Here is a 288,358-nt window from a genome sequence, read left to right on the forward strand (position 1 = left end):
CTGTCTGTAAATACAAGAGCACTAGTATGTAAGCAGGTAAAGCCCATGAAGCATTCTCCAGCTCAAAACACACTCCATGTTATCACTGATTAATTTTGTGGAGGAATTGTAGTCACCCTCTCGTATCATTTCTAGTGCAGATGGATTTCCACCTGATCCCAAAGACAGAAATATGTGCTGGCTGTGGGACTGCACTGTCTCCACCCAATATAGCATTTTGGAGTCACTGGAGTTCTCCCTTAATGCTAAGAGTTATACAGGGAAAAACTTCATTCAAAGACATTCTTGAATGTCTTTGAATGCATAGGAAATATTTGCTGGTTTACATGGTAAGGTTATGTGATTTTCTGTGATTACACAGAGACTCAACCTGTCAATCAGAGGACAATCTACACTTTGAAGAATCAGACTTGTGGTAAATCACACTCATCTAGAAAATTTCTTCCCTCATTTCAAGGAGGGCAGCAGGGAATGAGAGGGAGGAGTGGGAAATCTGAAAAGAATGCAAGCATAGTTTTATTTTTGCCTTGATATTATAGAAAACATACTTTTTCAGATATTTATACAGAATTCATTCTTGTAAATTGCTCCTTCATATGGTTTATGAGTTTTGTGATGTGGCTTATAAATAACTGATGAAGTAGTTCAAGGAAAACAGCAAAAATTATTTAAAAGGATGCTGTCAAAATGTATGTTACCTTTAAATTTTTTCCTGTCCCTGAAAGTTTGATGAGTTCATTTTCTCTGTTTCTTGCTTGAAAAAACAGCTCCACCAAGCAGCTGAACTATTGATCTTTTAAAAAATAATCCACTTCATTTGAATCTTAGTGAGTGTATGTGTCTAAGGATTTACAAAATAACAGGAAAAAATACTTTCTTGTATTTTTATCAGGTACTATTAAACAAAACCCACCACACTTTGAATAGTGGAACTATTCAAACCAACCTTGAAGATAGTTTGTCTGTGGTTTGAATGAGTCTTCCAGATTCTAGAGGACTGGAGACAAAGGACTGAAAACTGGATATGTGAGGAGTATAATTTATTGAACTTCAGAAGAATGCACATTTTCACTGATATCATTTATCATTTGGTGAATTATAGGTTCAGAACTCTCCATGTCTTCCTAGAGGAGGAGGAATGAGCAATGAGCAATGATAAGATGCATCTGATATGATATCTACCTAAGTAAAAAGAATACGCCAGTCAGCATTTTGGAGAACAGGTCACGAAATTACATGAAAACATTTCCTTGCTTCCAGTCATAAACCTCTTTCAATTGGTACTCAGTAAAGACTTCACTTATCTTCATTCCACATGGAGATGTCCCTTTTATCTCCTCTCTTCTTTTTCTATTGCTTTGGGTAAACATTCAAAAAATCTGCAGACCAGCCAGCACAGTCGTTTATGCATTTATATGCCATTAGTAGGCTGCTAAGATTTTAAGACAAAGTATAGCAGTGATACTTCTTCCTGCTTTACAAAGCTGTGGCATAAAGGATGTTCACTAGGTGATAGGATACAGAGATCCAAAGAAACAATATGGATTAGTATTCACAATCTATATCTTCTTCTGTAACAGCCTGTTTCCTTGCAATTGCTGGATTTACTTTGATACTGGAATAATGACAACTTCCTCAAAGCACCTGATGTGATGTGTATAGAATGTGGAAGTTTTGTTACTCTACTAAAATGCGAAGTGAGTGGATTTTCCCACCTTAGGAAGCAAATCTGTATAAGTAAGATAAAGGAAAAAATTGTACTGTGGAAATATTGAATCCATGTTAATTTAAAGATATAAAGATAAGAGTAATTACTTTCTACTCAAAGGTCTAGCATCTTTCAAAGATTTATGGCTATATGACTTTCCTCAAAGGTATTTTGAAAAGTTGTTTTATGTACTAATTATCATTGTACAACACAGCAATCAAGAAAAGTAAAAAATAGGATAAAAATTACAGAGAATAATGTAATTGCAGTTTCATGCAGTGCTTTGAAAAGAGAGAGGTACACACTCTCCATAGATGAGTCTTTATTAGGTCTATGAGTTTCTGTGTTGTCATGATTCACTATCTTGGCTAGATAGCAGATCTTTAATGACAACTGAGGAGTAATCGAAACATAATAGCAAACTTCACATTTAGATCTCTTTCCAAAAATTTGTTCGCATTATGAATTTGTCAGCAGTGTTAGGGAATATTCTTAATGATCTAGTTCTGAGATATGCCTGAGCTGGTTGGTGACTGGAAGGCAATTGAAAGATTTAAGATTTCCCATAAAGGTATAATCAAGCAACTTCCTTAGATGATGTGCCAGGCTCTACAGCAGATCAGGAAAATGTGAATAGTCTAGGACAAGAAAAGTCTTAGGATCCTTACCACCATACTTTATCACATCAAAATAACATCTCTGGAAAAATCATACAGCTTTGAGTTTTTCAGTTGCTTTGCACTGAAACAATCCAAGCTGTGGTCCAAAATCCATTGAGGTCAAAGTAAAAATTCCCACTCATTTTCAACAGCTTTTGAATCAGGCCCTAAAGCTGGTGTTTTGACATCAGAATATTCTTAGGCAGACTATGAAATGTAATTATGCATTTCCCAGAAGAACTGGAGAACACCAAAACTGTGTTTTTTTTTTTCCCTTTAGCTATATCAAGTATTATGCTTGATTGGCAACACTTTCCGGAATGTTTACTCTTCAAATTAATTTGATGGTCCTGCTCAGCACAGGGCAAACACAGCCTTGAAATGTTCTGCAGTACGTTGGTTGTCAACAACATTTCTCTTCTCTTTGTTTACCTTTTTGATAAATCGTTCTTGTGAACAAGTCCTCTAGCTGGAAGGGATTGCTGAAACAGCAAATGTTAAATTGGTTGCTCTCTACAGTCTATTAGTGTTGAAGTTCATACATGTTATAGTCAAAAGTGCAGATGCATTTTATGTAATCATGCACAAGCTTGTTTCTTGCTACTAACTCTGCTGTGTGTTTACACAGCATGCAGTGTAACCACTTTAGATTTAACAGTCACTGTAATCAGCAAAAATAAGGCTGAAATAGCTTTGTCTGTTGGAGTGAAAGCCCTGTGTGTCTCCCACTATTGGCACAAAATGGGAAAATGCATTTCTTTTGAAATCTACAAGATACAGAGAATTTAAGGGCTTTTACACCTACCATGAACTTGGTTGGTTGTTTCAGAAATTGGAGCAGATCAAAATCAAGATATCAAGCATGTTGCTGGAATGGGTTTCATTTATGCTGTAGTGTCGCAGTTCATAGTGTAACTGTTATAACCAATAGTGAAGAGACACTTAGTGTTCCCGGGATTAAGACATTCCTAGAATCCAATGGAAGAGCTGCCATCTCAGAGGATTGTTAGCAGCCTCTGTATGAACTTATGGTTGTTGATATTTGTGATTTGCAATTGTTCTTGATTGGAAAGAAGCTATTCTGGTAAATCAGTTCTGGAACACTATCTAGAGAGGTAAGAAATTAAAGTGGTCCTATTGCACCACACACAATTTCATCTTCACATCAGCCACTGTGAAGGATGTGATTCTGCATGATTCTAACACCTAGAATAACAAACAAGTCAGGAAGCAGGGGACAGGTGAAGGTATTAACTGTCCGCATATCCAACATGACTCATCTACACAATGGCAAATTGTATATAAGCATTAGGTATACTTAAATATTCAGTTCATTGAATTCTAAAAGATTTCAACAATCTTTGAGACAAGACAGTATGGTTTTAAAAATGGTAAATCAAATGAATTTGACAAAAATTCATCAGCCCTTCCAAGGGTGCATAGGAAGTGTCAGCCTGGATCCATGCAGATTCCAAGTTACCTGTGAATTTAGTTCATGACAATACTGTAGGCAGAACTGTTGTCTTAGCACAGCACTGTGTGTTAGCTAGTTCTAGTAGCTCTCCATCCCCAGCAGGATGCTGCTCCTGGAATACATGCTAGTCTGGCTTCTCCACGATACTGCTGGGTAGATGTGCTCCTGTTGCTTATTTAGGCACATCCTTTAATGCTACCTTTCCAGTCAGAGCATAGGGTAAAGCAGGATACCGTGAGTAAAACTGTGGATAACAATTCTGAAATTGTATAATGAATGTTTTCCAATCTTCTGTAAGAGGCAAAGAGAGAAATCACTTATTCTGGAGTCAAGCAATCCTCTGTGAGGAGTTTACAATCAGAACAGAGGCCAGATTTTATATAGTCAGATAGTAATAGGACAAGGGGCAAAGTTTTTCAACTAAAGGAGTGGTAATTTAGGCTAGATATAAGGAAGGAAATTTTTCTCTCAGAGGGCAGTGAGACATGGCACAGGCTGCCCAGAGAGACCGTGGGTGCCCCATCCCTGGAGGTTTTGAATGCCAGGTTGGGTAGGGCCACTGTCAGCCAGATCTGGTAAGGAGCAAGCCTGCCCATGTCAGCGGGGTTGGAACTAGATAATCTTGAAGGTTCCTTCCAACATGAGCCGTTCTGTGAGTCTATTAGTCTCTGACAAAATGGCACCTGATGTGGAAGCATGAATAAACTAAAGGTGTGCCACTGAGTTCTTCCATATGGAAAAAATGGCACCAATTTACATTCACTGATGCTGAATGTTTATGAAGATCAACAGTGGATGTAAGAACAGCATGGTGGACAGCGGTGCATTTCAGCAGCCGTGAGAGTGGCAGTGAGGCAACTTCACTAGAGTACTTTGTTGTAAGTGTGGCATGCTGTCTCTTGTTCTCTGCTGGTGAATAACTAATAGTGATGACTCTGTTGAAAAGTAGTGTTTCGTAGCTGAGAATTTGCTCTTACCGAGCATGTTATTGTGCTCTTTGTATCTGTTGCAATTTCCATCCAAATACATAGCAGGCATTGCTATCTGAGTGGCCTACACTCATTGTATCTTCATAGAATAATGCATTATGCACAATATGTTCACAACAACTTTTTTCAGTCTTGCTAAATAAACTGCCCACAAGCACTACTACCACCAGAAGTGAAAAAGTACACTGGTGGTCCTGATCAAATTCTTACAAGATATATTTTGACTTGCATCTTTGTAGCTTTCCATCTGCTTTAATTCCTGCTGTAAATTTATTTAAAAGGACATTTGAAAGCTTAGAAATGAACATTCTGATCTTTATACATGGAATAAAAAAAAAAATCTCATGTCTGTGTAACCCACAAAGTTCAGGGCATTCTTCTGTTTAGTGACCAATTTAAAACATTTTACATATGCTATTCATGATGCTCAATCTGTTCTTCCCTGTACAAAGTTTTTTCAGTGTTGTATGGGCTGATTGTTCAGTAAAGAACAGTTGCATCTTGCTCTGAGATGCCCAAGTCCGAGTAAGAGTTCATGTGCCAGCAGAGCTCAGCACGTTCCCAGGAGATGCCTACAGCAAATAATGCCTCTTGCAATAAGGCTCATGTCTTAATGCTGTAGTCAAGTGTTTCATAAAGTGGACAGAGAGAGCATAGGGAAAGGTCAGCCCTGTGACTTTCCATAACATCTTTCTCTATTGTTGCTGGCGGAAACGTCACCAGTGCTGAACCCCAGTGCCCTCACCTTTCCCACGTGCCCCAGGCTCAAAGCTGCAGGAGCCCCTCCTCCGTCAAGTGCCTGCCTGCATTCCCAGTGTGAGAACACCTCTATTACCAGTAGTCCCAAAAAGCATTTCTGTGGAGCAGGGCAGACCACCCCTGCTCTTCAGTAGAGCTAATGAGGCAGCAAATTCTTCAATACTCTACCACATACCTTCCTAGCTTGGACAGGTGGACAGGTGGCTTGGTGAGGGTTTAACTGTGCTCCCAACTAAGCTAACCACTGGGTCTGCAGAGGTGCATTTGCTATACAGGAGGCTGCAGCAGTCAGAGCACATCCAAACCGCACATCCAAACTGTATTAAAAGAACACCCTGCTTTCATGAACTTACAAGAGACAGCTCTTAAATGAACAGAAGGATGTGCGCCACAATACTGGGGGAATAGAAACAGGTCTTATGTAGCAGAAAAGCTTCAAAAAATGTATGGTTTCATTAGGAAAATTAAATATATCTCAAGTTTCTAGGGGAAGCAATATTTCATTTCAGCCTTATAGCTCTATCCTGTGTTGCTTTAATGGCGCAGCCATATTAACACATACTAATTAAAAGCTATGTCCAAGAAGAAAATAGGAATCTTCCATGTATTTCTCACTTCATCTGCTTGGGAGCACAGTGAGCAGTGCTGAGCAAAGCCAGATGAAATCTAGCACATCTGCTGCTCTCCTCTTCCCTGGGCCAGGGGAAGCAGAAAGGAACCCATTATTTGAATACATGCAGTTCTTTGCTTTTATGCAAAAACAACTATCTCCCTTGTTTCTGAACAAGGAGGGCAGGACGAACCAGGTAATCCAGCAAGTAATGTTTCAGAGTGAGTAGCACAGCTCTGCAGGATACTGTCAATGAGGAAGAGAAACTTCTTGCTTCCATCACTCCTCTGGCATGCTATACAAACCCTGTCTGGAATTGATTTGATTCCTGGCTCTACTTATCTCTTGTATTATCATCCCCAGAGACCAAGAAATACTTCTAAAAAAATGTTCAGGCCGGTGGTTCTGGCTGCTTGCATTGGAACAATTTTCTCAAAGCAGTGATGAGGCTTGCTATGGGCCTCTGGGTTTCCAGAGTCAACAGTCTGATGCTGACCACACACTGAATGTAGCACAGCCCATAGAGCCCCCCAGAGCTGCTTATAAGTCTCCCCAGTACTTATTGCTGTGCATGATCACAAACTCTGATGTGCTGCACAGGGCAGGATCTGAAAGACACAGAGCAGCCAAACACCTTTATCTTTCAACAACTGTATTTTTGACATGGTAACTGCCTGCTGTAACTCCTTAAGAAAAAAAACCCAACAGAATTGTCCTTCCTTCTTTTCTTTCCTGAAGATGTAGGAGTTAGTATAGAGCAACAGCAAGCTGTTAAACTCTCTGTAGTCACAACAATTTAGTTTTTGATAGATACTGGGCAGCATTATGTGACATTTGCTATTCAGAAGAGTTTCCTTTCACAAAGGTCTAGCCTTGTAATCCAGCCATCCCTCAAGGCTCTGTTGTGCTTTGATTATCTCTGTGGCCTCACTTGGGTGTGGGTGTAGAGGCGGTAGCGCCTCTGGCTTTCATCCTCACTCAGAAGTACCAGCTTGATGAGAGGAGCATGGGAAGAGTTTTAGTGATTTTGGCTCCTAAAATCTTTTATCCTATACTAGTTTCTGAGTAGAAGTGTGGGGGTGATGAGACTTCCAGAGTAAAAAAGCAATTTTGGGGTTAGGCTCTAAAAGACAACAGTAACCTAAAGGTAATCTACAATCAGTTTTTTTTTGTTTATTTTGTTTTTTCTGCTGTTGAACCACGATGAAGCAAATAAGCATTGGTGATACACAGGCACACTTATCCAGAAACAACTTTAAATCCCACAAATATGAAGTCTAATCACTGGTGCTGATACAGACTGGCAGTCTGGACCCTGCCAGCCCCTTGCTACAGACTGATACCACAACACCTGATTGTGCTGATCGTGAGAAGTGGAAGGCTCAGGGCAAGGCACCACATGGTTCAACTGGAGCATACGAAGATAGGAATATGAAGAGGGGACACCCAAATACAAAGTTGAGGCAGCAAACATCATTTTCCTTTTTACAGCCAGCATGTAATTTGCCTGTATGCACAACTCCGAAGATACAGCTGACAACCAGCAAAAAGTCAGTGAATTTAGGATGAGAGTGCTGATGTCTAAGGTAGAAGGGAGAGCTCCTTCATGGGACTGGAGGTACTGCTGCTGTTGCCTAAGAAAATACTGAAACTTTGCAGGGAAAAAAAAAAAAAAAGCAATAAGCAAAGCTCCAGTGAGAACTCTGTTCTCACTGTTCTCACAGCTATAGCCACAGCACCATGACCGGGGTACAGCCTGCCATATAAGAGCTCCTTTTTGTATTCATTGAAGTAGAACGATTCCATCGTTTCACCTTTTCGCACAACGTGGCTTACAGACTGTGAGAGGTCATCCATGAAAGGACATTGCCAGTGCTCTGATGCAGCTGTAATGTGTATCTCACTCATCATGAGCATCATGAGACCCCACCCAGGGAAGTGCCAGATATAGATGACCACAGAGTGCTGTCCGGGGTGTGCCAGACCAGATGGGAGAGAGTTTTCCCTTTGGCCATTGCTGTCTGCACTTTATGTATTGTTTAAACCCTGATACAGCTTTTGCAAGTAAGAAGGTGTTAATGTGGCTTTGAAATACCTGTGCAAAGTGATAGGAAGAGGTAGTAAAAACAGCAAGAGAAGAAGTTAGGCATTTCTCTATTTGTCTTCAGTGCACAGCAACACGGGTGCCAACGGTACTGACACAGAGATCATTCTTTCGGTGCCTCATGCTGTATAGCTGCAAACTTAAGGGCCAATTTTGTTTTACAATCATTCAGATGTCTTCATGGTGTAGTTCATAAAATAATCTTAAACTGCCGTCTTGATATTTCTTATCGCATATCCTCTGGGAGACATTGTAATGGAAGACCCATTCCAGGACTGCATGGCTGCTCTAATCACATAAACCAAATTTTAAATATTCAGATAATGTCAGTATTGGCATTTATTTTCTTTCTTTAGACTTTATTCTTGCTTTCTGAGGCTATCTACAGCAGTGGTAAAAAATCCAGGCTAACTTCTCTTTATACAGAACCACAGATAGGAAGTGTGATTGATGTCTGCAGTAGGATTTCATTTAGGATTTAGGTATTGAAATTCAAAATATTTTCCTTCCATAAAGATTAAAACAGAGACGTGTATTACCAACTATAGACAACTAATCAAAACAGCATGGACTCAGTTTGCAAGTTTGAGAGCAATGTTTTTATATCAAGACAAGTTTTTCAGCCATTGGTAATACGCAGTAAAGTATTCTACCTCCTGCATGTGTGCCATAGGCATTCTTGCTATTAGCTACTTGTTGATTTTTACACTGTGATCTTTATATTCCTCTATTATTTTTGCATTCCTTAGTGCTATGAGGTGAGATAGATGTTTGCTACTATGTATGGTGTACAACATAACTATTTCTCCTATGTGCCAACATGGCAAGTTTTCTACAAGGTTAGAAAGGAAATTTCTACAATTTCTGGCATAGTCTATGGAAGCAGAAATGCCTTAACCTCTTTGTGCATAGGTACCTGTCCAGTAGAATATAACCCAACTATTAAAAAAAGGGATTAAGGAGGAAGCTTCCCCACCAGGCAGCTTACTCTGTAATTACCAATTAACAGGGCTTCAGCACTTTCCTTTGAAGCACCTACAACTGGACACAGCCAAGAAAAGGATGCTGTGATCCTAATCTGCTTATTTATAAGTATGGGAAAGATCAATTTACTTTTGTTAGTTTTCATTCAGGTTTGATATCTGACTGTCTACTCTATAGTTAGTTCTGCAGGGCTCACCTGTAAAAAAAATTAATGTAGGAATTTGAGTCATTTCAAATTTGAAAGTATTTAATATTTTTTCTTAATTTTCTGATTTTTATATGCAATTGGAAAGGAAAATGCACACTTCCTCTCTTCTTTAATTATTCTTCCCATTTTATTGTTAAATTCATACAAATACAATGAACATGTTTCTATTGCTCTACTCCTTTGCTCTGCAGTCTCTGGTTTTCTTATCACCTTTTCATCCTTTGGGAAGGAGATGAAATTGCAAGTTTGAAGGTTTCCCATAAGCACATAGATACCTGAAGAGGCTTCTCACAAAACTACTCTCCAGCCACTTGGAGTTAAGGCAGAGGGGAATGCAAAATCCTTTCCATACAAGCCACAGACCTTGAGTACTGTAATCCTAGCAATGACAGAGTTAAGCAAGATTAAGGAAGAAGGATTTTCTTAGCCCAGGATATGTTTGCAGCTTGAAAGCACACTGTGGCTTTGAGGACAGTTTTTCATTATTGGACAGGATCCAGCATCTCACCATCTATGTTACACTTTGCTCAAAGGCAGGCAGATTATGAAGAAATAGCAGCCACATCTGTGTCAGCTACATTTATCCCATCTGCTTTTTTATTTTATCAACTGTGAAAGTAAAATCCTACTCATCGTACAAGACTTTTAAAAAGATTAGTGCAAATAATTTGGCACTGACAAATGTACACATAAATGTTTTTCCTTATGGATGAGACATTTTAAAATTATGTTTCCACTGGCTTTAATTACAGTAAAAAGCTTTCACTATTTACCCCAAATCATTATAGTGCTTGAAGTCCTCATTCACGTCATTCTGTGCTTCCCATGACAAGTTGTTCGTAGGGCAGGATGTTAAAAAACATGACCATACAGTGGCCTTTAATACAGCATAGGCCTGGATGCCTCCATTTTACTTTTGTTCACATCGGTGCCATTGCTGACACTGGATGAAGGCAAGAGGCTAGTTTGGATGTGGGGGGTGACAAGCAGCGAGTTGCAGGGGCAAGAGGACAGAAAATACAATACTACCATCCACTTTCCTTAATCGCTGGGACCTGTTTCTGAAATCACTGGTAGCCATATCATACATCACTTGTCATCTAGTTATACTGTGAGTCAGAGCTTCACCTCTCCAAAAGAAAAAAGACTTTTAGAATGGCAATACTTCTGAAGGCATTTTTCATTTGTCCCCAGGCAAACACCAGTTAATTGACTTCTCTTCATTTTTGTTCACATATCCTCCTTCTTTTCTGAGTATTTCTCAAGAGGAGTAATAACCTTTATCAAAATAAGGTCTTGTTATATAGCCAAGCTAAAGCCATTTGTGTTCCCTCTTTTTTATGACAGACCTTCCAAATAATTTTTGTTACACCTCTCCTATGTCTTTTCAGTTTAGTTAGATCTTTTCTAAGAATGGGAAATGAGAAACACAGTGTGCTGGGGAGATCTTGCCAATGCTTTATACAATGACATTAGTTCTTATCTCTACTGGAATTGATTCATGCGTCAGAGACTTTTTGATCTCCTCAGGCAATGAAAACTGCATCTTTGGCACCAAATCACAGCTTGTTCAGCTCTTACTCACTGACTTCTATATACGTTACTTCTGAAAGCCCTTTCAAAAGCTTGCTAGCATCACTGTCCCCATTTTACAAAGGCAGTTCAGGTGACAAAAACTTGCCAAAGCCACACAGCAGGATTATAGTAAAAATGAGTAAAGATTATGTGTGCCTTCACCAGTTTTGTATATTAGGCCACAGGTTGCAAAGAGAGAGAGATCAGGCAGGCCTTTTAAATCTCAGGGCTAGAAAATAAAAGGTGAAATATTATACTTGAGAGGAATGGAAGGTAAATCAGAAAGTGATGCTGGTATGAAATTCTGTTGACGTCATACATGTAACGCTTCTGAAACAGCAGAAAACATAGCAGAATGCAGCATCACTTTGCACTCACAAGGAGTGTGAGATGTATGCTAGCCTTAACAGGTCAGAAATACCAGCTTGCATGCTGATAGGCCAAGCAATACTACATGGCTCAAGCTCTGCAAGGATTGTGTTTTTAACTTTATCCATTGTAATTAGCAGCAGGTGCTCAGAAGGATTATCATTAATCCTCAAATGAGTCCTTGGAAATCATTGGCAGCAGGAAACGAAGAAAATTCTGAGTTCAGGACACCTGCTCATGTGCACTGTCCTGGTAGAGACCAGATTTCTTAAAATGTTGCTGTTGCCTTCCTTTTCTGGGTAAAGCTTACAGGGAAGTATCTGTAATAGCATCATAGAATCATAGTTATTTACTCTTAAGTTGAAAATGTCATGAACTTCACATCTATTGATGGGGGGAAAAAAAAAAAGAGACAGAATTCTACTTAATTCTAACTGGCTGGTGTCAACTTAAAAAAAAAAACAAAAAAAATCACAACATATTTTGTTTTTGCTTGCTGTTCCAAACAGTATTCTATTAGCTTGGAGGCACAGCTGAGAACCAGAGTGACTTATTCCTTACATGAAATAGGCACAGATGCCAGTTCTTCCACTCCATCAAACTGCAGAATGGCAGTTGGGTTTGTCAGCAAGTTATTTACTTTAGAAGACAATATATGTTCAGCTGGACTGTGAATTAGAGAAGAACATAAGGAACAGAAAAGATTCCAGCTTTGCATTTCTAAAAGCTGTTTACTGAATACATTTGTGAAATTGTACCCAACAAGCATTGACGTAAAATTTTTATTTTTACTGTACTAATTTTACTACATTTGGTTCATTATTTTTATTAATTTTATTTGCTTTTTGTAATAGTAACTCTGCTATGTTTTTCACAGTGCAATTTTGAAAGATTATTATACAGATGAAATCATTCTTGCCCCACTCCTTCATCTTTAAGTTACATTAATAGCTGAAGAGTCTTGCTGTTTTTTTTGTTTCATTCTCTTTCTCTCTCTTTTAATTAATTAATTTATTTTTAAATGTAGTAGGCAGCTCTTCAGACAGTGTAACAGTTTTGAGAACAAACCAGGTTTGGGGAATTCTGAATACACCTGTATTAACAATCAAGGTTGTCTGGATTATAGGACTGGGCTTTCCCTTTATTTCAGGGAGTACAGAAGAATCATACAGAATAGAGCATCATTAGCTCTGCTATCTTGACTTCCTGGAAGGAAGTAATCTTTTTGGAACCTGGAGTGAGGAAGAGGAAAAATGAATGGAAGTGCAGACAAGGCAAGACAGGAGTGCCACATCCTGCAGCCTTCAACATATCAACTCTAACAATGCTGGTGCTGTACGCCTAAAGGGTGGTCTTGATGTCATTAAATGCACTAAGCTCCATAATAGGAGGAACAACTGCTTGGGAAACAGTTTTAGACAATGCCATCTTGATAAAATCTTTCAATTCTCTTGACTGATACCCCCTGAATTGCAAAACACAATTCAGCTTTTGCTGTTCAGTAAGTCTTCAAGATGTACTTTGTTTTCCACTTTTTTAATCAAATTTCGCAATTGATTTATTCCTTGGATATATTGTCATCTCCAACCATAAAGCATAAGCAATCCTGGAACTATTCCTTTTGGAGAGAGTATATGTCCCATTGCTAATTGGGACTGGAACTGTATAAATCATAAAATAATAGAATGACCAAGGTTAGAAAAGACATCCAAGATCATCCAGCTCAACTGTCCACATACCACCAGTATTTCTCCTTTAAGCCATATCCCTCAGTACAACATCTGAACATTACTTAAGCATCTCCAAGGATTATGACTCCACCACCCCTCTGGACAGCCCATTGCAGCAGCAGATCACTCTTGCAGAAAAGAAATTTTTCCTAATATCCAGCAGTAGTATAGAATCTACTAAACATGCATGCTAAAAGAGCTCAAAGTCTAAACTGTTCTGCAAGTGAGCTTCTTATTACAGAAAAATCAGTTTTAATTTCCATTTTCACATACCCAGCTGAAGCTAGCAGATTCAAAACTGTAGCAAGGCATATACACTGATACACCTGTTAGGTTTGTGTGGTGACAATGCAAAGTTTTTCAGCAACAGTTCTACTAATAAATTGTTTGATTAATCAGTTAAAAATCTAGAAAGGATATGGTTACTTGTTTATTTAGATAGACATTGTAGTGTTTCCATGTAGGAGAAAGTAAGAGAAAAGCAATGAAAATGAATAGATAGAAGATAAGTGTGATATCTATGCTAATTCCTTACCATCCAAGGGTCCTATGGAAATAAAACAAAATGACACTATTCCTGGAAAAACCTGGGACTGCAAGGGGTGACTTGTTTATCTGTGTTAACTGGCTGCCTGCCATTATATCCAAGCTGTATCTGACAGCTGTAAGAAATGTTTTGGAAGTTGGTTGTACAGGAAGAATCTCAAAGAGTTTCACTCACCATGTTCTGAAATGGATCTATTCTCTCCTTGCTTATTGTGCTTTCGGTCAGCTCTTCAGATTGCAGTAGAGATAGGAAAGGTGCACTAAAGGTGCACTAAAGTGTAAAACTTTTTACTAAAGTGTAAAATTATTTATTTTCTGGTCTTCTGGGAATTAAAACTAGCTGCAGTTTAACAGCCAAGAATCATTGGTATTCCTTGGAGCTGTCAAGGAGCTGGCTGTGTAAAAGATCAAATCTATATTATCTTTGTCTACAGAACCAAGTTATCCATAACAGTGCCACCAGAGTCCCTCATGACTTGGTTACAGAGAACGGTAGATTTATCTTTGATTCAGAGCAGAGGAGAAGTTGATTTGAAAATTAATACAAGTTTTTAACATGTTGAAGTACTTCCAGGTTGATTCAGGCTTACATTTCTCCCCTGACATTCTGATTTCTGTAGTGATGAACACCACTGAAAACTCCCTGGCAACTGAAGTCACTACTCTAAATTCTGTCAAATACACTAACAGGAGTTCTGTCCCCCAGGTCTCCCAGGTGGTACCTCCTCCATAGCAACAAGATTCAATGTCATGATGCACGACAGTGTTTTCAACAAAATACATTTTCTATCTGTCTCTGGGAGCTACATAACTTACATGCCCCTCTACAAGAACCCCTACCTACTGACATTTAATATGGTCTTAGATTGTATTTGTTTCTGCAGGAAAAACAGCAAGCACTCCTGAATATCTGGTAACTGGTGGTGATGGCTGAGCAAACAGATGAGAATATCTTTGCATCGGTAAAAACTGGTATCAGGCAATTTGTTACATAGAATTTGCCTCTCTGAGAACAAGAATAAATGTGTTCAAAATGACATTTATAGCCTAATAGCTTAAGGTTTTTAAAAACAAGAAGTCCTAACACAGGCACTCAGCTGTGTGCCTGGAGAGGCATCCTATTTCTCTATAAAAGTCAAACAGAAATACTTTAGGAGTAAGAGCACTGAACATATTTGCAGTAGTAAAAAATCCCAGCATAGCAGCATCTCATTTAAAGAGCGGGCAGAATTGCTTAAGAACAGGCAAAAAACTAACAGATAAACATGAATGTGGTATCAGTTTACAATGAATATAGGAAAAATCAGGAAAAAGAAAATGTACAGGCATTATTTTGCAGACATGGGTCATAGAATAGCTTAGATTGGAAGGGACCATAAAGACCGTCTAGTTTCAAACCCCATGCTATGAACAGGGTTGCTAACCTCCATATTTGTTTGCCAAGGACCCATCCAACCAGGCCCCCCGAGATCCTCTCTGGGCAACCTGTTCCATTACCTCACCTCTCTGAGTAAAAAATCTGTTTCTAACACCTAACCTCAATCTCCCCTCTTTTAGGCAAAAGCCACTCCCCCTTATTCTATCATTATCATTACCTGGTTCTAAGTTCCCTTCAGATACTGGAAAGCCACTGGAGCCTTCTATTCTCCAGGTTAAACAAGCCCAAGTCCTTCAACCTTCAACCTGAAGAGGTGCTCCAGCCCTTTGGTCTACTTTACATCCTCCTATGGACCCACTCCAACAGCCCCACATCTTTTCTGTACTAGGGGCCTCAGACCTGGATGCAGTACTCCAGATGAAGCCTCATAGGGACAGACAATCACGTCCCTCTCCCTGATGGCCACCTCTCTTTTGATGCAGGCCAGGATACTGTTGATCTTCTTGGATGCAAGTGCACACTGCTGGCTCGTGTTCAGTTTTTTGGCAATTAGAACTAACAAGCCCTTCTTGGCAGGGCTGCTCTCAATGAGCTCTTCCAATGTGTACTCGTATCTGGTATTGCTTTGACCCAAGTACAGCTCATTGTACTTGGCCTTATTGGACTTCATTAGATTCTCATACAGCCACTTTTTGAGCATGTCCAGGTCCCTTTGGATGGTGTCCCTCCCTTTTATTGTTTCAACTAGCCACTCAGCTTAATGCCATCAGCAGACTTAATCAGGGTACACTCAATCTTACTGTCTATGTCATTGATACAAAGACAGACCCCTGAGGAACAAGGGGCTATACTTTTTCTTTTTTTCCCTCAGGCTGACCAGTAACCATTTGCTGCCTCATCTGCGTATTTCCTTATTCTGGGGAATGGAGAGCTCTTGCACCCTCAGAAAGGTGTTCTCAGAGTGCTGACTCTTCTGTTCTGTTCATTTGTTTGTAAATACAGTTTCCCAGGAGATCTCATCCAACAATTCCTTAAACAGCCTGAAGTTTGATCTCCTTAAGTTTAGGATCCTGACTCCACTCTTTGCCAGCCCACATTCCTCAAGATCAAAGACTTGAGCGGGACATGGTCACTGCATCCAGGCTGTCTCTGATCTTAATCTCTTTTGCAATCTCTTTCACACTGGTGAGCACCAGGTCCAGCAACACTTCACCGTTGATAGGTCTGTCCAAAGCCAGAATCAGAAAGTTGTTTTCAATGGACTCCTGGTGTCTCCTGGACTGCTTGTAGTTCGCTATGTTGTTCTTTCAGAGGATATCTTGGTGGTTGAAATCTCCAATCAGGATGAGAGCCTGAGAGTGTGTTGCTCTTGTAGTTGAAGCAAGAAGTCCACGTCAACAGGTAACCTGTAGCAGACCCTGACCACCAGATGCTGTTTATTTGTCTGGTCCCTAATTTTAACCCACAAACTCAACCTGTTTGTGACAGTTTCTCAGAAGCAGCTCTTTGCAGTCTATACACTTCTTAATATAGAGCACAACTTCCCCACCCCACTAATTCTCCTGTCCCTTCTAAATAGCTCACAGCCTTCAGTCATGGTATTTCAGTCATGTGAGTCATCCCCCCTGTTTCTGTGATAGCAATGAGATTGTAGTTTTCCAATTGTACTGCAGTTTCCAGTTTTTCTCACTTATTTCCTTTTATGGATGCATTGGTATAGAGGCATTCAGATGCATTAGCTTCTTGGAAAAGACCTTCTACAAACCTCTGGGACAAGTCTTTTTCCCCACTGCTTCCTAACACAACAGTGTTCCCTGTTTCCCAAGCTCTCCACTGTTCTTCAGTAGCAAGTATCCTTGCCCTTAACTGTAGTTTAAAGCCTTGGTGATGGGCCTCACCAGTTTGCTGCCTAGTATATTTTTGTTCCTACTGGACAGTTGTGTCCTATTCCACATCAGTCTTCCTGGTTTATCAAAGATGCATCCTAAATCATAGAAGCAAACTGCTTAAGAGAAATTTCATCAAACAGAAGATGAAAAATAAGGATTAATGTAAGCCAATGATTATATATAATTATCTGTTCATTAGAAGGTGCTTACTGCTCAGTTCTTTACTGAAGAGCAGAACAAGTGGGGAGACAGAAAATAAGCTAAAACACTAAACAGTTTTGTAGATAAAAGTATGCTCTTCAAATTAAGTTCTGTTACTACTTGAAAGTTATTTGCTCAGACCACAGAGGAAAAAAAACTAATCTATGGTAGCTCCACAATATGAAGAAATAGAACAGAGTGTCTTTCAGGCTAGTGTTAATGAAAAAACCATGCAGAAAAGGTCATACTAGAGTGCCTTGAATTACACATTGTAACACTGGGATTCAGTGGACAGTGAGGTACATCAAGTAATTAGCATCAACTAAGTTCATCAACTCAATTTTAAAAGAAAAATCATCATTAAGAGAAGCAAAAAAGTGCAAGTTTTTCTTTAGATTAACTAACATATATGAAGGGAGCAAGGCATATGTGTTACTTCCAAATTATTCTTTATCTGGAAAGTCCTTAAAGAGAAATCCTTGTTTATTCACAGTAGAAATTTTGAGAGACAATCTGATAAAGATAATATATGGCCTCCAATGTTCTACTTACTATAGCCTGACATTATGGGACTGCATACTTGCTTATTAGATAGATACCTGGAATTTTTGTAAGTAAGAATAGAAATGTTTCCCAGGAATGTTGGCAAAACTCCTGTGATAGCATATTCTATACACTGGAGGTTGTCTTAAAGATGACTTTGATTCAGTAGTGCAGATGTCCTGGGTTATTTCCCTTTTCTATTAGATGCTCATATTTCAATTGAATTTGTTTCTTGAGGTGATTAGAAAGTTACTGCATTCAGACTATGCTATCAATAGCTTGCAGAATGAATTGCTGTTCAGTAACAAATTTATGCAAGGCTATACTCTACCCTTTTCCTTCCCACTTGTGCCTGAAATGTATTTAATCAACAGCTCTGTACTGATCAGAGCATACTCCCCTAGCTGTGCTGAGCTGCAGCCTGTCCTTCCTGAACAGTACATACATAGTTCGCCTCTTTGTGGTGCTGATTTGTGGAATGCTGTTTACAGTTATAAGAACAGGAAGAAAAATATAGACTATTGAAATAAACTTTCCACATCTGTAGTGTATATGTATCTGCAATTGGATTAGTGTTAGCAGCACTGGAAGATTTTTCATATGGATATATCCAGGTCAAATTTTTCCACAAAAGAATCCCTGAAGTAATTTTGGCAATGTAATAAGAGGATTATCTACCCAGCAACACACTTTTTGCTTTTTATGTAGAAATCAGAGGCCCTGGATGTTTTTCTTGGCCCTCCTTACTACTTTGAAATATAATACTAACTTGCAGAGTTATTTAACATTTCAAAGCTACTTAAACCCAACTGAATTTAATCTTTATCCATAACTATACCTTAAATTATTTCAGTTTTGTTCCACATGAATGCCCAGCCTTGAAATTTTAGGTAAAGTTGTATTCTTCTTTACAATTAAATGCATGTAGTTTGATTTTCTCCTCAGTGAGAAAACCCTGACAGTAACACAATAGACTAGCATGGAAAAGCATGTTCTGATGAAATTCATATATAGAAAAAACAGAAATTCTACTCTTGAAAAGGACATTTTGATGGTCTTCAGCATTGCTAGTCATACATATATTTCAGGAGCTTGATTCCCACTTATGAGAAGTCTTTAGGTCTCCAGAGAGAATGTATAACTTCCAAACATAGCCAGGATCTTATTCACATTACTGAAAGATAGATCTCCTCAGAAGGCCTTCTTATAAATACTCTGAGTGGTAAACCATTCTAACCACTTACCATTCGGGTATACCATAGAATCAGCCACAAGTAATCCAGGTACAGAAAATTGCTTTATACATATATATATGGGCAACTTACAACTGATGAATTCAGTGGGAACTGTGGGAATTAAGTATTTCAAACTGGATAAATTTTAAGCAGCTACCTTGAGCCAATGACAGCCAAAAATGTATTTCTATGCTGTGTCCAAGGAGGTGCAGAACAGCGCCTTTCTAAACTGTTAAATTCCATTGCCATCACGTTCAGAGAAGCAAAACAACAGGAACCAGAAGGGTCAGTCCTCTTACAGGGTAGAAGGACCTTTTTCATCATATCTTCCCCTCCAAAGGCACTTTGGCTGCACGCACAGACCTTGACAGGTCCAGATCTTACAGCAGCCACTGCAGCAAACTGACTTTTCAGCTAAGATTCCTGCAACTTCAGTGAGCTAGAGCAAATTGCAGTCACATGTTTAAGTGAAATGCTCATGCTTATTTCACTGGCGTAGACATTGTTTGGTATCAACTGCATGATTTCTGACAAAGAGAAAACATGATACGTAGGCCTTCTTTGTGCCTGAGTCCTAAATATTTGACTTTGTAGCGTACATGAGATTTCTTTTGAATGTCACTCTCTGCTAAAGGTAGAGTCATTCCTTAATTGTTATAGTTTCCAGCTCTAGAGGTCAAGTTCAGCTGCTCTGCTACAACTTCATTAACTGCAGTACACGTCTTCCATAGCCTCTAACCCTTCTCAAAAAATACTGTGGTGTGGACATCAAGTGAAGTCAGATATACAGTATGTTCCTTCATCAAACACTTAATGACTGCAGCCATAGATAAGAGTACTAATTTATTTTATCAGTATTTTTTGGTAACCACAAGCAGCAGTGACAGTCTTGGCTATGTCCCGTCAGTCCTTCCTGTGAGAAAGCAGAATAATCTTCCATGTTAATGTTCATCATTAAAATAAACAATCTAGCCCTCTCCTGAGGCAAGTAGATGAAAAAATCAGCAGACTATTAGCCTTGGAAGAAGTATAATTCCTTCTAGATTAATTTTAGCAGATTTTCTGCACAGGAGGCAGAATTTTCTTTGCCACAAAAGCTGAGCTGTTTCATTGTATTTCCAGCCAGAGATGTGTGAGGCAGAACAAACAAACAAACAAACAAAAAACACAAACCCAGCAAACAAAAAATACAAATTATTACAGGATCCACTTGGGATTTATAACCCAACAATAAGTAAATACTTGAGTTATAACGAAGACTTAATTCTACAGAGGAGAAGAGAAATCATAAGAGACTGGTTAAGGAATTCAAATTGCTTCATCCATTGATTTGCATGCGATGTCCCAGAGAATTCTGCAAAGTTTTAGTCAACAACCATTAAAAGAAACTGACAGAAGTTTTCCTTGCTCAATAATTAACATGCTTTAGTCAAAGCTCTTTAGTTCAAATAGGTAACCAAGGAAGTAATGCAAAAGAAGGACTACATTGAGTAGCCATGGGACTTGGTTACAGGACCATCAAGTCCTCTTCCCTTAATCTCACATAGGTGCACAGGAAATCTCCTGAGGGACACAGTGCATCAGACTGCAGCTCAAGTAGGTGCCTAATTTAATTCTTTGTCTATTGTGTAACTTTTCACAATCAGAAAGAAGAGAAAAAAAGAGCAAGGAAATAGGCAAAGGTCTGATTTCAGTAAGACGGGTTTCTCCAAGAAGGGAATGCAGAGCAAAGAGCAGTTTTAAGTGTTGCACTTTGGAAGATCATCAGCAGAGTGCTGCCTCCTATGATGCTGCCCAGTCACAAGGCAGCACAGCTATGAGCTCCAGTGGGTCCAGTGGCTCCAGTGGGTCTCAGAAGCTCACACCTGTCCCAGAGATTTTGCACTAAAGTTTCAAGTATGAAGGCTTTGGCCAGAAAATTCTTTATTTCAGGGAGAGAAACAAAAGGAAGAAAAAAGTATGAGAGACAGAGTTCATCAGAGGTTATGGGGCCTGCACTTCAATTTCTTGTTGACATCCCAGTGAAAAGGAGATTTTTTTTGTTTTGTTTTGTTTTTTTTTAACAAGAGATGATGCACTGGACCAGGTTGCCCAAGAAGGCTTTGGATGCCCCATCCCTGGAGGCATTCAAGGCCAGGCTGGATGTGGCTCTGGGCAGCCTGGTCTGGTGGTTGGCGACCCTGCACACAGCAGGGGGTTGAAACCAGGTGATCACTGTGGTCCTTTTCAACCCAGCCCATTCTATGATCCCATGAAAATGCAGACCTCTGTTAACTTCTATCATCAAGGAGCAGTATTTATAAGACACATAATGTAAACAGATTTCTTGCTATTTTTGTGCTTGTAGGAAGTTATATTTTATTCTTGTTCTCCCCTGAATGTAGTCTAAACTGGCTGAAGCCCTAAATCAGTCTGTGTGCATGTTTCATTTTTTCAGGTGAACTGAGATAGTTCTCAGTTTCTTAATGAATTTGACAGCTAGATTTCTTTAATGAAAGTTAACTGAGTTGCCCTTTGGTAGCATTGCTGATTCAGTCATTATTTCCATCCATTTGACAAAATTCTCAAGCTGAATGTGTTTCATTTGTACTTTCCACTGTTTCAGAAGTTACCAAAAAAAAAAAAAAAACAAAACCACAAAAAACCCACCTCAATTTCCATACAATCCACACTTCTCCTGGTGGAGGGAGACTGTTTGGCAAGCTTCACACATTGACTTTTCATGAGCATAGACTTCGAAAGAGAAGTAGTTGCAACCCTAAGAGATATAGCAGGAAGAAGGATGCAGCTCTAAGCCAATCAGTTATCCCAGTATTACGGTTGTTAAATTCATTTTTATCCTGGGATAAACTAAGGCAGTGAAGTAGAGACCCAACCCTTCCATTCCCCTGGTTCCAAATTTTTTCACTTCTGTAATGACGCTCATATGAAGGCGTCGGCGGGCTGAGGTAGAAGAGGACCATTGCCCCTGTGATCTTTGAGAAATACTGGCAACTGCATGTTTTTCTATCCCCTTCTATCCCACATGGAACATGAATGTAATGATCTGCCTCTAAGCAGGTGATAAAATGTATTTAAAACTCTTGTAAGATTTCAGCATAAAGAACACGAAAGCTATTAAGTGTACCAATGTCTTCAACATTTCATTTATAATAAGGAACAGAAAGCAACTGGAGAGGGAGATCAGCAAAACAATGGAAGATTTTGGCTTCTAGCAAGAATTTCATGTTTAATTTCCAAGCATCTGTCAAGTACATTGAGAAAAACAAATTACTCCTTTTCTTTCCTTCTCACATGACTGGCCCTTTGTTAGTGCTTTTTCAATCTTTATGAAATCTTTTTGTTATTAGTGCACATTACTGTGTTAGTGTGACATTTTCAACAGAACATCGCAGTCATCCAAGATCTAAATAGCTTCCTGGGAATTCAGGCTCTTTGTTAATATACAAGATGTTTTTATTATCTACATCATCATCAGGAGATGAGATTCAATGCAAGCCCCTTCCACATGAGAAAAATGAATAAAACACAAATCTGCAAATAGAAGAAGCAATATTTGAATGACTGCTGGCATCAATGATCTGGAGAGGCTTTTTTTTTGTCTGTTAGTGTGTAGCAACGCTTTTTTTTCCTTTGAACCCTAGATACTAGCACATGTGCCACGTACTTTAACCTCACACACCATGCTCAAATACATAAAGTTTATAAAACTGATCAAAGTGAGGAAAAGAAGTTCCAAGAATAAATGAAATCTTCTTGATTTTTCTACAGCCATTCTTCCACAAAGCTTGAGGTTTTAGGAGGCAATGTAATATTCCTCTCCTCTGTTGGAAGCATAGTGCAGGATAGGCAGAACACATCCAACGAAAACTGAGCTGCCTTTTCCCTCCTCTGCATAACATCCTGGAAGTGCAAGCTGTGTGCACACTGAAGATATGTCTAGTGTATTTTCAGGAAGGTATTCACTTCAGGAAAAATGTGTAGACTTTGCCAGATAGATTTTTTCAAAGCTGTTTCTCTGAGCTGACCATTGCCTTCAAATATTTAGCAAAACACAAGTTTACTGATGGTGTGTTTTTGTTAGCTGAAGTCACAGCTGAACTAGAAAATCAGGGTGAAATAGTCTTCACATCTTCTGCCCAACGCACAAGAATGAGCCAACTGCAATGGGAACCATTCTTGGAGCAGGCTGATTGCATGGAGTTAAGTGGATTTCCTCTTTTCTCAGGGTGAATCAGTTCTGATCTGTCAGTTAGCCTCCTTGGCAAGCTGTGGCCTTACCTTCACACTGGATTTGTCCATCTTCTGAAGACTGAACAGTTATCATTCATTTCTTCTGCCAGGAGATAAAGAAATGCTAAGTGTATCCATCATTAGCAGTCTGTGCCAAGAGCTGGAGAATCCTTAGATATCTCATTCATCTGTACAAAGGCAAATCAGATTCCTGTACAACACAGCTGCATCAAACTGTCAGGCCATGTTTCCCTATCCTCCTCTACTTACAATGCAAAGACTTGTTTTCAAGTTATCAGACTTAGGCCAAGTAAGACACGCACAAAAAACTGCACATGGTCACTAACTTGAAGCCAACCCACAAAAACAACCAGGGAAGGTCAGGCTTCCCTTTGTATAACCAGGCAGAAGCCAAACTGTACACCAAACTGGCAGCACACTGAAACCACTGAGTGTGCCAAAATCATCTTGTGTCAGTGATGTACTTGGTGCTGAAGTCTGCATGGACATTTACACAGTCTAACCCAGAGCTTCAGTTTTGCTATACAGAAAATACATCAGAAAGGTGTACATTAGAAATGTATGTCAGAAAAGCACATACACACTTCATCTTGCTTGAAGCAGCTATTAAAGTGCATCACAAAACCTCTCGCTTTCCTACAGATTGTTAGAGCCCCAGGAGCAGCAAGGGAGGCTCATCACAACATAGTTACTTGGACAGGCTGCTTTTTCCAAACAAATCCCAAATTTTAGACTCTTCAGTTCACAGGACCAAAATTCCTCACAGGACTGAAGCAAATGAAGTTTGGCTTGAGAAGCCAAGCTCTATGTAGAAGTGGGAGGCAATAGGGTCCTTCCTTCTCCCCATGGGGGCCTCTAACCACATACCATTTCAAAGCTCTGTTTGTAGGTAAGATACTTTTCAGAAACTGGTGTCTGTTTACGTAACACTTTGCAACAACACACTTTGGCAAAACACAGCCCAAGCCCACCCCAAAGGCATTTCATCTGATGCTGCTGCAACACCCATGCACTGCCAAAATCCCATTCTGGTGCAGCTGTTCATCCAGAGGCGAAGCAATTAGCTCACAAGGCAGCCTGTCCCACTCTCCCTTGTCTCCGGCAGGGACAAAACTCCCTTTTTACAGGTTCTCTTTGTGAACAGGCAGTTCATCCCAGGCAGTGGCACCACATCTCTCCCTCCAGGCATGCTGCTAGTTTTACGCCTTTCTGCTGCAACATTTGTACTTCATGAATAGTAATAAAGCAGAACCAAGTGCAGGTTTCTGAAAGGGATTCGGCCATTGGAAATAAATAAATTAATAAATAAAAAATATTAAGAAACCTAATACTTAGAGGGAAAATGATAAACACACATTCAGTTCTCTCTGTGCAATAATACAGTAGAGTGGATTCACTGCACAGCAGACCAGCAGACTTGCTGTTTATTTTCTTCTCAGCATGTGGGGTTTTAAGTTAAACAGTTTTATTCATACGCAAATTCACTAGTGTATGCCAGATTGGCTTCTCGCCAACTCCTCTGACATTTTGGATTTCTAACGTCTTAATCTTAAGGTGCTCGCGTTGAATCGCATCTCCTGATGATGATGTAGATAACAAATCTCATTACAGAGATTGGAAAGGAGCCTGAATGTACCCTTTTCCTGGAGAAGTGCCTTTGGGATTTTAATGGCCAAACGGCATCCATATTAATTAAAGGCCAACTTGGGAAGGCAATATGGATGCAAGTGCTAACCTTGTTCATGCAATCCATTAAGAAAACATGGGAGTATTGTTGTTTGCATTTAACCAAAGAGCAAATGTTAGCCCAACTAACTGATCCATTTCTGGATCAGTTGCCAAAAAGTATTCATGGTACATCACTGTCCTCTAAACTGGGTTCATCTTCTAGACCTCAGTGAGACAAAGAAGATTTATAGGAAGTGCTGTTCTGTAGATGAGTCAAGTTCTCACAAGAAGTTCTGGCAAATTAAAGTAGAAGGAACCGTGTCTTTGATGCTTTAAGAAAAATCCAAGAACAAAGGCTTTCATTTCCTGAGTTTCCAATTTCTTGACTTTAAGATTATGTATATTTTGGCGTGGAAATACACACATGAACACATACAGTATGGTTAAGTGAAAATTTGTTATAGAATGGAGAAGCCTTGTGAGATAATTCCTGACCTCAGTGAACTTGCTCCAACAGAGATGACAGAGCTGTTTGCGCAGAGTGACAATAATTTCCATATCTTCCACGTCTCTCTAGCTTCACACAGACCTACAGATGAACATTAGTTATTTGACTCACTTCTCCTTTTGTTTCAAGCCAAGATGAAGCAACTCGAGGAATTCTATATCTTCCTAACAAAGCCTCCTATCATTTCAAATTTTCATCTGAACATCTAACAGTCATTTGGCCAGTTCAGAAAACCCTTGGAGAACGGCAGATAACCACGTTGCTAAGCTGCCAAAGGGGCTATCCAGCCAGCTATGGCTGCAGACAGAAAGCAGAGGACATGTACACAATAAAAGGCAGAGGTAAGATAGAAACTCACTCACTGATTTCTGTCTAAAACAAAAATTTTGACAGAGTGGCGGAAAGGGGCACATCTCCAGTATTGACTCTAGAACTTCATTCCATACAGTTACAGTATTTTTTTTACCTGGAAAGAGTAAAGACAGCTGAAAAGCAAAAAAGTTACAGGAAGAAAACTTGTTATTTGAGTGGAGAAGGAAGGAGTAGCAACAGGACCAGACTTTAATTTTGTCTCAGCTTTCTCAGGATGATATTATCTCAATTTACATCTGGTCTCTATGCCTCACAGCTCTGGCATTTCAGGTTGTGGCTTCTGTTCTGGAATAAACCATGTCAAATAGAGAAAACAGTAAAAGACCTTATAAAACCAAGCATGCTGTCTCTAATTCTGATGAAGTATTAACCAAATAAAATCCCCAAGAGAGCACAAAAGGACAAATTTCTTCTAGCTTGTAGATCAGTGAAATGCTAAAGAAAGAGCAAAAGAAAGAATGGAATTGCTGTAGAGATGGAAACAGTAAGACAGCTATGGCCTTTCAGAAATTCAGACATGAAAGTCAGCGGCTCTGAGAGAGATGCAAGCAGTATTATTTGTGTTTTAAATATGTCCTTTTTCCCCATCGTCACTGCCTGACCTCCAGCTGTACCCGCCATGGATTCCTTCAGTGCCACTGGACAAAAAGCTGGATGGAGGCCAAGGCTGGATGGAGGACACATTTCTTGTTTTGTTATGGAGAATAAATGCCAGCTTAAGTGCTCTGAAAGCCAAGAGGAGACCAGCTGCCTATGGAAGGGCAAACAAGAGGAGATTGTCTGGACCTTGAGCTCTGCTTTGTACCACTAAGCAGCAGCCCACAGGACAGGGAAGCGAGGCACTGATGTGTGCTTCCCAGGAGGCACCCAGAGGGCAGCACTTTCTTAGGAGCCTTTCTTTGCATGCTTAGCACAAAGGGCATGTCTGAGAAGAAGGGAATCCGCCAGCAGACCTTTTCACCTAGCTTCTGCCACCCACAGCTGCCTGGCTCAGATAAATAGACCAGGCAGCCTCAGGAAAAGCACTGCCACTCACATACCGCCTACATTCAATAGGCAACGGAGATGAGTAGCATCAGTTTCTACCTTCACCTCCTCTGCTGTTGACCACTAAAGCCCTGAACAAACTTTGAATCGAACTTCAGCATCATCCCAACCTCTCTGAAAAAGGGCTCACCCTGACTCCTGCCCCTTTCTTTCTGCAATAGTAGAGGACAGGGCATCAGCCTTCCAAATCAGAGTGTCACTCTCCTGCCTGGGAGAATCTGGAGATTTCTAATGTGCTCTGCACAGCTGCAAAAACAGTAGAAGGCCTTGGATACCTCCAGCCAACATGTTTTAGACACTGTCTCTGCCCTGTCCTCTCTCAGATGCCAGAAGCTCCTAATCCCCACATAGATACATCCTGTTGATCCTGCCAACACTCCCCAACAGCATCTGGGCCCTCTAGCCTTTTACAGCTGCTTTTTCACTTCACAGTAATTAATTCAATACCTGTAGGCACAGCCAAGTTCTCCTTCAGAGGTCCGTATCCCCCCACATCTGCATAGGCAGCTGGAATAGCACAGCAGAGATGTGGATTTGCTTCTTCCCTTGTGACTGCTGTCTTCCTGAGACTTCTGGCCCCAGAATCACGCCAACAGAGTAGGAAGGAAAATTTTTAAAAGCCCATCTGCCAGAAAAAGCAACAGCATCTGTCTAAAATACCAGTGAAAGAGTGAATCTTGATGATAGGTTAGAATGTCACCTTATGGGGCAAAATGAGCAGGTAAGTTTTGGAGGTCTGACATGATGTCATCTTGTCAAGTCAAGACAACAGGTTTCCATGCCTCTACAGCAGTGCTCAGAGCCTGGATCACAGAAGCAAGTTGAGCTTTGCATGAGGCATGACATACAGCTGAAATTTGGCTGAACAAAACTGCAGCTCAGAAAAAAAAAGATTAAAAATTCATCTAATTGTTGTGGAGATTTATGATTTTATTAATATGACATACCCATGTGAATTAACATTTATTGACTAGAAACTGGGGAATTTATCCTCTGTTATATGATGCAGATAAAACAGATAAAACAGATAAAACAGATAAACTTTTCTATTTCCTTTTACCTTGTTTTTACATGTAATCTGATTTGGTCCACAATGCTTCTTTTTGATGTAGGAAGCAGGGACTGGAAACACACATCCCTATTTATCACATCAGAAAATGTTTATTAGCACAAGGCAGTTTCAAGACATCTTGCCAGCTGTCCCCATCAAGAGGAGAATGATGCATGTAATAGTATGAGTAGACCCCACTGGTATCTCAAGCTCTTCAATTTTCCTTTGAGTACTACATAGGTAAGTTCAAAAAACCACCTTCCCACATCCCCACGTGAACCCTGTGTACAAAATTTAATATTCAAAGCCATCACTAGAGCAGGAGAAAAGGGGCTAGAGAGACACAAGTCATCTTAACATCATCACTATCAAAACCCCATAGCCTGAAAGGTGCAAGTGACAGCACAATAAAATCCTCCTGAAGTTAAGCTCAGGATGTTCTTATCTGGAGATATCTGATTCTGTTCTTCATTTAGAAAAAGACTATGTGGACTAGCTAGTGGAAAGACTATGTGCAAACTAGTGGAAAGGAAAAAAGTGCATTTTTCTCTGTAGCTTGCACGGGAATGGACAAAAAGAATCCTGTTTCTTGTCTGTAACCTGTGGGATATGTACTCTGCTATTTTTGTTGTGAAACTGTGGGGGATGTTTGTTCTAATCCCATAACTGACGTACTGAGGTTTGCTTGGAGTAACAGTAAAGACCGAACAGCTGTAGACTGTAGAAGAAAACAGTGATTAGATGAAGGCTGGGGAGAGATAAGACTGAAAATCTTGGAAGTGTGCATATACACACATGTATCTGTGCAAAATTTAGTTATTTGTGTGTATGTATGCATATATTTTTGCTATTATATACAGACATACACCCTGCTCTTCTGAGCACACCTTTTGCTGGGCCATAGGAGCCTTATAAGTGAAGAGGTATGATTTACTGAGTGGTGGAAAACTGAGACAAATCTTAACTGTAGACAAAAAAAAAAAACAAAAAACAAAAAAAACAGTAGGAATTTCATCTTGGGCATTGTGAGAACATGGGAAACCATCCACTCTGCTGGTATAGCAGAGGGATTACAATCCCTAATACTGACTCCCTGTAGACTCATTAAGGAAATCAAACTTGTTTATTTTAGAGTTTGGAAGGGAAATTTTGTGCTGATACAGCTATTTCCTTACACACAGATCAGAGTAATCTGTCAGTTTATCAAATGGACAGGCTAAGATTGTGCTTTTCTCTTTTTCTTAGGATTGTAAATGATGTGAACGCTGTAAATACAGTTTTTCAGTTAAAGTGCAGATATCTATACAAAGCAATATTCCCCATCAAAAATCATCTGGGGGAATATGACAGGTTAAAACTCATTCGTCTCATTCACTCAGCAAATTCAGATTTCACTCAGCAAATTCTTCATTGAGAATGAAGATAAGACAGATCAGGAGGCATTTTTTTGAAGAAATTAAGATAAGTCAGCATCTAAACTCCCACAGGAGCAGTCCCTCTGACAAAGGAATCACTGAGAAATAATTGTTAGCACTTTCCAACCACATAAGCTTCATTGTGGGAACATATTGTTATTTCAGAGCTGGGAAAATCAGAGCTCAGAGAAGTCAACACAAATCCTCCAAGGACAGATAATGAGCCAGAGGCGGACCTACTCAGAGTGTTGTTGTCCAGATTACTGGACCAGGGTCGCAGCTACGGGATGCACCTGCTCCCATACTAGTATCAGAGGATGAACATTTTCAATTATTTACATTCTGCAGAATTTCTATCTAAATAAAAGACCCAGAGCCAGGCTTAGGCACCTGGTAGAGTTAAGCTTTAATGACTGACAGCTGTTTATACTGAGGCAGCAGCACTCACATGCAGAAACAGAACTGCATGCATTCAAGCAATTTCATGGCAAAGCTGCTGTGCCATGGAGGTACCACACACATGAGGCGAGTTTGGTAAACTACACTTTGCTATGTGAACATGGTTCTGTACGTGTGTATAAATGTGAGTGAAAGGCAGGAGTCATGCACATTTCTCTGTGAATTCATGCTAGGTAGAAAATTCATAATTTTAAATAGAGGACTGATTAGTATGATCTGTTAATTAATTTACCCAGTCAGTTCAAAGGTGAGGGATGCTTCTCTCTGATCTCTGTAGTGCCTGACTGAAATCTGAGGATGTAAAGCTTGCTGGTGTTTTGGTGGGATGTGAAAGGACACAGAGATGGGTTTTGAACATAAGTTTGTCATTGTGCATTTGATGGTCAGTAGCACATATGTCACTACTGAGGATTTCTGGAGAAGTAACAGTATACACCTTAGTGTAGGGCCATATACCTTAGTGAAGGAAAGAAATATCTCTCTCTCATGCTTGAGCTCCAGAGGAGAAACCTGTAAAATGAAGCTTTGGACAATTTTTCCCTGACACAATCGTGAATAAATTTTCCTATTTTGGTGCTATTTTCTGTTTGCTTATCCACTTGCCAGTCTGGCTGACTGTCACTTCCCTCAGGTGAAAACATAGCTGCATCCCAACTTTGCTGTGGGGGGGTTGGGTTCCCCCACAGGTGGGAAGAGGGGCCAGAAAAGAGCCTCCCTGGGCAGGCCACAGGCTTGTAACCTGGGGATTCACTTTGTTTGTTTTCAGACTAACTGCAGACTTTTCACATCCTATTCTTATCAACGTTATTGAGGCTTAAACAGCAAGCTGGATACCTGCGGGGATGGAAGGATTGTGCTTATAGGCAAGGAGGGTGGCTCCATGAGGGGAAGTAGCATCCCCGCCGCTGGCACTAGTTGTGAAGGATTTTCAGGGAGTGACCTTGGAGAGTCTGCCTCTCAGAAACCATGGCAACCAGCATTTGTTCTTGTAAAATAATTTCTTGTCTTGCAGTGAGTGATTACATGCCTCCTCTGAACTCTGAAGTGGAATCTCTCCATAAAGAGGAAAAAAATATATTGGAACGAAAGCCCAGCTTGATCGTGTTGAATCCTCATATCCTAGATAATTCAGTTCTACATGGTTAGCTGCTGAACAACCAGCCAAGGAGCAGCTGCTGCGAGACTGTCCATCCCTATTTCTAGGTTAGCATAATAAAGTCTGAAATAAATACAGATATCTTCGGTGGCTGCCCATTTGCCTTCCCATTAGCATCTGACAGCTGTGGGGAACAAACATTTGAAGATTATACTGAGGCTTTTGTTGTGCAGCTTGGGAATTGCTCGTACTGCCTCTTCCCAGTTCTTAAGCATATTTTAAGGGGGAAAAGGCCATCTGCAAGTTATCTTTTCCTCAGATAATCACCTTGTGCAATTCTGGCTGTAGTACATCCTGTATCTTGTGCTTTGTCCATGTAAAAATTCCCATCACCGAGGCAGGTGAGGGAAATGTCTCTCATATACCCACGCAGCTCAAAAGAAACTGCAGCAAAAGGAGGGCGTAAAGAAAATAAAGCTGTGTGGTAGCACTCAAGCTTGTCCTTGCACCACAGCATGTGTCATTTGTGGCCCCTTGGTGGTGAAAATATGTGCAAAATACGCAGGGAAAGCCACTGTGCTGCTGCAGGGTCACTTCTGGTGCTTCACTACACAGAGAAACAGAGTGCTGAGGCAGTCAGCTGTGCTTTACCCATCACGACTTTGTAGCTGTTTCCTTTTATTTGTGGGAAAAAAAGAAAAGAAAAGAAAAGAAAAAAAAATGCAGATGCTGAAAACTGCACATTTAAGGCTGGTTCCTGAGGGGACGGGTACTGCGGGGGATCCAGCTGCTCCTGCTTTGAGCAGCCTCTTCCTGCAGCACTGCTCAGCTTTCAGCAGAGATCACACACCTCCAGAGGCACAAATGCTGGGCACTGGAGACAAGGGCAGAGCTGCCCTTTTACCTGCTGTGCCCCCGAGCCCCGTGCATCCCAGTGCATCACTGCCATGCTCCTCAGGACCTTGCCTCCTTCTAGCCCTGCACACCACTGCAAGTGCAGGATGGTAGTGTCATATCCTTGCAGGAACTACCATTCGTTGCTTTCTTTCATCAGAGGTAAACCTTTCCACAGCAGGTGTAATTATCATTCACAGCATTGTTAGTGACAACTGAATGTCGTACACTGGGAGCAGACAGCATAAATTCCCATTACATTGCAAGACTGCCCTCCTGCTTCTCTGCTGCTAACAGCGGCTTTCCCCTGCAGCATCAAATCACTATTGCAGGGCACGCTGTGCAGAGGAGACTCAGCTCTCCGCCTGACAGCAGCACTCCCTGCTGGCCCATGAGCAACCTCAAAGGTGATCACAGCCACGGTTTGCCCCTCTAAGGAGCAGAGAGAAGTGAGGGTCTGGGGCCAGCTTGCTCTTGAGCTGAGGTAGGAGCAGCAACTAAGAGAACAGGTGCTCACTTGGTAGAGGGCTGCAATGATGCTGCAAGCAAACCTTCAGGAGCCCGGCGTCTCTTAGGTCCCAGCATTCCTGGGCCACCAGGAGAAGAAAACACTCAGCAGAACACATCGGCTTCTAGCTCAGCACTGTGTCCCCCCACAGCTGGATCATAAGAAGCATGCTGAGATCTGAGGGCACTGCATGGGATCAGCCATGCACCTGCCACTAAAATCAATCCTTTGCACCACTCTGAAAATCTGTTTGCAGATCTCTGCCTCTGGGACACAAGGAAAGAAAGGGAGAGAATGAACCCAGGAGTTCCTCGGATTTGCTTTCATTTCTCCATGACCTTTATCAATCTTATCCTAAGAGGTTCACCTTATTCTTCCCGTCAAGATCCTCAGATTACTTTAGGTCAGTTTCACTGCAAAATGTTTAAACACAGAAAAGGATATTATGGTAATTGAGGAAGAAACATTGGTGAGTTGTTGAGGTACAACATTGGTGGACCCAAAAACAGGTCCCAGCTCCTTGCCAAAATGTTTTATTTTGCTGCCTGTGTAAGAAAAGCAGAGGAAGCAACACCATAGGATGAACATAGCAGTGGGAAGCAAGGCCTCTCATCTTTTTCACCACTTAGCACATTCTTGCAGGAGTGAGGCACCCATGTTCAGCACCACCTTGCACTTGCAGATGATTTTTGCTTTTGAGGTTCTTCCAGAGATGATGGAGCTTTATTTTATCTGAAGTGTCTCCCTGCTCCAGCCAATTCCTCAATGCTTTTTTCCCCAGTATTTCTGCAGCCGTTTCCTGAAGCACAGAATTGCTGCACCTCAGCCTCACACACCCCTAATAAAAGAGCTGCTCTATTGGTGATGTGCCTGCTGTCTGCCATCCCACATACAGCCCCTTCATGCAAACAGCTATGGGATGTGCAAAAATGCATTATTTAATGAAGAAGCCATTTGCTCAAATCCCAGAGCTTGGGAGGGACTTTCTCAACATGATTAACAGCTGTAGCAGCAGACAATGAAAAGGCTATGAAACTAAAGGGGAGGGGACATTGCTTTGTGTTTCTGAGCTTTTTGAAAGAAGTCATGTGGAAAAAAAGCAGCAAACTACAGAATATGAGGGAGGAGGGCAGCCTCAAACCTGAGTGTATTCTAAAGAAGAAGCTGAGAGAGCACAAATGCTGCGATAAGAGCTGCTTGCAAGAGCTCTGTGGGCATGGAGAGCCAGTTTTGTCTGCACATTATATTACAAACCACTTGTGACCAGCAGAGCTTTGAGATGCAGAAATGCCTGGAATAATTAGGTCAGTCATAGCTTGATGCAGAAACAGCTAGGTCAGGTTCTGCCGTGCTGCAACTTCCATCGGGAAACCACGGCCAGCACAGTGCCAGCCTGGGAAAGGAATTAGGAAAGCAATCTGAATTTGAACATGCACCAGTAAGCCACATCCACCTGCAGGCAGCTGGCACCTCAAGTCTCTGGCTGCAGCGGCCAGCACAGGTATGCCAGGGAGATAAAATGTCCAATCATGTTTAAACACGGACTGAACCACCTATATAGAGGAACACATTAAGCCTATGGTGCATAACGTGTTATAATGCTCATCATGCTGAAGGATTTCTGTGGGCAGGGAAGAACTGAATTTAAAGCATTTTCATTATACCTGTAGAAATACCACCTTCCACAGAAAATGGAATCATCCTGTCCAATAGTCCACCTACCACCAGTATTTTCCCACTAACCCATGTCCCTTAGTACACATCTACACGTTTCTTGAACACCACCTCCAGAGACAGTAACTCTTCCTGGGCAGCCTGTCACAGCACTTGACCACTCTCTCAGAGAAGGAATCTTTCCTAATATCCAGCCTGAACCTTCCCTGGTACAACCTGAGGCCGTTCCCTGTAGTCCTATCACCAGTGACAAGAGAAGAGCCAACCTCCACTTCGCTATGTCCTCCTGTCAAGCAGTTGTACAGAGTGATACAGTCTCCCCGGAGCCTCCTCCAGGCTGAATAATCTGTTCCCTCAGCTGCTTCTCATAAGACTTGTGCTCCAGACCCCTCACCAGCTTCACTGCCCTTCTATGGAGATTCTCCAGGGCCTTGATGTCTTTTTTATAGTGAGGGGCTCCAAACTGAACACAGTACAGAGTGCAGCCTATGGGGCTCATGGAGTGAGAGAGCAGAGAATTTCTGTTGGCAGAGCACTGGGCCCAGCTGACCCCATCCTCCATCCACAAAGATCCACTGAAGCAATGCTGTTTCCTCCTTCAGCGTGCATTAGAGGCCAAAGCATTTATTTTTCATTTGATTTAAAGAGAAAGAAAGAAAGATGAGCTGATCTGCAGCGGTATGAGAGTACAGTACAAGCAGAATGCAGGTGATGTTCAATTAGTAAAAAAGAACTTTTTTCCACATTGGCATTAAGGGATTTTTGTACCTACCTTCAGGAATTCTTCTCGCCTTTGATGTAAATTATTCTGAAGAAAATTTAGTGTGTTTATTGTAACAGAATTATGAATACACCCAAATTAATTAGATTTTGCCTTCTGTTGCTAGTCTTCAGCATTTTCTAAATTCTCTATAGTTTGGTGTAATTTCTTGCCTATCACAAAAATACCAATGAAAAACTCAGAGACAAATACAGGGTCTTAAGCAGCAAATGGAAGTAGGTCAATAAAGTTGCATAGAAAGTATCTCAGGAAACAGCAGATATCAAAATAATATTAGCCACTTACCTCATCAACATTTTAAATTCAGTCTCTTCCTATCACGTAATTTAAGAATAAAGCAATATGCTTTATTACATACAATGCTTACTGTAAGCTCCAAGGATTTATAACATCGTAAGGCCTCCTGATCACTTCTGACTGAGGTGTCAAAACACTTTGCTGTGCTAAAGTAATTTTATTAAACACCAGCTCTGGGTAGTGGGTAGTAATAGTATCAGTGAGAAGGTTATGGAATGTGTGTCCTAACATAAAACAAAGCACCACCACCTCAGAAAACAAACAAGCAAGCGAGTAAGCAAGCTAGCTAGCAAGCTAAAAAAAAGAATAAGACAAGCAACCATCCAACTAACCCATGTGGACGGCAGGTGACAGAAATATACCTTATTTCTGGGCAAGGACTGAAGAGAAATTTCAGAGAACATTCTGCAATTGCCAGCACCAAAAAGATGGCAAATGGACTGTCCAGTGATGAAAACAAGCAGCTGAAAGCAGAATGGGCCTTCACTCTTACCTAAAGCATAGCAAGTACATTCCTGTAAGTCTCCTGCCCCGATATTGCTTCAGGGAAATACTTCCTCCATTTGTTCCTACTACACTAGGTGTTCTCTGGTGCAAGCCCTGGAGCTCTCCCTGCCAGTTGCAGGCTTGCCTTGTATCAGCAGCTTGTGCTTCCAGGCTTTGGCAGCATTTTCTGTCCACCCATATCAGGCAGGGGCTGAACCAGCACACTGGGTGCCCCACAGGATGACATGCTGAACAGCATTACCAGGGCTCTATTGCCATCTGTACCCCTGGCTTCTGTGGACTTTTCCTTCCAGGCAGTCCAATTGTGTATTTAAATCTCTCAAATTAATTAACTGAACACTCATGCCTATAAAGGGGCCTCTGAGAGCTTAAATAGCAACTGGAGAGGTTGTTTGCCAAGGGGAGGGGGGCTGCCAAGCATGCATCACTTCAGCATTTACAGACAATCCAGTCTAATGGAACCGACAGCAGAGAATGAGGCTGTGAAAGAAATCCTAGGAATACTTCACACCACTTGGCCTTGATTCTCTGTGCTGGCGGAACTCTGGCACAATGTGTCTGATCCAGGTGTCTGATGAAGCTATGGGGTCAGCGTTAGGAATCTGCATGTCATCTGTAGACTTCTGGATAATCTGGAAAGGACAGTGGCTATGAAAGACTATTGCCTCTGCTCCTAAAAGGACCTCTGAAAACGGTGTCTTGTCTTCAGGCGAATACGTCATTCCTTAGATGGAAGGCAGGAGAGGAATCTTGAGCAGTGCATCTTTATCATAGCAACAGCTATCACAATAATAAAAGTTTGGCTTTAATATGAATATTGTTAGTTGCAGGAAAGCACTTGACATCTTAAACATAACTGCCATAAGAAAAGCAAGAAATTGGGTCTTTTCTGCTGATTTTTGGCTTACAATACGGTGGACAAAACTTCACAAAAGACAGTAGCAGTTCAGAATTCACCTGTGGAAGAATACTGTAAATTGGACTTTTTACTCAGATTGCAGTGTTGAAACATCTGCACATAAGATGTTTGAAGTTATAGCCCAGAGGCTATTTAATGTTCCTCTAATTTAATTATTTTGTCAGTACAGTAAGTACTAAGACGGGCTTGCCAGGAAACACAAAACAACAAAGGCATCACACATCATCTGCACAGTAACATTTCAGTGAAGCAAACACTCGTAAGGGAGGCTTCTTATCTGTATTTGTAAACATCTGAAAGGCGAGTGCAAAGCCATCTGGACATGGTCCTGGGCAAGCAGCTCCTCTGAGCAGGGGTGGGTTCAAATGACCTCCAGGGGTCCTTTCCAACCTCACCCATTCTGTGATACCATGACAAGACCTTCTGTCTCCAACAGAATCAATCCTATTTGAGAAAGCATACGTCTTGTTTCTTGTACAATACATCACACCCCACAGTGTGGGCTATCTTCACCTGAGGAGTAGGGCACTCTGCAAATCATATGTTTTATGCCCATTACATAAGCAGAGGATGTGGCCCATTAGTTTTTTTAGTGTTATAATGTGTATGCGTGAAATGAAATCAGAAAGTGGATCTGTATCACTTACTCTCCATAGTGACAAACATACTATACCCTACCTTCTGCACATGCATGCACTGCACCTACTGGTAGGACAGATGAAGACTTTCTTACATTCATCAGCATTCTATGTCTTAGATGCGTTGCACAAAAATCCAGCACTGCTTACTTTTTAATCAGTGTTTAAATTCTGATTAAGCCTAGGGAGAGCAGGACTGGCCTGCCTGCCTTAATTTTAGAACAAACTCTGATGCTAAACAGCATGAAAAGAAGCCAAAACAATGTTCAGCCCTTTTCTGGGTTCAGCATGTTGTTCTGAGATTCTGTGGACATAATCAGGGAGAATGTTAACATAACGGGTTGTTATCACAGCACAATGGCTCCTTGTTAGTATTAGGGTAGAAGAAAAAGTATAATGTTTATCTTCAAAGTACAAGATGTGGGGACTGTAATAATGCTGTCTTTTGTTCAACCTTGTTTCCACATAATTGTTTTTTGCAGATGTTATCGTTTTTCTGAGGAACGTTATAGCTGTCCCCTTTTCTTATCCTCCTTCCTTCTAAGCATTAGAACAGAAGGACCTAAGTTTTCAACCACTGAGGTTGTATCAGCTATTAAGCAGGCCATTTTTGTAAAGGCAAAATCCCTAGATATTTACACTGGATATGTGGACTAAAACCCCCTGAAAAGGTGATTTAATCAACAAGGTTATGTTTCAGAAACAGAGTACATTACAGTCAGATTGGCAGGGCAACAGCTAAGGACTACTGCACAGCTATGTCAAACAAACTGGATTAGCGTGTATTAAAGCCTTATATATGGCTTGCTCTGACTTGAGATGAGGCAGCATGGTATTTGTGAGGCTTTCACATCACTATGATTGCTCAGCTGGGTTGAGCAGAGCTGTACTCAAAGGCATGGGCTCCTGTTCACTTCATTGCCTGGTTTAAGAAGATAAATTGAATGTAACCAGCACAAAGGTTAACTACCAGAATCAGTTGTTAAGGAATGCTGTTTTCTTTATTTCTTGCTCTTTACGCATGTATTCGACTCAACACAGAGTAGTTGGCAAAAGTCTATGGTGTGCCTCAAGCCAAAATTCATTAAAATAGACCTAGTAACACCTGCTGAGCTTTAGATCTGTTAAATTCAGGTAAGCAAAACAACTGTGTCACACATTATCTCTAAATTAAAAAATAAAAAACAAACAAAAGCTAAGAAAACCACATCCATTTTAAATACTGCTTTGTGATATTTGATGATCAGTAAAACAGAAGTTCAAACATAAATACATACATGTCTTGACTGTGACTTAAAGCAGTACATCAGATAAATCACAAAGAAAGTGGTCTAGGAGACCAAACGGTAAAGAAAAATACTTATTTGGTAATGACTTGCATTTAGTTCTATTCAAGTCTTTACAACACTACTCATTTGACAGTGTTACAACTTAAGTTAACCTGATTCTTACCAGGACACTGCATGACTAAAGTGCACTGCCTGACCATTTGTGCTGTTACTGCTTTTCTGTCCCTTTCTTACACTTTCTGAGACAGTCATACAAGACTCTATCAGTGTCTCAGCTATGACACATTACTTTATAATCCTCTCCTCATTAGGATACCGTTGTCAGAGCAAGCAGAGCACCGCTCATGTCAGACAGAAAGGGGCCTATCAAGCAGAGGACGTAAAGGAGGTCCTTCCCAATAGCTTCCCTCAGCTTATTTCAGGAGAACATTGCATTCCTCATTAAAATAGCATGGGTCATAGAAAAAGTTTATCCTCTGTACTGTGCAACAATATCAGGCCCTCAGAAGTTTACCAAAATTGTCTTCGTTCATAGCCACAGTTCTCAGTCTTCCAAAAGTCTTTTCTACCACAGCAGCAGGTAAGAGGAGAAAAAGATTCACACAGAAATATCCAGGAGGATTTTCCTAGATCATCCGGTAAGTTTTATCTATGTCTGATTTAAACAGGTTATGCTAGTCAGAGCAGAAATGGCTTACTGCTGTTCAGGTAAGGTCAAGCACATCGCCACTGCTTGAACACATCTTGATAGTTAAGCAGACAATGGCTGTGGTGTCACCACAGGACCAACAGAAGAAAACAGAGTATGTTATTTTCCCTCTCCTGCTTAGGGTGCTTCAGTTTGTTATAAGATAAATAGATCGACCAGAATCTGAATTAACATATTGTATTAACTGAACTGAGACCACATGCAAAGACAAAATATTTCGTGTTAACATCATTTTGCAGTAGCATGTGTCCTTCATCCTGAAAACATAAGTGAGAGAAAAATGACTCCAGTATTCTCAGTTCTATTGGGAGTTCCATGATTTTATTCAAGGAATTTGGTATGAACTAGGATCCTGTTTCAACCATTCCACGAAGGCAACATCTTGCAAAGAAAAATAACCCTAGAGAATATTTTCTGGTGGATTGGGTTGGAGGAGTTGTGGTGGGACTTTCTGCAAAATGGGACGCCTGCAGCACTCAGGGCACAACCAAGCATTTGTGCCTTTGGCATAGCTCTCTGGAAAGCCAGAAACACCTCAGGTTATCTGGACGGCTGAAATAATGTCGCATATCTACTGAGATTTTACAGAAAATCTGGCTTACCAGGCTTTGTTTCTCACTAACTAAAAAAATCACGGAAGTGCCTCTCTGCTCCACTGGAATCACAGAATAACCTGTATAAATATATATATACATATATAAAGTTTAAACTTCAGAAACTCCCAGTAAATCAGAGGCTATAATCTGAAAATATAAGTGGTTTTATATTCCTCCTAATATGTCTAACAGTCTAGTATCTGTTTTTGCTTGCTTGTTTGTTTTTCCATAGCCACTTCTATTCAGAAGAGATAATACTATTAAACGCACTGCTGATATGGTCTGTAAAAACGTATTTTATTTTGCTCAATGGAGCTCATGACAGATATAGAAGTAACAGGGGAACAAGAAGTGTAACGGAACAATGGGACGGTTAGCAAAATTTCCTTCCAAGCAGAAACTCAATAGCAGAAGAATGGAAGGAAGAGGATATGAGCTTGTTTGACCCAGTGAAGTCAGCACAGTCATTTTCCCAAGGCACAATTTCATCAGTGATGAAAAAAAGGAATCCACATAGAGATAAAATATTAATGTTAAGCCTAAGGAAATCTCCATGTTTATTTGGCATTTGCAATGGCAGAACAGAGAAAGAAAATGAAAAAAAAAGAACAATTTCAAATCAACATCAGTAAATGATTTTATTTTACAGGTAGAAAGTCCATGTAGAACTCACCATCAAAAATTAAAAGTAAAACAGACAATTTAGGATAATTTAAATTGACAGCATAGAATCCTGAAACAGAAGACAGGAGAAAAATAATTACTATCCCAAAAACCGTTTTGCCATCACCAGGAGAATAAAGAAAGGTTTCCTCTTTGAACTGAATGACTGTTTTTCTCACATGTTGTTCTAAACACCTGAACTAACCTCTGTCAAAAACAGAGGCAGAAGCAGGACAGATTCTACTCACACAGTTATTTTGTGGCAAGTATTTTTCTTTATGTTTTAATATTTCTTTGTTAAGAAGGGACAGTGACCAAAGAGAAAAAGGAAGCTGTCATGAGTGATGAACATTTTCTCAGATCTCACTCCCATCCCTAAAACCAGTCCACTCATCACACAGATGTCAGTTCCATTAAGGTTCTTTCTAAAAATAAAGTAATTTGCTTATAGTGGTGAGTGTTTGAAGATGCTGACACTGACAAAGCAGCATCTCCTTTATCTTCTTATTTTCCTCTTGATGTCTAGGTAACACCCCAGTGTCAATTATTTAAAATAAAGACACCTTTTCCAATCAACATATTTACTCCTCCAGAAATGCTAATGGAAACTCAGCACCAGAATAAGAAAGAAATGCAAAGAGGGCAGCAGTGCTGTACTTTCATCTGTCACTGATGATCACTGCTGTCAGAACTAGTATAAAATTACCCAAAAGACAGGCATCCAAATTTATGCTAAGTAAACACTTCTTGAATCTATTACATACAGTAGAAACCTAGTTTTTATCTGGTCATTGCTCTGAGTAGTTATTTCCCAGTCTGTCTTTCCTATTGTATATACACACAGCCAGTCATTTCACTGTAGAGGACCATCAGGCTGATCAGCCATGATGACCTCATTTCTAATTCATGCTGAGTACTCCCAGTCATCTTCCTGTCCTGTGTAATATCTGGAAATGGATTCCAGGATCATTTGCTCCATCACCATCCTGGGGACTGAGTGAGGTTGACCAGTTTGCAGTCCCCTACATCTTTCTTTCCCTTTTTGGGGGAAGGAGTGACTTTTGCCTTCTTACAGTCCTCAGGGTCTCTTTTCAATCAGCACCTCCTCTCTGATGATATTTTAGAGCCGATTGTGAGTGACAGTTTCCTCAGTGCATGTGGGTTCACTCTCATCAAAGCCCATGGACACCTGTTGGTTGAGTTTATTTAGAAGTTTACTAAAGAAATAATTATCTACTGAGAATAAATTTATACTGCTCTGGACTTTCCCATTGGTACTGGGGCTTGAGATTACTCAGTACAAGTCTTGTCCGTAAGCACAGAGATGAAGAACATATTGAGGGCTAAGACATCCCTATGTCCTTTTCCACAAGGCCTCCTTTATCACAAGGCCTGTCTGGTCTTGGTCCTGCATTTTCATTGCTGTACTTCTGTTGATGCCCCTGCAGAAACTTTTATAGGAACGCCTGACACACCAGAAGGCTGTGCTGCCATGGAAAGGCTGGAGAGCTGGGCGGAGAGGAACCAGATGAGGCTTAACAAAAGCACTTGTAGAGTCTTGCACCTAGAGAGGAATAACTGCATGCACCAGCACAGGGTGGGGGATGACCTGCTGGAGAGGAGTTCTGCAAAAGAGATCTGGGGGTCCGGGTGGACTGCAGGTTGGCCATGAGTGAGCAGTGGTGGCCAAGAAGGCAAATGGGGTGCATTAAAAAGAGCATGGCCAGCAGGTCAAGGGAGATGATCCTCCCCCTCTACTCTGCCCTGATGGGGCCTCACCTGAAGTATCATTTTCCATTCTGAGATCCCCAGTACAAAAAAGACAGGGATCTCCTGGAAAGAGTCCAACAGAGGACCAGGAAGATGATAAAGTGCCTGGAGCAACTCCCCAGTGAGGAAAAACTGAGTGACCTGGGTCTGTTCAGCTTTGAGAAAAGAATACTCACTGGGGATCTGTTCAATGTCTATAATGTCTATAAATATGCAGGAGACAAAGAGATGAGCCCAGATTCTTTTCAGTGGTGTGTGGCAGTAAGACAAGAGGAAATGGCCACAAAGTGAAGCATTGGAAATTACACACAAATGTGCATAAGAAATTCTTTAAAGTGAGTGTGACAGAGCTCTGGAACAGGGTGCCCAGGGAGGTTGTGGAGTCTCCTGTAGAGACATGCAAGACATGCCTGGACACCTGCCTTTGCAGCCTGCTGTAGTGAGCCTGTTTTGGCAGGGAGAATGGACTCGATGATCTCTACAGGTCCTTTCCAGCCCCTGTAATTCTGTGAGGTGTCCCTCTTCTCTCCATGGCTCTATTCCATGACATTCTTCTGAGCAGATCTCTGAATAGGTCTAAATCCTTTCTGAAGTCCAGTGCTGTGGCCTTGCTTTTTGACTTATTCCCTCCTCTCAGGATAATCCTATGGTCACTGCATCCAAGACTGTTCCCTGACAAGTTGGTACAAGTATATTTCAGGTCCCTCTGAGCACTTGTGCTCTTTGGTTCCTTGATCAGGATGCCATTGGAATTGTGCATTGGAAATTTCTTGAACAGCAAACTTTTCATAGAATCATAGAATCAAAGAATCATTTGTGTTGGGAGGGATCTTTAAGATCACCTAGTTCTAACTTCCCTGTCATAGGCAGGCACACCACCCTGTAGACCAAGTTGCTCAGAGCCACATCCAGCCTGGCCTTGAATGCTCCCAGGGAGGGGGGATCCACAACCTCATTGGGCAACTTGTTCCAGTGTCTCTCCACCCTCATGGTGAAGAATTTCTTCCTAATATCCAGCCTAAATCTACCTTCTTCCAGTTTAAAACCATTTCCCTTTGTCCTATCACTACATGCCCTTATAAAAAGTCCCAGCAAACCAGGATACGGTTGGCCTTTTGGGCTGCAATCACACATTGCCGGCTCATGTTGGACATTTTATCAACCAACACCCCCAAATCTTTGTCCTCAAGGGTGCTCTCAACCCATTCTCCATCCAACCTATATATGCTCTTGGGATTGCCCACACTCAGATGTAGAAGCTTGCACTTGGCCTTGTTGAACGTCACAAGGTTGGCATCGGTCCTCCAAGCAATTTGCTGCATTTGTTGTCTCCCTTTGTTAACTGCCCTCGTTACAATCTAAGTTGTCTGTCAGCCACAAAATACATAAATAAATAAATCAATAAAAGGCTAAAAATAAAGAAAAAAAAAGGTTAAAAAAAAAGAAAGAAAGAAAGAAAGAAGAACTGTTTTAGCAAGTGATCAGCAAAGCTGAAATCTTGGAACAGCTTAAAAAAAAAAGAGAGAATTTTGTCAGTGTATCTCAGGGCAACAAGTGAAGGCACAAAATTCCAGAAGACAATGTCAGAAACAGTGGAAAGGATAACCATTAGTATACACCAGTAGTCAAAGGGTGCCTACCAACACGTAACCGGTTCAGTTTGACACTCACCAAAGGCTATGTATTATTTTTACTTATTTCACATGACCATAAGTGATATATAATGTAGAAATTGTATTTCTTGAACAGGTAGCTTGCATACATTCATCAGGGAAGAAAGCTGCTGTTTTACCACAAAAAGCATTACTGGATATAGAGTGGATGAAGCCAGAAACCCAGCAGGATGTGGGAGGTTACTGAACCATCACATACAATTCCAGTGGGAATTAAATTCTTTATTAAATGGTATTAAATAGGTAAGGAAAAGAAGGGTGAAGTGCCAGGAAGGAAATGTGGGCTGGACACTCCTGCTGTTTCATTCTTTAACTGCTAAAAAGCACTCGTTCAGGCACTGCCAATTTCCCTATAAGCAAAGAAAGAAAATTTTGAGATCTGTGCTACAAATGAAAATGCCTGAACACAGAGGTACGGCAGAAGCAAGGCTGTCTCAGAGTTTGCAGCACTAAAGGTCTAATTCCCTGTTGTAGGACCAACAGGGGGCCGGTACACAACAGTGCCTTTCAATGTGTCACAGTCTAGTAGCGATGCTTAGTGTATGCTGGAGAGACTTAGCACTAAGCCTGCTTGGCTCCAGACTGTGATGGTGACCAAAGATGCCAAACTAAATGATTCAATTCCTAAAGCCACTTCGTGGGGAAGTTGGAGGAGAAGTCAGAGAAGGAGAGATGGTGGCCTAAAAGAAATGGGGGAAAAAAGAGGTGAAGACAGCTGCTTGTAACACCTGATTGAACAAATGAGCTGTTTCGAAAAAAGAAAACCAAACTTGCTAACCACACTTTGCGTAGAAACACATGATAAATTCAAGGCTACTATGGCTCCTTACAGATACGGGCTTCATTTCTCAATTAGTTTATATGCACAACAGTAGATGCAAATATTCAAGAAAGTTGACATTATACATGAAAAAAAATCGGGCCTCCCAGAAAAGCTTCAGTTGGAACTAAGGCACAGAAACACTGCCACAACAACAACAACAACAACAAAAACAACAGTACTTTATTTCAGTGACTTGCTGCAGCCAGGAAAGAAAAGGAAAACAGCAAATCTTCTTTCTAGTCTCAAAGTCAATTAGACAGGAAGGAAATTCTTTCAGCTTGAGCAGACTCTTCCAAGATCCAAATGTTAGCTAACATTATTATGCCAACTGATTAAGACACACACGAAATGAAGCTTTCCTCAAGAAGAGAGAGCAAAGCACAGAATCCAACACAGTGCACCAAGTGAGGATCCAGGGCTGGTGGTGCCCCTCATCCACCTGCAGCCTGTGGGATTTTACATTCTTCAGAGTAGCAAGATGAAAAAGGTCCCCTTTTCACTTTCTCTTTTAAGATATCAGATTTCTGAACAGTTAAAGATTTTCAAAAGATCCACAGGTTATGATGGTCAGCTTTGCTGTTCTAGTTCTCAAACAGCAACCATTTGCAGTTCTGTAGAGAAAAGCAGTTTCAGCTTGTGTTGACTTGGAAATACGGAAAAAATGACATTTTATTTCTTTGGGTTGACATAGTGAAATGTCTTTGAAAATAAAGTTTACGTTCTATACTCTATGAATCGAGAGCTAAAATTGTGCTTCATTGCAAAGCTGCAGAACTTTAGTATCTTGTTTAAGAGTGAAATGTGATTCCATGGCTGTTTTTGCATACTTCTTGGACGGATGGATACTTCGCACATAAAGATAATAATTGAACAGCAATTCCATTTGCCTACAGAGATGAAAAACTGCTGTAAGACTACAGCAATCAGTCTGGTTTTCCACACATGTGCTAACCACAGAAGACTGTGCTTCAGAGAAGTTGCACTCATTTGGCTGTTAAGGATATTGTGCTTCCTCAAAGTGTGATCAGACAGTGTGGACTTGTGCAGAAAATGTATGACAGTGTCTCACTTCAGTGCTTCACATTTACATATGATTATTAACGTATAATGTTCAGTGTATGAGTTCAGAGGAAAGAGATCTTCAGAAACTCACATTATCTCTTCCAACTTCAATAATAAGTGTAATTCGTTAGACTCAGGTGTTTTCCATTACTTTAGAATTCTGATTATGATAAGCAGACCACTACGGTGCTGTGGCAGAGAGAGTTGCATAGAACAGACTATGCAAGGTTTTATACAAGCAAAGCCTTCTGGCAGTGAAAAAGCCTTGAAGGCGAAGGCAGGGAAGACAACCTCAAACATAAGATGGGTGCTGTTGATCTGATTTCTCCATTCCACTGCATGGCCCCTGGAAAGAGGAAGGGGAAGCAGAAGGAGAAAGGCAAGGGAAATGGAAAGGATCTACAAAGACCATCTAGTCTGTCTGGCCACCTCAGTGCTAACTCAGTTACAGCATATTATTGAGATCATTGCCCAAATGCCTCTTGAGTGCTAACAGGCACAGGATGTCAGGCATCTCACTAGGAAGCTTGTTCTGGTGGCAGACCACCCTCATGGCACAGAGATGTTTCCCAGTGCCCAGCCTGACTCTCCCCTGGCATTCCCGTTCTGCCGTCGGTTCCCAGGAGGAGAGTCTGGCACCACTGCTGCTTCTCCTCCTCAGGGAGTTGCAGGGAGCACTGAGGTCCTCTCAGCCTCCTCTTCCCCAGGCTGGGCGACACAAGTGTCCTCAGCCTCCTTACAGGATGTGCCTTCCTGCCCTGTTGCAAGCTGCCTTGCCCTTCTGGATGTTTTCAAGGACCTTTTCATGCTGTGGACTCCAGAACTGCACATGATAATCAAGATGAGGCCACACCAATGCCAGACCCAATGAGAGCATCCCCTTTGACTGGTTGTTCTATGTTTCGTACATCCCACAACCTGGTTTGCCCCTTGGCTGCCAGGGCACTGCTGGCTCACATTAAGCTTACTGTTGACCAGCACCCCCAGATCCCTTCCTGCTGAGCTGCTTTCCAGCCACTTCTCTCAGTCTGTGACTTTGTCTGGCATTGCTCTGTCAGCATTTTCCTTTGTTGGACTTATAGCCATTGCTGATTGTTGATTGTTCCAGTCCCTCTTCAAGGCTTCTCATCAACAGAACCTTGCAACTTAATTTGTAGCAAACTTGCTAAGGATGGATTCATTGTCTGCATCCGACTGTGATCACCGATAAAAATGCTGAATGTACTGGCCCTGGAATGGAGCTGTAGGGAGCACCAGTAGTGACTGGCCACCAGCCAGATGTAGCCCCATTCAGCATGATTCTTTGACTTCTACCGTTCAGCCAGCTCACCACTCAGCACAGTGTGAACCTGCTCATCTCACAATTGGACAATCTGTGCAGAAGGAATTGTGAAGGATGATATCAAATGCTTACCAAAATCCAGAAAGATTACACCTACTGCCATCCACTAAGTGTGTGGATTGATACTAAAATCAGAACAAACACATTTTTCAGCTGCTTTTTAAAATATTCATGGATTTACAGAAAGGTTTGGGTCAGAAGGAACCTTAAAGATCTAGTTCCAACCCTCTGCTATAGGGGTTTAAAGAAGTGTTTCAAATCTAAAAGGCAAGATCTCTTGGTTTGTGTGATTATTGTCTTCATGTTTCTGGAAGTTCTGCCATAAAATTTAAAAAGTTATTGTTTCTTTTTCAGTGAAGAACACAACAGTCTATTGTTAGACCCTCAGTGACAGATCATCTTGATTCTGGAGCTGGAGCAGGAAGAGATTCCTCATCTTATAGGAAAGTCCAACATATTGACCCAGGTCCGTTCTATAACTGCCGTATGATGCTCTGGGAGAAAAGTGGATCAATAAGGAGGATCAGTCAAGATTTTGAGGTCTGTGAAAGTTCACAGGAGCCTGAGAAAGGCAATTAAATCCCATCTCTCATAGTGAAACATGTCAGCAGAGAAAAGAAAAGGGTATAAATCTAATATCCAAGGTTCTGTATTGGAGTTCATGGATTTTTAAGTATAGTACCATTTCCAATTGGGGCAACATTCATTTTTAATGTAATTTTGTAGGAATTTAAAGAGATTGCCTTTTCTAGTATCTTTTAAATGGTCTCTTTCCCACCTTCCCCTCAGTAAAAACAAACAAATTTCTTTCCATTTCCCTTCTGCCTTTGACAAACTCATTTTTAGACCTTGGGACACACTTTGGGCAGCATATTTAGGATCCCATGGAACTCTGCTGCAAAATCAGCACCAGCCAGACACAGTGCAAGCCTGTCTTGGTACACCACGTCTGTTCTGCACCCAAACCATCAGAAAAGACAGTCGCCTTTCAAAGCTACTGTATGTGTCCACAAGTGACAGTGAGTGAAGAAAAGCACTTTATGGTATACTTAGTACAAGCTGCTTTTCAAAGTAGCTGTAATTCACTGCTTGTTTTCAAAGGTTTCGGCTCCTGCCAGACTGAGGAACAGCTTTGCTGGGGAGTTTGTCCATGAAGCCTCACCTACAGATAGGTTTAAGAGAAACTTGCAAGTCAGAGATAGATACAAATGCAGAATGAGTAGATGAAAACCAATATTTTTGTTACACATTGTACTATGTATTCTTTATTATGGCAGTCTATTATAGTGGGCTTTATATAAGATGAAATTGAGAAGAAATCTTAGTGTGACTCACCTTTCATCGTTCTGAAGCATTAAAAACTTTCTGCTTTCCACTCACCATACTGTTAACAGACCTACCAGATCCTATCAGTGCTGTTACTCCCAAAATACGTCCCGTTACGATGTTGAAACCCAAACTCTGATAACACCACATTGCCATTGACGTAGAAGCAAAAGCAGCTGTGTAGATATGAATTGGAAGAAAATACCATTCACCAAAAATAAGAACAGGCTACTGCATAGCTCCAAGGATCAGTAGTTTGCCCCAAAACTTGGCAGCTCCATGAACTTCAGTTCATGTTGGGGGGAACAGAGATGTAGTTTAAGTCTGTTCAGACAAAATCTGTTACTGTTTTTCATCTGCTTGATGGCAGCATAACTCAAATTTTTATTGGTCAGGTATTCTCATTACAAACCTGGTAGTGACTGAGTTGCACTGAAATGATCCATGATTAAAGGGCATGAAAAAAAAGATGTTACTTTAACCTATGACCACGGCTTTTTCCTTTCAGCCTTTTATTATAACCTGATCATATAGAAGAAAATGGCTTAAATTTAGCTGTGCATTTCCTACAATAATGCTCAAGTACTAACATAAATGGATCAGGTATTCTGTTTAGTATTATTAATTCTAGCCTTCGTTCAGCATTAGGAAAGTCAAATTATCCTTGCTATCAAAAATCTTAAAGGCAAAGAACAATCTGCTGTAAAAATGGACGGCTTAGTATGCAGCTGATGGGTAACTGTTCTTCACATGGCCAAAGCCTGCATTAAGTGTAAAGGTCATCAGAAGACCACTGATAGATTTATGTGCGGCAGATTATTTTTTGGCAAAACTAGAGGTCAACAGCCCTCTCCACTGAACATGCAAAAGGGGAACACATATGTGACCCTTCTGAATATGTTTACATCTGCAAGTACTTCTAGACTTCATAGAAGTATATATCCATAGTTTTCTGTATTGCTAAAGTGAAATAATAGATACACAAATTTCATGTTTCTCTTTCCAGTGTTTTCCAGATCTAAAAGTTCTGATCCAATCAGCGACGTCACACGACGTACTGTAAAGTCCTATGCTCACTGTAGATCATATTTCCTGCACACGGTCTAACTCTGAGCAACTAAATAAAGGTGGTCCATACTCAAACAGCACGATCATTTCAGGTCCTAGTTCTTATTCTTGAAGTATATGGTAAGACTGACAAAGAGGATAGCAGCTGAAAAGGATGACATGATTAGGAGCTCATAATGCATTGAAGACAGCCTTCTGGCAACTTCTCATGGGAAGCTGCTCCCCTTCAGAAGAGCAGAGTGTAGAGTTCTTTCATACAGTGAATCCCTCTTTTGAGAAGAAATGTCACTCTGCAAATTATGTCAGTGAATTCTGGAGTTTAAACTGATGGCATTCCATGAAGCTTTCTCGATCCGGCACTACACTTTTTCATCCTGTGCCTGGACAGAAACAATTCTGGGTTAAGTGAGAAAACATTTACTTGTGCAAACTTGTTTAGTTTTAAAATAACAAGAGATCACTTTTTCTCAGTGACTGCAAATAGCGAATGAGCTTCAATAGGCCTCATGCAGGTGGCTGGTATTTTGTTGGATTAGTGTCTGTAATTTAATTTACCTAACTAATGTTACTCTGGTTGATCCACTCAGGTTAAATTACAGCATAGGTGACTCCAGGATGAATGCTAAGAACACTCAGAAATTGGTGAGAAAGTCAAGATAGGTAACAGGATTGTTCCCTAAGGCCATACGTCTCTCATCAGACAGATGTTAAGCTGTTAAAAACAAGGAGTCTTAAGGAACCAAGCAGTGCTTCCTGGTTAGAGGAACTGTGATGAACATGGCCAGACTGCTGATGAGCGTAGCAGGGATGTCACAGGCTGAGGTGAGATTGGGCAGGGTTGTTCTCCCCTGAGCTCCCAGAGAGGGGAAAACTGCTCACTCACACAGCTGGGCCAACCGAAAGTGTACTCCTTTATGAATGTCCGTCTGTGCACCATCCAGACAAACACGTTCACTTGGAAGGGCTGATTTGAACCACTTACTATGACTCCAGAGACCAGAACAGTCATGTATATTGTGCTAATTTGCATTTGGATCTGGCACAGTTTGAAATCCATCCCCAGATGTACTCGCAATGACAGAATTACTGCATGTCACCTGCTGAGAAAAAACGTGTCACTTGCATTAAGCAATGAAGAATAAACTAGAGCTTCTCCATTTAACTTACTGCTTGATGACTGGGTCTCAATTGGGCTAATTGAACCTGGTAATTATGTTCTTGGAAAGAAGAAAAAGATAGCGATATCCTTTCCAACCCTGCCATCCACCAGTACCCCCAAAGCCTTCTGAACAGGGCTGTGGTCCATCCTTACATCCCTCAGCTTATACTAACAGTGGGGGCTTACCAGGACCCACGTGCAAGACCTTGCACTTGGCTTTGCTGGAACTCAGAATGTTCTGCTGGGCCCACTTCTCGAGTATGTGTAGGTCTCTCTGGATGGCATCCCATCCCCTGGACATGCCAGCCACACCACAAAGCTTGGTGTTATCCACAAACTTGCTGAGGGTTTATTCAATCCTACTATCAATGTCATTGATGAAGATGTTAAAGAGCACCAGTTCCAGTACTGACCCCTGAAGGACACCACTTTTCACCCATCTCCATCTAAACTCTGAGCCACTGACTACCCCTCTCTGAGTACAATATTGCAACCAGTTCCTCATCTATCAAGCAATTCACCCATCAAATTCATATCTTTCCAATTTGGAGAGAAAGACATTATGGGAAAACCGTGTGAAAGGCCTTCCTGAATTCTGGATAGATTACATCAGTGCCACCTCCGTTGTCCACTGACACAGTCACACCAACATAAAAAGCAATAAGGTTGGTCAGGCAGGACCTGTTCTTGGAGAAGCCATGCTGGTTCTCAGGTATCAGTATCCTCTCTTTCCTGTGCCTTAGCATAACTTCCAGGAGGATCAGTTCTATGATCTTCCTGGCTCTGAGGGGAAGCTAACAGGTCAGTGGTTCCTGAGGTCATCCTTTCTACTTTTCTTAAAAATGGGCACAACACTGCCTTTTTTCCACACACCAGGGACTTCACCTGGCCGCCATGTCTTTTCAAGTACCATGAATAGTGGCTTGGTGATTACATCAGCCAATTCCCTAAAGACTCTGGGATGCATCTCATTGGGACCCACAGACTTATGGATTTTCAGGTTCCTCAAGCAGTTACAAAGATGATCTTCATTTATGGTAGGAGAGGTATCACTTCCCTAGTTCCTGCCTTTCAAGCCATCCACTTGAGGACTGTATGTAGAGCAGTCACTATCTAAGACTGAGGCAAAAAATTGTTGAATACCTCAGCCTTCTCCTTGTCTGTTTCTAACAGCCTGCCTGTGTTGTTCGCTAAGGAGGATGTGCTCTCCTAGACCTCCTTTTCTGGTCAATGTACCTATAGAAGACTCTTATCCTTCACTGAGCCCCTTGCCAAGTCCAGTTCCACTTAATGAATTGTGAAATTTGAATACCTATATTAACTACTAATTCCAAGTGCTTAAGTGCATTGACAGCAACAGGTTATAGCATATCAGCCATGCTCAGCTTCACTACTTCATTCTTTGACCTTAAGAACTGCTTAGAGAAACTTCAGGGACTGAAGGAACACTGATGTGTCCCTTCTGTTGTACTTGCAGGCAACAGCACCGATACCAACATATTGTCCTCATCTCAGTGAGAATCTCAAAATGAATGGTCTGAGAATGACCTTCTCCTTCTTCTTCCATCTCTCATTTCATGCTAAAAGGACAAAAGAGATGGGAAGTAATGCCTCACAATTAAGCAGCAATTGCTTTTAGTCTGTAAGGCATCTATGTGCATATAAGATTGATTCAAATGAAAGGCAACAGAAGAGCAATGAAGCTTAAACCCAGAAGGGAGAATGCATATACTAAATATACTATAATAAAATGGGATAAGAAACAACACAAGTGGATATAAACTCACCTCCCCCAGAAACTGTGGAAACAGAGGAAGAAAATAAGGTCTGGAACGCAGATAGTTCTCTTTTATTTATCGTTTACTTCTATCTCAGTATGACAGTCTTTTCAGTCTGCATTTATTTTTACCTGCATCTCCTCGTGTAAGAACAGGCTGTGCAACCATTGTATTCACAGGTAGTAATGATGCAACACAGCAAGACTGCTGGCTCAGTCAGAGTATGGTGTACGTAATGAAGCAATACGAGTTAATTTCACCACAGCAATGAACTGCAAATGACAAGAAGACACTGAACATCAAGCAAAATCTCAGAAAACAGCTGCCTTATCTGGAAAAACTCAGGTATCATTCCCAACATGTCTTCTGGTCACTTAGAAATCATAGGAACTTCATGATGCAATATTGTCATTCAGACTTCAACTGCAACTTGGCATATATGGAGAATAAACACAAGCTGTTATTCTCCAACTAGAGATTAATTTTGTCTTCACTATGTCTTTTGTGGACATGAAAATGGATTAAGTAATAATACCACAGGGCTTGAAACACAATGTCCATTTAGTAGAGGCAGGGGAATAAAAATATTTAACCTCACAGAAGTGAGAAGTCAGATCGAGGCAGAGATTTCAGCATGTTCTTCAGCACACCTATTTCTTCATGTGACAGTAGTGTGAAAAGTATGATAAATATTGCCACATTCCCAGCCCTAACAGGTACACAAGATGTAAGCAAGACCTATAAATGTCTGAAGAGAAGGAGTGAAAAATGCATGAAAGAGGTCAATATGCAAGATCTTTTTGCCTCATCTGAAGAGAGAGTGTTAAGGAGAAATACAAATGGTACAGCAACTTCCAATTAACTTTCATGTTGAGTTTAAATAATGGTTGAATACAACCTTTTTAACTTTCGTCACAAAGAATGGGCAAACTGCATCTGGATATTCATTCAAGGCATTTTTGGTCTTTATTTTAATTAACAAAGTTGCCCCAAACACAAACTTAAGTGTTTAAGCATTTAAAATGCAGGTCTATACAGTCTCAAAGTACGATGCTCTGCCCCTTCCAAAGGGAATATCCACCTTCAATAAAGCAGAAGTAGGTAGATATTGTAAAGTGTCTCATATTATCTGATAATTTTCTTAACTGCTTTCTGTATCTTGCTCATTGCATCAAAATTATAGAAGGACTCCTTTTAAAATAAAATATACTGCAAACGAGTCAAAATTACGCATCGTTTATCTCTTTGGCTGCTCTTAACCAATCTTCCCTTTATCGCTATTGTCAAAACACACGTGTGCTACTTCTGCTCACCCCTTTCCTGAACCTATTGAAACTTAATTTGCATTCATGTCTCAGCTTACAGGTCACATGCAAGCCCCTATATAACAGAACATTGATCTGCTCTGTTGTTGTTTTTTGGTTTTTGGGTTTTTTTTGCATAGATTTTAAGAGATTTTAAGAGAATGAGCAGAGAGAGACCATTCCAAAAATCCCTTTGTAACAACATCGTTTTAACATGTTGTGAACTGCACTGTAGACTAGATCATGTGTTCAGTAAATCTTAGTCTCCAAATGAGGAAGTGAAAATGGACTGTGAATTACTAATAAAGCTATTAATGTACTTTTTTGTGTTGTCAACAGTATTAAGCATGTACCAATAGCTTACTAATTGCAGGCTACCTTGAGGCTTATTATTACAGCAGCTTTGCTTTAACTTTTAGTGCACACAAGCTGTGTGCACTGTATGTATTTGCCATTTATTTGCCCTTTCCTCATCTCACTGCTTCAACAACCAGTGAACTACCAGCTTTATTTGAGAGCTGCATGACTGCAGAGTACACCTCCAGAGCCAGAGAAGCAACAAAGAAAGAACAGCCTGGTTTCTTTCTTTTTTTTTTTCCTTTTTTTTTTTTCTTCTTTTTTTTCTGAAAGCAATTAACATGACAAGGAAAACAAAAATACACAGAGGTCTTAAAAATACGGCACTGCAATACTTAATAATGAGGACTAGCCACATTTAAGCAAGAAGCCATTTACACTGAAGTAATTTTGAATTTTTATTATCTCAGAAGGTGTGCAAGGAGAAGAAAGAATGAATATTAATAGCATTTGAAATAAAGCTGTTAAACGTTATTCAGCTGTCCCACTTAACGCTGCTGCCTACTTCCCAGGAGAACCAGAAGCAACAAGCAAATCTCCCTCTACTTACTTTATGTTGCCTATGTTCCCCAGAGCACAACCTACACTGTAACCAATTTTACTAGACAGCTTTAGGATGGTTGTTGAAATTAAGGTAGCAAATGAGTTATTTCCCCTTAATTTGGACATGAGCATTGTCCTTTTACATCCCAAAGTATTCCAAGACGTTGTCTTCATTTTTTATCTGAAAAGGAATTCTGTAAAAGAGAATATGTGTATGTAACTTTATACTTAAAAAAAAGTAATTCCTCCCCTATTTTTTTGAAACAATTTAGAGTGCTGTGTATGAAAACAACTTAGCCCAAGCACCTTTCTCCACACAGTAACGTGCTGTAACTACTAGCAAAAAGCTTATCTTGAAAAGTACAGTAAATCTGCACAGAAACAAGATAATGATTAAAAATTAATCTGTTTAGCAACGTAATTCATAAGCAAAATAACCAGATCAACAGTAGGTGGTATAATAACGGAATTAAATAAAGTTACTTCTTTTTTAACAAAATGTTGTGCTTGCTTGCTTCAGTTTTATTCTCCAGCTGACCATCCACCTGAAAATAATTCTTAAAAATAAATCAATCTGGGTCACTACAAACTCATCAGGCTCTTTGCAGATGGGTAATGTGATACTACACCTGTTGTATCTCAGTTGCTTGTTAAAATACAGTTTAAGTCACCAGCAACCAAAGTCTACAGCCAGCTGTTTCTTGTTAAGTATAGTGGGTTGGTAAAATTAGTTCATTTTACAGTGAAAAAGTAATACATATATATGTATTATTTTGGTAAGCTATCACTGAATATGGAATGGTCTCTGCATATCAAACCATCTCAGAATCACAGAAAGTTTGAACCTGGAAGCATCTCTGGATGACACCCTGCCCAATCCCTTAACCACAGCCACGCACAGTCATTTGTTCACATCCAGGTGGCTTTTGAAGATTTCCACAACCCCTCTCTGCAGTCTATGCCAGTGCTCTGTCACTTGCACAGTAAAAAGTGTTTTTTGATGTTCAGACAGAAACGTTTGCGTTACGGTTTGCACCCACTGCCTCTTGTCCTCACACTGAGCCCCACTGAAAAGAGCTCGGATCCATCCTCATTGCAGTCTTCCTTCAGGTACTGATTCACACTGATAAGGCCATCCCGAGCCTTTTCCTTCTACTTCTGAGCCTTACTTCTCAGCTCTCTCAGCCTCCTCCTTTCCACATCAGATACTCCAGTCCCTTAGCCATCTTATTTGTGTTTTTCTGGATTGGCTCCAACATGTCCAGGTTTCTCCAGAACTAAAGAGAACAGAACTGGACCTATGTCTGTCATCTGTGGTCTCACCAGAGCAGAGCAAAAGAAAGATAGCCTCCCTTGACCTGCTGGCAACATTTCTATTGCATCCAAGGACACTGTTAAACTTCTTTGCCACAAGGGCACACTGCTGACTAGAAATGTTCAACTTAGCATCCTTCAAGAATCCCAGGACCTTTTCTTCAAGCTGCTCCAGCTACTTGTACACACGGATGGAATCAACATGTCTCTCTGAGATCAACGTACTTCTCTGTGAAAGACAGTATCTCCCACTGAGATAGGGCATATGCAGAGTGTCTTTGGCAAACAGCTATTTTGGAAAAGATTCCTTTTTCAGTGTGACCAAGCTCTGTTAACTAACAGTTGCCTTATATTAAGACACTGCATAGAAAGCTCTAGGTTCACAGGTCATGAAAGTGTATGCCTAAGTAAATGCTCCACAAAACTTCAAATCTTGTTTGCAAGTACACATAATGTAAATTACAGTACCTATCTCTGCAGTGAAAGAAAAGTAAGCATGAGAGAAAGCTTTCATTTCTATTGTTATTGCTCAAGGTGGATTTATGACCAGCAAAAGAATCTTGAAATTGCTAAGGCTCTTTGGAGGTAACAAATTCTCTCACTGTGGGGCTAATAGACACAAACGAGTACCAGGCAAAAATCACTGTTCAACTAAGCTAGAGGAAAACAGTGGAAGTAGTCAATATATAGCAGAGCAGAATAAAGATATGTAATGTAGACACTCGCTGAAAAACTGTTCAGGCAACAAAGAAAGTTTCTGTTTGCACATGAAATTGTAGGCTTGCATATTTTTTATTGAATGTATGTCAAATTCAAGAAGTTTTGATTTCCACACAGAGTAGATAATTAACTGTAGATACTATGTAGTTCAAGCACTTTCACTACCACATCTTAGTACATCACAACCTTTATACCCCAGGGGAATACTTAAATAAACTGATTTATAGATGGGCTGACTGCATAAATGTCTGCCTCTGTAACTGATTGTTTTCACGCCCACTGACGCCTGTGGGCAAACACTTTCTGAAATAAAAAGAAAACATTTAATTTATTGCTTAATTGCTTGAATTGTAATTAGGAAATGAATTACAATTCAAATTAACATTTCACTACTTTAGCTTTATTTTTATTTTGGTATGCATCAAATGCTTTGTCTCTGTGGACAATTCCATAGTATCAGAATGAGTTTTCAATTTAACATGTTCAGGAGAGGCCACATTGGACCTCTCTACAGGCAACCCTCCTGCACTCTCATCCCTACTACAGGAAGGCTTTTGTGGAACTCATTAGCACACGACAAGATTATCTCTTTATTAAGAAAGCACCAACACCATGGTCTTCAAAATTACTGGAATTTTATTTGCCTCAGGCTTATGACTTGCAACCAAAGACATTGTGCAAAGAAAGCAAAGATTAAGTACACTTTAGGGAAAAGGTGATAATCCACATTGGTAACATAGAAGATCAGTCTGATGAAAGAAGCCATCCATTACACTATATAGATTGCAATATTCAATAGCATTTTTCAACCCAACTTTTTTAATCAAGGAGAAAAAAGTTAAGCAAAGTTTACAGTAGACATAAATTTGATACAATTCAAAAAGCATTTTTCTGAAGATCATCAAGCATAAGTGGAAAAACATAAATGGGATGAAATGGATGAAGGCTAACTACTGTACAAATATAAGCTATTAAACAAAGTTGCATATATGTACCACAGTGTAAAAAAAAAAAAAAAAAAGAAACACAATACAGAAGAAATAAAAACCTCAAAAACTGCCTGATGAACAATAAAATAACCAGTGACTTTTAACGGCTTCTCCTGGTTATCAATGCTACAAAAGACTTTTTTTTTGTCTTTCTGATGCCACTTAAAAACTTCTTATCAAACGATAAAACCAGGCAAAACCAAACCTTTAACAAGCTAAACCCAGCCCATAGAAATATACTACTAACCCACATTTTCCATCAAAAGCTTTTTTTTGTTGGTTTTTTTTTTTCTTTTTTTTTTTGTTTTTGTTTTGTTTTTTAAATCTTTGAGGCCCATTTGGTCACAACATTTTTTTTTTTTTTTTTTTTTTTTTTTTTTACACCATGATATCATATGTTTGTCTGGCACTATCCTAAAGCTAATTTATAGAGAAGAGAATACAGAAACAACCCAATGTCTATTTGACAAAATGAATTCACTGGGCATAAAATAGGAGAAGGGAGAAGAGAAGGGGAAGGGGTCAGTTCTGCCAAGAAAATAAACCCTATGGATCACTCATCATCACTTCCGCTTGCTTCCGACTGGTCCTAGAGGTAAGAGACACAAGACAAGTCAGAAATTCTTTGCCAGCTATTCTGTGGAATTTGTTAAAGAAGAAAAAAAGAAAGAAAAGGGAAGAAAGATGACAAATAAATTGACACATCAAAGTAGACTTAAGAAATACAGTTATCTAATATTTCTCTTTCAAGACAGTTGCTGCAGACTTCCTTAGAGAGGAAAAGACACCAAGTAAGGAAAGATCAAGTACTTCCATCTATCCAGATGTTTAATAACAACTGGGAAGAGTTCGTTTTTCATTTGTTGTATTTATAGAAGCAACTCTAGTACCAAAAAAAATCAAGCTAAGAATTTTTCATTTGGGGATGAAAGCAAACAATCCACAAGGTTTAAAGGTTCTAAGAAGGTAGGAACAGCTCCAAGAAATAAGCTCCAGACTTCTTGTCTTTCAGCACTGGGACCAGATCTCCTAAACACACCCAGACACAGTTAATACCCTTGCCAAATCCTCTTAAGATGATGAATACAGATTAAATATGTGCTTAAGCATGAATAAGTGAGAATTCTGACAGCAAGCAGGACAGGGTAGAGACGCAATCACTGTAACCACTTCCACAGTCTCAGTGAACAAAACTTACATTTTCATCTTGATCCTCATCACTATCATCATCACTCACAACAGGTTTGGCTTTTGCTCGGCTTTGCCTCTTCTTGCCCTTTCCTTTCTCCCGACTTTTTTCATCCTTTTTAGTCAGCTTGATTTTGACTTTCACAGATTTTGCTGCAGAAAATGTAACGTGTACATGAGTGTGAATAAAACAAACTACTGAAGATCACCTATCAACTTCTAAATGCTGTCTCTGTTTTTAGAAATTTTCACCTGGTGGCAGCAAAAGATACTCTCCCTGTTCTTTGTCTGGACCATGGAACCATTAACCAGAATACTTGCTTTTACTTTTCTACTTCTTGATTGTTGCAGCAATATTGTATTAAGCTATGGAGTATAACTTAACCATTATACCTCTTCTTTTTCATGTTCAACAGGTAGTACCTGGTTCTATAAGAAGATGCAAACCTAAAAACACTTTCTTACCTCTATATAGACAAGTTCATTCTTTGTACAAGCAGAAAATTGTGTCATTTTAAAACTACAGGAATGCTAAATGGAGCTAACTGGCAAACCTGGAACAAACACCTTTCAGAAGAATATATGAAATGCTTGATTTCCAAATGAACTTCTGAAACAGTATGTTCTACAGAGCTACTTGTTTTTCTAAGAACAGTTCATGGCAAACTTCTAATGTTTCTGTAACCATACAGAAGGGGCAGCTGAAGAGTACAGATACTGTGTGGCACAAAGTCGAATGAACAGATGCCTCCATTTCTACTATATTACATTTCTGAATCTGCAGGAACATCAAGTATGGTGATTATGCCTCCACCAAAGAAACACAAATCAACAAGGAGAACTGAAAGGCTGTATGGAGAAAGGTCTTTTGTATGGTCAATCCTTGCTCCATTTTGGCCATCAGTATGCTAGGACGCTTGTAATACATTAGTTAATTGGTGGAACAGCATATAGGCACCAGATTAGATTTTGAAATGGAAAAGACAAATAATTTCAACCAAGGGAGAACATACTGGCAGAATGTTTCAACAGGGGTTTAGAAGTCACTCTCCTTCTTGGAATACATGCTCCGGATTTTCCTGCATCGCGCGCTGAATACCTGCTGAACTTTCTGTCCAGCTCTGTCCTATCCCATAACTTGGCTCTTAGAAGAATGGGTGTCACCTCCTGCTTCTGAAGCAATCTGAGTTTCAATTTGTCCTTGTCCCAGTGAAGAATACTTGCACTATCATTTTAACTAGGTGATGAATTTCATATTGCATCATGCCTGAAAGTCTGATCACACATGGATCAAAACTATACTTGGCCTTTCTAGTACTTTCACTTGCAAACTGTGTGAATAGGACAAAATGGGTTTATCAACAGTCATAGCCAGTCAAACCCATTCCCACATAACTCTTCTGTTGTTTGAAAGTACTAAACTCTTAGAAATAGACAGCCAGAAGAAAAATAAAAAAAAGACAAGTGGAATGCAGTAAACTTGGTAAGAAGTTATCTTCCTCCACAGAAAACTCAATCTAACAGCAGAAATCAGAACAACCCCCCACATTTTCCTTGTTTAGATAGGACTCACATTCTGACTCTGACTCCTCTTCATCATCATCATCTTCATCATCATTGCTTTCATCCTCACTTTCTTCTTCTTTGGCAATCTTCTGTCGTGCACTTTTGAACACGGACTGAAGAACAATGGAATCCTCATAGATCTACAATGTGAATACAAACCTAAGTCAGAGCTGTAAAATCAAGCAGCACGAAAGGAAATCATACTGCACCTTTATTTCTGCTGGAAACCTATGGACTATATGGTCTTTTAAAATTACAAGTAACAGTTGATGTTGCATGAATTTTACAAGAAATATCAACACTGACTTTTTATTTTCTGAATAAAAAAAAGTTGTCAATAAAGATAAATAAATTTGTCACAAAAAGAGTGTCTTAAAATATCTTGTTTTAAATTTCCAATTGTTTGTCCAATTAAATGCTTTCCTTTATTGTTTCTATTACCACAAGGGCTTTTTCACATTTTCATTACATTTTAAGTGTTGAAAACCTCCCAACATGACAACCTTCAGCAGTAAGCACCTCAATTATAAAACTGGATTAAAGTACAGTATTTACAGCAACAAATGACTAGCTTTTATGTTAGTTATCATTAGCTTCTCCAGAAGCCCAAACCAGCTGCAAAGAAATTTATTTATCCCTAGCATCCCATCCTTTTTTGCAGATCTCAAAAGGCTGGAAAATCAGTGCCTGTCCCAAACTTAACATATTTCCTTAAACACAGGCTAACTTGCTGAGCACTTCTGTCATACCAGATTTTCACCTCAACATCAAGCATCTATATACGAGAAGGCCACACCTGGCTTTTAATGCATTTCTCAGATTAACATAACAGAGATATCATAGTCTCCCTAAATAACTAGGACTTCAGAATCATCTTAACATAGGAGCTTGTCTATTTTGCTTTTCAAGAAGACAAAGCACTGGATAATTAAGAATAGTTATATATGCAATAGTAAAGGGTCACAAACTGCATTTGATTTCCTCATCCTCACTTTCTCCTTCAGCTAAACAAAATATTTTCTTGTATAAAGGAACACTGTCTATTTGTGAGAAAAATGGGAAGATTTTTGGCTGTCATTATACAAGCTGCACATTAAAACTGATAAAACCACTCTCATACTTTGCAGGTTCAGAAAGAATTAGAAAAACTTGGTTCAGAATACTTCACATGAAATACACAATCTTTTTTTTCAGTTTATTTCCAAGTACCTTTCATAAAAAGTGACTTTCAGTGCAGTTAGTACCCTGTTTCCTATTCCATAAATACTCCAGTGACTTTTGTTAGGAGATGTTAAGATGGCTTGTAAATATGGGCCAAGTGTTACCTGACACCCAAGATACATAATGATGATGATTGTTTTGTAATGGCTCTTCTTTTCCTTTTGTCTTGTGCCACTACTGGGATTTTAGATCCCAGAGTGTTTTTTTTTCCTCCAAGAGTAATCATTACCGTCACTCTCTTACACCTAAAATTTTTAAAATTTCCGGCCCCTAGAAGACTCTGAATTTCTCTTGAACATATTTCCATTTCTTTCCCATAGGCCCAGCATATTGTTCTTAGGGTTGCCTTTCAATAGCCTTGCAATCTTTTCTTAGAGAAAACACATTTCTAAGACAACAAGAATTAAAGAAGAGCACAAGATGGTATTTTGAACTCCAGCCATTACATATTTTAAGATCTCCCTGTGATCCAGACTTTTTAACAGAATGTCATAGAAAAAATAAAGGGGTTTTAAAAAAATATTATCTTTCTAAATACAGAATTCTTTGTAGATGCTCACTGGCTATTATGACTCAGGAAAGATTTAGAGCTTCATTCAGAAAATAGAAAGTTTTCTTACTTTGACAATAAAACTGATTCCAATAAGAATCATAAATGGTACAGCAATAACAGCAGAACTTCCTTCAAAATGAGAAAAACAGTGACAAAGAAACTTAAAATACTGCAAATTTTTAAGACAAATTTTTTTCTGTTTCAAAAGACATGCATTGTTTTAACTTCTTACGTGTCTGTTTTTCTTTTGACCCTTACAACGTTAAAAACTTTTGAAACTTCTGAGGTTTCACTGAGCACAAAAGCCTCAAAAAACAAGTCTGTCTGTCTCTGAAAACCTCTCCTAAGATTTTGGCTCAAATGGAACTCTTTGGCTTCAAGGAAAAGAAATATGCATTAACACTAGCAAAACAAACATGCAGAATTTCACTTGATGTTGCTGTGTACCTGAACAACTCTGTTTAAAGTAGCCTTTTTGTTTTAGGTGTGCACACAATAATCCAGTTTACTCGAGTAAACTGGTACGTCACAGCAAAGGTAGAACTAAACTATCACAACAAATATAAGGACCTTAAAAACTGGAGGACCACTGGAAAAATGCCCCACAATTCACTAGAAATAAAAAATAAGTTGCAGGAATATAGCACAGAAACTTAAACAAACAAAACAAATCAACAACAGCAACAACCGAAACTTAGACACAGATTGTTTAGGATTTATACAACAAAAAAGTAATTAATTCTGGTAATTAATATTTGTATGCTAGCATGGAGAAAAACTCTGAAGCTGGTTGAACTATTTCCAAACAGAGTAACAACATCTTGAATGCTTATACCCATTCAAGAGTGTTCCTGTCAAATCTATCACTCCACATAACAAGAGACCAGTTCCAGATTAGCAACTCATGCCATTCTCATCAGCATAATTATTTTTTTCACATAGCTACTGGTTTTTACTTTTCCCTTTTTAACTACTGTCATCCTCCCCTCCCACAATTTTAGTGGTACTTCTTGGGTAGGTTTATCTTTCTTTTTTTAATTCACAGCTAGTTTACTGCTACTTGACTAAGGAGCAAACTGGTAATTTACTTTTGGACATTTAGTAAAGGCTCTCTTCCACAATTTGAGTCATCACTATTTCTATTAAAATAATTTTAGCAGACATGTTTACAGGCTGTTTCTGTATAATTTAACATAGTGAAAATATCACACGTGTATATGACACAGAAAGCATTTTCTGTCTCTATATAAGAAAAATAAATACAAAATGACCAGTTGTATTCATCAATCCTGTATCTAATTGCATGTTTCAATGTTTCATCTCAATTTTTCACACACATTCACCTGTTTAGCAAAGGGTTATCAATAGCATATAGTTATTCAGATGATGCATTAATACTGGCCGCATGAAACCTCCAGCTAAATTTACCTAGGCTTCCTGAAAGGAATTTTTCTCTTTCAGATTATTGAACTGATTTTCAGGTCCTTTCTTCAATTTAATACTGTATTTGTAGCACACAATTTAGACTCCTCTGCAAAAATATGTATCTTATGCTACATTTCACTACATCGTGTGACAATTTTCCCATTTTGTAGTCTCTCCTTTTGCATCAGCGTCCTCTGTTCCTATTTTACAAGACTGAGCACAATTGTACCTTTATAACATTTGAGGTTAGAGATTTTGCTTTGTAAACCTCTGAGACTCAACTGGAATTAATTATTTCTAAGTTTCAAAACGGATATAGATCTTTCAAAGAAAGATCAGTCTGACGGTAAAGAGAATATAAAATCTCATACACAAACTTCACATCTGGATCTTGAATTTCTATCTTGCAGTAGCAGAGCTGGAGAGTTCACTGCTAAGTAATTCCTCTACAACTGGAATTAGCTATACAATTCTACCTGCTACTTCTGCCATCCAATCTGGCAGCACAAACCAATGTATAACTACATAAACAGGGATCCAGCAGAGATTCAAATGTTCCTACAATAGCTGGGAACTACAGGACAGATCAAAACAAGCTGATCTCAGAACTTGACTCAAAACCAAATTCTCTGCATGCTCCCACTTCAGCTGTGAACAGAGAACTTTGGGTAATTCTAACAATCTGTCATTTTCCTCCACTTAAAATAAGAATCAAAATACAGCTTTTATAGGCGTAGTATAATAATCACTTAAGAACTAAAAGTATCAGGAGGGGAAAATCTGTATGCGTAATATTAGTTTGGTCAAACCTGTGATCCCTCCAGATTGAATGTCTGAGCATTATGACACAGCAACATGACATCCTTCTCCAAATCCCCAAGACTCCGATATTTATGGTTGCGAATCCTTTCCTGTTGCATTTGTTGAGGAAAACGAGAAGTATGGAGAGGCAGTGATGCGGGAAAAAAAAACAACCAACAAACAAACAAACAAACAAAAAACAACAGTAGATATAGAATTAATCTTTGAAAAAACATTATTTTTAAAAATTCTACGTAAGCATCAAAACAGGTGCCTATTTAAAAGAAAGAAAGGAACAATAAAACGTATCATTAATGTAATACTAAAAAAATCACAATTGGGTAATAGGTATAAAAAACATGCAATGCTGTGTAGATTGGAAGGGCCAAAAGCTACAAATTTGAGTTCTTCTGGTAAAAGAAATTTCAATTTCTTCTCTTCTGCATGGACATACAATATGCTACAATATGAACAGCATTACAGTTGCATCATCTAGTGTGCAACAAGTTGCCTAAAACCCACCTGACAAACTGCTTGGATGTTAGTTTAGGGATTACTATATTCTTCTACAAGAGTTTTCAAGATAAAGATTTCTTTATATGGCTCTTTATTGGTTCTTTACAAAAACCAGACTGAGATGCCCACTGGAACAGGTTGCCCAAGGAGGTTGTGGATGCCCCATCCCTAGAGGCATTCAAGGCCAGGCTGGATGTGGCTCTGGGCAGCCTGGTCTGGTGGTTGGCGACCCTGCACACAGCAGGGGGTTTGAAGCTTGATGATCATTATGGTCCTTTTAAACCCAGGCCATTTTTTGATTCTATGGTTCTACATCATCTCTGAAAGCGTCATTCATGTAACTACTGCATTTTGATTTAACTTTGAAATTGAGGTAATATGCTGTGATACAAAAGAAATAAAATTCATAACAAGAGATGTGATAACGTTTAACATCCAAAACACAGAGGTAGATTCAATATGCATATTGTGGTCATTTATATACTGACTACATACTCACCAGTGTCTAACAAAAAGAAATATCGGAATCTCCACTTCCAAAAATGTTCTTACCTTAATTTTTTTGAAATCCACTGGTTTCCTAATCAATTCATAATATTCTGGTAGTTCTTTTCTCGATGGGAGCTGAATGAAGACTTCACTTAGCTGCCGTCCAGAGCTGTTGAAGAAAACAAACCCAAACACAAAGCCAAGAATTATTACAACTTCCTCACACATATGGGTCATACAATCAAATCATTGAAAAACAGATTAACAAACAACAGCAAAAATAAAATCCCAAACCCTCTTCTTTCAAAGAACTAGAAAGTGATCTCTTAATTATTTTAATCTCATTATTATTTTAATAAACTGATACAGATAATTGATTTACAATTTAATACAAATCTTTCTGCCCTGTCCTAAAATATCACCACCATTAGAGGATCAGAAGCGTCATGGAACTTCATGAAAGCAGGATCAGGACTTGAATAGGAACACTGTAGTGCTTTGACAAGTGCAGTATTACCCTTTTCTAACCTTTTTTTCATGATTCCTAGCATGCCCCCCTCCTGTCTCTCTAAGTTTATGTTCCTCAGTCATTTTATAGTTGCTTTCATATCTCCTGGTCACACTGTACCATTTGTTCATGTTGACTTTGGTTATACCAGATGCTGATTGCCATCAGAACAACTAGATACATTATTAACTTCCATTAATGAGTGTTAGGATCCTGGAAAGATCATTCTGACGGTACTGAAAATCTTTCTGTGATTTGTACTTCTTCAATTATCTGAAATAATGTGATAGGTTATTTACAATCATCTGTTTCTCCAGGACCATGTCATATTATTTGAAGGTGTCCGGAACTACTAAAGTTTGCAGACTTACCATTGTTAACCCTCTGGTTTGTTTATTTATTTATTTAAATTTTCCCACATGTAGCTCTTCAGCTACTTATATATGTATATATATACAATAGATGACTGTAAGATATTTGGAGATTAAAGGTATTGATGGCACTTACAAGTGTAAGGTTGTGTTTGTTTTTTTCTTTTTGAATCTCATATCAAAATAGTGGAAAAAAATCTCTGTTGAGAAGAACTGCAACTCATTGCACAGAGCATTCACATGCCATTTCCTGGCTCTGTTCACATACTTCTCTCTCTCACAGCCCTGTGAGAGGAGGAATTGGATGGTAACTTAACATGCAAAACATTCATAGGAATTGAGCAAGGAGAAGGCTGCTGCCTAGTCTCAGTCTCCATCTCAGCTTCAATCTCGCAGCCATCATCCATAACAGCATGGGATATTAACAGTCATGTTAAATTGATACTGGATCAAAGGTTAATTGAGGCAATTCTGCTACAGAAGATAAGGATGGTGTAAGTGCAGAACAGCTTTGTCCTTTGTGAAATATATGAATGCCTGCTTATCACATCATTATCACATCTAATGTCTCATCTATTACTAGAATTTTTAGAGGCACAAACTTGCTTTGGGAATCTGAGAGATCAATGAATAAGAATGAACAGAACATTTCCTAAGCAGCTGTTGCTCACCTAATCCAAGATCTCCTACTGTTCTCAGAATGCTTTTGCTCATTATATACTCTGCATTAGAAAGACAATAATATTAAAGTTCTAATCATAGCTTGCTAATCAATGTCATCCAACTGATATCCTTAGGGACAACTTGCATCTGGAATACTGTTCCATGCAATGTTAACACTGTATATGCCCCTACCTCATCATCATTTTTTCTGATTTGCAGCCGCAGAACCTGTTACCTTGTCTGCTTACAGTAACTGCCAGACTCCAGCCCCCTGGCTGTTTCTGAAAGATTATGGCACGTACAAAACCATACTTCTTGGTGCTGCAGCTGCACAGTGAGATAAGAAGGTGTACTGTGCCACTCCATCAGCAAGGTAAGAGTTAAGCCTATATACACTACACAAATACTGGTATAGACAACCTGACAGACCATTTGCACCTCACACAATACTCCAGACAGTTTACTAGCAACCTCAGCCAACAGATCACAGAACTATAGGGACTAGAATGGACTCTGGAGATCACATAATCCAACATTCCCAAATAAATCTAGTTCATTTGGGACTCTCTCTGTTACCAAAATACACAAAATGAAAAAATGACAACAAAACTGTCATCCCAGATTTTACCATCTCTCTCCTGACAGAAAATAACTGTGATGCTCTCAGGTCATTGTATCTTCATATCTCCTTCAGCAGTGAATTACAATAAAGAGTCAAATTCATTAATTTAATACTTCTCCTGCTGAAGTAGTAGTCATTTATACTACATTTGAAGTTACTGATCCTGTTAATGATGTTTGTGAGTGACAATGTCACATCAGATAACAGAATCTGTCTTCATCTCAGACTACTAAGAGCAATGTTTCAAGAACACACTACACAATTTATAAAATACATAGTTGCTTTCAAAACTTTATACAGTGCTGATTTGGATTTGGCATGCAAATACTGAGTTATCACTGCTGTATTTTGAACTTCAGCAGCTTCCTTCTAACAAAGACATCTATTTGAGAAGAAACAGAAAACCACCGAAGCAGATGTTGCTTCATTTCATTCACACATTTCAGAGTCTAACAATATTATTTAAGTATGAACAGCTACTAATAATATCCTAATTTTTATCAGATTCTGAAACAGATTATGTATATTTGCACTATTTAAACAGTTTCCTATAATTACACAGCCTTTTATTCAATAGCTCCAAAATTCTTCCCCCCCCCTTTCTTCATACTTGCACACACCCTTATATTGTATTGCTTGAAAAATATAACGGTAGTAAACTGTTACACAGCAATATTCTATTTTCAAGGTATAAATCTAGCCAACTGCAGCTTGCTCACACAGTCTATTAAACTAAGAATGCCACAGAAAACCTTCCAGCTTTTGCTTGATGTAATTAATTACTGAGAATCACTTCAGGTCATGAAAAAAAAAAAAAAAAAAAGGAACAACAAAGCACTAAGGGCATGAAATATGCAACAGACAGAAAAGAAATGCCTGATCTTGTCTACGCAGATCAATAACAGCTTATTCTGTTGTACCATTTTTATAAAATCTCCTCTCACAAGGACTGTTATCTTCTTCTCTTTGCCTATATTGAAAAATCATCTGACACTTTCTGACAGTCACGGTCTGTGTTAGTCGTACAAATGGAGCAAATTATTAATAATTAATCTTTATTAAAGCGATGTTCAGATTTCAATCCCCATCCTCACTTTTACAATTAGAAAAAAATAACAACTTGCAGAACTACTGCATGCGCAGTAAAAAAATCACTTACAGTTGCCTGGCAACTAGCAGGATACATGCTGGAGGGAAGAAGGATCAGAATAAATTATGAGAGCTGACAGTGAAACAGCCAAGGCTGACAGCTCACTGCATCAGTCCTATGTGGTTACATGCAAATACTAAATGGTAAGCAAGCTCAAACTCATTAAGAGATATTACTAATTTTTTTAAAATATTTTTGCTTAGGAAGTATTTGTGCTCAATGTTTCCAATTTTACCTTGGAATTGTTTACAATGTGAGTGTAAGTACATACTTCCACTCATTTGGTATTATTGTTAGTAGAATTAAATGCACGAACAATTAGGCTTAATTCATGCATATCTGGTTTTGTTTCCCTTTTCCCTGGCAGTATGGGGCCAGAAGCAAGTTGCAACCCATCTATCAAACCACTTTCTGTTTAGGATTCAAAAGAGAGAGAAAATTGCAAAGATGAAGATCTATGATGCCTTCATATTTCTAGCAAATCTCACACTTCTTTGTTAACACTGAAATCCAATGTAGAGTGGTTGAAACGAATGCTGACAACCAGAAACACAGTAAACAAATCACAGCTCCTGCGTGAATGAAACTCAAAATGATGTTCGCTAAACAAACAAACATTCAAAAACAAAAAACAATTGTGTCTCTAAAGAATTTAAAGAAAATAAATGAAGAATCACCTTACTATGTTCAACTTCAAAGAGTAATCCACATAGGCAGGGAGGTTATTCATTTTTGTTGGAAGTACTTAGTGATTCATCTTTTTTGAAACTGACCACAGTAATAAATGGTGGACCTGTCCCTATCATTGAAATTGAAATGAGTACAAATAGTAACTAATATTCCTGAGATATGGATATATACTCCATAGCTTTGGCTTGACTATACGTAAGAATTATTTCCTTTGCATGTTTGAATACTTGATTGAGTACCAGTTGGCATAATTAATTAACAGTTAAATCAGCAATGGCTAATTACATTACTCACATGTTACAATAGTTAAAAACTGCCAATCTGAGAAAACTGCTTGAACAAGTTTGAAAGAAAAATTCATTTAATGTAAAGAGAAAAACACTCTCTCCCAGAGCTGCGCTTTATCAAAATCAGAATACTATAGCCACCAATTCAAACATTTTATTTTTAAACAGGCAGTGATAATAACACAAGGAATCACAGAATGAAGCAGGAAACACAGGTAGGACACAACAATTCCAGCCTCCAGTTTTCTTATCAGTTTTATTAAATGTGGTCAACAGCCACTCACAACAAGGTGGAAGCTTTGTGAAGCTACTAGGCACAGCATTTAAGTCCTTACTCTAGGTAAGGCTGATGAGCAGTGAAGAGTTGGATCACAAACGTAAATCACTGCCTGTAATTGACCTGAAAAGATCACGGGTCTCTTAAATATAAAGTTTCTAAACAAAGGTAATGCAAAGCAGCAGGTAACACCAACAGGAACCTAAACTGTAAACTCTCATGCAAGGCAGCAGTGGAGTGCAGATTTGTGTGGATGCTGAAGGATTATAAGGTATGAAGTACCATTCTTTTTTTCCCACTTAACTGCAACAAGCAAGAAAGTAAGCAACCTTCACAGCTTGTCTTTCTCTACAATAATAATTAAAACAAACAAAAAACAAACAAACAAAAAAACCTCCAAAGGAAGAAAAACATGTTTTTTGGAGGTAAGCATGTGGTATGCAAATTCCTTAGTCAGAAAACAAATAAACCTCTCTCTCCAGTAAAACTGTTCTTCCCTTCAAAAGCCTAAAGAATTTCAACCGGACTACTACATTAACTCTGCTTTCCAAAAATACAGCGTGAATGTTACACGTTATTCTCTATATTATGCAATCCTGTTGGCATTCCTAATTTAGAGGGAAGAGAAGACAAATCAAAATCATCAAAACTAGAAATGAATGACAGTAATCTGGGTTGATGCACTCTCTTTTAAACAGGTGATTTATACAGCAAGATTAAAATGACGTACCGAAGGTGTAAAGGCATCCAAATACTATTGGAAGTCAAGAAGTAATTTCAACAAAATATCAAATTAAAATATACTGAAATTTATTACATACAGAGCCTGTAAAGGAAATGTGTCCATTTTACACTGGAGGATCAGAACCAATGTGCTTTCAGGTCCTTGAATCTAAGACCCTACTAATAAGCAATCATATGAATTTTTTTAATCAAGGAATAAATCCTAAATCTAGATAGCTATTTTTGCTTCTCTATTCCCTACAGAGGGATGTTACAAAACTCTTTTTAGTTACTAACTTGAATGCATTCTTGACTGTTTACATTCACGTAACCTTGTGATCACCATTTTGTATTCTACTTATTTCCACATTCTCCCAGTGTTCATGCTTTCTTTGTTCCTCTGGTGAATTTACTGAAAGCAATCATCATCTCCTCTCAGACTGTGCTGCATGAGGATAAATAAAAAACCCTGTTTCCTCTTGCAAGACTCTCTCATCCTAGTTATCACTACAGTAGCTATTTACACTAGTTAAAATAAAACTAATCTTCCTTATTCAATGAAGGTATTCCGTAAGTAACATTAACTCCATCACATATAATGATATCTGTATTTCCTTACTGGCAATACTGTTCTCTGCGCTAAATGCTGGAGTTCTTCTAATATTTCATTGCCTTGTAATTTTCCTATCTACATTCTCTCTATCCCCTTAAACTATCCCTTTGTCTTCACCACCAATATCACTATCCTTAATGAGAGCTAAATAAGCATTCATTTAGTTCTGCAGGCCACAGAGCATCTGTCCTATGAAGAAAGGATGAGGGACCTGGGAGTGTTTAGCTTGGAGAAGGCTCTGGGGAGACCATACTACATCCCTACAGTACTTGAGCCGAGTTCATAAGCAGCAGGCTGATAGTGACAGGTCAAGAGGAAATGACTTGAAACTAAAAGAGGAGGATTTAGATATTAGAGGGAAATTCTTTACTTGGACAGTGGTAAGGCATTGGACCACAGACACTGTGGATGTCCCATCCCTGGAGGTACCCAAAGCCAAGTTGGATGGGGCCCTGTGCAGCTTGATCTAGTGGGTTGGCAATGATGCCATGGCACAGGACTGGAATTGGATGGGCTTTGAGGTACCTTCCAGCCTAAGCTAGTCTATGATTCTATGATTTATTTACTGTGTCATCCTCACTGCACACTACATCTTTCCTTATTCCTTTTTTATTAATATAAATCAAGAAATATTTTCCAGAATGTTCAATACTTCCTGCTAGCTTTAACTTACTTCTGGGAATTCTCACTTCTTTTTCTCAAAAAGACAATTCTGAAACAGTTTCAGATTTCTTCACCATTTTTTTTTTCTAGAAACAGCCTTTATTCTTCTCTTTCATCTAGCTAAAGCATCAACCTTTTCCCAGAAGACTATCCTTCATTTTAATATTAACATTTCACAATACTTCCACCTTAGCAAATTCAGATCTCATTCACATTAAAACCTCAGTTAACTGAGCTGTTTTCCTTAATTTATCAAACCCTACTCTTTCCTCCATCTGTCCATTTAATTTACAATGAAGAAACCAGATTACTTAATCCAAAATTACTCTCCACAGCTGTATATTCCATCTGAGTAGATGCTGCAAAAAGTTGGAAAATTTAGAGTAAGAAAAGATAATATTTTTAAGATCAATCTTAAAAATCTTTTTTCTCTGTCATAGCCTTACTTAGAACATTCTTCCCAGACGTTAAGGGATTCTGACCATCTTTCTATGTTGTTTTTCCTCCGCTGAAGATTTATTCTCCAGTCTAAACCATTACAGATGAAATTTAGACTAACTATAAGTAGGTTTCACTTATAATAGAGAACATTGCTCTGCATCCGTAGTTCTGCTCTGCTACAGCTGGTAGCATATTTTATCCTTCGATACTCGAAGCTGAGTAATAGAGCATACGTAAAATTTAAGAATGTAACACTGATTTCAACACACATTTTTACTTCTCCACAGCACTTACTTCACAGTTTTGTAAATTCAGTTATGTCTATTTGTTTCAGCAGTACTAAGATAAATGCTTATCAACAGAAAGAAGAGCCTGAAGAACATCATCCAACAGTGTGATCCAAAGCACAGCTGCCTGAAAGATGTAGCAGCATGAATTTGACAAAGAGCTCAACAGTTCTCACTACAAAATATCCAAACAGAGCCAAAGATTGTAACAGTGCATAAGAATTCATTTTGTCTGTCTTTACCACTTGCTTTATTAAATGGGATATACCTCCATGAGGATGTGACCTCAATGCTAACTTTCATGGCTTGCATAGAGTTCTTTAAAAGGGTTTTACAACTAGTTAGATATCTACTTCTGAATTTTGTTTTCAAAAGAACCATATGCTGCATTCTCTACTCCAAATACTTGTTTTAAATGCTGCTAATTTGCGCAATCTCTCTTTGACCTTATTTTAATAACTGTGGCTCGTAGTGCTGGTTAGTAAAGCTTAGATCCCTCAAAATGGATGGGGCTTTGAGGATCGTGGTCTAGTGGGAGGTGTCCCTGCCTACAGCAGGGGGACTGGAACTAGGTGATCTTAAAGGTGCCTTCCAATCCAAACCATTCAATGATTCTATTATTATTGTTGGTATTATAGCTTTTAGCTCTCCTAGAAATTGACAACCCTTTCTATTTTGTTTCAAACTTCTAGAGTAAGCAAGGAAAACAGTATACTTCTCACCAAATGGCTATAACAGAACTCAAGGACAGGATAACAATTAAGAAACTATTTGGAGATTCCTTCTTCACCTTAACATTAACCAAAACCTCCACACACACACGCGTGTGCGCGCACACACATACACGCACACAAAATCAGTCAACTAAAACCCTATATATGTGTGAGCTCTTCTCAAATGTAGAGAAACATGCAGAGAAGCTTTTTTAAACTCTGTCAGACTACAGCTCCATATACATTTTAAAGCTGCAAACGATTCTGTCTTGCAGAATTGAAAGACAAGCTCCTAGGACAATGACTGGCATGCCTTTTCTCTACAAGCAGCACAGCTACTTGTATGGCAGAAATCAGATACAAACTTCCTGGGGAAGAAGAAACAGGCACAGTTTTTTATTTACCCACAGTTTTTTATTTACCCAGTAACTATCAGTTACTATCAGTAACCATCCCCGCTATACAGGAGGCTCGTGGAAGTAACATGCTTGCTACTTTTGAATTGAGAGGTAGAAGCTCCCATCAGAAGCAGGTTAGCTAGGAAAAAGCTCCAGGATGGGGAGCCAAACTATGAGAAATCTTTTGTTATTATTCCCTGATCACTAGTCCTGAAATTTAAACACTTTTTCAGCTTCTCTGTTAGAAAGTCACAGCAAGATCATAGACACACAGAATGGTCTGGGTTGGAAGGGACCTTTAAGATCATCTAGTTCCAGTCCCACTGCTATAGGCAGGGTCACCTCCCCCTAGACCAGGTTGCTCAACGCCCCATCCAGCCTGGCCTTGACTGCTTCCAGGGAGGGGGCATTCACAAGCTCACCTGGGCAACCTGTTTCGGTGTCTCATCAGCCTCTTCCAGTTTAAAGACATTTCCCCACATCCCTCATCCTTTTGCTGCATGCCCTTATGAAAAATCCCTCCCCAGCTTCCCTTAGGCTCCTTCTGGTACTGGAAGGCTGCTACAAGGTCCCCCCAGAGCATTCTTTTCTCCAAGCTGGTAGCCCCAACTTGCTCAGCCTATCCTCATAAGAGAGGTTCTCCAGCCCTCAGATCCTCTGGACCCCCTGCCCCCCTGCCCCCAATAGCTCCATGTCCTTGTGCTGACTGCCCCAGAACTGGACACAGTACACTCCAGATGGGGACTTATGAGAAGCCAGTCATGCTTCCCTTGATTCAACCCAGGACACAGCTGGCCTTCTGGCCTGCAAGAGCACACTGCCTGCTCATTTTGAGTCTTTCACGAGATGAGTATACTAAGGATGAATATATTAAGTTTGTCGTCAGCATCATGCTCATCCTGTTCACTGCTGTGAATCCTCTTCTGATACAACAAACTTTAACAAGTACTCTGGAAAGTCCCCAGATCACAGAATGATTCAATTCAACAATTAATGTGCCAAAGAAATCAGGCTCTGTATCATTCACCAGATACTATCTAAGTTAACTTTCTGCAGCCGTATCTAGAATAGAAGCTGCAAAAATGAAGAAGTGCAACTTCCCATCAAAAACTCAGAAAGTTTCCTTACATGCAAAAATTGTACTGTTACTTTGTGTGGGTCATCTAATGCAAACACTTCACAGTTGTCTCTGAATGCATTTTATATTAATTTAGCTAAGATCAGTCTTTATATGACACATCTAATTCAATGTATGGTTAAGAAAGGATACTTAAATGAAAAGGCTGTACTAAGATTTGGGAAATAGAAGCAGAGTTCAAAACCACAACTTCCTGAAACAAATCTGATTCAAAGGTGCTATTAACTAACAACTTCTTAATTTTCTCCTCCTGAAGCAAAGATGATTTTCAGTTTGAAAATCTGCCAAATAAAAAATCTTCAAGTCATATTTTGGTTTAGAACCACATTTCTTCCTAAGGTTAAGCGATTAATTATTTTATGATGCTGAAATGGTTTGATGACCAGGCTTCTACCTCAAATGCATACAACACATTATTCCCAGTATTTCCACATTCTTTCCTTTGGTAGATCAAGAGCTCAAAATACTGACCCTACATGTTTTGTGTAATCTAACAGGTCATGGGGAGAACTTGCCGTAACAAATCCATATTAATGGTTAATTAATTCAAATACATATTTGAAGAGATATTAATACAGGATGCACCATTCATTAAAGGAAAATCCTTCTCAAGCTGCAGATTCTGAAGTACACCTCCTAAACAGGATGACTTCATTTCTGAGTAGAACTCAATGCTTTTTTTTTTTTTTTTTTTTAAATACATATTTTTATTTCAACAAGCTCTGTCAGATGGGTCTTCAAAATTTAAACTCTCTACATTAAACTCTCAACATTCTATTTACACTGGAACAGGTTGCCCAAGGATGTTGTGGACGCCACATCCCTGGAGGCATTCAAGACAAGGCTGGATGTGGCTCTGGGCAGCCTGGTCTATTGGTTGGCCACCCTGCACATGGCAGAGTGTTGAAACTAGCTGACCTTTGAGGTCTCTTTCATCACCAGCCATTCTATGATTCTATGATGCTATATGATTCTATGATTAAGGAAGACTTCCAGGATTAAGCCCTAAGAGGAACTACTTTTCAGAAAGGCTGTGTAAGCAATTCATTCGGAAGACTGAAAATAAAACTGAAGCAGGACAGGAGGGTAGGGGCAAAAGAGAGAGAAAGTGCTCACCTGTCTTTGTAGTTTATCACTGTATCAATGATGGCATTCATTTGTTTTGTCAGTTTGGGTGGGTTAGGTGATAATTTCTCTGCAGGAGGTCTGCCTCTTCTTTTCTTTGCTTTCTCTCCGTCCTCCTTCCCAGAGTCCTTATCCACATTTCTTCGTCTCTTCCGCTTTTTAAGCCGGACTTCCTCTTCCATTTCTTCCAAATTGCCGTCTTCAATCGCCTAAAAGTCATGGATTCAAAAAGTACAATTTTAAAACAAAGTATGTATTGCAAAAAGAAATAACAAACTATATTTAAAAACATAAGTGCAGCCCCAAAGGATGCAGATAATGCAACTGTAAATACTCAGTTCACTTATCCGAAAAGTTTTCCTGTATAAAAAGAGTTCAACAAAAAACTGAGTTGCTGGCAAAGTGTGCTGACACACTGCACGCTAATTTGATCTAAAAATCCTCCAGTCCTCTAAACGAATAAATATTTATCTGAACCTTAAATTTCACACCATGTCACAGTTTCACAAAAAATGAGGGCCTGTGGTACTGTGTCAGTAAGTATACAGGAAACAGTTGTTTGTTACAACTGGTAGTTCTTGATTATTTAGCTGTACACAAAACAGAATTTTATGTTGCTTGATTTCAAATAGGACAATCTACACTACACTCTGCTCCCAAAACCAGATCACACACAGTTCTTTGTTCACACAAACAATGCACAGCTAACTTACACATTAACAATAAGAATCAGATTCTCTTCCAAATAGTTTAAGTAACTTACAAATCATCTAAACATTAAAGCCAGCTATTAAGTACATAATTTTCTTCTACAATGGTATCTTAAGAAAAGAGCCAGAAGAACTGACAATACAGTGCTCTGCAGTAAAAAGCACTCATAACATGGGATGCAAAAAAAGAAAAAAAAAAGGAAAAAAAGAAGCACCACCACACAGTAACAAACAATGAACACCGGTTTCCATTACCTGGATGTTTGCTTTTAATCAGACCCAGCAGCACCATACAGGGAGATTAAGAAAAAAAATTGCTACCAAAAACAAAACAAAACAAAAAGAAAACAAAACAAAAAACCTAGGGAAAAAAGGAATCCGTTTACACAATGACTAACAGATCCATGTGATAAACCAAAAGGCTGAACTTTTCTTCCTTTGAGAAAGGCTCCCCCCCCTTCCCACTCAAAAAAATAAAATAAAATAAAATAAAATAATAAGAAAGAAAAGAAAGAAAAAACACCTGGGTCATAAAGGAGCTGGAATTAAAAGGAAAAAAAAAAACACCAAAGAAACTTAAAACTAGTCTTTCTGATTAACGCTTTCTCAGAACGTAACTGTTGTTGATATTTGTCCCTTTTGCCTCTCAATATTGCCTGGAGTACATGCGAATGCTAATCAATCCTTTCTCGAAGCTGAAAGAGCTCTAATCATAAGGCAATTACCTTCATTTTTCCACAGCACCAAACATGGCTAATATTTATGATCATGTGAGCATAACAATCTACATGAAAAGAGTCATTACAGCCCAGACATAATTTCTTTCAATTGTGTACAATGTCTCTTGAAAAACGTTTTGTGAACAAAACCTGGTGCGCAACACAGAACAACCTGGCATGTTAAAAACACCAGTGGGATTTCAAAATCTGTTTCCTATGCATTCTCCAGTGTGCAAATCCACAGAACAAACACGAACACACAGAATCCTGAGGGACAGCCTGAAACTAGGCCTTAATAATGAAAAAACAATTTACATCATGCTTCCACAGCACTCAGATAACCATTATGAAGGAGGCTTGAGATCTGATGAGTTAGGAAGAAAAAAGAATGAAAAAAAATCTGCACACAAATTCATTAATATTCATTTGGCTAAAGCAGGACACCCACTACAAACCACTGCAGCTAACGAAGATAGAGAAATTTCTCTGCATATCTTGGAAGCTAGAAATGCTAATAATAAATACAGCATGCAAGGCTGTCAACAGTTAATGTCATTGCTCTCCTTAAGCACACAGTGGTACACAGAATTACAGAGAGCACCGACTTTTGATGTGTTAAACACCTACACATGCCTGTGATGTACTTCTACTGAATCTTCAAGACAGCAATGAAAAAGGATATTTACCTTACCACTATCAGCAGGCCAGCTATCGGAAATCACAGTTAGTGGGGATAAAATTAACAAGCCAGCAAAGCAGCGAGCTGCTAGTCTCTTCATCAGCTGATCAGGAAAAAAAAGAGAGCTGGGGAAAGGCTATGTTTTCATATACAAGTAATTTTATTTTACTGAAATTTAATACTGAAAGGATTGTGGATACTCAAATCTGCTGTTTCATTCTACCTACCACAAGGCCTGAAGCCTTCCTCCTTCAGCCTGCTTTGATATTGACAACTACTTATCGTATTTTTCCCTTCATTATTCTAGCCATCCAAATTAGATTTTTAGTTGAGCAGTTATTTATTCTTGCTAGTATTTCAACTGCAATGGCAAAATTAAACAATTTCACATACGAATCTACATCTACATTCGGTTGCATGCATTTTAAAGAGATATTTATCACAGAAAATGTATTCCTACTGCTCTGCAGCGAGCAGATCAGGTTTTGGTTGCTGAAACTGATAAAATGCTCTTATAATTGACAAGAAGGTAAAAACAAACAACTTATCATTTTGTTAACTTCGGTATAATTTGGTTGTCTTCCAGAAAATTGGCATCTGCTCAATTACAATAATCTGTGTTTTTGTCTCCTTGTTAAACGTTCTGCTCCCAAAAAATGTTACCATAGCCTCAGAGTATACAGCCTTGTTATTTTATAATTATACATATAGCTCTTGCTTACAGTATACAGTAACAGTGTAACAAAAAAAAAAAAAAATCATGACAGAAGGAAAAAATAAAGATACTCTTTTTTTTAAATGCTACACATTTGGCAATGAAATAAAACTTCAAAATAAAAATAAAACCCAAGGAAAATAACTCTCACGCTTCTATTTTTAAAATTAGTGACAAGCAAGTAGTAAACTAATGCATAGCATACCACAGGCCTGCAAATAAACACTAAAATTTTCTACTTACACCAATTGATTACTATAATCAGCTTTCAAAACTTACATGCATATATGTAAACCTGGATAGTTTTTCTGAACTAAAGGCTTAATTTACAATTTCTTTTGACAGCACTTGCAAACAAATTTTGAAACACAAGCAGCTCAAAAATGTTATTAATGCGACAACATTGGTTCCTGAGCAGTAAATCTACATTTTGGACATAAATCACAGACAAATCAAATCAAACTATCTTTGGGTCACACAGAATCACAGAATCACAGAATCACCCGGGTTGGAAGGGACCTCAAGGATCATGTAGTTCCAACCCCCCTGCCTAGCAGGGCCACCAAACGTACACATTCAGATCAGGTTGCCCAGGACCCCGTCCAACCTGGCCTTGAACACGTCCAAGGACGGGGCATCCACAACCTCCCTGGGCAGCCCGTTCCAGGGCCTAACCACTCTCCTTGTAAAGAACTTCCCCCTAACATCCAACCTAAATCTTCCCTCCTTCAACTTGGATCCATTTCCCCTAGTCCTGCTATTGTCAGCCCTTTAATTTGTAGCCCTTTAAATTGTAGTATTTAAAACAAAACTTATATTAGTTATGCTGCCCTAGATATGGCTTAAAACCCACAAAAATCTAGTAAGAGCAAAGGTGTTAACGATCTGTGTATGTGCTTACTCACATATACATATACATATGTGCATATACAGCAAAATTTCTATTAAACTAATCCATCTGATTGAACTCCTATCTATAGGATATGTATCTATATATCTGTAGGTAGTCCTAGACTACCGTTCTAGGACAGAAGTGCCACTGGAGAGCAGTGAGAGAGAGTCAAGAAAGACAGTACACAAACAAAACTTTAACAACTTCCTTCTCTTAAGGAAACAAGACAAAAGAGTACAATAGCCCGAAGCCTTCATTTTGAAAGAAAGCCATGATGCTGTGACAATTTAATAGAGTCCAATTTTGCGAAGGATTGACACCTCTTCAAAGGCAGAGAAGCAGCCACTGGAAGTGTCATGACTCATTTTAAGTCTACTACTGACAAAACTTTCCTGAATCTTATTGTTGTATTCCAGTCCACATAAACAAAACTACTTCCTTTCTCAATTGGGGCTTCAAAATTGTAAGAAAGAGTATATTGGCCATAAATTACAAAGTCAAATCTCCTTCATCTGAAATAGAAACCCACACAAACACAAAAAGTTGATTTTTTAGAAGCCAAACAGAAGTAATTGATTCTTAGTCAATATTCATATTGCTGCTTGCAATTACATTTTCTTCTTTGTAAATGAAACTATCTTAGCTATTTGGAGGTGGAAGCATTAGTAAATGTGGAGACTATGCTACAAGAGTTCCAGAGAAAAGATCAAAATGAAAACAAATTTGTACTCCCATTAAAAGAATAGGGCATTAAAGAAGCAGCTGTAGCTATGCGGTTAGATTCTTGAAAACATGACACATTATTGAACACCAGTATTGAACACATTTTCAACTTATACTTACAGATCCAAGCAAACATGAAGAGCTACAGCAGTATGGTGTTTTGTGACTACCTTCCACAAGCATCATATAGGTCTTAGATCAGTTCTGAACTCATTTTACAGGAATCAAACAACTTCATAGAGTTAATCAGTGGAGGTGTAGAGAATAGTATCAGATTTGGTATGTAAGTCCTGTCTCTAATGTTCATACTACACAACTTTGAAGACAGTTATTTTTCCTTTGATATAACTACAGTATGACTAAGCTAAAGCATACTGAAAAGGCACTGCTATTACTTACAGTCAAAGACACTAAAGACACAAAAGGAAATAAAAATGTAGTTGGGAGACATGATAAATTTACTTGATGATAAAAATGTGTTGAAAATCCTGAAAACATAAATGAACAGGAAAAGTATGCTAGCTTTTAAATTCTCTAAGCACAAATACTAGCTCAGCTATGCAAACTTTTCAGAAGTCTGAGCTTTTCCAGGGACAGTAAATAGCATGCACTTGTGGTTTAACCCAACAGCAGTTCAGCAACAAACAGCCATTTGCTCACACCACCTCAGCTCAAGGTGGGACGGGGTAAGGAATCAGAAAAAAAAAGGAAGTAGTACTCACAGGCACAGGTTAAAATAGAAACTATTTACTAAGACAGGGAAAAAAAAAAAAGGGGAGAGAGAAAGAGAACTGATTATGATGATAACAATATAAATGTGTATCTATAAAAAAAGGGACACACAATGCACCTGCTCACCTTGCACGCATCCATGCCCAGCCAGTCCCAGAGCAGCAGTTGCCACCCAATCAGTTCACTCTTCACGGTTTTATGTTTTTTTTTTTACATATGCCAAATAGTATGGAACATACCTTTGGCCCATTTAGGTCAGCTGCCCTGGTTCTGTCCCTTCCTGCTCCTTGTGGCCCACCAGCCTTTTGCTGGCAGGGCAGTATGAAGAGCTGAAAAACTGAAATGTCCTTGGCTCTGTGCAGCACTGATCAGCAACAGCTGAAACATAGGTGCGTTATCAACAGCACTTTTCTCCTAAACCCAAAACATAGCATCATATCAGATACTGTGAAAATCGTGTCCCAGCTGAAATCAGGACTGCCCTGTTTTGACAACTGACCATGAAAAACTGAACTAAAGGGCTGTTAAGGGCTTAACAACAAAAAACCTATCAGTAAAGCAAGACAATTAACAAGAGGCTACTGCTTTACAAAAAAAATGAATTTCCTGTTTAACAATTTTGAAGAGAAGAAAGAAATGAAAAAAACCCACAAAAGGCTAAGGTGTCAAAAACACTGAAGTATCACTTCTCTACTGCTACCTACCATTTTCTCTCTTCAGAATAATCTAAATCCTGCAGTGATATTCCAATACAAACCTCACTTATTTCCTTCTATGCTCCATTTGAAATCCTGTCTTAATTTTATATTTTTTCTCAGTTTGTGTCTGACAGCTGATGAAGACTTCAACTTTCAAACCTGAAATCTGTCTTCCATGAAGATCACTTCAAAATCCAGTTCTGCATAGTTTCTCAATTGCTGACATTCCTGATACCTGGCTATTCTATAGCTTCCACATATCAGAATTATTTGCTGGCTCCTCTTTCTCTGTAACTAGATTGCTCTCACTACATTACAGCATAGAAATCAGTATATTAATGATAACGATAATGAAGAATAAAAATTATACCACATTTCCGATTGGATAAAAGGGCATGGATATACATTACAATCAAATGTTCAATGACTAAATATCTGGAGTTAAAAACAGGGTTGGGAAAGTTAACTAAATTTCAGATAACACTGTACAGCAAATTTCCATTCTGACTTTGCTACGTCTAAACTAAAGCACCACATAAATTCAAATCTGCCCAAGGCAAAGAATTAGTAAATGCTTCTAGTGTTTCTTTATTTTCACTGATGACTGATTCTAATACAGACAGGGAAGATTCCACATGTTTTCAATCCATCACAAGTGAGAAATGGACAAACACTTTTTTCTTAAAAAATGCAAACAAAATGCTATTATTACAAAAACACAAACTTGCAATAAAAAGTCTTCTCAGCTATGCCGGACTTCCACAAAATATGGAACTCTAACTTTTCAGCCAATATTTATGTGTCAGAGTCTGCATGTTCACATTACTGAAAACTGCTTCTTTCTGAGAAGTGAGAGAAAGCTGTTTTCAGTTTTGCATTTAAAAATTGTAAACACTGCTTATTATTAGCACAGAAACTCCAACTGTATGCTTTCAATTGGAAATTAGGGGTAATATTAACGCAAATTGTAGAAAAAATTCCTTGCATTTGATTTTAAAGATTGCTGTGGAAAAGAAGCCTGACATTATAATTCAGGTATATACCTTTAAAAAAATTGCCTCATCCAAGATTTAGAAAAAATAGCTATCTAAAATTTTGTACATATAATGCTTTTATCCTATGTACTTTGTTTTTGGTCTGGTATAAACACTTGTATCTTACTGTATAATCATTATCTGTAATATGACAATTAGTAAATAAAGTATCACAGAGAGACAGCACTGATAAAGTTCCTCCCTGTTATAGGAAACTACATTGACACAAATGTAAGTTCCATTGTTGGGAACGAACTGAGTGATAAAAAGGAATGTTTGAATTAGTTATATTGTAATAACTGTGAATATGACTTCTTTAGGCAAACAGAGCACTGAGAATAAATGCTTTACTGCATTAAGACAGTAAATGGCAAAACAGCATCATCTCTATTCTGTGGTCTACATCTACTCAACCACAAACTCTTGTGGACTTCTGCAGGCTTTCAAAAATAAGTGAGACTTATTTCTCCCATTTAAAAACATGTATACTTTATGTCTTATTGATTTAATTTGAACAAACAGCCTGTTGTTCAAGCAAAACTCATCCAAGGAAAGAAAAAAACAAAGGAATTACTTAAAAAAGTTATAAGCCAGAAATCATTGTTAACAACCTCTTAGTCTATCACTGAAAGATACTTTGGTTTGGTTTTTTATCATTTTTTTGTTTCTTTTTTAAATCTTCTACCTGTCTTTCTGAAAATCTAAATCACCTACCAAACAACTCTAGTTCACTTTAGCACTGTGTGGAAACTCTCTAATTCAAAACTACAGGATTGGAAGCCAGTACATAACAGACTTAGAAAACACTGTACATAGGTAACTTCAAAAGTAACGCTTCCTATTTTCACAACACAACAAATACACAGAAAACACAACAAATACAAAGAACACAATAACTGAATTTGAAAGAGCAGATTCTTAGCTACACAACTCTATTTTTCAACACAGTCACCATCATTAGCTATGCATTTTCATCAGCAGTGAACAAGAGGCTGTATGCCATGCACATAATAATCTGCACCAGTGGAGGTGACCCACTGTTACCATTGCTGAAATACACCACCGCTGTCTCACTGTGCTTATATCCACTGGCTGGTCTCCATAAATGTTCAGCAAGTGTTGATGAATGTCAATGGGTCCAACCTTTTCCAGATGGAGGAATTCAACGACACACCTTTACTTAAAATGCACTTCTATTCTGACAGAGTGGCCCTCTGCTGCCATCTGTCACTCAGTAACGACACATAACAGAATACTGGTGAGAAGGTTCCATTTCTACTGCCTTGCCACCAACATCTGTCTCTCACAGTTGGCCAACATAATAAAACGAGAGTCATTTCTTTCGCAGTTGCCCTCACAAGTGAACACTGTTACATGATAAATATAATTCTGAAAGGGTTGTTAATAACAGCTGTTCTGAACTATGTCGTTGTCTGTGTATTTCGGATTGTTTAGAATCTTATAGTGTATTGATAAAGAAATCAGAAGAAAACTGTACAAACGGAACAAGATGCAAGTTTAAGAAATACACTGCAAGAATACCACCTATGAAAATACTATAGGCAAATCTATGACGAAAAAAATATTATTTACAGACTAACAGTTGTAAATAAATAAATTTAGTGTGATTGAATCTTCAAGACTGATTTAATTGAAGTGGTAACAGATACAGTTGTAATTTCAAATAGAAAAGAAAAACAAACCAGGAATTGAGTATGATCAATCACAGAATCACAGAATGACCTCGGTTGAAAATGACCAGAATGATCATCTGGTTTCAACACCCATGCTATGTGCAGGATCGCCAACTACCAGACCAGGCTGCCCAGAGCCACATTCAGGCTCACCTTGAATGCCTCCAGGGAGGGAGCATCAACAACCTCCTTGGGCAACCTGTTCCAGTGCAACACCACCCTCTGTGTGAAAAACTTCCTTTTAATATCTAACCAAAACCTCTCGTCTCAGTTCAAAACCATTCCCTCCCTTGTGCTATCATTATTAACCCTCGTAAACAGGCATTCCCCTTCCTTAAATATTCCATTACGATGAAAGGAACATAACTAGAGGGATTCTCTCTCTTCTGCTTCTCTCTTCCTTACCACTGAAGTCTCAAGCTCTTCTGTTGCATTATTGCCACATGCTGTGACACAATACAGATCAAGATGCAGTGTGTGTTTTTTTTAAGGGTAATACTGTCTTCAGATGTGTTTTATTTACTTCCACATCTCAGAGATATTACTATAAAACTATCTAGCCAGGAAAAAAATGTCATTTTTTCTAAACACAATTATTTTCTTAAATTGTCCGGAAAAAAAATGATCAGTTTCCAGATTGCATACATAAAGATAATAATCAATTGATGAAATGCCATTTTAGGCAACTCAATTGTACTTTGCACATTTATTCTTACATAAGATTTATAAATAACACTATGAAGTTGTCACACTTATTCTTCTTTAATTGAGCCAGTACTGATTCCTTGAAGTTTCCCTTGCCAAAAATAACAACGTCTAAACCCAAATTGAAGAATTTTAAGAATCACTCAACAAGCCTGATAATGAAAGGGAATGTTTCTGAAACAAAACGGATGAGCAAGAAATGCAAGAACCCTTCTGACAGCAATTTGCATAGGAAATATCTTATTTCACACTAATTACAAAAAGGTGAAAGATAGAAATAGGGTCTGACTGCAAACAAGTCTTCCTTGCTACTTGCTCCAATCTTTCCAGTTGTGTGTGATCTATTACGTACAATTTTCACCAGCAGAGAAAAACAGTTAAAGAAAAATACATGCTTCCTGCCTTCTGGATTCCCAGGTAATTCATCTTCAAGAAAAATTTAACAAGACTGAGATACATCACTTTTTCCAATTTATCTTGTACTTATGACAGAGATGCATATGTGCGTTGCACAGACAAAATGCTAGAGCGTTTCGGGACTGTTCATTTTACTGAGAAATACTGGAAAGAGAAGAGTTTTCTTCCTATTTTCAAATTGTACTGGTTATCTTCTCTCTAACTTACTTGGAATTCTGAATTTGGACAACTTATCTTTAGCAGAATAATGACAGTACATTAACAAAGGTACCATGTGACCATCACTACTATGTTTTTTGTTTTTTTTTGGGGGGGGGAGGTTGTTTTATTTTGTTTTCTAACTCTTACGTTTCATAGGAGAAGGGGCAAAGAAAGTTAACTGCATTAGAAACTTTTTTAAGTGGGTGACAAGAACAGGTGGGGGAGATTGCTTTTCTCGGTTTTCCAAAATTCTATTAAAATAACAAACACTGAAATAAATAAAGAGTATAATCTTTTGTGTCCTACAATATGGGATGTTCTGTTTTCCTTGTCATCACGGATTTTAAGAAAAATGAATAAAACAGGTCTTTATACCTTGGCTGTACTATGTATTTCACTTCCAGATCCCTTCTTCTGTAGTCTAAAATAAATCTTTTACTGGTGAAATGTATCATTTTATTCTTCCCTGACACTTTTTTTTCTTTCCTTTTCAACAATTTGTTAAAACACCTCATTGATTAGTTAAGAACTTAAGAACAAAGTTTAAGACAATTCAGTAGTATCCCTATTAATGACTATGTTCTTTTCATTGCCTGAAGACAAATCTCTGAGGAGAGCAGGCTGCAAGTTAAAAGGTCACTCAACAGTAAAAACCAGAAGATTCCCAAATAAAGGAATTAAACAGTATTCCAAGGATTTACTCTCTCCCTGTCAGACAAGACAGTTTAATCTGCAGGGGAATAGTGAACACAAAACTTAATCAGAAATACATTTTTATGATCACTAATAAATGGTTCGCCATGATGGCTTCTGTTCACAGCCCTGAGAAAAATATTTCCTGTTGCTGTTCACCCTTGTTTCTTTGCATCATAAAATGTTCATTTATTTTTCTTCTTGAATAGTAGAGTGGTTTTCATGGATATTTATACATATTATTTTCCTCTGGAAAAAGTTAGGATATCATTAATTGTAATGTTAATTGCCATGGCAGACTGGAGGTGTGGATAACTGTTAAGCTGATAGGCTTAGTATTAAAATGGAGACCTTCGATATTTTTATTCATAAAAAAATTCTAAAATTCAATCCTTCAGAATGGAAATTGCATGGTGAATTTTTAGTTTGTTTTAAATAGGTTTTCTGGGGTCAACCTCCCCTCATTTAAAGAGCATTGCCCACCTTTTCATCTGAGACCTACTAATTAAGTCAGGAAAATACCTGGTATAATGACAGAGTTTACAGCCTCTACAGACGCGTTCTTCATGTGGAAACTGTAGCCCTAGCTCTTTCAAGGACTGTGTTTGCCTCCAATGCATTTTCCTAAGATTTGGCAATGGAAGAAGTAACCAGAGGGAAGTGATCGATACCTCCCTCTCTGCTCTTCCTCATGAGAAAGTTATAGACCACAATGAGTTCATTTCCCAGCCCTCTACTCCCTAACTAAGCTACTCTCAGCCATCCCCTATACATCTTGTCCTCAAGTCCTTTAACTGTTTTTGCTCTCCTTGGGACTCATTTTAACATTTTTATATGCACTTATACACACTTTATATAGTAGAGCCTAAAACAGCACATAATACTAAGGAGAGGCTGCACCAATGCAGAGTACAATTGGACAATCATTTTTTCTGACTATATAATTATGCTGTGCACAATGAACCCCAGGATACAGTTGGCCCTTTTGGATTTTGCCTATCAGCAGGAAGTAAACAAGACAACACTCATTTTGGACTCAAACATGCTTGTCTGGCCAACAAACAAAGCTATTTCAAATCAACTGCACAATAAAAGAACAGAACTTTACTCATGTCATCTAGCCAGAAGTTACCCTGAACAAGAAGAATGCTGACGTTTGGCCTCAGAGTAAGAGAGAGTCAGAGATAACTGACAAAAAAAGCATGAGAACTAGATAATCTGTAACGGTCATGCAAGAGCTGTCTTGAAGCCTCTGCCTTAGTCAATGCTATTAGAATGAAGGTAAGTACAGAGTAAGCATTCCAGATGGCAAAGAATACGTTAAACATGAAAATACCCCTAGATCAGCAGGATAAACGCACTATTTCATGGTCTCTCAAAAAAATCCTCTGATTCTTGAAGCTGATCCTTCTGAACAAGGCCGACCTTATAGAAACACTCATGAGACTCTAGGAAATCTTCCCACAGATCCAATATTTTGCAGGCCTGATAGAAACGGCGCAATGATACAATCTCCCACAGCACTTCCACAATACACATGCCTCCTAAGACCAGGAGCAAACTCCTCCTTCCTTTTTAGGGAACGTAGTTGTCATGCCAACAGTTAAAGAAAAGCAAGCTGCAGCGACAGCTAGTGATGAAGCCTGTTTGTATTTTACAGTTTCTCTGGAAGGTTGTTACTGAATTTCAGGTACTTTAGGACAGCAGCACTGTCTCACTTGACACTGTTTATGTCCATGCTTACTGCTTCTGTTATTATCTTGCCTCTTGCTTCCAAACTCACGTACCTGACCTCTTGACAAGGACAGAGCTGACGTAGTTTGACAGTATACATGCATGCACACAGGCCTTGAGTTATTATCTTTCCTTTAGGGATCTGCTATGATGTGTATATTTATGAAGGTGGGACCTTAACTAGAATATTCAGCATACGGTGTATCAGCAGAGGGATCAGAATCTAGCAGAACTCCTCAGAAAAGAGATGAAGTAAACCTCCAGCATAAATCAAGGCAAAGAGGCAGCTGAGTACTGGATACCGATATTCTCAAACTGACTTGTTATTCAGAAATGCAAAGTTTCCTTCTGCAAAGGCCAATGAAGAGGATAGATACAAAGCTGTAATAGCAGCTACGGGAAGAGAAAAAAAATCAACTCTTAGCAGCATCTCTCACAGTGCACTCTCACGATCACTTTCATAACTCAAGTACATAAGATTTCTACCCACAAAAACTATATTCACATTGGCATCAAATTTGTGATTATTCTAAAAAAAACATCCTCTTAAGCAATGTAGACTAATTTTGTGCACAGTATTTTATTGGTATGTATTAGAAATCATAATGTTACCAAATTTGCTGGTTTTGAAAACAGTTTGTTAACCTTCTTAACATCCCTATTCCTACCATTCTAAAAAGATGTATGGATTAGAATTCATTTTACGTGCATTTTGCAGAAAATGGCAAGATTCCCCAAATGCAACAAAACCAAAGAAACTCTTCTTTAAGGTTTTGAATTCTAGTAACATCACTTAGCAAGATTTTTTTTTGCCTCAACAGAGCCAAGATTTGCAAAAGGAAGAGCATGGGGAAAGAAGAATTGTGTGGAAGTTTCCAAGTTACTAGAAAGACTAAATTAAGCTACTGATAGGTAGAGGTGCAGCTGCAAACGCTTACTACCAGCTAAAAGTAGATCTTACCTATTTCCATTGTGCAACTTCGTAGTTTTCAATGAAAAAAAAAAAGAATAAGTAAATGAACAACACACAAATAAGTGTCATCTTTAAAACAAACAAAGAGTTACCCTACCCGCAGCCACTGCTTCTCTGTGAGAGCATCACTGTAGTCCACATCCCTGCGCTGACGGGATCCTCTTCCAAATATCTTTTCCTCCTCTTCTTCACACGTGAGCCTTTCAACTTCAGCATCGTCCTTAATAATCCAGGATGGCAATTCATCCTCCTCCATCAAGCGGGGCTTGCGCTTGGGGTTTCTGGCATCTTCTCTACGACGGTCCATGTCCATACGCTGAAATGGTAGATGGGAAAGGATAAAACAGTTGTAAAGGCAACTAAAACAAACCACTGGAATTCCTGCCAGCTAAGAATACTTGAAATTTTAAACCAAGTTCTTCACAAGTATTTCCCTTCCTCTAGCCCAAGACTTGTAAAATGCAACTGTAGAAAGCAGTTACATTTTACAGTTGATTTTCTGTGAAGTTCACCACTCCATAGCTAGTTTACACTGAAGTAACTCCACAAGACCTAGGTAAGACAACGTAGATTAAGAAAGAAGGAAGCTATCCATTAAAAAGCTCTATTTTTTTTTTTTCCCACACACAGTTTTACGGTTTCTATATATTCATAAATCTTATTTGCAAATATTATTAATTCCTTTACAACATCCTCAAAAATATGTTATATAACTAAAAAGAATAATTGAAAACATACTAGTTTTGTGATTCTGAATATCAGAGAAAGTAAATTTAAAAGCAGACATTAGAAAAAAGGAATCAAGAGAGATAATTAAGAATTCAAAGAAAAGATGACTCGGTGACAGAAATCCAACCAGCTTCAACAAAATTTTTTACTTTTCCTGCATTAAGAAAAAATGAAAACACAGACAATAAAAATCAGGCAAGATTAAGTAAAATGTTAAGAATATTAAAAGGGTAATATGGTGTAAAAACTTTAAGCTGGACTTCAATTACTCACACAAATTAATTTCAACTGTGGTGACCAATTACCTCATAAAATAGATACGGATACTCAGGATACATTCTTGTGTGAATTAGGTGGTTTATAGTTCTCCCAGGAAAGCATCCATTTCTCTGCATTGACTATATGCTGATCTAAGCCCTAAGCTCCCATGAATCTCATTTAGGTTATTTAACTAGCTCAAATAAGACAATATGTACAGCCATTTCAAATACACCTTAAAATAAAACCCACTCAGTCATAAAATGTACTCAGTTTAAAAACACTGATTTATACAGTCAATTGCTGCCATAACGTCATTTTGCCAGAAAAAATAACCCTTGTTAAACCACACTATGAAGAGATGACAATGGTTGCAGAGATTACATTGAAACACTCTGAATTTTGTATACATTTTTTATTGTAAGATGAAAAACCAGAAGGCTCATCACTTGCACTGAATACAAAAGTAGGACACAATGGGGCTATGTGGAATTTTTACCTACGTATGTGGAGCCACCAAAAACCATGGGAACATAGTCTGCTTGTATGCATCCTCTCTGCATACATAGCTAAATATCCTCCGAATACTACAGGATTAATGTCAAAGAATACTTCTAATCCAAAAAGTGACAAAATAATAGATTCTTGAGAAACCTGTCAGTTTTCTCTCTCATCTATTGTTTTGGAACTTCTCATTTCAGACTAAAAAAATAAATATTTGATTTATATAAACAAAATAGATGTTTTTGTACCTTCAAGCCTAATTAAACGAACAAACCAAAACACAATTTTTCTTGGATATTACACTTTACTGAATTCCTATCACATCTGCACAGAAGAGAAAAGGCTACCTGGGCATCACTGAGGTAAGAAAAATATAAATTTAACTTCATGCTCTCTATATGACTACCTAAGACCTAAGAGATTAATAAAAAGAATAAACCTGACTACCAAACTTGGTTTTCAGAATTTCGTCTTAGAACTGAACAGCTTAATAATAAATGCAAATCTCTCTTAGAGATTAACATTTAACCTCAGTGTTTCCACCTTAAATATTTTCAAATCCCTGGTTGTCAAAGCTCTTTACCTCTGCATCTTCAAATTTCTACCACCAGCTCTTTATTGTCCCTTACAAACTCATGCAAAAATTAACTTGAAAAACACAGCATACAGTGTTAAAACCATCTCCACTCTAGGCAGGTCAACTTTTTATTTTTTATTTTTTTATTTTTTTAAGGTTTTATTGGATTGCTGTTTACTTTCAAACTTAACTAGAAGAGATAGACTTACAGAATTTCCCTGCAAAAGCCATTACTCCCATTCATGGATTAATTCTTTCCTTCTGGATCTGATGGAGGAGTACTAAGTTACTGTTTCCAGCCGCAAATCTACATTCATTGAACTCAGGTTACTTCTTTTTTGACTTGATTTCTGATACATTAGTGCTTATATTGATCACTATGCATTTAGTACACTCAGTACTCAGGACAGCTACAGTTGCAGCAAAAAGTCTAGAATACATATGCAAAACAAGCTGTGATGGAGAACACAATCGACAAGTAAAAAGCCAATAACTGGGCCGAAATTACTCCTTTCAAGTTTTGGTTTCTGTCATTCAAATCTCCTTAGTCTTTGAGAGAACGCTTAAAAAGACAAATGTCTGTAAGCACTCCCTTTCCACCCTTTGGAGATTTCAGCTCTTCTAGCTGCACCAAACTTAGCACAAAAGGACAAGACAGGTGATTCTTCAATGAGTAAAGGCACCACCATGTGGGGGATTTGGCCTTTGTTCATTTGTGCATTTGAAGAATTGTTAGTTGGATAAGAACAGCCCTTGTACACTTCTATAAGTAAGTTCTACTAATTAATATCTGGGCAGACAGCAAGAAATTAATAAAGTGTGATCCTAGAAATGTCATTTCTCCAGACAGCACTTTCTGATACAATTTCATTTGATCCCACAAGTGTATTTGTTGCTCAGTCCTGCAGAATGAAGCAACATAAGTAGAATGAGAAGAGATGATGCTTAACCCTCAGTGGTTAAATTTTTAAGTATCTTCTTTCTGTTATTTCAGTGTCTTTTAAAAGCCCATCAGCAATCCTCACCACTCCACAGATGCAAAAAATTGGAAGCTATGCCTACACTAACATACTAGTAATTATTCCATTGTTCACATTTGGATCACTGGAACTACTCTGGTAATTCTTCAACAGTTCTAGCAGCAGCAATAAGTTAACAGGGCTCTTGAAGAAATCAAGAAAAATTAGCAAACCAGCTAATTTCCAAGGAGAACTGCACTGTAAGTCTACTAGTTTACTATCTTGTACAGTTCCGTGCTTGCCTTTGTCGGTATCACAGCACAAAAGTGAAAAAAGTTCTAAAAATAAAAGCATGCTGTACAACTTGTAAGACAAACACTGACTATCAGTTTTAGACTGCCTAAATTTCTTAGGTTGTGTCTTCCAGATTGGCACTCCTCCGCTACTGACTGCAAGGATCTCTGAAGTCTTTCTGTCTTCTGAGGAACTCTGAGTTTAGGAAGTCTGCTCTCCTTTCCTCAGATAAGCAATACAAGTAAATAAAGCCATTCCTACAACAAAGTTTTACAACATTTAAATGACATATAAGGTTAAAGCCTTTGCTAAAAACACTAGAAATGATATACAGCATATGATCATATCATTCTCACCATAAAGAGATCAAATTCCTCCTCACGTCGGGCGATCATCTGATTCAGAGTCTCATCATCAGGAACTTCATCTTCCTCCTGGTCACAAAGATTGATAAAGGTACCAGAAAGAAGCTTTCATGTTCAGCATAAAGTAACAGTCTGCATCAGGCCAGCAATGCACTGAGCCTCCTTCTGTCAGTACATGTGTGAAAAATGCAAACCAAAACTAAAACTTCTAACATGATCAGCAATTCAGAAGTAACACAAAGTAGACAAAATTAGAGACAATTGGGACTTATTACCACCTCCATAAATTGAGAATGAGGAAATGAGCAAACAGGCAACCAGGAAATTTTGGTTTGTGGTTTTCCTGGGTCAGAAGCACAGCTAGGGCTTCAGCTAAAATACATGCATTTCTGTTCTGATGTTCTACAGTACTCCCTTAGAAATATAATTCAGTAGTATAAAGTCTTTTCTTATAGAAAGGAAACTGAATATGGCCCTACCTAAAGAAAAAAAAAAATTAAAGTATCACCAGCAAAAAAAACCCAACATCATGTCACTGTATCGGGAGCATTCCTCTTTCTCCGTCTTTTTAGAAACAGACAAAAACCTCTGAAAGGCCTTTGAAACAGTCCCACACATCATATTTATCTCTAAACAGAACAGACATGGGTTTGAAGGGTGGACTATCTGGGGGATAAATAATCAGCTGGAGGGTTGCAGCCAAAACATTGTGGTCAGTGACTCCATGTCCAGGTGGAGGCCAGTGACAAGAGATCCCCCTATTCTGGAACCAGTGCTCTTCAACATCTTTATCAATGACATAGACAGAGGGATTCAGTGTATCCTCAGCAAGTTCGCAGACAACATCAAGCTAAGTGATGCAGCTGACATAACAGAAGAAGGGGATGCCATCCATGGGGACCTGGCCAAGAATGGGAAGTGGGCCCACATGAACACACCTTCAGCAATGCCAAATGCAAGATGCTGCACCTGGGTCAAGGTAAACCCTGGTATGTATACAATGATGTAATGCCAGATGTAGCAGCTGTCAACCCTGTCCATGGGAAGGGAGATGGAGCTAGATCTTCATGGTCTCTTCAACCCAAGCCTTTTTACCATTCTATAATTTTCTGAGGTAGGAAAAAAACACTGCAAAATGGGACTTCTAGTGTGTGCCTTCAGTATAAGTAATACATTAACATAGTATTTTCTAAATGCAGTGCTTATCCAAATGATGATTGTTCACAGTAAAAGAATAATCTGCAGCACCAGAGAAAAGAAGGGGCTCACCATTCCACAACCACAGTTTCAAAGACTGGGACAAACTGCCAGTGATACTTCAACCTCACTGTCCACTACTGTACACAAAAGTGTGACAGCTGTCTTGTAACAACTATTTTTATTTTTTTTTTTCTGAATAGAAACTGGTAATTACAAGTCTCTTGGTACAGAACCAAGAAAAAAGTTATTTTGGCTGCCTTGCCCAAACAACATCTGAAGTCTTACCAAGAACCCAAAAGAAAAAGCAGGGTTTCAAATGATTAAATGTAAGAAGTCCTAGTTTTCTCAGTATATCTGAAAATCACACTATTTTAAAACACGAACTGGTTTTAAAGACTGCTTTATATCCTGAAAAACAAAAACAAAAACAGCCCTTTTTCAGAAAGTTTTTGGCAAAACTGAAAGAATAAAATGGATTTAATTTGCAAAAGATTTTATCATCACCAGATAACAACCTATTACTATGACCAAAAAAAAGAGATTTCTTTGACTGGATGTTAAGATAATGATTACAGTTCTAATTTTGAAGTAGTCAGTCTTTGAACTTACGGAAAAATTAAGTTCTTCCTCAAACATGCTCTTCTCAATTATTTCTAACAACGTTACCTCATTTTCTTCCTCATGCTCCAGTATAGCCTGCAGAAAAGCTCTCCTTTCATGACTTGAAGACTTCTGATCAAACATTCCAGCCTGAATAACTTTTTGATCTACATTCAACTTATACTTTGCAGCAGCAAGAATCTTCTCTTCCACACTGTTCACAGTGCATAGTCGCAAAACTCGAACTTCGTTCTGCTGACCAATTCGGTGAGCTCTATCTTGTGCCTGCAAGTCCTGTTCAGTAAAGAAGACATGGAGGGATTTATGTAAGTGTGCAACTCAAATCGCTTTCTGCTTACAGTGTTTAATAATGCTGAATTCTTTTTGTCATCAAAGGGAACTACCCAAACTACAGTCCACTACAATTCACATGGCTCACTCTCAGTTGTTTTCTTTCTTAAAATTTCATCAGATCCAGATAGGGAGAAAACAAAGAAAAAAACTTGTACAGTGTGTATACCGTAAATGCTGTAAGCTTGTGCAGTGACTGAAAAGGGCTTACGTATACATTTTTTTTTTTTCTGCACAAAGGTTCATGACATTCTAAGCCAGAATGAACCCTAAAGTGAAACATCTCTTGATTTCAGGAAAAAAAAAAAAAAAAGATTAGTAGCATAATATTAATACATGATCTTATCTAAACTAAAGGTAGTCACTAATTAATAAATGTGTGAACTATAAATTATTTGATCTGTAGAATAGGCTTTTACTTTTGAATAGTTCTGTTAAAATAGTTTAAATATGATCTTAAATTACTTTCAGAACACTGCAAATAACTACTTTTTGGTAAAACAACTGCACTTAAAGTTGATAGAAGTAAAAAAAGCAAGCTGTAGATCACTGGGAAATAATTATTTTTATTAATTCAAAATCTTACTGATCTTCGGGGGAAAAAAGAAATTAATGTACACACTATTTCAGCAAAATGCTGTCACAATTTTCTGCTATATCACAAAATAAATTTCTTGAAATAAGATAATAATAAACCAGGCAATGAGTTTACACATTTTTTGATATAATAATCTGTCCACTAGATTCTCTAGGAAACATTCTCTAATGTGAGATTTACTGCTACCCAACTGTTAAAATATACTTGCATTAAAAATGTCTGTGAAGGTGACAGAGATAACCAAGAATATAAAGAATTAAGTGCCTTCTGAGGAGGTTTTTAAGCCTTTAAATTGCTCCAGATTTCACAAGCTCTGTTTTAAACTGATTACCAGAGCATTTATGCAACTGCTGCTTTTAAAGTTCTATGTAAAATTCTTCCATGTCTTAACCTTTATTTTTGCACTTAACAACACTTAGGTGACTAGCTTACAACTTTAGCTGAAAAGCTGAAAAGACATGCATAATCACTATAATCAGGTACTTCCCACAGATACCTAACTTCTGTTGTTACAATTATAAAATGCACTAAGTGACGAAGACCAGCTTCCTCTTATTTTTTTTTTAATTTTAAACTGAAAAGAAGAAATAAGCCACCACCAGTGTCTCAGGACAAGACTAATATGGCCATTAACTTCTCGAGACAAAGCACTGATCTGCACAGCCTTTTCTAAAACACTACAAACTACTGCAGAATCAAAATGAGGAATACTTGTTAGAGCTCTGAACAATAAAGAATGAGTAAAGCTATAGTACTGGTACAAGACTAGAAGACCCCTAGCTGAGAATCCCTCGAGACAGACAAAATAATTACACAAACTCAGCATTACTTCACTGATTCAAACTGACACATTTCTTGATGGTAGTAGTTTGTCTTACTAACTGCTCCCAAACGAGAATGCTGTATCAATACCATTTACCTCAGAATATAACCTTGAACTAAAGAAGCAACCCAAAAAAACCATCACGAATTCTTTGCAATTTGCTTGCAGATAAGCAAATAATAATCACCTGATGAGGATTCCAGTCACTATCAAAGATTATAACAGTATCAGCAGCCTGGAGATTCAAGCCTAGCCCTCCAGCCCTTGTACTCAGCAAGAAGATAAAGTATTGTGACCCAGGTTCGTTGAACTTCTTCAAGAGAGCAGCTCTATCTTCTGATTTTGTTGTGCCTGAAAATTAAAAACATAACAATGATGTGAACCAAAATACTCTTATATACAGTGTAATGCCTAAATGTACAGGAGACAGTGAAATTTTAGCTCACTTGCTCCTTGTGATCTCTGCTGTATTTTCCATAATAATAAATAAAATATTGTCCATGGATGTTTCTGTCACCTGTTTTTACTACATTTGAGAGAAGGACTGCAAAATACTTGAGGGTTTATTTTTGACATTTCAAATGTAGACTTTAAAATGCCAGCTAGCATTGCTATACTTCTTATAACTCACATAAATTTCAACTGAAGTTATTATACACAAACAGAGTTGAATGTATCTAAGTATTTTTAGAAGTCATTAGTAAATTGATTAATCAAAACGTCAGAATTTATCTTAGGAGTCAGAGTAATAAGAAGAACTGAAAATTCTTAATATGTCATATCTTAAGTGTAGTTGTGTATGTGCAAGGGAAGGAGAGATGCCAAGGAATTCAACTGTGGTTAAAAAAGAGATGAAAAACAAGTATTGCACAACCTGGCAATCGCATTAACTATTACACACTTAATCGAAACTCTACGTGGACAATCTCTGGTCCACTGATATCCTGATATTTTTCACACTTCTGTCTGTATTTGAAAGCCAAAGAAAATCTATTTTCATACATATTTATATATTTATATAACACAGAAGATATCCCACTATTACTTAAGTGGGCAACCTTGGCTGGCTTCCTAAACTCCTCCTAGATGCTTTCTCAGTTCCTTTTCCTTAAAATGACAAGAAGAAAATAAGATGGAAAAGGTTCTGCACTGAAACGAAGGCAGTTTACTAAAAGCAAAAGCTATGCACAGAAGTGAAGCAAAAAGAGGAATTCACTCACTCCTTCCCATTAGCAGGCAGATGTTCAGCCACTTCCTGGAAAGTAGAAATCAGTACACATAGCAGTTGCTTGGAAAGACAAACATCATAACCACAAGTTTCCTGCATCCTCTTCCTTTCCTTCAGCTTTTATAACTATGCACAGTGGCATGCAATATACATTTCGGATCTTGCATCTGCTCCCCAGCTCTTGCTCTATGCTTACTGCTCACCCTCAACCGAATGGCCTTGGGAATGGGAGGGGGGTGCAGCTCGGAGAGAAAGCCTCAACGCTGTGAGGCACTGCTCAGCAAGAGCCAAAATACTGGTGTGTTATCAACACTTCTAGCTACAAATGCAAAACACAGCACTACATGGGCTGCTATGAGGAAAGTTAACTCTATCCCAGACATCCACTACAGTCTCACAGTCAAAATGCTGCCAGTACATGACTTGGGTAGAAAATACGAAATGTGCAAAGACATACAGCAGATAGAATTTTATGTATACATTATGTTCCATCGTGGAAGGCAATCAGAGAATAGGAGAAGTTGAAAGAAGAGTTCATCTTACTGATTTATAAATTACCTGCAAAATCTCAACAAAATATTGTATTTATCATACTGCGTATTGCCATTGACATTCTAGCATGAAAAAAGCACAAGACATCCTGTGACACAAGACAGTAAGCTTATGCCCAGTTTCATTACTTGATTTATATTTGAGAAGAACAGTGTTTGAAGTTTTTATATTCATTAACACTTGAAAAGGACTGGTATACTTCTCAATGTTAATGAACACTGCAGTACCCAAGAATAGTCAAAAGACCTTAAATGCTCATTTATTCATGCTGTTCTTCACATTTTTCTTATACCACTGCTTTTGTTGAAAAGGCATTTTGGTAAGTGCTGCTGGTCCTCTACAACAGCACCACGTGAGAGATAAATTGATTAAAAAGAAATAATATTTAAGAAGCTCGGAGATAGAGACACTCATCACAGAAGAAAACCACAATGGAAACATGGGATTTCCACATAGGATTTTGAATTTTTATTTATTTTCTTTCAATACTTCTCAATTATGTTTCCTTTTTTTTTTTTTTCATTTAAATGTAAAAAAGCTACCTATTTACATATTAAATAATTGAGGCTAGCGATCTTCCTGTAAAAATCAAAAGAAATCTATAGGTACCATTTTATTTTTCACTGAAATTCATGTAACCTGTGGAGAATGGTGATGAATCTTTAGTCACCAATCAATTAATTCCACTGGAATCTAGTCAAAATACCACCATTCACATCTATAATCAAAAGAATATTTTCAGACAACTTAAGTACTAACAAGTGGATTGTAGATCTCTACATCCTCTGCATTCCAGGAACATGAATGTTCATCAGAACAATCCCTCAGCCAAATGGTTTAGATGTTAAATGGATGAAAGATAAAGTCAAAGAGACAGGAAGACAGGTAGATCTCAGATCGACTCTACTAAAATCACCATAAGTACACCCTGCTCAGTGCCTGATATGTAAGGACAGGGAACATTCCAGTGTAGTGCACCTTATAGGTCTGTAGCTATGCTTTCATAACAAATATCCTTGCAGGCTTTTTCTTCATGGAACTGTTGAACTGTTCACACTTGTGTAGAGTCAAACCACAGCAGTGGTTTACTATGAAGAGAACTTAGGTATTTCATAATCCAGATTAACGAAGGATGCCCGTCCCTAACTTATTCATTCTGTTTTCATTCAGCTTACCATCAAGACGCAAGTAGAGGAAATTTCGAAAGGCAAAGTAGTCTTCCATAATGGTCATGAGTGATGTCATTTGACAGAAAAGAAGCACACGATGGTTTGTAGCTCGTAACTTTGGTAGGATGCGATCAAGCAGCTCAAACTTCCCTGAGGCCCGATAAAGTTCAGCTCTGTTTAAGAGAAGAAGCACAGTAAATACTAGAATAAGCCTACAAATAGAAAAGTTTTTAGTCATGGTCACATCGTAGCATAACAGAAAGATTCAGTTAAGATAAACAAGATTCATACATCTTTTTTATTTGCTTTATGTTGATTTAATAAAAAATAAACACCCATGTGAATTCCTGCTTGGAACAGATTTTTCTTCAGTGTGGACTTACAACCACAACTGCCTTTACGAAACTGAATTCTGTCTCACTGTGCATCAAAACAAACATTATTTCTCACCTAAGTAATAAGCCATTTATTTGTTAAGGCATTCGCCTGTTAATTTTGCTTTCAACAGGTGTTTATTTTTGCAGCTACAAGATGCTCTAGACAGGTGTATGTCAGAAATCTTTCCATTCAACTACAAGAAAAAACTCCCTTCCTACTATGCTCAGGCAAAAGATGAATTCCAAACTGGACAGAGATAATATACAGAGATAACAGGAGAAGCTGTATAAGAATAAAAACTTTCAACATGTACCCTTAAGCAGTCTTGCACAATGTTTAGTTGCTTTGCTTAACTGCTTCTCTTTCTCCTATGCTATGAACCACAAAACAGACTGCTAGTGCTGAAATTCAATCCATAACTAAGAAAATGAATTAAAGCAAAAAGGATGATTGAATCAACATAACAAAGATGTGTACCACAGAAATAAATTTCACTTTTTTCTAACCTTCATTATATCCTACAAATATGATTTATCATTATCAACTATATAATTAAAAAAAAGGTACATAATCTTCTCATATGCATACATACATAAACACTTAGCAAAAGACTAAACTGTTTAGGAGCCAAGAGGTCTGACTAAAAAAACCCAAGTTTTTTTTAAAAAGCAGCAAGTGTCAGGTACAAGATACACACCTTTCTTCTAAAAGCATACATTTATGGACAGTTGGATGAAGAAGTGCCAAGAAAAAAAGTTCTATTTGATTTCAAATAACTAGTGTAAGAAGTGCTACTTTAATCTAGAATAAAGGTGGTAGAGAAGTTAAAGAACTTGAAAGGAACAAGAAAGAAAATTCCTTATGACATCTTTGGAGAATCACTGCAGTAACTTTCAGGTGTCTGGTTTCTATGTAGTTTCTAGAACAGGCATGGAAAGACACCATTTTACCACCTTCTCTGTCTGTTCTCCTGTAATGAGTGGAGAGTCATAAAAGCCTCACATAAGAGGTCTAGTACTGGTTATTTTGCCTTAAATATGTGTCCTGCATCTCCTCTGCCCTCCTATAAGGGAGATAAAAAATACACCATGATAGGAATTCTCCCAAAGTTTCTTCACAAGCACAAGTCCGCGCTGCTAAGAAAACACTAAGCCATATGCATAAATCACAGGGCTACCATTTGCCTCTGATCAGTAAGTCATCTAACTATAAGGACTCTTCAGTATAACAAATGGTTGACCATTACACCTTATCACAGTGAGAGCTAGTAACAGTGAGGAGAATTCTCTTATATACAAGGTATCCTGATATCAAATAATTTCTAGTGGGAATCTAATTAAGAAAAGGAAATTTCATACTTTTGTGAAAGTCAAGAGCTAAGAACACTTGAGCTTGGAGAGACGGAATGCTGTGGAGGCAAATGTAATGAACAATTTGGAATGATACATAAACTAAGGGTTCAGTTTAGGAAGTCTGAACTTATCTAGAATGAGAAAATGGCAAATCAATCTTAAATACTGTGGAATATTTTCTGAATTTTAAAATGTACTGTATTTCCATGTGCAGGGACTAGTGGTACTCAGAACTAGTATGTGCAAGGTAGATTATAGAACACTGTGGACCTGTATAAAACAATGACAGGAACAATCCTCTAAAACCCTTATCTGCTTAGCCAGTGCTATCTTAACACAGCAATTTTCAGTCTGTGTGAGAAGGACACGTGGTTTCCAGCAGACATAGTGCTCTTTCCTTTTTCTTTGTAGAATTGCTTCTGTGCTAAAAATTTTTACACGTGTCAGACAGAGTGTATTCTGGAAAAAACTAGCATAATGAGCATGTCTTCCAGTAAGAAGGAAACAAAACATCTGTTCCATCCATCCATCTCTCAAAGACTGAGACTGTGGATTTCAAATTTCTTGTTTAGTACAATATAATGGGAATTATATGAATTAACGTTGTCTGATGAATAAACTTTGTCTTGTTTCAGAATAAACAAATGGTAAAAGTTGGCCTGTGTGAAATCTATCACAAGAGAATGTTGCACAAGTGAGTTCTCAGTCATGCAGTTAGCTGTAATCAGTTGATATATATGAAACACAGTAGTTCAGAAGTGGCAAAAATACTTTGCAAGAGTTTCAGTTTTATTGTGTGGCATGCAGTAACAACTGGACATTCATCTTTCATGTTCTATTTTGTTGGCCTGGATTAGTGTAATAATGGGAGAGTTATCCTTAGCTTTGAGGAGAGATGAGAAAAAGCAAACATAGATATATACAGAATCAGCTATTGAGACATCCAATCAAGCATGTAAGAACTTTTAGATGGATCGCCTTTGCTACATAAGGTAATATTTTAAAAAATAAAGGAACCTGCATATTACAACTTAGCTTCACAAAATAAATAAATAAATAAAAAAATTAAAAGGCCCTTGAAGCAACAGGAAATACTCTTCCCACAGAAAGAGAAATACTTTTATCACATGTATTCCAACCATGAGAATTGAAATTTCAGTGAACAGAGGGATCCTGTGAGCAAATCTCTGGTCTGACATTAAGAAAGTCTCAGAATCCATCTTCAGACTCCCATAACCATTATCTGCTTAAGGTGAATTCTTCTCTTTATGATACAATACTCCCAGATATTAGTCAGAGAAACAACTTTCTCATTCAGGAATTAGTGATGGAGCACAGACACAGCATTAGTCAGAGAGAGAATTCTCATTACCAATAAAGAACATTGAAGATGGTCAACTGCTAATTCAGGGACGAAATAATACTTCAAGTAAGAGTAGTGTCTTGGATGTGAGGGTGACTATGGAGATAGCTTGCCTTATGGTTATTAGGAGTCTTCTTAATAATATTACCCTGATTTAATTTAGAAACTGCTTATGTTTGTTAGCTTCTATCTTCTAGAAAATGGATATGATGCAGTAGTCCTAAAACAGTTTATACTAAAAGGAAGAAAAAAATGAGTTACCCGTTGATGACACCATTTGAGTAGCCTAAATGTTCAGCAAAGGATTCCTGTAGAGTTACAAGCAATAAAGAGATTATTACAAATAGGAAACCAAAATTATGCACCTTTATTTCAACTACATTAAATATATGAATGTTAAGAGTTACAGTTCTATTACGCTGATACTGTTGGTATCCACCTTGTTGCACTACTGATCTGCTTCATATTTTTCTGTACTGCTATTATTTGAAACTCAGATTGCAAATACAGTAGAGCATAATTAAATTACACTAACTACCAGAAGAACCAATTGAAAATTACTCAATTAATTAACAATCAAAAGAATGAACAGTGTAACCACAACAGTGCATCAGAGTAGGTATTTGTCTATGCACAAATGTAGTTCAATTTCAGATATTTATGATACTTCCTAGATGTACTAGCTTATTTACGTACTTTGGGTCCTTCTGAGAGATCAACAGCATATTTTTGTTGCCAAACAAGGTGGATAGAATAGGACTATATTGGATACAGTGAAAGATAAGCAGTCTGCTAGTTATAAAGACTCTCTACTGGTTGGCACTCTGGACTAACATACCCTATGTCACAAATTAGTTCTGGGTAGGGGTTAAGTTAGTCTGGAATGTCTTGAATTTTAAGAAAAAAAAAAAAAAAAACCTTTATTTTTTAGAGATGGTATCTCAACAAGACTAAATGCTTTAAAACTAGACTTTGGATTGCCAATAAATATAAAAGACTGAAATTACTGTGCTTTCCAAATTTCTCTTTTCCAACACAAATTATGCATGCAGCTGTTCCTTATGAGAGACTCAAGCTTCAACAGCAGTTTTCTACTGCTGCTAGCTATACCGAATAAAAACAACTCAAAATCAAACCTAGCAACCTTACCTCAATGTGCTGAAACATATATGGATGATTGCATATTTTTCTCAGTTGCATGATGGTGTTCATAAGAGTTTTTGCGCCACCTTTTCCCTACAGGAATAAACAATGCAAATCAAATGCTGAATTTCATTTCCAACCTAATTAAAGAAGCTTCTAAAAGACATTTTTTAAACGCAGTTAATCCAAACACCAAATTGTTATTAAAACAAAAATAAACAAAAAAAAACAACAAAAGAAAGAAAAAAAACCATAGGAAGCAAAGAAGATCATAATCTGTAATGCAATTATCTTGCTGCATAAATTCACCTATCATAACGATGCTCTATAATGTAAAACAAAGACCTGAACGTAATTTGCAAAAGGTATTCTGTCTTATCTTCAGAGTCAGAAACAGTACAACTTTTGTCCTGCTTATCATTTACAGTATGAACTACTTTGGATATGAGCCCTCCTGGCAGGAAACAGTACTAGCTGGACGCTTTTCAATTCTATGGTATCTGCTCCTCCTTTCTGGGCCAAGCAAAACACAAGACAACAGACAGCAAAAAGACTAACTAAACACAGTGCATGAGGTGTTCTAGTATTTCACAAACTATGCTTTCAAAACCTACTCTGTAGTGAACCCTTCTTAGAAGCAGGACTGAATTCAGACGATGTTCAGTTCAGCTGAGAAAAAACACTCAAGAATCACTAGGTGCTAGACTAAGCTGTACATTTACAGCACAATTATACGTAGTAGACTAATAAAGGTAAAATAAAACCAGATAATACTGCAAAAACTATGCTATCCAGTCATATTACATACTTGTAATATTCTAATCTTTACTGGAAAGTGCACTAAGAACATAACTCCATAACATCTAAAACTAAAATCATTTACAAAAGAACAGGAATTTTACATCTGGAGTGGGTACTCCATACATCTAAAACTTGTTTTTTATTCTTTTCAAAATCATCTTAAATTTTCTTGAAAAGGTATTCATATTCACACTATTTCCTGAAGCTCTGTTGCTTAATGTATTCTCTCTAGTGTGAGCTGGTCGCTGGCTGGACTTGGCAAAAAAACATGATTTTTAACTAACAGCAGTTTTTTGTTGAATGAACTTAAAACTGCTCAACAACCTTCGCCTCCCTCTGCTGGCAATGAATAGCATTGAATAAAAGCGCCTGATAAAGCAGTCATAAACAAGAAAGTGAATGAAGAGAGGGTTGGAAGACAGTGAAAACTTATACCCTTGAAGACTGGAAGTAGAGGAAGTCTTAACACAACAGAGCCAGTCCGAAGTAATTAAAGAAAAAGGAGAAGCACTTAAAGCACTGGAAAGAAGCAACTATGGAAGAATCAACAAAACATTCTGAGATAGTGTACCTGCACAAGGATGGTGAAAAGACAGTATGTGTTTGCATTATATGAGTAAAATGCACAGAGTAGAGCCAAGTAGGCACAAACAAAACTTGTATGCAAGCTGTTCTGCAGTGTTCAAGTGCTCTGTAGCAAGAACTCTCACAGTGCATTCAACGTATTTCACTTTAATCATAATGTCATAACATATACTGTATATATAATTAAGCTGATGAATGGAAATCTCCTTTTCCTGTATTAGCTGAAGACCCACAGTGTCATAATCAACATTTATTAATATGCATTCTAACATCCAATTCTACGAATCTGAATCCTACTGTTCTCTTAAGAACCTTTTCATTAATAGATTAATTAAGTATGAATGCTGTCCAAAACCAGATTTAAGCTAAGAGCTCTTGAAGAATAGCCTCTCACAGCCAGGGCTTCTGCAAGCACAATTACTCAGAAAACTTCTTAAACTCAACCAAGAGAAATACTGTTTGTTGTTTTTTTGTTTTTTTTTTTTTTAATTTTAAATATTGTCTATTTGAGAAATGTATGTACACTTACTGTTTCTTTTTGGTTTGTTTTTTTTTTTTTTCCTTGTGAATAGTGAAGAAAAGCTACAGTCAAAGATACCTGCAGGAACAGTCTACATACTAACTTTATGAAACAGAAGTCATATGTTCAACAAGTAATTTTAATGCATTGTTTCCTGTGTGTTCTAGTCTGTGTCTTGTACCTTCTTGTCTTTCTCAGAACCATCTGTAAGAAGGATTCCCTTGGCTTGCATGTGTCGGTATAGGATCTTCTGGAGAGCAGACATATCACATTTGATCACATATTCCACCTAAGTTTAAAAACAAACAAACGAACAAACACATTGATATACTAATTTTAGCAGAATCTAGCTGCAGGTTCTTGTCATCCTAAAATACTAACCAAAGAACTTACTCTTTTATCCATAACCTAACAGCACCTTTGATTTCAGCAAGCAGCAAACAAAATGCAAGCATAGCAATAGGTACATCAAAGCATTATCTGTGAGTCAGAACTACCATTAAACAGCTGGATTCTGAGTGTAATTGCAAAACTTCTGAACATTTTGTTCTCATCTTTTAATAATTAAAAAATATGTTTAAGTAATGTTTAACTTATTGCTTAACATGGAGTTTAAATAAAATAAAAACAAAACCAACAACCAAGCATGTACATTTAACAGCCTGTGGATGTTATGATGTCTGCAAAGCACAACAAAAATCATTGTTGTACATTTAGTAAACAAGCATAATTGCATGCCCTTACATGCCTATCTAGCATTATGCATACTTAAACTAGAATGCAGTCAGTTTAAGTTCTTATTCTCCTTTGAACAACTGCATTTATGAAAGCAAGTTTTGATTGTTCATTGCCTTTAAATCAATTCATATTCCATTCTAACATATTTTTTCTATCACCCAACTTCCGAATTACAGGCATTATGTTTTTAATTATGTGTAAACATAAATAAATGAATAAATAGCAGTCCCATGATAAAGCCGGATTAACCAGAAATCTCACAAAAGGACTAGAAAAAAAAGCTGTCTAGTAAGTAATATATAACCAATAAAAATTATAAAGTTATTTCCATATAAAAAGGACAGGAGGATGAAATCATAAAAAGTGAAGTAACTATCTCTTTAATGTCTTCTTTACCAAGATGTAATAAGATCAAACAGAACTGATTGGGTCAACAAGTTCAGTGCTCTTAGCTGAAGTAACTACTTTTTTTTCTGAACATGGCATGGAAACAAAAACTTCTAAAGCCTCCCTTCTCCAGTGCCTGTTAACAGATTTATCAAAAACACTGACTCTAACTGGACTTAAAGTCCACTAAATTAGGATTAAATTAGAAGTCTAAATTAGAATTTAAAAAAAAAAAATCACTAATATTTTTAAAGTTAAGTATGCTTCATTCTCAAAAAGATATTGCATAGGAGGGTGTTAATAATCTGACTGTTGAAGGAACAGAAAGCCACAGCAGTAACAGCATTCACAAGCCACAAAAATGAGAAGGACTTAAACCTTCCGTTTAAGTATGTATGTACAGAGCTATTTGTTCATTCAGTCACTGTTCTTTAACTCATGAAATGCCACACATACAAAAAAAATCATTTTTGGTACTGCTTCAACCCAGAAGACCTTAGAAGCAAATTTCTCCTTACTGTGCTTTCAAATTTACTTTAAAAAAAAAAGAAAAAAAAACAGAAAAAAAACATATCAACATATCTACTTATTTTGTGAAGAATAAAAGTGAAAGGTGATACAGGACAGCAGAGGAAGATGGAATAGGACAAAATGAGATTCATGAAGACAATATTTCAAATCAGAACATAATTTTACATTCTGATTACAGATCTACATCCTACGTTTAAACAAAACAAAATAAACTTTTGACACTCCACGTAACTCAGAACTCCTGCAATAGGAGTTACAAATTTACAATAAAATTCTGTCCACTTTATAATGTCAGTAATAATAATGATTTTCTGTGCGATGGTTAAAAGGTTCTACCCAGTATGGGGAAGATGGGATAGGACAGAATCTAATGCCCACTTACCACTTCAAATTCCAAGAGAACTAAGTTGATGGCCTTACACTTACCATGGTTGACTACAAATAGAATTAAAGCTGCAAGACTGAGGATGAAGACTGAGAATACAGAAACTTCAGGTCTTCAAGATTCCTCAGCCTTCTTTGCAAGGAGTTATGAAAAAAAAAAAAAGCTACCCACAGTTGTTAAAGAACCACTCTTCTGTAAAATAAATCTGAAAAAAACCTTATAATACTTCAAAAAAATTTATTAGACCCCTTCCACAAATTCTTTCACTGCAAACCTTTTCTGGCAGTTGAGACTCCACTTCCTTCTTCAGTCTTCTCAGCAAGAAGGGTCGGAGTACTTTGTGGAGACGACGGATGATCAGAATAGTTTCTTCTTCATTTAAGTCCACCTACAGAAGTTTATAGAAGTCACTACAAGACTACTTACTATGTCATGTCTTATCTCATATGAAAGCTAAGTATGTGCATTAATTGTATGTTACAATCAAACTGATTCAGAGTTAAAAAAAAAAAAAAAAAAATTGAAATTTTCTGGCATTAGAAAAGGTAGCTTTTAATTACATTAAATCCTTAAATACCAGAGAGAATTTAAGCGCTACTGTGCTTCTGAAAACAAAATGGAGCTCATGCCAAGTATTTTGTTTCTGACGTTCAAAAAAAAAAAAAAAAAAAAATCCTGATACAGTACCCTTTCTCCTGTCATGGCAAATGGAGCATTGAACCACTGTTCAAAGGTGCTACAGCTCTTGAAAATGGTTGGAAGAAGAAAATTGAGAAGAGCCCACAGTTCAGGCAATTTATTCTGCAATGGTGTCCCAGTCAGTAGTATTCGTCTAGGGGCCACATAGTGAGTGTTCAAGACCTGAGTCAGTTTGCAGTGATGATTCTTCATTCGATGACCTTCATCTACTATCATGTATTTCCATCGAATCTGGAAAAAGAAAAAAAAATTAAAAAAAAAAAAAAGTTGGCAAAGCTAAGCCAGACAGAAATTCTTCCCAACAGGTGTAAATCAAAAATATTTCAAATGTGAAACATCAGTAAATGAAATAAAAAATATATCGAGCATTATCGACGCATGGGTGGCCTTACAAACAGCAAAAAGAATTTGGGATGTCTGACTACTTAAGGTCAGAATATGATTTAGATGGGAAGAAAGAGACTACGATTTCCAAATAAATCTGTTTGCAACAACAACCTTGACAAAAGACAAAAGAATTTTCAATCCAAATAACTAAGCTTTCAAGGAACAGCAAACCCTCAACCTCGCTTTGATTCAACTAGTGTCATGTTTTTATTTGTAAATGAAGCAGGATAGTTAAGATCACTTCTGTTACTACACTTCAAAGTAGCTTTCTAGTTTTTAATGCGGAAGCTGAAAGTCGCAGTGGATGCTGAAATAAAGTTGCTCATACTGTCAGTTATTATCCAGCAAAATTCCATCTGGAGTACTGCATTCAAGGCTGCGGCTTCCAGTACAAGGACGTTGCGGAGCTGTTAGTGGGGATCCAGAGTTATAAAGATGTTCAGAGGGCTGGAGCACCTCTCCTATGAAGAAATGCTGAGAGAGCTGGGGTTGCTCATCATGAAGAGAAGACTCTGGGGATACCACGTTGCAGCCTTCCAGTACAGGAAGGGAGCTTATAAGCAGGAGAAGGATCAACTTTTTACATGGTCTGATAGTGACAGAGCCAAAGGGAATCGTTTTAAACTAAAAAAGCAGGGATTTAGATGCTAGGAGGAAATTTTTTTTCTCACAGGCTGGTGAAACATTGGAACAAGGCTGTCTAGAGAAGCTGCGGATGCCCCATCCACGGAGTGTCCAAAAACAGGCTGGATGTGGCTTCAGGCAGCTTGATCTAGTGGTGGCAACTCTGCCCACAGCAGGGGGTTGGAACTAGGTGATCTTTAAGGTCCCTTTCAACCCAAGTCATTCTATGATTCTATGTTTCTGGTTTGTGTACCATATGAAAGTATTTGTACATCTTGCCATTAAGAGACAATAGTCATTATTACCTTAGCAAGAATATGTTTGTCCTTTATTATGTACTCATATGTAGTCAAAAGAACATTAAATTTTCCACTTCGAAGCTGAGGAACAAGTGAGCGGCGCATTGCAGGTGTACCCTAAAAGAGAGAGGGAAATGAGTATTTTGTTATTCATTCTTCCAAGGAAGTAATCAGGTCCATCTTTTTAGGAATAAGCAGACACAGAGCAAGCACATGAATCCTATAGCATTGAAAAGAATTTATTTATATATTCCTAACTTACTCAATGTCCTTCCCCTAACTTGTTGCTAGAATACACAATCTTCTTTTTTTCTTTTTCTTTTTTTTAAATACCAGGGAATGAAAACATGCTAGTCTAGTCTTATCACTATTGTCTTCCTCATCACTACTACGGTAGTCAAAAGGCAAAGTAGTCAGCTATGTATAAAATGGGAAGTATTGCTCATTTGTATTGTTCTCATTAGAAGCTTTGCAAAATATGGTAATTAACAATTTTCTTCTGCATTTCACTGTCTGAAAGCAATTATAGTTCATTACAGTCATCTTCTCAGGATGATTAATTCTCACTGCTTGTACATGAAATATATGTGACAAATTTGGAAATGCATGCAGAAGCAAAGGAAAAACAGTCTTTATTCTCAGCCCTTCACATTTATAATCACATAAAAAGTGAATCAAACCTTGTAAGATATCTTCACCACAGAAGGAGCCCACTTGTCAAATTCGTATGTCCAGTTGGATAACGTCCTACCATAGATGAAGAAATAGTTCATTGCTTGTAATTCAGATTGTAATTCCCAGTGGATGCATAATTTTTAACACATTCCATATAATCAATCCCCATAATTAAATTAAGTAAATTAAAGAAAATAAAAATCATATACTGTAACAAAAATCTTGCATTTGAGAGAAATGGAAACAGGAAAAAAATGGGAAAAATATCTTTCAGCTCACATTCAGAAGCCTCTTCAAAATTAATTCAGATTGTATTTTATAGTAATATTGATATTCTGGAGTATATTATGGGCAGGAGAGGTAAACCAGAATAGAAAATATATTTGTGAATTATTTTACACTACTTAGGATCCACAAAGTGAGTTTGTAACTTGTAAAATACAGCCTTATGATGTTGACAGTAGAATTCATCTATTTTCCACTGTAATGACGTTAATGTCATTGAGTGCAACTATGCAGGTCCTGACATCTGCACTTTATTTCCACCACAAGGTCACAACAAACAGCTTTTTAAATGCAGCAAAAGTAGATCTTTTTTTTTCTTTCAATAACTAGACCTGCAATGGCAGAAGCAATGGCTGTTAATGTTAGAATATGGAAAAAGATGGAGAAAGAAGCCTTTTGTAAAGCCTATAAGAATTTCAGCTCTTCTCTTTCAGAAACAAAAACAGGAAAAAAGCAATAGTGAGTACTCAAATGAAATTTTACAATTTTACTGTGCCTGTAAGAAAATACATATTAATAACATCCCTTATTTTTGACTTCATTTTACTTTATAGCGTTTCTTCTTGTCATTTCTGCTCACTTGAGCATGTCACATGTCCTCATAGAATAAGGTATAGCTATGATATTTATGCTACTTAACCACTAATGCAGCACAGTGAGAAAACAGGATGCTTAAAAAGAAATCATAAAAGATGGCCATGAATAAAATATATCCCAATCCTACAGTACTTGCATGCTCTACACAATCAGTAGATGAATTATCTAACAGTAAGGACAAGGAACTTTGTATATAAATCAAGACATTTATCATGTACACACAAATATAAGAAAACAAATCCTCAAGATACTACATTCATTTTACAATACCTAATGGCTTTTCTTTAAAACTCAGCACTTCAAATCCCTGGAACTCACACCTTGTCTTTGGTGAAAGCAAAATTCATTGCAAAAAAAAAATCTATAAAGCTACTATAAAAAGTAGAATCTTGGAAAAGGAACAAGGGGCAGAGTAAGACAGATTATTACAGTCATAATACTGCACAAATGACCAAGTTGTGAATTCACACATCAAAGCTACAGCAAGGGCTAGCCATACAGTAATTAAAAGACTATCCTATCTTAATCAAGTATTACTTACTATTTGATGGGGCAACATTTGTTTAAAGAACTAAAAAACAGATTTTGAGTATCACTGTTAAAGCAGTAGGGGGATCTGCAGGTATGTAATCTGAAAGAAAATGCCATTCTCCTCTTGTGGTTAAGGAGTAAACAATGGTAAATTCACTATATGTTTTGTAAAAAGAACAAGACATGAAACCAGTGGAAACATGTTCTTTGATGAGCCATGTGGTTAACCTTCTGGTTCCAGACAATTACTTGGGAAGAAATCAAAATGAAAGCACAGATGTGCAGTGTGTCTCAGTGTGCCCCCTCATCTTGGTACAATATGAAAACAAGCATGTATTTCTAAAAAATCAACCTGTAATGCTTAGAATTATAACAGATGAATGATGTTCTCTACTTACGAAAGAGGAACAATGATGAGATAGGGGCCATTGAGCCTTTTGTGCTCCATCAAGTAAGTGATAAGTGCAATAGTCTGTATTGTCTTTCCCAGACCCATTTCATCAGCTAAAATCCCATTCAGATTGTTATTATAGAGTGAAACCATCCATTCCAGACCCTGAAGCTGAAATGAAGAATAATATTTTCTGTTATTTAAAACATGCACAAGTAATTAACATCAACAGTAAAAATCTGAAGATTCTCATGACCTGCCTAGTTAAATGCTGGGTTTCCTTCAATAACTCTAGGAGCACGAGAATCTTTGCCTATCTTAACTTCTTTTCTCTCTTTCTCCTCTAGCTGTAATCACCCACTACTCACTCCCCTCCCTACCTAAACAAAAATAAGCAGACACAAACAAGCAAAAACAAAACAAAAAAATCCCTCAGGATTGTTCCTGGTAGTAGCTATATCAAAATGTTGTCTCCTGTTCACCAGAAAAGACCAAAATGTAGTCAGATTTCATACATGGAGAAATATTTTTTATTTTTTTATTTTTTGCAGAAAGAAACGCAGGCGCTCTTTTATAAGGCTGACGAACACCTGACATTACGTGAATTTCTCCCTCAGTTTTAGCACTAATGAAATCACAGAATCACAGAATCACAGCTTCTTGCGCATTTTGAATACAATTTGTGTGCCTCATCAAAAATCTTCTAAAATCAAACCTGCTGATTCTGTGCAACACTTGTAAATCTCTTGTGTTTGGTAAGCCCTCACACTTCCCAACTTCATCACTGATGTTCTGAGCCTCTTGTAGCAGACACCAGTATCTGGCTGTCAGTATTTCCTTGTCAAAGAACACCCCGTTTATGTACCTTGTATATAAAAATCCCAGAGCTGGAAAGATTCCAGAGTACTGTAGCTAAGAGATATCTATATAACAGGAGACCTTTACATTTCAGAGAGCATTACTAGAAAGCACAGCTATAACCACAGTTTTAGGATTCACATTATTGACTTGTCATGTGGTCTTCCATGTGTGTATGTATATGATTACTTATACAATTGCAATCTAAGTTTCTGTTTCTAAGATCCAGACTTTCAGTGCGTTTCAGACATGGAGAGAAAACTAAATTATGAAGTCCAAGAAAGTTGAGAGAGAAAACAATGTATGTCTGAAGTAACCTTCCACTGTCTCTGCAAGAAAACATTCAAAATAATGTTGCTGATTTACTAGGTTTATGTATGTGCTTACTGATTTACATCTGGGTACTAAGTTCTCTGGAAACTAATTTTATTGAACTCAAGACATCAAGAACAGATCAGAATTTATTCTGCAACTGTATGTTTCACTTACAAGTAGCTTCAGAATTGAGGACAGGAACCCAGTGCTTCCTGTATCATTCAACTTTCTCTCCTGACATACATGAGTACTCTTACGTCAAGAAAAGAATCTAACCAAATTTGACAGTAAGAAATACGGAAAAGCAGAAAAAAAGCTAAGAAGGAAAAAAGGATATAAAATACAGAGGACAGGAAAGTATAGAGGTTCAAGGGGACAGCTGCAAAACACCAAAATCTCCTTCAAAAAATTTCTGCTAGAACCACGGACAAGCCTTAATGCTCTTGCCATAAGCTCTTCTGCCAAATATGTCTCTTATTTTTTGTAGCAGTAATCATCAAATAGAAAAGATATAATGAAGAACAAAATCTCCAGTTCAATTGCTAGACATCACTTAAATAGCTGAAGGATCTGTTCTAACTGGTAATTTCTGCCATTATTTGTCAAACTCCACAGACTGAATTATTTTACTCTGTGATACACAGGGAAATTGCACTGCAAAACACAGATCAACATGACTTAACAATATCTCTATGCTTCAAAAAATAATTAAAATACAGGAAGAAGAATTGTCACGCTCCTGTCCATGAGCATGTTAAGCTAATATGGCCATCAAATTTATACTGTCATACACTGACTTTATTTATTGCATCAAATTAACCTTCCCAGACAATGAATAAGGATTACACAGTAAAAAAGCCTGTGATGAATCCCTGCTTCATTTGGTGTACAGCTTGGACAACATATGACAGTGAGGCTGTAAAAATAAAGAGGACTTCAGAGCCAAGAAAGTCACATATTTATCCTAAGAGTGAATCAGATTCTATCTTGTCTTAGTAATAGTTCCTCAGTGGTGCTAGAAATGTTAACTCAGCACTTTCAAAAATCAGTTAATAAATAACAATTTTCTCTTTTTGTTGAGTACTCAATGTGAAACACTTTTGCAAAAACTTGAGAAAATAATTCAAATTCAGATGGAGTTTTGCTTTGGACCAACATAGGATCATGCAGTAATTCATTTCGGAATAGGTTTCAGGAAATCTTTAGCCCAAAACCATGATCATAACAGGCTAAGACAAGTTGCTCAGGGCTTGGTCTGCTTAGGTACTGAAAACCTTCTAGGAAGGAGATAATAAAACTGCTCTGAGGCTTTGCTCCATTGTCCTTGCAGGGAAAAAGTTGGACCATACAACCAGTCTGAATGCTTGTTTCACCTTTTGTTCATTCTCTTGTTCTCCCACCATGTAGAGGAGTTCAATTTAAAAAAAAACAACAATGAAATGCTTTCAAAAGACAAAATTAGCTTAACACTTGAATTTTAAGTAATTTAAACAAGCTACTGTAATATAGGATAGTACTGAGAACCATACAGAACAGGGACTAATTCTGACACACTGAGCTCTTAGGAAATAGTCTTCCTCCCAGTTCTCTGGAAGTGCAAAGACATACATCTTTATGGTAACTCAGAGAATAGCTTTTTTTTTTTTTTTAATTTGGATATGCAGATAATGGAGTGGTCAGATGGCATAAAGGATGCAAAGTCTATAGAGCTCCCTGGAAAACAACACAACATTCAAAGTGCCAAAAACACCTGTTAATGACATTTTCAGTGTATTCTGCTTAGGCCAGAACACAGAAACTCTTAAGTTACTAAATCCATTAAAAGTCTATAAAGAGTATGAGATGTTATCCTCCATAGTAAATGTTTTATTTCTCTCCAAACTGTAGTGCATCAGTATACTGAAACGTCAGGATTCTAACTGAAATATTAAATTCTCGACTTTTAAATATTGGGAGAAAAGATTACTATTAAACACCACAAATGAAAATTTTAAGCAAAACTGAAACCAAGATGGTTTCAGTCGCTGGTCCAAGAAGGATAGTAAAAACAAACCAATATTGAACTGTAATGAAAAATGTTACAAGTGCACAGATAAAGTTATATTATAATTCAAGCACTAAGCATTAATCATTATCTGTGATAGATAACTGATATCTTTGTTCATGTGCATCCTTATTTCTAACCTAATTGAATTCTTGTAATACTTAAAAAAACCTTGGGTTTGTCACTTGAAATACCACATTGAAATATCTAACATTATCCGAATTTTAAATATTATGATGTTTCAATTATTTCTCACCTGATAATGTTTTAGTGTGCCATTAATTAGAAGAGAAGACTGCTTTTCCACCCTTTCTGTGATAGCGTGTGCAACTGTGTAGTAGGACTGAGACCCTCTAGCACTATATTGCATACTATATTCATCATCCACATCTTGTTTGGCAGTCCTGCAAAGCAGAGAAATGATTGAAGTAAATTTCCAGAAACAAACAAATCAACAATGAAAAAAGTAAACAGTATGTTTTGACCATAGGTCACATTTATTTGTAAAGAAGTGCTAATCACAAACTCTGGCAAGTGCTCTGGATGGAGCTAGTCTTCTAGCAGTACATAAGATAGCCAACTATTACATGCTGCCTTTTGCAGATTTTCTTGTCAAAGAAGCAGCTATAACTCACTGTAAACTACAGCAAGCCATTCCTGGGGGCCACCACTATAAGAAATCACAATTCCTAACAAAAGTAAAAACAAAAGTAGCACATGCAGAACACTCACTCAATGATTTGCTTAGCATCCTTCTCAGAAACTTCTTCACTGTTAGGATCCAGGAGTATCTTCTCATCTGCCTCTAACCTGCTTGATTCCTCCTCATCATCCTACATAACACAGAAGAAACAGCTGTTAGAAAATGTAACTACTTTCTGAATGATACTTTCAGTGGGCATTCACAAACTGGTAGGTTTCACTGGTCAGTGTTTTATGACAGGAACTTGAATCCAGAAGTCCATCCTACACTTATGTTTCTATAGAACTGCACTACAGCAAAACAGAAATATAATGTTTGACATACATTCTTCAACATAAGGTCACAAATCTCTGAAATAAGAAGTATCTTCCCCTTCAATCATCTTATTTTAAGAAGTCTTACTATGTCTACTCAGTACAGGGAGAAAATTCCACAACTATGCATGCTTTTGAACTGTATTCCAGATTTGTGACAATTTAATGCAGTTTAAAAAATTGGCAAGTGTGGTCTTTCACAGGTTTTCATTTCTTATTTTTAAAAAATCACATTTTTTTTCTTTTAAAAATCATTTAATTTCCCTCTGCCTACAGCAGTAATGGATCAACAGCAACTTAAATTTTCAGAAATGAGAAAGAGGAAAGAATACTGACTTTTGTGAGTCATTTCCCCAACTCAGAACAACAGATGCTGAAGAGCCTGTACTAGAAACATAGGCACATCTCAATTGTGGCCCAAATCTGACAGACACTAGTCCCTGACTTCCCATCTTAATACATGCAGTCCTCCACAAGAATTAGTATTTCTCCACTCCTAAGCTCTTCTCTCCTTTAGAAAGTATTTGTCTGAAAAACACTGTGGAACCTCTGGCATTGATCATGCACAGTATCTAATGCTACAATCCTGAGGGAGCAGTTAGCAAGGTAACCTGACTGTAATGAGAAAAATTCTGACATAAAATGATTCTCAACACAAACAGGAGCAAATATGTCTGCCAGCCTGAAAACTCAGTCTGAAAACATCCACTCAGCCAGAGCTTTTAAAGGAAGATGCATCTGTGCAGACTGTGGGGTCTGTGGGTAGTGTCTGGACCTTTCTCCTGGAGCAGAGGTGAGTGGCAAACTTGACTGTGTTAAGATGTGCCCAGTTGGAGGACCTCCTGTGACAGCTGACTGACCTAATTCGTCTAAACTGAGGTAGACAGATAGACATGATTCCCACTGGATAACAACTACTGCAACTAAGGAAAAGCGATGGGTGATAGCAGTGGGTGATTCTCTTCCGAGGGAGGGGTACAGAGGCACCCATTTGTCATCCTGGCCTGCTACCTAAAGAGGTCTGCTGCTTGTGAGGGGCCTGCAACAAAGAGTGACAGAGAGGCTGCCAGACTTTGTACAACTTACAGACTACTACCCCCTGCTGCTGTTGCCAATAGGCACCAGTGACACAGCCGTCAGCAACCTGAAGAAACCAAGCCTGAGAACTTGGCCTTCAAACATAGGAGCTCTGCCTGGGAACTGAGGGCATTCTTCAAGTGTGGCTGAATACCAAATACCAGACGCATCCTGAAAATATCACTGACAAAAAAGAAACTAGAAACAGAACAATTTATTGCCTGAGAAAATGAGAATCAAAGCGAGAAATAAATTTTTGTTTAAAGAAAATAAAGGAAAACAAGAAACATCATCCTTGTATTTCTCAGTAGGAAAACAGAAATTAAAGCACCTAAGCAGTGGAGTCCTACGCCCTCTTATGTCTCAATATAAAAACGGCATAACTTCCATCCAAGGCAGAGCTTCTCTCTCTAAGAATCTTACCATGTTGCATATACTCCTTTTATTTGGTTTTTAATTTCTCTTCAGAAATAGGCTGAAGCTTCACTGGTAAACAGAATGAACTCTGTGACTCACCAACACTGAAAATTAAACTCTGTGATACTGCACATGCCACGACACAGATCAACTCTGAATCAAGGCTATATCCCTTATTTGGATTTCCCTTATGGGCCTACTCCTGGGAGCCGTCAGCCTCTCCTGAGATAAGTTCTAGATTCCCTTCCCCCCCCATTTTTGAAATCTATTTGATGCAATTGATATCAGTAATTTTACAAATACGTATGCACATACATAAGCTCTCAAGTATCCACTGGTAGGTATAACCGATCACAAGTCTGTTTGCTGCAATGGTAAATTTGGAATCCATGAATATTATTGTTGTCAGAGTACTGCCAAAAACTTTACTGAATCTGCAGTTCTCTTCAAAGCGTATGTGCTACTGTATTAGTGATCTTCCTACCTCAAATTGCATCTTAGTTACTAACTCTAATTACTGCTACTATTCATTGTTACTATATCCTTTCTATCTGATACATACAGTAGCTTTTTATCCAAACACACAGTTATTAACCTTACTAATCACAGTATTCTTGCTAGCAGTGGTATGTATTGACAGGAAATCTTTAAAAAAGCAAAAATGTTTAATAAAAAAAGGCTCAGTGTCCCTGCAGTAAGGAATCCTATGAGGTCATAATATTGATAACTATGCACTCGCAGATCAGCTAACCACAAATCCCCACTTTCAGACCCTGACAGGTGCTTCAGGGTCAGGATATTCACATGTATTAATCTTAAGATTCTTCCCTTTTTTAACCTTTGGAACAGCTGTATTTAAGTCACCAATGAAGTACCGAATCAAATAAACTCAATTTCAACAGTGTGAATCTAAGCCTCCAACACAATTCCCTATGTTTTCACTCTTAAAACAACTGGACATCTGGTACTGGTTTTCTTCTGACCTTACTAAAAAGACGAGAATATCATATGGGATAAGAGTTTGGTTTTTACTGGAACACTTGTCACATTATTACTGTTATTATTATTTCTTTAAAGACACATACCTCCTCCTCATATTCAGAACCACTTTCATCTTCACTGTCTGACCTGGGAGCAACTTCATAGCTACACAGAGAAGACAGCATATGAATTACAGATAATAAAAGGAGGAGGGATAAGGTTAACAAATGTCATATTCAGCTTACACGTAGTAAATTGAAAAGAGAAGGAATAAGTAAAAAAGAAAAAAGAATAATTAAGATAAATCAATTAAAGCAAATCAAAAGAAAAGCCCACACATATGCTAAGTACTTACCCAGGGTTCATTTCCAGCCAAGCATCTAGCTGACTTGCTTTTGGTGCCTCTGGACCAAGAAGAACTTTGCCTGTTTCAGTGTGAGTCACTTTGACTGGAAGGTCACTCATCTGGCTGCTCTCGTCTATGGGCTAAAAATTCAAGCAAAATTTCACACCATAAGGCAACTAAATTTCATCCTTGCCATGCAAAATGAAAAACAGTAACTTCAGAATTATAGATCTGAACAAGGAGCAAAGTCTTATTAGTAGACACAGCTTCCCACGTGGCTATGAAGCCAACTCTGAATGACAGTATTTCTGTACGTAACATATCTTTATGTGACATACACAAATATATCACAGTATTTCAATTGGATTAAAAAGAGCAACAGTGAGCAGAAGACAGTGCTGACCTTTATGAAAGAAGATATAAGGTTTGTATGCTTATGGTCAATTAATTCCAGTTGTTAATATCAATGGACATCTACAACAAGAAATATACCTTGTGGCCTTTTCTCTTACACAGAGAGTTGAGGACATAACAATTTCAAACTTTTTAAGTAAAGAAAGCCTGCAGCAGAATTGCCAGTTCACAGTCTGAACCAGTGGCTGAGCCGCCAGACATGGCTAACCCCAGGAGCTCAAGTGCAAACAAAGCACCTCAGTGACCAGAAGGAATTGATCACCCTCCTCACACTCGTTTTAAGGGTCAGCAGCCAATGGAACAGCATCTCTGGATAGAGACTGCACTCCTTTTGAGCCACCACTGGTCATTGGAAGGGGTTATCCCATTTTCTGTCTCTGCCACCTGCTATTGCTCCATAATGCATCCTTCTAGAAGGCACCATCATCACCTTCTTTTCCCATACAGACCTATTCTAAAGATTTACTGTTCCGACTGCTTCAGTTACGTTCATAAAGTACTTGCAATAAGAAGTCCTCTTACTAACTCCACTTCTGTTAAAAACTAGAAGAGCAAGATTACACTTTTCTGTTACTTCCTCCTACTTAATCACAGAATTTCTACTTTAAAAACTTTTTGCCTTCTACTATTGCCTACACTGAAGAATTCTTTCCTAATATGCACGAGTAGGAAAAAATAAATAAAACAGTTAAAAACAAATTCACTGAGTTTAAAACTTATACTCTTCACAAATTCCGAAGTTAAAGTGCTATCATGTGTATTTTCTTTGAGCAGTGTGAAACTGTATTAATGGAGTTTATGATAAATCTTTAACTATACCAGGAGAAGTCTATTTAAAGCATAAAAAAAGATGAGAACTAAAATAATACCTAAAATTATGAAGTATTTATGTGAAAATGGAACAGAAAAACAGCATTAACAGGATGTTAATGAAACAGAATATGTTCTGCTTCATTATGTTGTTATTATAAAAAAATATTAATCAAAGAAAGACTCAGAAAAAATTAATCATTTTTATCTGCCTGAGCAATCAGGAACATTCTGATACATTAAGTCATCATTCCACTATCATCCATCCTATATCTGGAAGCCTGCCCACAGTGGGGAGGAGGGTGCAACTAGATGACTTCTAAGATCTTTTCCATCCCAAGCTATTCCATGATTCTAGCAGAGGTAATTGACAGTGGCAATAATTTTTAATTTACTGAGAAGCTAGAATGTAGGTGATTACAACCACATTTTAAAAAATAAATTACATCTACTCATGGGTTGCAAGAAAATTGTTTACTTTTAAGCACATAAAAAAACTAAGAGGAATTAATCAATACACTCAGTGATTCATTCGACACATTTTTGTTTCAATCTTTTTCCATCTTTTTTTATTAGGCAGAACTTCAACATGAATGTTAATCTGGATAGCATTTTTTTCTGCTCAGAAACAACAGGTCTTCAAGCATTTGAGGGCGTGACTTTTGGTGAAGCTATCTCAGTGGCACATACCACAAGACAATCATTGGAGTTGTAAAATTGTAAAACAATACCTCTCCATCAGGACCAAGACCAGATGCCATGCCTTCTGCATTTTCTTCAGCCTTCTACAAAAAACGAAGTAAAGAGCATCATGATCAGTCACAAGAACATACTGAATACTTGATATTACATATTGAATAATTGATATTACATTTATATTACTCTGCACCACAAATAGGTCTCAATCCGTGTCTGCAGTGTCTGGAATCCATGTAGTTTAGAAAAGATGGATACAGACAGATTTGCACACACAGCCCACTTATCCCATGGTACATACAACACCTCCAGTCCTTGCAATGAATCTGAAAAATGGCTAGCCTTCTGAATTTCTCATCATGATCACAGCTCAGTGCTTACAGAGAGTGTCAACAGCAAACAATTTCCACGTGATTTACTCTTGATTTCTTCTAAACTGATTTAAACTCAGTTTCAGAGATGTCACCAAGCATCACAGATGATGTATTTCTGCATGTACTTTTAATTTGGGTATTTAAACAATTAATTTTTGGTCTGACACTAACTACCAGAGCCCTTTGGAAATTCTTTGTGCTATATCTTAAGTTCAGACCACAGTTGCTCAATTTACATATAAAAAGAAGTTTGATGGTAATAGCTGGAGTGAGTTGGATGTTTATCTTTCAAGACACTACTCTGAGAAATAAGGTGTTTCTTCACCGAAGTCTGTCCTCATTTACCCTATTTAAAAATGCAGAGATGACATGAAAAAAATGGAAGACAGATGGCTTCTGAAGTGGCACTTCCCTAAATAGTTTTGAAAACAGCTAAGGACAGATGCAGCTTCTGTCTCATAACAGTGCAGACTTTGATACACTACAGCACAGTTTTACTTGGGTTACCAGTGCAAATAGATCACATTGAGAACAAGAATAGATCTTTCAAATTGTATTTTAAACAACTAACAGGTGCTATAAATTTACATAATTCTGGTTGTTTTATTTTGCTTTGCTTTGTTTTTTTCTTTTAAAGCATAGACAAGCTGCACTTCTGAACACTGAGATGATCCTCAATATCTGTTTCCAATCAAAACGAATTCTTTGCCCTTAGAATCCATCTCCAAGGCACGAACTCCAGGTGAAAGTGCAGTAATAGAAATGGGCCAATTTCACATTTTGAAAAACTTGATTCTCATTTTACATAACCTTCATACTTCAAAACACATACCTACTAAACTTTGTTAACTACTCTTTCTCTTGTATTACAAAAAAAATAGACTAATTCAGCTAAGCCTACTTTTTGTCTAAAGCTTTTAAAATATTTATAAAATAAAATCACAGAATCATAGTACAGCCCGAGTTGGAAGGGACCTCAAGGATATATAACATTTTTTAACAGAAAATAATAACCAAAAGGAGAGGCTTATATACTTTTTCCTGGACATTACAAGTATCATTGGTCCTGCTCAATACAAAAGTAGCTGTTGCCCAGTTAAGGTCAACATCAATATGAGCTCAAAGGCTGCTTGCTTTAGCATTTCAGAGCAGCATGATCATCTACTGACAGAGAAAGGAATTGTGCCAGATCTAAAGCAGTTCATACTGAGTGGTAGGATAAGTTACAACAACACGTATCTGGCCTCAACTGCAAAGACTTCATTTACTTGAGAATATTACTTTTCCTTGGATGAACGAGGAGGTGGACAGACATCCATTATTTTGCATTTGAGACTGTCTCTAACATGTAGAGGTTGTTGCAAATTAGTTATAATCAATGCTTACAACTCAAGCACACAACTAAAGAATACGAGGTTCACTTTGACTGCATAAATTTACACCTGGCAAAAGCAACATGTATTTTTTCATGACCTATTACCTCACTGTGACTTGTAGGAGAAAATTCTTAGAACTCTTTTCATTCATTTCTCTGTATGAAACAAATAACCGTGGGTGCTCATAGATTAATTTTCACTTTATGTAGATTATGAAGCACTTATGGGCACATATGAAAAAACTAGGAAAAACAACAAAAGACTAGGAAAAAGACACAGCAGACACCAACTTCAATGCATGGCTGTAGCCATGCAATAACAAATTCACAGAATTCTAAGTCAGTAAAAGAGTAATATCTGCATGCACTCTCCTGTATTCCTAACAGATGAGCAAAAGTTTGATGGAAAGAGGATAATTAAAACCAACTATTAAGAGCTCAGATATTTTATTGCTAATCTTTCATTAGGTTTTAGGTCAAGAAAGGCCTGGACATTAATAAGCACTGTAACACACTGACATTTTACTTCAGTGAAAGAAAATCATGTCTTTATTGACACTGCTGTAAGATACTTTGTTCCTCATACATAGCTAAACTGAGCATCACGGAGACAAAGAGCTCAACACATTATCAAAGGAATTCAAACATTTTGTTATAGTAGTAAATGTACACACTAAACTGTCTCCTCAGTACAGGAGAGATGTAAACCTATTAGAGCACCAAAAAATGAGCCAAGAGATGAAACTCCTCTTCTATGAGGACAGACTGAGAGAGCTGGGGTTGGTCAGCCTAGAGAAGAGAAGGCTCCAAGGGGAGCTGTAATAAAGAAAAGGACAGACTCTGTAGCAGGATTTGCTGTGACAGGACTAGGGGAAAGTGTTTCAAAGTAAAGGAGGGGAGATTTAGACTGGATATAAGAAAAATGTTTCTTATAATAAGGGTGGTGAGGGATTGGCACTGGTTGCCCAGAGAGGTGGTGGATGCCCCATCTCTGGAGACACTCAAAGTCAGGCTACACAGGACCTCTAAGCAACCTGATCTAGCTGCAGATATCCATGTTCATTGCAAGGAAGTTGGACTAGATGACCTTGAAAGGTGCCTTTTAACTGAAATGAGTCTATGATTCTGTTGCTACAAAGTATTTTTACTGTGAATATACTAAATCAAGTCTGTTCTCACTGTACAGGTCAACAACTCCATTTAAGTTGTATCTTGACTACAGACGTAGGGGACTTTGTATACGTTACAAATATACATTCTGGAGGGTGACAGGAGAAACCACAGAGTGTATTTGGGGTAATTAATCTCCAGAACTATCATTTTTCAGTCAGTGCTATTTATCATCAGGCTAAGCACGCTGCATGTGAACAATGCAGATACAATGTTTATACTTTTATCAGTAATTAGTAGCAAGTCAGGCATGGAAATGGATTATAAAAATCCTCTAAACAATCCTGCAAGAAATAGAAGATACTCAGAGGTCACAAAATGACAAATCATTATTGAATTATCCTTTCACACACAAAATTATTTTTTCAGAAATAACACTGTTCAGTTTCCACAACCAGTCATACAAAGATAATTTTTAAAAGCTTCAATTAAATTGTAAGAATGCACAATGAACATGCTACTGGCACGAAGTTCTCCCTAGTTATTTTCAGTGTACCTATAAGATGGACTGAGCCAAGTTTAGGAAGTAAACAACTAAAATTGGATTTGAAGACAACATTGCAGAAAAAGGTCAAGTGTAATTACTTGCCTTCTTTCTTCTCCTCCTCTTCTTCTTCTCTTTGGCTGCTTGTGCCTGTTTATGTTCCCATACCAGATTAGTCAAGTTAGCAACATACTCATCTGTCTGCTGCAATAGGTAGGCCAGGCGTCTATCTTTCTTTTGGTCAATCAGCTTACGGTAGCCTTCTTCATCTTCAGCCTAGGAATATGAAACACACATTACCCAATTGATAATACCTATCTTAAAAATCATGTGCTATTTTGGTTACATCATGATTTGCGTAGGTGGACAGAGAGTCCACCAGAAAGTAGGCCCAGAGAGTCATACCACACCTGGAGGACAATTGTCTACCTAAGGCACATGTTTCAAACTTCTACCAATGACCCAGACTAAAAGATGAAGGGGACTCAAGTTTGCATGTGACATAGAACTAAGGACATTAGTCAATAACTTCAAGGGTTGCGCTGCCTTTCAGAAGGACCTGAACAGGCAAAACAATGGGACAAGAGGAACCTGACGAAGTTCAAACAACACGGACAGGCAAGCAGCTGCACAATCAAGGATATGCACGTCCATTTATACAAACATTGATTTGGCAATGTGGTGCAACAGCAGAGGTCTACAGAATTCTGGACTATATTAGCAGGAATCTTGCCCAAAATCACAGCACGTGATAATCCCCACCTGCTTCTGCTTTTCAGACAACATGCAGACAACGCTTGAAATTTCCCAACCTCAGCATGGAAGATAGTGATTGAATTTGAAACAGTGGTGGCTGATGCTGGATTTTAGAAGGCACTTTTTTCTCCAGAAACACTGTACAACAGAGGCCCAGAGAAGTTGTACCATTTCTAAGTATTAGAAGTTTACAAGACATGACTGAAAAAAGACTTGGGCAACCCAGTTTGACCTTGATGCTAAATCTATTTTGGGAAGGAGGGTGGAATACAAACATCCTAAGCTCCTGGCCAGCCTGAGTCACTCTGGGATCCAGGAATTATATGACTCTAGACATATCCAATTCTCACATAGTAATTATTGAGAAATCTACCACAGTTCTAAAAGTGAAAAGAAATTAAAATTAAAAAAAAAAAAATACACCCTGCTGACTCACATTCAACTCATTCAACTTGCTGTCAACCAGAATACTGGACATTTTTCTGTGATCTGTTCTCCAGCTTCTCATCATCCATTCTGGACGTACATTCAGAATTGTCCTGCTCCAGATGCAGAATCCAGCACTTGCTTTACTTTATGCAGTTGATGACTGCCCAGCCCTCCCATTTGTCAAGCTCTCTCCACAAGGCCTCACTACCCCTGGAGGAGTCTACAGGTTCCCCTAATTGAGTATCATCTGCAAATGCACTTAGCATTCAAGTCCTGAATCCCGATCAGGATTGGGAAAAAAAAAAAAAAAAAAAAAGCATTGAAGATAGCAGGACCTCAAATGTAGCCCCACGAAACCTCACTAGCAACTGTCCTGAAGCAACTTGGCAAGTCTCCTACAACTGTCTTTTCAAAGACAGGAATTGCATTTACCTCATGCCTAGAGAAAGAGAGAGGAATCAGCGGCTGAACTTCCATTTAGTTTTTTTTAGAGTACTGCAACATACCACAATGGGACTGAAACTGAACAGGCAAAGCAACTCAATTAACAGAACACAGTTTGCTACAGGAGAACTGAACTGAGCAGTCAGGCAAATACTTGCGAGGGCAAATCCCTAAGCTGAAAGTACTTATGAAGTCCTGTAACTAAGTTAAATGCTCAACCACAGTCTTTGGCAAAGTAGCTTTATGAGAAATAACTGGTGTTTGGAAGCACTGGCATCCTGTGTCATTTGCAGACATGTGATTCTACTTCATTTTTCTCGTAGCGGAGATCTTTTTTCTTTACCGTATTGTACATTAGACTGATTTAAGCCTAGCCTCGATACACTGAGGAATTCTTAAAGCATTACAATGCTATTTTTCAATTAGTTCTTTTTTTCCTTTACAAATCAATATTTTAATAGCTGAGTACACAGACTTCTGACAACTATCTCTAATTATAAAAATGCTCTACAGTGCAGGTTAGTATATGAACTTTAGAAATACCCTACAGTCTAAACAATTCTTCTCTTAAGAGAGTCCTTCTTTGTATTTTGCACATGTTTTCATTTTTAAGTTTTTAATATTTTTGTATTTAATAGTTTCTACATACTGTTCTGTGATTTTTAAAAGTAAACTGTACAATCCTTAACTCATGGCAGAAATAGATTTCCGATAAGAAATACATGAAATTATGTTTCCATCTGCACCCTCTTTAGATACCTGCTGTTTTTTTTCACTAGCATCATTTCAAAAACATGTCAATTCCTATTCAGTTCTGCTGGTGAAGTGCTAATAGTGTTAGAACAGAGCTAACAAATGTCTTGAAGAAATCTTTCCAGTCCTAGTTTCTAATATGCTTGCACACACGAACATTAATATGTCTACACTTTACAATCCAGAATTATTTTAACCCCAGAAATGTTGACAGCCCACTCAACAGTTCCACAGCATTCTGGCAATACAACTGCACACAAAATCATTCTACAGTATCTTAAAAAAGGATACTGATAGTATGTGTAGGTAAGAAGAAAAAATCATGAAAGAACACAAAGGGGTCCTGGAGCACTAATGGGTAGAGCTTACTGTCACTCATTCTCAAGCTACATGCATTATTTACTACTATGTTTTATGTATTTTTGCATGTGAAATCAGTTTTATATAAAAGTTGGTGGGCAATACCACAAACAAATTAATCATGTGGAATCTTCAAAACTATAAAACTAGAAATCAACTTCAATATTTATATAGAGGACCAATAACCATGCAATTCTGCAAAATGCTAGTTCATTACGTTAATGAGATTAAGCAATGCAGTGGCTGTGCTAAGTTTTCAAGCTGGTAGACAGAAGACAAAAAAAAAAGATCTGCTAAAACTGAAATGAACAGCGTCACACTGATTACCATACTTAAAAACACATAATCAAAGTATATCAGTTTCAGATTTATACTTATTAAGTCACAGAGGTTTTAGTCTGCAAAGAAAAGATATGGGTATCTGAGACCATCTATGAGATATGAAAAGGATACATATTAAAAACAAGTGATTTTCACTAAAATAATCATACCCGTCCTTCCAATCCTTACCATTAGTCTCCTCATTCTTTCTTTCTCAATTCTCTCAGTTTCTTTCTTCTGTTCACGTTCAGTGTTGGCATGCCAAGTTGCCACAGCTTTAGAAAGTTTCTGAATTTTGCCAGCCACTGACCGATGGTACTCTTTGAAGTCTTTAGCATGTTGCAATATGCTATTCAGGTATTCCTAGAAGGAGAAACAAGTAAGTGTAGGACCTGGACAATGTACAGGATTTGAAATCAAGAACACAGGAGGTCTAACCTCACCATTTTCAATTATTTAGTACATGATTTTGAGGTGCTTTGTTCTGGTTTTTGTTTCTTAAAAACTCCAAAGGTGAATAAAGTAAGTAACAGGTAAGACCAACAGAATAAAGAAAGGTAAATTTCTGTGACCAGGGAAACAGCTTGTAAGTTAAAATACCTGATGCTTCTGTCTACGCTTCCTCTCCTGTTCTATCTTCTGCTGCTTCTCCAGCTTTTCTGTCATCCGGGCCTCCCTCAAAGTCTGGCGCTTGCTTCGTTTGTAGGCTTTGGAGTTCAGTGCCGTCTCCAGCGTTGTATCACGACGCATGCAGGCTACTACCTCTTGTCTCAACTACCAGTGAGAAAAAAAGAAACACATTGAAAAAAAAAAAACAGGTTTAATACATGAAAAAAGAACAGGGGACCTCCCAGCCTCCTCCTTCTTTTATATTATAGTTCTAAAGACATCCAGCATTAGTCAGCTGCAATAGATATGTTTGTCTCTATAAAACTCATAACCCCCCCAAAGGATGACAAAAGAGTTCATCATACATCATTTCTTAACAAAATACCACAAATCACTGTTCTGTTTCAAGATAAGAGCTAGCCAAGGTTCATAAAACACAAATGTAAAACATACATAACATGCTTTTCAGAGTGTTGATGACTACAACGGGGACAGAAGAAAGAGGGAAATATCGAAGGCTTGGAACAGTACAGCCACAGTCACAGCACTGAAGCAAAGAGAGCCTGCTGCTTTTAATACGTCCTCTGGCAAAACTTCATTACAAAGGAGTGCCAGGACAGCAGCAAGGAAGACTCAGACATCAGAGGACAACCACTGTCAAAGACTTCTGCCAGGAAGTATTTTTTCCAAACTTGTCAAATTACACGCCTACTTCTGAAAACTAGTTGAAAAAAAAAAATAATGACAAGAAGTCCATAAGAGCCTACCACAGTTTATTCCTTTCTGAAATTCATTTGCTTATGTATGCTCTTAAGATCAAACTTCTCTCTTAGGTATGAAAATTAAATCAGTAAGACCAAAGCTTATGTGCGACAGCAGAACTCTCAGAACAGATCACAGTGAAAAACCACACACCACCATCACCATACAATTCTTCCCAAAAAGAAGGAACTCACGACAAGCACAAAGAATGTCCAGAAAATAGTAATCTGCTGGGATTTGTGTTGGAAATGTGTTTGCAACTTCTTCTCACCATTTCCTCTTTGTGCCACCATATGCCTCTTTATGAAAGGTACATTTCTTTGGTTACATTTTAAAATGTAAGAAAAAGCAAGAGAGAGAAAGGATACTTGCACATTTATAATAAGAAAACAAAGTCTAAGTTAAACATTTCTACTACATGCTCATAATTCAAGTTTGTTCTCACACAAAATCCCATTTTCAGGCTTAGTACTGTTACAGATTCTCTCGCCAGTTCATCCTGTATTACATGAACATGTCTGGTCATAATCTCACACAATTTTCATTAAGAAAAAGGCAATTACCTGGCGCTGGAAATTCAGTAACCTAAGTGCCTTCAACTCCACCGTCGCTTTGGTTCGCAGATCAGGGGGCAGAGAACCTGGCAAGTTTTCCAGTTCCTGGATTCTGTGAGCAATTCGTGCTTGAAGCCTAAATAAGCAGAAAATTGCATAAGTCGCCCAGAGAAATCTGTATTGTAATACATACAAACCAATACAGTAAAAATAAGCAATTTATCTCAGATAGTTATTTGGCTTCTAGAACTTGCTTCTGAACCATGAGGATTTTGCAAAAATGGAAGTGACATTTGATAAACTTAACTGCTTTGAATTACTACACACTGGATTTAATCCTAGGCCCTTCTTTAAATTTTGACTAAGAGGGTAGGTGTGGAAAGCAACCTAGAAAATGCTTCTTACCTGTATCAGATACAATTGTTTTCAGGTTTCTTTGATGGGTACAGTTTCGTGTACTCTCCCCTTACAATTTTCTTTTGCATTCATTTGCAAATTCGAAAGGGAGAACAATGGACCAGAAGTCAGAATGACCTTGTTTTACTATATTTTTCACACTGACAAGCGAGATCAGGAAGCCAATAGTTACATGGTTCTTGTGAGTTTTACCTACAAGTAAGTATCCTTTTGAACTACAAATTTTGCCAGGCACTAAAATAGCAGACCCAAAAATTCTAAGTCAACCAAAAGTTGAGTGTGGATGCAATTATGGATCATAACTTCTCAAACAGCTGCAATGTTTCTGAAATGTTCACCTACATGACAATTACAGCCCAATTCTGGTTTCACTGACTTCAACGAAATTTAGTCAGTAAAGACACAATCTTTCCAAAATCCTCTTCTTAGCTGTGGATGAAGTAAAACAACTGAATACTGAACACATTTTCAGTTTAATATTTTCATTATTTTTTGTTGGCATTGGGTGTTCCTTCTTGCTCAATAAACAAGGACAAGCACAAAAATTAATCAGGCCGCTCCCTATCATTGTTTAAGTTTAGGTAACTAAATGGATTAACCATTTTTGCAAACAAATATGAAGTGGAATGTTCAATTACTAATTCTTTAAGAATTGTTTTGTTAGGCTACCATTGGAAATAAAATAGTTTAAAGTACCTCCAAAAGTTTGCAGAGTATAAAGTAAAGCAAAAGCAAAAGCTGGCTGGAGTTTGTATTTCTATCATGTACATCGATCCTAAAAAATCCAAATGTACAACTTTCTTGAGATGTGACAAAATATAATGCAAGCTTACAGTGAGCTGCTGTGTCCTGTTATCACTCTAAGCAATCCACCTTGTATAGAAGACTTCACACAGCTAGCCATTTTCTTTCTCATTCACAAGGCTGCTTACTAATTCCAAGCTCATCTTCAAATTTCTCCAAATTACATGAAAAAGAGAGGTTTACACTAAGCTACACATAACTACACTTACTCTCTTCCATGTGTAATTACTGTCCTTTTACAATCCAGCCACAGAGAAAAAACAGGGAAAAAAAAACCCCAAAAAACAGCATTTTTAGCCACTACTCACATTTACTCACTAACACACTCACTAACTCACACAAAACCTGGTCTGTTCTTGAAATAAAGTCCTGGTCAAAAAAACCAGTACATATTAATGAAAATCTAGACCACATATAAGGAAGAGTAATGAAAAACGGGAGCCAGATGGGTTACATATTAAATAAAAAAAAGGCATTTACTTTACTTATTTCACATTCTCTCAGAAGCATTAACCGTATCATCTTGGGTACTAACAAGAATAGCATTTTCCTGAATAAGTTGGAAGGATTTTAGAAAGAATTTCATGGTAGCCACCTCACCTCAAGCGAATGTCCTAACTACTTGAACCATTTCAAAATTACAGCCACATTCAAGTCTTTAAAGAGAATGACTGCATTTTCTCGGACTGTTCCTGTCTGTATTGAAAAATACTAATGACTATAAAGTCAATGGAACCCAAGGAAAGAAGTTTTCCACATGACTTTTACTAGTGTAATCTCATCTTACTTAAATGATACATTTAATTATTCTTTGCAACTCAGCTACCTATCTTCACTGATGCAGAAACAGTTTACACATCTACAAGGAGATCCCTTTGCAATTAAACGATGTACACATATTCCTCATTAACCAAGGTCAACTACAGAGGTTATGTTTGTGCATTCTAGCCTCTCTTGCAGAAAAACAGAGACCTTGCAGGTAACAGAAAGCAGCTAGTGACATTCTACAGGACACTGTTTTTTTTTCTTTTAATTAGCACTGAGAATGTGGAAAAAGCCTTTCCACATAACAGAGTAACTCTAGAATACACTGGTTAGTAATATTAAAAAATATACTCACTAAAACGGAAAAGCAGTACTTATTTTAAAGAGAGGGCAAATAATTTTATAAGAGCACAACATGAACTTATCACTTCAGCAGGATTTCAAAGACCACAAGTTTAACAGTTCTGCACATCCCAATACTTTAAAGTTCCTGCATTAATCAGAATTTTAAATATCTGGGTTCCTCTTCATCCACCATTAGTCATACAGAGATTAACAACAGTTATCAAGTAATACCATTTTAACACATACCACAAACAGCTTTCTGGCCCAGTCACATGAATTTAACAATATTAACTCCCATTTTCCTTCCCTTTGTTAATATATGCCAGAACCCTTTTTTTAATAATTAAGATCAAGGACCTTCAGGGAGAAGAAGTAGTATGCTGATGTTACACCAGTCTTAAAGCCTTTTCAACCCATCAATATGTTACTGGGTCCATAACCACTTCTCTATCTGTGTTAGTCAATTTAACATGTGGTTAATGGATAGGTTCTCTATATCTTATTTTCAAGTGCTTACTTGATGAATTGTCAAACTACATGATTTCCCAGTAGTGAGGAAGGGAAAAAAAAAATCTCTGTCACTGAAATAAACTATCAGATGTAATTTCTTCAGTGTATTTCAGTGTATTTCACATTTACAATATTATATTGCGTGCAAGTAAGACACACTCTAATACATGAACCATATAAATGATCCATAAAAACATGGAAATGTGTATACAGTAGTTTATATCCTCTCCCAAAAGTCAGCTGTTAACCAAGTAAGAAGTATGTGCCCTGAAAACAATGGCCAAACACCATAGTAATTAACTTTTACAATGACCCTGACGAATTAGCAGTAAATTAATGTGAAACTGTGTTCCCATACGATCCAGGTCACAGAGTAAAAACAGTAGTTGTAAAGAATTCCAGTTCTGGTCAGATTCAAAGCTCGGCCTTCCGCAACAAATCAGAATACCTTTTTGGTCTGTCTTTCGAAATACAGATCACTAAAACATCTATGTTGTAATTCTGTTTGTTCATTAAAAACTCATTTCATTTTCCAGGTACTGAAGAGCATAAAGCTTTATCAGAAAAGTTAACTACTGAGAGAACTTAAGAGGCAAAAGTTTCATAAAACCGTCACTAACTTCAAAGGTTATCAGGATACAAGCTTTGTACTGGAAAGTGTGAATTGTTCATGTTTCTGCACTGAACTTCCCTATGAATGAAAAAAATTCCAGAAGTTACAAGTACTCCGGTATGCAAAGAAAACTAACTTCTAGGAACACTCAAGATTAAAAAAGCTTGGGTCACTATCTAAAAATTACTGCAAAGAGTAAAAATGAAACTGTACTTTTATAGAATTCCTATCAAACTTCCACCTCACTTCCACCGTCACAAAGATTCAGATATTTAGCACCTAATGAATATGCTGTATCTATAGTCAGTTCTAAATATTGAATATAGCACTTATTTCCTGCCAATTCCTATTTCTTCTGCTCATGCATACTAAGTCATAATAGTTTGGCATACACAGTGCAACAAAACAGGGCTAGAAAGACTAAAAAATCTGAGATAATTTATGCAAAAATGGTTGCACTGTATTGATTACATGATTCTTGGATCAGGTTAGTGCTACAGTCATTCTCTTAGAGCAACTGTGGAACTGCATAATTCTGTGTTTTACTTACTGGAAAACATTTTAGAAAACAGCAATAAAACATTGAAATAGCAATGGCCTAAGGTAAAAAAAAAAAAGAAAAGAAAAAAAGAAAAAAAAAAAGAACTACTACAATGATATGACATAAAATTACTTAAGTATTATTTTATGTAGAAATTGAAAGCTTTTCTGTGATCAAAGCCTGTATTCTGAGCATAGTACCACATACTAAACAACTTCATGGTGCTTTACCTTCACAAAGTGAAAGCCATTAAACCTGTCTTCAGATCATCATTCTTTTTGGCTACCTTTCTGTTAGAAACTCATTATTACAGTAACTGGAAAATGTTCTATCAGTTCAAACCAAGAAAACATGCTGTGTGGTCTCTTATCACCAATGGATAATGATTAGAAACAGTTCAGGTGCAGGTCTAGACCCTTCTTGCCCTGCGGATTGTCCAGGCTAACTATTGATGTCTAAAGGGTCTTGATGACAGGCAAAAACCTAGAGAAGTCTTTATCTAATTCTGAAAGAAATGTTATCCTCTATAATTTATATGAATATAAATCATCAACGAATTGAGGCACACGGGAGACAACTTTTAAGACCATGGTTTCCTGGTAACCTCTTCTTTAATCTTGCTTATGATCTCCTTACTCTTTGGAGTTCAGCCAAGTTCACGATCACACTAATAAAATTTTCTCTAGCCACTAACTTTTATTAGCCTTTTGACTTCCATTATTCCCTTTATAACTCGTTTGTAATTTTGAAAACTTCCCACACTAAATTTGTTTCTCTGTAGATTACGACGATTTAGATTTCCTAACTTTTGTCTTTTGAAGCGTCCATTAATACAGTAGCCAAGCAGAGTTCCTGAGCCTGTTTCAAACTTAGTTGGTTTGCAGTGATACTAACGCGCTTTCTAACCTGAGATGAAATTATCTTTTAGTGTGATGTTTCTACATTTCTTCGACATGGTTCCTCTCTGGAAACTGTATTTACTTGATTGTCACTACTACCTTGGATTGCAAGGACTCCCTGTCCAGAAAGTGAAAAATAACCTGCATGCATACTTGAATCATATTATTCACTTTTACCTATATTCCCGTTCTTGAAGAATTTCAACAGGGTCTAATCCTTGTGGCTTTTGAATAGGGCTGATGCGATTCTGCTTTTGCTGCAGCTGAACAATGGGGGAAGGCTGTCCAGGTGGTGGTTGTGGTACAGAAGGCCCAGGCATAGCAGCAGCAGGCTGGGCAGCAGTAGGGGCAGGAGAAGGCCTCCCACTCAGAGATGGTGCAGGAAGTTTCTGCGGTGCATTGGAGACACTCATATCTGGAGTTTGGCCTGAATCATAAAAAAAATACTTATTCCTAACATGAAATATGGAACACAGGAAGAAATTAATGACAATTTCTGCGGAAGAATGTGAGTTCAGAAAAACATTCAAAATTACCAGACAAACACACACTTATATACACTTCATTCTGTATTTAAAAAAAGATCTACCGTTACAGTTCTCTGTCCTCAGATTTACCCACGAGCAACAGCAATGTATAAGATTGCTGCTGAGGGAGGAACAAATTATTCTGGTCTGTAATACTATATCCACCTTTAAATTTCTCTTAAAAAATAAATTCAAAATATATTTTTAGTAATTTCTAATGAATTTCAATACAGTCCTCCTTCTACTTTCAAACCATAAATGAGCCTGTAAATCCAAATCTAAATATTTTTATTCCAAAAATTATTCTCACACTAAAATGTGAAAAAAAATGTTACAGTGTTCTTTAGATCTCAAAGACCACACTGCTCTTTCAAAGGAATTAAAAAAAAATAAAAAGCCTCATTCTGCTATGTATGAGTTTGAAATTTGAAAACTTGAGTTTAGAGCAACAAAGAATACAGGTGAAAGACAAGCCTCCTGCAATTAAGCATGCTGAGAATACTACTTAAGTATATATTTTATGGGTGTCCCTCAGGCAGCTTCTGTATTTCACTTTGATTTTAAAAAGGTGCTTGATGTTCAGGCCATCTAACTGCAATAACTTCATCTGGCCAGGTCATTCATAGATGAATAAATGGTTGATTCTCCTTGATATTTAAGTCCTAGGTACAGTAAAGATTGTGCTATTTTGCCTGTATTACTTTTAACTTTCCCTTTTTTTTTTTTCCCCTCTATCTTTTTCTTGGTCTCTACCTACTCTGCTTCACCTTAACTCTGTGTATGAAATAATATGAGATTTATGCTCCCCTATACCTTCATTCCACGTTTTAGGAGTAATGGAAGCTGTATGTCCAGGTATTCCTGCAGCAGGCCCTGGTCCAGCTGCAGCACCACTCATTGCATGCATCCCAATACCTAACAATTTGACAGAGGAAAGAATCATATTAAGAAACAAGCATTCAATAACTATTCTGCTCTTTAGCATGCTAGCCTTTTCAGGCAAGTAGTATTTCTGTGCATTATATAAGGTTTTATGAAAATTTTACTGTGAAAGAAAATATGTAACAAAGCTTGGTAAAATCATGTCTCCTAAAAAACAAAACCAAAAAAAGCTCTACTTGTTAGCAAAGTGATACACACCAAAATGAACTACTTAAAATCATTACTAACAAAAAAAAAAACAGCTTAGCACTCAATTTCTAACACTCACTCAATAATGGAAGTGTTCAGAAGATGTAAGAGGTACAGGGTGTTAACAAAGTTTTCTCAAGACCAAAGTATGCTTTGCTTACTGCACTGTAAGATTTATTATCATTGGAAGAGAAAGACTAATAAAGAGAATTTTACTTTCCTTTTACGTACTCAACAGTTCGTTTTACTTTCACCTGCTCCAAATTTTCTATCTGTTTTTACTGCATAATAACAGGAAACTGGAAATTACTCTAAGAAGAGTAAAATTATGATCAATAAACTATGATTAACACTCAAAAACGCCAGGTATAATTGAAGTGGACACTTCTATATCTGTGTACAATATTCTATTAATAATAGGTAGGTTCTATGCACTTCCTCAATAATAAAAGTTCAGAATGCTGACCCAAATTATAATCATGAACACCATGCTTCTGTAACATTCCACAGGTAGAACTTCAAGAATTACTTGTGCAATGACACAAAGCCTAGCTGCATTTACCAGATTGTCTGTTGAAGGCACTGGGAGGCTGTTGTTGTTGAATGCCAGGAAGGGTCCGCTTTCCCTGAACAGCAAGCTGGAGGTTTTCTGGCAAAGGCTGACCTCTAGCTAACATTTTGTATGCTAGAATCTGAGCCCGAAGTTGGTGCAGCTGTACAGGGCTGAAAGGGGAGGGACCTCTGTTGGGTTGACTCATAACTTGCGGGTCCCCAGGTATAATAGGTCCTGGCTGGCTGGGAGTCATCTGGGGTGGAGTTGGACCTCCTCCGGACATCGGACTGGATACATGCTCTGGTGCTCCTAGTGGAGACGGGTGTGGAGACATATAACCTAAAACAGATGAGATGATCACAAGTTTAGCACCCCAGCTAGTCACACCTGTATTCCATCACATTTCTTTGGCAGTACACAAGGTATAAAAACAGCTTTCTCAAGTCAGGATGGTTGTAATATTTTCTGCAAGAACAAGGTGCAACCTGAAATTAGCTACATGAGCTGTTGTTTGAGCCGTTACGCTTCTGTGATTCAAATGTTCCTAAAAAGAACAATTTTCCTCATACTTGGAGCATGACAAACTTTAACATGAAATACACAAAGAGGCATCAGAATGGCAGACTAGTTCTAGACTAGACTTAGAAGAGACATAATCCTGTTGGAGTGCATCCAGATAAGGGCCACAGAAATAATCCAAGGGATCCAGACCTCTCCTATGAGGACAGGCTGAGACGGCTGGGGCAGTCCAGCCTGGACAAGAAAAGGCTCCAATGAACCTGAGAGCAGCTTTTCAGTATCTAAAGAGGGGTTACGGGAAAGAAGGGGACAGACTCTTCAGCATGGTCTGTTGCAACATAACAAGGGGAAATTACTTCAAACTTAAAGAGAGTAGATATAGGCTGGATATAACGAAAAAATATTCTATAGTGAGGGTGGCAAGGCATTGGAACAGGTTGCACAGAGAGGTGATGGGTGACCAGTTGAGGGCTCTGAGCAACTTGATTTAGCTGTGGACATCCCTGTCTGCTGCAAGCAAATTAGACTAGATGACCTTTTGGTATTCCTTCCAACTCTAAGAATTCTATGATTCTAGTTCAATGTATATTTTGCAGATTGATGTTTTAAGGTTTGTGTTGTTTTTTTTTTTTTAATGCATATGCATCAAAGAACACCTATTCACTGACACAGACTTTCCTTGCAAAACTCTCCAAACACAAAAATAGGAAGTATTTAGTTTATATATGACTGCTTCTTAATTGACAAAGACTAAACCTTTGTATAAGACAAAGAACATTGAATGTCTCTTTCCATGGATGCCTATCATGGAACTGGAACCTCAACTGCTAACATAAAACATCCCTTAAGAAGAAGCTGCTGAAATGGCAGGACTCAAATGAAGCTCCAAGAGAACAAGCAAAATCCTGAATCAAATGGCACTTGAACCTTATTTTTTATCGCTTCAAACGATGAAATGTTTAAAAGAAATCTTGACTTTCACTAAAATTAGGACAAATGATTAAAGTATCAAAGGATCATACATGTAAAATCTTTCTGCCAAACAGAATAAGAAGTTTACATGCTTACAAAAGAAGGTAAGAGAATTTTATTTAAGATACAGAAAAAAATTATAGAAATATAGTTCAGTATGGTATTTACCTTAATGGTCATTTCAGCCATCAATTAATTTTATTTTTTTAAATACAAGAATCAAGTATAAGCTCAATAAATAACAAGAATGCATAATATTTTAGAACATACAGTGATTGTGCCAGACCAAGGCTACCATTTGTAATTTTTTTTATGATGAGAAATGAATAAGGCTTTCCCGCTGATAAAGTGGTCAGTTCTTGTGAAACTCTCAACCAAGAAAAAGACAAAGAACACCTACTCACTGACGCAGACCTTCCTTTCAAAACTCACCAAATTCAAAAATAGGAAGTTGGGTGCAAAAATCATTTAAAACCAGGGCTGGAGAAATAAACTGTTTTGAGGTCATACGCTGGCAGGCAGATGGTAAGATGACCCAACACATCTTCTTTCATCTTTAAAACTTATCGGAAAGCAAAATGCAGTTAATTTAAAAACAGTAGGGACAATGAACATGATTTGTGAAATTATAAAATCTTGATGAATTCTGTAAACTATCTTAATACAAACTTCAACAAATACCAATCAGTGATTAAAAGTATACATAGGTTAGGTCCCAGAACCTTGAATGCCTGCGGTTCTTACGCTTGCACCTACTGATAGCAATTTAAACCAGCTGAGCTATTCAAAATTGGTCTGTGTGCCACTCCCATGTTAGACTATCTGCATTTTACTTTTACTCTCAATACCAGGAAAACACAGGAAATTATCATAGAAGCCTAGAATGGCCTGGGTTAAAAATAACCAGTGATTATCTAGTTTCAACCCCCCTGCTATGTGCAGGGTCGCCAACCAGGTTGCTAGACCAGGCTGCCCTGAGCCACATTCAGCCTGGTCTTGAATGCCTCCAGGGATGAGGCATCCACAACCTCACTGGGCAATTTGTTCCAGTGTGTCACCACCCTCTGAGTGAAAAACTTCCTCCTAATATCTAATCTAAACCTCCCCTGTCTCAGTTTGAAACCATTCCTCCTTCTCCTATCTCTATCCACTGTTGTAAACAGTCATTCCCCTTCCTGTTTATACGCTCCCCTCATGCATTGGAAAACCACAACAAGGTCTCCCCAGAGCCTTTTCTGCACCAAGCTAGACAAGCCCAGTTCCCTCAACCTTTCCTCACAGAAGAGGTACTCCCAGCCCTCTGATCATCTTAGTGGCCCTCCTCTGAACCCATTCCAACAGCTCTGTGTCTTTCTGGTGCCAGAGGCCCCAGGCCTGGACGCAGTACTGCAGATATGGCCTCACAGGAGCCAGGGGACAATCACCTCCCTCTCCCTGCTGGCCACCCCTTTTTAATGCAGCCCAGATACAGTTGGCCTTCCAGGCTGCAGGCGCACATTGCTGGCTCATGTCCGGCTTCCTGTCCACCAGGACCCCCAAGTCCTTCTCCACAGGGCTGCTCTCAGGGAGATCTTCCCCCAGTTTGTATAAACACCTGGGATTGCCCCAGCCCAAGTGCAGCATCCTTCACTTGGCTTTATTGAGAGTCACTGTATCTCCAGTTTTGGTCCACATTATATAGCCTCCATCACACAAACACCAGGCTTCTTTTTGCAGATTCTTCTCATTCCTCTTACAAAATAAATCTGAACATACATTTAATTTTCTGGATAAGTCTGTTTACAATTTTAACAATTTAAAGTAAATTTTAAAACAAATTAAAGTAAATACTTCCAGTATCAATATAGACACTTCCAGCAGTGTTCATTCACATAAGCTGAAAACATTAACAGCCCAAGTTCAGTTAAATGCGGTAAGATTATTATTTAAACAGCCAACTATGAAGTCAGGGCAATGGATTTCCCTTCCTATTTAATCTATTAGCATTAAAATAAGGGTTTTAAGACTAAAACAAGGACATCATTGTGCTTGACTTCAAGAAAAGAAAACTGGATGCTGGAAATAGTCAGGAATGCTGCCCTTTCTAAAATTTGGCAGTGGAAAGCAGTAACTATTGAGGAGACAGATACCAGCAGTAACTGTTGAGGAGATATACAGGTCGCCTACAAATTGGTGTCCAACATTTATAAGCAATGGTGTTGTAGTATGACTGCAACAAAAATGTAACAAACTGTCTCAACCTGCAAGATTATTTCTGCATGACCAGCTTACCATTGAACATCAAGCAAGTAAAAAATCCAGAATCTAAATAATAAGGGTGCGTGTTTTAGTAATTATAATCAGTTTAAAAAGTAAATAAATAAATTCAAAAATCTCAGACTAGTGACTCTCATGGAAACAGAAAATAGGTGTTTATGAGCAAAATGACACATTTAATTTAGAAATGTTTTTGACTTACTCATCAAGGTAAACCTCATCACCTCAAAAAGGATCCACTTTTTGTTTCTTCACAGACTGTAATAATCATTACCTTGAAAATTCTGTCCTGACTTGCTCTAAGTTCATGGTCCTCATTTCAAGATTGTTCATTTGCAGCACATGTTCAGATTACACAGATCATATATATATATGTACAACCATATGTGCAGTTCAATTTATTTCTAATTTATAATCCATATTTATATGCACGTTTTCTAGATCCTCAAAATTGTGAGTGTACAGTGAAATTGTGGGTGTACATTTTCCAGTGAAAAGCCGATTTCAACATTTTATGTATTTATTTATGCATTTTGTGTTGTTGGTCATTTTTTTGTTTGTTTGTTTGTTTTTAAAGTGCATGCATGCTTTTGAAAGTTCTTTTTTTAAAAAAAGCTTTTAATTGGAACACTTTAGTTTAGATTAAATCTGATTTTGTGATCACTTCTAACCATACACCACATACAGAAGGGCTGTCCATGCATTTATCACAAATTCACAATCCACTTTCCTATTCACCAAGAAGCAAAACCATTGTTTCCTTCTCTAGCTTCACAGCTCTCCTCAGAATCTTGGACTCTCTTCACAGGTTCACAGATATCTGACCTATGATTATTGCAGTCTACTTTACATGAATAAGACAGAATTAAAGCCTTCACCTTCTACAACAATTCCCGCCCTTTGGGTTACAGAATTTATCAGGAAGACATGTACCACTGACTTACATTTCAAGTGACATAAAACCTACCACAAATATTTGGGTAATCCTTGTCCCAAAAGTTAATAATCTTCTTCAAATAAGAGGCAGATTTTTAATATAGTCTGAATTCATAAAACGTGAATTTGCCTGTACTTTTTTGAGTCATCCATTACATTCCACTCTAACATCTGGAAATGAGGAAATTGATCAAAAATTTAAAAAAAAATGCAGCTCACCATTCTCTAAACAAAAATGCAAGTTTTCCAAGTTTCAGAATCATTCTTTTATGTATTTTCTACTCAAGACACCATTATATGGAATCCTTAAGGCTGGAAAAGACTTTCCAAGATTATCTAGCCCAATCACCTGCTCAAGCAGGGTCAGATGCATCAAGCTGCCCAGTAACATGTCCAGAAGGGTTTGGAGATTATCTCCATGAATATGCATTAGACAATCTCCATGGCTAACAGCGTCACTGTTCAGCCACCCCTACAGTTAAAAATTGTTTTCTTACATTCCAGTGGAACTTTGTAGACTTCCATTTGTGCGTTTTGCCTCCTGTTCTGCCACTGGGCATCACAGCAAAGAATGTGGCTCTCTCTTTTTGCTCCTTTTGCTGAGTGTATGAGGTATCACTTAGCTTCTCTTCATATGACAGATGCTCCAAACATTCGATAGTACTTTAAATATTTCTCAACATTGTTGTTAACTGCAAGTATTATTATGTAATGTGATAGAACATTTCATCCAATTTATTCTTGCTCCTGGGTGCATGCACTACATTCCATTTCATAGTTTCAAGCACTGTATACAGGAACACGCATCAAATTCTGCCAGAGCAACCAGAACATTTTTCAGCATCGTTGCTTCCTATGACATAATTCTACACCTCATACACAAAAGACAGCTATCAGCACTGATTTTGTACTTATTTCCAGACCACTGACAAATAGAAGTGCTCCAAAAGTTATGCCTCCTATTTTATTATGTTGGCCCACAATGCCAGAGGTGGATGTTGATGGTACCAGCAGAAGAGATAGTCTTCTCACTAATATTCCATTACATGTTGTTGCCATGCAACAGGTGGCAGCAGAAGGGCAGTATGACATAATAGCATCTGACATGGAAGTACAGATAAAGCAAAAGTATGTCACTGAATTCCTCCATGCAGGAAAAAAAAAAAAACAAAAGGTACCCGCTGACATTCATAGACACTTGCTGAACACTTACGGGGAAACAGTGAGTGTGAGTGAGGCAGTGGGTCATATGTTTAAGCTGTGGCAAAAGGGATGTGGAAGACAAGCCACATTTCAAATGGCCACGCACAAATGTCACATCACAAAATGAAAAGCATCTGGATCAACCCATCCATTTAAATCTGGAGATTACAAACAGGACTGTGTACAGAGGTGAATATTGGCTTCAATGCACGGTAAATAACGATGGCAACATTGAAATATCACAAAGTTTGCACTAGGCCAACAAATGCTCAGACAGGAAAAGAATGAACACTGTTTGTAAGTTTGTCAGGATCTGCAGAACCAATATGAATCTGAAGGTGACAGTTTCCTGGATCACATTACTACCAGTGATGAGATGTGGTGTCACCACCATGAGCTAGAATCAAAACAGCAGCCCGTGGAGTGGAGATGTGTGAATTCCCCAACAAAGAAAAAGTTCAGGATGCAGTCCTCAGTGGGTAAAGTGGTGTTCACTGCCTTTGGGACAGGAAAGGGATGGTGCTTCCAGACTGGAACCTGGACAAACCACCAGCTCTGAACGCTGCATCACAACACTGACTAAGCTGAAAGCCCCAACTTCCAGAGTCAGGCCAGAGAAGACATCCTTTCTCTTGCAATACAGTAATGCAGGCCCTATACCAGTTTGAATATCATGGAACATACTGCCAGTTTTTACTGGGCTGTTCTACCACACCCACATCACAGTCCAGACTTGATGCCTTCTGACTTCCATCTGTTTGGGCTGATGAAATATGGACTGCACAGGCAACATTTTTCTAACAATGGAACTGTCAGAGCAGCTGTGAAACAGTGAGTCACCTCTGCTGGTACAGATTTTGATGAGCACAGCATGTGTGCGCTTGTTCACTGCTGGCAAAAATGCACAGCTAATGGTGCTGACTATACTGAAAAACAGTATTTTGTAGCTGAGAGTTTGCTCTATCAGTGTTATTATGTTCTTGTATCTGCTGTAGCAAATAAATAGAAGGCATCACTTTCAGAGCCTACAGATTTTGACAGCACTGAATCAAAAACAGACCCACAAAATGAACTAGAAATATTCCCAATAGGATGACCAACTTCTAGTAACAGGTTTTTTTTTTTTATAACCTTACATTTAACAAGTTTAATATATGTAATAGAACTTATATTGATTTTATACAGTGCTATTCATCTCTTAAACTGCTGCAAGAGAGTAGCAATCCAGGCACCTTTTGTAAGTATATTAGACCATCCAAGCTGTGCCTGTCATACTACTACTAGCTTTACCATTACATGGGCTAAGTCTGATTGTGCTACTCACTGTAAAAATACTATCCTGAATCTGTTTATAATTTAATAAATCAACCTAGTTTACAGTCTCCAGAAAAATGACTGTATATTTGTTTGACAGTACTGATTTTTCAATAAAACTGTTTCCAATGGCCTGCATCACAGACAGCCATACAAAATTAAAAGACAAACAAAACTCTTTTATTTTACCTAGAATCAATGCTAAGCTAACAATGACATGTAACCATTTTGCTTACATGTTTAAACTAATTGCAGAAGTCCAGAGTCACCCATTCCCTAGTGTTCTGAATATCTTCAGCTACTTTCCACTGAACTTTTGAAAATAACAGTAATCATCACATGTATTCACCTACTTTGATTTCAAGCCTACAAGCAATAAACCATGGAAAAGAAAAAAAAAAGAGAGAGACCTAGAACCAATAACGTATAATTTCTACTTGATTTGCATCTTGTTAAAACTACATATGGAAACTCAAGCTACTACACCAAAATCTCAAAGTGTATGTTATATCAAAAATATGGGTTTCTAATAACATACCAAGCATAACTGCAGATTCTGTCCAAATTAGAAGATTCACTACTCATCTCTCCATGTATTTGTAGAAAACTCACACTACTCCCTCTAGCGTGGGCACTCATGGGGAGAAGGGTTACTTATACTTTTTACTTCTCTCTTTTTTTAAAGTCTCTTTTACTACATATCCTATTTTCTCAGGGGTTGTGGAAATACAACTCTAATTGCCTGGTATATCAGACTGAAAGTAGGATACTACATGTTGGAGGGCTATCAAGAAGTGTGATTTTCTATCATGGAAATACACATACTAGGTCAGCACACAAGATCTTCCTATCACCTGTAAGAGCTTCTACTGCTACCAATCTCATTCATGAAAAAACAATCATATTAGAAGAAAACCAGATGGCAAACAGGCAAAGAAAGCTGAAAAGCTCCTCACTAACATGGAGTACTTTAAATATTAATGTTTTGGAGGTTTGTTTTTTTTAAAAAACTATTTCTTGAAAAAGTCTACTCAGGGGAGAACTCCAGTGTTCTTGATTCACCTTGCAACCATTGCTGACATACAACAAGGAGAGAGCAAGAACCTGAAATTTTTAAGCTGCCACAGATACTACTAATACTATGATCTGCTGCAGAACACCACAGTTGAGAAGTCTGATCTCAGCTAGCACAGAAAAGAAGACAACTTAGTTTTCTATATTTGCAGTATTCGCAATTTTTGTTGCTGTATATTTGAACCAACTATGTTTGAACTGGACCCATTGCTCACTTTCAAATGTTCTGATCATTTCAAGCAACAGTTTCATTACAAGCAAAACAAAGAATGTGAATACAAAGTCATTCAAAATTTTGCTCTCAAGTGATTCTGCTTTTATGCTACTGAAGTCAGTGAAAATGTTTTAATCAATGGATAATTTGTCCTGGTAGAAGTTATTTTTCAGTTAACTGATACGAAACAATGAAATTGGAAAACAATACTTCATGGTGTTGAAGGTCCAAGATGGAGACTCCTATGATGCATTAGCCACTAGGGTCACAGTAAACTGCAAAGCCACAAAGTAATCCAGGTAAAATCATTTTGTTAGCCTATATCTATTCTATCCTTCCAGCATTTTTCTTACTCTGTAATAAATGTGTAAACACAGCAAACAATAACATATCTTAATATATCAAATGTGTATCAAATCAGAATCTCAACTTCAGGTGGGATTCAGGTGTTACAGTAATACATTAACTCTACAATATACCAAGTCTATCTGCTGAACTAATTAATACTGCCAGATGTTACCAGATAAATCTCCAGCATATTGAGCTGCTTACAAAATGCAAGCCCTTTTATGCTGAATGACATAAAGATAAGTAGCAATATAGTAAAAGGTGTTCCTATTTTCTGACATAAAAAAATAATGGGCAAATAGTTTGATCAGGCCCTGATCAAACAACACATACACTAAAGAAGACTTCTTCAGGTTTGCTTGGATTCTTCTCTTACCATTCCTTCATCAACAGAATAAAATAGATAATATTCTATTGCACTTCAATTTAGCCACATCTGTTTAACAGACAAAAGCTAACATCTGTAAAAGACTTACTCCAATTATTTGCCCTAGCCATAGAGTTGAACCTTAAGGAAACGCCTTTCTTCTTTTTTCCAATACATGACCAATAAGAACTCCAGACAGGATGTTATTCACCTTGCTGCCTGATTTGAGCTAAGTTTTTCCAAGCAAAGATGAATGAAAATAATTAGAAAACTATTCCATGGAACTACTGACTCTCTGCAGCAGAATGCAGTCTCAAATTCATATAGCATGCATAGTATGTATGAACCTTGGCTATGCTGGTCCATTGGACTCTGAGGTGGGCCCATCCCAGGGTGAGGAGGTCGCATAGTCTTCATGGAGCCACAGTGAACGTCTTCAACCATTCCTTTCTCATGTAAGCCATCAATGGTCTGTGAAAACAAAATAAGTATTTGAACAGAAACAATACATAAGTTCACTACAAAAATCCAAAGGAATTTAACTCAAAACCTAAGTAAATACAAAATAGAGAAGTACAAACTTTTCTTAACTGTCATTCAAATGAATTCATCTGACACATTTACCCCTGCAGTCAAACATTTTGGAAAGCACAAAGCACCACTGGACTGCTCGTTTGTTCCCTGTCCGTATCTTTTCTTGACTTTTTTTTTCCCCCCTCCTTAGGATCTGTTTGGCAACGCCAGGGAGGCAAACTGCCCACATACAAGCACATGAACGGCACTGGTCTCATATTACAAAGTGGTGTAACATACACCAACTTGTTAAAGTACAGCCTGTGGCTTGGCTTGAGCTATTTTTAGCCCAAACTTTGCCCTTTCTATCTCTGCTCTGTTGGAATGCCCCAAACACTTTTTCTCTTCAAACACAAAGATATAACTGCTACAGGTTCCCTAGTTTTGCCTGCAAAGAAGAGGTTAAGGCAATCAAGGAATGGGAGACAAGGTTCTACACAAATACTTACGCTCTATACAGTTCCTGATACTTTATTCACTCAAGAACTACAGTTACCATGGTATTTGGTATGCAGAACAGGGCCAAATGTCTTCCAAAGACGGTGCAGAGAATACAGCTTGGGGTCAGAAAAACATGCTGGAGGCATGCAGTGCACTGGAAATTGTTCCTTAATAGAAACTGTCAAATTCCAAGTATGAGAATAAGGCAAAAAGTGGTATCAGAAGAAAAAGAAAACTAAAAAGGTTTACCTGAGAACAAAAAATTACACAAGGTCCCTAAAATGAAATGAGATTCTTCTTACTCACTGATAACTTCAAATAACTTCATTTGCAAGGCTTGGTATTAGGGAAAAAAGTCATTCATCTCTATACAGAAACACCAAACTGCCTCACTCTAGAACATATACACAGGTACACTAAACATTGTTACTGCAAACCGATTGCACACAGAGACCTTGCAGTTTGTTTAATATACATGCAGGCCTATTAATTGGGAACTCTTTATAACAGAGAGATAGAAAAACTTACTCCAATTGAAAATACAGGTTGCCTAAGAAGCTACATTAACTTAAAGGAAAATATAGAGAAACTTCTTCTCTTTGAGAAATTTGTTGCATAAGGACAACCCAATTTTAATTAATCCATTTTATACAGAAAATGGGAAAGAAGACAAAACTCTACACTTTATTTGTAAATTCTTCATAAAACTATTTATTTTCCATCAAAATAATTTTACTAGATTTAAAGCATCTTTAAACAAAAAGTGTTGTTGTTGTTGTTGTTTTTAATTCAGCATTTTTGAATCATTTCACCATCATTTTTTCCTTACCAGAAACTAAAGGTTAAAAAAAAAAAAAAGTTACAAAAAAAGGAGGAGCAAATAGGAATTGTGTTTCAATAGGATGTTTAATCATGCCAGAACAAAAACACTTGTGAAATAAACTTGTATCAGAAAAAAAACCCTGATACAGTATTTTTGAGTACATGAGTTTGGGATATGGAACAGAAACATAAAGGCAGACTGACATGTGAAAAATAGTTTCATTATGCTGATCAAATAAAGCTAACACCCTTTTCTGAAGTGCGAAATGCTCTTCTTGTCTCTTCTCCCCTGTTTATAAAGGCAGTTAACCCTGATGAGAATGCTTAGCTCACACCTTACCAAGCTGAATATTACACTAACAGAAATACTTGTACAACCAGAACCATTCCTATTTTGCCACAGTACGTATCTATAACTCAATCTTTAGGACCTCCAAGAGGAGAAACATACTGAGTAGGAAACCAGATCTGATTTCTTTAACAAGAAGACTATGGCTGTGCACACCTGTGGTGTGACAGCAGGGATGGGCATCACCGCATGAATGGACAGCAACCGTGCAGCCTCTCTTGAGGCTAGAAACTTCAAAGAGCTTGAGACAGTACACACATATATATCCAGGGCATCAGAAATACAAGCACAGGAGAAGGTGGACAAACAATTCAGGCACTAATGAAAAGCAATGAGGAAGAAAGCAAACACATGTCCACACTTCTCCTTTCAAAAAGAATTTAAGGCAAAACAAACAGGAATGGAAGGATAGGCACACGACCATAAATGACAGAAATGCCAGCTGGAGGAATGGTTCTGTGGGAAGAAGAGCTGACCAAAAAAACAGGGTTTTGTAAAGATCTTTTTTTTTTTTTCTCAAAAAATTGAAAGCAAAACAAAATCTGGAACAAACTCAAATGTTCCAAGTCAAACAGAAGGGAGGATAAGTTTAATAAAAATTGGGTTTGCTTCACTATGTTTGCAGAAATTATGCTGTGAAAGTCTAAAAGAGAAATTCATTAGAAGCAGACTTAAAAAGGCAGAACTGATGGATCTGTTTTTACTAAAAAAGCTAAAAGAAAGACAAAGGTGGCATAAATTTCTTCCAAGACAAAATTAGTTTCAATGATGCTAAGTTATGCAATGATTCTTGTGTTTTCAAGGATATATTTAATCTAAAAGTACCACTACAGTCCATGAGAAAATACATAAAAACAAACAGATAAAGACTACTCAACTTAAAAAATCGTTATTTCTCAAAAGCTCTTTGAAATGCTACATAGTTACAAAGTTAGCTGAGGACTTGAACCAATGTAACAGCAGCACCATTACCAAAACCTTGCTTCGCAAGCCCAGACCGTAAATTCACTGGAGGAGTAAAATCAAGGCAATCATGTAACTACACTTTCTTCTGATTTTTCCCACCTTCCCATTATTTTCAGCTCATGATAAAATCCAAGGCTGTTACACTTTACCCATTTCACAGGGCCCCAAAAGATCTCTAAGTACCTCTCCTTGAATCTGTGTTCTCTTGCACCCAAAATGCACATCAATGAAAATTGAATTGTAATGACCTTCCTGGCAATTTCACTGGTAGTCTGAACATTTCTTGAGCAAGTAACAGGAAAGATAATTAACTTGCTGTTTCTATGAAAGGTACGTTATTATGTAAATTGACTGTAAATTTTCCTGTGGAAGTTTTCTGGGGTTATTATACAGTGAATATAGAGTCTCCATCTTTCAATAGTAACTACTTTTAAGTAATCAAACTGTAGGAATCGTAACTTTTACTTAATGACTTATTTACCTACTTTTGCATATTTTCATTTTCATGCATGATGGTCTGCAAGCTAGCCAAACATCTAACAGAGATTTAAGGTACTTTGTCACCTTCTTGCTGGATTTTGAAAGTGAAAACCACAATCCCATTGCATTTGTGCAATAAACAAGTAATTGCTTAAGTGGAACAGTTTCTGCTTATTCTCTCACTTTCACTACACTTTTGCTTGTCCACTTAAAAAAAAAGATTAAAAAAAAACACAACCCAACCCAAAACACCATGTTCCATCATGACACAAAGGCCATGGACTAGCTTTAAATAAACAACTTAAAATAAAGCCAAATAGAAAAAAAAACTACCTAGTCAAACTGAAAATTACAAGTGGCTGACCAGATTTCTTTTAACTACATGGAATGTCACTCAAGCAGCAATTGCAAAACAGTCTAGAGGCACACTTTCAAAAACTTTCTTAACAGACCCTTCCCAGAACGTCTCTCTTGGTTGTTTCAATGCACTATTTCTGGAGTTGTACGTAAGAACAGTCTAGAAAATTGATCTACACTGAAAAAAAAAACCCAACAACTTTCCACCTGCATCAGTTCAACAGATTTATTTTGTAGCTTAGTCTGAGCTTCTGTGTCTCTGTCTCTCACATGCACATACTATCTCTGAAAGAAGTTTAATGATTATTTCTAATGCTGATATAACATCAGACATCTGAAGAACATCTTGAACTTTTAGGTCCCCTTCAACCCAGGCTATTCTATAATTCTATGAACATACAAGATGAAACATGATATAGCAGCTGAAGACAATATATGGGATATTGAACTGCTGAACTACGAAATTCCTGGTGTTAGACTTATCTTCTTCAGGCACAGAATCTCTTAATAAAGAAAGAACTGAGACAATTGAAGGATGTAAACCTTATCCATCTAAGATGTTTGGAGCACTCAACAGAGTAATGGCACCTTAGGTAGTCAACCACCTCACAAACAAGGAAATATCAACTGAAAATAGTAAATCTGGCCTAGCTAATTGCTAACTTACTTCAAGATCCACATGCAAGACATAGTTTTTAAGTACAAACAGGTAGTTGGATCATGGCCTTCTTCACTTCAGCTGTCATTGTGTCATTAGAAATTTTAATGATACAGTTCTTCATGCACTGTAACATGGCAGTGTTATGTCTGTATGTATATAGACATTTTAACTGCTTTAGTGACTAAAATTAATCCATATGTGAAAATTACACACAAAGTTGTCAATTCACAAGGAAAATGAAGATATGTTTACATTACTTTAAGACTATATTATTACTTTGATTTAAATTTCTTTACCAACGTGCTTACATGGCAAGGTTCAGTTGCAGCGAGCTGTAGGGATGGCCTCTAAGCACAGCACAGCAGCTGCCCCACAGTATGAAAGCCTGTTTCCAGCTGGCTCCAAAAGGGACCCACTGCTAGTCAAAGCTGAGCTATGAGCCAGTTGCACTTCTGTGATAATGGTTCTGAGAAAGGCTAAAATGCTGCACAGTAGTAGTGAGAAAGACGAATAGGAAAACGTGAGAAAAACAGCCCTGCAGATATCAATTCCACTAATCTTCCCTAAATCTAGTCTGTTTTGCCTGCAACAGCCATTGCTGAGTGATTTCCCTGTGCTTTTCTCAATCTGCTAACTTACTCACTGTATCTCCTGCACCTTCCTGCCCTGCCTTGCTAAGGAAGTTAGAGAATGGCTTAGGTGGGCATCGTCAGTCAGCCAGGGTCAAGCCACAATAGCCTATATAAGTAACACATAGCATCAACAAGTTAGCAAAATGCCTTGTGAATCTTGGTTCTGAAAGCTGCTACTTCATTCTTCTGAAAGCAGAATATCAGTGAAGTTTAAGTGATTCATTAGTTCCAAATATGTGGTTCATAGCTGCATGAAAATGACATGTTAAGAGTGTGAGTTAAGAGATTGTTCCCAAACAGAAAATTCTGCTCCTTCAAAAATCTTCTCAAAGCAGAAGACATAAAGAATAGCCCAAGTACACGTGTAACGTTAAGTGTATGACAACAGCTAATGTACAATTATTCACACATTCTACAATATGGAGTTTAAAATTCATTAATAAGGAGTCTCTGTAAAAGTATTTCAAAACACAGAAGTTTTTCATCCAACACAGAAGATTAAACAAATTTGTAGGCACAAGCCATTAAAAGTATTAAAATGAATATCAAAATTAAATCAAATCATAATTAAATCAAATTAAATTGTGCAAAACTAAAGAACTCAGAAAATTTTTACGGCAGCATGACACTCCAAAATAGATAAGGACAAAAGGTAAAAGGTGGATAGAATCGTCTACTCTAAGACTTTAATACTTACAATTCCAACATTTCTTTAGTATGGTCTAGTGTATGGAAAGTTCACAGTTCAAGAAGAATTTCAAAAATAAGAATTTCCAAACTATTAAGTTTGTAATTCAAAGTAGCGTATTAAGAGCAAAGCAGCTGTACATAATCTCATGCGTGTATCATCTTTAGCAACAAAGACAGAACTAACAGTGCTGTTGCAGTTTTGCAGGTGATACATGAGTTCTAGTAGCAGTTATGCAAGCCTAAATGCAGTAGAAGTTGGGTTCTTACTCACTGGAGAGTGAGTTTATTCTTTTTAAAGAATAAAAGATTCACTTGTAATAAATTATTACCTTATGCATTTGGTGCATGCCTTCCTGTGGATAATCAGTGGGCCCCATTGCTGGCATTTGATGCGGGACACTGGGTGGACCTGGACTTGGCCCCATCATGCTGTGAACTGAGCCAGGAGATGGCCCTGGTCCTGGGCTCGGTCCTAGAATCGGTCCAGGTGACGGTCCTGGTCCAGGGGAAGGACCAGGATGAGGCATGGCGCCAGGGTCTGTGGGCGTGGACATCTATTTTTCTGTCTCCTTTTCAGTGAGCAGAATAGCTCTAATAACAGAAAAACAAAACAAAGACATTTTCTATATGACATCAGGGCATTCAAGAAAATGTAGTAAAGAAAATCTACTGGCAATCATCACATGCGCATGCAAGCTGTCACCAGCAGAAAATGCTTAAGTGCTTCTTAATACGGAACATTTCTCTGACCACCCTTCAAAAAGCCCACCAGAAGGAGGAAGCTCCGATAGTTCAGTCAATTTCTGGATGCTTATATATTAGTATGAGAGCAACACAGCAACTAGGCTATGTGAAATAACTACTGGTGAAAACTGTCGTTCAACCGACTTGCAGTCATCAAAGCACGCAACAGGCAGTCATGTACACTACTACTACAGAATACAGAGTAGACTGTGCAACTCTGTGATATACGTGTGTTCAAAAACCCACACTCAACACACATGACAGCAATTCTTATAAAATTCATGGGGACATAGAAAAACAAGTGGTAGAAGTATTATTAATGCTATCTTCTGACTATTTTTTTTAGTTCGACACTGAAGACTTTCCTGGATGTCTCTGTATGGTAATCTCAGTATCAAATGAAACACACAGTAGAAAATACAATTACTTTGGGCTGAATACAGTTAGAACTCACTTGAGGGATTCTGTTGATGTCACAAGCCAGGAGAATGCAGCTCAAGTGGCTTATAAAACGGTAAGTGCTCAGAGAACAAATAGCAGGCTTTTACAAGCTGGAAAAACAACTACTACTATTTTCTATTTCTATGTTCTTAAGAAAACAAACTGATGCAGAGTATGGGCTTGAAGCATCCTTCATCTCTCTGAGAACTTCTATCAATGGTTACAATTGAGAACTTTTAGTCTACTACTGCCAGATTATTGTAATGCAGTGACATAACAGGCATATTTTTACAAAACTGAGAGTTGATGCCAACAAGACCAGTCATATTTCTTGGCATTCCCCTCTCCCAGAAGCCTCATTTTCTTCTGTTTGATCACAGGGTGATCTCATTATCTGAGTAACTAAGACAGCAGAAAAATAGCACCGCATAAGAAAACAAATTACAATTTTTTAGGTTACTAAAGTGACTTTCTAAAAGGACAGATGGATCCCAACATCAGCACAAAGAAGCAAGCAGGATCACCGCCTTCAACAATAGCTGAACACAGGCTTAGCTTGCTCTCTCAATTCAATCCGGACACAGTTTTTACAACATTACCAGTTCAGAATTACTTGTCTCAGAACAATAAATACAGTATGGTGAAAAATGAGTCTTTACAAACAGCATTTTAATTTGCAGTATTTCCATAGTACATCATGGGGTTCCCTGACCCATATTCTCTTCTTATACGAGTTGTTACAAAAGATTGCTCTACACCCACATCAGGATTTACATACATGCCATGGTTAGCAGTAATTACTTTCTAACTGGAGTAAGTGGTGTAACCCTGTTATGGCACTGCTTACATAAATCCACGCTGTAACACTGCAAACACCCTGGTTCACAGAAGTCAAGTTAAGAAACAGACACTGAAGACGAGCAAAGTACCCTGCTGAGATTCCTACCAAAGTAGAAAGGAGGCCCATCAGCATGATGCATCAGAAAGAAAAGCAGATTCATGTTTAATTACGGCAATTAGGGGATACAAAGTTTACAGAACTCATCTTTTTTTTTTCTTTTATGAGCAAGAATCTTTACTTACTGGGTCCAGTAGAGAAGTTAAACACTACCAAATCAAGACTATTCTCAATTATTTACCCCTAGTTATCTGCACCTTGTGTCAGGATCAAAACGGCTTGCTAGCTTTTATTCATAAATTCCCTCCTGTTGCATTCTTATTAGCTACAACTCTGCTCTGATTCAAGGCAACAAATTGGAAAAATGGCTGCTTAGCTCATTTAAAATAAACCAGCCTTGCCAGAAGTAAGCTACCTCAGGACTTTCTATACTTGCAAGGTACAACAAGGCAATACCTCTGAAGCTTCTCTCTCCAAAACAAAAGGTAACAACAAAATACTAAAGTCACCAATCAGCTCCTCACGTTCCCACAACATTGCCACAGAAGGAACTGCATCACCAAATGTTCACAGCTGCAAACACCATGCCATTGCTTCTTGTAAGATGCCTGGAACTGCCTGGAATTTGGCTGGAAAACAGATATTTCCACAAAACAAAGAGCTTTTATACAAGCCAGGTTGCATTGCGAAACATAATAGTGATCCTGACAAAGCTGAGTCTCTCTGTACGGTATTAACCAAATTCAGTACATTCAACAAAGCAGAACCTAGCATCAACTCCACTGTCCAAGCAAACGGGTACAAAACTACAACTCAATCAATTACAAGCCTACTGTCAGTTCACAGAATCCCAAAATAATCTATTCCATAAAATACTTCATTTACACCTATGTATTAAAATAAATATCAAAATATCTCCTTCTGTTTACCTTTATTGCAAACTTAACTTGTTGTTTGCCTGAAAATTAACTGGTCCTGATCTCAGCACTGCTAATTAAAAGGTTATTTACATATATACTAAGTATTTCCAGCAAGCAAATCTGACAAATGTGGAATACTTTTGAAAGAAATAGCAAGTGCCCAACCTGTGGAAAACGATGACTATGAGAGAGTAATCCTATGTTCCTTACTCCAGATTAAGACCCTTCTCCAATCCCTTTGAAAGCTGATAAAGTCATTCAGTTTTGTATCATTTTGAATATATCTAAAGAGATCTTTATAAATTAAAGAAAATACTTATGTGGAAGAAAAAAATTACTATTTATAAAATCCATATAATGGGAACATAAAATAATGTAAACTGTAACATGAATGCAAGTAATGTAAGGTGTACAAAAACAACTTCTTTTTTTAAACAACAGCTACCATAAACAGGAACACATTATACATAGCCTGCCCAATTCTACTCAGAGTAGAACTGCTAAAAAAGACATCTATGAACTAAAATATTTCAAAAATAGTTCATATTTACTAAAATTGATACTGTATTAAAATTCACAAATCAGGAACATCATTCTCATTAAAATTAGAAGTAGACTATTTAATTTTTCTAGGCCCTTATAAAAGTCTCATTAAAGTCTTGTCAAGAAAAAAAAAAAACAGAGAGAGAGAGAGAGAAAGAGAAAGAGAGAGAGGGGAAAATAGATCCAACTATGTCCAAGTTCTATCCATAAAACCTTGTTACAACTTTGGCTAATTCTGGTGCCTTTACTGAAATAAACAAAATGAAATCAACATTCTGGAAAAGCCAGAGTTAACTCATTTGTTTTGACTGCTTTTTTAATGAGTAGCTCCTGTCAGTTACAAGAAAAACAAAACAAAAATCTCATTGTCCCAAATGATATGGCTGTTAGTTCAGACTCCCTTGTGTATTACACACTAATAGTTTCTCAAGTGTCCAATCTTTAAATTTCCTAAGATTTCCAATGTAAGCAGTGTCATTCACATGACTTTCAATAAGACACAGCCATTCTAGAGCTGTAAATTCACATCACTTCTTAAATTTATTTGCATTTTACTTCACCAAATATCTTTAGAGAACGTTCCAAATACACAGGCTGCTCTGAAAGTAATACCTCCTATTTATTTGCATGGAAATCACAACGAATAGTACAATAACACTACCTGGTAGAGCAAATGCTCAGCTACAAAATTGACAGTCACCACCACCATTAGCTATGCATTTTCGCCAGTGACAAACAAGAGCCTGCATGCCACACCTGCAAATATTTGTACCAGCAGAGATGACCCACTGTCGCTGTCACCACTGCTCCACAGTCTTCAAACCTGTATGCAGACAGGTATTACCATACTGCAAGAGAAAGGTGTCCCCTTCACTAGTCTCACTCTGCAGGTTCAAGTCTTCAGCTTAGGTAGCGTTGTGACGTAGCGGTCAGAGCTGACGGTTTGTCCAGGGTCCACGAAATCCAGACAGACCATACCTTTCCTATCCCAAAAGACAGCGCACCTCACTTTACCCACTGAGAGCTACAACTTTTACTTTTTTTTTTTTTATGAGGTATTCATACACCTCTACCCTGTCTGCTGTTTTGACTCCTGCTCATAGTGGTGATACCATGTTTTGCCACCGGTAATTATGTGATCCAGGAAACTGCCACCTTCAGCTTCATACTGGTTCAGTAGGTCCAGATAAATTTGCATACAGAACTCTTTCTGAAAAAGCTGAAACAAACTACCCAATGCCTCACTGTGCTTGCGCACACAGTATGGTTCCACAAACACATTCTGCGAGTGTCAATGAATGTCAGTGGTTACCATTTTTTTCTGCATGGAGGAATTCAGTGACACACTTCATCCACACTTTCATATTAGACATTAAATTTGCCAGAGTGCCCCTCTACTTCCATCTGTCACACAGCAAAAAAATGTAATGGAATATTGCTGGGAAGGTTCACTTCACTGGGAAAGTTCACCTTCACTGCCATCCTGCCAATGCCAGTTCCTGATGCCCTGGGCCAACGTAACAAAATAGGAGGCACTACCTTCAGAGCAGCCCTTGTGAAAGGACATATCCTTTTTTCTCACATTTTCACAGCAAGGTGTAATGTCTCATTCCTCCCTTTCCCCGACATTGAAGTCTAGGCAGACTATAAACCAAAAACAAAATCCCCTGATTTCTTTAGCCCCTGTCAACAGAACAAGAGGGGTTTTAATTTCACTGTTTGTGAATCCTACTGCTCTTACTAGTCCCAGGGATTTTCTCACACCTTTTCTAGACTACCCAGAGTTCAGACAGACAAGCAAAAATCCATCACTATCAAGGTAGCATTAGAAAAATGGAAATACAACAAGAACCACAACACTAAGAACTGAAGAGAAACACTCACTCCCTTCGCTCCACTCCTTCTAGAACAAACGATCTAGGACAGTATCTGCATTATAAAGAATTTGAGTATGCCAAGAGGGAATGTTAGCTAAGCATGTACGTTTTCACACCTAGAAGGTTTTATAAATACAACTCTTTCATCGCACATTAGCTCAGTCTTTTAGAACACAGAGCATTTAAGCACATTATACACACTTTGCTATAAACCTGATACAAACCCGAAGTGAACAAAGGCATGGATTTGAAACTAAACCACAGCGGGCAGAAAACCATCAGCACTACTTAGGAATTCAAGACCAGCTGGACAACCAGAAAGATCCAGAGGTTACAGACTGCTTTGGCACAAAACAGTTACACTGCATCTAGGAACAGATGGAGCAGTAAGTATTTATAATTCTTCTAGTTGTTTCCGTTACCATACAATTCGACTTCTGCCTGCCTGTGAGTGACTCGACCGAAACTGAATTTCAGTTGTTGTATTTTCAACCAGATCCCCTGTGTTGGACAGGTAGTGATAAGCAAAGAAACTGTGCCAATTATATCCAAAAAAAGTGGAACGTGGATCCAAGCAATAGCCACACAGATGCTGCAAAGCACTCTCCCCATAACTCCACAGAAAAGCTATTATATCGACATGTACTCAGACATCTGCAAAACCAAAGACAGATTTCAAAGCTGGCTTAAAAAACATACACTGCAAAACTGAAATACGCCACATAACAACTTGTAGTTATCTTTAAAATACTATCAAGCAACATCAGAAATTATACTGCTAATGGTTCGCAGTATTTGCCTCACCGACTAACTGTAATCAAATGAAGACGTTTGAAGTTTAAGCAATGATTCATAAAGACAGTAGCTTGTTACAATTAAAATAAATAACTCATAGTCTTTAGAAACAAATCAGCCCATTACGTGTTTTACAACACCACTGGACACTATGCAGTGACATTTATGAGGACTTAACTACCGTTGTTTCATCAATGAATCAATCAGTAAACAGTAGGTGTACATGATTCAGCGTAAAATAAGTAAAGCAGAAGAGTCACATCTTCAGCTAAAATAAACCAGAATTATTCTGTTCACACAGGAGAAGCCAAACACAGTAACAGCCGAGGAATTCTGCCTTTGCATACTCAGACACATAACTTCACTGTAACTTCAAAATCTTCTGGAAGGGAACTTGTAGCTTGGACTATAAGCCAGAGAATCAGAAACACTGCAATGTAATTGCTTATCCAGATACTTCAGTGAGAGATAAAAACCCCTGGGCACTGCCTTAGCTGATTATCTAGCTGTCTACCAGAGGCCGTCTGCATCCTGTTGAAGAAATTCCTATTTCTACTGTGTAGCTGTTTCGATTTTCCATGAAGAAACTTCTCAAACTACTTAAACTCACAGACTAAATTCCCCCAAAACACTAAAACAGCACCAAGAAATGATCACCTATCAGCTGGGGCTGAATATACTAGCCAGCCCTACAGAAGTCAACCTAAGTCCGAGTTCATAGAAGTTAGGTTAAGCTACGTCACCAGACTTCAATGAAGAGGCCAAAGCACAGACGTGACCTTTTCCATTGGATTTGCTACAGAAGGCAACAGCCTTCAAGAGAAAAGGAGGGCAGGCGTTACAGTTGGAAGTTCAGAGAACTGCCTTTTAACCCCATAGCCATGGTCACCACAAACAAATCTGTCAATGCCCAAGATCAAGCCCATGTCTGCTGCACACGTAGGTTCTATTGTACATCCAGAGTGCAGCAAACTGACTCATGACAGCAATGATTGATTACGGATTAAGTTCCCATACAGTGACCTTTCCTACAAGTACTAATGACAATTAGTGAACATCACCTTCGTGTCAGACTCTGAAAAACAAAAGCCACATTAGAGGCAAGGCAGAAGGAAAGGAATTCATTACACGTCTCTACTTAGATGGGGAAGAAAAGAAGGAAGAATGCTGTTTCTTACTACGAGTTATTTAAAATAAAGTATCAACAAAGATGAGGCAAAGGCAACATTTTCATAACAAGAAGCGTTCTTAACATTTGACCCAGAGATCCTGGCTCTAAATGATTCGCCCAGGTGCTGCAACCCCACACATTAGTGTGGGGATACACACAGAGCAAAATATTTACCCACAGGAAGAGTAGACTTGAAATGTGTTAGAAAAAATAAAAAACAATTTTCAGTCTTAGACTTCTTAGCCTGTTATACCAGCAAACTACCAGAGCTGTGTGTAAATAAAGCCTTGCTTCTTTCTCTGAATCATCCTTCCTTATTTTTACAGCTTGCAAATAAGACATAAGCTGTCCTCTGCTGCCATTTTCACAAGTGATCTTTATGTCATAACACTGTTCTTCTCATTCCACTAGAAGATCAACTGAACAACTGAAAAATAAAACTGATATAAAAGAGGTGCATGTCCAAGAAACACTTTGTACAAAGAGAACACATATTTAAAAAAAAAAAAAAAAGTGTTTTAACTAGCGATCTGCAAAGCGATCTTCTAATTCATCTAAAGAACAAAATCTTTTTTGGTTAAGGATAGCTAGTTCACAGCAACACTGACAGTCCGGGCCACGAACACTGATGGAAGACGTGCAGACATGTTTAAAGTTGCTCCCATGCACACCATGACCTTAATTGCAAAGATCAACAAAAACCGAGAAAACATATCTAGAAATGTTAATTTCATATATACCTTTGTCAAGAATATATTTCATATGAGTGTTAACTGGAGCACTTTTTCCTCTTGTCAACTTCAAGCCTCAGGCGTTAGTCAAAGCGTTTTTCAAACTTCACAAGAAATGCTCACAGACCACTTCAGAAATGAACAAAAGAAAAGATCTGAGACTGCTTTGAACACAGTCCTCTAGCGCGTATGTTCTGTGAAACACCACAGAAACACCAATCCTGAAGCTGAGACATAACTCATGAGAAAAACGCTGGGTTTAATGAAGTTTTAACCTCACCTCTGTCCACGCGTTCTGCGTGATCCACCCAACTCTGGATGTATTTTACAATACTCAATACTCGATCTTTCCTTCTATCGCTGACACAACCCTACCTTCACTGTTACCACTCTACTACATCATTTTTCTCTCAGAATCACAGAGGGACAAAAGAAACAAAGTCAAAGACAGTAAAGGGGCAATTAGGCTCCCGAAGAGAAAGCGTGCCTCGCTTTGCATAACAATGCCCGGCTCACACGGCAGCGACAGCCCCACCTCGGACTGGTGCACTACCGAGGGAACTCGGCTCCAAAACGTGCGTTTGCCTGGGCCGCAGAGGCTGTGGGTAACGTTAAATGACGCGAACAAAGTGGAAACAAAACAAAAGAGATTGCAAATGGCACAATGCGGTGTCACAGGTCCTACGTCACTTTTTGCAGAAAGCGCGCACACTACTTCCAGCGGTAAAAATAAAAATCAGCTGAATGAATAAATAAATAAAAACCAATCGCGTTTTACCGTTTCCTTTCTTTGGCCATTTACTTACCCGAAGTATTCACGGAAAGACAAAAAGAGAGGTGTTCACCGAAGTTCGGCCAGGCTGCGTGTCACGAACAGCCGACGCCGAAGCGAACCGCGCGGCCACACCAACCGACACGGAACGACGCTATTTACTCAATAACGATGCGCGAATGGAGAAAGGGAAAAAAAAAAAAATCATTTAAAGGTAACTTTGGCCGCAGCCTGAAGGACCGTAACTTTCCCAGCTGTGTGCAAACATAACAAATTTTGGGGGGGAGGGAGCAGGCAGGACCCGAAGCCCGCCGTCGGCTCCGACCCCGCGCGCGGAGCTCCCACACAGCGTCCGCGGGACCGTTACGCGCCGCCCGCGCGGGGCAGGGCAGCGCCTCGGCAGCGCCGCGCGGTTTCCGGCCCGGCCGAGGAACGTAGGCCTCGGCGAGGCGGCGGGCTGCACCCCGCCGGGCCCCGCGCGCCCCTCCGGCCTTTCTGGAAAGTTTTCGCCTCCGTCCAAAGGCTCCGCAGAGCGGGGAGACGCGGCCCCGCTCCTTTCCTCCGCCCGCCCGAGCCGTACGGATCCGTACCGCGGCGGGGCTCGGCGGCGATCGCGGCGGGCGGGCTCGCCCCGGGGCGCGCCTCAGGGCAGAGCCCAGCCCGGCGTCCCGCCGGACCGCGCCCCCGCCTCCGCGTCACGGGCACCGAACGTGTCCGCGAGCGGAGGGGCCGCTTCCTGATCTTCCTCCCGCCCCGGCAAGGAGAGAACTTTTCCAGGTGCCGAGCTGTGTCGGCGCGGCAGGGCACTGAGCGGCGCCGCGTCCCGTAGCCGCAGCTGGGGCAAAGCCTGGTGCGATCCAATAACAAAAAAAAAAAAAAAAAAAATTTCCGCGCACACCGGAAATAAAACGCTTTTCGCTTGGAAAGGCGATCGCCAAACCGCGAGCGCACGTTGTGTGTGTGTGTGTGCGTCTCTGTGTGTGTGCGTCTGCGTCTCTGTGTGTGTGTGTCTGTGTCCGTGCGCCTGTGCCTCTGTGTCTGTCTGTGTGCCGCTGTGCTGGGCGGGGGCCGGGCAGGCGCGGTGCCCGCGGAGATCGGACCGGAGGCAGCGGAAGCCCCGCGCGGGGCCGCGGCCCTCCCCGCCTCCTTGCCTCCCTCCCGCGCCGTGACAGGCGCCCAGCTCGCGGCCTCCAGGTGCCAGCAGCGTCGCGGGGACAGCACAGCACCCCGCTCCGCCGCAGGACGCCCCAACTTACCCGGGCCACGCAGCAGGGGCAGGCGGCTCTGGGCGCAGCTCCCCGCTCCGACTCCGTCCCCGCTGAGGACGGAGCGAAAAACCGCGGCCGAATCGCGCGGCTCGCAGGGGTTCGCGGTCCCCTTCCCCCGACGATACGTGTGGGGTTTATTCCACCGACACCGCATCCAAACTTTCTTCTCCCCGCGCCGCGCTCGCGGTGCGTACACCGGGGTGTACCGGGCGGGGGGCGGCCGAGGCTGCGCTCCAAGAGCGAGCGGGGCGGCTGTGCGGAGCTGACGGCGCGGGGCCCCGGGGGGCGAGGCGCGTTTACCTTCCGCTCGGGCGGAGCACCGCACCGGGTGTCGCGCCGCTGCCTCTGGGCGAGCAGCGGAGCGGGGCCGGAGAGAGGCTAGGCGCCGAGCATGACTTCACCGGTGACAGCCATTCCCTCCGCTTCCCAAACTCCGGCCCCGCCCACGGCCCCCCTCCGCCACCTCCCCGCGCCGACGCCGCCGCCGCCGCGGCTCAGGAAGCGCCGTTCCCATTGGTCCGCCGGCGGGGACTGCCCGCCCCTCCGCGCTGAAGAGGCGCCCCTATTGGCCGCTGCCCCGTCGCTCATCCGGGAGACCGTGGAGCGGAGGGTGCGGAATGCGCCCTGCTCCGTCCGCGACAGCCGAGCCGCCGCCAGACTCCGCCGCGCCGCCTCCCGGCCCGCCCGCGCGGAGCGGAGCGCGGGCCTGGGGCCACCTCCGTGAGGAGGCGCCGGCGGGCGGCGCGGGGATAGGTGGAGAAGGTGCTGGAAGCGCGATGCTGCCCCACGGCCTGCCTGGGCCGGCCCGCCGCCGCGGGGCGGAGCGGGGAGGAGCCGAGCGGAGGGCGGCGGGCGGCGGGGCGTCCCGCACCTGGCGGCGTGCGCCGCGGGACACCTGCCTGCGGAAAGGGACGCACGCACAAACAAAAAAACTCGCGGAAAGGCGTTAACGAAACTTCGGGGCCGCGGCCGTGGCGCGGCGAGGAGGCGGCCGACAACATTCGGGGCGGCCGCCCCCCGTCCCGCCGCGGCGCCGCGCCCCGCCGGAGCCCCGTGCCAACGGGAGGCCGCGAGGAGCGGCTGCAGATCGGTGACGGCGCAGTGCGGGCGGGTAAATGGCGCCGTTGCGCTGCGCTCGGCACGCCGCCCGCTTCCCGGGCCGGAGGGGCTTTATCCGATCCCGGCCGCGTACCCACGGGAGGCGGCGCGTCGCCGGTGCTGTTGGCGGAAGGTACCGCTGTTTATGTAACGGCGCCGCGGGGCCGCGCTCTGAACAGGCCGTCACGGGCTGCTCAGACACGAGCACGCCGGCAGGCAGAGTGGGGCGATGCGCGCGGTCCTAACCCCGTCACGAGGAAGGAGCCTGCTGCTCTGCAGGTGGTGTGCCTGTCCTGCGGGCCGCACGCTTTGCGAGAGGTCAGTTTAAGGTGAAGGAAAGCCTGCCGCTCCCCTCACTCGCCTGCGTTTAACGTGATGCTGCGCTGTTGGAGTAAGTGACCGGGTGTAAGGACCCGGAGCACCGGCGGGTGTTGTTCTGCGGCTGCTTTGGACCTTTATTGCTGGTGGAATGTGAGCGGTAACTACCCGGTTATAACTTACCGATGCAGTGCTAAGGTCTGTTATGTGTCTTCCGACGTGTGGCCGCTCGATCCTTAGCTTCGTCTTGATTGTTGCTCGAATTCACTGCCAAAATGCCGTTAGATAACTGTCAGACAATTGGTGGTAACGCCGGGAAGCGCTGAGTGTCCAATAAAACAACTAGGGAAGGTGCTGTTCTCAGTTCATCACTCTTTTTGTGAGCGACATGGAGAAAATGAAAGAAATGGAAAAGCTTTCAAATCTGTGTATACAAGTGTCCACAATCGCTACTTAAAACTGTGATCCACCAGTGATGTGAGACTTAAGTTTAAACTCGCTTTCTAAGTTGCAGTCCAGCGTCTTGGAATCATAGCTCGCGTTCTTGGGAGTTGATTCTAACACAAATGAAAGGATTCTTCCTCTTTCCTTTCATTTTCATCTTACCGTAACTATAAACAGGTGTCTGGTGGGCAGATTCTTTGGATGTTTGTTTTTATCAATTCCCAGGGTTAATCTGCAGGCCCTGCGCTTTTTCCATGTGTCCAAAATGGAAAGCAAACACCAAACAATGGAGTGGAAGCTTCTGTGCTATGTAGCACAGTATGCCAGCTCTTTAACTTGGCAGTATTCAAACGATTACAAACCAGCTCAAGCCAGTTTTTGTGGGTTTTTGGTTTTTTTTTTTTTTGATTGGTTGTTTTTTTTGTTCTTGTTTTTTGTTTGTTTGCAAGAAAGGATACAGAAAATAAAGAAGAAATGCAAAATTAGGCTTTGAGATAAGTGTACCTATGTTTAATAAACAATTACCTTTATTTTAGGAGGGCACTGCAGCCAATTTTCTTGCCTCTGTTTGGAACAGCTAAGCTTCAGATGAGTGGGTATATTGTTAATGTCAAACTTTTTCCACTTGCTCTTTGGTAAAGTATGAATTAATCTGATTAAACCCGACTGAGAGTTTGGATTTATTTTTTTTGTCAGGATCAAAGAAAGGACATTCAACTAATCTAAAAATACTTAGTGAAATTGATAGGATCGATAACAGTTTTGTGCATGAGACTTGAGTGGGAGAAGCTTAATGAATAGCAAAATGAAAATATTAATTAGTTTCCCACTGATTAATTTGTCTTAGCAAAACTTAAAAATGTGAGGGCAAATGATAGCCATCAGGGAGCTGCAGTTACAGTTGCAGCTTGCCTACCACTACCTCAGAAAAAAGCCTTGCTGCAACAAATTGTGTTGATAGTTCTCTGCCACAAGTTACAGCCATTGCAGCAGAAATGGCAGAAATCAGGGGCTTGTTTGTTTGTTTATTTTAGTGCCTCAGTCCTCAGCAAAGTCCAGCTGCTAAGGTTAGATGGATAGTGAAAATGAGTTAAAGCTATGACATTCCATGGAGGTGGCTACATGCTCAGGTTTCTATGCAATTAACAACAATGGATTATTATTTTTTAAAATACCCAGGGAAGCCTTAAGTGAGCAAGTGAAGACTTACTTTAAGAAAATAGATGTCTGATAGTTTCTGATAATGTTGATTGCTGTTTTGGTAGAGAGTATTTACCTCAAAACGCCTAGAGGAAAGGCCTATTTACATGCTTGAACTTTAATGGAAGTTTTGAAAGGTGAAAATGGGGTAAAGATGAGATATTTCTTGCCATATGGTGAAGTCATTTAGATCATCATCATCTGGGGACCTCAGACTGGCCTCCATGGGTTTTCTGCAATAAGGGAATGTCTGATGTTACACATCAAGATAGTTCATGTGCCTGGCTTACACCAAAGAGAAGCAGCAGCCTTTTATTTTTTTTTCTTTACCTTCCACTCCCTCCCCACCCCCTTTCTCCTTTCTGCTAAGGAGTCAACGCAAACCCTGTGATGATTAAGTAAATTATTGATATAAGAAACCCTGGAAAGTGTCTCTTTTACTTGTACTTTCTGCAGAAGTCTTCTTATGTCTTGTCCATTATGTATTGGAGACAGTACTTCTTATTGCTGAAGCACGTGAAACTTAGAAGGAAGGATATTCTACCTACCCATGTATTGATCTGTGGTACATAATATGGATGAGTGTGACAGATTCCATTAAAAATGGCACATCATAGCCTGATATAATTGACAACAAAGCAATTAATTAGATATGACTAGAATTTTTCTTGCTCCTGTGGAAGAGGTAATAGTTATTTAATTTATATTTTCAATTCTAAATTAACTTTCATGAATGTGTTTGGTATGTCTGACCATTTTTCCCTTCGTCTTTGTTTTTTTTTTTTCTCCTGAAGATATAAATTTTCCTCGACTTTCCTCATAGGTTTAGAAGAGAGAGTATCTTTCAAAGTATCTTCATTTGCTTTAAACTCTCAAGGTGTGTTTATTTGTATGTGATGTCCAGAAGATAATATTCAGCTGAGATCTTCTCAAAGCTAAACAGTGGAGAACAAATAGAGGGGAATAATTATTTAGTTTGTCTAAGGAGTGTTTATGAGTGCATTCCAAAACAATTGGTTTGTCTGTGTGTGAGTGGTACTACATTTGTGTTTGTTTTATGGTCTACCCAATTCCATTGCTTCATTTTCTTTCTTACTCTACGGAAAAGCAGAGGCAAATGGAGTTGATCCTGTGCATTTCCTTGCTTCTTCTAGAAGTTAGCATTTTGCTTCCTACCCAGGTAGTCCAAGTTTTGTGTTCATGCAAGTGTTTTATTTTGTACTTGATTTTATTGAATTGACAAGCTGGTGCTTGTCTCTGAGTACAAGGTAAAGTGCTTACTGTAGTGTTCCCACTTGTAGAACTGTGCAAATCGCAGTGCAGTGGGGGAGCACATAAGGAAAATTAACACAGGAGAATATTTATCATGTAAGCAGCAAAGGCTGTGAATGTACTGTACTGGAAAAAATAAACAATGTGTGATTATGATTATTTGGGTGATTCAATTTAATTAAGATAAAAAGAAAACGTAGAGGACATTTCATTTATTACAGGTTCTGTTCTACTTCATGGTATATATTATACTTCATGGTATATATATAGGTAAGAAATAAATGAGTTTAGGCAATAGTCTTTTGAAGGGGTGACTTTCACAAAAATTCTGGATAAGACACTGTTACATATATTGATTGCTCCGAAAGTAATGCCACTTATTTATTCCCACGGAAACTAAGACAGATACAAAGAGCACAATAACACCATTTGATAGTGCAAATTCTCAGCTACAAAACACTATTTTTCAACGTAGTTTGCCACCATTAGCTGTGTTTTTTCACTAACAATGAACAAGAGCCTGCATGCTGTGCTTACAAAAATCTGCACCAGGAGAGGAGAGCCACTGTCACTGTTGCCACTGCTACTGAAACACACCACCCACTGCCTCACTGTGCTAACATCCATTTGTTGGTCTCTAGAAACACTCAGCGAGCATCAGTCTTCCAGTAACAAATGTTCACCCAAAACAAAGATGGAGAGGAACTTTACAAAGGCATGTAGCGATAGGACAAGAGATAAAAGCTTTAATCTAAAACAGGCTAGATTTAGATTTGATGTCAGCAAGAAATTCTTCACAATAAGGGTTCTGAGGTACTGGATCAGATTGCCCAGAGAAGCTGTGGATATCCCATCTTTGGAGGCTCAGGCCTACGCTGTATGGGCATCTGGACAGCCTGATCTAGTGGGAAGTGTCCCTGCCCATAGCACAAGTTTTGAAACTAGTTTCATCTTGAAGGCCCTACAAAAACCATTCTGTGATATCAGATGCATGGAAATGAAATATGGTTGCTTGGTAATGAGGGTACGTGAGGGTAAGGTATGGGGCTTGATTTCAGCTAAAATATACTGGCATTGTCAACTCCTAATTTAATGTTCACACTCTGGGTAGGCTGTAAGAATAGTTGGCTTTTTATCTTCGCTGAGTTGATGTTAAAGTCAAAATAAGTCATTCACCATGGGACTATATACAGAGCATCCGTAGATGAACACTACAGATATAAAGCTATTAGAGAAGGAAGGCTATGGACATTGAGAAATATCTGAAGGGCAAGATGAGGAGCAACTGAGGTCTCTGGGTGTTCTCAGCCCCGAGCTGAGCAGGCTGAGGGAAGGCCTCATGGCAGCTGCAGCTCATCATAGGAAATCCAGCTCTGTGTTGACAGTGACAGGACCTGAGAGAATGGCATGGAGCTGTATCAGGGAAGGGTCAGGTTGTGGAATCTCCTTCTATGGAAATTATTAGAGATCTTTCCTGTGCAACCTTCTCTAGGAAATCTGCTTTATCAGTATTTGGTCTAGGTGATTTCCAGAGATTCCTTCCAATCCCTACATCATTTTGTGATTAGAAAAATGTTATTCACTAAGAAGGCGGTCAAGCGCTGGCGCAGGCTCCCCAGAATAGTGATCACAGACCCAAGTTGCCAGGGCTCAGGAAGTGTTTTGACAATGCCATCAGACACATGGTTTGAATTTTGGGTGATCCTGAGTGGAGGCAGATTGTAGTTGATCCTCGTGAGTCCCTTCTAGCTCACAATATTATATGATTTTATGAAAATTGCTGAATATAGAAAGGGACATCCATCCATAATAATTCATATAAGTGATTAGTAAATCAGTTAAAGCCTTAAATCCATATATTTTCAACAAATCAAAGATATCTCTATAATAAAAAGATCTGTGTGCTGTTTATAGAGTCTTTAATAAGTTGATCAACTGTATACTTGTTCCTAATCTATCGCAGGTAAATTCTCTTAACTTACCATGTTTTGTGGGGTTTGTGTTCGTTGCTGCATTTTCTTGCTTTCTTCATGAATTAGAGCCTGTTCACCCTTAGCAATCCTCTTCACTGGCCTGTAAGCTTGCTAGACTCAAACTTGTGGAGCACTATTTTATTGCAAGACATTTTAATCTCCTTGAGTCACTTAGTTGCATAAGTCATTATGATGTGCTTAGAAGCTTCAAGGTAAGGTATTTTTACTGTCCAGTTTGTCTTGTGCAACAAACATTATGTTATACAACTGAGATAGCTAAGGACATCAAGCTATGCAGTTTGTTCTCAAAACAGCTGTAGCCTACATGTTGTCTTCATACTTTGGAAAACACTGCATTTATTAATTCTTGAAATGACATATGAATATTGAAAAGGCTGTCCATAGATGGGACTCAGCAGTGAAGACTGTACTTACAGTTTTGCTAGATACCTTCTGTGAGAAACTACTGAGATCTTCTGATTGTACAAATACCACTCTTATGACAGCTGTTGTGTAGCACATCTCAGACCCCAATTCTATTTGATTCACACAGGATGTTTTAGTACTACACTAACTTGTTGGCAATCTTTCTTTCCCACTCCCATCAGCCATATTACTAACCTTTGGTGTGGTGGAGTCAGGAGAAAACAGCATGTTCTTGAGGCTTGTCTACCTCATTCTTAAAGTGTTCATAAACTACTGGTGGAGGTTGGACTCCACTACTCTAGTGGCAATCATTATAGCTAAAGTGCAGATATGGCACTGCTTTTGAGCCAAAGCTGTGAAGTGGTGAATTCTACCATGGAGCTCTGTCAATTTGTGGGGATGTGGAACAGGCTTTTGCATTGGTCTTGCAACGATGTGGAAGAGGAGCTTGTTGTTAGGGCTGGTTAGGCATCTGGCCATATGCTGATGGGCTTAAATAAGTTCCCAGCTGAGGAGGTATAGCATGGAACTGAATGTGTATATTGATGTTTTAAAAAATGAGTGAATGTGTGTTTCAATAGTAAATAGTAAAAAGTATTGATTTAAGAGAACACTAAAGAGTGTTGCCTGAAAAAGAGAAACTGAAAAAAGAAAAAAGATACTGTCACTGCCCATTTCACAAAGTCACCCTGCTCTTTTGTTGAACTGGAAATAAAATCTGATGAAGAAACTGTACATTGTGGTGGCTGGGACACTCCATTGCCGTGGCTAGCAGAAGATGGAACAGCCTGTGTTTGTAATGTCTTTAACTGCTGCAGCAGTGTACTGCAATACCTATGAGTCAGAACCCTACATCTCTTTCCAAGCACTCTTTAACCCCCAGATAGAATGCGGGAGAGTGTTATCACATTCAAAACATGAACTTATTAGACTTCAAGGCTTCTACTAGTCTGAAAACTCCTAACTATCTCAAAGAAAGCTTTATGCTTTGTTCCTGAAACAGAGAGTCATCCAAACTATATTTTAATGAGGGAAAAAAAAATATCTTTTTAAGCTTTATTTATTTATTTATGTGTTTGTTCTTTCACGTGTGAATGAAGGAACAGAACTGATACTTATATTGAGTAGCCTGAAAATAGCTAATTCCTGATAAAGATAGTCAGGATTTAAGTTCTGGTGACAAGCCAGTTACCTATAGTTTTCAAATACTCTGTTAAAAACTATCAAGAAACAGAAAGGATTTTCTTTCTTTCACTTTCCATACTCTGTATAAAACTGTTGCAGTTACTCAGCTCTTATGTATTTCTGGTAATTCTACCACTTCCTAAAATTACCTAGAGCTTCTCTGTCAAATGGGTTTAATGGGGACTTTTTTGCTCTAAAATATACACAGAATGATCTCTTAAGAGCAATGACATAGATCTGTAAATGGGAGGCCATTCCCAAAATTAGGGAAAGATTCAGTTGTTCTTTGTTATCTGAGGCAGTTATTGATGCCATAAAGACTTTCAAAGGACATGAAAACACTTGAAAACTATTACTGCAAGATATTACAAAGAAGGAGGCCACAAAATCTTGACATGCTAATACTTAGGAAAAATTAGTTAAGTATAAAACCTCATGTTTTGGTTGTTCAAGTTACAACATGAAAGTATCAATGAAAATAGACGATCAAGGAACAGTGGAGAAGTGTCTGTCATACAGAACTAAATCTAGGGGACTTGCTAATTCCAGTTAATATAAAATAGTTATCTGTATTACTTACTGGCCTTTTCTTTTACATCCTATTTAGCAAAATAAATGGATTTTTGTGGGAATATCAGGGATGTGTTCCTGTCCCACAGTATTGCCACCATTTACTCTGATAAACACTCATGATAACATTAAGGACTGTGGCTGTGCACCATTTGCCTCTGTTGCCATCAGCCTTTTCACAGGGCTTGGCACTGTGAACAAATTATCACACATTATTGCACACAGATGCAACTCATATTTTATGAAAAGTATGGATGCTGTATGCATGCTGAAGTTTCAGTTCATGTATGCTAGCAATAGTTAATGCTACATGCTGCAATCTGTGGTATGTAGACTGCCATGCAGCACAGGTACATAACTGTACTAAGCTTCATGGTTAACTCAATAAGAAGGATTTAAAAAAACATAAAACACCACATTTTGCTTTGAGTTTCTGAAACTCTGTTTAGACTGGATCCTCTATGAACCATTAGCAAGGAAGAAGACAAGTTTATGAGTGGGTAGATAGAAGTGGTCTGAGCAAAAGTGGGCAAATAACTATCCCCTCTGTAACAAAAAAAGATCACATTTAAAAGACAAGTGGAAACTAGTATTAGCTGTTGTTTAAAAGAGCCCCTGGAACAAGAAAACTAAAGCAGCACCATTTACAAGAAAATATGCTAATACGGCCTACTCTTAAGGGGAGTAACAAGAAAATAAAGAAGTCTAGTGACAGTGTAATTGAGATGTAGTTACATAAAGCCTGAAACAGACATAAAAGACTGGAAATTTCTAGAAATCTCTTGCAAAGCAATCATTTTCCTGCATGACAGTAAACATTTTGTTTGCTCTTAAAAAGATTAATAAACAAAAATCACAGAAGTGGTGCATTATTGTTAATTAATAAATTAGGATTTGTAATCATAACTCCCTCCTTCTGTTTGATTGTTGGTGATAAACGTTCTTGCAAGGGGAAAAAATGGATGTAATCTGTGATTACAGGTATCTCTATCCTCTCCATCTTCTTCCTGCATTCAGCTACACTGCTGCTTCCAGCTACTTTCCTATACAAAGCATGCTGCTTAGACAGGACTGAGCGTGCTGCCTTTTCTGTTTATGTGGGAGATAGCCAGTAGTAGAAATGGACTCAGTGCCTTGTTGCTAATGCTTGTTTCTGCCACCACCTTACATCCCTCAACTTTTTCCTCAGCTGCCACAGTTATGTAAGTAGAAGGTAAAATCAACTGACTGTTCAGGTTGCAGATGACACTAAGGAAGCTGACTGCTGTCTTCTCAGCACAGGCAAAGCAGGTATTCTGCTGTTTAGCTGCTGCTTGCTTTTCCTGAGCCAAAAGTGCATCCTGTAAAAGTGCAAGACTTCAAACAGGCTAGGTCTTTGACACTTGGAAGGAATTATATTGGGAGCAATTCTAAAAGAAAGAAAATGCACAACCATTGCTGCCTCTGAATCCACTACAGGAAGGACTTTCACAAATAACTCCTGAGAACATAGATGTTGCAGAAATCCTTATGCAGGATAGATCCAAGCCATTAAACCTAAAAGTACTGTTGTATTTGATTCTGAAACCATCCAAAACATAAAAAAGAAATTACCCACTTAAAAACAAATTAGATGGTTGGACAAACTTCTAGCTGTTCACGATGCTTGGCAAATTTGGCCTACACAGGAGCCCCATAAACCTGTACATATAGTCAGTTAAAGATTTCTGGATGGAAGAGATTGGACCATGTGAATGAGTAATATCAATAAGATATTAGGAGCACAGCCGTGTTTCAGTTCATGGGCAAAGTTGTTAAAATCTCATGGACTATTGAGGAATAACCCAAATACAGTGGAGCAGTGGGTTGTACAGCTGTGAAGTCAGCACCCACAGAGTAGCACTCACAGAGCATGGGACTACATTACCCTGAAAAATCTGGCAGGGTTTCTCTGAGATGCAGCTTCACTATCAGCATTGTTAATGTATTCATACCTATCCTCTTCTCCCTGTCCTGTTACGTACCAAATTCGCTACAATTTGACTTTTCTGAAGAATTAAGGATCTCAGCAGAGAATGTTGCTACTTCTAAATACCCATTTTCTGTTTTGTTTGTTGTTCTTCGTTTGTTTGTTTTTGTTTTGTAGCTGTTCTCGAATATAAAGATGAACCTGAGACCTGACACTGACTTCTCTGTTCCTAGTTAGTTATGAAAGTCTGTCTGGGAGAAGAATGGAGATCTGCATTTTCAAGGGAAGAACAAAGGAGAGTGAAGACTGGAGACAGTACAAGAGCAGGTAAGAATGAGAGACACCATGCTGGAAATGAAAAAACAAGAAACAAAAAACCCAGAGTTAATACTTATCCATGGGAGAAAATTCAGGCCAAGGAATGTGAAATGGGGGCTCCTGGCAGCTAGTGGGAAGTCTAGTTGACTGAATCAGTTCTTTTTCGTCCTCATGGCTACTGCAGCTTTTGCTGATAGCTGTTGTAGTACTTCAAAACTCATTTCTATGCAATGTTTCATCAGGTAGGTGTTTTTGGTAGATTCCGCGTAAGTAACTTCATGTAGAAGCTGTTGTGACTACAGCTGGATAAAGGATGATCTCAGGGATAAAGGAAACTGCAAAGAGATTGTAAACAACTCACCCTCTTAACACACTATCTTGGATTATTTACACTTCTACACTATTTTCTATTACAGTCAAGGCAGTGATAATTAATTTAAGAAACAAGTACTTTACCAGTTCTGTGATACTGGAGAGGTTAAAGCTGAACTGAGGAAAGTCAGCCAAGAGATCTCAAATTTCAGTCATTAAGAAAGTGTCATTTTCCAGGCAGTGTTATTCAATGTGTAGGTGGATTGTTTCTTTTACACTGTGGGATCATTTTACTCAAGAACCTTTCTGACTATTAACAGGCACTGGTGAGTAGAAAATCTGCTGTGAAAAGGACTGATATTTATCATGAGCCTTGCAAGGAACTAGAGCATCACACAGATCAGTCAGGTTCAAGCATACTGGTTTTTATGTCACGCTGTCTGACCAGACTTTGACAGAGACCCTTAGGAAAATAAAGCACTGATTTAAAAAATAAGCAAACAAAAATAATTGTACAAATGGGAGTTGAGGCATCACAGGTAGAACTTTGTCTGTTTCTGAAAGCACACACATTTTATATAGGTCTGTCTTAGGAAATTATTTCCTTTCCAGTTTAGATAACAGCAAATGAATTCCTGCCAAAGGGTACTGGAACTATACTGCGCACAACCACCACATTTTTCTTGTTCATTTCTTTTGTGTGTTGTGTTAAAGAAAACAGCATGGATTGGCTCTGGGTGCTAAACTGGGTTTGTAAACTGTACAGACACTTCTGCTGAGATCCCTAACACTGCCCTTCTTTTCAAGTATGCAGAGCTATGTTGACAAATGATGTTAGAACTTCTGTCTCAGCATGCCACAATTGTGAACCTTTTTTTCACTAGTGTAATTTGGCCAAGCACCCAAATTCTTGCAAGACAGATGATCTCCACTTTGAAAACACAAAGGCCTACAATTACCCTAATGCAGTATGCTCATGGCGTATTTCTCCTATGTGGTCTATCTAGTGGAAGTATTGAATCTGTTGACATGGTAAATCTCCTTTTCCCTGAACTGCATGAATTAACTGCTGGAAGTTAATTGGAAGTGGTATTTCCAAGGCCTTCTATGACAACATTTCCAACATGAATGATGACAGGCATCTTTAAAAAGTTTTGGTTTTCAATTCAGTTTCCATGTACTAAAAATTTCTTCTGAAAATCGAGCTTTCCCAAAAAATGCAATGAAAATAAGCAGTGACTTATCCTTGTAACAACTTGTTCAGCAACTTCATGTGGGTGGAAATGTTTGCAGGAGATTGTCCTTTGATTTCTAATACAAGTAGAGCTTTGTAAATGTGTTCAAATGACATGCATATTGATTTGTTTGTGCCTAGATCTTACTCAGGATTGGATACATATACAAACCTCATGTTACATCTACAGTATTGTACAATGAACAGCTTTAAAGATTTGTTAAGATTTTCCATCCCATGGAAATTCTGCCATCCATTTAATCATAGAACTTCGTAATGCAACTCTTTTTGTCCCACCTTAAAAACACAATATAAATCCACTACAACATCTGTCTGTGCTAGTTTTGCCTTGCAGGTAGGTTGTTGATTGGGAAGAACTATGACTTTATTTTGTTTCTTAAAAGCCAGGTTTTATTTTTGATTCATGCATTTCACTAGTCATCTTCTTCAAGGTCCACTCTCCACACCTATTTTTTGGCCAAATTTAAGACAGTAAGATGGGACCAAATAGTGGCTGAGTCACTTATGTTGTGTGCCAACAAGTTGCTCATTTGCTGATTGGCCACCTGCCTTCAATCTAGATTATATCATTCCAGGGAGCTGCTCCAGCTGGCCAGAGATTGGGGAATAAGAGCTGTAGTCAAGGATACCTGCAAAGTGCTGGGAGCTGCAGTGAAGAGTCTGTGAAGAGAAGCACAGAAAAAGGCAAATTAGAGGGAAGGCAAGGGAAAAATAGAAGTGATGAGCCAATTTCTGATCTCAGCATCACTGATGTCACCAATCAGAATCTGGTCCACAGAGCGCTAGGGAAAGAAGAGAGAAACGGGTCAGAGGGAAGATATGTGGAGGTGACAGAGGGGAGATAATTAATCATTCCTCAACTGTAATCTTAATGACTCCTCTGCTTTAATACTTGTAATGCCTCTTACAAAGCCAAGAGAACAAAATAAATAAAATTTTCCAAAGAGTCTGGCGTGTCTCTCGTAGCAGCTCCAGCAATGATTTTTACTGATGGCAGACTCAACCGCAGATCTATCAGAAAAGCAGTGTGCTCAGAGGTAATGTGAAAAAAATATATTTAAATATCTTCATGCTTAGGGTGAAATCATCCAGTAACAGACTGCTGTCTACTGAAGACTTATCTTGTGCCATTTCCTAAGCATTTCTGAGGTTGCTTAAATTGCTTGCATGCTAAAGACAAAACAATGCCAACAGCCTTTTTTTTTTGTATTTTAACACATTCGATTGCAATGTCTTAAAATGTATTCCCCGTATGGAAAAAAAAAAAGAAAAAGAAAAAAAAACACAAAAAGGCAAAAATGTAGCCTTCCTAAAATATCCTCTTATGAAAAAGTGTATATATTGGAATTATTTCGACAAATTAAAATAAAATAAAGCAAATGTTATGTTTTGTGCAAGAATTTCTCAGTTATTTCAATGAAAGTAGCCTTTTCTCTACTAAAATAAGTAACTTCTGAATGTATTTTTCAAGCTAAAAATATCATTTTTTATGAATTGTTCACTTATAATTACTCATTTTCAAAATCTTTCATTTCATAAACATTTGCCCCAGCACCATTTTTTTTGTGGCTGATCTGCAGTGATATGCTCATGACCGACCGGCTTCTTTCCGCATCTGCAGTACTGCGTCCAGGCCTGGGGCCCCCAGCACAAGAAGGACATGGAGCTCTTGGAGCGGGTCCAGAGGAGGGCCACTAAGATGGTCAGAGGGCTGGAGCACCTCTCCTGTGAAGAAAGGTTGGGGGAACTGGGCTTGTTTAGCCTGGAGAAGGCTGCAGAGAGACCTCATTGTGGCCTTCCTCAACTTGAAGGGAGCGTATGAACAGGAGGGGGAACAACTGTTTACATGAGGGTGGACAGCGACAGAACAAGGGGGAGTGGTTTTAACTAAGACAAGGGAGACTGAATTTAGATAGTAGGAAAAAAATTTTCACTCAGAGAGTGGTGACACATTGGAACAGGTTTCCCAGGGAGGCTGTAGATGCTGGTATGATTCAGTATTAAAAATACACATCAGAAGGGAAAACAGTTCTCCCTAGAGAAGACACCATTGTCTGAAGTAGATTCTAAAACAAGGCTTTGGAATTCTTTGTCCACAGTTTGGAGAGCAAGTATCTGGTTTTCAGAAAAGCTGTGTCTGAGAAGTCCCATTGATCTCAGGAAAAGTCAGCACTGTCTCCTTTTCCTTCCATGTGGATCCTTGAGGCCTGGTCTAATAATAAGATTTGCTGTGTTGTTTTTCTCACCACTGCATTAGAATCTGCAGTATAGTTTGTGGGTTTTTTGCCTTAATTCCTTTGAAAAAATGAAATGATATATAGTGAATTTAAAGAATATATACCACAAATTCATCATATACGTTTTTCTATGAGGCTAAAATTTTATTTGACCTATTAGAAAGAATGGTAATTGGTGTCATTCAAATTAGTATATCTTCCAAGAGAGTAATCAGGATGTGTACAATATTTTCTTTCATTCACGTGATTGTACAACATTATCTTGTGTTTTCTCTACAAAAAAAAGCAAAAAACAAAAAACAAACAAACAAAAAACCCTGATACTTCAGGTTATCTTTGTAGTTCATAGACATGCTTCTGGTCTATCCACAAATCATAACACAGTGAGAGATCTTGACAGGAAAGACACAATCTCTCCAAGTAACACCTTTGTTCTAGTTTAGTAAACACGCTCAGATACTGAATGGAAAAATTCTTGGGAAAATTCCCACTATTTCTTGGCAGAAATATGGGAGAGCCTGTTGTTTCTCATTTTTTTATAAACCAGGTTGGTGTAAAATGTAGTCTCTATACAGCTTAAACCAAAGCACAATCTTCTTGTAAGGTACAGATGCTACATAATCTTAGGAACTGAGCTTACGTAACGACGTTGGAGCTGATGCCAATCTTGATGTTTCACTTTACAAACACTGTACAATAATCAGTTCTATAAGTAATTTGATCTTTGTTCCATAATAAAATTACTTGATCAATTATTTCTGGCGTCTTTATTCCAGATATTCAGCTATTCTTGTAATTTCCCATAATTCAAACATTCACAGGTAATATGATGCAAGTAGTGAAAATAGTTGGAGTTTAAAGGAAATACTGAATCCTGTCTGTTTTAATCTTCACTTTGATTTGAAATAAAAAAAACAGGGTAGGTATGCTTGAAATGCAAGCTGGCTACAAAAAGTCAAAAATGATTCAAATATATAGCAGTGCTCACATAACTTTTTGAACCCTCCAGGATTTATTTATTAAATCAACTAGATTTATGTATTAAATATTCATAGCTAAGCTATGAGAAATTGTAAATTTCTGAGTTCTTCACCTAATTAGTTAGATTACAGGCAAAAGTTATCCCTTCAGACTGCTTTAGAGTTTTTGTTGTCCATTATACTCTGGGTGTCCTTAAAGAGGTGTCAAGTCATAAATCAATAAAATAAGGGCATTGCTGTTCTGTCACAATGACTTGCAAATAATTGTTAATTTAAATGAATGTAAGTGGTTTGACCATAAGAGGTTCACATTTTGTGCAGACACTGTGATTCCATTTTCTTCAAAAGTTGTAAATATATATACATATATATGTTTTACTGTGAGCTGCACAAAGCTTGAAGATCTGTCCAGAAAGAAAAAAGATTTTTCAATTTCCATTATATACATCTCCAAATGCAACACATGTAACATATCTATCCTGTTTTTCCCTGACCATGGTTATTCCTTTTTCTCCCTGAACATATTCCTAACCACTGTAGATGAAGGAAAGAACTGAATGTACCTAAAACAATAATTTTTGTGCCACTATGCCATTTAGCTCCTTCTGATATACCTGCTATTGCACAGGTAGAGGAAGTATTTATAGCTGTGTACTTTTTTTTATGTAATTATTTTTTAACAGTATGATGGGGAATATCATGTGATATAACTGCATTAGAGGACACTGATTTACAAGAAATATCATGTATTAGTGGCATTAAGCACCAAGTACAAATGCTCAACAGAAATCTCTGAAATAAAGAAGACAACAAAGGCATTTTATGTTACTGAGACTTACTACTCCCATTAACACCAAAAGTAATCCTCTATGAGTTAGCACCTTTTCTGACAGATTTATGGCCTTGCAAGTTTGGCAAGCAAGAAATAGCTGGTGATCACAGATATTAAAATGTGTATGAAAGAGAATCCAAAAGACCTAGCAGTGCTTACCTTTGACAGGATATATTTGAAAATGAGCACTTTTGGCATCCAAAATACTACAGTTGGTGAATGATGTGCTACTGAGCCCAGACCAGTGTTATTTTTAATTAAATAACAGCAGGATACATACTGAAGCAGGAATCAGTTTTTCATTTTGTTCTTCTTGAAACCTCCAGACACTGCATCCTTTATGGGTATGACTTTTTTCCATACATACGTTGACACCCATATTTCTTTGGTCATTACATATTGCTTTAAGAATATCTACTAAGCTGTGTGCTACAGGAAATAAAGAGGTCCTTCTGCCATCATTTTTCATTCTCCTTAGAAAAAAAAAATCATACAACAGAGATTTAGTTTTAGATTTCAGGCTCATAATACCACAGCGATGCTGATAGTAAGTGTCTGAGTGCAGCAGTGTCAACAGTTGCTTAAGTACAGCACTGAGATAGTAGTAGTATTTATAAATTACATGCCCAATATGGCTGAACTGTGTATGTCAAGTCATTAAAAGCATCTGTAACTTAAAGAGAAATCACTGTAATAACTGTACTGAGAATCTAGTAGTCTACTCTCTCTTGTGAGAATGTATTTAAAAGAATGACCATGTGTCCAACAATACAGAAAACCTGGATAAGTAAGGAAAGGCAGGTTCTTAACATTGATATCCAAGGTCAACATTTTAAAAAGTGTGGACTATTACTCATGGAAATGCACAGTTTAATCTTTAAATCTTTCTCCCAAGCAATTTTGTTGGCTATATTAGCAGTGCTCATCAGAGTAAACAGACTTGGATCAAGCTCCTCTGATACTGTCTTTGTGCATATAAGTTGTATAAACACTGACTGACTAACTCTGGGTTTTGCTTTAACAGTTGTTGTGGATGGTCTTGGATTTCAGTCATACTGGTCCCTGATTCCAAAAGAGAGAAGAGTGGAAGAAAGGGAGTTCCATTTCCTAAAACTGAGAAGCATCTGCTGGAGTTATTAAGAGTTTTTTGACCAAGTTCAACAGCAAGTCACCTTATGGCTGATGGATTCTTCCCTAAGCAATTCAAAACAATACAGTTAGAACAAATTTCTCCTTTCTAAAGAGGCAATATTACGAGGCAAAAGCTATTTTTGTAAGTGGGATAACTTTGCCACCACTCCCCAGTGGTAATAACTGTTAAGCTACTTTTAGCTGCCTGGCTAACCAAGGCTTTTATAGCCCCATTTACATTATTTAAAATACTTTCACATGTGATCCATTCATAGATAGAGAAATCTTTCAAATGACTCATTTCACCTGAAAAACACAAAGGCTTAGAAACACAATTTCTTAAGAAGCTTCAAAGTTGACCAAACTGAGATGTTCCCATTTTCAGTGATTGTTTAAGGTTTTCCTCCTGCAGAGCGATTTAAATTGAGGTAGCAAACTGCATAGATGAAAACAAGCAGACTTTCATCTTATTTCCAATGTTTATGACAGACTGGGCGGCGCTTGGAGGAAGATGCATGTAAAAACAGACCGTAGGGTAAAATACTGGCAAGTCTTCAAGTGCCATAAATTGGGCATGCATCATGCTGAAGGGCCTCCTTAGCAGAGAAAAACAATCCCTGTAGATGCTTATCTCAGAGATGTTGCACGAAACGGCTAAGGATTTTGAGAGAAGTGATTCAGGTGATGGACTTGTTACGCTTTCTCTACAGATTGGCCTGTACCATTGAAAATTAAAGAAAATGTGATAACATTTCTTTCAATAGGGAAAATATGCTCTTTGGATTGGGTTAATTAAATCACGTTAGTTAAATTTAGCTGAGACTCAGCCATTTCTTCTGTCTAGAAGCTCTTCATCACTCCTGGGGCAAATTTTCCAAAGCCCTCAGATTCACAAGATGTTGTTCTTGCAATGTTGAGAAGTGAACGTTTACTTAATGGACTGCTCAATTCTTTTTACTCTATGAACTTTCCTGCTAAAAAGTACAGCCAATTTACAACATCTCTGATTTTGATGAATTTTAACTCTGTATACTATACCTTTTTTATAAGCTGAAGAAATATATTGTTCACTTTTTCAAATGTTCAGCCACAACATAATTTTGTACTGTGGTGAAGTTTTGTTCAGATTCAGATATTTATGATGTTAACTAGTTTATTTCTCCTTTCTCTTCAATTTCTGTAAAAAAAAACTTGATGTTGCCCTTGTTTTGCATGTTGACAGTAAGATCAGAATAGCTGTCTCTTCACATGGAAGCATTTAGGCACTAAGAAATTAATTGTAATCATGTAATCCACGAGAATTGTAGAACTGAGGTTGATGGGCTCTTCTGACAGGGTCAGCTACATCAGGTTGCTCAGGGCTGAGTCTGACTAGGTTTGAATGTTTCTGAGGATGGAGGCAACACACCATCTCTGAGCAACCTGTTGCAGTGTTTGAACAGCCTCTGAATAGAAAAGAAAAAAAAGAAAAGAATCACATGGTTAACTGAAATGGCTTGTGTTTCAGCATATGCTCACTGCCTCTACCACCTTCACTGGATATTATTAAGAGTCTGACTCCATCTTCTTTATTCTCTCCTATAGGTAACATATGCACTTTTATAATATCACCTTGGGCCATCTCTTTTCCATGCTAGACAGGCCAGCTTTTCTTCTATGTGAGATCTCCAGTACCTTCCCTGTCTTTGTGTCTTGTGCTGAACTTGCTCCAGGATACTGAGGTCTCCGATAAAATAAGGCTACTGTTGTTTCCCAGAGTGAATGGAGATAGCTCTTCAATATGAATAACTATGATGCTTCCCAGCTGGCTTAAGACTGTCAGTATTCTGGGCATCTTAGACCCAGGCTCAGTATCCAGACGTGCCTCACCGGTGATAAGCAAAGAGGAAGCATTTTGCTCCTTGGCCTGTTGGCAATGCTCTTCCTGATGCACTGCCAATGTGCCTGCAACCCAGGATATTGCCTGAGTTGTCCTACTTTGCCTCAAGGACATGTATCTTGGTATCTGTTCATACCCAGCTGCAGCTGTTGGCAGGTCCGAGCACACTGCTGCTCTGGTCCACTCATAGGTTCTTTGATAAGTGATGTTATGCCTACAACTCTGGATGGATATAATGCTGTGGCTGTGCTTCTGCTTCTGAAAGCATAATGCTGCTACTGAATTATCCAAAAAGAGATTGGCTGTCAATGTTTTCATTCTTAAGTATGGCCGGTGGACAATCTTTTTTTGTTTTTTCTTTTTACTATTTGCAACAGCACTTGCCCAGCAAAGAAGAAACTGGGCTTCTTGTTTTTTTGGCAGTTCCAGAAAGCTCAAAATCACAGCTTCCAGAAAAAAACAATTTCGAATTAACTTCTTTTATTTCCAGGCCAGTGCATGCATGCACTGAACACCATGAACAGGCCTGGCATGGTAGTACTTTTAATAGCTCAGCTAAGCTGGATGCTGTTTGCAGGCCTGCAGCAACAAGCTGCCTTTCCAGTGGTGTTCAGATACATTGGCAACTGCCACTTTATAAGCAGACAGAGAATCACCCAAACCCTTGAGCCCTCCAGTTGCCCAGAGTTACTGATGCTTTGCAGGTTCTAATAAAGATGAAGGGTTACACTAAGCCTGGTGTGGCCAACCACAAATCTAGTGACTTCAAAAGGTTTCTTCCCATTGTCACCTCCACTGAATTTATTTTAGTCTCAGTGAAATAATTCTTATTGAGTACAAATTGCTTAGAGAGAAGCTAGTGGGTAGAACTTAACTGGACAAGTTAAACCTGTCAAATCTATGATAAGTGAACTAAAGGAAATCTATCTAATTTACTTTTTTTTATTAAGATTGTGGAAGTTGGAATAGCTGCACACAGTAAAATCTTTCTATTTATTTATCTTTTTTTTTCATTAGAAACTGAAGATCCTGTTCAGGAAAGTATGACGAGGACATATTAGAAAAATGAATTTCAAGCAACTTACCTGTATTTATTGCAAAAGCAATTTGTCTTAATACACGGAGAGAGAAAAGAGGTATTTACCTTTATTTTGAAAATGGAACTGATGGTAATAGCAAAAAGCATGGGAATGTCAAAGGGCACACCTAAAGGACTCATACATTTGCCAGATAAACCAGAATTAGAATTATATGTTAGTTGGCAGCTACTGATTAGAAGCGTTTGTATGGGTTCTAGCTAGAATGGAGTTAATCTTCATACCATCTGTTGTAGTGTTGTGGTTCAAATTTGTGACCAAAACAATGGTGATAACAAACCAATATTTTAGCTTTGCTTTTTTTGTATTTATGACAGCCTTCTTTGTATTTACACAGTATAAAAGCCATGTCTGTTTCTCACTTTACTCTCACGAGACTGTGGATGCATTTAACCAGAGAGGGGATACAACCAGAGAGATAACTCAGACTAACCAAAGAGCTATTCTGCATGATGGAGCATCATGCTCAGCAGTAAAATGGAGGGAACAGAGCTTAAGTAAGTTCCCATCATTTCCTCGGGAATTGGTAGGACATTGGTCTACCCATGGGAGGTGACAAGCAATTGCCTCTGCATGATTGCTTTTGCTTTCTTTTTTCTATTACTTCTTCATTTATTAGATATCATCTCAACTCATGAAATTTTGCACTTCTAGTCTTCCTTTTCTTCTTTCCTGTCCTGCTAGGGGTTGGAGAGAAGTTCGAGTCTGTGTTGCTTAGTTGCCAATGGGGGTTAACCCACAGCATCTTTAAAGCATTACATGAACATAGTTCACGTAAGTATACGTTATCAGCACTTATGGTGTGTACTTAAAACCTATGAAATAATAGAACTGAAATATGTTCTGTGTGCTTTTTGTGCTGTAAAGTCTGTACAAGCAAGGAATGTGGAACAGGCATCGAGATTACCCCCAGTCTGGAGATCACTATGAAAGGAGGCAACACCACTGAACCCCTTGTCTTCCTTACCTTGTCTTCCTTGTCCATTCAGTAGTTGATGTTGTGGACTGACAAGACACCTTTAAATCGCTCATAGCGCTTTGCTTGCTCATTTCATATCCCCTACATGCTTTCCCACCTTAAAAAAAAATAATTACATCCTGTGTGTGATTTTAATGTCTCATGGAAGGGCTGCTTTTCTTTTTAAGAGAAAGTTAATAACTATAATAGTCATCATTGCTATTATCAGATACTCAAAATAGTCGGCTTTGTTTAGCTAGGGAAAAATCATTTTTGGAGGGAACTGCTATGCTCACAAAAAAATTTAAGTATATGTTATGTATGTGAGGTTGACACCCCAAGGATCCAATCCTTCAGTAAGAAGCTGCACTGACATGCATTCCTTAAAGTGAGTGTACTCTGCACAATCTGACTGCTGGGCAAAGCCTCATCCTTGTTCAGGATTAAATATGGGAAGCACAAATACTGAGGACAGCAGTCCATACAGAGTCTGTTTGGATGAAGTGAATTTTCTTCCAGATGGTGCTGTGGTTTGGATATGTAACCTAAATAATGCTGATAACACACTAGGCTGCTGCTGAGCAGTGGTTGCACACAATGTTGGGGCTTTCTCTCATTCCAGCTCTACCTCACTTGTTGGTGCACAAGAAGGCATGCTTCCTTACCTGGAAAATTCATTGCCTTTTGTGCCTTTCTGCATCCATTGAGTTTGATGAGGAACTTGTTTTCAGTCTTTTCTAGGTCATAAAAAATGGAGATGCTAACAGAATTTTCAACTTTAGTCTCATTTTATAGACTCATAGAATCACAGAATATCCGAATTGGAAGGGACTCACAAGCATCACTGAGTCCAACCTCTGACTCCACACTGCACCACCAAAAATCCAAACCCTATGTCAAAGAGTGTTGTACAGACTTCTTTAACTCCATCAGCTTGGTGCCATGACCACTGCTCTGGGGAGCCTGTATCACTGCCCCATTTCACGCTTGAATAGATTTCTCTGTTTCAAAAGTCTGCAAGTCTATACAAGCACATCTTAGTGATCATCTTTTCTGCCTCCCATTCTCCTTAGATGAGACATATTTTATCAGTCAGTCTTGATAAAAGGGCTTGAGTTATAAATCAGTGCTGATATAAAAACTCAGAAGAGCAGCTTCAAATCTCTGTTTAAAGAAAATCTTTTCTTTTTTTTTTTTTTTTTTTTTCCAAATGAAGACATACATACTTAGAAAAGTGAAGGATCTGGCACCCTAAAAATATATAAGCATGCATTTAACAGTAAGCATGTTCTTAAATCTACCAGCACTCTGAAAATTAAAACATGCTAATTTGATTTGAGGTTGCTGTCTCTAACAGCTGTGAGGAAAGCTGATGATGCAATCAAAATTGAGAAGGCTATGGCTTTAAGGATGTCATGTTAAAAATAGCATCTTGCTCCTGCTGTGATTACAGATGCCATGATAGAAGATCACTTGTCTTTCAGGAGGCTGATTGACTGATTCATTGATTTTTGTTAAGCATCAGACATGAAATAGTTATGGAGAATCACCATACAAATGGGCAGAGTTAACCTATTGACAGGCTTGATGATGATGTAAGGAAGTTCACTGGAGGAATTTGAGTCACGAGGATGGGGAGTTGATTTCTGTCAGACTCCTTCAGGGCTTCCAAGCAATGTTATCTACTTCTGAACATTGCACCACTTGAAGAAAATGCTTCCTCCTGCTTGAGAGATTAGAATTACTGGAAGAACAAGATGAAATACACCTGTTGTCATCATTGCTTGAGGTGTAACTGAAGAAGAAATGGCTTGAGGCACTGAAGCTGGCCCTGGAAAGGGTGTATCATCATCTGCTTTGAGTTAAGACAAATCCATGCTATGAATTAATCATAGATTTCATTGTACTTTTTGCCCAGACATGTTCAATAATTGAGTTTTACTTACAAGTTACTTCTGAGGATATAACTTAGACTAATCTCTGCAGTACTTGACAAAAAAGAGTGAGCTTGCATAATGCTCTAAGCCTGGGTGAGCTGTTTCCTTTACATGACTTGGAAAGACTGAACATGTTCATACTGCAGACCAGTGCACGTAAGGCTGCACAAAACTTCCATCTTTCAGGCAACACTGTGGACTGTCTTAGAGTCACAGGCTGGTGACCAGCAGTGCTCCTGGGAAGAGAGTAGATGCCGGGGATACAGCCTGCCCACGTTTGCTGTCCAGGCTTGCGCTTCTTTTTCCAGGATAGGCGGAGCATAGGGGCAGTCTCATGGCGTACCCTCCCCCACCGTCTCTGTCTGCACAATGTACTCCCATGCCCTGGATCTGGACATTACCTGGCTGTTGCCTTGTGATTTTTAATTTAATCACTGCTTCTTCCTCCTTAGTCATCATAGCATCATGCAGTGTAAAATATCAAGACAGAATTTGAAGACACAAATAACAAGACACTTTTTTTTTCCTGGTAACAATATTCATCTTTTCTGATGATCTCATTTCTGTTATTACACAGGGTGACTTGCCATTACTTTCTACCTCCTGCATTTCAAAATGTGGTATGTAGGATCAGGTGTGGCTCTGACAGTGTGACAAGTGCCTTTGCCACAATTCAGTGTTTTCACCACCCACAAGGTGACATATTCTGATATATGAACTCTGCAATGCTAGATTTTCCTATCAGCACACATTTGAGAGTGTTTTGTACTGCTGCTTGGAGTATTACAACATTTCATACAGAAAGTAAGTTTATCATATCCACAATGATAAAGGAAAGCATAAATGCATGCTGAATATTATTATTAATAGTTACAGTAGTACATAGTGCATTGTTTGTTATTTGGTTGGTTATTCCCAAAATAAGGACTACAGTAGAGACAACAAATTAAAGTTCAAACTGTGTGAAGATAGCAGTCTAAGGACCACTGCCATTACCAATAAAGAACTAATTAAACACAAATATTTATGATAAACAGGGGATGAATATTTTTTTATCCCTCATGCATTTTATTCTATTTCCATTCCAGCTTCATTTTTTTACCACCTGGATTAGTTCTGGCATCATTATATCACATTTTTTCTGTGTCATTGTGTCAATTCATTGATATGATCTGATTTGATCTACCCTACATAAGGAACTATCTTGGCTATCACAGTAAACGGGCTCTGCAGAATCACTCAAAATGCTTTGTCATTGGCTCTGTCTGCCTCCTGGAGCACAACCTGGCAGAACAATCTTCTGTGTGCTCTATTTGTTCCCATCATTCTCTCCTCCATCAACAGTTGCTACAGAACTATGAGAACAATTTTTGTTTGTTTGTTTAAATCAGTACTGGAAGACTGACATGGGGAAGAGTTTCCATGCACAGAACACCAAAGCAATGGCTCTGGCAAAGCACACTCATACACTTCTTGTCAGCTGCTTTGAAAGTCTGCACGTGTGCTGGAAATGAGCAAGAAACACTTCCGCTTTCTCAGATAAATCATAATAACTATGTAGTAACTTCTTTTATGGTAGCTGAGTTACTACTTCTAAGTACATTTTGTCTTAATGTAGTACTGAAAGCAGTATTGGAAGCTCTAAGAGCTACTGAAATTGATCTGAGTTATTTTCTTCAGCCTAAGAAGAACTCACAGCTGGAAATTAAAAGCTGTGAAAAAGTGACACTGTTTCATCACTGAAATGCATAGATATAATTGCAATTATATTTGCGGGCTAAACCAAAAGTTCTGATTGTATTGATTGAATGCTGTGGTACAAGTGGAGTAGGCCAAACTAGAAGCTGGCTGTAACTTCCCATTAAAGAGAGACAAAGAATATCTGTCCATTAACTGACCCAAGTTTCATTATAAAAGGAAACAAACACTCAGGTGATAACTACTGCATCTTTTTACAAGACAAGCTGACTCATATGAATTACTCATGTATGGTTCAGCTGAAATTAATTATGCAATGGATTTTCATTGCTAAGATCTTCTATGAAGCCTTAAAATAAAAATATATATGAAAAGAGTGTATAGTATAAGTGTAGTATATATATATATATATAATGATAAGTATAATGATTTCACTAGATGTGGGAATCAATACAATTAGCAATATTCATTGCAGTGCTCATTGCAGTTGCTCACTGCTTGTTGCAAAACTTACTACTGGGACAAAGGAATATAAGCTTATATTTGAAGATGGAAACTAAAATAACCGATTCAAATGCAGTCTAAATCATAAAAATGGAGTTTGAGGTCTGAGCCAGACTACTTTTTAAGGACAAGGTATTCCATGTGAACAGTATGTCCATAAATAAACCAACAATATTTGGGATATTCAGAGTACACAGGAAAATAAAATGTGAAATGATTACTACACATGCTCCCAGATTCTGTGGACTTCCAATGCTACAATATGATTTACACGTTTTTCATGCAGAAGTATGGAATCTGATGGAAAATAATAAAGACAGTATTAGAATGCACAGTTCCTTCTGTGTCAGAGAGGAAGAAGTATTAATCAGAACTACACAATAACTTCAAACAGCTGAGAATATCCATAAATATTGTTGAGAAGCAGAGCTTTCTGTGAAACACCAACTGGAATGACAAAATGGAGGAACATTACCAGACGGGTAATGACCATTGCTGCTCAACATGCTTTGTATAGCAATGATAATTCTGAGTGCCCTCATCTACGTCATCTACCTTTGCAAACTGTCAAGAGTAAGAAACATTGCACCTAAATGGAAGTCAGATGGCAATAGAGTTTGACATAAGAGTTTGTATTCCTTTCGTTGTTGGAAATAACATGCGTATTCAAGGTAAAAGATAAGGACTTATTTCATAAAGGACACTTTAGCAACAAAAGCATTGGTGATTGATGGGAAGACTTATGGATGAAGTCACTCAGACCACTTTGCCTAAATGTTAAAGATGAGAATGTTTTGGAATTGTGCAAAGTGGTATATCCCTGGGAGCCCACGCAGGAAGGAATGTAGCAGAGGGAATAACCTGCAGCCCAAGATGTATTTCATTCTGAATTCGAAAGAAAAAGACATGAAAATTTCTATAAAGGAAAGTATGAAAAGATCACATTCCTGATTTTTCTTAGATATTGCTATTGCATTTCCTTCAGGACTGATTTATTCATGGCTTCAGCCAAATGTTTTCAAGGCCCTGACACTATATTGTTCTCCATGGACAGACATCTACTCTATGGACAGACATCTAAAACAAACTACTCCTCCTTTGGTTCTCCAGAGCTATAGCTTACTTTCAAACAAGGAAGCTGAGAGCATCTCTTTTTTTCACAAGATTCATGTTGTTCACTGTGGTGAGAGCAAGAGCTTGTGACAAAATAGGAAGCGATGCTGCAAAACAACATAAACGATGGATTCTCCCTCTATTTTAAAATAAGCTAGGTTCTCTATGTAAATATACCAGATCACTATCATTGATTTGTATTTTCATCATTTCAGTCCAGTATGTTTTTTCTGAAGCAAAAAAAAAAAAGAAAAACAAACAAACAAACAAAACAGAACAGAAAGATCACATATCGGCATGGAGAGTATGTTAATATATAATATTAATACTAATAATAAAATAAAATAATACTCCTGACTATTTCTTTTTCAGAAATTGAGATAATTTAATTCAAGTATATGGTCTGGTATGTATAGCAGGAATCAGCTAAAATGACCAAGTTTGATTCTACCCAGCTAAGCAAAGCTCTTTTAAATTTTCCTACCCTTATGGAAAAACTCATGATTAAATTCTGACTGTTTGATTCTTCTCCATCACACAGGAAGGATACCAGAAAAACCTCACATGAAATATATTACGAACAAGAACTACTTTTGGATTAACTCTCATCTTGTAGTATCACAAAAGCTATCTAACACATGAAGACACCAGAAAACACGAAATATTAGATGGCTCTTCTGTCAAAATTGGGTATCCAAAGCACACATGTATGTGCTCGTGTGCATGAGCTCACACATATAGGAAAATACAAAGTGACTGAGAGGTAGGAAGGATACTTTGGAGGATTCATCTAAATGAGAAGGCAATACATCAGCTGATATCTTAGAGACCTAGTGCTCTATAACATCAAACAAAGGCTCTGGATTCATTTTTGAAAAACAGTAAAATATTTGTACAGTGAATAACATGACATTTATTTTGGTATTTAAGGTGCCCCATCTTCTGCTCTTTCAAAAGCTGTCTTTCATTTATTGTTTATTCATTTATTCCTGATGAAGGTGAAATATCAGACTGGAGTTTCTGCTTTACTTTTCTGGCAAGCCATTCAAGACAAATTCTTCTAATGATACGTGAAATTATTAGGCATTATTTCTTAGTTATCCCACCATTGCCTTACACAATAAAGAGTATGAAGAAAAGCTAATGATACTGCCATTCTGCTCTGGCAAAAAGAGGCTGTTCTGCGAATTCCAGTTAGAGTCCTAGCATGGTGTCAAGTGTATAGATGATATGTTTGTGAACACTCATATTAATCAGCCTAAAAGTTTACCTTTTGAACTTGGAGGTATACAGTGGGATTTTAATACTGAAGATTTACCCATTTTATAACATTTAAGATTTTAAAGGTAAAAAAAAACAAGTAAACCGGGTAAACATATTTATTAACGCTATGTCAGATTTAGAATCAGAGAGTCATAGAATGAGTATGAGTCACGAGTAGGAAGGGACCCTCAAGAATCGTCAGCTCCAAAACAGCTCCAACTCTTGGTTCCACAAAGAACCAGGGTACAGCTGGCCATTTTGACTGCCAAGACACACTGTTGACTCACATTCAACTTCCTCTCCACCCTCCTCCATCAGAAGAGCTTAAAAAAGGAGGCCCCAGAAATCCCATGCTTACACATTAAATGGCCTTCTAGGCTATATTCTGCTGTGCAACCACATATCTGCTTTCAAATATGTTTTGATTCAGAAAAACACCATGGAGCTGCGTCAGCATAGTGGAACACAGAGCAATCCACTATCCTTCCAGCATCTGTTCTGAAAATATTCTTCTGCTGGCACCTACATGTTCTCTCCAACCATCTGGATTCATTAATCTCCAGGTGACTGAGACAGAAGTCTAAGCTTCTAGCCTCCAACAAGGATTTGCATTTTCTCAATCTCTGCTGGAGAGAAACAAATATGGTTGCAGACCAGACAGCCTGCACAAGTGCCACTCAAAAATTTCTCAGATAATACCATGAAATTCCCATGTTGATAGGTAAACCTGAGCACAGTCTTTTGCACGGGGATCAGCATGGAAACATGCCTAAGTCAGATATTTTGCCCAGATGGCCCTCTCCTTTCTAGGTATGAATGCAATGTTATATAAATGTCATGAAACAAGCATCAGAGCAACACAAATATTTTTTCTACTTAGTAGCTGGAAGGAAGGTGAATTTATCAGCTTCTGCAAACAAGTAATCCTGGACAGTATGGCATGATTAAAATGATCTCAATCTTGTCTTATGCCCTGAAAGAAAAAACTTTCTGTTACAGGGCAGACGTAATTCAGACTTCATGCTGTCTCACTCTTGAGACTTAGCTGAGGAGAGGCTGTAAACTGTGATTAATTATTTATTGCAGGATTGGGATTTGATGTGTGTGTGTGTGTGTGTGTGTGGGCAGCTCAAGTTCAGTGTGGACTGACACTGAGAAACTCGTTTTCCACCATAGGATGGAGTGCAATTAGAGCAAAAACAAATACTTCACTGGCTAAGTTACCAATCCCTCTTTTTCTTCTTTTTCTTCCCCTTTCACTCTTTCAGATATTGTGCATATGGTCACAATGACCCAAATACAACCACATAGTCCCTCCATCTATCTGCAAAAGTATTTGTTCCATTGCAGTGGAAAGCCATGACATTTATTACATCTGTCTAAAATGGACCTCAAAGCAAGCATTTCATCCTCTCTCATGTAATCATCATAAGGTAGAAAATGAAATTTCCAAAACCTAAAAGCATGCTGCAGGAAGCTTCAGGGTACTGCATGTCAGTTTTTACTTTGATGTATGCTATGTTTAAAAAAAAAAAAAAAAAATACTGTGGGGGAGGGGGCAAGATGCTCAAGAGTGTATTCCTTGAGATATCCTCTCTATTGCTTAACTCTGTAGATGATAGCAGGATTTGATAGATGGAAGAAAATAATCTTCCTTGCTTCCTGAAGTGAGAATGGAAGTATGCTGAACGCCATAAGAACTTTATTTAGTACTGAATGGTTTCATATTCCCTCTTGCATCTTAATGAAGTAAGCATCACCTGAAGGATCTCAATAAAGATGTAATGGCATCCAGAGCATTACTAGGATCAGCCATTAAGTGCCAGCTACTTTGTTTCCTGACACGATTTAGAAAAATACGAGTTTTATCTCTGACTAGCAAACTTTTTATCACCTGACCCAGAAATACAGAGGTGTCCTGGGGAGCTGGGATTTATTCTAAGTGTTTATTCAAGGGCTGAGTGTTCATTTCTGAAATGCCTATGGCTCTTTATTTCCTAGGAGAGCAGAGTGGCACTCCTAAGGGTCAAGTGGAGTTGAATGTCTTAATCTCTTTTTTTTTTATTCTCTCTCTCTCTGTCTCTCTCCTGCCTATTTAGTAAGATGCTAAAGCATATGCTTCCTAGGCTCAGGAAGCTGAGCTGGATGTTTTTCTCCCAGTGGTAATTGAATCCTTCCCTACCTGCTTTCATCATTTGGCTGCATCTTCAAAATAAGAGCTCCTCTTCTTACACTGTTTTACTAAGCCAATTCTGTATCTTCCCCCTCCTCTCTGCCACCTCCTATTTGCACTTATAACTACTGTCACTGTCAGCTGTGCCTGCCATCTGCTTCCAAAATATTACAAAGCTGTAATCATAGGACATTTTGAAATATATTCATACAAATGAAAGAATTTCAGTTGCCATCAGGGGTGGGTTTAACGTTCAGGAAAGCGTAGATCTCTCAGCAGAGGCTTTCAGAACCAGCATGTGGCAGAGAGAGGTTGCAGTAGCTCTCCCTGCCCAGTTTAGCTGTCTCACCTCACTCCTGACCTGCCACCTTTCTGCATTCACAAGGATGGCCTCGGTTGAGACAAGCTAACTAATCGTGCCAGATTATTTGTACCTTAGTGGTTAGCTTGAATCTGGGCAAGGATGAGACTGAAGCAATTTTTCACTTGTGCACCAATTTGCGCCTAGCCTGAGGAAGTATATAACCACAGCAGTCACCTCTCTGTTGTCTTGCTCCCTTCACAAATAGACTGTAGCTCAGCATTTTTTTTATTATTTTTTTTTTTCCGTTCACATTGTTTGGGATAGGGATTTCTTTATTAAGTCCCAGCAGTGCCAATAATAGTGACCTGACCCTTGTAGAGTCTTCAGGTGCTACTGTAATACATAGTAGCAGTAATCCTGAATGTCAGTTGTGACCCAGCTGTATATTCCCACACTGATAGGAGATGCTACAGGCATCTCCTGCACTGCTCAGTTTACATTAACTTTCCAGCTTAACATAAGAGGTTGTGATCAGCTATGTTTGCATAACCAAGTAGTGTGGACCACTCTGCTGAAAGAGATGCTATAACATGCAACAGCTGGTGCCAAGAATTTACATGCATACTATGCATGTTTCAGGTGTTGACTTGTTTGCTGTCTGTTTGGTTTCTTTTTATTTTTCTCCCTTTACTTCCAGTCTGATCTCCGAGTCTGAATATCCATTTGGGACAGCAGTGCTCTAGGTACAGCCCTGAGATACATCTTCCAATTATCTGGTTTCATTAAAGATAAGTCTGATTTATACTCTCTGAGGCCACCCGGTTATGCAAACCAAAGTGAGGATGACTTTGTTGCAAATGCACATTTTTGATCCAAGCTAAAAGACTGATGTGGGTGCAGCCTAAAAACAGTGCAACCACAACACAGAAAGCCAGTTGTTCCTATCTTGCTCTTTCGCGTTTCTCTGTTTGCAGTATATTTCACTGAGTTGGAAGCAATTAAAAATCAGTTTAAAAAATTTAACTCGCTCACAGTTTAATACATTTGATTCATTAACATGCCTTTTAAATCATCTCTGCTGGGTCTCCCATTTCCCATCTTGAAGTATTTCAACATTTTCATAAATGGCCCTACATGAAGTCAGCACTGTGTGGGAAAGGCAATCGAAACAAAAAAGAGCTGTTATGTAGTCTATAGAAACTAACTAATCCTAAAATGGATTCCCTTTTCCTCCAGGACTTTTTCAGAGCTGGAGATCAAGCCTGAAGTTAATGTGTCCTTGGCTTCAGTGAACAAAATGCATACTGTGTGTGCTGCCCATGGCAGCTACATTACCGCAGGCTCAGCTTGTAGCTGGATGCAAGCCACCTCAGGATCCTGGATGCTGCAGACGCAAACTGAAGAGCTGTGGTCAAAAACTTGGCAGATATTACACAACAGAAACCAGAGGAGTGGAAAAGCTTCATTTGGCTCTATTGTTGTTCCTGAGAGGGTGTGTGGCAATAAAAAATGCAGCCTCATTTTCTGTAGTGGTATACCGAGGCACAATGGCTTAGTCCTAGAGGGTTTATATTTTTAATTTGGGGAAGACCTTCAAAACACACGAAGAAGCCAGAAGTGCACACTGTGCAAAGAGAAACAGCGTTTCCAAGGGATCAAAGTTAGCATGAATTGCTGCCACATAGGTGTCCACCTATCCCCCCAGCTGGTGTCACAAGACTTCCTCAAATGAGAGAAAACTGATGAAGATACACTTGAGTTTAAAATCCCTGACAAGGGCAAAAAGTACCTAAGGAACAGAAACGTTAGCTGGTGCAGTTTGGGTGGGACTGTGACTAGTAACATGTCACTAAAGGCAGACAGTGACACTGATAAAAGGGCAGATGTGGACAGGACCAGAGAAGGCAGCAGTAATGAGAAAGAAACACCAGAGTCTTTGAGAGTTCACAGTAAAATGCTACTGTGGATGAAAAGACTGAACTCTGGTCCTGTGGTGACACTTTGTCATCTTTGCTGTCTGGTTGTGTGGAATAACAATGGAGACCTAGAAATGTTGGGGCAGAAGGAAAGTGCAATTGTGGACCAATCATCAGGAACTGAGTTCTTGGATCACGCTTCTGTGGGGAGGCTGTTGTGAACATGGAGTGATGAAGAAGGCAATGGTAATGGGCAAAAATGGGCAAAACCCTGTTTCAGCATTAGGGACTGATTTAACCCCAGACAAGCCCGGGTGTCTTCATAACACTAGTTCAATCATCTCACAGAAAGGCCATAACATTTGAATGGTCTGCAGATTCAGGTGTAAGCCAAAGGGGATCTGCACCATCCACAGAATCACGGAATGGCGAGGGTTGGAAGAGACCTCAAGGATCATGAAGCTCCAATCCCCTTGTCACAGGCAGAGCCACCAACTTCCCCATTTAATACTAGACCAGGCTGCCCAGAGCCCCATCCAATCTGGCCTTGAACACCTCCAGAGATGGAGCATCCACAACCTCTCTGGGCAGCCTGTTCCAGCACCTCACCTCTCTCATAGTAAAGAACTTCCCCCTGGCATCCAACCTAAATCTTCCCTCCTTCAACTTAAAATCATTTCCCCTTGCCCTGCTGTTATCTACCCTTTCAAAAAGTTGGCTCCCCTCCTGTTTGTAGGCTTCCTTTAGGTAATGAAAGGTTGCAATGAGGTCACCCCGCAGCCTTCTTTTCTCCAGGCTCCCTCAAGCCCAGTTCCCTCAGCCTGTCTTTGTAGAGGAGGTGCTCCAGCCCTCTGACCATCTTTGTGGCTCTCCTCTGGACCCTCTCCAACAGCTCCCTGTCTTTCTTGTACTGGGGACTCCGGACCTGGACACAGTACTCCAGATAGGGCCTCACAAGAGCAGAGTAGAGGGGGACAATCACCTCCCTCTCTGTGCTGGCAACCCCTCTTCTGATGGAGCCCAGGATACCATTTGCCTTCTGAGCTGCAAGAGCACACTGCTGGCTCATGTTAAGCTTTTCATTCACCAGGAAACCCAGGTCCTTCTCCACAGGGCTTCTCTCAAGGACTGCTCCTTCCAGTCTGCATCGATGCCTGTGATTCCTCCGGCCCAAGTGCAAAACCCAAAGGCACCAGTGCAAGTGCAACTCAGCAGGACATGATGGACTCTGGACATGGAACTTGTGTTCTAGCTCCATCTCTTAGCTTCTGGGTGAACATGTTGATGTGCATGTCCTGGGGACATGCACAAAGTCCTCTTATGCGTTACGTTGCCAGAAGCAGGAAAAATCTTACTAACTCAGACAAGTAGCCTCATCATGTTAATCACAGAGCTTGCAAGTTCTTGTCTCGTTCTGAGCCACAACAGACAGATGTGATAAGAGGAGATGGATCTGGCATCAGCACACATTTGGTCTTTCTGACTGCATCTACAGTGGATGGCAGATAATAGGTACACGTGTCAAAGAGTTCTGAAGCTCTGATCCTTCACTGTGCAGAGCTGGGCAGACTGTTTCCTGTTTGGCCCTCTTCTCTTAATTTATTTTCTGCGGAAATTACAGTTCTGAGGGATGATGATATTCTCCAAGAAACCAAAAGAACAGGCACCCAGGGACTCAGAATCTTTGCCAGGCCTGGCAGCTGCATCCACTGCATCAGTGCAGCCCTTTGTGAGGAACAGACCTGGAAAGAAACTGATTATTGGGAAGCAGAAAGTCAAGGTAAGGGGCAGAGTGGGAAGCATTTATTTCTTCCAGACTATATTAGACAAAGATACACTTATCTAGGATTTGATTTCATTATTACTAGTTTGTTTTAGAAGATGCATTCAGCAAGATAATGTTAAAACAGCTTGGCCAGCTCTGGCTAGTCAGAGATTCACATCTAAAATCTATTGGTTGTACATGGTCAGCTATACTCCAACAGGTATAAATCAACATAAACTAGGCCAGTATTATTTAAACTCTGAATGAACTTCACACAGCTGCAGCTATCAGTTACTGAATCTCATACCTACTTTTGAAATAAAAAAGTCTGCTTAAGAAATATAATTTCTCATTAAAATACTAAAGAAAGTATTTTCAGGCACAGTCTGCAGTGAAACATAGATACAGATCTGTGGATCTGTGCCATGCATAGATTGCACAACACCGTGGCTTTGGTGGTGAGATATGCAGCTCTTCACTTAAATGCTCTTTCTTCAAATCCAACCCAATATTCACAGTAGGTCAGAAAACAGCATCTGCTGTTGACTGGTTAGAGTAAATGATTTAGTGCTCTCAGGATAGTTTTTAATGGGTGTGCATTCAGAGGAACTCAAAACCCAGCTTCCTGAGTTCTTAGATCTGACTTCAAGTATGAAAGAAGTGAAATTAAGACAGTTTCGTATGTGGTGGTATGAAAGACTGGAACAGAACATGAAATTATGAAGTAGAAAAAGGCAATACTAATTTGGAGACCAAAAAAAAAAGAACTTTTCTTCTTTTCTTTGAGTTTTCTTTGTTTCAAAGTCACAAAGCGGCAAATAACATGATAATAAGAAGTAACAGGATTCTTCAAAGGTTTCCTAATTGGGAGATTCAGATTGAGGTTTACTGTTCGCTCTCTGTATACAAATAATAAATATCTTACAAAACAAAACAAACAAAAACCCAAAACAACTTTTCTGATCCATAGGCTACCTGCCACTAAAATTGTACTTCAACAGCCTCATCTAACATGAAAACCACTTCAAAATTACAGTCTAAACTGCAATTCCATGTCCTGTTAGAAACCATTCTGTCAGCGGCATGGCAAGTCTCTGTGCTAGTTGGCAGGGCAAAGCCTGTCTGTACACTCACACTGCAGGCATGTAACCTGTTTTCCCTTCCTCCATCTGCCACATCAATTTGGGGTTCAGTCAGTGTGATGCAAAACAATAGCTCCTGCCGTTGCAGAAGCATGTATAATTCCCCTACAGTTTGCAGCCATTTATATCCAATCCTATTGCATCAAGAATTTGACATCACACATGTAGCGCGTTAATGAATCAGATGAAATGGAGCTAAAAACATAACGGGAGACACAGTTTTGCCTGCAATGGAGTAGACCATAAGAAGGCAGCAGACAGATGGTCCATTAAAGGCTTGTCTTTTACAAACGTGGGGAATATCACTCACACTGTCAAAAACACAGCCTCAGGCCTCCCATGGTTAGGAAATGCACTGAGGAGAAAAGCTCTACGCAGATTTTCAAAAGTCATACTCAGAGATTATCCAGTACCTGGGATCAGCAAACCTGGAGGCCTATGCAAGACCAAGCCTCCCTTTGCACAGTGCACACAGCACAGACTTCAAAGCAGCACCTCTGATACGTTTGTTCTTTGGTAATCTCCCTGTGAATGCATGATGCCTCATACATATATCATGGGAAATTTGTCACTGACCCCAGGATGGGTTTTGAGTGTTGTTTCCAGCCCTTTCTCCCCAGCTCCATCCCCCAAATCCTTCTTTACCTAGTTGATGCACTCTGGATGCAGCTGCTATAGGCAATCTGCTTATAGACAAAATATCAGCAGTCGAAAGTGACAAACCTCTGATAATAGGATTAGAAGATAATAAAGTGCTAATAGCAAAAGGATGAGGCTTTCTCTCAGTTAGAGAGTTACTTGTTCTAGAAGTAACAGGACATGCAACAAAGGAAGACAAATTGGAAAAAAAAATATGTCCACATGTGTCTTGTTTTTTGTTTTTTTCTTAGGCTCAGACCTGTGTATTAGCTGCCCAGACTCCTATTAGAAACACGTGTTCTGCATTTAGAGCGTTATTTGTTTTGTGATTTGTTTGCTTGCTTGCTTTTGATTTGTTGGTTTTGGGTTTTTTTTTTAATCTTTCTCCTTTTCACATTTGATTTTTTTCCTTATAAGGTGTCCTGGAGTATAAAATTTTCTCTGCTTTTTTCTTTTCCTCTCCCTTCTCTCCAAGTTTAGCTGCGTGTCTGCCAGGTGCACAGGGTTGCAAAGTCTATAGTTCTCTCAGATAACAAGCATTCAGGCATTGGAAATACCTCAGACATTTTCTTCTGTTCTCCCTCCCATACTCCCACCCGTCAGCAAAACCAGCTGCGCTGTGGGAGAGAGGCTCCCCCTCTTTGGACACAATGCTGCTGTACTTGGTACTGTTTTTCTCTGGCTCCTGCAGCTAATGGAATAATTTCCTTTCCCTTGAACTTTGATGTGTTACTGTCTGTATCTCCCAGTGAGCGAGGCACCTGCGTGTAGTTTATTGGAAGCCAGGCACTTTATCATTCTCTCTCTCATGTAATGGGTTTGATTGTCAGGTTCATTAAGGTTGCTCAACACCTGGTAAAGTGCTGCTTTTAGGACTCCAGTAGCCTCCCAAGTCGGTGTAGAGGGGCTTTGGCACAAGTGAGAATAAAGACCAATACTGTCATTACCTGCTGTTCAAAATGACTCTTGTTACTTTTCTTTGTGAGATCGATGCTATCAGTCATACAAGAAGAGAAGGATGTTCTTGCCACTAAAAACAATGAACTGTGGCACAGTGTTTAATTCCCTTTGTCTGAAGAGAATAAAAACAATGGGAATTCTGAGTGGGAATTTTAAGAGCACCCTGCAGAAGTATCTGGTGCACCATCTTAAAGGAGCATGAGAGTGCAGATAGATGTGACTGTAGTTTTTCAAGGACACGATTCTCAGCAAGTCTAAATACACAGAAGTGCTACATTGCACAGCAACACAGATTACCAGCCTCTCTCTGCAAAACAGACAAGGCTCAATGTGCTCTTCTAACAGCCCTCACAGAAGGTCTTCTGCAGTTTGCAAAATACTGTGGAAGACATAGAAATGCCTCAATAATTACACGTTCGATATATTTAGTAGTAATTTAATATTATACTTAATTTTCTATTGTAATTTTAGTAAGGTGCAGAATTTTAACTGAAGATTTCAGAATCAGGAAGTTTGCACCTTTTCAATGTTTTTTCAAACTGTCAGCAAACTTTGAGAGACATTGTGATTCACATACTCTTCACCTTTTCATTTTCATCTTAGAAAGCAGGAGCACAAGACATCATTGTTAGCGAAGACAAGGCAGACTTTGAACCAATTCTACAGAAATGGGGAAATCTGACAGGAATTTCTGCTATGAAGGTGAGTTTGCACATATTTGTTTCACAAAAGTAAGATATTATGCTGCTAGAACTCCCTAATTCATTTAAAGATGTGGTGTGACACAATGCTTCCACCCACTGTGATTTTACTGAAACTTTAATACATGTTTTGCAGTAGGAGATGAAAGCCATATTTTACCACCTTCCAGCTCTCTGTATTTTTTTCTCTAATTCTTTCCAAGCTGTCATTCTACTGGCTTCAATCAGGTTCAACCTTTTTATTCACCCTGCGTAATATAATTCTTTTGAAACTACCTGCTTGTTTTCATTTGCTGGTCTGGTTAACTCATTATTCTGCTTCTTTTCTTTCTCCCATGACCATTCCTCTTTTTTTTCCATCCTGTCCTATGTGAAAGCAAAAATCTTTCCTTTGCTGCTGCAGAACTTTCAGGGAGTGAGAGTTTTGCATTAATTTCATCTTTGGCAACGAAGGTGAAGGCTTTTACATTGATTCAAATGATAAAAGAAGTAGGGAAACTGGGAAAAAAAAAGCCTGAAGTCAAGTAATAGTGAAAATCTGACGCTCATCCTCTGTCCTTCATGACTCTTACACTTGCTTGATCTCCTCCTTTCCTTTGTATACACATGTCAACACTAAATATTACACTATGCAGGTGGTGCACACTGTTAGCATTCTAGATTTTCTGGTACTGAGGATAGAAGTCCCATTGCTTTCTGTGCACTTTAGTTGTTGCTACTCAGTGATATAAATGAGCAGCACTATTTCCACTTGCAAAACTCTGTGTGCTGTTTTATTGTTCTGGGTTTTTTTAGTTGCAGGAGAGCAGAAAGGAACAAATGAGAAAAATTATCTCTTATTTCATCTGCACAGGAAATCTGCCCAGTTGTGTGCTGTGTTGCTTATCCATGTGGGTGCCTGGCCTTGTCTGATGGATTGTGCCTCCCTGGAAGCTGCAGTCAGGATACTCATTAGGATGGACTCCTCAAGTACTCAGCTCAGTCAACAGCCAGACACATCAGACCTGAAGGCTCCCAATTCACTTTCCTGTTGGCTGTGTCCAGCGTCTCTAAGAAGTGGTATGAATTGCACTCTTCTCTGGTATACAATCTGAGTTGCATCATTTTTGACGGATGGGTAACTTCTGACTTTAACATCAATAGTCAACTGCTGGAGAGAATGTTGTGATCCTCATCTGACCTCCTGTCTAGCCTAAGCTGACATGCTTCACCATGTGGTGTCTGCATTTAGCCTACAGCTCCACTTAAGTGAAGTATTTTTGTCACCAAGGCACAAGAGAGGGCTTTGGGAAAGAAAGAGGACAAGGGATGATCTGTCTTCATGGCTTTCTTTATTACAAATCATTTGTTGCATACAAATCAGTTGTTGCATATAGCTTGCTGAAAGAAAGCTTTGGCACCAAGTAAAATTTGGAAATAGATTCCTTTTTATGTTTGCTTAGTTTCAGACTTTTGGGGGAAGTTACTGCTAAAAATGGAAGGCAAGTGTGAAAACTTGCATGATGTTTGTGATTTCTGCTAAAATTTTGAGCAGGTATTTCTGTCAGCATTATGCTCTGGCTGAGGAAAGGACTTCCGTGTTTTTAGACCTTCCTGTACCCTGGCAGTTTACCTATGGTTTTGTGAAAGTGGAATCAGGTGATAAGCATTGAAGTCCAGTCCTGTGTTATTCTCCTCTCCTGGCTCCCCAGAAAGTGTAAGTTATAAGAATAATAAGCATAACGATAATACTACTTTTCAAACTAATGTTTTCAGCACAAACACATATATTTTATGTAAATTGTCTTTTTCCTCACAAGAGTGTGAGTTTTGTTGTGTGTCTGCAGTATTTCTCCACATGCTAAGGTATTCTTATTTTCATTTCAAAATGGCATTAGTGTAGTAAAGCTGACTAAATCCGAAACAAAACTTTTCTGCTGGTGCCATAATGACTGACACAAAGGCCATTTCCCATCACTTAATGAATTACTGCAGGAGCTGACAGCTGCTAGCCCAGGTGGCCATTAGCTGCCAAGAAACACCTGACCCAGGGCTTATTATTTATTAGTGGTAAGTGTCCGACCAGACAGCCATTATATCACATGTGAAATAACACAATTCCCTTCTTTTATGTGCTGGAAAGCTAAGTGCTTAACTCCCCACAGCTATGGGTACAGCAGAATCCTCCTCAGGGCAGCAGGTATTTGGCAGCAAGCGCTGGACAGGTTCTGCTTCCTTCTACTTCTCAGATCTTTGCTCTTTCCTGTGCAGATGGACCTTTCTGAGGAGCATGTTGCTACCTTCTAATTCTGTCTATGTACTATGGAAAGAAGGAAAGCCTGATCCTGGATAATAGAATCATAGAATGATTTGGTTTTGACCTTAAAGATCATCCAGTTTTAACTCTCCTCGCCATAGACAGGGACACTTCCCACTAGATCAGGCTGCTGAGCACCCCATCCGGTCTTGCATGAGTACCTCCACAGCTTCCCCAGGCAACCTGTTCCAGTACCTCTAAGAGGCATGCCTCAAAATCTTCCTCTGAATATTAAATCTAAATCTACCTTTAATTTAAAGCTGTTATCCCTTCTCCTGTTACCACACTCTCAATGATCTCTCTGCACCTTTCCTGTAGGTCCCCTTCAGGAAATGGAAATCTACCGTAAGGTGTCCCCAGAGCCTTCTCCAGGCTAAACAAGCCCAGTTCCCTCAGGTTTTCTTTGCAGGAAAGGTAGGCAGGCCCTCTGATCATCTCTGTAGCCCTTTCTCCTCTGGATCTGCTCCAGTAGCTCCACATCTTTCTTGTGCTGTGGACGCAAGACCTGAATGCAGTTATCCAGATGAGGCCTCACAAGGGCATCAGAGAGGAAAAATCATTTCCCTCTCCCAGCTGTCCACCACCCTTTTGATGTAGCCCAGGGTACTGCTGGCCTTCTGAGCTGCCAGTGCATAATGCCAGCTTATGTCCACCTTTTTTTCCACCAGAAGTCCCAGGTGCTTCTCCACAGGGCTCCTCTCTGTTCATCCATTCATTGCCAAGCCTGTATTCATGCTTGGGTTTGCCTTGACTCATGTGCAGGACCTTGCACATGGCTTTGTTGAACTTCATGATATTCACATGGAGCCACCTCACAAGGTCTCGAGATCCATCTGGATGGCATTCCTTCATTACATCAATGACACCATTCATCTTAGTGTCATCAAGGATGAAATGACTGATCTATGCCACATTTAGAGTTAAGGTTAGGAAAAATCCAAAACACTTTCCACCCAATAAATGCCACCAATAAATTTAGATAGATATTTGTCTCTAGTGAAGCAACAGCGGATCCTTACAATCAACTATTTTCATAACAGTTTTTGTCATTCATTATGCCCTACTCTGTAAATCAGGCTGGTATCATTGGAATGGATAACTTTCCAGTCTTCATGCTATAAAGCCTCCTTAGTCAAGATGTTCTCCTTGTTTATCCTGGTTAAGCCTAATCTAAATATTTCTTCTTGGAGAACAGGACTTCTCAAAGGAAGGGATGAAAAAATCAGGCTGCTTGCACTAGGATGTGCAAAGAGTTTGTGAAATCCATAGTGTCCATGTCTGGGGTAGATAGAGGCCCAGAGTTAGACAAGTGAGAAGTGTTTTGTACATTTCTGTACGTAAAGCAGCTAAGTGGGGTCTAAAAGCCTGTGTAAGAGGTTCAAGCAGCGTACAGTTGAAGATTGTAGGAGCTGAGTAAAATCAAACACTACTGCATCACCTAAACATGTGGTCATTACACAGAATAAGCCCTGCCAACAGCCTGAATGGAACTCCAGGCCTGTAAATATATCATATCCCAGTGTAAATTATTTTATGACGATGCAGACTTAAGTAAATGGTATTAGTCCAAGATTTCCTGATCTTTTTGTTCTCTAAAAAACTAACGTAGATAACAATGTTTAACTTCCACATAGCTAAAACAAATGATGATATTTGTGTTTTCCCTTAAAGCTCGCAAAGCTTCTGATGGTTTCTTCATGTCAGATGCACTGCATGCAAATTCCTGATCTGAAATTCAGTCAGCGTGGCAAAAGCCAAAATCAATCCCAGCCCTGAAATAATTGCTCAACAAACAGGAAGCACATAATCCATTTTCATTATTAATACTTCACTTAAGATTCAGGTACTCTGTTTTGCTTCTTGTAATGAGCACAGTTTTACAATAGATATGTGGAGTTAGCTGTACATAACATCACTGACAGCTGCAGAGTTCTGGTCACATGCACCAAAACTGGATTAAATATAAGAACATTTCTCTGGTCAGTAACAGAGAGCAGAGAGATAAATTTGCAGTGTATGCCTATTCAACTTCATATACACAAATTTTACCTGTTGATTCTTAACCAGAACATACTTGTTGCCATCTTACTTATCAAGGAACTTTCTTGCTGTTGTACTGCATCTCTTGTTTGTGACAGAAAGATTATTAATTTGTCTGATCTACTGTCGCAACTGCTTTTGTGTGTCTCCAGATTCCAATGATTTGGCAGTGTTGTTTCTACTGCCCTTGTACAATTGGGGTGAAGAGCATAAATTATGTGCTTTTCTCCCTAATTTGTTTGAACCACTGTGAAGGGGGATTTAAATTTCTATAGTAGCAGTAACTTAGATGATTCATGGATTCACAATTTTCTTTGCTGGTGTTTCTGGAGAAGAGCAAACACAAGCAGAGAGGTCATAAAAATAAATCTCTCCACCTGCTGCCTCGTTTACATTCAGGTTTTTAAGCTTTGGTAGGAAACATTTTCCCATTTCAAACAAAGATTAATTCCTAATTGCCACAGTTCTCATGAGAATACTTTTGCAGCTAATGAGGAACTCTCTTGATAACTCTTTTTTAAACGATGCTTTTAACTTGCGTCATCCATGAGCCGTCCTGTGGGGTATGGTGTGAACCTGGCTTTGTAGCACTGTTGTGGGATTACTTCGGATGAAGCAGCAGCAGTTTGTGTTGTGTTTGTGCGTGATTGTAGTTCTGCTGTCATGGAGCTGGGGAAGAGCTTTTTGGTTTCTGCAGGATGGTTCTGTACTTCACACTAGTGAATACTGCTTGAGTTCAACAACATGTGCAGGCTTTGCCTCCGTTTTTGACCCGAGAGGTCCTTGAAGAGCTGGTGGGGCTGAATGCCATGCGCTGGTGGGAATGTGTACTGTGGAGGCAGCGCTGGAGGTGGATCAGTGGAAGTAATTGTGCCTCTGAGGGTTTTCAAATGGTCTTATTTTTTCACATGCATGAAGTTTTAAACTGTAGATAGAAAAGCATAATGAGAGGGACAAACAAAATCTCGTCAGGGATAGGAGTGGTAAATCTTCTTAAGATGGAAGTTTTATTCTTTCCATCCTTTGTCTCATGGCTTCCTATCATTTCTGGGGGGGAATTTGCTACCTCTTAGTCCTCCAAGTCTCTTTCTATCATCACTGCTAATAAAATGGATAACACATTCTCTTCATTGTGCATGTAAGTACCTAATTACTAACACCGAAATACAGGAAGGCATGAAGACAAACCATGTGGCTGATGTTTGTGCCTGAAGGAAGAATATTTACTGCCGTAGCTTGGATGCTGGGCTTTGTGTCACACTGCCATGTTTCTCCACAGTATATGCAGCAAATCTCTCTATTTTCATCTTCACCAGTGAAACAGAAAGTTGCTCAAAAACAGAAGCCTGGTTTGAACTTTATGGATCTGTGTTTGCTTAAGCTACATGTAACTCTAGTAACTTCTAACTGCTCAAGGCAAAAACAAACTGAATGATCACAAGATTATTGTTCTCTCAGTGGAGGGATATCTGCCTCATCTGCCATAACAGACTATTCATTAACTAAGCACACTGTCCCAGTTGCTGTAAAGCAGCAGACTATTCACAGCTAGAAATAGTGATGGCACAGAATGCATGTCGGAGAGCACATTCTTCCCCCTGCCCTGTGGATACCAGAGAAACAGAAGGGAAAATCTTCAAAGTGGAACTAAGCCGCCTGTAGCAAAACTTTAACCAGAAAGAGGCTGTTTAGGAAAGCCTGGTATTGGAGCCCAGCTTCTGCACCAGGCTTTTATCAGGATTTGCTCGCTCAAAGAAGACAGATAGGAAAACATTAATATTAGGGAGGCTGACATCATCTGCTGCGTGGAGGGGGCAGCCTGACCTTGCCACCACCCAGAGAGAGGAGAAAAAACAGGCCCTTGTGGAGAAGAGGTAAAAGAGAGGCAGAAGAGAAGCAGCCTCTCCTACCATGTCTGTGGTCATAGGCACGAGATCACAAAGCAATGTGGTCTTTAACTTGGAAAGAGGAGTGTGTGACTTGTAATGAACTTTATCCAGCAAAAGGCTTCTTTCTGCAGCAGTAAGCAATGCTCATTCTCCCTCTCTTCTTTCTGTCATGAATTTTTATTTTCAGAAACCTATTTGGGATTCAGAGAGCTGAAGGTAAACAAGAAGATGGGATTTCCCACTCCTTGCCCTGCTGAGATTGGCTATAACATAATAGTCAATCTAAATAGCTTTCCGTGTGAGGCAGTGTATACTTAGCATGCAAATGGGAAGACAGCATTGCCACAGGAATGAAGTCTGTTGAGATGTGAGGTGAAGAGAAACTGCATGCTTTTTTCAGAACAGCCCCAGGAGGTTCAGCAGGACGTTCACCAACTTGGGGAGAGCAGGAGTGGTATCACTGCTGTGGCATAGCGAGCTTCACAGCTCTGCCAGTTTACCAGGAGAGGTAACACTTCTTTTTGTCAGAACTTTAGCTTTGACTTCACTGCCCAATAGGAGACATTTTCAAATGCAGGAAGCCAACATGAAGTGAGAAGTGGGGAGTTTTATCCTCTAGTCAAGATGTTCAGATCAGTCTGATGCTTTTTATATGAAAATAGAAGCTGTATGCTTTCTAGCTGGTACTAGGTCTCTGTTTACCATTCCTCCTCAGCTGCATGGGAGCAGTATGAACTCCTCACCCACAGAAAGACTAGTTTATGCAAAGACTGAATTAACTTGGATCTTTCAATTCAGGCTGCTGGAAGCACTCAACAGCTTGTTCCCACGGTTTTACACTGTGCCCAAAGTCACATCATCAGCTATTCAGCACTGCTGGTACCTTCACATCTCTGTGCTGGAGGCAAGGGCATCTAAATGCTCTAATGCACTACACAGCAACGATCACCATTTCCCAGCAGTGTGCAGCTGATACAGGTCACGGAAATAACCTGTCCTGCTGCCACTTCCATCCCCACAAGAGCATCACAGTGTGCTGTTAAAAGAGCTAGCTTGTTAACTGACAGCCATCAAAGCTACATAGCAGGGTGCAGCCTCAGAAAAGTCTTAAATCATATGCTGTTCTGCCTGTATTTGAAATACTCCTTCTTGCTTTTATCCTAATTTTCTAATAGCTCTTCACTGGTCACTTAAAGCTAGGGGTGTGCAGAGAACAGACTTCACTACACCAGCTGTGGTTCATAATAGAACATGGAGATCAGTTTGATCCGGGTACTGTTCTCACCCTACCCATCCACTCTCTATGCTCTCTTGGCCAAGTTACTTTAGCACTTCAAGCCTCCTGTTCCTTCTGCTAGTCTATGTCCATATTGTCTGCTTACACTGCAGAAAAGGGACAGGCTTTATTTGCACAACAGTGAGTACAATAGGTTCCCAGACTTGGCTAAGAATTTTGGTGGAGAGAGTTCTCACTGTATATAAGGTTTGAATTTTAGCCTTGTTCTGGATGAAGGCTGAAAGATGCCCACACTCATTCAGGCTAGGATTCAGAGGCAACAAATGGCAAACTCAAAGGTGACAGATAGTAACTTCTACCCATGCTTGCAAGCAAGGAAATTAGCAGGCAGTAACCACGCTGGTACACACAGCCTGGAACAGACTCTGAAATTGACAGACACCAATGTTTGTGTTAGCTGAAAAAGAAAGCAGCAGCAAAAAATGCAGAACAAAAATGAGAAATACTTCAGAACGTTTCCTATTGAAAACAAGGAAATCTCAACTACTGGCAGAATGCAACATCGGCTGAAATTTCCAAAGAGCAGAAGGACTAATTTTGAAGTGCTCAGCATGCCTGGTTGGGACCAGGTTTTCAATTTAGCTCAGTTCCCATGGAGGCAGCTAAACAAGAGCCAGATTTTTAAAATCGCTCAGTAACCAGCTGTTTCCACTGCAATACTTCTGGCCTAGTTTTCAAACAGAGCTCAGCACCACCCAACAGGCTGTGCCATTTTAGAAGCTTGCCATAAGTGTCTCTGTACCTGGTGTCATTACTTCAGTGACTACTTGTAGGAGGTTGGTGTCACTCCCATTCCTATCTTCCTGCTCCCTTTCTGAGCCCTGATGTGGCCCAGATAATGGGAACTGTGAGATAATTTTTCTGAGTGTAGATAGAGAATATAAAGAGACGTAACACATAGGCTGTGGCATGATGAGTGTCAGAGCTCTGCCAATTTGCCAGGCTCTCGTGAGCTGTGAGAGCCAGCAGTATGCTTTGACCTGCCAATCATGCTGACTCATGTCAAATTATGTCATCTTTCAAATGTCTGGGAAGATTGAGTTTGGAAATCTCTACCTTTTTTCACATGCAGACAAAGCCAAGAATTTATTTTTTCTGAAGCATGCAGGGGAGCTGAAAAGACATCGGACGCACCAATTCAAGGAAGGCTGTGTGTCTAGTAGTGTAGAAGTTTGTCTGTGTGCCACCACATTTGTAAAAGCTGCAGACTTCCTCCATTTGCATATGAGTGTGGAGCCTTCCAAGGGCTGGAGCAACTGCTTGCTAGGAGGAGCTACCCTGTGAGTCCTAAGCCACGCACACTACTCATAGTCTCTCTCTGACTTTCCAGGTGCTTGCAGGACAAGCTGGATGCAAAGCCAGTGTGGAGAGGTGGAGTCTTGCATGGTCATTGCAGAGCAGTGCAATTCAGCAGAACAGTGCAATTCAACAAAAGGGGGAAGAGCAGAAGTTCTCGGGATAGGAGTGGTCCGCCACAGGAAAAGAAAATGTAGTTCTCTTTTTCTTGGCGTGTTTTTATTGTTTGCTTATTTTTTAATTTTTAGTTTAGAGAAGGGCAGAAAGCAGAGTTTATCAACAAGGCTGCTTGCAGCACAGGGAGCCTGGGGCTGCGCACACTGACGTTCTGCTGGCTGGAGATGCGCTTCTGATTTCAGAGGTAGTTCAAAATGTCTCTTTCTCAAATCACACCCCCTGGGAAAATAAATAAATAAATAAATACAGGCTTAGAAATGCAGGTGAATTTCTACCTCTTTAAAAAAAGAGGCTGTTGTTCATTTCCCTGTTGGAGAGGGAAGTCTCTTCCCATCTGAAGCTTCCTCCTCTGTCATTTCTTTCTCTCATTTCCTCCAGCCCCCTTGCTGTGTGACCGTGTGACATGCAGCCGTTCTGTGAGAATCAAGAGAGATATTGGCAGTTTGGGAGCTGTTGTTCCTGCTTATGTATGCAAAGAACATAATTGCTAAGTGCATCATCTGTTGTAATTTACACATCCACACACAGCTCAGATCAGGGCAGTCTTTACATGGGAATGCAGTGCCTTGTTTTCTTCTTCTCTGCTTTGGTGAGGCAGGGGAATACTAGATCTCCTGGCCCTCATTGTGCTAGGCTCTGTACAAATGTCCCAAGAGGTGGTCCCTCCCCTACTCAAACTCTCACTGCAGCTGAAAAGGACCAAGGTGAGAAACAGAATTCCTTTAGCTCTGCCTCTTCACATGCAAGCATTGCAGTTTGAAATGATTTTTCTAAAATTATAGATGGAGTCTGCAGCAGGTGTGAGAACTTAATGACACCAAACCCAGTATCACAAAATCCCTCTGCAGCCGCAGGCACAATGAAGCACTGCTCTGAGCACTGGCTAAGCAGGAGTCAGCCAAGTAGCAGGAACAGAGTGCTGGTTCATGAGATAAAAATAGTAGCTCTGTAATAATCAGAGGACAGGGGTCCTAAAAAAGTCAAGCAAAAATGTGAGCCAGTGTCCCTTTCAAATGTTTTGACTGTCATCACAGCAATTGGACTTCTCAACATCTTAAGCAGCAGAAGTGAAACCAACACGCTTTGCTCCCTTCAAACCTTCAGTTGCCACAAGGTATGATCCAGCCTGAAAGTGAAGGCTGCAAAGCCACGTCTGAGATCTTACAAACTGACAGCATGCTTCATGATAACCGGAAAGTGGAAGTGTCAGTTGTTGTTCCCTCCCCACTACCTTCAGTAAACTTACAGCTCCCAGTGGTCCCTGCAATCCTTCGGTGTGCTGGACAGGACACCCAGTGACCCTTGAGGATCTTCAGCAATAAACAGTCTGTCCAAAAACCCTTATGAGTCAGTGGCAAATCCTGCAGATGTTTATGTTAGGATCCTTTGTTCTTCAGCCTCTAACCACATTGCCTCAGTGGACAGCATGGATCCTCATCTCTCTTCCTGTTTTGGGAAGTGTTGAATCCCCATTTAATCAGAGGTTTGGAAAAGAAAACTCTCCCCCTCCTCGCCTCCAGGAACTGTACTTTAAGAAAAACGCTGTGTCCTGAGCAAATGCCAGGAGAGCTCACCTAACACCAACCACCATGGGCATGCCAGTTCCCTTCCCAACCTTTCTCTTCTGCTCAGTGAATCACAAAGCTTGCTGTCAGATACTGCCTTGCATACGGTCCCAACAGCAGTGGGGAGCTGGGGGCTTTCAGCGCACATCAGATGTTTCCCATGCACGAGCTTTGAGGTAACACTTTGACTGTGCAAAATGCATCCTCAGCTCGGGCTGTGCAGTGAGATGTGGCTCTCAGGCTGAGCCACCGCCACTAGAGGGCATTTAAAGCACCACCTCGGAGGCCCAGCCTGCAGGATCCGCTGTGCCAAGCTGTAGTGTATGGCACGTGGTTTTGTTCCAGAATCTCCACATTCTGCCTTCTGTTGCTCCTGGGTGCTCAAGACAAGGTGTGGGCTGTGCCCATGTCCTACTTGATCTGCAAAAAGGCAGTAGCTGATGTACAGCTGTGCTGCCAAATAGACCAACTTAATAGCAATTTTGATTGCACATTTTTAATAGGCATGGATATAAATATCAGAGGTGGCTTTGCTCTTCTTTTGTAATCAGCTACCTGCAACCTCCTCGTTCAGTTTTAATTGATATTCGGGCAGAATTCCATTAATTTCTTACCTTTCCCACATCTACTGTTCCTTAGTGGAAAAGTCCATTCTCAAAGAGCAGTGTTTAGCTAGGCCACACACCTGTGTTCACCACAGCTTCTTTTAAGTCTGTTCCAGCAAACAGAAGAGTTGAATGTGGTCTCCTGTACTCTGGATGAAGGCCATAGCCTTCAAAATACAGAATAGTTGCAGGGACTTCACCAGCATGTAATTATCTGCCATCCAAAGTCTGACGCAAACCATATGAATCCTTTCAGTCAAGTCTGAACAGCTCCCCTGGTGGTCCACTTTCATTTATTTATTCATCTACTTATTTATTTATATATTTATTTATTTGTTGTTAAAGAGAGCAACATCACAAAGTGATAAATGGGAGTATGTTTTCACATGCACTTGCACAGTGGGTTTCCATACAGATGAATCCTCATGGGATTGCATTAAAGATTTTCAGGTTTGTGCAGCCTGTAGTTGGAAAAAAGGAAAAACAGGTAAGGGTGCTCTTTGGCATGCTGAGGGCCAAGAAATATCAGAATAAGAGCCTGGGTTGACACTTGCCTGTTGCCAGGCTTTTATAGAATCTGAGGATGGCTGAATATCACCCCAGTTATTTCCAAATCCAATGTCCTGGCAGTATTACAGATTCTCAGGAGTGTCCCTCTAAAGGGACTCATGAAGGATTGCTGATGGGAAACCAAACTCTTTCCATAAAAGTGAGAACTCCTTTTATGGGAAAGATGGACACCATGTGGAATATGAACAAAACAAGTCACACTATACAAAAGCAGAAAGGGGAACGACTAACCTCAGATATCATCCAGTTGGGTGAATTGGTGGGGCCAGACATAGCTTAGGACACACAGCATACCTGGTAGTATGAGCACCACTCCTCTCCTGGGGGCAGTCCTATTGGGCATGTGAAGTGTTAACAGTGTGTTTGTTCTTCTAGCTGTATTTTCTGCACCACCATAGCTTTTGAGAGTTGTGCTCAGTTTGAGCACATCAAGTTTTAAAGCCAGGACAGGCACTGTCTGTAGAAATGTGCTCAAGTCTTTGCAGCAGTTCAAGAATCCGGACCAGGGTTAGTCTCAAATTGGAAGTAGGGACAAAAGATGATCTTTGGGAGTGCAGTCACAGAGCTGTAGATAATCTCTGAGAACCTTGATGTGCCCTTTAGTGTCCAGTGTCCAGATTTTCATGTAACAAATCAGCTTTTACAGAGACTGAGTTACCTATCAACATTTGTAGACTAAGGCCTGGCAAACAACAAAACTGGGCTAATTAGTATATGACTTCCTTAGAAAAAAATTAACCCCACTTCTTTTCTCTCCAGCAGGCACACTCAAGATCCCCAGGGCTCCTAAAACAAGTCAGGATAACCCTTTTTTTTGTTTAAAATAGTTGGGGATTTGAGTGGGCTGAAAGCTGAAAGGGGAGCAAAAGGAAAAATATGTCTGTCTCTTTTCCTCTGACTGTCAGACAACAGCTGCTAAGCAGGCTTCTTCAAAGTCATTAAAGCAAATGCAGATTACGCATCATACACAACAAGCAATTATTGCTACTCGTGACAAGTCCAGAACCTTCTGGTTTCAGAAAGAGAGAGAAGACATTGCAGATCAGTAAGACTTTCTTTTTTTTCTTTTTTTCCTTTTTTTCTTCTTTTTTTGGGGGGTGGGGGTTGGGGGGGAAGGAGGGAAGTTAGTAGGAGACTTTTTAGTTTTATTTATTTTTCCACAGCATAGGGCATTAGTTGGAAAGAGGGTTGAATTAAAGTATTTCTTTCCTGGAGTGGACACAGGGCACTTGAGTTACACAGACTACTGATTTCAGAGTAAATTTATTTCTTTAGGTTGATACAGTGACACACAGTGGAAAAACAGTACTGTGACCATAATCTTGAACATCTCAAGATCTTTGCTATTTCCCATAAGTTACTACTATTCATTCTACTATATTCATACTACTATATTCATTTGGAGGAATATTTCACAATTCACACTGAAAAGGACATTTGGAAGTCATCTGGTCCAGTTTCGGCTAAAAGCAAGGCTGTTGGAAACTCTTATCTGTTGCAAACTCTCATCTGTTGGCTGAGGTGCCAGTATATACAAGAGGTCTCAGGTACCAAGAGAAGATGTCAGTCTCACAGATCAGGTATCATCAGTTACTTCACTAGCTGGCAAGGTTTCACAGCTGCTGGATTGTAAGAGGAATGGAAATAATATGTTGCAACCCTTGGATAGTGCAATTGCAGATTATTCTTGACTTCTGCTAAGATACAGAAGAACCTTCAAACAAAAATAGTGGATTGTACAGAAATTGACTTTCTACATCAAATTTTGGTCTATGCTTTAGTTTTTGCACAGTCAAGAGTATCTCATGTTGTATGAAAAGAGCGCTCTGGGAAAGCACCTCCAAGCCTGAAGAACAGCTTCTTTGTTGGGTTTCCTTCTCACTCCTGTCCTAATTTCAACTCCTACTCAACTATTTGTGGCAGATAAGCAACTTAATGTAGAGATTTCTATGCTTCTCAGACTGAGAATTATGAAAACATATAAAATATATATAGATGTAAAAATACTATTTTTGACTAGCTAGTGGGTTGGCTGTTGGGATGTCTCAGTTGCACTTTGGCCACTGCCACATTTTTTTTCAGCACTGGAACCAGAGAGATCTTCCTGGGAAGAGCAAAATGCATACAGAGTAGCTTACTGAGAAGAGCACTGCTTTCCTTTCTGTCATTTGTAGAAACAACTAATAACTAATATGTGGATTGAGCTTATTTTTGGTGTAGCTGGCTGAAGCAAGTGTTTATCTTCTGTTGAACACCTGCTGTTGCACTGCACAAACACAAGCTGCTAGAATGACCTCAGAACTTCTTTAGCTTTTATTCAAAGTCACTGAGATGTTTATGATTCAGTTGCCTCCCCCATCTCAGCAATAAATACCTACACAGAGAACACCAGTAAATCTGCCATTCAAGCAGCAAAAACAACAACATGCCAATCTAATGAATGACTCCCTCACATTGTTTTCATTATGCAAAGAGGCCTTTTTCTGTACTTCATCCAAGAACACCATCCTGCAGAGGATACTTTATAATAATCCAGGGAGGTCCAGCAGAGATGGGCAACAGATCAGAGGAAAGACAGTGTCCTGTGCAGTAATGTAAGGTGAAAAAGAATAGAAGGCGTATTTATTCATGAGCATTTTCTTAAATCTTGGCCCAGGGATTTTGCCACATATTCCTTTATATGTGTCTTATATTTTTATGGAAGTGGCCTTTTGACTTTCTTTGTAGCTGTATTCATGAGTGCCTAAATATTTAAACAGTGCTTTATATGGTTTAGTCTCCCTTCTTAATTTCTAAGTAAGAAACCCAAGTGTTTGAATGCACCATTTGCTGCTGACCCACTAGTAAGGGATGATCAGCCTGAAGATGAAGTAAACTCTTTGCAAGCAAGTCAAGAACATATAAATGTCCACAAAGGGTATTTACTAAGTCTTACAAAAGAAGCAGTATGTAAGAATATAAGCCTGTGCATATGCCATTTGCAAACTGCAAAGAAGACTGCTTTCATTGGATAACTTTCTTATTACAATTTGTTCAGCTCTGAAGCACATGAAAAAGTAGTAAAGAAAGCAATCACATAATGTGTTTTTCTACCTGCAGAAACAGTAATCTTGCTCTGTTCTTTCTTTTTTTTTTTTATAAGTAGCGGAAAAACAGGGTTAAAAACTAATCTTGTTTCGCTAGTTCTGCTTTGCTGTAGAGAGCTAAGGAAGATGTGGCCTATCAGCATTTTTGTTTCCCTACAAAGACAGTTTTTTGACATCTCCTTACCCCTAAGAGCAATAATAAAACACCTGCAGACAATTAAAAAAAAAAAAAAAAAAAGCCCAGAATTCAAAAGCTACAATCAGATCAGATCAGAGGTTAATATCCTTAAGAATCTGATTCTTTTCTGTATCTCAGGAATCAGCCTGTGGCAGAGGCATCTATCCATTTTCCTCCTTCATAAAAAAAAGCCAAATTCCACTGCAGCACAAGGTAATGTACAGATATTTTTACTTGCCCCAGTAAAAACTGGAGGAGGAAAAAACAACTGGTACATGTTTGTTTGCCTGCTAGATTTTCCTGCATAGATGGTTGAAAAAAACAATAGGCAGTTGCTTGAGCAGGCATATTTTTAAACTTGATGCCAAGTGTAGGGTTAGTCTCTAAGAAGAGCAAAAAAGGAAGGCAGACACACCCCTAGAGTGGTGAAGCACCAGCTGTGCTTATACTTTTAATGGCTTTTTTTCTTGTCTTATACAAACACATCTAATTTTTAGCAGGATATTGTCCTTCCGTTGCTTTTCCTTAGAGTTTATGCTTTGTCAGTATCTCCTGCCATAAAATATATACCACATGATAATGATGCTGCAGAGCACTACATGTCAAAGAGATGGCAGCAAGAACTTCACTTTGATGACTCTGCTGCCACTGCAACAGTAGGAATAGAAGCCCTTCAAAAACAGATGGTCTGGCTGCTCCTAATTAAGGTGTTTAGCGCATGGTGTCAAGAAACAGTACAAAATTCCAATCCATTGAGCAAAGCACAAGGCCTGAGGAACAGTGAGAAGTCAGGGGCAATTCCTCTTGCTGAGCTCAGAGTACCTTGTCAATCACAGCACTGCAATAACAGCGTTTTGCAGGCTCCTCCATAACACTGCACAGGAACTTTTGGGGCATCACCTCCAGTAGGGTGGCTGTGCTGCCTGAGGCAAGAACAAGGACCTCTCCATTTTCCTTGCAAGGAAAGTCAATTCTAAGAAACAAAGAAATGTCAGCTTTTAAAAAGCCGGCACCCTGGCTACTTGAAAATACCCTAATAAAGACAAGGTACCAGCTTGCTCCTATCTCTTTTGTCTCTACCTGTTGTAATTTCAGTACTATGCTGTAGGACTCAGCAAACTATTTCTGCAGGCCTGATTCAAGAGCTATCTGTGGAATGACTGTCCAGGACATTCTTTTCAGATACTTAAAAATCCTTAAGATATCTTCATGGTAAAAAACTAGAGTCTTCCAGTGCTCTAGGAATACAATTGAGTTACGCATCTACTGCAGAAGCAGACCAGAATCACAACAGAGCTGTACAAGTTTCCGTGTTTTGAAAACTGCAGCAGACTGAGGTCTGCAATAACCCATAAGGAGCTGTATTCAGCATGCTATGTGACTTGTCTCCCCAGACTTGCACTGTAAGGAATGCGAGAACAGAGGTTACCTTAGGTATAGTGAAACTGTTTGCTTTAAAGAGAACTTTGAAAACATGCGTTGAAGACAGAGTAAAATAAGGTAACTTGAGAGCATTGTTAGTTCCTAGAAACACTCCCTTGTCCTTATCAAGCAGCCAACTTACCACAAAAGATGAAGGTCTATGTAGACTAGTGCAGGGCAAGTATGGATGTACTCTCTTGAAGAAGGAAGCAGCCCAGGATCTCCATGCTGACTGGCCCAGAGCTGCGCTCAGGCACTGTAAAGCGCATCCACAGAACAAGACCCTGTGCCTGGAAAGATCATGGAGCAGATACTTCTGGAAGAGATGTTAAGGCACAAGTGAAATGCTGAGATAGTCTGAGACAGCCAGCACATCTTCACCAAGAGCAGATCATGCCTGGCAAATCTGATGGCCTTCTGTGAGGGAGTGGCAACATTGATGGACAAAGAAAGGGCAATTGATGTAATCTCCCTGAGACTCAAAGTATTTGTGCAAGTACTTTGACATTGTCCCACACCATATCCTTATCTCTAAATCAGAGGTATATAGATCTGTAGGCTGGAGTGCTAGGTGAATAAAGAATTGGTTGGGTTGTCATAGCCAGAGGGTTGTTGTCAAGGGCTCTGTGTCCAAATGTAAGCCAGTGAGGAGTGGTGCCTCCCAGGTCCATCTTTGAAACATATGCTCTTTGTCTTATGAACAGAGACAGTGGAATATCCTCTTTAGATCTGCTGATGACATCGTTCTGAGCGGTGCACTTGACGCAGTACAGGGGAGGGATACCATCACAAGGAACCTGGGCATGCTCAAAAAGTGGGCACATGAGAACATATTGAGGATCAATGAGGGCAAGTGCAAGGTGCTGCACTTGGATCAAGGCAGTCGGGAGAACTCACTGAGAACAGCCGTGCCAAGAAGGGTTTGGGGTCCTGGTGGATGAAAATCTCGAGCCAGCAGTGTGCTCTCGCAGCGTTGAAGGCCAATGGTATCCTGGGCTGCATCAGGAGAGGGGTGGCCAGCAGGGAGAGGAAGGGGATCGGCCACCTGTATTCTACTCCCCTGAGGCCCCATCTGTGTCCAGGCCTGGTGCCCCCTGCAAGAAGGGATGTGCAGGGCTGGAGAGGGTCCACAGAGAGATTGCAAAGATGACCAAAGGGCTGGAGATTTTCTCCTATGAAGAAAGGTTGAGGGAGCTGAGCTTGTTTGGCTCAGAGAAGAGAAAGCTGTGGGGAGACTTCATTGTGGCCTTTCAGTACTTGAAGGGAGCTTAGAAAGGAGACTGACTTTTTACATGGTCTGATAGTGATAGGACAGGGGGAATGGCTTTAAACGAAAGGAGGGGATGTTTAGATTAGATGTCAGAAAGAAATTTTTTACTCAGAAGGTGATGTGACACTGACACAGGCTGCCCAGGGAAGATGTGAATGCCCCGTCCTTGGAGGCATTCAAGACCAGGTTGTGTTGTGCCTGGACAGCCTGAGATGGTGGATGGCAACCCTGCCCACAAAAGAGGCTGGAATTAGGTGATCTTTATGTTCCCTTCCAACATTAGCCATGCTATGATTCTATGATTCTGTAAGTCTCCTCTTCAGTCCCCATTTCCAGGGCACTGTAGGCCTGCTGCTTGCTCACTGAAGGTTGTTCAGCTTCAAGACACAGTTCTCAGTCATTCTGCTGCACTTGCTATGTTCATATGATAACTGGTCACCTCATCCTAACAGCTGTGTTGTGGATTTTCCCCACATTTGCCTTAAACAGAAAGAAACGCTTGACACGTATATCTTCCTGCACTTAATTTCACAATGATTTTTTTCTACAGCATTCAGAAATCCTGCTTTTAGTCAGGATTTATCCTCACCACTATGGCAGTTTCAGAGACTTGCTCACTTAAGCAACTTTGATCACCATCAATACCCATGGTGCCTATGATATAACACAGCAGGACAGCATAAGGCATAAACTCAGCCACTGAGCTGCATCCACCTTTCTGAAGGGAGAGCACCTATGCATCAAGTTCTGCTTGATTTCCTGCACTGATCACAAGCCCTGTGTGAAAAATACTTCAGACCTCTTCTCTGGAGCTTTGCAGCCACAAACACCCAAGTGCCATCACTCACACAGCCTGCTGCTTCCAGGCGTGTCTTTCACTATACCTTGGCCTTACCTGGTATTTGCAGGCTCCCAGAAGTGAGGCATCAGGAGATGGAATGCCCACCCAGCCGCCTGCCCCAGCACACGCGCTCCGTTATCATGCTGAGCAGAGTTGGCTGCTGCAGGTTCAGAGCTACAGGGCTCTGCCCGGATGGGTTTTAGATCAGCAGAAGGATTGTAGGCAGTCCTGCCCACTGCAGAATTACAGCACTCTCCTCAGACCGGGTCAGAAGCCTTCACCTCATCTAACCTTGACAAGTGTTCGTAGTCACGTGTTCATGCGTAAATTGCTACTGTTGACTTCAGTTCTTCAAACAGAATGAATTAGATATACTTGAAAGGAATTAAAAAACAAATTATCCTGTTTCTTCTGCAAACAGCTGAAACTTCTGCATCAGCTAACAGCACAGCAAGCAGAGAACAGATGTTAGAAATAAAACCTCTTAGATAGACTAAAAACAAAGCTGTAGCCTCATAGTTCCCCTAGCATTTGTGTTTTATCCTATATTATGAAATAATCCTGTTACAAATTTTACTTCTCATCTGTCAGTAGTGAAAGTGCTTCTAGGTCTTGAATTATACATTCAAGACTCGATGAGTAAAGGTGGCCCAAATTTGAAGACAAAATGTTTGAAGACAAAACAAAAATTTCTTCAGGGAAGAGAAAATTGCAGGCTCTGTGAGTTAAGAGGAATTCTTGTCGTAAGAAAACATAACAATCATCATTACAGATTTACCTATTTTAATTGTCAACTTGGTCAGAACATGTGAGTATAAGTTAGGAGGCAGATGCTACAAAGCTTTGCTGTTCCCTTCAAGACATAAAACAACATTGTCCTCTCATTCTCCTTCTCCTCTTTCTCCTAGATTAAGGTCCAATTTTACTTGCCACTAAGATTTTCCTTCTGTGGAGAAGAACTCCAGAAAAAAGATTCATACTGAGCAATGATTGTTTCATTCTTTGGGAACTGAAGCAGCTGGAGAATGCTTTGAGAAAGGACATCCCAAGGTGAAAGTGACAGAAATGGTCCTTCCCAAGTCATGTCACCTGCTGCCAAGCCAAATGTATTTCCTGTGATTGAATGCGTACAACCAGCCAAAGCAAGTCTCCACTCCTCCCTGTGACTGCTTCCATCTGTGCTGTTGTGCTGGGTCACTTCTCCAAAATCTGCAGCTGTCCCCAAGCTTTGTCTCACATATTTGTTTGTCACACAAGTATTTTTCCACCTGATGGGTCCATTGGCAGAGGAAGTGTTTCTGTGAGCGTCAGTCTTTGCGCCTATCCTAAGGCAGTCATTTCTGAATCTGGCTGGGGAAAAGATACTAACTGGTGATCAAGCACTGATAAGGACTTCCTACACAGTGCCCCAGCATGTACTTCTTGAAGCATCAATTTGCGTATAATATCACAAACACCTTTATCAAACTCCTGGTCTGAGCAAACCTTGAGAAAAAGATCTGCTATGAAAGCCTGTTCTCTTGTCTGCAGTGTAGCCCAGGTGTCCCCATGACTATTAACCTCTACTACAGCCTGCTCTGGAATACCTGGTCTGTCATCTCACCAATCACACTGGGCAGCTAAGGGAGCTGACAGCCCCTAGCACTAGTTTTTATCAGTGAGGGTCTCTTTGATTTGATGGCTCCTTTTGTAAGTGTTGAGTTATTGTAGCCACAAAGGCAGATACAGAAAAGCTGCACTCCTGAAAAGGATATACTGATAGATAAAAAAAAAAAAAAGAGATGGAAAATAGAAAAAGAAATATGTTGTGTTTACTCAAAAGAAATAGCCAGCTCCCAAACAGGTTGCCTGGGCAGGGGTCTGATTTTGGGACTGTGTAGCGCTGTTAGGAGAACTTGTGCTTATATTATTTCCTTCAGTGAAAATCCCATCATGAATTCCTTTATATGCCTTACTGCTAGGAAATGCTCACATTGTCTTTCTTTTTGCTTTCTCTGCTCTCCATCAGCAGCCCTTGCTGATAGAGAGCCCTTGCATTTGATCTCTTGGTTGTGTTCCAGAGATCATTCTTCTGACAAGTACCATCCCAGCACCAAGACTAAATGTTGGCTGGGGCTCTCATTGCAGCCTGCTGTGTCTGGGAGGAGAGAGAGAGACTACAGCATCACTGCACTGCATCTCAAAGACAAGAGGAGAATTGGGTCTTTCCAGCCCTATATGAGTGTACCCACGGCCATAGTGTGCTGCAGCAGCTGCTGGTGGTGGCTTGGGGCTGATCCTGGAACTATTCTACACACAAATAATTCATAACATTGAGCTCTGGCTTTCCACAAAATGTGACCTAGATGGTAAAGCTTCTCTTTGTTGCCTGTCCTTTTCCAAGCTGAGGAAGCATGCATCAGGAAACGTCTCACCCTCTCCTGATGGGAACAGAACTTATAACAGAGCATTCTCCTTCATCCTTAATACATATCTGCTTGGGTTTTTGACTTTGCTACTACTATAGACACAAAGTCTTTGTAGAACATGGACTGTAAATTCAAGTAACACTAGCTAAGAGAAATATTAACTATTTTGTTTGTCACATTTGAATTAATGAATGAGTCATTTTATTTCTCCAAGAAGTGTTCAGTATGGAAATGTGACTTCTGGAAATGCAAAAAGCTGAAACAATATATTAGGCAATCGTATACAAATTAAGATTTGCTCAGGTGCAATTAAGAACAGAAGAGACAAACCGGTATGCAGAACTGATTTACAGTCAAATTCACCTGTATGGAAAGCCCAGATTAGGTTGCCTGTTGATTATTAAACTGATGTTTCAGTGCTGATGGATTACCAGGTCAGCAGAGAGGTGCAAATAAGTTGATAATGTGGAAAGAACTTCTTAAAGTGGAATAGACTAACAGTGCCAATGTAGGGTTAGAGTGGGGTGGCATGAATTGCAGCAAATGGCAAGAATTGAAGACATGGTTCCTATACTCATACATGCAGAAAAGCAAGCCATATCCACCACTGAAAGTAGAAGTTACTGTCTAGCTTTTACAGTACTACACAGATGGATAAAGAATATTCTTTATTTTGAAGAATTTGCACTTGCAATGCAAAAGTAAATCCAAAAGTCTATTAGAATGTACAAAAAATACTAAAAAGTTGCATATAGGATGTGGGAGTCATCATAAACTTCTAAATGTAGATGACTGTAAATACAACTCAAACTAGATTTCCTGCAACTGGAAAACTTTGATAAATACCATTACAGAAACAGGCTGGTTCAAATCTTTACTCCACCACTGCACCAATAAATCAAACTTTATTTCAACAAACTTTAAGAAATAAAGAAAGTAAAGAGGCTGAATGTGATTTGAGAAATTTTCTGTCTTCCTTTGAATTAATTAATACCCAAAGCATATAACAACCAGCAGATGTCTCTGCAGTCATCAGATCAGTGGTACACACAGGAGGAAAAGCAGGGAGGGAGAAATTGATGAGTGGGTATTTCTCTTGGAGAAATCTTTCAGAAATGTCAAACCTACATAGAAGATTCTGAAAGAACATTGGCAGCAGAACGGTAGCACTCTCTAGGATGAAAACAGCACCTTACTTGGATTTACAATTTGGACAACAAATGTGTGAGAATACTATCAGATGGGTAAATCTGAAATGGAATTTTTTATCTTTGTCATCTCCGCCCGTATTTTTGAGGCTTTTTTATTATCAGATGTTCCATGCAGGCAAGCTTGCCTTTGCCATCCTGGGAACTGGACTGTGGAATAGACTTCTGCAACAGTGGAAAGCTGTCACAAGCATCCCCTGCTGTGCTCCAATGCAAGGCATGCAGCTTCAGTCATTCCTTCACTAAAATAGACACCACAACATGTCCAAAAATAATATATACTGTAGCAAAACAAGACATCTGCTGTACCTAGAATTTCCTCCATGGGGAAGAGCTGAGCAGGAAAATGAGCAAGATGGTCGTCACGAGTCATGCTATTTAACGCACTCTGGTAAGGCACTTAATGTTATGACTGTCAGAGCAGCAGAAACAACAACTCTCTGATAATGAAGCATGTTTTCTACCACAGTGAACTGATTTGTAAAACTAGTGAGTTTCTGAGTTGCTGTTGAGTGTCTCCTGGTAGTATCATTTTTATTAACCCCTGCAGAACCCCTGGCAGTTGTACATCGGTGGTGTTTGTTCCTTTGTACAGAAGCTGTACCTCTCGTCGTAAGTCTTTGCCTGGTAGCTTGGCTTATGAATTCGGTCAGCCAAGGAGAGCACTTCAGTGAGCACACTGAGAAGGCAGAAATGCTCTGAAGCCATTCTCACTCCTCCTGAATCTTGGGTGGCCCAAGAGCACTAGATTTCAACACAGCCTATCAGTAGCACTTCTTCCTCCCTCTCTCCTAAGAGGCTGTGAATGCAGGAGCCACGTCTCTACCATGCTGGGGGCAATGCTCTGTGCAGCGGGGAGCACAGGATGGGATTTCAAACCAAGTAGAGACCCCCTGTTCCACCTCATGTCAAAGAGCTGAGTTCTGCTGAATCCCCTGACCATAAGATCACATGTGGAGTAATATTCCAGCTTTAGGAACTGAATCTATGCCTGTTACACCAATCGTGCATATTGACATCGCTTTATGGGAGGAAAATATTAAAATGCAAATCACTGCCCTTGCTTCTGCTTGCAAAATATAGTGTGTACGTATGATCACAGTTTATCTGTTTATATTCCAGTTCTTAAAATTAAAGACCCCCATTTCATTCAGGCAATGAAAAGAGAAAATTCCACTGGCCTAACAGGCTGAAAGGCTCTCAAAAATGTGACCTTTCTTTCCCTTCCTTTTCTAAGAATGGAGGCAGGTCATTCAGTTTGCAAAGGAAAAAAGCCAGATGGTGCTAGGTATCTTTCCTGTATGGCATGTGTTTGTACACAATACTTTCATTTTCCCCTTTCTTTAATTTCCATGAATTGCTTTTTATTCTTGCTCTTCTCCCCCTTCCCCCTACTAATTATGTATACAAATTTGCTTACACATACTACAACTATTTTATGAAAAGTCTGCACTTGATACCTGTGACGCATGATACATAATGCTGCACAGGACAAGTAGCTAGCGTTGTTACGGATCTTCATCTTAATTATGAAAATTTTTAATTTAAATGTGGGGTTGAGCATACAAAATCCAGTACTGGGCCATCTGTTAGTTTTCCATCTGGGCTCATTTGCAAAATACATTCTGTTTCCCCCCTAAACACTATTTATAATCTTCCTTGGAAAACAAATATGACTAATCTGTGGCACACTAAAGATAGCTATTTGCATGCAGCTTTTAATAGAAGTGGCTATATGGTTCAAAGTAGTAACAAAAACACATTCATTTTGTTTTGCATGCAGGTGTAAAAGCTCACATGGCTTCTGCACACAAAGAAGCTCTCTGTAACTCACTGCTTTTAACCAGAGGAAAGTGAAAATCCTCAGGATATTTGATCACAAAGGGAAAATGATAAATGATGGTGAACAGTGAGCATTTTCAAGTCCACGCCCAGGATTTTTGCAGTGATCCTGCAGTATTCTGCATTTGGCTATCACAGTCTGAAATGTCAGGCCTCGAGGATGGTTTCTGACGAGGAGCACTCAGGTCATTCTGAAGTGTCTAGAGCTAGGTCTCTCAACAGCAGTACCATCACAAGCCATCACAACCCTTAGCATCCATTTATCACTACAGGGAAGTGATGGCCTCATTCCCGTGTTACTTCTCTATACCTTTGAGTCAGGTACTGTGAGCCATTTTCTCAGATGAGCCTTGTTTGCACTAGCATGTTACCTCTGGCCAGACTCTGAGAGCTTCCAAAGTGAAAAGCAAAGGCAGTCCTATTTCAAGGGCTTCATGATTTGAAAGGCAACCTTTTGGTAATTCCTTACTCTACTCTTTCCCAGTTCTTGCTTTACCCCTGCTTTGTTTTAAATCTTCATTAAAAGGCAAAAGCTGATTTCTTCTGGCTAACTTACAGGCAGTTCTGAGTAAGCTTCCTTGTCCTGGAGTATCTTGGAGGGAAACAAAACTAGAAGAATGGTGTTCTAGAAAATGCACTAAAAAGCCTGGATTGCTTTTCCAGGCCCCCTGTTGCTACTCCCTCAGGGTGTGTCACATCCCATCTCATGCCTTTTTCTGTCTGCCTTCCCACTTTCCTTTGCCTGATATGTTGTAAGTTCTCTGCAAGAGACTGCCTTATTTTCCTCTCTTGTTTTCAGTAATACCTGGCGGAACAGCATTGTTACAAGGTTTAACTTTCAGGTGCAGTACAGCTCACCTCTATTCCCTCAAATCTGACCAAAAAATGGTCCCTGGAAATTAATTTTGAAATGGGCTGTAGTTGGAAAGATGGAAAGTTGGAAAGCAATCATGTGTAGAAGAATACTTACTGTAGCACCTGCAAGAGCTGAAAACTCTGGTAGCAAGCCAACTTTAATTGTATGTTAATAGCAACAAAATTACAGTCCAAAATGCCAACTGTCTTTTTAATTTCTCCTTGTCAAAGATGAATAAGATGCCTTTTCTTAGAGTGCTGTACACATTTACAATGAAACAGAAAATCAGAACAGATGCAGGAGATACAAAAGAGAGACAGCATACTGAGTTTAAATGCCTATAATGAAAATATTAGTAGCTATTTACTAGCAATTTAATTAATTTATTTTCCCCCCTCATGTAACCTCTATTTCAGATCTTTTGAATACCATATGGCAATTGAGAGTGCATTTTGAAAACTTTCCCCCTAGGTGTTTTTATTCTTAGGTCTGAATGTGACATTAAGACCCAAAGCATATCCTTGCTGTTTGTGGTAGGCAAGGTTGCCCAGCTCCTGAGGTAAAACAAAACTGAGCAGTATGACACTGAAGTTAACTTTGGTCAAACTTTGTACTACAAATTGTCTTCCTTTGAAGTCCTTTAGAGTTTTCTGTGCACAGAAGCTTCGGTTCCTGCAGCCAAGTGTGTTGTTGGCTTTTTCTCTGCCCTTAACTCAACCATCCTTTTCTGCTTGTGGCAGCTGCAGTTACACCCACTGTTCCATGACTGTCCTTTCCATAGGCCAAAGGGGAAAGTGAATGTTTTCTCTTTTTTTGCAAAGGAAAGGCTGAAATCTTTACATTTGCTTGAAGAAGACACAGCATGAAAGCTGAATCATAGAATTAGGGAATCACAGAATGGCTCAAGTTGGAAGGGACCTCAAGGATCGTGAAGCTCCAATCCCCTTGTCACAAGCAAGGTTGCCAACCTCCTCATTTAATACCAGACCAGGCTGACCAGGGCCCCATCCAATCTGGCCTTGAACACCTCCAGGGGTGGGGCATCCACAACCTCTCTGGGCAGCCTGTTCCAGCACCTCACCACTCTCATAGTAAAGAGCTTCCCCTGACATCCAACCTAAATCTTCCCTCCTTCAATTTAAAACCATTTCTCCTCGTCCTGCTGTTATCTACCCTTTCAAAAAGTTGACTTCCCTTCTGTTTGTAGGCTCCCTTTAGGTACTGAAAGACTGCAATGAGGTCACCCCACAGCCTTCTTTTCTCCAGCCTGAATAAGCCCAGCTCCCTCAGCCTGCCTTTGTAGGGGAGGTGCTCCAGCCCTCTGACCATCTTTTTGGCTCTCTTCTGGACCCTCTCCAACAGCTCTCTGTCTTTCTTGTACTGGGGACTCCGGACCTGGACACAGTACTCCAGATAGGGCCTCACGAGGGCAGAGTAAAGAGGGACAATCACCTTCTCTCTATGCTGGCAACCTCTCTTCTGATGGATCCCAGGATACCATTTGCCTTCTGAGCTGTAGAAGCACACTGCTGGCTCATGTTCAGTTTTTCACCCACCAGGTCCTTCTCTGCAGGGCTGCACCTTCCAGTCTGTATGGATGCCTGGGATTCCTCCGACCCAAGTGCAAAACCTTGTACTTTATTATGTTGAACCTCATTAGGTTCACTCAGGCCCACCTTTCAAGTCTGTTGAGGTCCCTTTGAATGGCATCCCTTCCTTTCACTGTGCCGACCACACCACTCAACTTGGTGTCATCAGCAAATTTGCTGAGGGTGCACTCGATTCTATCATCGATATAATTGATTAATATGTTAAAGAGCACTGTTCCCAAGACAGACCTCCTTGGGGACAACACTAGGTTACCAGCCTCCATCTGGATTTAGGACCATTAATCACCATCCTTTCCACCCTTTCTCTACAGCCTTTCAACCAATTCCTTATTCACCAAGTACTCCACCCATCAAATCCATATTTCATCAGTTTGAAGTTAAGGATGTGATGGGGGACCATGTCAAAGGCCTTGCACAAGTCCAGGTAAATGACATCAGTCGCCTTTTCTTTGTCGACCAATGCTGTCACCCCATCATAGAAGGCCACCAGGTTGGTTAGGCATAACCTTCCCTCGGTGAAGCCATGCTGGCTGTCTTGGATCACATGCTCATTCCTCGTATGACCTAGCATGTCATCCAGGAGCATGTCTATTCCATGATCTTTCATGATTAAGTTCTTTACTACAAGAATGGTGAGGTGCTGGAACAGGCTGCCCTGAGAGGTTGTGGATGCCCCATTCCTAGAGATGTTCAAGGTCAGATTGGATGGGGCCTTGGGCAACGTGGTCTAGTTTTAAATGATGAGGTTGGTGGCCCTGCCTGTGGCAGGGGGGTTGGAGATTCATAATCTTTGAGGTCCCTTCCAACTCGAGCCATTCTGTAATTCTCTGATTCTGTGATTTTGTAATTCCCAGGCACAGAGGTGAGACTGACCGGTCTGTAACTCCCCTGGTCCTCCTTTTTCCTTTTCTTGTAAATGGGAGTGACGTGACCCTTCCTCCAGTCATCCAGGACCTCACCTGACAGCCACAACTTTCCAAATATGATGGAGAGCAGCTTGGCAACCACCTCAGCCAGCTCCTTCAGAACCCTGGGATGCACGCCATCTGGCTCCATAGATCTGTACACATTCTGTCTCATGAGGCAATCTCGGACTTGCTCTGCCCTTACATTGAAGGGGGGGTTTACCACCCCAGTCCTCACCAAGAGGTTTAGGGATGTAGGACTCAGGGATATGAGAAATATTAGAATCCTGGCTGCTGGCGAAGACCAAGGCAAAGAACTCATTCAGTACCTCAGCTTCTCCTCATCTGTTGAAACCAGCTCTCCTTTTACATTTACCAAAGGAGGTACACTTGCTTTGGCCTGTCTCTTCTAGCCAGTATGCCTGTAGAATGTCTTCATATTGTTTTTAACATCCCTCACCAAGTTCAGTTTTCCGCCTGTGCCTTGGCTTTCCTGATCCCACATATGCAAGTCCGGATAACATCCCTGTATTCTTCCCAGGTGACCATGCTAGGACCAAGGTGTTTTGGTTTTTTTTTGGGTAGTGCTGAACTTTGAAGCAGGACAGAGAATTGCTTGAAGGTTTTTTTTTGTTTGTTTGTAACAGTGTAACAACCCATGCTTTAGTGTTCAATCTTCAAGACTGGGTGACAAAAGGAAGAATAACAGAGGAACTGCTCTTTATCTTCACGCACAAACAGTCAAGGAGAGAAATAATTCAGTATGTTTTCTTTTTATGGTGCAAGAGAAGACATGCTCTAATGAGCAAGGTACAGTAGCCTCCGTGTTCTAGTTTGCAATATCCCAGGGTCATGTGATGAGAGCTGCTGTGACGCTGCATTGCTGCACCTTGCCTGAACCAGCTCTGCATGGTGCCCCACAAGAAATGTCACATCAGTTGGGGGGACTTCTCCAGCACAGATAGTAGCACACATAGTTCACCTTTTTGCCCTGAGTTTTCAGAGAAAAGTTAGAAGAACGTGAATAAATCTTTCTAGAAGTTCACCAGAGTAGATGAGCCCTCTCTTGACACTTCACCATCCCCTCTTCCTGAGCCAGCTCCAAGACCTTTCCTTCCCCTTTAAGTCCAAGAGCCAGTCACTCTGAAAGCCAGTCTCTATTCCCTGCTGCATAGAATCATGGAATCATAGAATTGTTTGAGTTGGAAGGGCTTTAAAGGTCAGGTAGTCCAACTCCTCTGCAGTGAGCAGGGACATATACAGCTCAACCAGATTGCTCAGAGCCCCATCCAGCCTGACCTTGAATGTCTCTGAGGAAAGGACATTCACCACCTCTCCAAGCAGCCTCTTTCAGGTTCCTGTTCTGCTGGTGAGAAGCAAGCAGAGAAAGGCATCTCTCTAACCTAACACCAGACTCTGTAGTAGTTTGCATTTCCAATACAAAACAAAACAGAACAGAACAAAACAGTCAATAAACCCCACAACCTAATAGAAGACAGTAGCAGCACAAACGAAATTACAACACTTGTGCAAAAAAAAAAATAAAAAATTCTGTTTTCCAATTGAAGGTTTTGAGTCTAATGTTTTTTTCTCTACACCTGAGCCTTTCAGCATCTGGAATAGCATGAGATCACAGGCAAAAATGGCGTAAGATCTTTATAAGTGATCCAAGAGTTGTGCATTCTGTTTGCATTGGATTAAAGGAAGAGGTTTTGAACTGTATGTTGAAATTACAAGTGTATCTCTGCTTTCACAAAGCTGAAATAAAATTTACATTCCATGAATGTACCGGTCAGTCTGTAGGATATTAAAGTTTCAGGTTCCTGTAGGACATGAAGACAGAGGATCCACAGTGATTCCAGTTAACTAGAAATGACCCAATTTTCATAAATGCTGAACAACTCCTCTTGTCATTAGTTCTCATGAGATCTGTGGATATTTCAGACTTCTGAAAATCATGTTACTCATATTAAGACAATTGAAGTAACAAATACCTTCAGATGAATTCTTTGGCAATTAGTCTGTTGAGATGTCTGTCTGTATTCAAGGTTATTGTTAGCTTCACATCTGTGCTATCTACTGTCATACAAATAGTTACTCCTTACAATGGTATTTTGCAGAATATCTTCTGCAAATTTCTTCATGCTTAATGTTGAATTATTAAAGTTATTGAACACGCTTTTTAGAACTGCACTTAAAAGAAAAAAGAATAAAAAGTCAGGTCACAGATTCATGGAACTCTTTTTCCTTTTTTCAAGCAGAGTTAAGGAAGAGCTTCCATGGTAACATAGCAGCAATCACCCATTCAATAACAGAAAGGCCTCATTTTTTATTTCTTTTTTAATTGTAGCATGTTTCATTTCATTTCATTTATCAATATGTCTATTTCACATAATTTACTACTCAACACTTTTTTTTATTTTCACTAGTCTAGGATCCTTATAAGTAAACACTTGTTAATGCCAAGTGAATCAGCAGGCCATTATTAATTTTATAAAGCCTAAAATGCCGGTCTCTCACCTTCTGGGATGTGTTCATTCTCAGTAATCCCTGAATATCCCTCAATTCCTGTCTAATGAATTAAAAACTAGCTGCTTTCTTTTTTTTTTTTTTTTAAACTTTTGCTAAGTAGAAGCACTTTGTAAATGAGGACAGTCATTTCTGGAAGAGCATTATGCAGATGGAGATCATGCATTTTAATGCTTCTCCATTTGGAATTTAATCTTGAAATAATTTTAATAGTGGTTTAAATAACAATTTTCTGAACCTATCTGATGGCATCTAAGCCTGGCTGGTAAAGACCACATGCACTTCACATGCGTTTCCTTGGAAATTAAAGAAAGCAGATATTTGACAGGGGCTTTTATAAACAGGGCAAAGTAGTGAGTCCCTGAAATTAGAAATGATGATCAGAGAGTCATCCGTGTCCAAACAGGTAAAAGCCTGTTGGAAAAGGTTTGCACAGACAGGTCACAACCTTCATGTGAAAACCAAGGTCTGGTTCTGAAGGAGGTTGCCTGCCTTATCCTCTAGAATTTATTGATTTTCAATTTAGCTATTTACTAATATTTCAGTATGTGAAACCACTGGCAGGTTTGACCATAAGTAAACTGTCAGATATTTCAGTTGTAGATCTTGCATTTAGAGAGATCCATTACTGGGCAGAAGAACAGAATGATTTCATCCTTCATAATGCAAGGAACAATTGTGAGATCTGCCTATAGCCATTGCCAACACCTTTGTTAATTAAAAAGTACTCCACAATAGTCATTACCAGTGAAAAGCACTTCTTCATCATCAAGAAGCAGTACCAAAGAAAACAACAGATAGCACAACTTGAGATCACAATGCAGTTTTCCCTCTTAGGAATCATAAAAACTATCAGAAATTATTTTTCTTGGTTAAGGGAAGGTAAAATCAAATAGTGGCATCCTTTTCATCTGATGCCTCTAAATGTGGTCCCTCTGTTCTTATAAAGACCAATAGCATGTGTTCAACAGGACCAGCTGACACAACACACTTTGAAGTCAAACATCAAAAAGATAGGTGTTCTACTCTAGCATGTTTCCATCTAAGCTTTACCAAAACAGTTGTGTGGATAGACTCTACCTAAAAGAAGAACCACACAAAGAAATGAGAAGAATTGGAAGGGCACATTCTCTTTAGACGTCATTTTGGACGTTTTCTCATCAGTGTCCTAAAACTCAGAACATCCTCTGGGGAGGTTGACTACAATTGAATTAAGCCTCCTTTCAGCCCTGTGAATCTGGTTTCCACTGGGGTCCTCACTAAACAGTCCTCAGAGAGAAAAAGGACTGAATACATTAAGCCTTGGGCCATTTGGAGCAAAGAATATAAGTAATATGTAAAAAATATCGGTGCATTCAAGAAGTTTCTCTCTGTTCTTCCTTGCAGTCTGATTACAATAGGTGCCAAGTCATGTTCCCACCTGTGCTCTGCCAAATACATCATTTTACTGCCCTGGCTTTTTATTGGACTTACATTTGCTTCCCACTTGTGCTTCTTGGTAAGAAGTGGGCAGAGCAGACTATCATGAGGAGTTTAGTGCTGAGTGGTTACCCGAGGATGCAAAAAGCTTCCATTTCACTGCCTGCTTTGTCAGCATTGGACTCACTCCCTTGAAAAGATGGGCCTCCGGACTCTTCATAGGAGAAACTAAAAAGGCTTTTTGACCTTCAGCTGTGTACAAGAATCTTCTAAAGGCCATGGTAAGCACATTCTCTATAGCACAATTAAGCTGCAAACTGTCACCTGTTTTGTTGATGCATTTCATTTAGAAAGTTCTCTTCTGTGTTTTTTTTTAAGTGCCTGTCATGAACAGCTAAAATACTGGAGCTGTTTAAAAGTCTCATATGCAAGACAGAAAAAACAAATCCAGGGCAACCACCACAACCAGTCTGAATGAAGAATCAATCAAGAAATGGTTCTGGAGCTCATCACTGCAATGAACAGATTTCTTTACAGTTACCCGAAGGGAGGTTATGATGAGGTGGGGGTTGGGCTCTTCTCCCATGTAACTAATGGTAAAACTAGAGTCAGTGGCCTCAAGTTGAACAAGGAGAGATTCAGGTTGGATTTCAGGAAATACTTCTTCTCTGAGAGAGTGGTGTTCAAGAAGCATCTAAATTTTCTTCTGAGAAACGTGGTTTAGTGGGAAATATTAGTGATGGGTGGGCAGTTGTATTGGGTGATCTTAGAGTTCTCTTCCAAACTTGGAGATTCAATGATTCTGTGATTCAATGTGGAATAACCTCCCTATTAAGGACACACATACAACTACTGCCATACCACCGCTCAAATACAAAGAAAGTGATACAGATTTGTTTGGCAACCTCAGCTTGAAGATACAAGGGGAGAAATAACCATAACTACTACTAGGAGCAGAAGTAATGTTACCAGGACTCAAAGGACAAACTATTTATTGCACTACTGCAGATTTATAGCTACAAACCTCCATTTAGAGCTATGGATTTACAGCTTAATGCCAATGGAGTAAGCATAGTTGCTATGTATTGGCAACAAACAGGAAAAATATACAGAAAATAAGTCACATACTCAAGTTAATCCATACAGTTTTAAGAGATTTTGCAGCTCCATTCCCAGTGGAGGGGTAATTGGTGTCACCCAGCTTATGATGTTTCTTCAAAGCATGACTCATTTGTATGATTCTGCATTCAGCTCATTTGTATGATTCTGCATTCAGAACTCTGTCCCAAAAAGAGTCAAATGTGCCCTGTCCTGCCTCTTGGTAAAGTTATAACATGAGCAGGCATCCTCACAATCATGGCATTAACATATCTCTCCAGGAATGGCACACAGAACTTCTGCCTTTCTCCCCAATAGCTGTACCTATTCAGCAACCACCTAATTAGATAGACTAAGCCATGAAAATCAGTCTTAGTATTCTGTCATTTGTTCTCTCAGCTTAGTGCTCAGTACAAACATCTCTGATTTCCAGAGCCTGCCATGAATCTTGTTTTCAGTAGTGCCTAGAGAAAATCAAGGCATCCTACTGAAGCCACCTGGAGCTATGCCAATGAGGTGAAATCAGAGACAGACTGCATTCATCCTCGTGAACTCAGCCAATCTGAAGAAGGGATGTGGTAGGTTTCAAAGAGATGTGTGCAGGAATAGTGTCTTATGTAATCATGTTTTTATTGCTACCCTCCTTGTCCAACTACCTGGCTACACCTAAGCTTGTTATTGTATCTTCATTTTCCTTCCCGTTGTCATTTGACAGAACTGTATGCTCAAAAATCCTAGATAACTCCAGCAGGACTGATAGAGGTGTGGTGATCCCCGGGAGAAATGTAAAAGAGGACTGCACTGTCTTCTCCTATCACCCATTCCTGAACCTTCCTTTCATCCCAAGCCCTTTCTGTGCTGTGGCAGAAACAGAAAACAGAAAATACCCTTTCAGCTTGCAGACATTTTTTTAACCCGGACTCTTCCCTGCTCCCAATCTGTCCACCAAGGCCAGAGGGCAGTTGCACCCAGAGGACCCCAGGCAGTGTGACTGATGTCAGCTGTAAACCAGTGGCAGGGAAGACCTGCTAAGAGCTATTGCTAAGCCACAGGGTCTACTTAAAGGGTCAGGGCTAGGTTACTGCTCTTTTGGTAAGCCAAGTAGCTTCAGGCCCTTCAGAGAGACAAAGGAGAGGGGATTTATCTAAAAGATTTGCAGCTTAATCACTGTGGGGTTGTGGGGTTGTTTTTTGTATTTTTGTTTGTTTATTTGTTTGTTTTGTTTTGTTTTGTTTAATGGAGATTGCCCTCACCTGCCCTCTGATGCAGAGCTGTACAAGTGGGAACCAGATCCAGGGAAGTTTCTGCCTTTTGTGGGCACAAGATAAGCAGTAGGTGACTCCGCAAGCATAGCAGGAAATGAAGAGACTTTACTGGTCCTTATTGCCATCTACAGAAGATACACAGCAAAGGCACCCTCCAGCCCCCTCCTGAGGCTGTGACGCTCACCTCCACCCTATTCACAAGACAGTGGGCAGAAAACCCTGAACAGCAGCACATCTCCCCCTCCTACTACCTCCCTATAAGATTTAACTCCCACTGGAAATATATATACTTTCTTTCTCCTCTACCCCTTCTTTAGCAAGATTTTTTTCCATTTAATCTCTCACAGCTTCTCTTGGTTATTACTGGAAAATTACAGTCACAATCTTGAGCCTATATTTAAGAACTGCTGTACATTAACACACTTACGTTAAAACATTCTCTGTTACAGCATTCTGATTTATCTATGAATCTTTATTTTTGGATACCACTGCTTTTTACAGCTTTCTAATTTATATAGCCATTTGTTTTGGCTGTCAAAACATTTTTAATTTTAATTACTGAGTATCATGCTTCTGGGTATAAAACTGTCAGATAAATCTGAGTATCTGCATAAACATGTGGGGAACTGCATGTGTTATCACTCAGCAATCGCTGGTGGGCAGTTTGCAAGCTCTTGTCTGATCTGCATTCAGCTGCTGCGGAACAGCATTGGTGTGATGAACTGTTGATTAGTTGTCAAACTGTGTGCAGTTATGTCCTTGGCTCTGCCTGATACAGTGGGCTATTCAGACAGCACAAACCTTCAGCAAAGGAGTGTCCACAGCCATCTTTACCCCAATCATTCAAATCCAAAGTGCTTGTTTATCAGGACATCCCCCCAAAAAGTGGGGTTTTTTTTTCCTTTTTAAAAAAAAATGTGGCATTTTTTGCTTCACGTAGTGGCCAGGAGAAAAGTGACTCCTTTTTAGTACTTAGGAGTCAAAACATGTGTTTGTGTTTTCCCTTTACAACAAAGATAAGCCTGTGTCTCCGTGCAGTAAGTAGAAACCCTTTCTGTCTGGGAAGAGAACAGGAGCTCTTCTGCAGAGCACCCTGAATGTTCTCTTGCATTTCTGCAAAGTGGCCTCTCTTATCTTGCTGAAACACTGTTTTATCAGTGCTGGCGCTAGACTCAGCCAGGCAGAGGACCCATTGCAATAGGACACAGCAAAGCCCATAAGAGTGAGGATCCCAAAACTGGTACTGGTGGCAGACAATTCTCCAGAAGGCAACGTAGGACTAACCAGCCCTCTTGTCACACCTGGCTGCAGCTACTGTAGGTTTGTCACAACGGTTTACGGGCTGCTTTGGCCCGGTTCCATGAGCAGAGGGGCAGAAGGATCTGCGAATCCATGCCTCAAGAAAAGGGAAATAGGGGACCCCAAAATACTTGAAAACAACGGCAATAATCTGAGGTGGAACAAATGATTTACTAAATATAGTATTAGCAAAGTACAATGAGAGAGAGAGTTTGTCTGAATGGTAGATAGGCCTCATCACAACGCTGAGGTGAGAAGTGCAGTCCAGTTGAGTGAATGACGAAAGGCAGACGGCGAAGTGCAGATGGCGAAGCGCAGACGGCAAAGTGCAGATAGCGAAGTGCAGACGGCGGAGAGCAGGAGAAGAAGGAATCAGGTGACCTTGCACAGTTATATCTCCTCGCTGACCGCAAAGCCTCGAGGGGAAACGTAATTCTTCTCCTCTGGACAAACATTTGGAACTCGAGCATCAGAAATCAAACCCCCCAGTGCATTACATGATGTTATGGTGTGGAATACTGATAACCAAAAATCATAAAACCATGACATTCCACCCCTTATTCTACATCACTACATCATGCTTAACACATGGGATTACTGACTGCACTCCCCCAACATCAAATTCCCTTGTGGTACACACTGAACATCCCTGTTTTTCTGCATCACCCACCAGGTGGACCCAGGTCCCTGGGCAAAGACAGTTCCGCGAAGAGGTTTGCTTTTCCCAGAAGCTGGAAAAACCCAAACTGCTTTTCCTAACATGTTCTTTACATGTACTACAGGGACCTTATCTCCCTCTACAATATGTAGGGAGCTGGACTGGGTAGGACCATGTCGACTGATTGATCCTCTGGTGTTGATCAGCCAGGTGGCTTCTTCCAAATACTTCTACCAGTGTTTACATGTTCCACCACCCATTGCTTTTAACATGGTTTTTAACAACCCGCAGTAGCGTTCGATCTTACCAGAGGCTGGTACATGATAAGGGATACGATAAATCCACTCAATGCCATGTTCTCTGGCCCAAGTATCCACAAGTGAATTTTTGAAATGAGTCCCATTATCTGACTCAATTCTTTCCGAGGTGCCATGTCGCCACAGGATTTGCCTCTCCAGACCCAGTATGGTGTTTCGGGCGGTAGCATGGGGTACTGCATATGTTTCAAGCCACCCGCTGGTTGCCTCCACCATGGTGAGCACGTAATGTTTACCATTGCGAGAACGTGGCAAGGTGATATAATCAACCTGCCATGCCTCCCCGTATTTGTACTTTTGCCATCGCCCTTCCCCCCAGAGAGGTTTCATCTTCTTAGCTTGTTTAATTGTGGCGCATGTATCACAGTCATGAATGATTTGTGCAATAGCATCCATACTTAAATCCACCCCTCTGTCTCTGGCCCACTTATACGTTGCATCTCTCCCTTGATGGCCTGAGGTCTCATGGGCTCACCAAGCTAGAAATAACTCACCCTTGTTCTGTCAATCTAGGTCTATTTGACCCACCTCAATTCTGGCAGCTTGGTCTACTTGATGGTTATTTCACTGATCTTCAGTAGCCCTACTCTTGGGCACATGAGCATCTACATGACACACCTTTATAACCATATTTTTTGTTCGGGTAGCAATATCTTTCCATAGGTCAGCAGCCCAAATAGGTTTACCCCTTCTTTGCCAGTTATTTTGCTCCCACTGCTGTAACCATCCCCATAAGGCATTTGCTACCATCCATGAGTCAGTGTAGAGATAGAGCATTGGCCACCTCTCCCGTTCAGCGACATCTAAGGCCAGTTGGACAGCCTTTACCTCTGCAAATTGGCTTGATTCACCTTTCCCTTCAGTGGCCTCTGCAACTTGTCGTGTGGGGCTCCACACAGCAGCTTTCCATCTGCGATGCTTCCCCACAATACGACACGATCCATCTGTGAACAGGATATATTTCGTTTCATTCTCTGGTAATTCGTTATATGGTGGGGCTTCTTTAGCACGTGATACCTCTTCTGCTGGTGGTGTTCCAAACTTTTTACCTTCAGGCCAGTTCATGATCACCTCTAGGATTCCTGGACCACTGAGGTTCCCATCTGCGCTCTCTGCGTAATCAATGCAATCCACTTACTCCAAGTGGCATCAGTAGCATGATGGGTGGAGGGAATCTTTCCCTTGAACATCCAGTTCAGCACTGGCAGTTGAGGTGCCAGAAGGAGCTGTGTTTCAGTACTGATTACTTCAGAAGCAGTCTGAACCTCCTCAAGAGATCTCCTTTTCAGTTGGAGTGTAGCCCTCCTCTGACCCCCTGTAGGCTCGACTCCAGAATCCCAGGGGTCAGCCTTGGGTCTCTCCTGAGGCTCTTTGCCACAAACTCCAAGTGGGGCCTTTCTCTCCAGCAGCAGTGTAGAGGATGTTCTTCACATCCTGTTCCATCCGTACTGGCCTCAGGGCCACAGCACGGGCTATCTCTTGTTTAATCTGCTCAAAAGCCTGCTGCTGCTAAGAACCCCACACAAAATCATTCTTCTTCCGTGTCACCTGATAAAGTGGGCTTACAATGAGGCTGTAGTTTGGAACAAGCATTCTCCAAAAGCCCACTACGCCCAGAAACGATTGTGTCTCTTTCTTATTAGAGGGAGGAGAAATGGCAGTGATTTTGTCGTTCACATCTGTCGGGATGTGACAACGGCCATCTTGCCACTTTATACCTAGGAACTGAATTTCCTGGGCAGGTCCTTTCACTTTGCTTCACTTAATAGCAAAACCAGCACGGAGAAGGATCTGGATTATTTGCTCTCCTTTCTCAAAAACTTCCTTTGCTGTGTTGCCCCACACAGTGATGTCATCAATGTACTGTAAGTGCTCAGGAGCACCTTCTTGTGCCAGTGCAGCTTGGATCAACCCATGGCAAATGGTTGGGCTGTGTTTCCACCCGTGGAGCAAACGATTCCAGGTATACTGAATGCCCCTCCAGGTGAAAGCAAAATGTGGTCTAGATTCTTTGGTCAAAGGAATGGAGAAAAAGGCATTAGCAATGTCAGTGGTGGCATACCATTTGGTTGCTTTTGACTCCAGTTCATATTGGAGTTCCAACGTAACTGGCACAGCAGCACTCAGTGGGGGTGTGACTTCATTCAAGCCATGGTAGTCCACCGTCAGTCTCCATTCTCCACTGGCTTTACGCACTGGCCATATGGGACTGTTAAAAGGTGAGTGTGTTTTGCTGATCATTCCCTGATTCTCTAGTTGACGAATCAACTTATGAATGGGGAGCAAGGAATCCCTGTTGGTGCGGTACTGCCGTCTGTGCACCGTTTTTGTAGCTATCGGTACCTGTTCCTCTTTCACTCCTAGCAACCCCACAACAGATCTTCTGACCTTCTGATAGGCCAGGCAAAACAGATAACTGCTTAACACCTTCTGTGTCTACAGCAGATATTCCAAAGGCCCATTGATACCCTTTGGGATTTTTAAAATATCCCCTTCTGAGGTAATCAATACCACGTATACATGGAGCCCCTGGACCAGTCACAATAGGGTGCCTTTGCCAGTCTTTACCAGTGAGGCTGATTTTGGTCTCCAACATAGTCAGGTCTTGGGAACCCCCAGTCACCCCATTAATATAAATTGATTTTGTCCCTTGGTGACTCGAGGGCATTAGAGTGCACTGTGCACCAGTATCCACCAGGGCCTTATATTTCCGTGATTCTGATGTGCCAGGCCATCTAATCCACACAGTCCAATACACTCTATTATCCCTTTCTCCCCCCGGCTGGGGGCATGGCCCCTCTATTTGTTACCTCTGTTGTCTGCAGCAACTGGAGCAATCACCTTTTTGGAGAAGTTCACCTTGGTGGTTGATTTGTCTTGTAATTCTTTTACCCATGCTTGAAGTGCAGGAGTAGGTTCTTTATGCCACTTCTCCATATCTTCTCCATGGTCACGTAGGTAATGCCAGAAGGCAAAACGTGATGTAGTCTTACTGTTCACTTGCTTGAGCAGGAGGACATCTTCTTTTGATAGCTGAGACACTGGATGACACTGGCTGGGAGGAAATCAAGTTGATCAGCCCCTCAAGTAGGCTGTTTTGGGAATTCTGTTCCTCATTGGATGTATCTGTTACCACCATGGATTCATCAGCATCAGGCATGACTGATAGTTTGTCTATGATATCTTCTTGTTTGTTCTCCATTCTGTCCAGCTTTTCAGCTACTTTTGCAAAGGCTGAAACACAAGCTCATAGAGGGCTTAAATGTAACTCAAAGTCTTGTAGCTTATTAACCAACTCATTTATAAGGGGTCTTCTTTCCCCTCTGCCATACATAGCTGAAAATGTACTGGCGTACCTTTCTGGTGCATTCTTTGTGAATGTACGCCACATATTTGGTGTATACCTGACTCTCTCAGGATCATGCTCTTGGTCTGGATCATCAGGAATGAAATCGGGGCTATGTAGTGTTTCCATCACAGCACATTCTCTCAAATAACGGATGCCTTCTTCCATATCAGCCCATTTCTTCTTCTCAGGCATCAGATCGTCTTTGAGGGGGTATCTTTCTTTTACAGCTATCAACATGCTCTTCCAGAGGGTGAAGGCCTGGTTCTGGCATGTACTAATACCTCTGTCAATGGCTGAGTCCCTAGCAATGCCACCCAGTTGACGAGCTTCTCTACTATCTAGCCACACACTGTTGGCCCCATTGTCCCAGCATTGAAGAAACCAAGTAGCAATAGGCTCATTTGGGTGGCGTGAGAAGTCTTTTCTAAGACTTCGAATTTCATTCATTTTCAGAGATTGATCTACAAAGGTAACGATATCTTGCTCACCTCTTACTCTTCCAGGACTTCTTGCCCTCGTAGGCTTTGGTGACTGTGGTCTTACTGAGGGCCCCTCCCCTGGACTCAGAGGTGCTTCTCTTGGACCTCGGAGCCACTCCTCTGGACCTCTTTCCTCCTCTTTCTTCTCTTCTAACTGAGTCAAGATTCGTTTTGTTTTCTGTCCTCTTACAGGGGCAACTGACATCAATTGTGGTGCCTCATGTGGTTGATCAGGTTGGTCAGTTCCAATGCTCTCATCCTCTAGCTCAGCTTGGAGCTTGTTTCATTCGATTATGACAGGATCTAGCTCACATTGGAGGGTGTCTTGTTGAGATTGAAGATTGTCGAGTTTGGATTGCAGGGAGTCTCTCTCAATTCGGAGGGCATCTCTAGGATATTGGCAGTCCGCCTGGAGTTTTTAAGGTCACATTTTCAGAGAGTAACAGTGAAACAGATAGGCTTTCCCAATGAAGCTCTCCGAGAGCAGAGAGAAAGATTTGTTCTAAACAGCTAGAAAGCAACTGCTGCCCGCATTCTCCACCAAAGAATGTCAACAGTTTACGGGCTGGTTTGGCCCGGTTCCATGACCAGCGGGATGGAGGGATCTGCAAATCCATGCCTCCAGAAAAGGGAAATAGAGGACCCCAAAATACTTGAAAACAACGGCAATAATCTGAGGTGGAACAAATGATTTACTAAATATAGTATTAGCAAAGTACAGTGAGAGGGAGAGAGTTTGTCTGAATGGTAGATAGGCCTCGTCACAACGCTGAGGTGAGAAGTGCAGTCCAGTTGAGTGAATGATGTGAGTGAACGATGACACCTATAAAGATCCTCTCCTCATCTTTCTCTAGTACCTCACAGGGCCTTTTTGCTCTTGTGAATATCTGATGATGTTTTGTGCTCCTGTCAAACTCACTGTGGGAGAGACACAGGGAAACAGCCCTTACAAGCTTCACATTTTGCCTATCCATCCTGTCTTAGTTTGCTATTTCTGCCTCTTATGTTTGTATTAGAAGCTCTATAAAGATGGGGCTGCATGTGCCTACTAGTGTGCACAGTGCCTGGCACAGAGCAGGAAGCTCTGCACTCCTGCACTACAAATTAAAATTCCTTTATAATAAAATACTACCAAATGTAGGGATGGAAAAATGTAAGGGACAAAAAAGGAGCAGATATACCAACATCAGCATCCCATATCATCTGCCACAGCCAAAGATCTGGTGCAATGTTCCTGTGAAAGTTCTTTCCATTAATCCTGTTGTGAGATCTCTTCTAAGCAGAGCTGATCTTTTGCCATATTTCTCCTCTGTATGATCTTCACTTGGCTTGCAATAATGTTGCTGTTTTTGCTACTAGAACGGTTTTGTTTCACTCTCTCACAAACAGCCTCTCCAAGCCAGAGACTTGCACTGATATTTTTATATATTCATCTTTACCTTTTGCTTTTTCTGCCTCAGGTGATCAAATTGAATGAACTTTACTGCCATCTGGGGATGTAACATTTTCACTTCTGTTTGTCATTCTATCTTTTAATCTCATTAAAGAGACTCGTTATGAAGTTTAAGGAATGGAAGAGAAAGCATTTCAGTGTTTTTACTTACTGTGAAAACAGATGAAGAAAAGACAGTCATCTTCTGTGTCTCCTTGGAGTCTTGGAGGCTGAACTTAACAAGTGAACTCACCAAAGGGCACACTCCTGACTGGTGGATATGCACTGCTTTCAGCATCAGTGGAGAACAATGCCAATGCATGGCAGCACTGCTGGTGGTTCATGTGAGGCCCAGGGAACAGGTAAGCTCTGCCCTGTATCTCAAACCCATCAGTACTGGCACTGAGGAAGTGCTAGATAAAGCAGATGTTGAATATAAATCATTATCTTCTGCTCTGCTGTAAGCTTTTGTCCTGAGTGTAGTGTTGCCATGCATATGCAACATGCAACAGACTAAAAAATCAATATTGGTGTGCATGTCTGCTTAAAATGGGTCTTGTACAACATCCAGGAAGTGCCATGCCAGGGACTTGGAAAATGAATCACCAAACTCCCTTGGAAATAAGGACAACATTATTTCAGTGCAAAACCTGCAGACTATCAAAGGAATTAAGTCTAATACAAACAAAAGGAGGTGTTTTTTCACTCAGCAGGTAGCAGGTCTGTGAGGTTCCTTCCCAGAGGAAGCAGGATAAAAAAATGTTTGTATCCCACCATAGAAAGATGGGATTAATGTTCAGAAGACAGCAGGTTACTCAGAAAACCATACCAGGGTCAGGATTTCCTGTAGGGTAGATGGTGGGAAAGTTCCGGGGACATGGCAGGGAAATATGTTTATCACAGAATCATAGAATGGCCTAGGTTGAAAAGGACCTCAAAAATCATCTAGTTTCAAGCCCCTTGCCATGGCAGGGTCACCAACCAGGTCGCCAGACCAGGCTGCCCAGAGTCACATCCAGCCTGCCCTTGAATGCCTCTGGGGATGGGGCATCCACAACCCACAAATCCACACTGGGCAACCTTTTCCAGTATGCCACTACCATCTGTGTGAAAAATTTCCTCCTAATATCTAATCTAAATCTCCACTATCTTAATTTAAAACATTTCAGTCAGAGTGGCTCTTCTTACGTCATAGTTTTATGATGACAATATTAATGGAACAGGTAACAGGGCTGATGCAAAATAAGGAAGTTTTGAAATACTGGATTATTTTTTAAGATTATTGATTTTGCTTTAGAATTAGTTCATAAAAGGTTCTGCTTCAAAAAAGTGATAAACGTACAGCAGTTCTGATACAATTCCACACAAACTTTCTTCTTACTTGCCTTAACAAAAAGCATTTATCATGAAATTACAGTGACCCTTTCTTGATAATGTTTTTCACAAGCAATCATTTTTACTAAGCAATCCTACAGTATTTATGTAATCAGCTGGAATGTGTGTGATGTTATGTGCTCTTTTTCAGAGGTCTGCATTTATATTTGGATGAGGGAACAATAATAAATACATCATTAGAATGAACTTTATTGTGATAAAAATATTTTGCTTTGCACTTGATGAAAAGGAATATTGATAAGGTCAAGTAAATTATTATCTTGGTTATCTTCTTAGTGTTCTAAAGGGCTTGATTCTGAGGTGGGGAGTGGAAGGAGAAAATGCAAGGAAAGTAGCAAAAACATTTCGCTCTTGAGATAGCATTAGCGCCAAGACTTTGACTAAATCAGTGCAAGGTATTTTATGGCTATGTTGCACTTGCAGAGAAGATACCAGCACTCAGAGCAGGGCAAAAAGCCCTTTGAAACCCATCCCACCTTCCCTCACAAATATCATCTGCTATTTCTTACCCCAGCAGGGAGAGGCAGTTGTAGCACGTGTGGTGTTTCAGATGTTGTGTGCCGAGTTGTAACAAACTGAGGTTGTTAAGGCCCCACTTCATAAGAGACCTTTTCCAGTGAATTCCCACTGGTAGCATATGACCTTAATACTCCTTCTTCACTCCTGCCTTCTCACATGACCCACTTGTGGTCAGTTATTGGGCAACAAAATCTGTGTCAACAGGGATTCAGTGAGAGTAACCATTAGCTTCCAATTACTAGTTGTTCACGGTTTATCGAGCGTTGTGTCTGTAATTAGGGAACTAAGATGTAAATTGCAGTGTCCTTTACAAAGTCAGTCCTGTGGGAATAATTTCAAGAGCCAATTGCTGTTGCTGGATAGTAATTGGGAACCCAAAGGGATTCACATATGAATAACAAACGAAGGTGCACAGTAGTAGCTGGAATTTATACCTGGAACGTTAGACTTCTTAATGACAACATTAAAAGGAATAAGGTCATTTTTTTATTTAAAGGATCATGAGATACTGCATTTTCTAAGGATAAAAAGCACACACACAAGGTTAGGAAGTATAAATGTGAGACATGAGGGCTTTCTGATGTCCATCAGTCAGGACTGCCAAAGGAGTTTGCATTCTGTGACAGAACATTTCCTACATTTTTGTCACAGTAGCTTGAAGTCCCAGGTGTTGATTGCCTAAAAACAAAGCTTGAAGTTAGGCAAGGCCTTTTCATACATCTCATTTTGTGAGTGCTTTGCATGCCTGAGATTCACAGAGCATGCAGATAAGTGAGTGGGTGGGGTTTACATTGAGGAGATGAAATGAATTTTAGTGCAACAAACATTCTGGCTGAAGATTCAGACCAGATAGCACCTTCTAAAACATGTAAGACAAACTCACTTTTCTACTGTAGATACACTTAAAACAAGAGTTAAGTTTTCTGAATTGTGCTGTGACAGTGAATATCAAGGCTTGAATAGCCATTGGGGTTGTATAAATATACTCTACATAACACTTTCAGATTACAGCTAAGAACGTTTTCAATAATTTGGTTTGAAAACAAGACTTAATCCTGAGTTTCTCCACATGTCAGCTAAGCATTCCTAGTTTAGAAACACTGTTTCTATTCTAGAAGCCACTTAAGAACTAAGAAAACCATTTGTATTAATCTTGAGATTTTCTGGAGGAAATGTATCACATGGCTGTGATAAGTTTCACTGGACCAAAAGAGGTCAAGATATTACTACCAGCAGTTTAAAATTCTGTAAATTGACATAAAAGAGTACCAGTTTTTTCAAATATATAGCAACTCACTTGGAAATAATATTGTAATTCAATTCCACTCTCCTTCTCTACCCTCACAAAAAAAACTAATGTGAAAATCCACCAAAAAAATAGCATGTGAAATTCACTTTTGAGAGAAACAGAAGCTTCAGCCTCCAGGGTTGCTTTCTCAGTTATTCATGATATAGGCTTCTCACACTGTTTCAAAATCTGCTCGGGTGTCCTGCCTTCTCTGAGAGCAGGGGCTGTCTGCAGTGTCTTTCTGCAGCTGGGTCTTTCCTCCACAAGCCTGGGGAGCTGGATCTCTGAGATAAATAAAACATATTTATCAAAAGAGGTATCTCACCTTTGACCACGTATCCTAACCTTAACCCTTCACCCAGGTAACTAAAATATAACTGTGCTGAGTTTTTTGTTGTTGGTGGTGTTTTTTTTTGTTTGTTTCGTTGTTTGTTTTTTTTCGTAACTAAAGATCATCAGCTTTCAGTAGCATTTTTTTTCTTTCCCCAAACCTGTGTTTTCTAGTCTCAGAAAAGTTAATATTTGGCTGAATAACACTATAAAGTAGTAATGTAACTAATGCTCTTTTAAAGTCAGTAGAAAAACTCACGCTAATAAAGTCTAAGATCTACAGAGCTTCCCAGTTAAATGTATAGAGAGAACCTTGCAACTGGAGCACTATCTGATTAACTCTTGTTTTGTGTCTGATACATATTATTTTACATTTAAAGAAAGTTCCTGAAACAAGAAAATGAGCCTGGTTTTGTATAGATTTGTGTCCTATGCCTCTGCACTCATGTCTCCATAATAATTTGCTTTCTTTCTCTCTCCCATACCCAGCATTGTCTTCAGATTCTCTTTGTATCCCTGGAACATCTCCACTTGCCATATTATCAAACTAAGACAGCATGGTTCCAGGTTACTTACTGGGGATAGCTGATGGACAGCCAGAAGGGAAGTAGCTGAATTTCATTTTTTATGTCATATTAGTGGAGAAACCACATTGAAAGCGTCTCTGACAGCCAGCCAATTTTTAATTTCCCACAGGACTTCTGTGCATTCATATATTTTTGAGACACCTATCCCAATCAAAGTTTCTTGAACTCATTTCTAATATTTCAGAGTGCAGGTGACTGAAAATAATGCTGATTTTCCTGCAGAAGCTAAGCTAATTGTGTTCTGCTTTTTGTTGAACCAAACATTTCAGTAAGATTACTGATCTTTTCCAAGCACTGTTAAAGTAGTCAATATTTTTACTATCTCTGCATGGTAACCAGTATATACCAGTTTATTTATTGACCTAAATAATGCTTTTTACGGCAGAGTATCCAGAGTTGGAAGGAGCCCACAAGAATCAAGTCCATTTCCTAGCTCCACCAGACCACCCAAAATTAATAGTCCAAATGCTCCTTGAATTCCAGCACTTGGCAGACTGTGCACACTGCCCTGGGCAGCCTCTTCCATGCCCATTGCCCTCATGTAAAGAACCTTTTCCCTAATCACCAGCTGCCCCTTCCCTGACAGCTCTCTGTCATTCCCTCAGGGCCCTGTCACTGTCACCAGAGAGCATACTCTATGCTAACTGAAGTATGCCTTTACTGATCATAAACTGCACTGATGTGGCTCTGATCCCTTGCAGTATTTGCATGCTTTGTTGCCTACACCAAAGACTTCGTAGTTTCTGCTAACCTAAGAGGACATTTTTCTGGTCTTCTATTTTCCAAGAAGGAATGCTTCCAAGTATTTTATTAAACTCTCTTCAAATAAATTGTTACAATCATGTTCAACATGCCTTCCACTTTTAGTGTCGCCTTCTGTTTGCCAGTTCTTTCATTTATATTTCTTATGAACAGGGCAAGAAATAACTAAACCAGCAAGTGAGCATGTTGCTGTTATCAGCATGCTTCACTTTTCTAGAAGAAATGCACTTGAACTTAGCTCTTCAAATATTCCCAGAGGCCACTGTCAGCTTCCCTGACTGTGACAGATCTCCATGTGGACACAGGCAACAACCAAGCAGACTGACATTAGAGTAGATAGTGCTATGACATGCTTCTACCTGCACGAAGTACTCTAATAAAATATGACTGAAAGGTCAAATTCCAGTTTCCTTTTGTGAAATTCTGTTTTCTCTAGCATGACTGCAAGTCTCCCTGCAAGCTCATCAACTTACCTATGATCAACTTCAATTCAAATCAATTGCTCTTTTCTTCATGCAGTGTCTATTAACTACATATTTCTCCTATATTTATCCAAATAAATGCAAAAATGCATTGCATTATACCTCCTCCTGGAAATGGCAGGTTTACCTGGGGACTTGTTGCCCAGAAGCGAAGAGGAACAAGTCAGATGTGAGGGAGACAAGGCTGCTTGTAGATGACAAGGTCAACTGTTGAAAAACTGCAGACATGAGAAGGTTGCTGTAGGCTGTGGAAGGAAACATGTAACTTGCATCAGGGAGGAATGGTAAATCAGAATTCATGTTTTTGTCTCTGTACCATGTGGCATCATTTTCTCTCCTTCACTACTGGGAGATGGTGGCAGTGACAGTTTTTTCTGCCTGCTTCCTGTCCTTTTGAAAGGATCCAAATAGTTCTCAAGACTACAGATTGCCATGGTCCTGGGAACGACAATTTGAATCATCAGCATAATCACAGCTTTTAGGGAGCTTTGTGTAAAACAAGTGAGAAATGGAAATCCAGCCACCTTAATTGAGGAAATGGGACCAGAATGAGAGTCCTCAGGAGACTATTTAAGGTATTCTTTGTCTCAGAGTTAAATTCAAGTTCCCTTACCCAGAGCAAATAAACAAGAGGTTAGAAACTAAACCTCTTACTATTACACTCTCAAGTCCACTTAACTTTGAGAAATTAGTTCTCAAAATGTAAGATTTGCAAATAGCCAAAGTGACTTTTTTTCTTTTTTCTAAATCTGGATTTGCCTCTGTGGGTTTCTGAAGATTGCTTTCTCATGGATACAACTGAAAAATGTTCCATCTAAATCTTTGTACTGTTTCTGTTTCTTTTATTGCTTGCATTTCTCCTTTTCATGATCTCTTAGCAAGTAACAGCAGAAGAAAATAAAAAGAGGGAAAAACTACCTCCTCTTCCAAAATGTACCAACAATTTAAGTGGGAGCTCAAATGATCACACAGTATTCATTATGGAAAAGAAGGTGAAATATATTTCCTTCCTCTACAGGAGCCCATTAACTGAATTTGTAATACAGTTGACATCAGCACAATTACAGCAAGCAAGTTTTCATACTTTTGTCAAAGTCATCATTTCCACATCTTCTAATCCAGTGTGACAAAAAAAAAAAAAAAAAAAAAAAAAAAAAAAAAAAAAAAAACAATGCTAAAACAAATTATTTCACAGATTCTAGCCTTGCTGAGCAAACTGCAGCATGATTAGTGCTAGGGACTGCCTCACAATATTCTTTGCCTACATGTTAACTCTTTTACATTTCCTTCTCTACATGTTTCTCCCTTTTCAGTCAGGTTGTTTATAATGAAAATTAAAAAAAGAAGAAAAAGAAAGGAAGGAAGAAAGGAAGAGAGGAAGAGAGGAAGGGAGGGAGGGAGGGAGGAGGGAGGCAGGCAGGCACGAAGGAAGGAAGGAAGGAAGGAAGGAAGGAAGGAAGGAAGGAAGGAAGGAAGGAAGGAAGGAGGCCTTAATATCCAGATGAGGCTTGATCACTCTCACTACCCACTTGTTTTCTGGTTACTGTGATCTGCAAACAAACATCAACAGAATTAATAGCATGCCTGTTAAGGATTTTTGTGAAACATTAAAAAGCAGAGCAACTGAACATGACTTTCATTCATCTTTGAATGATTCAGCAGAAAAAAAAAAAAAACATACTGGCTTCTATTTTCTATCAGATCTTCAAACAAATCAGAAATGTTCTAAAGATTTTGCTAGATCCTTGGTCTTTCTATACAACTCATGTGGGATGATCAAGTTGATTATGTCATTCCATAATGAAGGTTTGCAAAGTTACAGGAGAAATAAAACCACGAGCAATTTGTAAGAATAACAAAGTATCTGTATTTAAAGATACTTTCCTACTGCAATATCCACAAAGTGGCCAGGTCTTCTAGCCTGCTCTTTTACTGTTCTGCTTCAAGTATAGCAGGAAGGAATCACACTGAGAAAAGTTGTGGAACAACATTTACAACGTTTATGCATGCACTTTTTAATAAAAATCTCATGTTGTTCAGATTCAGTCTTCCTACGTTCCTTGTAAATGTATTGTTAACAAAAAAAAAAAAAAAAAAAAAAAAAAGCAGCAGGCAGCAGTTAATACGAATTATTGATGAGATTTTTAAGAATGTTAATTACTAGTACTGTACTCAATGCCTTGCTTTTTTATAGCAGAAAGTATTTTCAATAATGATGTGATACTGGGTTTGATGTACACTAATATGTTACTTTTTATTCATGAAATAGTACCTCTTTAGCTTAAGAGATCTGCTACTATTTCAATGGTTCTCTTTCCTCTGAAGAAAAGACATTAACAAATGATGTCACAGAGCATCACTCAATCAGCTAGGTTTTTACTTTAGGAGTTTTAAAATTAATGGCCTCATCATCATGCTGTTTTACTATAAGAGCATTAATCAGGAAGAACACATTTGCCACAAGTAGAGGATATCATAAGCACTTCTCCAAGATTTTTGCTGTAATTCAGACTTCATTACCTCCATCATTATGGTAAAGTGCAATTTCGGACACCATGGTGTCATTACCAGAAGCACTGTAGCGCTTTCCAAGGAAGCTGCATTCAGAAGATGTATTAGGAAGCTAAGACTTTGGCAGCTGGTGACTGTGTGTTTATATGTATGTCATCCAAGACACAAGAGATATACAGGTGTGCTGTAGGTAGATCGCAAACGTATACCTTTACTTTGACTATGACAGTGTGATCTAATGCAAAGTTAGTCCTCTGATTGTGCACTGTTTTTCAGTATCCTTGCATTGTTCAGTGAGCTTTGCTTTCATTAAAGCACTACCAGAAGGTCAGAACTGTGTAGCATATACCGCCAAAAAAGGACAGAAAAGAAAAAAGGCATATAACTAGTGTGCTGCTTTCAGAGGTTATCTGTGTGATCTTTTTCTGTTAGCTGTGCCCTAAAAGTTAGATGTACAGTACAGCAAGCTGCAGAGTAGTGTACTGTTTGTTTTCTTGTGTTTTAATTCATCACTGAAGGGTGATCATCTGCATTGCTCATTTGCATTACTGACATATATCCATAGAAGCCAGATTCACTGGCCATAGAGCAGCTGCTCAGACAAGGCCAAACTCTCTGACCCATTAAAGTCTCCAGAAATAATCTAACAACTTTTTAATCATCCCAGAAGATCTTGAAAAGCCAACAGTTTCCTGCAGAATTTACTTTAAGGGGAAAAATATGTACTGTATACACTCACACAGTAATCTCTTTTTCTCCTGAAATGCTGTCCAGTACTCTTCAAGGGTGATTTGGCTACTGCAAAATCCAGTGAAATCTTTTTCCCAAAACAGAGACTGATAATTGTGAGCTACACTGAATGCTGCAAGCGATGTAGATACAAAGCTGGGAGGTGATAAGCTGCAATCCTTCTGCAGAAAGGTAAAATATTTTCTCTCTTTTAGCAAATGTTAGCCCCAAACTATGGAGTTCATGGATGCATGTCATTATTATTAACAAAGTATTAAAAAATGAGAATACTTTTTAAGAGCATGACTATATATTTTCAGCTGTATGAGTTACATGTTGAGGATATATGAGCAGGGACCTTAGAAACTAAGACTGTGATGTTAGTCTGCCATCAGTCTGTTCAAACTTGTATTCAAGAGCCGCATCACTAAGGTTTTCTTTCAATATGAGGTTTGTGCTCAGACCACCAAGAATGCTTAGGAGAGCACTGCCCTGTATTTTCCATGGATATTTATTCTTCCTAAGAGGTAACAGCAATCTCTACCCAAAGCAGATACAGTATTTGCTCATTATTCCTGCATCTTTGATATTTCTTTTTTCGCTGCATGGGGTTTCATTTCCAGTCCTGTTTTTCATTTCCATGCCTCCCAAAACATCACTTCTAAAATAATTCAGCCAAAGCTTGAGGTGAAGCACCAGCCTCCAGTCCCAGAGAGGCAGACTCAGACTTGGGGAAAATTCACTGAAATCATGAAGTTTGCCCCACAAGTGCTGAGATTCTATTGCTGGAGGCCTATGCTTTTGAGAGGTAGAACTGAAGAACTTTATGGAGAATGCTTTTGACATTTTTTTGTGATAAAAAGAGGAAATCACACTTCTCAGTGAGTGGCAATTTCCTGCGTGAACACATCTCACCAAGGCTCACCAGCTCAGCAAGACATGGTAGCAGGAGTGGCAATATAACAAACAGGCCCCATGAAATGGTGTTCACCTCTCTGAGCACATCACTGACTGCTGTATAGAGGGCTGCAAGGCAGTATGGAAAGGTCTGTGGAAAAAAAAAAATCTGAATTAGAATTTAGGTAGCTCTATGAGGAACTTGCTTACTGTTTCCTTTCCTCCTGGCTGGTTCCATTGCAGCAGAGCTACGGTGAGCCCCAGCCTGTTGTTCAAATGGATTGTGTCAGACTGTAACATTAGCTTTGTAACACCTGTTTACATTTTCGTAAAGCCTAACGTAGAAAGGAAATGTTATTTTAAATCAGCACGCATGGTGTTATCTCAGGTTGACTCCTTTCTAGGGGTAGGGAAGGAAGCTGTCAGATATTCTTTATGTGGCTTCTTTGCAGATGCAGGGCTATCCTATAATTCCAATACATTATCACCACGGTCTATTTTGGGTTCATAAGGGAATAGCTGTCCAAAGGACTTAATTACTAGTATTTCCTTGTCAGAAAATGGGAGATATTATTGGCACTGGAGATACTATCATGGAGTTTTTGAGTAAGACAGGTATTTTGTTGTCTGTGGTTGCACTCAGTAATATGGTAAGAGACTTCCTCTGCTTCAAGGAACTTGTCAGTTGGGCAGAAGGTAAAATTTCTTTGAGGCACAAAGCAGCACTTTCGTGTATCCCAAATTAAGTAGACAAGCACAGTTAAGTAGACAAGCAATTCTCCCAGTTCCCTGAATCATACCATGCCTCGCCCTGGGAACCCAGGAATTTTTGTTTCTTCTTTATGTTTTTATACTATTTCAATTCCTAGGGCTTGAACTTTTAATAGAGTTGCATTGTAACTGAATGACATTGAACATAGATGACAATTGTTGTTTATTCATGCACAGTCTTTAAGAGCCAAAGAAGATCATGGTAAAATAGATCTTCTATGGACTAATTTTGTGTACAAGAAGAAGGTATTCTATGCAGAGTCAAAAACCTGTGTAAACATGCTCTTAAACCAGTATCAGGATTCAGTCAGCATCAGTATTCCTTACAGGTGCAAAATTACCTCTGAACCACAGAGGAAAATTTCACTGTGGTCAGGGGGAAGGTGATGACAAGACAAGAAGTACTGCTCTTTTCTGTGGGTAGAAAAGTCCCTAACCTGATCTTCTTCCCAAAATGGAAATTGCATTGCTCTTCAAATGCCCCTTTTTCCAGCTTTACATATCTGTGCACTTTCTGGATTATATCTAGAGAAATTAAGCAAAGCCTTGCTCATGTGAGATCTCAGAGCTTGTTTCCAGACCAAAGAAGATTTGAATATATTTGCATGAGCAAGCCAAGTTGGCTTGTCACAGAGTAGTGATTTGGTATGTAATGGATGAGATTATAGAATCATTAACTGGTAGAGTAAAAGGAAAAAAAAAGGATCAGTCTGTGACAACTCTAAATATTGATCTGATAGAAAGTTTCCTAATTGCTTTAACTGCTGATAATGTACTAAAGATCTTTCATAAAACACACATATATAGAGGATTCTAGCAGCAGAGGACTCATCTAAATTATATCACAGTCCATGTAGCCACCTGGCAAATCTCTGAAAATGTGGCATCGTCCCACATTATCTACATTATGTCTTAAATTAGTAAAGGCTGCAAAAATTCTATTTCGATGAAGTGATTCTCTCTGCTTCATCAATTAAACTAGTGCAGCAAGCAATAAATTGTAGAGAAAACGTATTCTTTCATTAAACTGAAAAATTACTTAGAGTGCTAGAAAAGGTCAGGAGGGTCATCTGATAATACATATGAAGTGGGAAACACTTCTAGAAAGTAAACAAGGGCTTTTTTTTTTTTTTTTTTTTTTTGCCTTAGAATACAGATGGTGTCATGCAGAGTCAGATAATGTATTAATGTCAAAAGAGAGCCCCAGTAAATTTCCAAGCAGACAAAAAGTAGATTATTGTTTAAAGTTTCAGAAACAAAAAGCACAATACCAAAAACCATTGGAAGCAGCATTATTTTGATGTCAACTCAGTGGAAAATGAGCAGACTTCAGTATTAAGCATTATTATGAGACTTGGAAGATAGCCAAATTAAAGAGCAGTGTAATGTTCACTCATTAAAGGTGAAACATGAATCGTGCATTTTACTCAGTCACATTCGTAGTAATACAAAGTGCATTTGTGAATTCTTACAGTAAAGTATTCAGAATAGTGCTGGAAAAGACTGAAAATTGAAGTCCAGATGCAATCTCTGCATCTTAACGGCACTGTGCTGCATCAGTTTCCGGTGAAACACACACTCCTCTCATGACCAGACACTGCGTTGAGCTCCTGGCAAGGGAGGAACAGCTAATCTCTCCTGAAGTACACTCTCAGGGGAGGAGAGAAGGCTGCAGGACTGCAGGAAGCATCAACCCTTCCCTTTTGTCTGCAGCCACTCCCATGATTTTCCTGGAGGCTTCATGATAGCTGCAAGTTCCTGATGGCATTTACCTGCTCCTCCTGCTGCTTAGAATCATTCTGCATGAAATAAGGTGACCTTGAAACCATGCAATCTATTCGCTTTGTACATCCCACCACCTTATAGCCCATTAGTAGAAGTGGTACCAACTGCAGTTAACTAATATCTTGTTCTTCCAAAAGCAACAGCTGGAGCCTTGGGGTCACATCTTTCACAATCTGATAACGCCAGTGGTGCCACACACCTACTGAAATGAGAAATTCACGCACCTTTTGTAACATTCTATCCACATTTAATCTTTAAAAAGAACAATAATTAGTCAGGAACAAAAGTCATACAATTTTTATTTCAAGGTAGCCAGCCTCTTTGCTGTCACAACTTTTGCTGGAACAGCTCTAGCAGAGCAAGCTTGAAGTAAGATTATCCACAGATCAGAGGAGATTCAAACCTACCCAGTTCAATGGGGCACTGACACAGTGACTGAGCCCTGAAGACGAGAAATTTGCTTCATGATGTAATGTTGTGCAATGCAGGTTGAGGAAATAATTACACAGCTACCAGAAACACCTCTGGAAATGAAGATATCTGCCTTCTTATGTCACTGTCAGAGGAAGACACAGCCTCACTTCTGGAATTTGCTCAGTACACATTAATGATTTCATAATCATTCCTTGGATAGCAACATTTCCTTCCTGAGACATTGTTCGGATGAACCAAACTGCCAGTCGTGTTTTACCACTGTTCTGGCAGGAACTTTGGAGAATGGCTTCAGGGAGACTGTGCCTTTTGGAGTCAAGGGGCTTTTAGGTGGAGTCAACAAATCCAGCAGTAAATCGGCGATGCTGGCTACCCACTGAAACCCTTAATGATAAGACTTGCTTGCAGTAAACTACAGGCAGCTAAAGGAAATTAACAGGGAGTAAAACAAAAGCAGCTCAGGAAACACAGCAGATGCTTGCCTGCTGTGCCAATGGAGACTGTCAAGTGGCAGCTCCTGAGCTTTCAAGTGTAGCTCTCTGTTTCACCCCTGAAGATCCAGCTGAGCAAAAAGGCTAGACACAATCTGATGCTCCTTTGAAAGGCTGAGTAGCAATAATCAAGCTTGGCATTTACACAGTATTTCCACCTTTGGTGTTTTATAGACCTTAATCAATCAATTCTTGTGCTTCCCTGGGGAGGGAAAAACAAAAACATCCCTTATAATGAAAGAAGAAATTATGAAAGAGGAGCTAAATGTCTTCCCCATGGCTTACAGAAATTCAGTCTTAATAAAGGATATTGAATTCAGGAGACTTTAGCACAGTACCTGCTCTGCTAATGCATGTCTTCCCCTTGTAGTGCACCACAACTGCACCAGAAATGCTTCCCCCCTGTGTGTACTTGCTGAGACCCAGGACAGCAGCATCATATTCTCAGATATGCCAGTAGATGTAGTCATGCCACTGCCAAGATTATTTACAATAGGTACAAAAGCTTGCTGATAAGATATATGCACATAATATGGTCTTATCAAAGACCCAGTCACACTAATAAAATGCAAAGGTTGTCATTTAGGATGGAAAATCCTATGATTTAAAGCAGTGGCCAAATATTGGATCATCTTATATACTCTTAATAAATCAGAACAAGCAAGGCACAGAATATCTGGTATAAAATTTAGAGCTCTTCTTTAATAGCTCCCTCAGGTAGGGACTCCAGATTTTCTATGCTAGGTTCATGTGTGCTGGTTGCTTCTCCTGCAGCTTGCCAGTGCAAAAATAGCTCAGAGGTGAAGTTTTGTGGAGAAGGTTCTGCTACCGCCCTTCCTTCGGGTCTGTTTGTTCAGGTATCAGTAGGTGCAAAAAGGCTCCGAAAACAGCATATACACAGCTTCACAAGTATGTGGCAAGTGTTTGCTGACTGCCTTGAACAGCTTGGATTGTAAGCTGTGAGACAGACCTGTTTTCCACTTCTGCTGATTCAGGAGGATACACCCTTGGAGAGAGAACCCTGTAGCAAATCCTGGGCATTACAAATACAACATCTTCCACCAGCTTAACTAACTTCAAGGAGACCCAGTAATCCAGGAGCCATCCTCCCCATTTCTTTCCATTAGGGTAGCAAAGAGAGGAACACAATGCCATTTGTGGCACTGTCATACTTCAAAATCTTATTCTGTACCTTTTTGGAAAATATTCATCCCCAGACATTAGCCGTGCTTAAAGACTTCGTGTTAGGGTGTGCACTGATCTGATTCCAGGGCAGCTTGGCTGAAGTCTGGGATTTTGAGAAAGTTAACGAGCAGAAAAATTAATAAAAATTTACGCAACTGAACAACTGAAAAGAAAATACTTCTACGCAGGCTATAATCCTCTGCCAACTCAAGGGAAGGAGAGAGAAAAAAAGAGGAGTTGTTTCTTGGGGGCATGGGACATGTATTAGTGCATATCAGTGCCTTCTGTAGAAGCAGTACTGAATTCCGTGCGACCATTCACGTGAGAAAATCATGGTAAATGTGTGTACATTATTGCATCTTTTAGTGTTTCACCTGTTGTAGGCTCGTTCCTGAGGCACTGGCATTTAATCCATAATTTGGACTCCCATCATCTTTTGGCAATCAGCAAAAAAAAAACCCCAAAGCTCTGTATGCAAAAACCCTGAAGCTGTGAATACCTTCATGCAGGTGCATCTTTTGGTATAGCTGGCTTGTACTGGTAACTATGACAATAGTTTCTAACTAGGGTTTAAAGACTCCCATCCCCCTGGGAACAGTATGCCTTGTGTCAGATCATCCTGTCATTCTTAACACTATTTGAGTTTTGCAATGAAAGAGCACTTTAAAGCTACATATTCACAATAGTGGAAGGAGCTTACCAAAAGATCAAATAGCAATGCATTGTTAAGACTGTATTTAATGAAGAACATTTTCCTTGGCTACTGAAGTGCTGCTGGTTGTCTACGTTTCTGACTAATCTGTCCCTGTAGTGTCCTTTAAGGCTGACATGACCTGGAGAGTTTTAGATCTGTGTGTGTTCTGCTTTTATTGCTAATGATGACTACAGGAGCCACCTCTGACAATTCCTTTTGGCAGTCTGTGGGTTTCATTTCCCACCACAGGCAGAAATACGTTCTTCTTTCCCATCTCGTCTTCTGGTTTTCCTGATCCTCATCTCCAAAAAACCAGCTGTTGATGTTTTACATGTTAAAAATTATTTTGGCTCTTTCACTCTTTTCTTCCCATTAAGGCCTCTTAACTAACATTTCTATTACATACTTGAATTAGAGCATTGTTAGCTTCAAACATAACCACCATTTTCAATTTAAAAGTGTTATAAGACACAGTGGTATGGCTTTACAGATCATATATTCAAGAAGTCATTAATCATATAATCAAGAAGTCAATAACAATCATATTTTACTAACCTGGAAATCACTTCACTCTTAGCATCATAGAAAGTCTCACCACGATCTGTTGATCTAAGTGAAAGACAAAATTGGAAAGTAAATTACCATGATTGATTAAAACTTCTTTATCGTCAATACTCTCAGGTATCCACAGCAGCATGGCAACAGCAGTAGCACTTAATATTCATTCATTTGAATCCTGTTTCATTCGAAACAGTGAATTTTCACTGTTTCCAGCTAAAGTGCCACTGTCTGCCTGACAGGAAATGTTCTTTCAATGCGGTATTTCAACAGACATTTTAGAAGCTGGTGCTTCCTGTGGAGTCCCCACTTAATGCCCTCAAACAACAAGACAAACTGTTCAATTTTTCTAGCTTACAATTTATTTTACTCTGTTATGAAATCCCAGATGCCTTCCAGCCAGTTCATAAATGAGAGAACATACTTGTCTCCTTTCTGCCAAATTAGGCTAGGGAGATTGTAAAGCAGCACAGGAGAGTGAGCAACCAGCCCACAGCAAATGATGCTGCACAGGAAGCATTTATTACATTGATTGCTCTGAAAGTAATGCCTCCTATTTATTTCCCTGGAAACTACAGTAGATACAAAGAGCATAATTACAAAGAGCACAATAAAATAGGAGGCATTACTTTTGGAATTGCCCTCGTATTTTACGTTCAGGGGAAGTCCTCACTAGGTTTATAAGTACTTTTTGCATACACCGTGCATACACCATTTTTATTACCAAGCTTGTGACTTTGATACAGAGCCAACCAAACCAACCTAAAGAGCTAGGAAAAGGTTTGGCTCCTTAATTTCAGCATGGCAAACAACTGCAGTGCTTCAAAAGACAGGAGGGGGTGCTGGGTGCTAGCATCAGATTTGTTGTGTGAGACTCCAATATCTCCCAGTATCTCAAAGTATTTCACCAGTATAATTGTTTGCATTCTTAGCACTGCTCCATGGAGGAGAGCTCACCCTGTATTACTGGCAGAGAAGAGTAACACCCAGGTACACAGACCTACCTCTCCTAGCAAGCTGTTGTACTGCCAGCCTGAAAGTCTGCTTCAGGTTTTGCTTTCCAGTCTCCTGTCTGACCGGTTTTCCTCTGAAAGACGAAGCCACGTAAGTAATGCATTGCACAAAATCTCATCTTAAGCTGTTTCCCCAGTGCAAGTCTCTGCCCCCTCTAGTGGCTGGACCGTGTGTCGAGGTGCGTGGATCTGAACTAATGGAACTGGTTCAGGCAAAATCGCTGCAGGACCGACAATGCCAGTTCCAATTCCAACCGGCAAAGGATAGCAGGGAGCAGTGAATATGAAGGTCAGAGCAAATCTCTGTAATCGCTAGAAGGTATCGCTGAAGGTGAGAACCTAATGCCAGGCGTGAAGGCTTAAAAGTGAGCAAGCAAACTAAGCCAGGTGGAGCAGCACAGTGTTAAGATGTGGCTTTCGCACTGCTTTGAACAGACTGGAGGGAATTAAGCATTTCTAAAATGTTTAATTACATCCTACTACAGCCTGCACAAGTGGTGGAGGAAACAACATGCAAGAGAGTGTCACTTCTGCTAAGCTTTTCAACTTCAAATTAGCAAATCCTGCGTGTTTGACAAATTCCCAGAGTTACAGTATAATAGCATTATTTTATTTTTTTTTTTAAACTGAAAATCAAGATTCTTTCTCCTTCTGCCTTTTTAACTATCTGCTCTCGGTTTGTTACCCTGCTTTTTCAGTCAGTCCTTATTTCCAGATAGAGCTGATACAGACAGATGACCAGGTTGTAGTTCTGGGAGAGATCTGGGAGCACAGTTGCTCATGGCAGCTGTGGATGACACACATTAATTGGGAAGCAAATAACTGTGAATTTATTTTAACTGTGGTTATATTAAACAATGTTGGTAAAATACAAATAAATAAAATAATTTTAAATGTAAATCAATAGGAATTTAATATTCATAATGTATGTGCTAGAATTTTTATACACACAGCTACGTACATTCATTTGTTCATGCAATCTGGATTATTTTTAAAGTCAGAACTGCTTGTGCAAAATAGTCTTTAATGTGGCTGTTTAATACATGGTCATGGTAAAAAACAAAAAAACCAAAAAACTAAAAAAACTGCAATTCATGCCAACATACATAAGGGCTGCTCTGTTAGTCTGTTAGCACTGTGAGAAGTAAAACCTCCAGAAGGAAACACGGTATGGATGGAGTTTGTTTTCCAGATAACAGCTGGTAAGGTGCTGTATTTTGTACTTGTTACCAAAACAATGTTGGTATCACACAGATGTTTTACCTGTTCACAGATCAGTGTTTTAGCTATTGCTGAAAACTGCTTGCACAACATGAAGGATTTCTGCTTCTTACCCTAACCACCTGGGACAGATGACTTGAATTGGTTAAGGAGATATTCAGCACCATAAAAAATGGTGCTCCCGCCTCTAGACAAGGTACCCATATCCTGAAAGTGTAAGGCACACAAAGAGATATTCCTACAGCCTTATGAGAACAAGAATAATAATACCTGTGGCTAGTCCTATCGGAAATATGGATGGTGCTATTGGTAAGTATGGATAACTTTTCTTCAGCCTATGCAACAAACTAGTACAGATGTATCCTTCATTATTATTTTCTGATAATAAAGCCTAAGCAAGCTAATTTCCTGAAGGACAGTTCTAAGCCATATGGCACATAGTGAGGTTATACTCCTCTCTCCAAAGCCAAGTCCATTCAGTGATGGAGGAGCCAGACTCTTTTCATGGGTGCCCAGTGACAGGACAAGAGACAATCTGCAAAGAGATTCTGTGTGAACATCAGGAAACACTCTGGAAGCAACTCTTTACTGTGAAGCAACAGAACAGTGACAGGCTGCCCAGAGAGGTTGTGGAGTCTCCTCCTGGGAGATCTTCTACACCCACCTGGGCATGGTCCTGGGCAACCTGCTTGAGCAGGGGTTGGGCTAGACATTCTCCTGAGGTTCCTGCCAACCTCATCCACTTGGTGGCTCTGCGATCTTCAACAGCAACAAGTGCTGAATGTCCCAGCTGTGTTTATAATTCTCTACACTGTACCTTAAGTGCCCATAGGGAGATGGCAGATGGAGCTGTGACCTAGGAAGGGAAATAATACATGGTAAATTTTACTGGGCCTTGGCTTAATTGGAAATGAAATAACTGTAACAAGTTGAATCATACCTTGCCTTTTCCTGTATTTAGGCAGCTCCTGCTCCCTTTAGCCCTACTAACAAGTTTCTTGTCTGCAGGAGAAACTCCATAGATTGTTGAGTGACTGCCATTGAGCAATTGCAAGAAATTCCATTTAACATTGTGCAAGAACAAGACACCTGAACACAGATTAATGCAAGGAAGGAAAGCCACATCTCAGTGCCTCTCCCAGACTCTGCTGTCCCCACTCTCAAACAGTCCTGTTGTGAAGAATGTCATTTGCAATGGGCACTTTAGATACATTTGACAAATGGCACAGATGTAAAAAGGTCTTGCTCTTACTCAAAATTTTATTATGTTTACAAAATACTAAGTCACAAGTGCTTGTTAATCGTTTCAATAGCATGAACTTTTTGAAAATTGCTCTTGTATTTATATACAAAACAAAATAATGCATTGAAATAAAAGGTCAGCATGGTCTTTTTTAAGTGACTTAGTCATTCTCTTTATTGTAGAAATAATAAGGATTATATTTCATCGAAGACTGTGGCGTATTATCCATCTCACTCCTTTATAGCCCAGGAGAGGTTATTTCAGATCTCATGGATTCCTCAGCCAGGGGAAGAGAACAATATTATCAAGACCAAAAGATCTGCATGTGCAAGCATGTTCTAAATGAAATAAGCCAAAGCCAGAACAATCTGATATCTCAGAGAGGAAATTCTGTGTACTGGGGTACAATCCTGTTGCTTCTCATAACCCTAAACACACAAATACACAAGGAAGGAAAATTTGCATATCTGTGCTTTCCTCTGAAGTTGTGATCTGTGAGGTACGCTCTACATTCATTCACACTGTCACTTCTGCTCTGTCTCTTTTAGATCTCTTTTAGCTTTCTGCTCCTGTAACAGGGCTAGAACATGATAAGAACTATGTATGCCTAGATTTTTGTATAAATATTGGCAGATCTGCATCTGGCAGAGAGAGCTTAACAAATTAGAAAGCCGAACAATCACCAACTACCTGAAGTTCAACAAGAGTAAGTCCCAAATTCTGCAGCTGAAATGGGGCAACCCCAGCTATACGTGCAAACTGGGGAATGTGATGCTGGAGGGCAGCCTCACTGAGATATGGGGATCCTGGTCGACAACAAAGTAAACATGAGGCAGCAGTGTGCCCAGGCAGCCCAAAGGCCAACAGCAGCCTGGGGTGCATTAAGCCCAGCACTGCCATCAGGCAAAGGGAGAGATTGTGCCACTTTGCTCTGTGCTGTGCTGCCTCACCTCCTGCACTGGGTGCAACTTCGGGAGGGTCAGGTGGTTGTTAGGAAAGGGCTTTTATCAAGAGGTTGGTGGGCATGGAACAGGCACTGAGCTGACAGAGTTCAAAGAGTGTGTGGACAATGCTTCTAGACGTCGAGTTAGAATTTTAGGTGGTGCTGTGTGGAGTCAGGAATTGGATTCAGTGATCTTCACAGGTTCCTTCCAACTCAGGATATTCTGTATTACTGTGATTCCATCATTCATGAGCCTCCTGGTCTTTACACAAGCTGCTCATCCTGTCACTGATAGGATTCAAACAGGGAGAGATGTTCAGCTGTCACAGGACAGAGGAGGCACCCAGCATCTGCACTGCCATGGCAAACTTTTGAGTTTTGAACATTATAGCTTTCAATCCCTAAAAGTTTGGGGCCAGTATTTCACAGCAGACATAGTGGGCAAACTACATGATTTCTCCAGTATGTTACATACATGCGCATATCTTACATATATGCACATTCACACAGACTGAGGACCAAATGATGAATTCAGATTTTGTGAGTGACATTGGCTCCTCATGCCACAAAATGTATCAGACCAGCCTTAGAATGATGGGGTCGTCCAGGGTGAAGGGGATCTTGTGAGGTTTTCTTGTTCTATCTTCTGCTTAAAGCAGGACTGCATTCCTTTAATGCACATAGGGTACAAGTCACTGCTAGTGTTCTAATGGTATGCTTCTCAGAGGATGGAGATAGTGTTTAAAACTACCAGCCCTATGCTGTAAGCAGATGGAGATGACCAAACTTACCAGTTTACAGGTGAGAGCTGCCCATATGTTCCTCTAGCTTCAACTCCATCTGTGGGAACTGGATGTGAAGAAGTAGGTCCTATCTTAAGCTGGCCCAAGATACCCATGCACTGCAGCAGTTTAAATCACTTGCAATCTGGTTGCCTTCTTACTTTTTCCCTAGTCTGAAAATCCATGATACATGTTTTGCTCCTTCCCAGCGTTTTCAGATCTGAAACTTACTTAAACTTAAAGCTTGGTATGGGAAGCCAGTTTCAGTGTTACTTAGAAAAACACCACTGATGGAGAAGCAAAGTGATCTGCAGACTTGCTTTTTGGAAGCATTCTTTTTTTGTTCAGTGAAAATCAATCAGCATATTGTAAGAAGCCTCACACTGTAATGCCTCAGCACCCAGCAGAAGTACAAAAAGCAGTGAAAATACAGCCAAATTTGGATTAACATAATACATTGAGTTTCTAAGCAACTCCACAACACAATCATTTTTATTTCAATACTCAAGGAGATAAATTATTGTCAGTAAATACCTTCTGAGAGGATTCAAAACTGTTTTGTTATGGATGAAGGAGGAATGTCCCCAAATACAAAGTTATATCAGTACTTGAGATTCTAGGTGGTTGTTTAGATTTTTGGGCCTGTTTCTATTTTCTTACCTCCCTGTATGTGTTTATTTATACCCCTGATTCACCCAAGAGAAATATGCAACATAGAGACTTTATATTTCAACATGTAATCTTGCAATGAAAGCATTTTTCCAAAATGTACTGAAGACTTCCTGCTTTCAAATGGTCTAGTAACAAGAATTACTAAGGTATGTGGAACTAGAAAGGACAGAGCTATAAAGCAGCAGTAAATGAAAAAGCTCTTACCCTTGAACAGATTTTATTCAAACAAATCATGAGAAGATTAAGCCTCTGGGAGAAAGATAACTATGGTCATTATTTCAGTGAAAGGTTACCAGATATGTTGGTGAAACAAAATGCAAAGTAAGAATAACAAGCTGTTTTGAGGAAAGTGAGGGCTTTTGGTGCTTTTCTGATTCGCTCTTCCTTTCTTTGACACTTCTCCTGCCCCCTTGATCTTATCTGTAGAAGTGACTTTGGTGTTATTTCTGACCACTTGCTCTTGGCAGCATGCAGTTTAAATTTTGCATACTTCTCAGTGAAGTTTGCACCACGCTTTGGCATCCTCAGCACAAAGATAAGATCTCATAAGTTCTGAGGAGTGACGACCTGGCAGAACTTGACAAGGGCCAAAAAGGGTGCTCAGCCATTTTAAGTAGGCAGGAAGAAACCCTGCGCCATTGCATGGCTGTTTCCCTTCCCTCCTTATGTTCCCAGAGGTTTCCTAGCCTGCCCTAGGCATGAAAAGGGAGAAATCCCAGAGATATTTTCAAAGCCAAGTCTCCAGCATGATTAGACATGTTTAAAATGAGTGGGTGGAGACAGGGGGTAAGGATTTGAAACTGTTCTGAAGTAATAGCAACCTCAGCTGCCACAACAGGGTGCAGAGATATGTGATATACTGAGATCATTGGAGTTCGGAGGCGTCCTCTTCAGACCACGACATTTTTCACTCTTTTCGGAAACAGTATTACATTACAGGTGCTATAACTTTTCTTCAGAATCAGAATGACCAGGGAACTGTAAATCTAAATCATGGCTGCCCTCAGGAAACCTGCCAGCCTGTAAACACAATGAAATGAATGAGATGAAAGCATCTGAGTGAGAAAATGAATTTTAGGCATTCCACTGAAGTCTATTTAGTTTTTACAGCCTGGCCAAGCATCTAGAAGCAACAGCTGGGAAGGACATATTAACTCCCAGTGACTAATGCTGGGAAGCTTACCTTAAGCTTGAAATTTTTGCATAGAGGATCAAGAGGGAAGAATTGTCTGACTGCCTCAGTATACCTCGTATTCCTTCTTTGCTGTAAAGAGACAAGATGCTGCCTTAATTAGTAAGTTTTCCTGCTTCTTGATTAAATCGATGACATTTGCAATGAGGAATTTGTAATGAAAGGCAGTTGAAAATGCAGTCTGACTGCAAGAGTGGGTCTTCATGCTGCTGTTCGTTTTGCAGCATACTGTCATGCCTGCCATAATCAGAAGATTCTGTTTTTAAAGGAGTGTCAGAGATTTCTGCTCACAGATCAAGGCTGGCAGGAGCAGATGAGCTCTAGCCAAAAATGCAGGAGCAATTCATATACTTCTTTTTCGTATTACTTCATTTGAACCTGAGCAAAGGTTCATTTTTAGGCACCAGTATTCTGTGATACAGAACACTGTCACCATTAAAGTGTTTACCTCCGCTTCCTTTCTAAAATTTTTCGTTTTCACACTTTCCCATGTGTCACCTGAGTGCAAAGGATGAAGTCAAAGCCCCGCAAGAACATTTCCCCTCCAGACTGCAGCAGACTATAAGTCTCATGTTATCTTGTTCTCACAAGATTTGTAGAGCTCTTGCACAGGTTTCATAGAGTCAAAGTGCATCCAAGAAACACCCAGTGGTAACTTTGCCAGATATTCCCTGCAGTTTAGCAAACTGAAGCGTAACCTGGATTCCTCTAACATCTTTCAGATAATATTTGTATCTCAGATGCTAACTACACCCAATGCACACACACAATACACATACACTTCTCATGGTCCAAACGACATTCCTGGATACTTTCCATATGCCATTTCTTTCTACATCCCTTTAAAAACAAACAAACAAACAACAACAACAAAAAAAACCTCATTGTAAAGAAAGTTGCTAAGCATTGCGGATAAGCAGCTACCTGACAACTGTAGAATTAGAGGGAAATAGCTTCCCCACTGTGATTACCTTCTTATCTCCCTAGGTACCAGGTCCTTAACTTTATTGCTCACTGATTTTTTACACAGCTCCCATCAGATTAAAAAAAATTCTTGCTGTACAGCAGAAGCAAAACTAATGATTTGTCCACCAACCTGCTTCTTTGTTTAGCTTTGTCAGGGTTATTTTGCCACGAATGTGCTTAGGCAGCATTAGATCCCAGCTCCTCATAGAGCTGCAGCATCTGAAAGTTGGGCTGGCAAGCTTCACCCCAAGTATGAGTGGTGACCCTTCCTTTTCAAGGGCTACCAGCTAGAGTCTACACTATAGACAGGCTATATGGAGAACATGAAATGGGAACTTGAATGTGGGGAACCTGTGTGGGGAACCAGAGACAGATTCCCTCTACTAAGAGGTTATGCTGAAGAAATAACATATGGAAAGAGTTTGGAACTTGAAGCCAATCATTTTCAAGAAGGGAAAAGTAGGAGCTGTCAGAGGCTTGATTATGGTAAAGAAATACAAACTAGACATTGATTGCCCTAGAAACAGACTTCCTCAATACACAGCTGTGCTTTCCTATCTAAGCAGACATTGACCAGTCTGGAAAACCAGGTAGATAAGACAGCAGGTTCCTCTTCTGCCTTCTAAGATTATGCTCTGGATAGAAGCTGCACGGCATGTCAAGATGATGTGATCCTACAGCATGGTCCAGAATGTCTTCACACAGGCTGCTGGAAGGCAATGGTCTGTAACACTTTTAGACACCTGTACATTTCATACAGCAGGCCACCTGCTCTTAAGCTCAGCAGGCTGGAAACATAAGGGCTCTAAGAGAACTTAACCAGCTTCATCACCTGCCAATCCAAAATGAGCAATCAGTGAAGATTTTAGACAGAAAGACTCCCAGAATCATTTCCTCAGTTACTGAGTTTAGATGCCATGGGCATCATAGGAAGAATCCTGTCTGTAGCTCATAAAGAAATATCCAAGAGAGAGTAAGGTGTTTGCAAGTAAAACCAGGTATGAAGCCCATATCTATTGAGATCAAGGGTAGTTGGAAAAGGAGGAAGTTGTGTCAGACCTAGAAGGAAATGTGGTGTATGTGAAAAATTTGCACATATGATTCCTAGCACATAATCTCACTTCTTAGGATGACCAAATGGCTACAGAGCCTAACACCCCAAGCAACATATGATTGGGAAATGCCAGGCATCTAACATTTTGTATTTATTTTGTTCCTGACACTGACAGAGAAATGAATCCTTTTCAGAACATCTGGGAATTTACTGAGCTTGGGCTACCCAGCTGCCTCTTGAATAATGAACTCCTTGTGTTAGGGGAGATAAAAGGCTCCTGAGCCTTTCCTAACAAGGTCAGCAAGTGGCAGCAGGTGTAAATGTCCAGAGAGTCTTTCATCTTTCTCTTTGGATGACGGTCTCCATTTTTCTGAAGGGAAAGGCTGGAATTTAGATATCTGATATATTCATTCATTCATTCTAGAAAGAAATTACTCTTTGCTGTTTTTCCTAATATTCTTGTTTTTAGATATATAAATATATTTACTGTACAGGAAAAACTAAGTTAGTATCCAATATGTACTGATACTGAGGTTTTGACTTCAGAGCAATGATTCATTTTAGATGAAGGATTCTAATTATAAAGGTAATGATGCATTTATCTGAAAGTTATACAATCTCAGCAGTTTAAAAGACAATTAAAACCTAAAAAAAAAAAAAAAGTATATATATACATACAGACATATATGCATACACAATTTTAAAATATTTCTATATTCTGCAATTGATGTTATAAGTTAGCTTTAAGTATGTACATAAAAAACATATATGCATATTATATATGATGGCAATAACAACAGATAGATATAAAACACTGCAGAAATAAAGGAGGTGCAAAGTGTCCTGATTAGAATTGTGTTCATAAATCCATCTGTAATCTGTAAATGTAAATCCATCTACCAATCCCATATGCAGTGTTGTATTTCTTGGTCATACTAAAAGCAGTTATGATTAAGCTATTATAAACATGTAAGAAAATGTTTCTTTCTTTCTGTACATTAATGTATGAACTATACTGTGATTATATAAAAGCATATCTTCCTTAGGAATATTTCTGGCGTCAATCAATTTTAAATACCTTCTAAACTATTTAAAGAAGGTTTCATAACTCTTGTGCATTTGAGATAGGTAGATTGCAGGTTGAAACCTTAGGATTCTAAATGATGTCAGGTGGGTTTCCAACTAATTCTTCTGAACTTTTTTATGAAACAAAGAAATGCTTTGAAAATTACAGAACACAGTGTCACACCTTACGAGTTGGAGATGCTGTTACAGTCACTTTCATGGCTGTGTTCATGGTTTTAAGTCATTATTAAGCCCTGAGGTTGCAGCTTTTTTGAGTTAACTCCAGATCCACAGCTGTATTTTTGCATTTACTCCTATCCAAAACTGAGTCTATATGAACAATTTCACAGTGACAGACTATACACTCCTATGCATGACAGTACAAACATACAGAATATGCTTCCCAGTAAAGCACTTACTTGAATACAGAAAGAACACCAAGCCCCAAGATTATGCAGAGGCATGGACGATTCAAAACAGTCTCCCTCTGGTTTTGAAATGCCTAGGCTTCAAAAGGCAATTTATGGCTTCCTACCAGCTTGTGACAATTTCACTGAAATTCTCTTTAGATAAAAACAGTAAAAGAAAGTTAATGTCATGATCAGTTCACATCTATGGTGAATATCAACATTTTTTGACGAAGAAGAGGGTGAAGTTACCCACAGTTCTAGTAAAATCCTCTTTGTAGTACAATTTTTAAGCTTTTTAAAGAATTAAGACATAACAATGAAGTCACTGCTGTGAGGCCAAGCGCAGTGTTTATGTGTATGACCTAGGATACTTTGAATGCAAAGATAGAAAAAAAAAATCAAATAAGCTCTTTGCATGGTTCCAGCAAATTGTCAGTAAATCTGCGTTCTCTGTTAAATCAGAGTCATGCGTAATGTGTGCCCCCTCACAGATAAAAGGTTTCTTTTCCTGTTCTTTGTTGCATGTCTCTGATTTCTAGATAATTGAAACAAGAGAAGCGGGTTGTACTTGGGAATGATACCGTCTAAGCTGTTCTTGGCTTGAAACCCTGATGCAAAGCTGACTATTCTGCTCTTTTAAAAACATGTAACAAGCTGTTAGACTGATAAACAAGCTGAGAGCAGTATGAAAAGATCTTTAAAAAAAAGAGAGAGAGAGAGAGAGAGAGAGAGAGAGAGAAAATAAGAAGAAAAACAATTCTGAGGCAAATGCTTCGCTAGTACTGAAGGAGTAACTTTCTACTTTTATTCAGACATGCTTCAATACTTCTATGCTCCCAGAAAACAGAAAAGTCAGGGTGACCTCAGAAACACTTCAGGATAAGGAAACTTGCTGTCCCCTTCAGTACTTTGAAATATGTCCTTCAAAAGTGCAGCTTAAGAGTTCACTTTTCATTTTCTATCTGGTTGTTCTGATGAGCACAGTCTGGTTACTCAACTCAGGAGAGTAAGGTCAACGTGCATGCTCTATCACAGAGCTCTTCTTTGTGTCCTTGGGCAAGTAACTCACAGCTCTTGAAGAAGCTGTCCCCAGTCTCCTCAGTGAAAAAATAAAACAAAATCATGTCTGACTTTCAGCATTTTCTAGAAATTGATTTATTGCTATAGTTACTTATTAGTGTCTATGCTGAAAGTTACCAACCAAGATTTGTCCCAGGTTCTGTTCCTGCAGGTGATAATCCCTACTTGGGCAACAAAAACAGAGCATGCCAGGCAAAACTAACAAGCTTGAAGATGTTGTGGGCAGCAGTGCATAAGCACTCAAACCGTGAGTTTTTATGAGACAGTCTAGTCACTAGTCTGTTTTGTAAAGATCGTGTGAAAATATTGAAGAAACTTCTTTTAGCCACGCTAGCAGCACTTCCATATTGCATCACATCAGGAAAAGAGGAGATAAAAGTAAATACCAGCAACCAAAATGAGAAAACCTTAACAGGCGGCAGAAAATGCCCAATACAGACTCCGGGAGGGGAGCACATCTGGGCTGCTCTCTGCGTTGCTCAAACCGGTCGGAGGCAGCATAGCATTGCGCGCTAAGCCGGGGATGGAGCCCAGGTGGTTCCATCTCCGCCGGAGCCAGCAGATGGCAATGTGCGCTGCGGGACTGCCCTGCCACCTCCCCTCCGCCTTAGCAAAGGAGAATGAAGAGCTCCGCCACTACTGACGGAATAGCAAAAAACTGCCTGAATTGCAATGAGTTATCTGATACGTTAAGTCATTAGTTTATCACAATCACATAAAGAATAGTGTCTGGAAGTCCACACTTTCCAGGGACACACTTCAGTTTTCTCATCATCAGAGTTACATGGGGTTTCAGAGGCCATGTCCACACCTAAGAATGTAGTTCAAGTCAATGTAAATGAAATTAATCTCAGTGTAAGGAAAATAAAGTTACCAAATATTACACATTTGTATTGATTTCTACAAGTATCTAATGATTTACTCTTCATTAAGTGCCCTACTAAGCATATTTATCTTCCTGGTGGCCAGCAGTCCTCCTAATGGGGCAATTCTGTCTTTGAAAGACAGTGCTATACATTACAATTTCTGACTGCACACCATAAAAATTTCCATCTTTAGCGCGAAATCAATAATAAAACATTACTTTGTGCAATATCGTTTGTGCATTTTCCTGCTAAAATATCACTTTCAACGCAAATAAGAACCCAATTCAGATTGGGCAGATTTCTTAGAACTTCTGAGACTTTTTAACAGAGGGATGAAGGCCCAGTCTCCTACTGTGAGAAGTGGCTGGAACAACCAATCGTAATGGCTGTGCCCTTCCCATCCAAGCTCTCCTGTTCATCCAGATCCCAGGCACAGCCTGTTTAGCATCCTTTGTTCTGACACCATGCTTTAAAGTGCAATGGAGTACACTTTAAAAGTGCCTTCCGTTTCTTTGGTTGTCGGATATCGTGTTTTCCAAATGCCTCAAAAGCTTCCATCTAGCATTCTAGGAGGTCATCTAGTTTCAGCTTGTAGATATATTGTTCATACTCATTTTTTGTGGAGGTAAAAGAGAACAGATACAGAACAGATGTGAAAATTCAGTCTAGCCTGGCTGCATGTTACCCACATATCCCCTTATGCAGACCAGGTTACTCGGAGCAGGGTACACTGCTCACACAGTCTGGAGAGGTGATACAACTGCACCAACTGGAAAGCTACTGCTAAAGTATACAGTATTTGTGTAAACACAGCTTAAGCTAACTGATGTTTACTGGCTGTGCTGTGGCTGCAAAGACCCTGCAGTGTAAAAACAGCCACTACTGATTTAGATAAAAGCAAGGGAAATAATATTTATTTTCTAAACACTGTCCAGTGGTACAGTCATCTGTCTAAACAGCCGGTGTTTTGGGAAGCATATCCTGTTAACAAAAGTGCAACAGTGACTTACTGACAGTGTTTACCTATAGAAAAACAATCCTTACTTGAGAGGAATTCACATTAACTGGTGGAGTTTTCAGGTTTTGATGGTTCTGGCCACATCTTAATTTCATTTCATGTCCCTCATTTGCTTGTTCACGTGGCTGTGCTCATCCTTTGAACAAGAGTTAAGAACATGGTTGTTCAACTGAACTGGGTTTCATTTTCTTTATGATGACTTTTCATTGTCCATTTTTGTCTCCTGCAGTTGTCTGCCCTGTTTGCCTGGCTGTGATAGAGCAGCCAGGCACTAGAATCTCACATAGTGCAGGAGTCATGCCACTCCTAATAGGACTGCTGAGAAGGGATTAAAGCTTTTCACGTCCAAGCTGCCAGAACAAGTCCTACAAACTTCTCAAGAAGTCTTACCTCCTCGCTGACCCCAGTGCCTGCCTTCACATAGAAAATGAGCATTGCTGTTATTCCTCTGACAGAAATTGTTGCCAATGTCCTGCCAGCTGATGGCATCATCAGCAACCTAGTGTAGACACTGGGTTAAAATATACAGAAACTGCTATGTATGATGGACTAGTGACACCTTCCTCTGTGATGATGGAGGTTTGTTAACAGACTGGGTATGTCGTCTGAAAGCTGCTTCAAATGTCATATCCCACAAAAGATGGTTCTACCCATTTTAAAACACGGAGAGTGAATAAAACTGGATAAACTGGCTGTCATGGGCCAAACAAAATCATCCAACTCTGTTGTCTATCTCTGGCAGTGCTCAACAGCAGATGTGCAGGATCAGTGTAAGAACAAGACAAGAAAATTGTATGACTATGTTCTTCCAGTCTCTACTCACTAAACCCCTCAGCCAGCATGGCCCAAGTCATATCTTTTTATTCCAGCCCTCCTTCACTGTTTTATCTCATTAATTCGTTCAGTAACTTTCTGAAATCAGGTTTGCTCCTTTTCGTGTATCTGACACAAAACACCACAGGGTGTTTTGTTTCAAATGGTTTCTTTTGGTATTCAAGAATACACAGGCAAAGGGACAAGGAGACACATGCAGGCATTTGGTCTAGGTGCACAGTAATGTAGGGACCACTGTATTCCAAGGAGGAATAAAAAGCTGTTGCTTCTCTATACAGCATGTGGACCATATGATATGGAGGCTTCTTGACCATAGCCTCAGACTGCATTGTTTGTTTCCCTTGAGTCATCCAACTCTTGTCCTGCACAGAGGAACCAGCAGATGTTTGCAGATTCTGCACAAGGGTGCTCTGTATGGCTCATTTCCCACAACTCTGAGATATAATGTCTCAGTTGTGCCCAGACTCTGCAGCAGTAAGGACTAGGGCTGCCTTTGATGGAGGTTTATGTACTATACATACTGTACATTTTTTGTGAGAAGAAATATACTTCAGAGTTTTGCTTTGATGGTGGATTGTGGGTATTTGTGCATTTGCAAAGTGTGTTTTCAAGGCATTTCCGTTTCAATTCCCTATGCAACAGAGACCAAGAGCGTGAAATAGAATTAACACCAATATTAGCTGCATGATTGCTTTCATTAGGGCTGGTTTTTGACCTGTAAGCAGCTGTTGCCAGTACATGTAAATTAAAACCAGGAAACTGAATTATATTATACAAAAGGAATAAGTCTCCTTTTTCTGTTCTTTTTATATAAAACATTTTTCTTTCTCTCAAAATAGTCCAACCAGATAATTACACTGTTATGGTCACACTTCTCACTTTCCTTTTCTGTACTTTTTTCCCCCCTTAATGGTTCTGCTTTATTAGCCAGACACTTTTATTCCTGCAACTAAGTATTTTTGGGTATTGATGACAATGACATGGTAAAGAGGCTAAGCTGTGCTGAAATAAATGAGATCCGTTACACTCATTCTGATTTATCTGGCTCCTTTGCTGATTTGCCAGCCTGAAATCTCTGGCACAGTTTCAGACCATGTCTCTGGCAGAGCCAGGATGATTTTTGTCACTGTTGTTGAAAACTCCTGCTTCTTTTATTTATTTATTTATTTATTTATTTATTATTTTCTTACAGATTATGTGATTGAAACTTAAAGAGCCTCAGACCAAAGCCTGTGTCTTAAGCCCAACAATTCTTCTGGCTTTTTTCCTAATGCCATAAAAAAGTAAGCAAAACAACTTAAGGAGGGAAGGTTTTTTCATTTCAGTTTCTTGACCTGCACAGACACACACTATCATCTGTTTGCACACATAGCTATTTTTATTCCTTGATGCAGCAGTAGCTTATGGCTATGTCCCATACAGATACTGCTGTAACTGCAGTCACAGGAATGTTCTGAGCATCCTGGAAGCTCTGTACACCAGCAGGTTCTCACTGTCCCACCTGAGGCTGTGAGTGCAGATACTTTGACACAAGGGCTCATCAATCTTACTGAAGATTGCCCTCACTCCTGGTCTGTTCTGCATGGTAAGTACCATTCATACAGACAGACTTCCTACCTCTTGAAATAAAGAGGGTTTTTTTTTGTTTCTGGTCAATGATTTGATAGACAGACTTATATTTATCCCCCCAGACAAAGTGAAGATTTAGTGTCTACTACACTAAATGTTCGGTGACAAAAAGTGTTAGAAATAAATGCTTGTTTTGTTAGGAATATATATTTTTTGTTCTAGACTGGGTCTCAGGAATGATACAGTGTACAGTGTTCCAGTTGATAGACTCTTGCTGTGCTTGTTATGCTCCTTACTGGCACTGAATGTGCAGAACAGGACACTTCAGGACAGGAGCATTAAGGATGCAAAGGCATTCAGATGTCTTTACAGATGCAGTTGTGCCACTGGAAAAGCATACCCAGAAATTCTACAAAGCTAAGAAGTCCAAGCTGAATTTAGGAGAACTATATACCTGGCGTTCGTAAGCATAAGCACAACTTTTTGATAAGCACAATACCCAGAAATGCTTGTGCCTATGAAGATTTTCTGACCAAAAAAAAAAAGGAAAAAAAAAATTATTTTCTTCAGCTCTGCAAACTGAGGAGTACTTACAACTTGATAGTCTTCAGTGATGTTCAACTGGCCTCATTGCTTTCTCTGTTTTCAAGGGGTTTTCCATTTGAGGTATTATCCCAACACATATGAGTATCCATTCATTTTTTATATGCTGTTTCGGCACATATACATCAGTTTACAGTCAAATTTAAGTCCTACAAATCACTGCTCACTCATCAATATAGATAGATTCAAAACTCAATAGCTAAGGAAGTGCATTATTGGCACAGTCTGAATTTATCGTAGGGTGATGAATTGAATTACAAAGTAGCTTCAGAAGGATTAGGGTGACTTCTTTGGTCAATTGCTGTTCTTACAGGATGTTATGAAAGGAAGCAGCACATACAAACATCTGTTATACGAGCCATTCCTGAGACTTGCCATTTATCCAATGTCTCACATAACTTCTGGGAACCACCCATCTGGTGAGAGAGCCCTGAATTTTCTCCACTTTGTAGTAACTCCAATACATAAAGCTAATAGTATAGGATATTCCTCTACACCCTTCATAACCCAGCACAAATATGCTTTGCTAAATTTCAATATATTTGCTACTTCTGTTTCATGCCTTTTCATACTGGTGGTAAAAATTAATACATACAAATGAATAGCGAAATTAAAAAACAATCAAAATAAATACCGTTTCAAGGCAATACAACCTGCACTAAAAACTCTATCTTCTCTGTTTTAACATATTTTGAAAGTATATTGAATAGAAACTATTAATATGATATTCTTCCTAGGAGAAAAAATAAGAAATGTTGATGAGTCTGTAACTGTTTCATCCTGAAAAATGCTATATGCCATGATATGCTAATAAATGACTCTCTAGAGTCTCTGTTCCCACGCAGAGTTATTGTTCCCCTATCAAATGTATTTGATCTGGTAAAATTATTTCTAAACCTGTTTTAGAAAAGTGCTTAATGCATGAGAAAATCTCACAGCACAAATACTTTTGCCTGCTAAAGGAATTGAATTAGTAAGACTGCAGATAGACCATAAAGATCAAAATCAGAGAAATGCCAGACCTCATTCAAGGAAGAATGAACTCTATAATGTATTTAGAGAAGGACTTGGAGTCTTTCTTGAGCTGCAGAGACTCGGAGTACACCCAATGTCCTGAGAATTTCACATTAATTCTGGCTGGGCCATAGGTGGAAAAACTGCCACTGTATCATTTGGCAGGTCATTAATTAATATTTTGAGGGTTGTCTATGACAGGAAAAGGATGAGCATTCTCCTTTAACAAACAGCAAAAATGAATAGCCCTTCCCTAGCGAATAATTTTTGTCTTTGGCAACTGTTTTATACTTCTTCATACAAAAATATATAAGACAGAAAGTCTGGGATTTTTTTACCACAAAAACACTTGGATTTACATTTGAGGAAAACAAGCACATTGACCACAGGCAGTGAAGAGAAGAGGCGTTACTTCAAATTCAGATTAATCCCTTTTTCTCTTTTAAAGTGTTAAGGAAAACTATATTCTGAGCCTTGCAATGCCTCAACTATTATGAAGTTCAGGAGCTGCTTATGTCACTAATAAATTTTGCACAAAAATTTGGCTATGAAACAACTGGCTGGACAATTTGTAGAGAATATCTGCTTATTAATGACGTTATTTGTGATCTTTAATGTAGGCAGCACTTACTGCAAACGTCTCTCAGTCCTTGATGTTGGAACACGCCAATTACATGGCAGTAAAACATAATGGGCACATTTACAAAGAATTATCCTGAAAGTCCTGAGTATATAGATATATTTGCAGACTTTCTTCTGAAATGCTTATGTATGAAGTTGATTGCTCCTTTCAGAGACAGTGAAGATTTTTCATAGAAATAAGAAAATGTCCCTCTGTTCTAAATGTTATGTTAGAACAATAGTACTGTGATGAAGCCCTGCAAAATGACTTCTCCATGATTTCATGAAAGCCATATCTAGTGCTATTAGGCACAAGATATATTTCAGAAACACTATTGAGCATAGATTATTACAATATTAGATGATCATGATTACTCTGTCCTGTGGGCTGATATGGTATTGCTCTGAAGTATATTGTTCTAATTCTGTGATATACGACAGCTGTAAACCTCAGTGAAGTTTGTTCAGTGAAAATAGGTTTTTGTTGGTTTCTCTTAGCACAGTTTTTGTTTTTCCTCTTACTTCAAGTGATTATTGGAATCTGAGGATTAAACTCACTTAAATGATCTCAGGATCAGTGCTTTTCAGCATCTTTAATGACAACATAGGCAGAGGGGTTGAGCATAACCTCCATAAGTTTGCTGATCACAAACTGAGTGGTGAAATTGACATGGTAGAAAGGAGGGATGCCATACAGTGGGACCTGGATAGGCTTGAAAAGTGTGCTCATTTGAACCTAATGGATTTTAACAAAGCCAAGTGCAAGGTGTTGCACTTGGGTTGAGACAACCTCAGATAAGAGTACAGACTGGGATTAGAACTCACTGAGAGCAGTCCTGCTAAGAAGGACATGGGGGTCCTGATGGACAAGAAGCTGAATGTGAGCCAGCAGTGTGCTCTTACAGCCCAGAAGGCCTCCAGTTTCCGGAGCTTTGTCAGCAGAGGAAGGTGACTGCCCACCTCTGCTCTGCTCTCATGAGGCCCCATCTGGAGTACTGTGTCCAGGCTTGACCACAAAGATGTGGAGCTGTTAGAGCAGGTCCAGAGGAGGATCATGAAGATGATCAGAGGGCTGGAGCACATCTTTTGCTAAGACACATTGAGGGAGTTGGTCAGAGAGAAGGCTCCAAGGAGATATTCTGGCCTTCCAGTGTTTGAAGAGTGCATACAAGCAAGAAGGGAATCAGTCTTTACATGGTTTGGTAGTGATAGGCCAGGAGGTAATGGCTTTAAACTAAAAGAGGGAAATATTTTCCTCAAAGGTGTTGCAGAGCTGGAACAAGTTGCTAAGAGAGGTTGTGGATACTCTGTCCCTGGAGCGATTCAAGGCTGGGTTGGACAGAATCCTGGGCATCCTGATCTAGTGCATGATAACCCTGCCCACAGCAGGGATTTGGAATTAAATGATCTTTACAGCCCTGCCCCAGCATAAGACACTCTATAGGATGATATGATTTCCCTTGTTTGTTATATTACCATAATAATTGATTATCCACAAAATTTCCAATTTAAACAAATAAACAGAAATTATCTGGGAATAGAATGATTCTCTCTGGAGAGATACCTATCACAAAATATTGTTTATTTGACTCTAGTTCATCAAAATACTGCAGAACATTCTTAATCTCTTGTACTCATAGAGTTAATAGGGATTACAATTTATCTTTCATTAAAGCAGAGTAATTAAGAAGAGAATTTTCTTTGAAGTATATAGGGAGATAAATAATTCAAACTTCTTTTATCTTAAACACTTCCTCAGGAAATACAATGGAAAGGGTAATAATTAAAAAATCCAGACAAAACAAAACAAAACAAAACTATTGCTACAATAATTGGGTGCTTTACTTGAAAAAAAAAAAAAAAAAAAAAAGACAAATGTTTTAGCAGCCCAAAAAACAGTTTGTTAAGTTGCTTCATCAGCTCACTCTGCTCTTAATTTAGAGGATTATTATATAGTGAGAGCATTGTTTGTCAGGGAAGTGGTCTAATAAAGTCAAAAAAGGAAAATTTGTTTCCCAAAGATGCTATGAGCATGAGAAGTAAAATGTTCGGTCTATTTTTTTACATGGAGCTGAACTTTTCACTAAATAAGCCCCCTTCTCTGTAGAGAGAATTTAATATTTCAGTGCTGGAGAAATAATTCTACACAACATTTTTGCTAATATGCCAATCCCTTCACTTTAATCAGGCCCACATAAAATTTCGCCTTCCAGAAGCAGGAGATGGCAGACACAGAGGCTTAAAGCCAAGGACGTATTAGCTCACACTAGCAGAGCCACAGCCATTTGAGGGTATATTTTGCTCTGTAGGTACTGTGGGGACTTGACAGTATTCATTTTTATGTATTAATTAGTGCAGACCCTCTGCCTGTAAGAAAGTTGACTTCAATGACCTCCTTGTGTCAGTTTGTATTACAGGGATGGAACAGGATTAGGACTATCATTTTAGCTGGTTGTCACTGCTAGTCATTGTTGGAATCAAGATGTGTATGTAGGCAACCTGGCACGTTTGAGTTCAGGCAAAGAGCAAATGTTGGTTGAAAGTGTCTGAATGGCAAAAACCTTGTATCATCATTTTGGGGAGTCATATTATGTCCTCTTATAAACCCAGCGCTATAACCTTTGTCTTCAGCTCAGAGAATTTTTCCAGACTAGACTCTAGGATGCCCTTCTGTGGATACTGTTTCTGTATGGCATTCTCTTCTTTGTTATCTTTCAGAGACCACTTCATCAGAACAGCAGCAGTCATTTGTTGCAGCGGACTCAATGGCATCAATACCCCACCTGAGACAAACTCTACTGATTCTGTCTTTGGACTGTGTAACTGAAAATAGTTTGATGCATTTCTCCTGATGGTAAGGTAACAGCAGAATATTCTTAAATTTAAAGACTATATCTGTTCGAAAATTCAGCGTTATAAGAGTGGGAGTAAAACACCGAGGATGTCTAACCTTCTCTTCCTACCTCTTTGACACTCAGCACTTGAGAATTAGCCCTCCAACAAGATGGTACTTTTTCATGAAAGACCTGTTTTTTAGGACCTTAAAATATATTCAGAAAAGCAATATCTACTCAGCAGTAAGAACAAAAAAGAGGCACACCAGTGCTGGAGATGTTCTTCAGGAAATAGGCTGCTTGCCCAGAAAGGACAGGTGAAGGTAGCAGGCATTCAAAACAATGCAAGGGAGAAAAGACAGGGACATACGGGAGAGGAAACAGGAGACCAGAAAGGGGAGAGACCAGGTTGAAAGCAGCTTTCACACTTAATTAGCGATCTGTTTTAGGAGGAACAGAAATATTTGTTCCTCCTCTCCCAGCCCTTTGGAACTACAACATCAGAAGCTTCGGAACCCAGGGGGGAAAAAAAGAAAAGTTAAAAAAAAAAAAGGGGGGGGAGGGGGGGGGAACCAGCAAAACCTGAAATCTGATGTTTTAAACATTTGCTGTTTAGAAAAAATAAAAGCAGGAGGGTGTTCAAATGGCTATCTGAACACGATGCAGTGTGCAAGTCAGGGAAGAGATCAGACAATGCCTGTTTGAATCCCAGGTCTTTGTCTGGCATTTCTCTGCAGTACCGTAGTGCAGCCTGGAATTATAACAATAGCTAAGGAGGATTTGTAATGATAGGCATTTTACTCCTGGGGAGAAGCAGCTCTGAACAAATCACAGAAAATCATCTTTTTTCCAGGCCTTCCAGATTGAGTCATAACCCGATGTATCTATCTCAAATTGAAAATGTATTTCATAGTTATCTTTAATACTTTCTCATAGCTTTATGTATTTTTTTACATGCTCCTTTTTTTGATAATTGCACCTATCATGCAGAAGAGGAAAATGGTAAACCTTTACAGCTGTGGAGAAAGACAAGTAAAATAATATCTGTTGAATACAAATTGCATGTAAAAATCCGAAGACATTTTTTCTTTGGGATAGTTCCTTAGAAAACCAATCTCAAAATGTTATGCTTCAGACACAGTGTCAGACACATCATATCATTACTGCAAGAGCCATTGTTAGCAAGTTCAAGTCATATATCACTTTTCAGTTTAAAATAGAAGAGTATCAAATGAACAGCCAGGAACAAAACTTGTCAGTTTTGCCCAGAAAGCCATTATTCTACACTCACTAAATAAAACTATGTGATTAGCTTTCAAAGAGATGGGCTCTCGCAATGTAGGAAAAAAAATAAAATACTATCTATTTCCCTCCACCCCATAAAACCACCGTGAGGACTGAAAAGTATAGTCTGCATAACACTTCTTTCTGTCACAAGTTAATAACATGCTTTCTACTTCAAGGACTAGGAACGCAAAGGAACTTTAGCTGTTTCTTCCTCCAGCAAGTGCCCCACCTTAGTGCATCTGGGTTTGCAGAAATGTTGGTTTTATTGCTTTTGTGACATCTTGTTGCTTTTATCAAGTAAGATGTTCATGACTCTGTAGATCACTTGCGTTCAAAAGTTACAACAGCCAGATGGTGGAAGGTTTATGAGTAGCGTTTCGACCAGGACTGTTGCATCTGTTTTTCAGGACAGAACCCGAGCAGATGGTACCTCTTACATTATCCCATATATCCCCTCCTTCAAAAGGGACTTTTTAAAAACATTCCTCAAAAGGATAATTTCATAATTAACTGCATGTGAATTAATGTACTTTGAAATGACAGCCCTTTGTGTGTATCATGTTAGGCATACGCAGCGGTCAGGATACTGTAACACTCAGCACATGTTTTTCTCCAGTCATTTAGATACAGTAACTTCTGAAAAGACGGCTAATTCTATTACACAGCAGTCTCAACAGTACTGAAGAAGAAAAAGTCTTCACCAGCCCAGCTGAGTTTCCTATTTTGGGTCTATCTTTATCAGATGGGTTCATGCTTCCATCACCTAAAGGAGCACCTGAGTATGGGGAGAAGGTGATACAGAGTGAGAAGGAAGGCTAGTGAGGAACAAGAGCAGCAGTGCTGGAAACTGCTTAACATAGGGATGTCAGAATGCTTTCATCTGTCTCAGCAAGGTTTTGCACCAGTCAGTTCCAGTTACAGATACAGTAGATATCTTCTAATCACTTTCATAAGTGTGAGTGCAACAACTGTGACCTAACTGAAGACTGATGCAGCTCTGCCATATCTTCAGAGAGGTGCACCTTCAGATTCAACAGCAAGAGAAGTAAACAAGATGAGAAACAAGAAATTATTGGTAATTATCAGTGGCCAATTGATAAAGCTGTGGCAAAGCTGTTACTGTTGTGCAGCATCTGCAGAAGATGACTGGAGATAAGAATCTGACAAAAGGAACCTCTAAGTTTTGTTAGATACCTGCAAAAGTGAGGGTGGGCAAAGAACTGCTGTTCCTATCTCTAATATAGCAAGCAGTTTTGCAAGTGCTGCAGATGCCTTTATGTCGCAGTGTTGAATCTCTAGATCTCTGCAGTTAAGAGGACAACTTTATGTACAGTCAAACAACACTGCTTCAATGATAACATGGTGCAAAAGGAACGGAACAGTTTTGAGGTACTCACCATTCCTGGTCTCTAGCCAGGTGCTTCTCTGTGCAAAAAAAATACCTCTCCATGGAGTGTTATTGTGGTAACCTTATGACTCAGGGCACAAGCATAAAATATTACTTCTGCAATTTCTTCCAGAAAGTTCAACATGAAGCAGAAATTTAAATATAGCAGGTTCAGAGCTAACATTAACAGTGGGATCCAACTTTTGGCTATGTATTCAGTAGTAGACACCTCCAAGTCATTCACCCTTAGACAAAACTGTAGCTCATAGATTGCTGGGCTGGGATTCTTGTGGCTGCATATGAAGGCAAGCACGCCTTGGGAATGGGAATGGAGCTTATATCACTGCAATGGACTAGGAAGCGCCATTGTGTTTATGGTCACTGGAATCATTTTCTAAGTCACTTCTAAATTACATTTTTCACACTGTTTGTTTATTTGACGTCTGGAACAAGAGCTTTGATAAAAGTATTTGTTTTATTCAGCACCTGCACTGAAACATTAGTAATGCTGCACTGAAGCTTTCCACATGTTTCTCTTACCTCAGACTGGTTGAGCAAGAGTATTCACACATTTCCTTAATCCCAAGCATCATAAATCCTTTTCAAGTTCCCTGTTTCATTTTTCTTCTCTCAGGGGCTTAGCAAAACACTCAGCGTGCACAATCCTTCTCCCCCAGAGCTGACATAGTTTACAATAAACTTTATAATTGTCTTGTTCTGTAGGGTTTAGTGCACTGAAGAAGAGAGTCAGGGAGAAGTGGCAGAGAAGAGATGAAACATTCTTCCAAATGGGAACAGTTCTATGATGAAGTATTATTGTGATACAAGTAGCTTCAACATTTTTGAAGGCTGGAACTAAACTACAGCACTAGAAACTATTGTCACAGTAGGAGTTTCAATTAGTTTTATATCAAAAATTGATAGTTCTTTTTGAAAATTGTAACAGTATTTCTCAAATATTGACCTAGAAAGGTCCAGGGATGGGGCATCCACCACTTCTCTGGGTAACCTGTTCCACTTCCTCACCTCCCTCACTGTAAAAGACTTCTTCCTTATATCCAAGCTAAATCTACCATATTTAAGTATGAAAACATTTCCCCTTATCCTTTAAGTTCCTTATTTCTCATTTGAGTAGACTTTCAAGAACATCTGAATGCATTTAGGGAGAATCCCACCAGCCTACCTTGTCTGGAACTCTCGTACTCTGGTTTTATGAGTGTAATAGGCCGATAGGAAAACACAGCAGTGGAACTGGTTAGTCAGCAAGGCTCCTCTTCTGTATTTTACTTTTATGTGTAAGAAAATATGTTTGAGCAGAAACTCTACCGGTAGGGGGATTGTCCCAGTATGTTTTCACCATGCCAACACAGAACAGAGACTTCTGTCCCTCCTTCACACACACCTGCAGTACTGTGTCTCTAAAGATGTGTATGCACTGGCATTTATGGAACTTTCTGACCCAGAGGCACATAACAAAGTCCAGAAAAAAAATGCCTTAGACTTTCATAGAGTCTTTCTTGTTAGTGGGACCAGTACATAAATAAAAGGTACCAAGTATTCATCAGGATTTCCCTAAAGTTAGCCTCCCTAGCCTCCTTTTTGATCTTGCAAAAAGCTTCAAACCAAAAACCTATCAATAAGGTGTGAGCCTTGATGAAGTCTGTGAAATTGTCTAGTTAATTTTATTACAGTCAGGTTTGTGACTGGGCAGTTCAGGCAGCCACACAGGCATGCTCAGGCTCAGACATCTTGCCCACATTAATCATTTTATGGGTCAAATAGTAGAAGGTAAACCTTGTTAGTAGAAGAACCCATGCTGCTTAAAGATACTATGCTTTCAGAATAAGCTTTCAGGAAGCAGTTATAGAAAAGAAAGTCCAGCTCCATCTAAGAGATCAAAACATCTTTTACTTCTGCCATCGCTGTTCTGTCCCTGAAGCTGATCTTTCTCTGCTTTGCTCTGTTGGTTGGTAATGCTTTGCTCTACACCTGCATCGATCTGAACATTTGGAAGTCCAGCTTATTTCATGGTTAAAGAAGCTGTGTTATTCTTCACTTTGATGAAAATTCTCCTAAGTGTCATCTTAGAGTAGCCTTGCTTTTTCTTTATGCAGCAAATAGAAACAAATTGTAGGATGAGGAAATAGAGAAAAAATCATTTCACTGAAATAGAAAAAACATTCAGCTCTTTTAATCTAAAGAGTAGAAAAGGAGAAACACAGTCTTTCCTGTCATTTAATTTAGATAGTTTATAATTTGAAGTTACATGTGCACGTAATAATAGGGGAAGCACTTAGAGACAGCCTTCAGTTCTTACTGGCTTAGTGTGTAACACGAAAACAATTTTGGTTCAATTCCAGTTCAGCGCTCTTCCACAAACCTGTTCAGAACGCCTGAAAATGCTCCTTTAAAACATCAAAAATCTTTAAAATATAAAGTAATTTATGAATTTTTGAATGACAATTTCTTTTTTTTTTTCCCATGAAGATAGGACATTTTGAAGGCCAGCAGAAGCTTTAATTTGTAGATTTCACAGATCCTAATACAAAGTAAGGGCCCTACACTGCTTTACAGCTAAAAATATGATCAGATATAAACAAATAACTCTCCAAACTGCAGTGAAGACAGTAATTATTCAGGTTGTCTGATGATTGTAATGAAAGAACAATTACATATACAAAGAGAAATCTCAGCCAAGCAAGGTCTCTTGTTTTTACATTGTAAGAGTTTTTTGCTAATCTAAGCATAGAAAAGTCTCCTGTTGAAAGGATGCATAACATAACTTGGTTATTTCTAAGTCAAAGGTTCCATGAGGGATAGAAAGTTTCATTTTGCGTCAGACAGAGTCGCTGCTTCAGATCCAGTCTCTCTTGAGCTATCTGTATGCATCACAACCCTGCCAAGTACATCAAATTGCATAGTTCATCTTTATGAGAAGAAATTCATATGCATGATGAGAAAACACTTCACTGTGCTTTCTTTACAGCTCACATTCCATTAAGAATTTCCTGTGATGTTTCTAACAGCTGGTGGAAAGGTGGGAAAAGACTGCTGGGTGGAAGGCAGTGCATTCCTGCCCTTTGTGCAATGATGCACCGAGTATGAACAGTGCGCAGCAGAGCAGTGGGTGAGAGAGATGGGGCAGATGCCTCCAAGTTTGACATCTAAATTGTGTATTCTGTTGGTGAGACTATCGTGGGCTAAAACTCCTGGGGGAAATTTCACAGTTTAATCAATATATAAAATTTGGAGTTTAAAAGGGCAGTAGTTGCTTGTGCATTAAAGGCGATAGCTGCATCGCAAACTTCCGTCTTACATCACAAACTTCGTGTTCCTTTTTTTTCCCCTCTGTGATTTGTTGCAGGGATTAACAAGAGTAAATACTGAAGTATCAAGTGGTAAGATCTCCATTAGAGCTTCTGATTAGTGGAAAGCATATAGCACAATGTGCCAAACTCTTTACACAGTAATACTTCTTATCCAGATTTCCAATCAATGACTCCAGTATGTGGCCATTCTTATTATGCAAAAGTTTATATGGTGCCAGTCAATGCCACCCAATGTTCTCGGTGGCTGTTGCCCATATGTTGCACTCACAGTTGATGCAGGAGAACTCAGAGAAAAGTGGATAATTTTTGAGTTCCCTTTCCATGAGTTTTCTCTCTCATTCTGTATTTCTGAGGTGAGGAAGTTTGGCAGGAGTAATCATTTAATGAAGGCTTAAGTTAACCTATTTGTTACTTAGTTCTCTCTCTGGGAGTGGGTTTATCTATTAACAGTTGACTTCCATCATCCCTGTGCTGACATCTCTGGGAAAGCATTCACTTATTCAGATGTAAAGAACACAGGGCTAGCCTTCTGTCTTTCTTTTTAGTTTGCAGTTGACTGTGGGAAGCTGACAGATAACCCAGAACAGTAATTTGCTCAAAGTAGCTGTTCGGATAATGGCATAGGGGTGGGGGGTGGAACACACCTTCCATTTTTCCCCTTTGTTGTCATATTTGTAAAAATAACTAGCTGTTGCAGTGCAAGCTGGGAGATTAAATGGTATTTGTCACAATAAACACAGATGTAGAAGGGCTTTTTCACCTTTATGCTGTGCTTGCAGGAACTTGCATAGCATTTTGCAACATCTTCATCTGATGGAGGCTTTCATTTAAAACTTGAAAACAGAGACAAATGTCCAAGCTTTTTTAACTATTTCAGAGCTTTGCTGTGTGGTTTTAAGGAATCTGGGGAGATACACTGTAGAGAACCACAGAATCATAGAATAGCTGAAGTTGGAAGGAACATTAAAGTTGTAGTTCCAACTCATCACCAAGTGCAGCACTGCCTCCCACCAGCCCAGACAGCCTAGGTCTCATTCAACCTGGCCTTCAGTGATAACAGGACAGAAAACTATTAAATCAAGAGCTCTAGAAAGAAAGTCTAATGATCTTTAAAATCAATATCAAGTAGCTAAAGGTATTTGATATTGAAGGTACGGCAATTTTCTTCCACAAGTTTCTAGCCAGTATGAAATAATATTTTATGTATACAGAATCTGTGAACGCCACATGAGACTGAATTAAGGCAGGTTCCAACGAAAAATGCAGATAAGTGGGTTTCAATGCAATCTGTGAATAATCTGTGAAGATGGCTGCTACAGAACAGCACAGATGACTAAAATTTAAGGAAGTTCAAAGAACAACAAAGAATAACACAGACAAGCATATGGGTGAGAAATCAATAAGGGAATATAAGCTGCAGTGGTACTACTTCTGACTCAGAAATCACCTGAAAAATCCAGTGACTGGAGTTCAATAATTATTTTGGGAAGATATCACTGTAGGTTTGCTCTTGACACTCACTCCTTCCCTGAAAAATGTGTTTGGTTGCTATCTATCTGGTACTGACATAGATGGACATTCTGATATGATCAGATTGCTTTTCCTGTGCAGGAGTGAGGACAGCTGAGCGTCCATGCAAAGGGAATCAGTGAAAGTTGGCACCATTTGTTGCTGCCATACAGCTGGAATTTTTACTCTAATTTGAAAGCATACAATTCGTTTCTGAGGTGAGGATCAAATATACTTCAGGTTCTTGGATTTGGAGTCCTCAGTAAAATGTCTCCCATTGAACTGGTGTCAAGAGTCCATAAATCACCAAATTTCAAGCTTTTTCCCTGAAAGAAACACAAGAGACTACTGAAATCTTTCATGATAATCCAGAGGATGGATAGACTTTTCCACACGAAAATTAGGCTATTGCCACAGAGCCACTGTTCACTAGTTCACTTGCAAAGCAGTGTCCATGTGCAGCTGACAAAGATGGACATTTCTGGCCACTCGTGGCACGTAGGCTGGTCTGGTTCCGTTTCACACATTTTCAATCATTTTCAGGAAGCTCACAGCAATGTTGCAGCTCCAGTTACAGGAGAAAGGGCTTAGGTATAGAAATCAGATCCTACATTTCATTTTCTTTGTTAGCCTGACGGGGTCCTTTCTGACACAAATCTCAACCTTTCAGAGCAGAACTTATTTTTCATTGCGGTGGAATTACACTTCAGCAAAGTTCTAGCCAAATTTGACATGAGGCATGTTTGGTTTTATTCTTTGGAAATAGAATATAATAATCCTCTTCACTGACAATGTGGCTTTGCTTTTGTTGTATGCACACTTAAAGTACACTTGATGTGTTCATTTTGAGCAAATATATAGAAAAGCACAGAAGTTTACTGTTATCTGAGAATAAAGAAGTCTTTGCAGCCTTGGACAATGCACCTTTGACATGCTGTTCTGATCTTTTAATTCTCCCAGGCTTTTTCGATGTTTATCAGTGCACCTAAAGACTACACAGAAATTGTGTCTGCTTCACCTCGCAGGTGCTAAGGATGGGAGCATGAACAAAAGGCAGACCAAGGTAAAAAGTGTATTGTTTGGTTTTATTTTTCCATTTTCTCATAGTGTACCCTTTTTAGGTTCATTTTATATGCTGGAATGCCTCCTGTGGGCAATTACAGCATAGGCTTTTTAAAAAATGCACCTACATCAACAGGCCTTGACTGTAACATACTTCCCAAGAGACCTACAGCCAGCCAGCCAGGCCCTGCTGTGTGTGGAGCAGCCTGCAACAACTGCAATAGTGTCAGCATCCTGCATCCTCCCATGTGCTGCCAGGGAGATTGCTTCTTTCACAGCAATCAGTTCCAGTCTACACTAATGTAAAACTGTCCTTTTTTATTAACAAGTAGGTTTGAAAGTGCATAGGATTTTCTCAGCTTCTCCCTGATTAAAGGTTCTAATGTTTCTCAAGAAGGATCCAACAGAGTTTTAATGGACTCTTTTTCCTAAATGTTTTGCCCTCCTTATCTTGCTACAGGTTTTGTTTTTAACACTGTATAAATATTTTGTGCACACCACTTAACGGGTGAAGTAAACTGAAGATTTACCATTTACTTGGAAAAAAGTGGTTTCTGCTCATTTGGAGTTCTCTTCGGAAACTTGAAAAGCCTAGAACTCAGTAAGTTACAAAGTGAAGAGGATGAGGGTACTCATTATGGAGCTCTCTTTCTGAAAGAGAAATTCTAAAATAGAGTTATAGAATTCTTATTTCTGAAATCTAACTGATTATGAGGCAAAAATTGTCCTGAAAGAGAACCATAGAGAACTCTTACTGTTGCCTTACAAGTGCAGAATTTGCTTGCTCGTGTGCTTACCAATCTCATAGTTACCAGTATGTTTCAGTAATAATTGTGATAGTGTTTGTACTACCTTAATTTATAAGTAATTTATTCAAGGGACCCAGATTTTTTTCTTCCCTCTAGAGTCTTTCTATTAACTTTTAATGTAACCATGCAAAAGCTGTTGGGTTTGAACTGTGGAATGAGAAGTATTGTAGAAATACTGGGTCTGAAAGGTTTCTTTCTAATTTTCCACTGTCTGTTAAGAGATTTCACTCTTTGAACTTCTCTGTTGCAATGCTACATGTCATGCATGATTCATTATACCTAATCCTTAGCACCTACAATTGCTGGAACTGTTCTAGGACAAGGAAAAACCACCGATTCAGTTCAATGATCAGAGCACTGCTTTATGATATTCCAGTAACTACAAGGGAATGTGGGATGCCTACACAGAGAAGATAATTTATAGTGCAGAGAGACTTCCTGGCTTTTTTTTTTTTTCTTTCTTTCTTTTTTTTTTTTTTTTTTTTTTTAAATGAATCTCAATAGTTTCAGCTCACAGACGAGGAGATGGGAAGGGAGGGGAGGGGAGGGCAGGAAAAGGAGGGGGGGGGAGGCAGGGGAGGGGAGGGCAGAGCAGGGCAGGGAAGGGCAGGGTAGGGAGTGGAAGGGAGGGGAGGGGAGTGGAAGAGAGGGGAGGGCAGGGGAGAGAATGGCAGGGGAGGAAAAGGGGAGGGAGGGGAGAGAAGGGGAGAGAGGGAAGGGAAGGGAAGGGAAGGGAAGGGAAGGGAAGGGAAGGGAAGGGAAGGGAAGGGAAGGGAAGGGAAGGGAAGGGAAGGGAAGGGAAGGGAAGGGAAGGGAAGGGAAGGGAAGGGAAGGGAAGGGAAGGGAAGGGAAGGGAAGGGAAGGGAAGGGAAGGGAAGGGAACTTTTACATTCTTCTGAATGTAAAAGTTAAGGAATCCAAAAAAAAAAACCAATACAGGTTCACAGAGAATCTGAGGACTGAAGAAGTGCTTAATTTCTTGGTAAAAAGAAAGCTGCAGCTGAAGTAGAAGACAGGTGGTTGGCTTGCTTTTACCAAAAACTTTTGGTTTTGCCATATCTAGTAAACATGGCAAATTTATTTGCTGTACTACTGTTGTCTGAAGAGTTACATGCACAAGACAAATGTTCTTTCAAAGCTGAAGAAACATCTGAATGAATTTGCCAAGATTTTAAATGAAATCTTAGTGAAGTCTAAATTATGGTCACAGAAACTACAATATGCTACAGCTTGAAACTTAAAACACATTGAGTTGTGCTCTTCTCTTATTCAAGCAGCATTGGGCAGACACACTATGAATCATGAACTCTGTATAACAAGCAGGGTCAAGGGGGCTGTCGGTTAGCAGAATTTCAAAGGCAATCCTCCTCAAGTTTAAGAGTTATTGTGGAGTGGCTCTGTGAATACTTCTGAAGCAGTAATCTTTCAGACAATTTTCTCTTCACATGCATGTCCCCACCCCTGGTTTTCTTCCAGTCCACCAAAACTCTTAGCTATAGAATGTCTGCCATCGACAGGTTATCTTGAGCATGCAGAAATCTATCTCTCTCAATTTTTTTGAATTTGCCTCACCGTGAAGGAGCTGACAGACTATACACCAAATTCCAAATACAGCAGTGATTGTGGTATACTGGGCAAAAGATTTAAAGCCAGTTGCCTAAGTCCTTCAAACTGCTGTACCTGTGCAGTTCTTCTACAGTGGAGTATGGCTGTCAGTTTCCTTTTTGCACAGGCAGCAATGGATGTTTGAAAATTTTCTTGCCGCAACCTGACTATTTCCTTCAGTGTCTTTTTTTCAGTATTTTTTGAGTTACAAACAACTTTTATTTTTTCCTTCATGA

The 288,358-nt window shown here is 39.4% G+C and overlaps 2 protein-coding genes and 2 long non-coding RNA genes across 6 annotated transcripts; 1 reads left to right on the forward strand and 3 right to left on the reverse strand.

Moving 5' to 3' along the window:
- Window positions 1-57,163: 57,163 nt before the first annotated feature.
- Window positions 57,164-162,404, reverse strand: SMARCA2 (SWI/SNF related, matrix associated, actin dependent regulator of chromatin, subfamily a, member 2). 3 transcript variants are annotated; one of them, XM_052700928.1, is made up of 34 exons: window positions 162,265-162,404; window positions 152,134-152,395; window positions 146,181-146,304; window positions 136,640-136,969; window positions 135,760-135,861; window positions 134,597-134,846; window positions 129,535-129,661; window positions 128,201-128,374; window positions 127,790-127,963; window positions 124,643-124,813; window positions 121,170-121,223; window positions 119,224-119,354; window positions 118,973-119,033; window positions 116,109-116,209; window positions 115,633-115,780; window positions 112,167-112,330; window positions 110,361-110,427; window positions 109,687-109,797; window positions 108,359-108,601; window positions 107,946-108,059; window positions 105,812-105,919; window positions 103,731-103,817; window positions 102,843-102,889; window positions 99,495-99,661; window positions 96,727-96,890; window positions 94,834-95,061; window positions 92,959-93,036; window positions 89,379-89,597; window positions 75,954-76,171; window positions 65,357-65,462; window positions 64,297-64,398; window positions 60,296-60,428; window positions 58,733-58,875; window positions 57,164-58,123 (listed from the first exon to the last, which is right to left on the reverse strand). In XM_052700928.1, exons 2-34 carry the CDS (start codon window positions 152,356-152,358, stop codon window positions 58,088-58,090), a joined length of 4,707 nt encoding a protein of 1,568 aa, XP_052556888.1. In that variant the 5' UTR covers window positions 152,359-152,395; window positions 162,265-162,404; the 3' UTR covers window positions 57,164-58,087. The 3 variants fall into 3 exon arrangements, with proteins under 3 accessions (XP_052556888.1, XP_052556889.1, XP_052556890.1); XM_052700929.1 differs by lacking the exon at window positions 162,265-162,404 and adding an exon at window positions 161,953-162,163; XM_052700930.1 differs by lacking the exon at window positions 162,265-162,404 and adding an exon at window positions 160,731-160,851.
- LOC128089474 (uncharacterized) lies at window positions 140,533-146,173 on the reverse strand. Its single transcript, XR_008210523.1, has 2 exons — window positions 141,978-146,173; window positions 140,533-141,177 (listed from the first exon to the last, which is right to left on the reverse strand). It is a non-coding gene; the product is annotated as an uncharacterized LOC128089474 (long non-coding RNA).
- Window positions 162,356-175,227, forward strand: LOC128089205 (translation initiation factor IF-2-like). The gene is made up of 6 exons (XM_052700335.1): window positions 162,356-162,574; window positions 162,718-163,380; window positions 165,481-165,589; window positions 165,848-166,204; window positions 171,640-171,740; window positions 172,576-175,227. The coding sequence occupies exons 1-4, from the start codon at window positions 162,356-162,358 to the stop codon at window positions 165,919-165,921; spliced, it is 1,065 nt and encodes a 354-aa protein (XP_052556295.1). The 3' UTR covers window positions 165,922-166,204; window positions 171,640-171,740; window positions 172,576-175,227.
- A 70,987-nt stretch (window positions 175,228-246,214) lies between these two features.
- Window positions 246,215-257,265, reverse strand: LOC128089472 (uncharacterized). The gene is made up of 3 exons (XR_008210520.1): window positions 257,139-257,265; window positions 256,132-256,185; window positions 246,215-246,326 (listed from the first exon to the last, which is right to left on the reverse strand). It is a non-coding gene; the product is annotated as an uncharacterized LOC128089472 (long non-coding RNA).
- Between the last annotated feature and the right edge of the window lie 31,093 nt (window positions 257,266-288,358).

The sequence above is a fragment of the Tympanuchus pallidicinctus genome, unplaced genomic scaffold (genome assembly GCF_026119805.1).
Source record: "Tympanuchus pallidicinctus isolate F22 unplaced genomic scaffold, pur_lepc_1.0 scaffold4, whole genome shotgun sequence".
Classification (NCBI taxonomy): domain Eukaryota; kingdom Metazoa; phylum Chordata; class Aves; order Galliformes; family Phasianidae; genus Tympanuchus; species Tympanuchus pallidicinctus.

Coding starts and splice junctions, on each gene's coding strand:
- SMARCA2 (XM_052700928.1), bottom strand. CDS start 152,358: ATGTCCACGCCCACAGACCCTGGCGCCATGCCTCATCCTGGTCCTTCC. Junction 109,798..110,360: donor TGGTGAAGATATCTTACAAG/GTTTGATTCACT, acceptor TCTCTCTTTTAG/GGTACACCTGCAATGCGCCG. Junction 96,891..99,494: donor CCTCTACTTGCGTCTTGATG/GTAAGCTGAATG, acceptor TTTAATTTTCAG/GCACAACAAAATCAGAAGAT.
- LOC128089205 (XM_052700335.1), top strand. CDS start 162,356: ATGACTTCACCGGTGACAGCCATTCCCTCCGCTTCCCAAACTCCGGCC. Junction 162,575..162,717: donor GGGAGACCGTGGAGCGGAGG/GTGCGGAATGCG, acceptor GCGCGGGGATAG/GTGGAGAAGGTGCTGGAAGC. Junction 163,381..165,480: donor GGCCGCACGCTTTGCGAGAG/GTCAGTTTAAGG, acceptor TACTTTCTGCAG/AAGTCTTCTTATGTCTTGTC.